This window comes from Aethina tumida, chromosome 1, assembly GCF_024364675.1.
Source record: "Aethina tumida isolate Nest 87 chromosome 1, icAetTumi1.1, whole genome shotgun sequence".
NCBI classification, from domain to species: Eukaryota; Metazoa; Arthropoda; class Insecta; order Coleoptera; family Nitidulidae; genus Aethina; species Aethina tumida.
In genome coordinates this window covers 71,196,465-71,444,056 of record NC_065435.1, presented here as the reverse complement: position 1 = coordinate 71,444,056, position 247,592 = coordinate 71,196,465, and the positions used below count along the sequence as shown (strand labels likewise).

The 247,592-nt window shown below is 31.9% G+C and overlaps 28 protein-coding genes and 3 long non-coding RNA genes across 44 annotated transcripts; 18 read left to right on the top strand and 13 right to left on the bottom strand.

The window, feature by feature from the left end:
- Positions 1–3,865: 3,865 nt before the first annotated feature.
- LOC109599306 (uncharacterized) lies at positions 3,866–15,178 on the bottom strand. Its single transcript, XM_049968019.1, has 13 exons — positions 14,023–15,178; positions 13,467–13,684; positions 13,207–13,410; positions 6,715–13,150; positions 6,418–6,659; positions 5,967–6,366; positions 5,671–5,906; positions 5,339–5,617; positions 4,991–5,280; positions 4,885–4,938; positions 4,729–4,834; positions 4,593–4,670; positions 3,866–4,479 (listed from the first exon to the last, which is right to left on the bottom strand). Exons 1-13 carry the CDS (start codon positions 15,176–15,178, stop codon positions 4,447–4,449), a joined length of 9,732 nt encoding a protein of 3,243 aa, XP_049823976.1. The 3' UTR covers positions 3,866–4,446.
- A 26-nt stretch (positions 15,179–15,204) lies between these two features.
- LOC126266566 (mucin-17-like) lies at positions 15,205–62,109 on the bottom strand. The gene is made up of 3 exons (XM_049970810.1): positions 61,838–62,109; positions 23,847–23,897; positions 15,205–22,655 (listed from the first exon to the last, which is right to left on the bottom strand). The coding sequence occupies exons 1-3, from the start codon at positions 61,902–61,904 to the stop codon at positions 15,205–15,207; spliced, it is 7,569 nt and encodes a 2,522-aa protein (XP_049826767.1). The 5' UTR covers positions 61,905–62,109.
- An 8,911-nt stretch (positions 62,110–71,020) lies between these two features.
- Positions 71,021–78,423, bottom strand: LOC126266565 (uncharacterized). The gene is made up of 2 exons (XM_049970808.1): positions 78,324–78,423; positions 71,021–75,390 (listed from the first exon to the last, which is right to left on the bottom strand). The coding sequence occupies exon 2, from the start codon at positions 75,245–75,247 to the stop codon at positions 71,021–71,023; it is 4,227 nt and encodes a 1,408-aa protein (XP_049826765.1). The 5' UTR covers positions 75,248–75,390; positions 78,324–78,423.
- A 5,785-nt stretch (positions 78,424–84,208) lies between these two features.
- On the top strand, positions 84,209–88,005 carry LOC109599305 (aldehyde dehydrogenase, dimeric NADP-preferring). 2 transcript variants are annotated; one of them, XM_020015276.2, is made up of 2 exons: positions 84,209–84,707; positions 86,733–88,005. In XM_020015276.2, the coding sequence occupies exons 1-2, from the start codon at positions 84,215–84,217 to the stop codon at positions 87,836–87,838; spliced, it is 1,599 nt and encodes a 532-aa protein (XP_019870835.1). In that variant the 5' UTR covers positions 84,209–84,214; the 3' UTR covers positions 87,839–88,005. The 2 variants fall into 2 exon arrangements, with proteins under 2 accessions (XP_019870835.1, XP_049826732.1); XM_049970775.1 differs by lacking the exon at positions 84,209–84,707 and adding an exon at positions 85,280–85,753.
- Positions 88,006–88,044: 39 nt separating this feature from the next.
- Positions 88,045–93,265, bottom strand: LOC109599311 (aldehyde dehydrogenase, dimeric NADP-preferring). Its single transcript, XM_020015287.2, has 4 exons — positions 92,622–93,265; positions 89,264–89,521; positions 88,642–89,157; positions 88,045–88,586 (listed from the first exon to the last, which is right to left on the bottom strand). The coding sequence occupies exons 1-4, from the start codon at positions 93,094–93,096 to the stop codon at positions 88,240–88,242; spliced, it is 1,596 nt and encodes a 531-aa protein (XP_019870846.1). The 5' UTR covers positions 93,097–93,265; the 3' UTR covers positions 88,045–88,239.
- An 841-nt stretch (positions 93,266–94,106) lies between these two features.
- On the bottom strand, positions 94,107–108,571 carry LOC109599325 (reversion-inducing cysteine-rich protein with Kazal motifs). 2 transcript variants are annotated; one of them, XM_020015307.2, is made up of 12 exons: positions 108,386–108,571; positions 106,864–106,916; positions 98,662–98,745; positions 98,519–98,555; positions 97,483–97,842; positions 97,043–97,426; positions 96,629–96,986; positions 96,299–96,519; positions 95,861–96,242; positions 95,650–95,801; positions 95,207–95,591; positions 94,107–95,152 (listed from the first exon to the last, which is right to left on the bottom strand). In XM_020015307.2, exons 1-12 carry the CDS (start codon positions 108,483–108,485, stop codon positions 94,762–94,764), a joined length of 2,907 nt encoding a protein of 968 aa, XP_019870866.2. In that variant the 5' UTR covers positions 108,486–108,571; the 3' UTR covers positions 94,107–94,761. The 2 variants fall into 2 exon arrangements, with proteins under 2 accessions (XP_019870866.2, XP_049826537.1); XM_049970580.1 differs by lacking the exons at positions 98,519–98,555; positions 98,662–98,745; positions 106,864–106,916; positions 108,386–108,571 and adding an exon at positions 97,910–98,135.
- A 3,287-nt stretch (positions 108,572–111,858) lies between these two features.
- Positions 111,859–113,849, top strand: LOC109599326 (inner centromere protein A). Its single transcript, XM_020015308.2, has 8 exons — positions 111,859–112,107; positions 112,178–112,557; positions 112,615–112,735; positions 112,787–112,957; positions 113,009–113,121; positions 113,173–113,416; positions 113,465–113,623; positions 113,682–113,849. The coding sequence occupies exons 1-8, from the start codon at positions 111,883–111,885 to the stop codon at positions 113,823–113,825; spliced, it is 1,557 nt and encodes a 518-aa protein (XP_019870867.2). The 5' UTR covers positions 111,859–111,882; the 3' UTR covers positions 113,826–113,849.
- An 8,180-nt stretch (positions 113,850–122,029) lies between these two features.
- LOC109599321 (60S ribosomal protein L17-like) lies at positions 122,030–122,798 on the bottom strand. Its single transcript, XM_020015300.2, has 2 exons — positions 122,378–122,798; positions 122,030–122,323 (listed from the first exon to the last, which is right to left on the bottom strand). Exons 1-2 carry the CDS (start codon positions 122,648–122,650, stop codon positions 122,096–122,098), a joined length of 501 nt encoding a protein of 166 aa, XP_019870859.1. The 5' UTR covers positions 122,651–122,798; the 3' UTR covers positions 122,030–122,095.
- Positions 122,777–124,668, top strand: LOC109599314 (26S proteasome non-ATPase regulatory subunit 12). Its single transcript, XM_020015290.2, has 4 exons — positions 122,777–122,893; positions 123,032–123,416; positions 123,564–124,026; positions 124,083–124,668. Exons 2-4 carry the CDS (start codon positions 123,037–123,039, stop codon positions 124,593–124,595), a joined length of 1,356 nt encoding a protein of 451 aa, XP_019870849.1. The 5' UTR covers positions 122,777–122,893; positions 123,032–123,036; the 3' UTR covers positions 124,596–124,668.
- A 390-nt stretch (positions 124,669–125,058) lies between these two features.
- On the top strand, positions 125,059–128,244 carry LOC109599309 (proton-coupled folate transporter). 5 transcript variants are annotated; one of them, XM_020015285.2, is made up of 7 exons: positions 125,059–125,345; positions 126,376–126,619; positions 126,670–127,033; positions 127,090–127,617; positions 127,669–127,752; positions 127,807–127,963; positions 128,019–128,244. In XM_020015285.2, exons 2-7 carry the CDS (start codon positions 126,389–126,391, stop codon positions 128,119–128,121), a joined length of 1,467 nt encoding a protein of 488 aa, XP_019870844.2. In that variant the 5' UTR covers positions 125,059–125,345; positions 126,376–126,388; the 3' UTR covers positions 128,122–128,244. The 5 variants fall into 5 exon arrangements, with proteins under 5 accessions (XP_019870844.2, XP_019870843.2, XP_049817976.1 ...); XM_020015284.2 differs by having other exon boundaries at positions 125,060–125,345; positions 126,389–126,619; XM_020015283.2 differs by lacking the exon at positions 125,059–125,345 and adding an exon at positions 125,392–125,491 and having other exon boundaries at positions 126,389–126,619.
- LOC109599304 (uncharacterized) lies at positions 128,185–130,169 on the bottom strand. Its single transcript, XM_049962021.1, has 7 exons — positions 129,644–130,169; positions 129,446–129,595; positions 129,234–129,394; positions 129,071–129,176; positions 128,867–129,022; positions 128,546–128,820; positions 128,185–128,487 (listed from the first exon to the last, which is right to left on the bottom strand). Exons 1-7 carry the CDS (start codon positions 129,810–129,812, stop codon positions 128,278–128,280), a joined length of 1,227 nt encoding a protein of 408 aa, XP_049817978.1. The 5' UTR covers positions 129,813–130,169; the 3' UTR covers positions 128,185–128,277.
- On the top strand, positions 129,461–131,459 carry LOC109599316 (trans-1,2-dihydrobenzene-1,2-diol dehydrogenase-like). The gene is made up of 3 exons (XM_020015292.2): positions 129,461–129,512; positions 130,201–131,163; positions 131,216–131,459. The coding sequence occupies exons 2-3, from the start codon at positions 130,344–130,346 to the stop codon at positions 131,380–131,382; spliced, it is 987 nt and encodes a 328-aa protein (XP_019870851.1). The 5' UTR covers positions 129,461–129,512; positions 130,201–130,343; the 3' UTR covers positions 131,383–131,459.
- A 586-nt stretch (positions 131,460–132,045) lies between these two features.
- LOC109599317 (trans-1,2-dihydrobenzene-1,2-diol dehydrogenase) lies at positions 132,046–133,411 on the bottom strand. The gene is made up of 3 exons (XM_020015293.2): positions 133,319–133,411; positions 132,315–133,229; positions 132,046–132,264 (listed from the first exon to the last, which is right to left on the bottom strand). Exons 2-3 carry the CDS (start codon positions 133,132–133,134, stop codon positions 132,086–132,088), a joined length of 999 nt encoding a protein of 332 aa, XP_019870852.1. The 5' UTR covers positions 133,135–133,229; positions 133,319–133,411; the 3' UTR covers positions 132,046–132,085.
- Positions 133,412–133,662: 251 nt separating this feature from the next.
- Positions 133,663–134,740, top strand: LOC109599303 (pupal cuticle protein C1B-like). The gene is made up of 3 exons (XM_020015274.2): positions 133,663–133,954; positions 134,153–134,409; positions 134,461–134,740. The coding sequence occupies exons 1-3, from the start codon at positions 133,853–133,855 to the stop codon at positions 134,648–134,650; spliced, it is 549 nt and encodes a 182-aa protein (XP_019870833.2). The 5' UTR covers positions 133,663–133,852; the 3' UTR covers positions 134,651–134,740.
- A 3,476-nt stretch (positions 134,741–138,216) lies between these two features.
- On the top strand, positions 138,217–140,718 carry LOC109599323 (poly(A)-specific ribonuclease PARN). 2 transcript variants are annotated; one of them, XM_049970500.1, is made up of 8 exons: positions 138,217–138,445; positions 138,503–138,695; positions 138,751–139,062; positions 139,116–139,520; positions 139,574–139,803; positions 139,862–139,987; positions 140,038–140,350; positions 140,438–140,718. In XM_049970500.1, exons 1-8 carry the CDS (start codon positions 138,427–138,429, stop codon positions 140,502–140,504), a joined length of 1,665 nt encoding a protein of 554 aa, XP_049826457.1. In that variant the 5' UTR covers positions 138,217–138,426; the 3' UTR covers positions 140,505–140,718. The 2 variants fall into 2 exon arrangements, with proteins under 2 accessions (XP_049826457.1, XP_019870861.1); XM_020015302.2 differs by having other exon boundaries at positions 138,222–138,445; positions 140,473–140,718.
- Positions 140,719–145,559: 4,841 nt separating this feature from the next.
- On the top strand, positions 145,560–150,772 carry LOC109599324 (poly(A)-specific ribonuclease PARN). Of its 3 annotated transcripts, none has more exons than XM_020015304.2 (9): positions 145,560–145,602; positions 145,665–145,715; positions 148,631–148,823; positions 148,879–149,190; positions 149,244–149,648; positions 149,703–149,932; positions 149,995–150,120; positions 150,180–150,462; positions 150,518–150,772. In XM_020015304.2, exons 2-9 carry the CDS (start codon positions 145,697–145,699, stop codon positions 150,582–150,584), a joined length of 1,635 nt encoding a protein of 544 aa, XP_019870863.1. In that variant the 5' UTR covers positions 145,560–145,602; positions 145,665–145,696; the 3' UTR covers positions 150,585–150,772. The 3 variants fall into 3 exon arrangements, with proteins under 3 accessions (XP_019870863.1, XP_019870865.1, XP_019870862.1); XM_020015306.2 differs by having other exon boundaries at positions 145,566–145,715; positions 148,879–148,976; positions 149,040–149,190; XM_020015303.2 differs by having other exon boundaries at positions 145,566–145,715.
- Positions 150,773–152,576: 1,804 nt separating this feature from the next.
- Positions 152,577–156,012, top strand: LOC109599307 (elongation factor-like GTPase 1). The gene is made up of 3 exons (XM_020015278.2): positions 152,577–152,703; positions 152,839–153,105; positions 153,294–156,012. Exons 2-3 carry the CDS (start codon positions 152,901–152,903, stop codon positions 156,005–156,007), a joined length of 2,919 nt encoding a protein of 972 aa, XP_019870837.2. The 5' UTR covers positions 152,577–152,703; positions 152,839–152,900; the 3' UTR covers positions 156,008–156,012.
- A 1,038-nt stretch (positions 156,013–157,050) lies between these two features.
- On the top strand, positions 157,051–162,696 carry LOC109599302 (serine/threonine-protein kinase PRP4 homolog). The gene is made up of 6 exons (XM_049967319.1): positions 157,051–157,160; positions 157,274–157,480; positions 158,080–160,201; positions 160,254–160,415; positions 160,728–160,843; positions 162,369–162,696. The coding sequence occupies exons 1-6, from the start codon at positions 157,143–157,145 to the stop codon at positions 162,372–162,374; spliced, it is 2,631 nt and encodes an 876-aa protein (XP_049823276.1). The 5' UTR covers positions 157,051–157,142; the 3' UTR covers positions 162,375–162,696.
- A 103-nt stretch (positions 162,697–162,799) lies between these two features.
- On the bottom strand, positions 162,800–166,936 carry LOC109599313 (kelch-like protein 18). The gene is made up of 7 exons (XM_020015288.2): positions 166,472–166,936; positions 165,850–165,980; positions 165,649–165,789; positions 165,143–165,596; positions 163,701–164,239; positions 163,544–163,651; positions 162,800–163,493 (listed from the first exon to the last, which is right to left on the bottom strand). Exons 1-7 carry the CDS (start codon positions 166,685–166,687, stop codon positions 163,283–163,285), a joined length of 1,800 nt encoding a protein of 599 aa, XP_019870847.1. The 5' UTR covers positions 166,688–166,936; the 3' UTR covers positions 162,800–163,282.
- A 691-nt stretch (positions 166,937–167,627) lies between these two features.
- LOC109599328 (ubiquitin carboxyl-terminal hydrolase calypso) lies at positions 167,628–169,914 on the top strand. Of its 3 annotated transcripts, none has more exons than XM_049970515.1 (5): positions 167,628–167,782; positions 168,073–168,384; positions 168,434–168,595; positions 168,646–169,335; positions 169,390–169,914. In XM_049970515.1, exons 2-5 carry the CDS (start codon positions 168,315–168,317, stop codon positions 169,836–169,838), a joined length of 1,371 nt encoding a protein of 456 aa, XP_049826472.1. In that variant the 5' UTR covers positions 167,628–167,782; positions 168,073–168,314; the 3' UTR covers positions 169,839–169,914. The 3 variants fall into 3 exon arrangements, with proteins under 3 accessions (XP_049826472.1, XP_019870870.1, XP_019870869.1); XM_020015311.2 differs by lacking the exon at positions 167,628–167,782 and adding an exon at positions 167,857–167,959 and having other exon boundaries at positions 168,658–169,335; XM_020015310.2 differs by lacking the exon at positions 167,628–167,782 and adding an exon at positions 167,857–167,959.
- Positions 169,915–170,023: 109 nt separating this feature from the next.
- On the bottom strand, positions 170,024–171,973 carry LOC109599327 (uncharacterized). 3 transcript variants are annotated; one of them, XM_049970516.1, is made up of 5 exons: positions 171,862–171,878; positions 171,665–171,806; positions 171,339–171,607; positions 170,950–171,286; positions 170,024–170,896 (listed from the first exon to the last, which is right to left on the bottom strand). In XM_049970516.1, the coding sequence occupies exons 2-5, from the start codon at positions 171,738–171,740 to the stop codon at positions 170,235–170,237; spliced, it is 1,344 nt and encodes a 447-aa protein (XP_049826473.1). In that variant the 5' UTR covers positions 171,741–171,806; positions 171,862–171,878; the 3' UTR covers positions 170,024–170,234. The 3 variants fall into 3 exon arrangements, with proteins under 3 accessions (XP_049826473.1, XP_019870868.2, XP_049826474.1); XM_020015309.2 differs by having other exon boundaries at positions 171,665–171,973; XM_049970517.1 differs by having other exon boundaries at positions 170,024–170,890; positions 171,665–171,973.
- Positions 171,974–175,504: 3,531 nt separating this feature from the next.
- LOC109599310 (trichohyalin) lies at positions 175,505–178,705 on the top strand. The gene has a single exon (XM_020015286.2). The coding sequence runs from the start codon at positions 175,550–175,552 to the stop codon at positions 178,433–178,435; it is 2,886 nt and encodes a 961-aa protein (XP_019870845.2). The 5' UTR covers positions 175,505–175,549; the 3' UTR covers positions 178,436–178,705.
- Positions 178,706–182,660: 3,955 nt separating this feature from the next.
- LOC109599320 (prismalin-14) lies at positions 182,661–184,625 on the top strand. Its single transcript, XM_020015299.2, has 3 exons — positions 182,661–182,751; positions 183,976–184,100; positions 184,155–184,625. The coding sequence occupies exons 1-3, from the start codon at positions 182,668–182,670 to the stop codon at positions 184,549–184,551; spliced, it is 606 nt and encodes a 201-aa protein (XP_019870858.2). The 5' UTR covers positions 182,661–182,667; the 3' UTR covers positions 184,552–184,625.
- Positions 184,626–185,212: 587 nt separating this feature from the next.
- Positions 185,213–187,827, top strand: LOC109599318 (YLP motif-containing protein 1). Its single transcript, XM_049970660.1, has 7 exons — positions 185,213–185,309; positions 185,727–186,027; positions 186,084–186,281; positions 186,350–186,586; positions 186,872–187,063; positions 187,275–187,418; positions 187,691–187,827. The coding sequence occupies exons 1-7, from the start codon at positions 185,298–185,300 to the stop codon at positions 187,825–187,827; spliced, it is 1,221 nt and encodes a 406-aa protein (XP_049826617.1). The 5' UTR covers positions 185,213–185,297.
- Positions 187,828–188,302: 475 nt separating this feature from the next.
- LOC109599322 (major facilitator superfamily domain-containing protein 12-like) lies at positions 188,303–190,162 on the top strand. Its single transcript, XM_020015301.2, has 8 exons — positions 188,303–188,483; positions 188,630–188,713; positions 188,765–188,963; positions 189,010–189,312; positions 189,366–189,561; positions 189,621–189,729; positions 189,779–189,929; positions 189,986–190,162. Exons 1-8 carry the CDS (start codon positions 188,309–188,311, stop codon positions 190,125–190,127), a joined length of 1,359 nt encoding a protein of 452 aa, XP_019870860.2. The 5' UTR covers positions 188,303–188,308; the 3' UTR covers positions 190,128–190,162.
- Positions 190,163–190,285: 123 nt separating this feature from the next.
- LOC109599312 (sodium-independent sulfate anion transporter) lies at positions 190,286–194,641 on the bottom strand. Its single transcript, XM_049961221.1, has 9 exons — positions 194,492–194,641; positions 192,928–193,070; positions 192,733–192,873; positions 192,280–192,576; positions 192,003–192,223; positions 191,584–191,944; positions 191,143–191,445; positions 190,939–191,084; positions 190,286–190,882 (listed from the first exon to the last, which is right to left on the bottom strand). Exons 1-9 carry the CDS (start codon positions 194,524–194,526, stop codon positions 190,529–190,531), a joined length of 2,001 nt encoding a protein of 666 aa, XP_049817178.1. The 5' UTR covers positions 194,527–194,641; the 3' UTR covers positions 190,286–190,528.
- A 5,253-nt stretch (positions 194,642–199,894) lies between these two features.
- Positions 199,895–201,779, top strand: LOC126264265 (uncharacterized). Its single transcript, XR_007547024.1, has 3 exons — positions 199,895–199,966; positions 201,519–201,653; positions 201,719–201,779. It is a non-coding gene; the product is annotated as an uncharacterized LOC126264265 (long non-coding RNA).
- A 7,741-nt stretch (positions 201,780–209,520) lies between these two features.
- On the bottom strand, positions 209,521–211,603 carry LOC109599315 (cytochrome P450 9e2). Its single transcript, XM_020015291.2, has 5 exons — positions 211,182–211,603; positions 210,640–211,126; positions 210,131–210,587; positions 209,834–210,082; positions 209,521–209,771 (listed from the first exon to the last, which is right to left on the bottom strand). Exons 1-5 carry the CDS (start codon positions 211,382–211,384, stop codon positions 209,596–209,598), a joined length of 1,572 nt encoding a protein of 523 aa, XP_019870850.2. The 5' UTR covers positions 211,385–211,603; the 3' UTR covers positions 209,521–209,595.
- Positions 211,604–211,981: 378 nt separating this feature from the next.
- Positions 211,982–216,127, top strand: LOC109599308 (regulator of telomere elongation helicase 1 homolog). The gene is made up of 8 exons (XM_020015279.2): positions 211,982–212,759; positions 213,070–213,813; positions 213,860–213,975; positions 214,026–214,232; positions 214,668–214,830; positions 214,886–215,383; positions 215,438–215,695; positions 215,828–216,127. Exons 1-8 carry the CDS (start codon positions 212,268–212,270, stop codon positions 216,038–216,040), a joined length of 2,691 nt encoding a protein of 896 aa, XP_019870838.1. The 5' UTR covers positions 211,982–212,267; the 3' UTR covers positions 216,041–216,127.
- Positions 216,128–223,059: 6,932 nt separating this feature from the next.
- On the bottom strand, positions 223,060–223,673 carry LOC126266478 (uncharacterized). Its single transcript, XR_007548827.1, has 2 exons — positions 223,581–223,673; positions 223,060–223,525 (listed from the first exon to the last, which is right to left on the bottom strand). It is a non-coding gene; the product is annotated as an uncharacterized LOC126266478 (long non-coding RNA).
- Positions 223,674–225,026: 1,353 nt separating this feature from the next.
- Positions 225,027–225,424, top strand: LOC126266479 (uncharacterized). Its single transcript, XR_007548828.1, has 2 exons — positions 225,027–225,111; positions 225,165–225,424. It is a non-coding gene; the product is annotated as an uncharacterized LOC126266479 (long non-coding RNA).
- The last annotated feature ends 22,168 nt before the right edge of the window (positions 225,425–247,592 follow it).

Below are 247,592 nucleotides of genomic sequence, written 5' to 3'. Positions count from 1 at the left end.
ATTGCTGCCAGTCTATATTACACTAACGAATTTTCATTCTTGATTACACTGTTTATGGACTATGTGTTAAGCAATAATTTCTTGCTGTGCATGCACTTATTATTAATGACCTGAACAAAATATTTAACATTTACTTGTAATGAATATAAGAGATATTTATTGCAAAATGGATTAAGATATCATTTCTCTATGAAACTGCAGTTATGTAAAACAACGAATCAACAAAGAAGCTGATATGCATCATCCTTATTGACACAGTTCTATGCGGTTTTACTTACGTTCGAATTTGACAATCGATACCAATCTAACGCCTCGATAAAAATTGACGAAAAAAGCTAGAAAAATAAACAACTCTATTTAATTTACTTACTTCTAAGAAATGAGTTCTATGTACTCGAGTACTCCTAGGAAATAGAATGATTATGTATGTATCAAGTATCGAGTAAAAAAGCGTTTCAAATGTGCACATTGATTCGATGTTATGATTCAAGTTCACTATTATTTGAATGCAAAATAAACACATACAAGTACACACACAAATCAACAACACAGTAATTACTAATGTTTAAAAATATAAAGAGGGGCTATTTACAGTGGCGGACTAAGGCCTAGGCAACCTAGACACGTGCCTAGGGCCCGTAATTTTTGGGGCCCGAAAATTAGGTTTTTAATTTTTATAATTAATTTTTATTTAATAGAAAAACGTGATATTCATATTTATTCCTGTAGCGTACCCAAATTATGCCGAACCGTTGATTGATAGAGTCGACAATATAAGATATATTGTATAAAAAATCCACCAAAATCAATAAATGGATCTTTGGAATCATCATCTATTCTACGCAACGAAAGGTCAAAACAAATCACTTCAGAACAATTAATAGCGGGGAAGAAGTTGACAGATTGGTTGGCTTATACTGAAACCAACAACTTATTGTACTGTTACATCTGTAAATCATTTTCCAAACAAACAACGCTAATGAAAGCCTAATTTTGCTCTCTAATTATTGATTCAACACCTGATATATCTCATGTAGATCAGCTGACTGTCGGGAACAGAGTTATGATAATGCGTTTAATATGTCAGGTAAATATTAGGGACTCCAATCCAGAATAAAACAACATTACTGTCCATTTTTTACCTTACGCAAATCATTCATTAAATTTAATTGGTGCTGCCAAAAGTTGTATGGAAATGACCACTGTTTTCAATATCATTCAGGAATTGTACGTATTTTTTTCAAGTTCTACACGTAGGTGGAATGCATTACAACAATTTTGTAAGAGCAAGCACTTAAGTATTAAACCTATTTGTGACACCAGGTGGTTGCTCGTTCCGATTCTGTGAAATCCTTAAAGGAAAATTATGAAGAAATTAAACATTGTTTACGTCATTTTTCCTCAAACAAAGATGAAAAACCATTAACAAGGTCCGAAGGAATAGTAAAGAAAATATTATTTCGCCTGTATCCATGTGGTCATTTATTCAGGAAAATAATATTATTGCAACATTTCTTAATTTAAACATAATTTTGAGAATTTATTTGATCCTCCCAATAAGCAATGCAAACAGTGAAAGATCATTCTCAGTAATGGCCAGAATAAAAAAAAAAAAATTAAAACCCACATAGACTCAACAAAAATTAAATAATTTATCATTACTTTATATAGAAAAAAGTTATTAAATAACTATGACAAACTAATTGACGAGTCTGCAGAATTAAAAGTGAGAAAAAAGACAATATAACTTTTTCTTTTTTTTCTTGGAATCCGATAATTAAATAGAATTACATACTATATGTTTTAAAACCAAACTACCAAACGCAAAGTATGTGTCATAACTGAACAATTGGCCCGGAATTACAATGTTGTCTAGGGCCCGCTTTAGCCTTAGTCCGCCACTGGTTATTTGTAATTTTGTCAAAAGTTTTCTTTTTAATTGGAATGCGCAGATTCGATATTCGCATTATCTTGAGTTGAAATTTATTATGACCTTCATTAAAGAATGTTTTCAGTTTATAGGACTTATTTACTTATTACAAATCATATTCGAGCGCGATTTTTTTTCGCAATATTTGCACACATTGGTGCTTGTTTGTCGCATCAATTGGCACAGTTTCAATGCGAGTACCTACATTAGTAATAATAAAATAAATAATGGCAGTACTCAAGTTTAATAATATTTAAAACTTGTTGTCATTCTCTTCTTTTTCCTGTAGTCTTTTTATTATTAATTGCGGCATGCAAATGTATTATATAATTAAAAATACTTATGGTCATTTCAATAATTTCCACGTCCGTCGTAGGTCCGCACACATTTGCCTTTTGCTGTCAATATTTTGACGATAAGTGTGGTCATTGAGTGGTTGGCATACTTGTGGAAATGTTGGAACAAATGTACCGTCAAATATTTCGTCCAGAATGTTGGCTAATGTGTATGCTCGACATTATAAAATCAGTTCGCATCATGTTCCAGTTCACTCTAAATTACTTTGCCCGAATTTCTTTCATCGTCAATCCATTTATACACCGATTATGAATTGATTTGGTAAAAGTAAAACACAACACTCAGAACGCATTCAGATATTTTTGTAAAATTTGGTATACAAGTAGTTACCTATTGAAATAAGAAATGATAAAAATTTGAAGTCAATCGGAAAACGTATTGTCAGTTTTTTATTCTTTTTTCTCTATATCTTTAAGGTATTTCAAACAAGCGTGTAATTAATTTTTGTCAGAATTCGTTTTATTTAGTAATTTATACTAAATGTTTAACATACCTAGAGTACGAAGAAGAAAAAATTTTAGCCAATTAAGAGAGTTTTATAGAGATAGAATAGTGGTCACGGATGACAAATAGAACAGTGAGTGAAGAGGACAGAAGAGGTAGAGCAAGAGGTTACGCAAAACCCAGAGCTACCACACAGCCATAACACAGTCTTGGATTCTCCCTAAGAGATAGGATGAGTTCAGCGCGGCTGCTGATCGCGGATGCTGGTAGGCCAATTAGTATTCGATCTGTTTCCCCCGTATAAGATCTTTTGGCCTACGAAGCTATCTCTCTTTTTTGGTCTTACCTCTAACACCAAACCATAGACGTCAACGTAATGACTGGTGTATGGGAACGTTGATAGTAGGATGAAGAATGAAGTCACCTTGTGTTTAGTGATGAATCACGCTTTTGCTTCGGCATGCAAGATGGTCATATGTTAGTAAGATTACAATGTGGAGAAAGAGGTGATCCTCGCTTTGCTGTGTAACACTACGGGTTTAATGATATGATGTGATATTCCTTGTGATAGCAAATCACCTTTAGACCCTTATTTTTATCCTTACATAGGAAGACATCTCTGACTAATTTTTCAGCAAGATAATGCTAGTCCATATATTGCTAGGAATACATTAAACTTCCTGGAAGCCTCCCATGTGAATTTACTGACTTGGTCACCCAGATCTTCAGACCCTTTCCTAATCGAAAATGTGTGAGATGTGATGGGGTGACGCTTAAATAATTTACAGCGCACTCCACCGACTTTTAATGAACCAAGATGTCTGATTAAAATACTATTTTCAAAGAAAGGAAGAGAATATTGATTCTTTTAAATTATTATGTAATAAAAAATTCTAAAAATAAAGATTTTTCGCCTTTATTTTACCTTTTTTGTAGTATTAATCTCTTATGAAAATAAGGTAATATATATTTGTTTTAGTAGTAACGAGTATGATGAAATGACGGTTCACTTAGAATGAATAAATAATTTTACGTGGTCTCCTGGATCCTTCATATTCCATTGTATTATTACCACAATTTGATGTATATTGGGTAGGCAACCCATATTGCACTATATTGAGAATTTAAACCATCTACAGTGTATATAATTTATTTATTTAATAAAATATACAATAAAAATATCTATTAGTATAACAAAAATTAGAATCATACCTCAATATTACAAGTCGAAGTAATAGCCATATAAAAATATAAATTTACAAAAAACATTGTAGTCTTTTTGGCACTTTGCATATTTGCCCCATACATAAATATAATACATTAATTAAAAACAATATCAATATAAAAGACCAGAATACAATATTAATATAAATATTATCGACGCATTCATTCAATATGTACAACATTCATACATTGAATTCAAAAATTCTAAAAAATCCAAAATGGGACTATTTACAGTAAAAACTATTTACTTTTAAAATCTTATGGCCAATTCACTAGTTGTTTCTCACAAAATTTCAAACTAACTTTAGATTTAACGATAGATAATTTAAATAAGGTTAATCCACTTTTATAAATAGGTTTTATACAATTAGAATGATAAAGTCACTGTTTCACAACCACACAAAAACACACACGTATCGTAAGGCACATATTCCGTGAATGGGCTTCACGTTGAGCTAGATTATTCCACTGGACAGCACTATAAACCTGGACTAGAGGGACTCGAACCCAGAAATGTCGCTTCCCTGAAAGAATGCCAAAATAATATTTTAAATAACAGAATATAAATTGTATTAATTTTCATCTTCATTAAAAATTTAGTATAATATTTTTATTTAATAATGTTGCTGTTGCTTACTCTATCAGGTTTATATAAGTGTGTGTGAGGTAACAAAAACGTTGATCCCAAGTCACGTTCAGCCATTGTGTGTGCCTCCTGCAACAAATGAATACATATCAACGGTAACAAACTAACTATATAATATATTATTTACATCGTTTTGATGTTGTGAAGAAGGCTTTGAGTCGTAATTCGTTCCAAAGGATTTCATAGGTGGTGGTATTGTCGTTTCATCGAAGGATCTCGATTCGGATACAGTTCTGTAAAAAAAAAATTAGTATTCTTCTTTTTTAAGACGGTAAAAGCTTACGTCTTCCTTGCACCAATTTCCAACCAATTGCACATAGGTTCTATGTCTTCCTCCCTGAAATAACATGTGTCAACTACAAATAAACACTAATAACCAATACACTTACACTAAAGATTTCCTGAAAGTGTTAAACTGCGATCTGGTACCAGTGCTAGACAACAAATCTGCACTAATTTTTTGTATTAATGTCGCGTTTTCACTTCTGTCGGCCTCGGTACCACATGTCGTACCCAATGTACCCATGTGGTTCTCTCTTAAAGCGCCCAGATTGTTGACCACAGTAGCTGACACTTCAAATCCTGCAGAAATCAAAGCTCCGGACGTTTTTCTGGAATTTGGTTTTTCGTCCAAATATATATCACTCGGCGGGTTACTGTATTTTCTCTTTGGTTCACTCTAAAATGTTTAAAACAATTTATATATAAATGTGATGTGATTTTTGATTTTAAAATACCTTGTTTGGTGAGGGTCCAGCATCCAAATAACTCAACAATTTAGCTTCGTTGTTGTTTATAACGGGCACTGAAGGTTTTCTCGCATCAAATGTTGTATAGTTCATCAAATTATTCGAAGGGGCTGGATGATACTTTGCCCTGGGAATCATTACAGTTAATGATCGGTCTTTTTGATCCGAATATGTCAAAGTATTCTCTCCATTTCCATGTTCTATGTCTCCGTTCACTTGCGGAGGTCTTGGCGTTTTCTTTAAAGCTCCTTTCGGTTTCTTTTGCTTCTAAAATATTAATTATACATAAAAATATGAAAACATGTATTCACTGTACTCACCTTAGCTACGTATGGAAGAGTATTAGTTTCAGATCTGCTATCCTCTGAACTGGTATCCTGAATCATTGCCCTTCTGTCAATTGTACTCCTGTTTCCAGTGTTAACTCTTTGTGGCAAGAATGTTATGCCTGTTGCAACACCTTTGGTTGGCCTTCTTCTGACACAAGTCAAAATGCAGCAGACCAGAAGCAAAATGAACAAAATGGTACCAAGGGTCACCAAAGCAATAAGCAAAACTGTTGCAAAACACAAAAATATGTCAAACATTTTATTTTATAACAATCACTAAAGTTTACCTTTCAAATTTATGTGACAGCTTTCTCCAGAATACCACTGGAAGCATTCACACAGCACTTGTTCATCTCCACGAGAATAACAAGTGCCATGATAGTTACATTTCTCGCATCCAATCTGTTCAGCGGAGCATACCCTGCCAGGATATAGGCGGTTCTCCGACATGTCAGTGAAGCCTTCCTTGCAGCTGCACGTGTAGGTACCCTTCAGGTTGAAGCATTGCGCGTTTTCTGAACAATCGTGGAACTTGGCATTGTTGCATTCGTCAAAGTCCAGAGCCTTTAGTTCATCAAGGGTTTGGCGCGAGGAAAACACCTCAGTGCCACCCAAGCTGAAATTGTTGTTGCGAAGATACTTTTTGAACACATCCTCCAATCGTGTTTCGTCGATATTATCGGAGAGCTATAAACAATTTTATTAATATCTTTTGTCTAATTCAATTTAATAACGTACTTGTAAATAGAAACTGCTAATGATTCCACTGCCTTCCTGCGATGGTTCAAAGGAGTTAATGTGAACTCCATGATAAATGTCTCGTAAATCTGACTGCATTACCATTCGATGAATGGCTTCATGAGCAATTGGTGCCAATTTCATAAACTGTGATGAATTCTGATTTTCCAATTCATCCTCGAACTGAAGGTCGTTCCTGCCTAATCTCGCCAAATTTACTTTAAGACTGTAAGTATACGTTGCTGCAAAAATACAATAAATAATTTACTCATATAAGACAAAAGTTGTTCCACTTACGGTTACATGGTCTGTCAGGGAACATTCTGGCAAAACCTGGTCGGCAAATGCATCTCATGACACCCTCAACTTTCTGGCAGAGTTCATTTCTAGAAGCCTTGCATTCCGGTTCGCATTTTTCGTTATGGATTGCAGATGGAATGCGCGGTCCCTCAGGTGTAGGATGATTGGCTGTTAGTATTCCTGCTAGAAGAACGTTGTTAACTTCGTTGTTGGAAATCATTTCATCACGTTCTTGGGTTTCGTAGCTGCCATTCGGTACTTTGATGACACTTCCTTTGTTTTTGTCAGTCATTACTACGAAAATAGATTCATTATCTTGCTGTGGAGGTTCATCTATTTCTTCAACAATAGGGGAGTCTGTTTCGCTTATTATAAAATCTTCTAAGTCATCATCTGACAAATCTTCAAATAATGTTGTAGGTATGACAGCTTCTGGATTGACTGTAGTAGGTTTTACTTGAATAGATGGGTACTGACTTCCATAAACTTCTGGTGGATATAACGAACTAACATGATTTTGGATTGTTGTAGTGATAGTTTCTACAATGCTGGTAGGTTTCACTAAAGTGTGGAACTCAGTTACAGTATCTACAATCGTAGACTTTTCCGTCTTGGTAACCAAAATCGTTAGCGTGGAAGGGGGCCCACCCAAAGTCTTCACTACTGTTGTTTTAGTAATCGTAACAGTAGAAGTTTTGGTGTGCGTGATATATCTAGTTGGTAAGACCACCTTTGTATCCTTTATCGTAGGCAAAATTTTCTTTGTGGTTGTTGGGTCATCAACAATCTTAATTTCATTTCCTGCATGATGTACAGCAGTCGAAAACTCACTGCCAAAATTGCTGTAGTGTGTCTTTGTTTTGGTACCGTCGATGAAAATCATTGTGGGCTTATCAGGTAACACAGAAGTAGATTCAATGGCCGAATCCAGTATAGCTTCTTCAGAACCAGAAAGTTCTACAGGTTTGTTGGATGTGACATCGATTTTTGTAGCAATTGAAGATGTCTCGGAATCATCTATATCCAAATCAGGATTTCCTATTATTACCTCTAACGATGGTTTAGTCTGAATCGTTGGAGAAGGTAAAATGTTAATACTCGTCGTGGTTTCATTTACCTTCAATAAAGAAGTCCTGTTTCTTCCAGTAAAGTTAAACGAAGGATAACTCGGTCTTTTCCGCTGAGTAGTAAATTCAGTCGGTGGAGTAGTAGTTTTCCTAAACGGTGGCCGTTTATAAGGTCTTCTTGTTTTTATACTAGTATAATGTTCAGTGCTGGTACTCTGGTAAACTATTGGTACATTAGACAAGTCAAGATCTATGGGGAATATTGTATTTTCCGTCGTTATTACTGGTTTCAGATTGATTCTTGGTTTATGAGTTGAAACCAGTGGAGGAGGTGACATACCAACTACCTCTTCATCAGATACAATTTTGGGTGGTGGTACCATTTCTTCAGAAGGTTCAGGCACGTAAGGTTGTGGACTTGATGTGGACTGACTTTCTAAATCATACGTATGTTCTGTATTTAAACTTGGAACTCTGTTAATTCCTCCAGAAGTATTGATTTCGATCTTCGGAGGATGCAATTTAGTATCAGGAGGATTGACAGTAATTTCAGGTCTTAACGGAGGTGGTTTAAGAATTTCCATGTCTGACATTTCTGTGGTGATGTTTGAATAAGGAATTGTTACTTCTCCAGTGTTTAAATCGTGCGAAACAGGTAATTCTATGTCGAGAGAAGAATTTTCTTTCGTAACCGTCGGTATTGTTGGTACATCGAGCTTTATGTTGATCTCATTCGTCGGTCTAGAAGGTTTAGGTTGGGCTGCAAATGGTTTTTCAGTCTGCGAATGAGTGTTATGAGGAATATTCCACACATTATGAAGTGTAGTCTTAGTATCGATAGGCAAAGATGTAATTTTCGGCCTACTGTTTCTAGTAGGTAGCCTATATATTTGTGGCTTATTCGTGGTGGACTTATTTTCTTCAGTGACGGGCCTGGTAAGTGGTTTAGGTGTTCTAGTGGTCAATATTTTCATAGTTGTTTTCTCTGTGTATGTTTCATAGCTATGAGTTACAGCTTCAGTGATAACAGGAACACGTTCCTTACTCAAGACACTCATTAAATCATTTTTATTACTACCCCCGTTTTGATGAATATGAGGCACTACCACAATATTTAGATCTTTGTGATCCTTAAAAGTACTGTGATGTTTAGTTTCGTGTGTTGCAGTCAAATTATCAAAACTTACGGTGCTGACATCCAGTACTTCTCTATTAAATACTGGTCTAGCTGTAACATCCTTTGTGAAATCAATATTGCTGATCTGATTGGTTTGTTGATTCTCCGGTCTCACAATGAGATTGTGTGACGTTGTGGTAGAAACTACCATGTGATCAGTCAGAAATTTAACGTCCTGGTTGTGATTTTCTTTGTTAAAGGGTCTTGGAATCGACACGGTAGATTTGTAATTATCGACTTCATTTTCATGATTAGGGAATCTAATTTCGGGGAATCTTATATTAACTTTAGGCGTTGTTGTCGTTTTAATCTGAGTTTTAAGAATTTCATCTGGTACCTGTCCAGGTCTCAAAGGTTTGCTGTTAGATTCCTGAATAACTTCGCCATCCTCATTAACTAAATCACTGTCGTCATCTTCGTCTTCTTCTACATCGTCTTCCATGTGACTAAACACAGGTATGTTCTGATTAACAGTCATTGGTATATTGTAGTATTGATTCACGTTAGTTTGGCCATTTTGAGGTTGGGGTTGTTTATCATGTATCAACGGAATAAGCTGAGGAGTTGGACGCGTGTTAGGTCTTCCAAATTGAGGACGTTTAGTTATTCCAGTGTTTGGAGCAGGAGATGGTGGTGTCATGAATTCAGATAATTCCACGTTGGGGTTAACATTTGGTCTAGGTCGTGGCCTGTTGTAGTTTCTCTTTGGTGGATAAGGATACTTTGGTTTATTTTTATTTGGGATTGGATTGTTGGGTGGTCTGAGATTTGTAATTTCTTCATTAGGTGGTCTAAGGTCAGCAATTTCTTCTGTAGGTCTTGGAGGTGGTCGTTTTTGCTGAACAATGTTGTTTTGAATGTTGTATAGACTTACATCTTGCTGAACATTGGGAAACTTCGGTCTTATAATATTGTTTTGTTGTATATGAGAATTGGAGGGAGTCTGTACATTTTGTTCGTTATGCAATAATAAATGTAAATTGTGGTCTTGTGTAGATGGAAATTTCGGTCTTACATTTTGTTCATTTGTTAAAGTTTCTGACTGTCCCTGGTGTTGATTGTTTACATTTTGAATATTGGGTCTGGCAATTTCATACTGCACTGGATTGTTTCCTGTACCGTGATTATTATTCGTTACCTCATATTGGACCGCAGGAATCTGGAATTTCATATCACCATGATTAATAACATGTGCATTAAAATCATTGCCTTGCTTCATCATTCCAAAAGAAATTGGTGGAACATTTACACTAATTTCATGATTGTTGGCGAAAACTTCATTTGGTAACAATGTTTTAGATGGATTTATACTTTGGATAACTTTCTGATTTTCACTTGTGGTTGGATCGACCGTAATTATTTGGTTACCCACTTTAATAACGCCATTAACTTGTTTTTGTGTAGGATTTGGAGTATCGTGGTAAGCTGAAGCAAACTGTGGTAATCCTTGATTAAAACTTTCTACGCCTTGAAATTCTGGTTCAGGATAAGGAGAAGGATCATCAAAATACTCTCCATTTTTATGAGGTTCACTAGATCCTCCATAGATCAACGCCGTTGTTCTGTTATAAGGAATATTAACAAAAGCCACTTGACTTGGTTGCAGGTTTACTAGTAGAGGTTGACCCGTTGATCTTTCAATAACTTCAGGAAGTACCAAAGGATTATTCAATATTGAAGGAGCTATATTAAAGTCATTGCCAATTGGAATAGAAGGTAAAATCATGGATGCTTGTCCCTTTGCATAAACTGGATATGATTCTTTAGCGGCTGTATCATAGTTTTTCTGTATGGTCTCTTTCAAATTGGCAATGTGTATTTCATGATTTACTTCATTGACTCCAAAGTCAGTACCGTAATTATTCTGACCCTGGGCATATACTAATTCGGTACCTTTAATTTCGTCAGCGTCACCAGTGTATATGAGGTTATTAACACCATGATTGTAATGTTCACCAATATTAGATGGAGCGTTGACAAATTGATTTTGAGCATATACTTGATCACTCTGTGGTCTGGGAGGATTTAAGGGAATATGTTTGTATTTATTGTCCCTATGATTTTCTTTAAGTGGTGGTGGAGGTCCTACGTAATCATCCACATTTGGTGCGTGTATTACAGGTTTTTCTTGAATTTGCTGAACGTTCCCAAAATCTGGATTTGGTGGTGGTCCAATGTAATCATCTTTATTACCTTGAACTTTAAAATAATCGTTTTGATTAATATTGACAAAACCTTGACCTTCATCTTTATTCGCTTGGTCGGTAATGTATTCATTTTGGTTAATGTTGATAAATCCTTGTCCGTTCTGTTTTTCATGATGTACGTTGTTGACAGGGATGTGTTTGTACTCATGATTTCTCTTGGGCCATGGTTTTCCTGGTACTGGAGGAGGTTTCATACCTATAGGTACTTCAACCCCCTCATGAACTTGGTTTAATGGAATCGCAGGAACTCTGGGTAGAATTCTACCCGGTTTACCTACAATCACATCAGAATTTGCAGTTATTACTTCACCAGGTGAGATGGGTATGCCACCATTGATCAGAGCAGTTTCGTGTGTTAATTTACCATGGATAACGTCTTTTGGTGTATCTGGAATTGTTTCCTGTAAGTGAAAGGTTGCTATGTTTTGACTTTCAGCAATTTCAAAATCATCAGCGAGACCTCCGACGGGAATATAAATTGGAGAGCGATTCTGCACGTCAATTGCTGGTGGAGGTGCTACTACAGTTTCTTCTTTTAACGATGGCTTGGCAACTGAATCAGTAGTTGTTTGATTGGCATCATTTCTTCTGTTTGATTTTAAATTTGTTTGAATTAATCCTGCCATGGCATTTAACACTGGTGTCAATGCCTGAAGGTGATTCATGTTGATGGATCCCAATCCAAGTAAATCAGAGACTTGGTTTTGTGGCTTGGTAATTTTTGTATTGGTAGTCGGTTGTTTTTTATTGTTATTTTCTTTGATTTTAGTAGATCCACTTTTTATTTTAGAGCTTACACTCTTGGTGGGAGAAATAGTATTGGTTACATTTTTAACTTTACTTTTAGTAGCTCGTTTAGTTTTACTAGTTGCTGTAGCGATTTTTGTTTTTTTGACAACCTCTGAACTAACAACAACTGATGTGACACTGTTTACGACACTCTCCAACACAGGGGTTGATTTTGGTGCGAATGGATCATCATCAAAAAAGACAATTGTCGAACCTTTGATGACATTAAGTGTAGATGCCTCCAATTCGATATTTGAATCTTTGTTTGCTAATTCCGGTAACTTTGTTTTTTCAATTGGCAAAACTTTGGTGGGTTTGATTTTCTCCTTTTGTTCGTTCGCAATCGCAGTTATTTCCACCTTCTGTCCATCGTGTAATGTGACTATTCTTATAATACTGCTGGCTCCTTTAGATATTTCATTGTTGATTTGAGATATATATTTTTTGTCTAATTGATTTGAATCTATCGATTCTGTGACTATATTCTCCACAACTTTAGTTCTGGAACTAATTATAGTAGGACTTACAGTATTTTCTTCTTGCAGTAATGTAGTAAAGTAAGTAAATGTTGTTTGGTATGATTTAGTAGCTAGAATATGGAAGTTTTCACCAGACAAATCAATCTTGTGCTTCTTTTTATCATCCTTAACTAATGCAGTCTGTTTAACACTACCGGTTTTTTTTGGTTGCAGGAACAACTTTTCAGTGACAACATCACTGGAAGTAGAAACGTTTGTATGTATTATAGTGTTGCCATTCTCCATCATGGTATTATAATACGTGTATGTCACAAAGTAAGTCTTTACTACATCTGTGGTTGTTAAATCTGATGGAGCTATCGATTCTGGATCTTCTACATCAAGAGCAATATAAGACGTCATTACATGTGTTGCTTTTGGAGGAACACTCTCTGTTATTACAACTTGTGTAACAACTTCATTGGTACTAATGACTGAGGATTTTTTGCCTTCGTATAGAGTTTTTTCCAGAGCGATTGTACTATAATAAGTGTTAGTGTCTTTAAGAACACTGCTAGTTTCTGATGGATGTAACAGTAACAGATAATCATCGGGGGCCGTTACAGTATTGGTGACGGTATGTTTAGAAGAAACTACTAAAGGTTGTTCCCCATCCAAAATTGTGTTCAAATAAGTGTAGGTTGTGTGGAAAACTCCAACAGACAAAGTAGGGTACTGAAAAGCAATATTATTAATTCAATGTTTATATATTATATTAAGGTTTGATTTACCTGTGTTAAAGTAATTCCCATGGCTGGCGTTGGTAAGATTTTCCCAATGTTCCTTTCTTCTGTTGCGATATTTGAGACGACTTGTTCGTGACTTGAGACTGTTGTCAGTCCATCTTCCAAGTATGTAGTCAAATATGTGAAAGTTGTAAGACACGTCTTTGTCACAAATTGATTGGGATACAAAGAAGAAGACAAACTTTCGATCTAGAACAATAAATCATTTAATGCTGTTAAATGTTGAAATGAAATCATTATCTTACATTTGATGCATCTTGAGGAAGCATCATCATCATGTGGTCGCTGAGAGTACTAGGCTTTAAAGTGACTGGTTTATAGATAGTACTTGGAAGTATTCTTTTTACGTCTGGATCACCTGGCAAAGTACTTTTGTCACCTGCTACGATGACTTCAACTCCATTGGACATAATTCTCGTTGCCAAGTTGAATCTTGCTTCGTCAAAAGCCCTACCCTGAGGCTCTAAACACAAATTTGATTTTACTTAATGTTTAAATTGAAAGTTATTACAAGATTTATACAATTTTGTTATATACAGATTATTTCGTTTATTTTCATAATACCGACAGAAAGGACAGAATCTTAATAGAAAAGTACTTTTATTTTGTAAATAGAGGGAACTGGGGATATTTTATACAATACATACCTTAGCTAAGGTGTATATACAACCACAAATAATGTACAGGGCTATATTTTAATTTTATTCTTGATTTAAAAAAACTATTCCAAGAGTTAACTTGATAAGGGGAGATAAAATAACGCTAAGGTACTTAAGAAGTAATATAATACAAAAGACTCACCTTCATCGCTAAGTTGGGGATTATCCAGGGTAGGAATGAGAGTATTTGGTATAGTCGTCAATGTCGAACTAGCATCGAAGTCCAATAGAGTCAATGTTGTGTACTTGGTCAGGGATTCTGTCAAAGTGGTCGTCTTAATTTGTGGTTTAACTTCAGTCGTGGATGTCACAATTTGTTCTGTACCATGAACTCTTGTTACTACATAAGTATAAGTTCTAAGTCTACTTTGAACTATAGTCTTTATGATTTGCTCAACGGACGAAAGAACTGTCGTTTTTAGAAGCAGAACAGGGACGTCAAGAGATTCAGACAATTCTGGGAAAAAGGGTTCGTAATCGGGAAGTTTATTGTTAGGATTTTCAGTTGTAACCTCAGAACTATCGTCCGGGATTGAGTTTTCTTTTTCATCTTCTGTTGAAGTCTCAATCGAGTCTTCTTCATCATCTTCATTATCATCATCTAGTTCTCCTGAATCGTCTTCTTCATCAAAATCTTCCTCGTCATCGTTATAATCATCATCATCTTCTTCATGTTCATCATCTTCAATTTGCTCATCTAATTCTTCGGTTGTAGTGCCAACGTTTTGATTGAATGTTGTTTCAGTTGTAGTTATAACTTCTTCTTCATCGTTATCTTCTGCGAATACGTGAAGTCGCTTAGACTGTCTCCCTTCTTGTTTAAATGTCTCAGACGGTTCATGAATAGTTATGGTTTTATTAGGATTAGGCAACAATCTCTTCCTGGTGATGATTACTTTTCTTCTAGGTTTGGTAGCTTGTTGAAGATGTTCGTCTATGTTTAAGTTAATTGCATTAAGCTTGCGCTTCTTTTTTTTAATAATAAGTTTCCTTCTGTACTTCCTCCTTTTAGTTGTGATTTCAACTTGTGATTCGGTACTTGTATCTACATGGTTATCGTTAATAGATTTTGAATTGTAAATTGGTTGCACCCTAATAAGTTTTTTTACTATTCTACGTTTAGGTGCGGATTTTTTTTCTTTATTAAAACTAATCAAGTCTCTTTTAATTCTAAAATGAATTTTATTATAATTTCCTATGCTAGTATCATTATCGCCAATAATATTCGAAACGTTATTTGCTCCAGTTCTTAATGTATATAGGCCCCTTGTATTAAGTGACGTTTCGACCTTTGGCATGAGTGGGGCTTTCTCATTAAGGTCACTTATGCTAAAAAATTACCGGATAACTTACTAGAAGTATCCGATGCCTTAACGTACTTCAGTTTATATTTCTTTGATGCACGACTATTAACCTTAGTAGGTTTACTGTTGAACAAGTCTGGAGTGCTAGATGTCACATGTTTTGAAACATCACCAATGATACTCTCCAGACTCTGGGTCTCCGTTGTAGTGTCAAGGAATTCTTGTGTAATGCCTTTGGTGGCCGGCATTATATATGTGTCATAATAATCAGCTGTACTAATAGCTAAATCATCGTAAGATTTGGATGGTTTAACAGGAACATATGGCGCCTCCCTTCTGCGTCTGCTATTTTCATCCACAATAACTGTAGATAAGACAGTGCTAAATTCTCCAGGAGTTCTTCCAGATACGTACAAAGTAATGACACTAGTTTGCTTTGGAGGTTCGGTTGGAGCTGGTGTAGGTTTTTTGTTTGACTTGTTCTTGTTTTTTCTATGTTTTCTTCTTGGTGAATGTGTCACTTCTTGAGCAATATCTTGATTATCATCTTCGGCAAGATTCAAATTATCTGGTTCCTGCAATAAAGCTTCTGCTCTGGGCTCGTTTAGACTTAACACCCCAGCTGGTTGTTGCAAAAACTGATTAGGTTGGTTTAAAAGACCTTGAGGCTGGCTCAGTTGTTGCTGCAGAAGAGGCAACAAAAGTGTGTTGAGTTGTGGTCCAGCCCCAAATCCTGCCAAAGGATTTAATGTAGGTGTTACTATAACTGTTTCAGTAAGGAACTCAGTTGCTGTAACTACGGTAACACTGCTATCGATGATTGTTGTTAATATTTCTTTACCTCTAAACGTTAAAGGAATAACAGTTGACATTTGACTAGTAACTGTTGTCACATAAGTTGTAGCTCTAGTCTTGAGTTCAGTAGAAGGTGTAGGTTGTACAACCCCAGCTGGATTTTGCAGAGCTAATAAAGGATTTTGGGGCTGGAGACCTCCTAACAATAACTGAGACAATAAAATATTTGCTAAAGGAGCTTGAGCAGCTAAAGCGGGTTGAATGGTGTTGATTACTTGTTCTACTCCGTAAACTGTGCTAGGTATTACATGTGAGAAGGATGTTTTCCTGCCCCCAATAATCTTTGGAGTAAAAATAACGCTGGTTGTTGGAGATTCGTTTAATACAAATTGTGTTACAAGGGTTGCTCCATTTGCACCAATATCTGTGTTTTCACTTACCAGTACTTTAACTTCTTTTCCAAACGGATTAATACTGGTAGAATATTGTGATGGTTCAAGTACTTCAGTGCTATATTTTGCAGTTACTACATTCTTATATTCGGTTATTTTACCATTAATAACAGGAATTGTAACTTCAGTTGGTATAGAATGAGTTATAGTAATAGTTCCATCAAATTCAGGTACAACGAAGTTGTCGTCAACAGTCTCTTGTTGCCTAACTCTTTGGTAGTTATTAGATCCTCTGCCGCGAGTAGTAGTTTGCCTGGTGCTTCCTCTGTTGGTAGATCTTGTTGGTTGACTTTCAGTTCTATAGTTTTGCTTCCTGTTAGAAGTGGAAGTTCTTCTACTTGGAGAAGATGTAGTACGGGGTCTGGAAGGTCGCTTAACAGTCGTTCTACTGGGAGATGAATCTTTACCCCTAATTGTGAACTGATCCCTGGAAGAAGATGGTTTGCTTGGAGAAATTCGTTTTCTAGAACTAGTCTGAGGAGCTGCTGTAGTTCCAGTAGTGGTTTTTGCTCTGAATTTTGGAGAATATCTATTTCTGGTAGCTGGTTTTGATGCTTCTGTTGGTTCTTCAACTGATGCAGGGGTAGTTCTAGCCGTCGGTCTTCTAAATCTCGAATAAGTTGTTTCTCTCTTAGATCTTCTTTGGAATCCAACAATTGGCCTGATTAAACTGGATCGTCCACGTCTTGTGGTACTTGTAGGAGGAGTTGCTGTTTGGGTATTAATATTTGAGTTGTCATAATCAGTGTCATCTTCATTTTCACCATCATAACCTTCTTCTTCTAAATCTTCTTCGTCCTCTTCGTCTTCGGGAGCAGCCGTAGTTGTAGTAGTGAACAGATTTCTTCTAGGGAATAAAGCATTTGGTCTTGGTCTATTTAACAAGCTGTTACCTCTGTTGGGTGTAGTTTTAGGTTTAGCAGTTGTTGTAGACAGTTTTCCATTTTTGTTATTATTAAGATTTCCACTTCTAGCTTTGGTGCTGGTTGCTCTCGGAGCGGAAGTTGGTCTAGCAAGAGGTGGTCTCCTAAAGCGCAATAAAGGATTTTGACTTCTTCTAGAACTACCTTCTGTGGTTGTGGAAATTGGTAAAGTAGTATCTTGATCGGCATCAGTCACATCAGTAGAATCAGTTACTGAAGTAGTTAACTCATTTTCGTCGTTATCTACTGATGGTGATGTAACTACCTTAGAACTTGGAGATCTATTCAAACCAGCAACTGCAGTGGGTCTAATTCTGTTCCTATTATTACCCGGGAACAAAGAACTAGCTCTTCCTGGCCCTCCACTGGAAGATCTAAGTCCACCTCGTCTTGAGGAACCAAATCCAGTGGCTGTTGGTTGAATTCTAGAAGAAGATCTTCTAGCGCCTCCAAATGAAGAGGAATTAAGACCAACAGAAGTTGAAGTTGATTTACGAGCAGCAAATCTTCTAGTACCGGAAGCAGTTGGTACAATTAATACATTATTGACATTTGATGATGATCTTCTTCCTTGACCGAAACGTCTGGTGGAAGCTGGCACAGCCGTGACAGTTGGAGTAAAGTCGCTTCTAGTGACTGTTGTCGCAGTGCTAATGGAACCTTTACGTTTCGGTGCGAATGTAGGTCGTTGACGAGAGGCAAATGGTCTGATGGGAAGAGTAAAGGTTCTCTTCTTGGACTGGTATGTTAAGCGAGATTTAACTCTACCGCCATCCTTATCGTCTTCATCTTCTTCACTTTCCTCTGTTGTATTTTCTTCATCGGTTTTGACAGTATCGCTAATAGAACCTTCGATAACAACTGGGGAAGGTGCGATGGTATTTTTAACAGCGATTGAGTCTTCAGGGGCCTTAGTTGGGCTGGGTTTAATGTCACTGGAGAGAGTTGGTGCAATTGAAGATTGCTTGCCGACAAGGAAACTTGAGGTACTTTCTATAATCTGGGCATATCTGCCATCGATTATGGTACCTAGAACTTTTGATTCATACAACGTAGTGGTTTCGTTCTGTACAATTGACCCTTCAATAAGTCTTACAAGACCAGTTTTATGGGCAACAGGAATATCAGTACCAAGGGCAGATTTCTTTTCTTGATCTACAGTCAAGGAGCTCGTACTTTCGATGACTTGAGCATAAAGGTTGTCAATATAAGTACCTACAGCTTGAGTTGTGTAGAATAAAGTACTGACTCCTTCTGCATCTACAATTTTGCCCTTATTTATGCTTACTACTCCAGTTGGTTTCAGATTTTCAGTAGTAGTAGAAGTGGAAGAAATAGATGAGAGTGGTTCAGTTACGATGCTTGAAGTACTTTCGAGAACTTTGGCGTATAATCCATCAATATACGTGCCAAATACATCAGTTGACATTATTGTGGTTGTACCATCTTTTTCTACTGTGTTAACAATTGTTGACAAAAGGCCAGTAGGCTTGATAGTGCTAGATGGTTCAATTTTGGACTTGTCATCATCTTCTACTTTGTTTTGGACACCAGCTCCTATAGCTCTACCGATTTGGTTCGATTCAACATCATCTGTTTTGTTTAGGACGTTTGTAACTGTTTCTAATCTGCTGTTTAGCACGGTGCTATCTCCTATGTAAGAAGTGGTGTAATAGGTGTAAGTCGTATAAAAAGTGGTTAAATCATCATCTCCAACTACCGAAGGAGCAATATCGATTGCCTTAGTAGAATGTATGGGTTCTATAGTGCTAGTCGGAGCCAAACCTTCAACGGTGTTAGTTACTTCATCAGGGTTAACTGAAGTTATACTGATAGTTGGAACATCATTTGTAGTATCAATGCTTGGTGTTACAATATTGGAAACAGTTTCTTCCCGGCTTGTCGTTCTGGTAGTGCCATCTTTGTACAAGGTGGTCCAATAAGTAAAGGTTGTAAAATAAGTAACTGGCAAACTCAAATCTTCAATGCTTAGGGTATGAGTTGGGGTAAGAGTTTGAGTTACTACATTTGTTACTGTTTCGAGTCTGCTCACTACATTGCTTGAAGTGGTGCCTTGGTACATTGTGGTGAAGTAAGTAAACGTAGTATAGCTGGTTTGCAATAAAAGAGTTGGTGATGGAATAATCTCTGAATCATTGTTAGATTCTGAAACAATTTGATCATCTAAAAGAACGTTTCTTTTATCAACATTGTCAATAATCCTTCTATCGCCTTCTGAAGTACTGCTCCTAACATCAGTTACCATGGTGGAAATCGTTTCATAGTCACTGAGATTTAAAATATTATTTTCAATTGGATTTTCTTCTGTGGTCGTCCCTCTTTGCAATGTAACGTAGAGATCCTTTTTAGTATTGGTGGCCAAAATGTTATTGTCAAGTTTATCAGTTACTCCAGAATAAATATCTCTGGTGGATTCTTCTTCCGTAGAAGCAGTCTTTTGTCTGCTAATAGTACTGTTATATTTGTTGGAAGGTTCGATATTTAAGTTAAATCTGTTTCTAATAACTACATTGTCATCATCTGATACTTCATCCTCTTGTTCTTCTTGATCATTATTAGAAACTATTTTTGTGGCCAAAATTTCTGATTTAACACCAGTTGCAGATACACTGGGAGTAACATAGTTGGTGTATACTTCAGTTCTACTAGAAATTTCAGTTTCTCCATCAACAAATATGGTTGTAAAGTATGTATAAGTAGTATAATAGGTCTTAACACCATTTGCAGTCGCCAATACTTTTTCGTCGTTCAAAATTGGGGTAGGTCTTGGAATGTTGCTTTCCAAATCCGAATCATCTTCATTGTCACCAGTCTCTACAGTTACTGTAGGTTTAACATCAGCAACTTTCGAAGGAGCAATGTCGGCGAAATCTTCGAATGAAACGGATTTAGATTTATAGACAGACGTCTCTTCATTGTCAAATAATCCTGCAACCGCTGGATCTGAAGCCATATTATTGGGATCTAAGGTAGAAGTGATAACATTTGTTGTGACTACAATTCTGCTAGCAACTGAAGAAGTAGAATCTTGGAAGTAGGTAGTCAAATATGTATAAGTCGTGTACAAAGTCTTGAAGAGCAGTTCAAGTTCTTCACCTTCTTCCGTTGTCATTTCTGTGGTTTCAGGTTCAGATTCGGTCACGTGTCTACGCTCGGTTGTAATTTCTTGTGGCGTTGTTTCTGGCACTCTGTTAGTTGTTGTCAAAGGTTCCGTTGCAATTTCTACAGTTTCTGTTGTTGTTGTTTTTTGTGATTCTGTAGTTGTTGTAGCTTGTTGTGTAGTAATTCTTATTTCCTCTTTTTCTTGTTCAGTTGTGGTGACTATTTCTTCAGTTGTTGTAATAGGTTCTGTAGTAATTAAAAGAGAAGTTGCTTCGGTAGTTTCTACAACTGACGGGGAAATATCCCCACAAGAAACGGTTTGGAGGCCAATTTCTGTGGAAATAACTTCATTAGATTTGATTGAAGTTGTTGTTTCATCATTATCTTGAGGTATGAAGAAAGTAGTAAGATATGTGAGAGTTTTGAAAGCGGTTGTTGGCAAAATTTTAGTGCCTTCAGTACAAGCAACGTCTACCTCTTTAACACCTCCAACTTCATTAGAATTATCTTCTGGAGTTGTGGTTGGAATTTCGTTGGTGGTTGGAATCTCATTAGTTGTTGTTTCTTGCTTTAGTGTGGTTTCCAATTCCTTCTCAGTTGTAATAGGTATGGTAGCAACTTCACCTTTTTCTGTTGTTGTGACTTCTGTGGATTTAGCAATTTCTGTAGTCGTATCAGTGGTCGTTGCCTGAATTTGGGTATCATCTTCAAAAAAGATTGTAGTTGCACCGGTATCAGTTTTTTTGGTTTCTGTAACGTCATCGAAGAAAATAGTTGACGGCTTATTCAAGGGCTCTGTGGAACTTTTAGATTGTTGTGCTTGAAGGGAAGCAAAAATCTTAGCAATATCTTCATCGGAAGGAGTAGAAAGCATAGAAATTTGTGTCTCTGAAGGTTGAATTACATCTTCTGTGAATATTATGGTGGATTTACCTTCACTTTTACTGATAATTTCATGATGGTATTGTTCCCTAGCCAAAACTTTCGATTTAGCTTCCATATCCTCCTCCTGCTCATCATCATCATCACTATCATCATCATCATCTTCAACTTCTTTACTTTTACCTTCTCTAGTACGATCGGTTTTGTCGATAACCATTGTAGGAATGGATGTTTTCATTTCTAATTTGTGACCTTCTACTGTTTGTGTTTCCATTCCAGGTTCATGAGACAGGAAAGTTTTAATTGTCGATTTGACAACAGGGTCTTTAATAGAAGCAGTTGGTTCAATAGTTGGTTCCACTGAAATTTTGGTTACTTTGCCAGCATTGGTTGTGGCTTCTGTTGAATGTGGGGTAAAGATGATTACAGTATCGCCAACTGTCGTGGTAAAGTCCGCAAAACCGGAGTACGTGATTGATTTCAAGTCTTTGGGATTGGGTTTAGCGAGACCTGCTCTGAATAAAAGTTTCGCTTTGCGTTCTGAGACAGTTGTGGGTTTACTGCTCTCGGTGTTAACATCGAATTCAGGAAAATCTCCAAGGAAGGAATACCCGCTTGGTGAGAATTCATTACGAACTGTAAAAGTAGGAAGATTATCCCAGCCTTTAACTTTTGATGGTGAAAGTTTTTCTGTTACTGGTCTTTCGATTTCCTTGTGATTGATGACGTTTTGATATGAGAGATCCTTCATTTGAGGGTTAATTTTGAAGACTTTAATGTTTTGATTTAACGGAAGTACGATGTGCTTATTTAGATTGTCTTCGTATGACACTCGGAGATTATTTGAAGGAGATTCTTTCAGGAGTTCCTCCTCGATTATTTCTTTGGGATTTCTCGTTGAGTCTTCATTCTGATTTGATTCAATAAAAGTGGCAAGGTTGGCTGTGGGAAAAACGATAAGGGGATCAGAGGGATTGGGTTGGATGAAGTCAGTATTCCTGACGAAGTTCTGTCCTTGTACGACAGAACTCTCGAAATTCCACTTTTTGCTTGTTTCAAAAGACTTGGATGGATCTCCATCATAAAGAACTCTGGAGCTTTTGCTGAGCAAATGCGCATAAAGTCGTCCATTGTCTAATGTCGTCCCTAGAACCTGAGTAGCGTACTCGGTGGTCACGCCCTCTTGTATGAAGGTACGGGCTGTTGATGTAATCAGACCCAGATCTGGTTTTACACTGTGAAATCTGCCGAATGTTGATCTTCCATGGTTATCAACCAGCAAGACTGTGGTCACATCTATAGTACGAGAGAGGAAGAGACAGTCAGTTTTAAATTACAGAAAGTTTAGAATGGAGTTACTACAAAGGAGGATTGTTTTTTGGCTTTATATACAACGGCTAATTAGTAATAAAGAATTCTAGAGTCGCAGACGAAATCTGCGGGTCTCTAATCATCGTTCAGTGCTTCGTATAATTTATTTTTTTTTTTTTAGAAAATTGATTCTTATTGAATAATGGTCTGAAAATTATAGGAAGCATTGCAGAAAAATAACTGTTAGGACTGTTATGTAGTTAATGATGTTTTACGGATAATTACATTACTTTTTAATATTTTACCTTTATCGAAAGACAGTCAGTGACTGGAATGATGGAGAAGTAATTACAGATCTAATTGAACTTCAATGTATCTTATGACTTTATTTTTATCCTCTTGGTTAAATTTATATATGGAATGTGCAGTTTTAAGATTTTTGCGTTTACAAGTGTGATAATTACACTTCGCATTGTTTGACGAAGACCAAAGAGCGAGTCATTGAGAATTTGTATGATTAGTGGGCAAGGAAATAACAAGTACCATCCTTGACATTTCCCAGTAAATTGCCGACTTAATGATTGCAGGTACATGCACCTCAACACACCAGAGAAAGTATTATTACATTGAAAACATCAATTTGAATTCCGATTGATAGCAATCATCACGTCGAGTCCAGGACTCTGGGCGTGCAAAGGAAAAAAATTAGTCAAGTTTATTATTACGACGATGTTAAATTATTTTTGAGGTGAAAAATTATGTGTAATCAATACATGTGAATTAATTGAAATTGAAATGTAAAAAACTTCGATCTTTTGACTACTTATGTAATTCACCTTTGGTATTTGCAGTCATTTATGTAATGTGTATTGAATATTCTCCAGATTCGTATAATTATAGTTATGTAAGGTTTTCTATTGTTTATTCTTTTCAACTGCGTATTTACAATATTTAAAGAGTAATAAATATAATATAATGTCTTGAATTTACATTAAAAAATAGTAAAGGTGTAACAGTTATTTTCCAGTTTGTACATGCAAAAATTTCTACATTTTTACAGACTAAATTTTACAAAAAAAAAAAAGAAACAAAGACTTCGATACTTCTCAGATCAAAACGATTAGTTTCCACAATTTGTTAACAATCCTTTGCTACCAACGTATGAGAAGATCTCACCTTTGGCATTTTGTCTTCGTATTCTTGGTGACGAGTCTATTGCCTCCGATCCTGAAACAATAAAATAAATCACAATAGCCGCAGATAAAACAGCAATCCAATGTTAGGTGCAATTTCAATGGGACAGCTAACGTCTTTATATAAATAAAATTGGAGCGAAAAAATCTGACATCTGGTAACGTAGGTGTGTTCAAGAATCTATCGGGTTTTATTCATTTTTTCGAACCATTTGAAGGTATGCTACGATACGGTGAATTTAAAGTGTGTCAACTTGATACCATTGAAATGATACACGTACAACTGTAGAACTCAATTGACGCGAAACAATAGATTTCTTTCATTTTTTTAATGTCTCAAACCTTGAAATTTCACGTGGTCAACGTCCCCAAATTTACCTGAGAATGCCGCACATGTTTTATAAATATTTAAATTTCGCATCCTCCTATAAATACCAGCCATTAATATTATCGTCATAAAACCAGTTTTTTGTGCGCGAGGCGAAAAGTGTGTGTGGTATGTGTGTCGACGCATTTTTTTGATGACAAAATTTTGGAATCGGTGTCTCAGGAAGTCGATTTAATTCACTGACCCCAATAATTACTGATTACATCGATCGAACAGAAAGTTGGATTCTTATTTGAAGCATCGTCGATAGTTAGTTCTGAAAACGACGGGATGTTAGAAATTATTTATATCTATTAGTTATCTTTTTAGCAGGTGCTTGATATTTTGACGGCATTGATGAAAAACATTTATAACATTCAAGGGAAAATTTTTAATGATTTTTTATTGTGCAGTTCAAGAAATGTAGAAAATTAACGAATATAAATTATTATTTTTGTAATTTTAGGGCGTGTTTACATGATTACAAGAAAATAATTCATTTCATTTAATTTATTACATATTATTATTTGTATTTTATTTGTTTTAACTTTCTCTATTTTTATGTAAACACACTTACTTTATATTAGCTCTGTGTTTCATTTTATAACCTTTTGTAAATAAATTTCCATAATTTTATTTGTTTTTATGACACTTTCAGTTCAGTCTTCATTTTAAAATGTTCCATTCCCCATATTTTTGTCATCGTTTTACATCGAGTTTCATTGCCTTACTAAAGAGGATTGGACTGGATTGGATTGGATGCTGTGGAGCATAAAATAAGATCGCGTCCACTTTTGCTTCGACCCGATTAAATGTGTCAGACAACCGAAAGGAAGATAATTGCTGGGAAACGCGGCGGTCTCGGAAGAACGGGTCCGCGAACACTGTAGGACCATGCCGGAGGCGAAACGCCGATTATGAAAGTAACAGCGGGCCCAACCCGTCGTGGCTCCCAGTCACTGTGAACTTACACCCAGAAACACACATTCTTCCGTGCACCTCCCACCGCCAAAGAGATCGATTCAAATTTATCCATTAACAATTCGAATTTGGAGGAATGATCAATGTCTTTCAAGAGAACAAAGAACTGGGTCACACAATATATAAATTGAATTTGGAGATTCTTTTCAACTTTTTCTTCAAAAATAGGAAAAAACTGAAATAGATTTGTGGTACCTACCTATTAATGAAATGTTAACTACGTGTGCCGTAAGAAAAATTTAATCATGGGTAACGTGCGTGATTTAATTATAAGAAAATAGTTTACGAACTGGGTGGAATCGTGCGCTCACCTTAAGTCAAGTGGATTCAGGTCGGACGACCTTGGCAGATTAGATTGTTTCCGGTTTCTATACAGATTGGTTTTTAAGATTTTAAGGAAATGATGGAATATTAATATTTATAATAGAATAATAAAGTTTAAAATATGTCAAAGATAAACAGAATATATTAGTTATCATAAATTAATCGAATTATAATTTATGTCACTTGTGAAAGTGCAATAAAATTTAACAAAAAAATGTTTATAATATCTAGTCAAACGTCATCAAATGATTTAAAAACTTTTCAATATTTTAATGTTGTATTTCATTTAATCAAAATACATAAAATAAACTTACAATTATATTAATTGATTAGAAAAATATGAGTGAAATTATTTATGTTTTAAGCTAAAAAATGTAAATTATAATTTAACAAATTCCTGTTAAAAATCATTATCAAAATTAAGATTCGTTAAAAAGTATTTATAAATTACGATACATTGTTAGATCATGAAGGAATTTTTATAATTGGTCTTAATGATGATCACCTTAAAAATTACAGTTTTATTCCTTTTGAATGAAAACGTACTAATATAGACATAAAAGTGAACGTAACAGTAAATATTACTTTCTATATATGGGTAAATTATATGTTGCCATCGAAAACTTTTCACAATTAGAGTAATAAACCAATTCCAGAATTTTTTATGTAACAATTAATAAATACCATTTTAATAATAATTAGAAATTGTAGGTTATCAGACGCCGATATCTTCAAATAATAAAAAAATCTTTATTTGATTGTTATGTTTTGCAGATCGAGTTACTGCAACATTTTAATCATCCTCCTGTTAATAAACGTACTCACTTTCTAAGACATGCAGTGTGTCCAACGAACCGTAGACGTTTGTTCGAGTTATTATTTTAAACTGGTTTAAAAGCCGTTCATAATCGCGTTCGGTATTCTCGGCGGTAACCCGAACTGGCCCATCTTTAAAGTGAAAACCGCAAAATCCGTAAAATGTGTTTCACTTTTTTTTCTCGAATTATGGCCATAATTGTTTTAGTTTTATCGCTATTGCTACCGTATGATTATCGGCAATAAATCTTACTCTTTCACGCTGTGGAACAGTAATTACACACGTGGTCATACGTATGCTTTTTCGGGGTTAATTTCGAATGTGTGTCAACGAAGAAAATACCTGCTTTGTTGACTTGGTCATTGAATAAACATAAAAAACTTTCAAAATACACCTTATAAATGAATAAATAATGAGGACAATTTATGATACTAGGTGTGGCAGCTTAGAGAGCATGCTAAATGACTCAAGTAGCAAAAATGCTGGTACAGAACTGTTCGAATGGATAATCGATCGTAATTCACTGATGAATGTTCACATTGATGATCATCGAAACAAAAAAAATTAAGAACATTGTCTTTAATCTTGTGTTATTTACTGTATATTGTATGAAACTGTTTTAGCAACGTTAGGAAATCGATTAAAGACCACCATTTCAACTGTACACTCGGACTGATCGAGTCAATATTTGATTGAAAGGGGAACAATAACGGTAGACTTGAAACAAAAGCTTCTTGTGTAATCGAGCATTCGAGTCTCCACAAAACTGGATAAATTACAACTGTTACTTTAAACGATCCTTACAACTGCATGCATTATGTTATATTGTGACTTTTAGAAATGAATAAAATAACACGTAACGATATTTATAATTGATACATTAGATAAATGCATCACTGAAAGTTCAACTTACGACATCCTTTCACCAGCTTACCTGAAAAATAAAAAAAGAATGTTATTAGAATAATTAATGGTGATGCTTCTGCAAGAATCGATAATTTAGTAATTATTCCCTTAAGCAATAAATAATATATATATATATATATATATATATATATAAGTTGCTACTAGAAATTTAAAATAAACTATTGTTTATTGATGAAAATCTTGCTTCTTTACATAAATGCAATTCATAATAATTTCTAGGTAATTATATATAAAACATTTTCTTAATTATAACTGATAATAACTTGCTACAATATTAAATAATAATATTTTATATACATTTTAAGTATATAGTGTATATTTTTTAATTTTATTATTTTTAAATTTAAATTAAAAACCTTAATAATACATTTTTTATCTCTATATTATTTTTAGAATAAACATATGTATAATTACATATTAATATAAGCACTTACTCATTTATGACAGAAACCAATTTTTTACATTCAATACATTATCAATGTATTTTTCATTGCTTTTTTATCTTCTAAAATAGACCTTGATTTTTTGGTATCAAATTGTCGAATGATATTGACATTTAACTATATCTAAATCAAGAGTATGGTCCAATTTCGAGTTGTTTTATTATTAATTACCCAACAAGAGAAAACTGGTTTGACACCCGATCGCGGAAATTACACGATTTTAAAATTACTTTTGTACTTCCAGTGGGTTTATGTTAATTATAAAATTTATTTGTGCATTACAAAAGAACCTTGTTTATATAACAAAAAGCTGATTTGATAATTAACATTGCAACCAGTTTGGAAAAGTCTTTTCGCAACGAAAAATAAAAATAACAAAATGAACTACGAAGAAATCTGCATTGTCTAAATGGCTTTTCCCATTGAGCAAACCGATTAATTCTGAGGTAATAATTTAATTAAAACATCCCATAGTTATATTCCATTGACCCGACTAATTAAATTAAAGCGTTACATAACGAGAGACACGCACATACATCTTCTTGCGCATTTTTCTGCAAATATGGCAATAACGGTGCAACAATTACGAAACGACGCGAGACTTTTTTAATAAGACGTTTTGCAATGTGTGAAAAATACTGGTACACGGTGAAAAATCGCCTCGGGAAACAATGGAAATCTCACAATCCGTAATTGTGACAAAAGGACAAGCTGTTATTAATTGTTAATTAGTTGGTTTATTGATTAGTGGTGATTGCGTTTCAGAAGTAGCCGCAATCAAGGTTTTATTATAATAACTTCCTTCATTTTATCACACTAGAAATCTAATAAAAAATTGAACCAAATAAATATTTTATTGTATTTTGCATTTATATTTTTATTAAATTTTTAATATTTAAACTGTTTTGATTTTATTGATTTTCTTAAAATCTTTTTTGCCTGTTATTCATTTCATTAATACACTATTGAAATTATGTGGTATTTGAGGAATATTCATATATCCTTTAGATTTTTAAATAGTAAAATAGAAAAAACAAAACTTTTTTTCATTTTTCTAAAATGATAATTTGTTTAATATTTTGAATTCTAAAAATTATTTTTAAAGATGTTTAATTATGTTTCAGAATGTTCAAATATGTAAATATTATCGAATTTTTTTCTTATCAGCTGTATATCTAATTTAAATTTAATTATTTTTAAACATAAAATTAATGATCAAAAATAACACCAATTAATTAAACAGTTTTGATATAATCACCGTTTTATAACATTTCAATAAAAACAAAACACTTATTATAAATGTGTTTATATATAGTATACACCATCAAATTGAATAAATAATAAAAAATTACACAGAATTATAATTTTCCGCTGTCTGAACACTTGTTAAAGTAACTGTACATTTAGTATTTTAAAAGATATTTTGCGAACCATAACGAATTTTATTTATAAAGATAATATTGTCCGCATTTTTTTTTTTCATTATTGTCCCCATTATAATGAAATTGCCAAAAATATTTCGATAGAAAATAAGAGGTTCAATCAGCCCAAGTAAATAAGTGCAGTAGAACAATGGACTTATTGATTTTCGTATAGAAAAAACACTTTCTCTATATCGGAATAGTAAAAGGGAATTCTCACATATCAAACATGTGCTCCAAATTGTTCATCTGATACAAAACATTACGAGAAAGTCCAAGCTTTCAAATTTCGTCCATCCATCTTCTCAACTCGAAAAATTTCCCTCGCATGCGTTAAAATAAGCGTGGAAGAAAATTAATTAATGAAACCGTGGAAATTCTTATTTTTTACAATTTCTAACCAAACTTCTTAAAAATTGTATATTTTTTCAAGTAAATTAATTAAGTTTACATTTTCTGTTAAATTATATAATTTATTTTGGTTTAAAGACATTTTAATAGAATGCAAATTTAAAGAATCTCGGCCACCCATTTTCCTATTATCCTACAGGAAAATTTCCCTTGGACTCGTAAAAATATCAGGCGAAGAAAATTAATTGCCAGCAGATTATTCAGTCGTAAATTACATACGGCACAAGTGCCCATTGTTTTGACTGCGTCGTATTTTGCCATGGTCGTAAGTAGGTGAATTATTTCATTCGGTTTGCCGACCAACGTTTGCCCTTAGGCAACGCACACTGTTCGAGAACCAGTAATATAAATCTATTTATTTGTGTTTTTCTCTGTATTTCATGCATAGATAATATTTGAATTTTACGGATAAATTAATATACTCTTAAAACGCATAGCCAGTTTTCAAATCTGATATAATAACACGATAGTAATTTTGTAAAATTTGACTGAACAGTGTGCGAGATATTGAAACGGAGCTGTATGTGGCCGGAGGCGTCTCCGATTGACCGAAACAGCATCACTGACCCACATTTTGGAGCGTGGCATCTTACGTTCCGTGCATCCTTCTTCGGCACTTGCCTCATTCACTTGCCACGCTTTATTATCGCCGTCCCAAACCAATATGAATAATTAATCTTTGTTAGGAATAATTAAACATTCTCGAAAATTTTATTTATAATTTTTTTGTGGAGATTCTTTATATATTAAACTTTAAATTATTTCCTATTATAATATTTTACATCTTTTGCACAATTTACTAAATTTAAATTAAATTCAAGTTCAAAATAAATCGTTGTAGGTTACTTAAATCAATTAGACATAATATAGTTTCTGGTATTTCAATTTTTAACCATAGAGTTGAGTTTTTTGAAGCTTAAATATATTTATTGATTATACATATAAAATATTTCCAAATTGTTTATGTCAAACCAAAAAGTATTAATTATCTTCTTAAAAATTTAACATAATTCACTAATATCAATTAATTGACATGATTGATGTGTTCAGGAAACACACACACCTTTTCCCAACGTAATTTAATGTGCATTTCTTAATCCAACCGGTAGGAAGTTTACTTTTTTAACTAAAATAATACGCATACTTCACAACTACTATACAATTATGTTTAATTAATTGCCAAATCGTATTACGTGCGGCCAAATATTATCGAAGAATTTGTGAGAGTTATGTTATGCAATTTGTCCCCAACAAATGTCATCTGCTTTAATATTTTAAAAAGAAAGTTTTAATAAGTAGCTTTCAATTGTAGATTGTTATATCATTAGCCGAGCAATAAATACCAATTCACGACAATACAATAAAGTTCTCGCTTCAATTGTAAACTGCACGAGTATAATTATAATCAAAGGATTGACGTAATTTTCCAATTTGCTAACGTTTGATGAATTGCGGTTTGTATGGCACAACAGTAAGATTCAAAACTGAAATAGTTTATGTTATTGTTTTACGTTCGCACTGTTAAACAGGATTTATCCATTAGATTCTTGATTTACAATGATTAATACTTCTAGTCGTAATACCTACTCATACACTTAAGCCGGAATGGGTCAAACAGATTCACGGCAAGATATAAAAATAAAAAGTTCAAGGTCCGCCTAGAAAACTATATTAATTGAGGTCAGTTATCTGAAATTCCTCCGTATTTCACTTGATGCGATCACTATCGCCATTTCTACTTGATTTTCTAAAGATATTTAAATGGTCAAACGTCGAAACTGTGTTAGTGAATGTGTTATTTATTTTTATGTCGATAAATAAATGTTAATGAAATTGATGAAACCCAAAATATTTTAAAAAACGAACAGCTATTTAACTTGTTTTTCTTTTGTATGGAGGAAAACAAAAAGAAATGGACAAGACGAACTTGTGATTGATAAAGTTGACATTTTCACAATTGGTTAATTTTGGCTATGATAACGAATTAGAAATTGTTAAACGATAGCCGAGTAGAAAGTATAAAAGCGAAAAGTGTTCCTTGTACAATACACTTGTCGAACACGCAAAACGTCAATTATTCAACGAACAACCGGATTATAAAAGAAATTATGTAAAACTGGTTCCAGTGAATTTTCCGCGTTTTAGCATTGACAACAAAGGTTGACAATAAACAAATCAAAAGTGATTATGTCTGGGTTATATAATTAGCAGCCGCAGGAATTTTATTAATTTATTCCAGGCGGGGGGAGAAAAAAATTGTAACCAGAAACGTGTGCAGTCGGCCTTCCAGTCGCTATTCTGGGCGTACGGATCGAGGTTCTTACGAAAAGACCTTGCTACACTTTCAATCAATGCGCCAAATCGATTTTTCACTTCATTCGCACTTGTATAATCAGTTTTTCCATTTAATAATCATAAAACTGCAAATATGGGGTTTACATTTTATTGTCTTCGTATAGTTTCGCATAGCTTAATTAGTCCAACAACAATGGAAACTATAAAATGTAATGGAAACTATGCCAGACACTCAATCGAAAATAATTTTATAATAATAGCAATAATGAACTCCGACCTTGTGCCCCATAAAATAATGAACCAAAAAAATGACCTATTCATATTGAAGCAATTCACACGATTGGAATTCATCAATATTTTTAAAATTCACGTAAGGTTCAATGTTATATAAACACACGGATGTAAAAAGCTCATGCAAAAAAAAAAATGATTGTTATGTATATTTAGAAAAAGCGTGGACAATCCTTAGTCACCATTAATCGTTTGATCTTTCTTAAAAGTCAAGGACACTATTCGCCGTGGAAATAATAAAATATTATTGGCATGTCTTCATTTGGTCATACATATTTTTACTAATATTATTATAGTGTTACCATAATTACGTAAAGCAAATATGAACAGAGCTCGTTACTCCGCAACATTCCTGCAGTCTAAATGCCAATATCCTTGTTAGAAATCCTGCTCTTGTTTAAACTTCCACAATTTCCAAGCAAAATCGATCAGATGAAGAAGTAAATTTAAATTTTAGTCAGAACTTGGGAATACTGTTAATTATCGTTTCAATTAAAATCAGGATATACGATTGGTAATGATGGACACCGTTATTACTTGATTGGGACTTGAATTTCCATTCTGCGGTCAAAAAAAATTAAACTCAACTATATGGTTGTATTAAACATGTAGCAATTAGTTGGAAATAAATTAATTTTGTCGTGTTTAATTGGATTAAAGTTGTGTGTGCGATTCGTGTCTATTTGCATTTCTCAGGGTGTTGTCAATGCAATTTTACATTTTACATGCTGAAGGCTTTTGCATTTATTATAGAACGGTTCACGCTATATTTTTTATTTAGTTGTAAACCTTTGTATGACCTATCACGAAATAATACAACGCCCTCATGGAAGAATAGAAGACGAAGAGCAGTGAAGAGATGAGAAATGTGAAGATAAAGTCGTTATTGTTTCCTGTCATGCAATTATGGTAAGCTTGTGTTTTATTGTTGGAAAGTAAAAATTAAAATACATAAGTAATATTCAATGAAACTGAACATTAAATTTTAATGAATTATAAAAACTTATTATTTAATATTATTCTAAACAAAAAATAGAAATAAATATCATAGAGTATACAAATAATTTTTATTAAGAAACAAAATGAAACTATTCTTTACTTAATTTTATACAATTAATTAAAGACATTATAAATATTTCATTGTAAAGTATCATACAATCAATTATAAAATTTCTCATTCCACAAATTATTTTTAATGACAATAAATAAATTTTAATTATAATTTTTAATTAAAAATACATTTAACACACTTTTCATGTATTAGAAAATACACTTAAATACTAAATCGTTTTTTTAAGTAACTTAACAAATACAATGTAATTAATCAAAATAAATAAATAAATAAAATACAATAAGTCAAACAAAATCGTGTTTTAATATCAATTTAAATTTTCTTGTTACAGAAATTTTATTAAAATTCAGATAAATATTTCACTTTAAATTGTGTGAAATTTCTCTCAACAAATTATTTTTAATATTCTCGTTTCTTATTATAAAAAAACTCATTAAAAAATGTAAATTATAAATTTATGTTCAATGTTTTTTTTTGTATTTCACAAATATATTTGGAGACATTATTTACACAAAATTGAATAATATTATCATAGTACAATTTAAATTTATTTACAATTTTTTATTTAAATAGCTTTAAAACGTTTTTGCTACTATTATTAATAAATAATTTAACAAAAGTTACACATGGAATTTTTCATTTTGACAAAATCGTGACTAAACATTCATGACTTCCTCATCATTATAATATAATTAGTAAATAGCACTTATGGATTTTTTACGGGCTCGAATCGATAAATTTTGTGGCTTTCACCTGCTCTTACCAAATTCCCCTGAAGCTAGATAAATCATCACACCTAAAAAAATTTTCTATAATTGCCCGTTTAAACAAGTAATAAAAACGGTTTCTACATATGTATTTTTTATTAATTAAGTGTTTTATTGGTGTGTAAGAAAAGAAAACAATTGTCGTAGAACGCACAGATATGGCAGGACTGCCGCATTTCACATTCCTGCAAGATATGAGTAAGAGTATTTTCATGCAACAGGTTTAGCGATCAACGCGATAACTTTTTATTTTTATTGTGTTTTCCCAGACGTTTTATGAGTATTTTACATAAAAATGAACGGGCAAACCATAAAAATTTACAACAAATCATTATTTACATCCAAAAAAAAAAAAAGAAAAAAACGAAGAACTTTTCTTTTCTTGTTGGTTACACGCTGTTAACAATTACTTGTTTATTTATATGAATGTTGAATTTGTTTATGTGCAGCTTCAGCATCGACCGGATTACTTATGGTTTCCGTAAATTTGTACATGTAGATGAGTTTTCTTGTTTTCAGTTTCAACGTATCACGAAGTGGAATTTGTTGTTGTTTAAGGGGAGTTTGTAAGACAAAACTATATTTCCGGACGAATTATTAACGTAAATTCTCATTAAACCATATTGTACAACATCAAATATTAATAACCATTTTGCATTACAAAGTAAATTACCCAATAATACAGTACACTGGAACGCCTCAAAGTCATTATACTATTAATATTAATTAACAATTATACGAATTATCGTTTAACGCTCGATGATTTTTGTTATTGTAATTAAACGTTGTAGCGTGTATTGTGTAGATTTTTGTAACAAATTACATACTTTCTGATTGCTTAAGTAACCGTACAAAACATCCACATTTACCATGATGAATGACTTCCATTGCAAATTGAATATGTCGACGAGATATAAAACCTGCAACTTTCAGTCGACCATTTAATTAATCGCGTTTAGATGAAAACATGAATAAAACGACCTTGACGACAATTGGCAAATGAAAGTGTATCAATCTCAAGGAGAAGTCGACATTTTTAATATGGATCAAACGTTAACACAAATAGTTGAAATGCTTGAGTGTAATTATTCGTTTGAAACCGGAAATAATTGTGAAACAGAAGCCGGTACAGTTTAGATTACAGATCTAGGAATCTTTATTGTTTTATATAATTTGTTTGTGATATAGTTTTAATAATGGCTGGATAAGAAAATTATTTTACGTAATTTTATTCCAATTAAAATTGTTTAGGATAATTATGTATTAACGTTTTTGTTATCCTTCTCTTGTTTTTAATAGTGAAGCGCTTTTTATTGAATGAAAAAAATATAAAGTAAAAACATTTTATGGTTTGACTTTGAACAAAATCATGCATATTTTATGACAGATATTACCCAACACAAAGATACAAACTGAATGTGATTAATACCATCTATAGACTGACATTTCACTTAGTTTATGGGTGCCATTTTATCAAATTTATTTAACATTTAATAAACAATGTTTCTATATACAGAAAATTAAATTTGAAATATAATTCTTCGTACTTCTCTTTAAAATAATGATTAAATTCCATACGTAGTGAATCTAACAAGTTGAATAACACAACCTAACAATTAATTAAAACATCAAGCAACACACATAACTGAAAACTTAATTGAGTTTGTCGTATGAATGTGCATCATTTAACTTATTAATTAATAAATTTCATTATTTAATTTATGAATTTAATTAGCAACGTCCAGGAAATCCTGTAAGAACATCACTCCACAATTAACTGCAATTAAATCCGTTTTGCGACCACAGTAATTGCATATTATGGCTGGACTAACATGAAAGTGAACAATTTAAATTGTTCACTAATATGCGTGTGTTCGATATTGAGTTTACATAACTTTCATAACTCTGGCACTGTTTAATTATGATTTGCATCGTGCTTTTGTAATATGTGCGGGAAATGTTTGTAAAAGTTTCACTATCACGCATCTGATGTGCGTGAAAATGAGGAAACGAGATCAGGAAATCAGGAATCTGGTAATAATGATGAGAACCATAATTGATTTATTAGTCCGTTTAGGCTTCCTCGTGAACAATCAGACGGAAGCAGTCCTAAAGGACTGGAGTAGAAAGTTCAACCTATTTACCCAATCAATTCGCACCGACATTTCTACTTATGCGTAGGTGAGACCATTTCCATTAGCTTGTTTACAAATAATTAGACGTTTCGGACAAATACACGATAATTAAACTGCGACTGAAATTAGAAAATGTACACCAAACGTTCGACGTGGAGAAAGTATCGCGGTACCGCTTGGCTTTCGTTCAAATGAAAAACCGACACCGGTTTAGAAAAAATTTTAGTTTTACTCGGATGTAAATCGACCAATATTAGGTGGCGTTTTTATGTTAATTACATAAGCTGTCACACTTGCCTTGTCGTTTATTACGTTTCGTAAGAAATGTTGCAATTATGTGTGGGAGTTCCGGGGTCGCATAATGAAAATTATATTTTAAAATATGTGTATATTTTGCGGAGTTGTTAATATCTCACAAGGAAAATTAATATGAATTCCTACACCTGTTCCTCGCTATTAATAATATATTAATATTTATTAGATGTGATATTATTTTTATTTTATTTATGTCTACAATTATCAAATTTTAATTATACGTTGTAGACATGATTTTAATAAATTCATTATAAAGTATCTTAAATTATATGAGAAAAAAGAACTGTCCAAGGTTTTATCCTTGAAGAAACCCATATGGCAGGCCACAAATTTTTCTAACAATTTTGTAAATTCTAATTAAAAATTTTAGCATCAAAATGCATGAAAATCCAATAAAATATTTTTAATTAAATTTGAGAAGAATCGCTTAAAATTATTTAGAAATCATGACTCTTTAAAAATTTAAATTTAAATAATTCATAAAAATGGTTTTAATAGAGATTAATTCAATATATTTATTTACAACTAAATAAAAAGTTGTATATTTATTTATGTGTTGATAGTAAAAGTGTCAATTAATAGAATAAACATTGTCCCACATAAACGAACGTTTCACATATTAAAACACTTTCATTACCCCCTAAATCATTTTTACTCCACTCTCGTGATAATTGGTAATACTTAAAAACAATATGAACAAAATATTATTAAAATCATTAATAAGTTTTGTAAAAATTATGAATTTCGACATCATCTAAAACTGGGCGAAGGCATGTTCCTTGGGTTGTTCCTAATATTACATGAAAACATTATCTATTGAAAAGTTAAAAGCCACATAAATGTTTCAATATAGTATCAAATAGTTTCTCAATTTAAAGAGTAATTATACCGGTCATTTTTTCCTCTACTCTCGTAATAATTTCAATGTCGAATATGAAACAATTTCGCAAGTGACATTAATAATACGAATCTGCGTTAGATGTTTTATTGCATATTGTCGTTTCCGCACCCCGTTTTTTCCATTCAAATTAATTATGACAAATCTTGCATAAATGTATTTTGAAACATTTTCGATAAAAACAAACCGCATTCTCCGGTTATAAATAGGGTTCAAGGATGTATTTGCATTCTATGGATACATGGCTGAATGCATAATTTACAATTTTTGTTTTTCAATGGATTATGCAACGGAATGTATGTAAATATGGTAATTGTCTGTGAATAATGCGAGATAGGATCATAAACAGCTTCGTTTTACAAAAAAAATGTGGCCATGTGTGTAATGTATTCCTCTTGCAGTTTCACTTTTCTCCGTATTTCGTTCCGATTTACTTTCAGTAAATGTTTAATAAAATTGTGCTTGCGTACCACATGCTTAAAATACAATGGCGCCTTGCAATTTTATTTTTGAAACAATAAAACCAAAATTAAATTACTTTCATTTAATAATAGGCGCGGTGACTTTGTCGCACTTATGACAGATTTCTCTTACATTAATGCAGGAAAAATTTTGTGGCTTTGAACTATTAGTTGAAAGAGAAAATGTATGGTAATTAGTTATGTGAATTAATCGATATATTTAATATTCATAGACTCTACGAGGTGAAATCAATGGAATTATTAAATATTTCTTTAGGCCTTTTTATGTAACCTTAAATCAATAGGCCACAATTTTTCTTACCCTTAGGGTACAACAAATTAAAAATATAATTAAATGTACTTCATATAATGTAATTAATTGACTATGACGTTCCAAACAATTATTTTATTTTCAATACAGGAACCACAGTTAATTATATAATTACACACACTCTATGATCTTCATTTGTTATTGAATCTTCTTCAGTCATTAATTTTGTCTTTTTCTGTTTAATAATTGCTTAATCTATAATGTCAGAGGTAAAAAGTAACAATTTAAAAATATTTAACCTTTTAAATGCTGATGAATCATTATGTCAGAACATTCTTCATAACAAGTTTGTTATTTATACATTAAATATTTCGAGTTGTGGTTAAAGATTTGTCTGAAAACCCATTATTATCAGTTTTTTGTGAATTTATGAAGTATTCGGGGTTTTACAAGATTTTTTAGCTAGACATACTTGGAATATAATGAAATATTTATAAATAATGTGCATGGTATTATATCAAGTTTCATCCTGTATTTAAATGTTCAACTATCGATTTCATTTCTATATAAATTCAGCAGAGAAATCCATGCAACAAAATCCTTGCGAAAAGACGAACAGCTATATAATATTACAATTAATATTTTATAACTGTTGCTGTAACTTGTCCCGTTAGAAAAATCAAACAACAACAAAAACTGAAAAACTTGATGCGCATAATAAATAATTCATGCAATCCACAATGTTATTAATTATATTAAATTCCAGTAAACCATATGCTATTAATTGTGAAGACAAATTACTGATGAATTTTTTATATTTATACTATTGATTGATATTTTTAATTAATCATCATGTCTTATTATATCTGATCAACTTTATATTAGAAATAATGAGGGAGTTACATAAAAACTTTTTACATAATTTGAAAAAATAAAATTTGTTGTCGATTGTTTTTCGGGACACATTTTTCTTATTATAGGAAAAGAAGAATTAAAAGTTACTTTAAATGAAAAAAGTGACACTTATTTTGAATTTTGTATTAAAAAAAAATATTAATACAAATATTTAATTGGCAAAAAAATGTACAGTTGTTAAATTTCAGGTCATAGTACCATCATCCATCCCATAACAAGAATTTTAATAACCCAAACAATTATTCATCAACAGCAATCATTAATAAAACAAAGAGACAATGGATGTCCCACATGTTGCCCACTTTGCACATTTGTCGGGCCATTCATGGCGTTGATGGGTCGCGAACGCGACAATCGTGGATCCGGATAATTACAGCACTCGGTAATTAGCCACTTAGTAGGAAACACCGGGTATGTTTAGTAACACCATCGTAAAAAAACCGCTAATCGCGTAGGCCTTCACGGACGGCCTTTACCCGACAAAGATGACTACAACGTTGTCGAATCGAGGAGGAAATTATAATTGGAACGTCACCAACAGGATGATGTGACACTTCATTTTTCCTCAACAGCCACATTTGGTTGTAAGTGAAAGAGTGCTGTTTGGGCACATCGTCGCATCATTTCCTGCAAACCAAAACGGGTTACGCAAAACCCGACACATCCATCCATCGATTACCCAACGTGAATCTCGAATTGGCGATCTCGAAAGTCTCCAGGCTGGAAGATTAACGAGCGCATTTGGCAACGGTGGTAATTGACGACCGTTACGCCGATGTGTGAGCGTACACATCGCATCCGATGACGAGTGTAGGTCAACACTTAGCGGTACCGTCGTCACCTGACGTCGGAACACACTTTTCGACGGCGCGAACTGTTTTTCCGCCATCGAAACGGATGCTCCCTCCTTCAAGAGATGTTTCCCATTGTTTTTCTGACCAGCCGAATTTGGACGTTCGAAAATGAATTGTTGTTTATGGACGGTTTAGAAATTAAAAGCGGCGATGTTATAGGCAACGTCGTGTCTCGTGATCTCGACGAGCGATATTGATGGCCCGCAGCGAGCAGAGCTCAAAATCCAATTCTCATAGGTCGGGACCGAGATGACACGATGATCCACTACCTATACCACTGACACACAAATCAACGCGCACCTCCTCTTTCACTCTCCTCAAAAAACTTTTGTTCGATTTTTCCTGTCGACAGTTCGTGAACCAGAACTGCGAATTAACGGTGTCGCCAATTTGTTTTTGGCGAACCTATTAAATGCATATTAGTGACAGAACTGATCGCACAGTTGCGTGACCCGATTCTCGAACGATTGCCATTTTTCGATGCTGATTAGAAACAGCATATTCGTATTAACCGTACTGTTGTTTGTCCAGTTCTTTACACCGACTCTGCATCTAAGTTGATCAATTGAACTTTTTCATAAATTCGAATTGAATTGTTTGATAATGGCGTCGTCAATAATTCGATCAGAATGTTTGACATTAAATTCGAAAAGTCGAATTTAGGGGCAAATAGCTAATTCCATTGTTAATGTATTGAATAACTTATATTACTATGAAAAATTTAAAAAGGCACATTCTATAAAAGTTGAAATAGTCTATTTAAAAGTGATCATATTAGTCTCTCTAATGGTTAATGTAAAAAGATAAAAAATATAGGAGATACATAGTCTTTCTTGTGACTTGTAATATTATAGTTTTATATTTCTCATTGTTTTATTTTGAGAGATAATTCGATGCAAGAAGATTACAATAAAAAATTTGGAAAATGTTTTCAAGATAAATAATTAATTGTCTTAAATATACTTTTATTTGGTAAATTAGAAAGAAAAATTGATTTTTTTGAGAAGTCGGTGATGTTAGGTCCCCAACAGCTATTAAGAAGATTAAAATAAAAAAATATGGTAAATGTTTAAGATATATAATCAGTTGTCTTAAATACACTATTAATTGGTGAAGTAGAAAGAAAAATTGATTTTTTAATATCGAAGTTCAACTGTATTTCCTTTTTAATACTTTTGTGTTTGATTTTCATTCAAGTCGCATTCAATTAATGAGTCGCAATTACTCTCAGCTCGTATCAGTTCACATTTGTTATGATTTTTAGATGCACGTATTGTTGTGGCATGATACTCGGGAATCTCTCCCAAGATGTTATCGTGCACTTCCGCGGATTATTCTACACGAAAACAATACGCGCGTGGTTTTGGCCCTAATTTCGAACGCTAGTGAAAGGATGATTTGAGGTTGTGCAATGTTTCAAACATCCTTTGTTTGGAGTTTTGAAGATCCAACACGATTTATTATGGTAGGCATTTACACAAACACAGCTGGTGAGTATATGTTCCGAGATGATAATGTACTGTCCAATTGCGTGATAGTTAATTAAAGAAACACACCTGATAATCCATTACATAAAACAAATTGTAGCTCGGTAACGATCATCGAGTAGCCGTTAATAATTTAACGCACACAAAGATCATATTATTACTATGATCAAATCTCATTACATATTTGACACAGATTCCCAGTTAAGTAATCAATTGTGCACCAACAGATTATAATACAAATTGATACTTTTTCATTATTGTTTGTAGCACATGTCCAGGTTTCAATTGAATGAAAAAATCACTTGCGTAACGGTCAATTTTTAAAAGAGTGCACCGTTTAGTAAAATGTGTCCACTCCATTTGCAACTGTAAACTAAAATAATTAAATAAAACTGCCGGGCATAATTGTATCTCGTCGCATCCATAGCTTCGCATGTGAAGAAGAATAATGTGACATCTGTTATTCCGGTTCGCCACCCGACACCGGTAACAGACCGACAAATTTGAAAATTGCACAGTTTCGATGACACACTGGATGTAGCAGTTGCGTAATCGTTACATCCTTTCCTTTTGCTAAGCTTTTATCTTGCGTCGGGATAATACTTTTGGCTCAAGGAAAACTGCTGTTTTATTATTGCGATATTTTTCAAATTTCGATTGCAATCTGACTTCCAACAAAAGTTTAATTCCTTTTCAATAGTTCAATGAGCAAATTTAAGAGTGCTCATTTACATCGTCGACACGTCACGCAGTAATCGCATAATTGTGTCTTCCCGTCGTTTAAATAATTCATGGACCCAAAAAATAAAGGAGTAGTGAACCAATGAACTCGATATTATTAATCGAGATTATGCAAGTCGCGGGCGTAATCACGATTGTGGGTTACGCAAGCGCCGTCCAAGAATATTGATAGCAACACGGTTTTGTTACACTTTTTTCTCTATTTATCGCACTGGGTTTGTGGAACGTTTCTGATTCACGTAGGTGCATTTAGATGTCTGATACGCAACGGTATTGTTTTCGGTCAATTAAAATAATCCGGGAGAATTGCTTTCGCGACCGGAAATCGAGTTGGACACGGTGTTATTGAATCATCATCGCGAGGTTATCGGCGGGATCAAATCAAAACGTATGGTTAAGTGTGATCGATGCCGTGGGTTATTATCTTCACTTAGACAGCGATTTCCATAAATACTCCATTACAGTTTGGTATAAATATTCATTGGCCATTAACGAGTTGTATTTTTTTCCTGTTGAGCAGAAGCATTAAATTACAACAAGCGTTAAATAATCGTGATCATCTGGAAGGTAATTGAAAGTTTCCCGACTGTGAAGCATCGCCGGCGAGTTATGTAAAAATTATTAATAAATTGCAAAAATGACTAATTGGTGGAGGATACCGAATCGATTTCGATCGCTGCTAATGAAACTGTCGTTGTCAATGAGTCAATTTGTGGTTAGAACGTTTCTTCCTCTTTTACGTAATTTCAGTAATTCATCGCAGTGAAAGGATGTTTTCAATTTTGCAGCAATGAAAAGAATGTCATTTAATATAACTGGTTTTAAAACTACGGTAGACCAAATTCTAACTGTCCTTGAGATAAAAAATAATTAGATCTGACACGGACCGTAAAATAAAAAACTAAGCAAATAAAACGTCTTTACACCCGCAAGATAAATTTTCTTTCGTAATTGCTAATTAATATTTTAGTACTTTTTTGAATATTGCTCAAACTAACTGGTTAAAATATCAACCTAAAGGTTAGTAATACGTTTAATGTATGTGGTTGCAATTTGCAAAAGTGATTTACATAAGTTTATACAAATGGATTTTAGTTTGAAATGGTGGATTAAATTAGTACTATTAAATCACGCGATTTACTTACTAAAAGTAAATTCGTTTCGTAAATTTTGAAAGGTTGAATTCGTTGCTTGCAAAAATTTGTCAATAGGTTAACTGGTTTTTAAAAATATTTTGTTAAGAAAGCATCTAAAAATTATTTGAACCAACGGGTTCAAATGAATAAGTTTTTGATTGTTTCGAAAATGTGTTATTTTAGGACATATATAAAAAGCTGTTTAACGACTAACATTATTATGTTAATTATTAATAAAATTAACTTTCTTTAGCATTTTAATGAATATTTAGATAAAAGATAATATTTCAAACTTTAATAGATTTTGTTGTCGCAAATGGTAAAATATTTTATGTATATACGATAAACGTACACTAATTGTAATTTACAATTATTTTGTATGTAATTATAATTCATGTAAATTAATTTGCCATATGTAGATATTAATTATTCTTATGTAATTAATTATTCAATTATAAACTGATAAACGTAACTATGAACATCCGATTTAATTGAAGAATATTTCAGATTAAAATAGGCAAAACATTATTGTCTCTGATAAATATTTATGATTTTAAACTATCTAATTTATCTCTGATTTGTTAAAAATCTGTTGTTACAATTCTAAATATGTAAAACGTAATTTATTAACATCACCTTAAATAAACTAAAGTAACGTTACCCGAAAACAAAAATATGGTATTTTAATGATACATAAATTTACATAAAACTGCATTTTTTCCATTTCCCATCCTTCAACACGCACAAGTGTCGTTTCCCAGCAACGATCATAATGTTATTCTTACAAACAGCGGTACTAGTTGTCGGACAAAACGTTTATTACCAGAATAGTGGCAGCAACTGTAAAAATAAATTAGCGCATCTTATCAAGATCGAAGGTGACATTTATGAAATTAAATTAAATATCTGTCCACAATGGATCTTCAAGGTTTGGTTATATTAGATGGATTGTTGTAACTGTAATCGAATCCTGCTGGTGTTTTGTGTTTATGGCATTGTGGAGCAAGTGTTGCGTTTCGATTTTATATTGACCATCGGATAAATATCTGAATAAATCTGTGAGAAGATTTGTTGAACTTCAAAATCATCCTTGAATGGAACAACGAAATATCACATTGATATTTTATAAGAATGAAAACAAATTAATTATTTTTTATATATAAATAATTCACGAATTAAGCCGGAAACTCAAACGAGGATTCGAAATGTGGGAGAACTCCAGTAACACAGAAAGACAAAAGAATTTTATTTACATTATTGTCGGAATAGACGATAATTTCTCATCAAACACGCGTATTTGTGTTACTGTGCCGAAATTAGCATTTCCAGGGAATGAATAATTCGTCGACTACTATCCATGTCATCGATTTGGATGTTTAATTAAACAATTTAGGCGTGAATGGATTTACTAAAAAAAAAACAAACACAAACTAAATTTCGGTTTGACGTATTTTAAATCGTTGACAACGGTGAAAGTTAGGTGTCGCTGGTTCGTTTCGTTTTTCCGTTTGCCCGAAGGCTTTATTTCAAATAAAATTCTAATTATGGTGGAATGCGTATTTTTATGTTTGTTTCATATGATTCATTTTAAAGTATGAATGTGTGACGTTCCATTGCGGATTTCGGTATGTGGGTCAACAGGTATGCTCATTTCTACATCCTTTTAATGAGAATGACTGTGATGTTCGAGAAAAAAACTGAAACAACATTAATTATCCAATAACTAGATAAGTTTTTTGTGTACGTTCAAATCACATACGTAGCTATAAAAAATTGATAATTGGGTTTATATTTCGGAAATTTTTAATCGTACTGCCGCAAATTTATTAACAAGAATTCATATTGTGTGTTCTTAAATTATTTTGTGTTTTGTGCGGCCTTTAACTTTCAATTTTATAAAAAATATGGGTATTATATACGTTGGTAAAGTGAATAAGTAAATAAATAAATATATATTCTTGGCTACTTCATAAACTAATCAAACCGTTAGCTACTTTGATAGAAAACACAATTTTATCTAAATTAGCAGTTAGTTTATAGACTGGCCAAGGATTTCAGCTAATGTATTATGGGTGAAATAATTAAGAAACCTAAAGTAGCTACACACTTTAGATACTGTCCATAGTAGTGAGGCTTATATAAGAAGCATATGGCATCACAAAATATCAGTTTACTAATACTAACTACTAATTTAGTAATCAATTTTTATTCTGTTTATTTTTCGTGGACTGGAAGAAATTAATTAATAATTAAATAAATAGATAAATGATAAAGAAAAGTTTAACAAATCTTTATAATAGAGATTGCCAAATGATTAACTTATTTATTAGTATTAGTCAATAAAAATTACAAAATAGTTAAATTATTGACTGTTTTATAGATATCAAATGATTAAAAATTTTATATTTTTTTATATTTTATAGATTTTTTAATGGTAATATATTGTCAATATATTATATTGTTTACTGTGTAATTTACATAATTTTATAGATTTTATAGATTTTATAGATTTTATAGATTTTATAGATTTTATAGATTTTATAGATTTTATAGATTTTATAGATTTTATAGATTTTATAGATTTTATAGATTTTATAGATTTTATAGATTTTATAGATTTTATAGATTTTATAGATTTTATAGATTTTATAGATTTTATAGATTTTATAGATTTTATAGATTTTATAGATTTTATAGATTTTATAGATTTTATAGATTTTATAGATTTTATAGATTTTATAGATTTTATAGATTTTATAGATTTTATAGATTTTATAGATTTTATAGATTTTATAGATTTTATAGATTTTATAGATTTTATAGATTTTATAGATTTTATAGATTTTATAGATTTTATAGATTTTATAGATTTTATAGATTTTATAGATTTTATAGATTTTATAGATTTTATAGATTTTATAGATTTTATCAATTTTATAGATTTTATAGATTTTATAAATTTTATAGATTTTATAGATTTTATAGATTTTATAGATTTTTATAAATTTTATAGTGTCTATAATCTTTAAATTTTTTATCATTATTGCCGCCTTAATTTTTTTTAGCAGCGGAAACATTAATTTCGGCCAATTAAATCAACTTTTACCGTAATTACAGATGATGATCGATAAAACCAACATAAAATATTTAACATATACTTTTCTTTAGCGAGCCTAATTGACTTCCTCAGCATTTAACTTAAGAACGAACCGCGAAAAACATAGAAGCCATTATTTACCAGTTGATTGAGTCGCTTAAAAACAGACGATTTATTTTCATACACGTGGTTATTAAATAATATAAATATTCTTAAAATTAATGCCAATATGTGATTATCCTATTGGATTATTTAATAATTTCCGTTAGTGTTTACATTATTGGTGCCACAGGAAATTTACATCATTGCTCAAGAACGTACTGAATTTTAGAAATTGATCTCACAGAATGGAATCGTATGTAACTCATTTCATTATAATTCATTTCATACAGCACGCATGAATTTGATAAACAAAATAATGGTAGGTACATAATATTTTAGGTATTTTTATAATCTATCAGTGAAAGTTTTTCGAAATTGAATGTGAATTAATTACGATCAAAATTATATATTTTAATCTTTAATCCGGACGTTTGGATATGATAACGTATCGCATTCTTAAAATTCTATCTCTTGCAACTTCTAAGGCTTTTAATGGACACCTGTCGATCGTAACCAATAGCTTTTACGTCAAATAAACAAGTCAAGTTGCGTAAGTCCAATTTTTTTCATCGTTCCGTGCAAAATACGAAAAACGGATACGTGATTCGTCTGCTGACCCACATCACAATCGCCGTGAATTCCGGACGTTCTAACGCGAAATGCAGGTCTCCCGCAAATAAAACATTTACTGTTACCACCACGACGAAAATAGATGGAAAACTATGTTGCGTGCGATCGAATTTGTGTTTCACAACGACGAGGCCTTGATTCTGTTGTTTATCTCGCCGCGGCGACAAAGAATTCGCGAGAGAGAACAAAAAGTGTTGGGCGTGGCCGGTATTCCGCCACCAGCTAATTGCGCAACGCGGCTTATCTAATTTTACGCGGATGGATTTATTGCAAATATAAAGGGGTGTTGTTCATGAATCACCAACTGGAACTGTTCGCTTCTGATGGCCTGGAAAGATGGAGATGACGACAAACAACCTCAAGACTCGCAGAAGTAAAATTTTATATTTGTAACGACCAGTGTCAGTTCTAAAGACTTGGTGATAAAAACAGTGGCAAGCCAAAGAAAAGAAACATCCTGTTGTAACGAGATGGTGGTAATCAGTATCATTGACACGGTGAAGAAACATCGTCAACCCAAATGCCGGCTTCCCTGATACAGTCAAGTCGGACGCGTCTGTATCCATTACACGGCCGAACGGATCCCGAGAATGATCTAATGACGCTACCGAATCGGGCGACCCGGTCTCCAACGGTCGTGACGATCCGCTACACGCACTCGAGTTAATCGGATCGTAATTTAACGAAATCACCCTTTTTTCATTCGATACGGGGTAACCGCGGTTGAAGTTGGCGTGTTCCAAGGTCACATGCGTATTAAACCACAGCGCAGCCGTGGGCGTGTCCGTCTAGTCCAGTTCCCAACTCCGTTAAACTCTAACGTCCGAGATGATTGTTTCCTGATTATAATTAGCGGGATTTATTGGACGTAAGTCACGTTTGAAAATTTCGCAACATAAATCCGAACGTTCGTCGAATACTTTCTTTTCTAGCATCTCGCATAAACTGAGTTTTATCGGGTAGGCAGTATTTTCTTACACATGCACTTTCACTCTGTACCCTTTCTAAATAATCACTGTTTATCGGCGACTTATGACCGTGCTAACGTTTATTCGAACGGGTATTTAACTAAGCTCATTTGGAAATTGAATGATGGTTATTATCGTTGGTGTTTCGTGGTCGACAGGTTAATATCTGGAAAATGTACAGTTAGATGAAAATGCAAAGGCAAAAATCTATGTGACTAATCCACTTATTTGACATTCATTGGGCGAGGCACTGTTGTCACGAAATCTGTGCTAAACGTGGTCGAAATTGATAATTAACCAGTAATTATTGTATATAGATCGCGGTGAGAGGTAATAAATATTCGAAATCTATTTATATCTTTTAGGTAAAATTGTTCCAACCGGTTCCGCTTGTTCTATCTGTGTTAATGTCCAAACCAAAATTTCAAAATAAATGAATAATAGATTAATTATTCAACTTAACTACTCATATATTGTTATGATTTATTCAATATTTAATAAAATTATTTCAGCCTCCAGATCCAAATTTATAACATTATATGTTAAAAGAAAGTTTGATTGGGAAACATGTCCCACATAAAATGATACCAATCCGGATAATGGTTGATTCAAAACTTGAATATTTATATCTTTGGGTTGAGACTCGGCCCAAGCAAAAAATAATTTCGAAAGCTTATGTAATTAACGGTGGAAATAATCAGTCACTGTTATATAATTTGTTCGCAAATTATTATTCAGACCGTTTTAGAAAATGTCAATATTATAATAACGAAACTTCTTCCTTTAAATTAAACATCAATCAAAATTTTGAACAACCGTTACTGTCAATACACAAAATCAATATGTATGTTAAAAATATATATATATTTTAATGAACATGGAAATACAGTCGAACTTCTATATGTCAAACTTCGATAACTCGAATTTTTTGCTAACTCGATGGTGTTCAGGGTGAAAATTATATGTAATTTTTACTCGAATTTCAATTACCCGAATATATTGATCTCAAATTCGAACTAAATATTTGGCCCAACTTTCGATGATAATAATAATATTATTATTAATTGTATTATGTATTACATATTTTATAGGTTTCAAAATGTTGTTTTTGATAAGTAGTATTCTTTAGCAGCAACTTTTGTAATACATTACACTATAACATATTACATGATAAATACACATTTATAACTTTCTATGTATGTATTTTATATAATAACTCGATTTTTTTTGGCAAATCATGGTTCGAGTTATCGGAGTTCGACTGTATTTAAAAATTTAATGGAAACGGAAACCAACAACAAAGTTACAAAATTTAGAAACGAATTACAAGATATTTAAAGAGTTGAACTTTAAAAACTTTTTAAAAAAATTAAACTATAACCACAAAATTTATAATAATAATAAAACTAAATAGAAAAGAATCTAAAATTTAATATTCAAAGAATTCAAAATATTTAAACTGATTCACAATTGAAAGTAAAAATGCGAAGAATTTTAATTATTTAATACATAGTAAAATGAAAAGCAATAAAGACGTTGAAAACTATTTCTAGTTATTTACTTACAAATAATTATAAAATTGTTGTTCATACCTGAAATTAAGAAAAAACGTTAATTAATAACAAAATTAGAATTTTATTATTTATAAAATAACTGAATAAAATTATTTTAATTATATCATCAGGAGAGTACAAACTATAAAATGCCAATGATTTCCTCATAGAAGCTTGTGCAGTTCAAATTACTGTTGTACAATCAATCATTTTTAATTAGAACACATTAGAGTTAATTGGAAAGACCCTGATACGAATATAACGAATAAATTATTTGTCCCACAATTATTTCACATAATAATACATTTTAAGTGTAATCAAATGCAAATGCAGTTTCATAACAACAAAAGTATGTATATTTTCATAATTTAATGAAAATCATTAGCGTTTCTTTTGGTGAACCTGAGCACGATCATGAAATCAGCAACATATTTGCGTTGCAGTCCTAGATAATTGTTTGACCTGGAATTCCCAATAAACCACGACAAACTGAATACAAAGAAGCAAGAGGTCGAATGAAGTCATCAAGAATGTAATTCGTCAAAAATGCATCTCCGCAACAGCCTCATTGTCACAGTTATGATTTAGGCATCGTGCGACCAAAAACAATCGACGATTAATTTCGTGATGCGCAATCGTGACGCAACGCAAACGTTTCTAACACACAACACACACACACACACATCGCATTTCACATGACATAAAATCGAGACGCTGCATTATTCAAGATGATACAATTGCGGATTGTACTGCGGATTCTGTTCTCATTGTAATTACTTCATATTTGTGAGACTTTTGAATCCACTGTTTACTCACGAGCTAATTTTTTTCCAACGTATGAATCTTTTCTTCTTTCCCCTGTCGTTTCCGCTTTCGTTACGTAAATTTTTACATTGGGACAAACGGTTCACAAGCCCGATTTTGTATTTGTATCGCAATGATAGAAAGTAATATTGTGTTTTGTTGGTTTTTGTGTAAAATTAAAAAGGACAATGCGACAACAACCCAGTTTCCCTCGTTTCTCACTTGGGTGACACGAATTAACACAAGTTTACATGAATCGTTCAAGAAGGCGTTTTATATTAATAATCTGATAAATTACAATTGATATTGTTGCATTAGTTCTCGAATTAAAGTTAAGGTCGTCAACTACTTTCGTTTTAATAACACGATTTACCGCACTTGATTTACTGGAAAATACAAATAGCGTTCATTAATCGATTAAATTGATATGCAACAATAAATACAGGTTAGTACTAAACATTGTGTTTGTTATTCAAATACTAGTTTACTGTATTACACTTCGATCGAGTAAAAAATTTTGAAATCTTAAAAGCACCCAATGTGTAATGTAATATAACAAAACTAATGAGTTCTATAATTTATTTATGCTTGAGCATATACTATATATCATCACATAATCAATTATGCAAGGATTAACGCATAACAAATGAAAGCGCTCCCAAATATGGTTTACTAATAGAAAACTTGAATAAAATGAATAAACTGTCTAATAAATATAATTTTGCATCAACATCTACGATGCAGAAGAAAATAAAATTATAAAATATTGTGTATAGTTTAAACTGGTATCTTTTGCATGTTCCATTATACTATAAAAAGTATTAAAATGATTAAAAGACTTCGAAAAAACTTGCCACATTTATAATTTTTTTTATTTTTAATTCAATGAGCAAGCAACTGGTTTCCATATCAGTAATGCGCCTTCCGGAGCCAAGTAACCATCTGCTCCAGTTTTAACGGTAGTGCAAATTAAAAGTGGTATTCATAGAAAATCAAAAGTAATTTGCTCATCCAACCGATTATAAAATATGCCTGGTCTTTTTTTGCTTGAATCGTGAGTTTAATTCGAGTCACCTGCGAAGGGTCATTGTTTCAAAAATTAATCGAAAACTGTTTTTACTGAATACAGGAAGTACAATTTACATAAAGACGTTGTTATTTTTAAATTGTTCGGTGTTTATATGCCTGAGAATATGAGAGTCGATCAGGAAACGAACCTGTGACAAAATTTATAATTAGGCAATAAAAACAAAGAAAGTTGGAACGTAAATAAAATTTATATACATAGGTATTAAAATTATTAAAACATTCTAAAGTCTATCTATTTATTATTTTTCCATTATACCAGAATTGTTCAGGAAATAAATTTCCAAAACATGTGACAAAATTTATAATTAGGTTTTATTCGTAATATTTTGTTATGTACAGACATCAACGATTGATCAGGAGACAAACCTTCTCTCAAGTTGAAATTACTGCTATATATTATTTTTCTTGATATTAAAATAATTAAAGTTAGCTACAAAGTTAAAATTTTTATCACAATTAAAATTTAATTTATTGAAATTGAAATAAAATTAGGTTTATTGGAATTTGAGAAGTAAAAAAAATGTTATTAATTATTATTATCTATTTATTATTTTTACATTATACCAAAATAAATTTTCAAAACATGTGACAAAATTTATAATTAGGCAATAAATGTTGTGTAAAGAGTTCAATGATCGATCAAGAGAAGAACCTCCATTTAAGTTAAAATTATTTCTATATACTATGTTTTTTGATAACCAAATTTAAAATATATTATTCATGTGTGTACGTACTGAACTTCAATGATAAAATTTTAGTGCTAAACATAATTATTTGTACAATTAAAATTTAATTTATTGATATTGAAAATATAGTAATAAATAAATAAAATTTGATTTAGTGAAATTTGAAAAATAATATAAATAAATAAATAAATAAGCAATTATTAGTTAGAGACTTCAACAGTCAGTCAAGAATAAAGTTGAATAAAAAGTATTTTAATTAAACACTTCGTTTCAGTATTTTTTATAAGTATACAAAATAAATAATCTAGTATATTACATACTTAAGTAAGACAGACAAAAGTATTCAATAGATATTTAATAAGTGAAAAAAATCCGAAAAAAATATTCCAAGATTAAATATTAAAAGCAAATATTCTTTTGCTAAGATAGTTGCTGCGTTTATAAATCATTTTAACGTGTAACAACTAGAATGGAAGTAAACGGGTACTACATACACATACATATGTGAGATGGAGATTGTGTGCCCCTCAGTATATTACCAATCTCCAACTGATTATTCCAGAATTAATCACCCCATAAATAAACCCGGTGGAAGTCCCCAACAGTTATGAAATAATTTACCAACCGTCCGTGCACAAATAAATCAAAAATCTCGCGACTTGTGGCACTGGCTGCAATGCTAATCCAGTTATATTAGGTCCCGTTCGCCGGTTTTATTAAAGCGCTTCGTATTTATTACATAACGCGAACCGGCAAACAAAACCGATAGTTTTATTTGTGTTTCGCATTTGACACCACTGCTAGACGCTAACGCAACAATGGCGGACGGACACAGACGGACGCATCGGCGCGTATTAAAGCATTTCGTGTCAATCGAAACCGCAGAGAACAGTTTCTGAAAAGTGCAAGCCATCCATCAATGGACGCTATAAGAATTTTATTATGTAACTGATTTGTACATGAGAATAATTTATAAAAGATGAGAATTATAAATAATCTTATTTTGACGTCAGTTTTTACACACCAATGGTTTTCTCTTTTTAGCACAAGTTTGTGTCACAATAAAACTAGATTCGTATATAAAAAAAAATTGATTAGTTAAATGAATGTAAATTAAGTTTAAGATAGTCGAGTTTGTTCAGTATTTGTAGAACTTAATCTCAACTAACCAATCCGGATTCTACAATTTGCTGTGTTTAAAATGTACTGTGTTGATGAGATTAAAATTAACAAGATTTATCAGTTATTCAAGTTAAAAAGATGAAATTTTGTTTAGTTAGTAAAATAAGGTTTCTTCAATTAAATACTTGTTATCAGATAATTCTTACACACCAATGATTTTGTTGAAGCAAATCAAGTTTGTTTAAGTTTTATATAACTTAATCTCAGTCAACTTATTTGAGTCGTGTAATTTAAATCTTTTAAATTACAAAATAATCACATTGAATAAAATTGATATTAATGATCATATTCGTCAATTATTAAACTTTACGTTATATTTACCCTTTATAAATGAACTCAAAATTTAATTTAAAAAATATAATTAATATCTAGTACTAAGATAAATAAAATAAAATAAAATGGTAGTAAGTCCTAGGTTTATAGCCTTCATTGAAATCATTCCCATTAATTTGTTTTCCAGTCAATTTTTATACTAAAATATTAGATTAGTTTAATAAATTTAAATTAAATTAAAGAAGTCTAGTTCATTTAGGATTCATATAACTTAATCCGGATTATATTATTTGTATCTTTTAAAATACAAAGTTTTTACAAATGGAGGAAAAATTTGGTTTAAAAGACAACCAATAATTGGCATTGAGAAAAATGAAACAAAATTGTAGTTAATTTACTAGTCTTATGTTTAGTAAGATAAGCATGAGGTATTACGGACTAAATCGAGAAGGTGCTCATTGAAACCCTTCCCATCAATTTGTTTACCAGTCAATTCTTACAATTCTTACACTAAAATAGATTACTTAAATAAATTTAAATTAAATTAAAGAAAGTCGAATTTGTTTAAGTTTTTTATTGGACTGTATAATTGATATGGTAATAATCTTTTGAAAGTATACTTTTGATAAGATTAAAATTAATGATCATGTTTATGAATCATTCAAATAAAAAAAGTCTTATTTGACCTTTACACATAAAATACAAATTAAGGTAAAAAAGACAACTTATATATGGTATTGAAAAATTAAACAAAATTAATTAATGATTCATCTTGAAAATATATGTATCTTTGAGGACATAAGTACAGGCTATTAAGGACTATACTAAGATTGTTCAAGAAGATTCTAGGTTTATGGTCCTCATTTAAATCCTCGCCATCAATTTGTCTAACAGTAACTCACAGAACGCCAGTGGTCAGGAAACGAAGATCAAAATACGGAAATGGACATTAACCGGTGGTTACTCACATAATGAATATATTTAGCCAGGAAAGTAATAACAAAGGTAGCTCGTCGATCCGCTTGAGGTAGGTCTAATACCTCTGTTGCCTGCTAACTGTTCACCACAATCATAATTACATCTAAATAATACAAAGTTATGAAGTCGAATTGAACACATATGTGTACTAGTACCGTTGCCGTAATTCATATATGGTCGAAATACAAAAATATAATCTTGCTGAGGTAAAAAATGAAGTATTTTTCACTGCGTTGTGGTTTCAGCCAAACCGATGGTTTCTCTTTCTTGCCGAATTCTAGTTTCCGACGCAAACCAGATACTTTCATTGATAACGGCATTGAAAAAATACAAGTTTTTACGAATCTAAATAGAAAAAGAGTGCTCTAGTTCAGTAACCTCTCGAATTGAAATTCAGGAAAACGAAGTCGTGAGGAATTCGTGCCAGGCATTCGAAAAATAACCGTCTCGCAGCAAAAGATATACGACTATCCTATCCTATCGCAGAATAAATATAAAACAAGCACGCATATTTAATTTATTTGAGTACATAATTAAATCTTGTTTATTGAGGTTTATTCTATAATTTAACTGTAAAATCCGAGCGTTGCGCTGGACGTGTGCGGATGCTGAAAAGTGGGACGCGCCGAACAGATCTGAATTGCTGAAATGCAATATGGAATATTTACGTTTCATTTTTTGGGTGGTAATAATCGTGGGAAAAGGCGACGTGACCTTTATTCCGGCGTTTTGTCTGATTCTGTTTGGTCGATAATCTGGCAAGTGCGATAGAAGAATGCGATGTAATACAGGTGCACAATTTAAAAACAAATCGGGGAATTCATTAACATTTCAGTACCGAGTTCGAATGCAAAAACAAGACGGGCAGTAAATTTTCGACGAACGGCACGAATAAATATTTATAATATTTGTCAGTTTAAGCTTTTGCGTCACGTATTTATCGTATCTTGATTTGCAAAGTATATTTATGGCGGTGGCATTCCAAGACCACTTACATTTTTCCAAAAATTTATTGATGGCATTCACGAACTCCTTTCCTATCGCAATTTTAAACATCTGCTTTGTTTGTGTTTGCAGTTCTTCCACGAACAACTTTCGATTGCTAATTAATGTATGAGTACCGAACTGAAACAAAATAAATCCGATATGTACCACCCGCATCAAATTTACGAAAAACCTCCCGTTAAAAGGTCCCGTTTTTTACATATTAATCATTGTATGGAAATGTTTGTCCGTGCTCATACTGATATAATGGTCAATAAATTCGAGTCGAGTACCGTACCATTCTAAAACGATTTTTCTATTTATTTTCGTACCCGTCACGGACAATACTTGCCACGGTTTAACAGTTAAGTCATTTCTCACATTTGAGTGCGATTCCAGCTCGAATTTACATTTTACAGGAGCGCGATGCATTGTTTTATTCAATTAAGCCATTGTAATAGGCCGATGCAAAACGGTACGCGCTGGATCCATTTAAATATCATATTGTATTGCCTTCGGTCGTAAACATTATTAACATACAACAAAATACACTCTCTTATTCGATTACTTTTTTATTAAAACGTTTACTTTTATTCAGAATGGAATAAAACTTGCAGTTGGGCTAACGTTAGATTTTCTTAACAAGAAAATTGAAAGTTTAATTAATTAAATGTATTTCTTATTTGTTATTAAGTTAATTTCATTGCGTTTACTTCTGGCCAAGTTTATATTGTTTACACCCATTTTAAAAATATTTCTGACTCATTTAAGGTAATGCTGCGGTGATCTGGATACTGATAGCGATATTAAATTCCTCAATAATTCCCGTATAATATGAGTAATAACCCACGACCAGTTGAGTAATCAAACTCATAGAAAAGATAATCGTCTGTTATGGCGACAGCAGAAGTGTTATTGGCGATAGCACATGTACCAGCAATGGCAAGACATGTACTATTTAAATTGCACTTATTCCATACAGTTACCCACGTTGATCTGAACGTGTAAACGACACTCCTAGACCCGAATCATTTACATATCCGAGTTTCATCATCAAGGACGTTTCTGCCTACCATTTGTAATTATCATTGATTTTGTTAGTGCTGTGCATCTTTCAACTGGTCGATATTAGTACCAGCTTTCACTTCTAATTGCTCAGTCCACTTTTCATGCGAAACAGGATTTTAATTATTTTTTTTTTTTTTTTAAATTAATGCGTACAACAATAATAATATTTTAAAACACAGATCTGTTAGCCCACTTTGCAAGTATGTCAAATGATGTACAAATTGCTGAAATGGAATTAGCAACAGTTGTTTACAATTCGGCTTGATAAATTCACTTAGTAAATCGGTTACGATTGATTCGTTTTTTGGGACGGTTAGTTATTTTTTGATCTGCACAATTTTAATTGCAATTTAAGATAATTTTGTTAATGGGTTCTTTTGGTTCAGCCTTTGCTTCATCCGTCACTTCGTCGTTATTTTGATTCTAACAAAATATTTCCGATAAAAGAAAATGTTTTAAAAGTAAAATTGAATTATTAGGTATTTATGTCCAGAAGGCAAAGTACCCAACAACAATTAAATCCGAAATAACAGTACCTCCTACAATACGATAAGTTAATTTCCTGAATATTAATACGTGCGTTGAATGGTCAATATGTTAGCACTTTAATTGGTATCCAATAATGGCTACATTGACGTCTAAATAGTATAATAAAATAGATCAATTTTAGTTGGATCTTTTACAACCTGCGGACCGATAATTAATAACCATTAAATACGACATACGCCAAAAAATACTGTTAGCCTCAATTATTTAGGTCAATGTGTTTCGTTTGCATACGATGGAAGAAAAGTGTCGGACAAGTTACGAGGTAATTTCCTAGTTTAATTACTACCAATATTTATTTTTTTAACCACGTAAATAAATAAGTTTAACCATAAAAAACGTACTGGCGCAACTTATGGTTCTTTTAACACAACACAATATCTATTGTTTATTATCATCATCCGCTTTTGAGGTTAATGGTTCGTTAAGCTTAAGGCTTGATGTGAAGATAATTATATTTATTTTATGGCTATACTGTTATAATTATTACACAAAAATTATGTTCTTTAATAATTTGTTGTCTGTGCGCCAACTCGAAAACTTTAATTAAACTCATTTTGCTACCGAATCACATTTTTACTATGAAATTTTCTTGGGAATCGTCTGAAAGTTAATTATAAATTTTCTAACCGTTACACAACTCTTTCTCAAAAACTACAATTAACAATCTCACATTATTGTTAAAACAGAACCAATTATCCAAAGATTACGAAATCGTGTTGTATGTTAGAATTTGCACGAGGCGTAGTTCGATCTGATTCCATCGCTGGGTGTGGAACTGTCAACACTTAAACATTAAAACTAAAAAAAAAAAATAAAATAAAATAAAAAACAGTTCCGTTTCGAGCAAACTGGTCAAATTTCAGCCATTCGATACTGGAACGAACAATCGCCATATCAAGTAATGCCGGTTTGCAGGAAGTCATTACTGAATAATAATTCTGCGATTTTTATGGATTCCAGAGAAAGTTCCATTATTTAATTTTGCTCGGTCTTAGTTCACTCACGTGGTATGCCAATTACAATGGTCTGTTTCAATAATGTTTCAACCGGTGCATTATGCATCCAATTTGATGATGACATCTTTCGGTAAGTTACAGGGTTTATTAAAATTTATCAAGACGCCTTTAAAGCTTAATATTAAATTAAGAATATAACAAAATAAATAATTATGTTATGTATAAACAAATCAAGGAAAATTTATTGTGTATTTTAATTAAGACAGAACATTGAGATTTAAAAAAATAATAAAAACTCAAAAATTGTAAAGCCGTACAAAAAATCTTTAATATATATTATTATTATTATTATATTGTTTTAAAACTAATAGTGATTTTTATTTGATTAAAATCTTAAAATCCTATTTGTTGTAAAGGTTATGCGATTTAAATTCTAAGCACCTTTTGCGATTTTGTAATTAATTTGAATATTATATCTATTAAAATTTATAAAACAAAGTGCAGTTTAAATTCTTTGTTTTTGACATTTAATTTTTTAAAATGCTAAAAAATATTAAAAATTCATATGCAAAAATAAAAATTACATACTACGAAAATATTCTGTAATTAGAATTTTCAGATAAATTCAAGTTAGGCAATGTTTTAAATAAAAAAAAAATACATAACATAAATAAATATGAAAATATTAAATATTTATTAAAAATAAAATAAAAATAACAATGTTAATACACTAAGTTAATTAATAAAATGTTAAAAAGGTAATCCTAATATATGTTTCCTACTTATAAAATAAATTTATTTATGTGAATTAAAACATTTAATATCAATGTCAATTTACTTGAATTTATTAAAAAAAGATATATTATATACTATTACATTAAATGTCAATCAACCAATATTTTATATAATGTGTAATATGTTATTATATTAGTAATAACTTTCGACTGTTATAAACTTACTTTCAATATCCATTGCGTGCTTGACTATAATATCAATTACATAATTTTGTAGATTATTGAAGAGCGAAACTTTTTAAATTGTTACTAAAACATTTAAAATTTGTAATCTTGGATATAAATATCCAGTTCAAGTGGATAATATTTTCTAAACGAACAAAATTGCTCAACTAACAAAACTGATGTTCATCCGATTACAACCAAACACAACCTTCAATTTACACAATTTTCAGCGATATTCGGCCCAATAAAGCCAGTTGCGCAATTGCAACTTTCAAAATTGTCCGTTGTCCGTCATTAGATAATCGTTGTATAATTATTGTTTTACGCCGGCATAATTTAACAACAACAAAACACCAACTGACGTTCCGCCGATAATTTATTTGCGGTGTCATGTGTTGGTTTATCAGTATTTCCGAACCGTTAGATATTTGTTGGTCAACGCGCCAATACATCAAGATAAAAATGCCAAGTTACAGTTCTTTTTCTCTTAAGGCGTGATTCCACGTCAATTATGACTAGTTTCCGATTCCCGACTTAATTAAAACCCGTAACTTTTCAATTAAGCGAAACAAGACAATCCGTAATTTCGGTGAAATTTTTAAAATTGCTGCTTAATTTGACTAAATCTGCGGCCTTTGTTATATCAAAATGGCATTTTAATGAAATACATTACCGGGTAATTGCTTGCTACAAAATTTTCGCATCGGCGAAAGTTTTCGTAATGAAACAAATAACGTTCAAGTGTTATAAATGTTATAAACGAATTTCGTACAGACTTTTACATTCGAATACCAGTTTTAAAATGTCATAGTTTATTATGTTAATGGACAGCAATGCAATTCTAATGGCGTTTTTTTCAACGCAGAAATGAATAACCAGGACCTAATTTATTATGCATTTGTAACAATTTGTATAATTGTATAATTAAAAATGTCGGTTTTAGGAAAACTTGTATTGTATTATTTATATAATTAGCCTTTATACGTTTGTCACATTATATTAAAAAATTTAATATGTATGTATAATCATTAAATGGCTCTGGTTGACCGTGAAACATTAAAATGTCAATAATTTATTCTTAATTTTATCTATTTTAATTTCTTTTCAACGGCTTCACTTAATACATTAACACTGACTTATAAAACAATACCAATATGAATAAGAGAAATCTGTGTAAATCATAATTACCATTACGAAACACAATTGCGAAACGTAAATTAAAAGCGTTTAAAGACAAATGCAAATTGTTTCACGGAGTCATTGTTAATAGATTAGATATTAGATTATCGTAATTAACTTTTATGAAATGTTCATCCTGGCTTAAAATTCCTAAGTAAATTAAATTCCAGTTAAATGTCAAAAATTCTATTTATTCATGTTAACATTTCACAGAACGCTGAACTGAGAACATAAATAAATAAATTACTACCGTTTTATTTTATTTTATTTTTTCGTTTCATAAAGATTGTTCTGTCATTCGCATTATTCAAATTGAATTATGGTTGACCGCTTTTTAAAAGGCCTTTCGTGACGGTCAAAAAATTTAGAATATTAATAAATCGAAAGTTTATCACGAGCCCTGAGATAAATCTACATTCCAACATACTTGTACGAGTAATAATTTGAAGGTTGTACAAGTACGATACAATTATTAAAATTGTACAAAGTACGAAGAAAAATCTTGGGAATACGACTATAAAAATTCGCGTAAATAAATATTTCTTTTTGTCAAGGATACATGTAAGTGAACAAATAAAATGTCAACTTTAGAAATCGTTTTTTATAATTTGTAATAATGACTAACCGTAATTAAGTTAAATGCGTTTGGAATGCTGAAGTATCTAAATGCAACAGATGCGAAAGTTTAATTAGTTTTTCATAATGCTGTGTGAAAATGATGAATTTCTTTTATTCGTAATAAACTGAATTATTTATTAGTGTCGTATTTATGACTATTATTTTATATTATTTCAAAATATATAATATAACTTTTATACAACAGCATATTAATTTAATCTAACCGATAATATAAATTTTACAAATTCATTACATTTTTGAACAATTTTAAAAATTTTTCTTATTTAACTCTACATTAGTTTAATTTTTAGTAATTTTAATTAATTATATAATAACATGTAAGAAATTTGAAAATTTCTATTATTTAAAAAAAAAAAATGGATTAAAAAATCAATTTTTGAAACAAAAAATTTAAAACTCGTTAAATTTTAATTTAAAAAAAAAAAAACATAAACTTCATTATTCTTTTAGATAACTTTTTAAATGTTACATTTAATGTATTTTTCTTTGAATTATTAGGGAACATTTATTTTGTTGTTTTTCTACTTTTTAATATGTTTACTAACAGCTCAGGAAATAAAAAAATATATTCAATAAAGTAATATTTAAATTTACATTTAAGTTATGAATCCAAATAATTAAATAAATTATAAATAAGTTGAATTAAAAATGATAAATATTTGTTTAAATATCTCTAAATAAAAAAATAAATACTTAATTCCAAAATAAGGAAAATATGAAAATTTGCAAAAAATATATATAAATTTTCAGTTCGAGTGTTATCTAAATATAAAATATTTAATTATATTTATTTCAATTGTTCATAATGTTTTTAATTAACTACAAATATTAATAATTATTAATAATACATTTTAAACACATGTTAAGTTCTATTTAAAAACTGAAATTAAAAATTTTTAAAAATATAATAAACATATAAATTTAAGAGTAAAAGATAACACAAACGTACCTTGATTTAAATCCACATAAGCAAGACAAAACGCCACAAAAAGCACAACCCTCCTCGGTTGCAGCATGTTTCCAAAATTCCAAACAAAAATGAAAAAACTGGCACAACTATCCACAATAATTCTCGTTATATGGCAACAGTACTAAACCCCGTAGCGAATAAAAAATAAAAATCCAATCCACTATAATTAAAAGTCGAAAAAAAAAAATTAAGAAAACTACCACACGCTCAGTTCTCCCGCATTTTCGCGCTAGACCGCAACACTGAACGAGAATCGCAGTCCGTCCATCCAAGTAGTCTGTTTCTTCGGCGTCCAGTTCGCTGTACGAAGGTTGTTTCAACACTAAGAAGTAACTGTCTGTTGTGCCACAGTCACCTGTAAAAGGCTGGAAGGTAGAAAGCTGATTCGCACTCGCCGAAGGAGGTGATCAGTGATCACACACATGCACCGACGAGGACCGGCCGATCGGCCAATTTGGTGTCTAAAAGTAGGTTAGGTTGCCGACTCGAGAAAAAACTATTTGGGACGAGACCAGTGGTTTAATATTGATGAATTACATGCGGGGATTTAAATCCGAAAAGTAGACGTTTAATTTTTTTAGGACGGACGAACGAGGTCTAAATATATCGATGACAAAATATTTAAATTTGCTTTAGTGATATTGTCCTCCAAGAATATTTTGTTAAATAGTGTAAAAAAAATAGAAATAAGAATAAATAAATTTTAAAATAAATATACTAGAACCCAAAATACTCATAAAATGTTTCTAAAATAAAATTAAAAAAATTATTTTGGCAGTTTTAAAAATGAAAAAGAAAATTTGCAAAAAAATTCTTCAATATAAAATAAAATAATGTAAATAATAAGAAGAACATTGTAAAATTTAGTAAGACTCATTAAACATACTATGGCCCAGTTTTCTTTAATAAACTGAGTGGTGAATCAAGAATCATTGTGAGTACAAAGTACATCTAAAGGTTTAGATCAGCTACTTACAAGGTGAAATGTAAAACTATAAATCTGTGTTTCACCTTTGAGCATATATGTGGAGTATTTATAAACATTTATTATTTTATTTCATTGATTTCATTTTACACGGGATGTCCAAAAATTTGTAAGCAATCTCCCAAATTTATATAAAATTCAAAATAACATTAACATTATAAGATCCTATATTTTTTTCCTTGAATAAATTTTAAAACACTTGGTATATTTCAATTATTTTATAATTTTATTAATTGTATTATGTCAGTTCAAAATGAACGCCTTAATCGAATAATTTAAAACGCCCCAATATTGTTTTTGAAATATATTAAGGTTCGAGTTATTAAAAATACCTAAATATAAAGAATTATAAAATAAGAATTTTTTAAAAACCTCTACTCTAATTAAATAAAAAATCAAGTAGGTAATTATAATATATAATATTTACAGTGTGGCGCATTTGAAAGCGGGACACTCAAATAAAATTTGTATTTGTATATTCATAATTCTGTGGAAAAATTAAAAATCATATTCTTCTTATGGACTTATTCTTTATTCAAGTATGCTATAGAAGTGAAAACTTCTGATATAGTAAGAAACTGATTTAAAAAAGTTGAGGTTCTCAATTGGCCAGAGGAAGGTCCGGATCTAAATCTAATTGAAAATTTATAGAACAATATGATTGGATTGAATGATCCTATAGAAAGATTTGTTTAAAACATTAAAAACCATCAGATTTAAATGAATTGTAGTTATTAAATGAAGAGTCGTGAAATTTAATTTGAAATGACCATTGCCGATATCTTGTTGAACCTATGTCTCTCCGTTTACATGCGTTTATAACGAACAAAGGGTACCATATAACATTTTTTAAGTTATTTATAAATAAATAAATAATATAAATATTAGATAATATGTATAAATGTATATGTATAAATATGTTTTTTAAACACCCTCTGATTTTCATAAAAAATATACATTATCATAATTCTGTGGAAAAATTAAAAATCATATTCTTCTTATGGACTTGTTCTTTATTCAAGCATGCTATGGAATGGAAAACTTCTGTTATAGTAAGAAAATGATTTAAAAAAGTTGCATCATTTGACTGGTAAACATTTTGAAGAAACTGTAAAACAGTGTTTATTATGGAACAACTCAGCATAAGAAAAAAAAATTGAACTCGTGCTACTCGTTGGCGATGTTTTTCCTTTGATCAAGTGATACAGCCAGAGAAATAGTGAGCAAATATTGAAATATTTTCATTATAACCCACATTCGAGTTTGAGAACAGCTAGTCTAAAATTTTTGCATACTCCTAAACCGAGAGATAAAGAAAGAAGGATGGATAGTTCGAAAATAGGAATTTCTTAAAGGAAATTTTATTCAGTGATGAGGCAACAATCCTGAGTGGGTTTTAAACACACACAAGTCAGAATTCAAAGAAAATTAATGTATAGTCTGGAATACTTGATCATTTTTCCTTTGAGGATAATTTAAAAAGTTATCTTTCTAAATTTTCTTAGAAATAAATTTTATGCCCACTATATGACCACTTAGGGCTTAAATGAATTTAAAGTTTCAATTAGATGTTCCGTATATAAAGTCGTAGTGGACAGGCAATGGCTAAATGAAAATTTTGGGAATAAGTCACAAAATGGCCACAAAAATCACCGGACTTGATGCCACCCGACTTTTTCCTTTGTAAATATGAGCTCGATCAGTTAAGATTTTGAGAAAGGCAGCTATTTTGAACGTTGGATTGGTGGAAGCAAATATATTTTGAGTATTACAAATAAGTACAGTGTTATTAGTATTATTAAAATAATATTCCAATATTATTGAAAAATAAGATTTGTACAATTTTTGACATATATAGTGACCAGAAAAATAACACAAAATTTAAAATTAATCATTTCGTAAATTATTTCATAAAAGAATTCAATTCAAAGTTTGTCGAGTCTAAAAATATGTTGTTATATTCTATACGTTTTTTTTATCACATATATTAAAAATGACGAAAATATTACTTTAAACGCACATGTTTGATTTGCCAAAATAGTAGCACATTCTAATATATTTATATTTTGTAGAATTATTTAACAATAATCTTAATAGTAGTATTTTTAGTAGGATTTATATTATTTTATTGAATAACTCATTTTCAGTGGAAAAAAGAAAAACGTTAAACTCCAGAGGAGAGGGAAATAATAATCTGTTTCATGTACATGAAACATTAAAGTCTAAATATCACTGGCATCGTTAAAAAATAAAATATGCTCATTTGGTAAATAGTATGTTTGATGTCCCCCTAAATAAAAGTTTGGGCCCTAGATTTGAGTTTCTGTTTCTTGGCGTGGTATAGAATGATTACAGAAAATTATTGAAAAAGATATCAAAAGAGATATAATAGAATAATTTGTTAATGATTTACCAGTGACATGCATTTTTGCGTGATAATGATGCGATGCATGCGTCCAAAGTTAATCAAAATTGGATAAAAGATAATCATATTGAGGTTCTCAATTGGTCAGAGGAAGGTCTGGATCCAAATCCAATTGAAAACTTATAGAACGATATGACTGGATTGGATGATCTTATGGAAAGATTTGTTTAAAACATTAAAAACCATCAGATTTAAATGAATTGTAGTTGTTAAATGAAGAGTCGTGGAATTTAATTTGAAATGACCTTTGCCGATATCTTGTTGAATCTATGCCTCGCCGTTTACATGCGTTTATAACGAACAAAGGGTACCAAATAACATTTTTTTAAGTTATTTATAAATATTTAAAAAAATTATGTTTTTTAAATGTGACCACAACATTGCGCATTTATTTTGTTAAAGGTTTAATTTAAATAGAATTTTTTTTTAATCTAGATACAAAATAAATAGTGGTAGAAAGAACGTGGTGTAATTATTTTACATAAAATTTAAAATATTTTGAAGAGCATTTAATTAAAGGTGTGCATTTCCTAATAAACAATAAATAATAATATATGCTATTTCTCTGGTCACCACTGTAGTGTAGTTAGATTTATTATTATAAAAAAATTGCTAGTATGATTTCTTCACTGAAAAATACTCATATGTTCATATTTATATGCTTCAAAATTGAAAAAAAGTCAAAATCGGAGGAAAACCACAGATATTATGAAGTGTAACTCTTCTTCCAAATAGGCCACACTGTATAAGGAAAATATAATAAGTATAAATATTTCTAAAAGCTAGAAATTAACTAAATGATTCTAAATTATTTTTCAAGACGAAATATCGAAATGCCAGAAGGCTAGTATATATACAATTATTATTATTATTAATTAAGTATAAATATTTATTATTATTAATTAAGTATAAATATTTCCAAAAACTAGAAATATTTTAAATAATAAAAATTAGTTTAATAAATATATGGTAAAATTACTCGAGAGAAACGGCTGAACTTCCAAGAGGCTAGTACAATATTAATATTACATTTTCTTTAGCAGTTATAACTTGAAAACAAATGAATATCAAATAGAGACACACCAATGTTTTACAATATTTTAATCTTTATAAAAATTTCGACTCAAACATTACATTTTTTTACCTTTTTATTCTTTTATTTTTTTTAATCGTGTAACATTATATTTTCAAAATTTTACGTTTAAACACGCACGAAAATTCTTTTGCTGGTAAAGAAATAGAAAAGGTTTCAACTAAATATAACACAAAAATCTCATTTTGATTTTAGTGTCTAGAAATCCAATAGCTCAGCTAGTACTTGCGAACGCCATCTACTGGAACTCAGATACCTATTGCTAAAAAACTATCAACTATTTTATCAAATAAATAAATATATATATATATATATATATATATATATATATATATATACATATAGAAATTGTCATTTTTTTAGTAATATTAAATCAACCAGTTTTATTACAATCAATATTACATCAATAAACACATACAAAGGATTACATCGTGCCAGTACTCCATAAAACCGCTTTGATGAATCGAAATGAATAGGTATGTAATAAACACATCCAGTGCCGTATTTCATTTAATCTTCCAAACACAAAACCATAACTGTCTGTTAGCGATTCCCACTACAATTTTGCCATGAAAAAAGGAATACTTTAAAACGTGTTCCCGGTTTTTGTTCACTTTTCATTAGTCCAATGTGGAGAAGCGTTTAAGTAAAACACCGCCAAGGGCGAACAAATTCTTCGCATTCGTATTTAGGTACCATCCGCTTTCTACCTTCAGGCAATTAAAACACAATCCGTTCGCTAATTTATATTTACATTTACAAATATTAGACTCGTTTGGAAGTGAACACAATGGGACATTTTTGATCTAATCTGTTTTTAATTGGAATTTATTGATCTGGTGGATACGATTATATCTGTCTGCACTTTCTTGGTTTTGTGAGAAAACATTAACTTTATCATTATAACAAACTGGTTTTTAATTTAGAAATTTAATAATGGTCTATGAAAATGGTTATATTAATATAAAATTAACCTAAGCGTATAAAAATACCTGACACCAAATATTTTTCTATCATTATAATTCATAAGTAAGACAAATAGGAATTTATCAGAATAACTTACTGCTAAGTTATGTACATTTAGTTAATTTGTACTTTCACTTATTTTACACATTTTATTATATTAAAATACATATTTAATTATAAAATTTTTGTAGTTAGTACCTAGTACGATTTGTAAGTGGTTTATGAGTAAGTGATTCTCCTGAATGATTATAAATATAAAAGTTCAAGTAGAAAGCAGTAATTGTTATTTATTACAGTCTGACGATTACAATGAACCTTCAATAAGAAATTATATTAAATGTTTATATAATATATAATAACTTTTCATATGCAGTTTCTATAGGAAAAGGATGCGTTTATAGCGCTATATAAATTTTAGTGCTGACTTAAAATAAACGTTTCGTTCCAGTGAATTATAAAACGTGTCTATAGAAGTTATCTTTCACATTCCTTATCCTATATTAATAAATTTATACTATTTTGCGGTTAATATGTATTATTATTATTATTGTTAATATTTAAATTCATACATAGTAATAATTCCAAAATTCAAAACTATATTCGAAATTGATTAGCCAATATTTTATTACAATTTATCATTTTTGGTTAAATTCTACGTGTTTTAACTATTTCAAATGTTAGTAATTTTTGGAAATAAAAATAATAAAAATAAACTATTGTACTATTGTACAATAAATTTTGACACGTTAAATAGGATTACATGTTATGCAACCCATAATACAAGTACCTGCTTTTAAAGGTTCTCATCATATATTTATATACATACAACATATAATCTATGTAATAAATACGAATCCTGGACAGTCACACCACATTATATGGAATACGAAACATATTTTAGAATTTACTTTAAACATTATTTACTTTCAAATTATTAAGTTCTATTTAGTATTTTAACTAGACGAAACTGCTCATTTCAAAACTTTTATTCCAAATCTCATTATTACTAATATTTTGATTGATTCATTTGATCAAAAATTGAGAACTGATTGCATACTGTTTGCAAAAAAACGCAACACCTAATTTTAATTGATTTATTACATTTTTTTAGAAAAATATTAACTTATTACAAAATAATAATTGTTTAAAAAATGAAATAGAGTGATAAGCATCGTCCCACATCCCACACATATGCGATTGGGGAAAGGTCTGGACATCTTGGTGGCTAAGGCTGTAAATTCACATGAGAGGCTTTTAGAAAGTTTAATAATTTCCTGGCAATATGTGGATGGACTGAAAAATTAGTCAGAGATCTCTTCTTATGTAAGGAATAAGATAAGGCTTCAAAACGTCATCTACATTCCGCTGGGACATCATATTGCCTCTAATAGTGACTAAAGATGACCTGTTACCATAAGCAATAGCACCTCATACCTTTAAATCCATAGTGTTGTGAACATGCCTCTCAGGAGCAAAATGAGGATCACGCCTTTCTTCATGTTGCCATCTTACTAACGCATGACCATCGTGCACGCCCAAGCAAAAGCGTGAGTCATCTCGAAACATAATGTGATGCCATTCCTCATCCCGCTGTTGACGATCTATTCGCTAGCCACTACGTTGGCGCCTACGGTTTGCTGTTAGAGGTAAGACGAGAAAAGGCCGATAACTCCGTAGGCCAAAAGACTTTATACGGAAGTAAACAGATCGAATATCAATTGGCCTACCTTCATCAGCAATCATCCGCGTTGAACTCATCTTGTCTCTTAGGGCCAATAATATGGGACGACAGTCTTGCGGCTCTGTGGTAGCTCTGGGTCTTCCGGAACCTCTTGGTCTACCTCTTCTGCTATCTTCACACTATGACTGACAATATCACATGATGGTACTCACATTTCTTTTCAAACGCTACCCTATTTCTTGAAACGCTTCATGCAGGCCCACAATTCTACCTCTATCAAACCTCTATAAAATTTGCTGTTGATTCAGCCTATTACCATTAAAATCTACGATTCGTTTTTTAAAGTTTTCTGATATTTGTTTTACCTATCTTTACACACTGAAGGCCTGTCCCTTAGAGCCAATATTATAAGACGACAATTCTGTGGCTCTGTGGTAGCTCTGGGTTTCATGCAGGCCCATAATTCTACCTCTATCAAAGTCGCTTAATTGGCTAAAATAATTTCTTCCTCGTACTCTAAGCATGTTAAACGTTTAGTATAAATTTCTGAATAAAACAAATTGTGACAAAAACTAAGTACACGCTTAAGAAATGAAAAAAATAAAACAAGAAACCGACAATACGTTTTCCGATTGACTTCAAATTTTATCATTTCTTATTTCAATAGGTAATTTTAAAATGTTTAGAGGCAGTATAAGTATGCGTAACTACGCACAACTGTGACTTATATGCGTATGATTAGTTGCTGCAAAAATTTATTGACAGATGAAATTGATCTTATTCAGTATTCAGATTCAGTGGTGATGTATGGAATAAATTTGAACTAATTTTTCAGTTCATTAGACTCTTATATTTTTTCTTATTGAATAGAAACACCATAAAAAAGTATTTCTTTTAAATACATTTAAATAAAGGATGGTCATGGAGATCATATATTCTGATGACAAGGTTGCGACACAGTTCCATTAGAATGTTCCATTCTTCTTGTATATCTTTTGCTCAAATGTTCTTTAATAATGTTCTTTGTAGGATTTTTAATTCCAGATGCAACCCTAGATGATTAATTGGATTTAAGTCCGGATTATGTGAAGGTCTGATCCAAAGACTAATTTTTTAAAAGTCTGGATGTGAGTTTTGAATATTTGATATTTCCAAACTACTTGCCGATTATTTTCCATAAAGTACATATGTTTTGTCAAGATATCTTTATAGTCAAAACGATACATTTTGTCTCCAATTCGTTCTATGAGACCAGTACCAGATGCCGAAAAACATCCCCATACTATGTTTCCACCACAATGATTTACGCTTTTGTTTGGATATGAGGTTTTCTCACAGCTATGTCCCTAAATAGCTCCGCATCACTTAACTGACGTCTCACAGTTTAATTAGAAAATATCAGCACCGAAATCATGTGACATTTCCTAGTAATTTGCCATTATGTTATGTGTTTATCGACGTTTGGATTTGCTCTTCAAGTTTTGTGTTTTCACATTGCCCTGCATGCCAAATTTTGATGTTTTGATGTGTTGATTCATTTTGTTATCATGAAAATGTACGATTCGTTTTTTGAAGTTTTCTGATATTTGTTTTTACCTATTTGTGTACACACAGGCTTCAATTTTTAACGAAAACTGAATTAATTTTCTATAAACTGAAAAGTATTTTCATTTACATTTTGTGTCCACCGTCAATAATACTGAGACACTATCTGAAAAAAATATTGACCATACTCTAAACATCAATTTAATTACGATATCTTAAAGCGGTATAACAAATTTTCAATAAACCGAAATTAACAAAAATTTTGTTCTTAAAATTATTTCATACTATTGACCACAATTATAGATTACATACTGAATGGTTTGCATATTAAATTTTTTTTTTGTTGAATTGAAGGCAAAATGGCAAAAATTATCAATAATTACTGTGTTGATTAAATGAAAATAACTTCATTATTTTAAAACTATTTTATTTATAATTTAATTTAACAATTTAAATAATAAATTACCCTATTCGAGATAATAATACAATCTTTTACTAGGATCTTTTATAATATTAGGTTTATCTCCCTTGGTCCCGTCCTCGTTTTTATCGAAGTGGATTTGTACCTCATCATCGTAATAATCGTCGATATTCTCGGTACTGCTTTCATCTACCTCCACATCATCAACATCAACAGCCTTTAATTGATTAATACTTTTTGGTAATTTAGCATCTGTATAATAAGCTACAGGCTTCAAAACTATATCCGCCAGTCTCGTGGACGGCTTTTCTGTAGTCGTGCTTACGTTTTTACTCAAATGTAAAATCTTTCCTTGTCGTAATTTATTTTGATTTATTATATTTTTAGTATCAAATAGCCTCCTGTAATTTCCTCCGTGACGTTTGGTTTGGTCGTATTTCTTAAATACTTCTACATTCGAAGGTACTTTGTTAGCAGTTTCTTTTTCTTTCTTCGCAACCTTCTCCGGTTCATCAGTTACTTCCCTACTATCATCGGGAACATAAATAGGTTGAAAGTTAGTCAGTTCTGTCACTGTGGACTGTTCGGAACGTCTTCTCAATATCTTAGTTGTATCATCAGCATCTTCTTCTAAAATGTTTGCTGTAGTGGTCCTAAGCTTTATCCTGGTTGGTCGTCGTCTCAAATAATTTCTCTTCGGTTTTTCGTGTTGTATTCTTTCCGTTGTGGTAGTTGTAGTTCGAGTTGTACTGGTCCTACTGGGAGCTTTAGTTGTAATCCTACTGCCAGGCCTTTTTCTACCGCGCATCCTCAATTTTAAAACAGATTTTTCCGTCGTAGTAGTGGTAGTTGTACTTGTGCTAGGACGTTCGACTTCGTCCGTCGATTCTTCGGAGGAATCAGCAACAGTCATTGATTTCTCTGCTAAAATCGGTAACCTGCTTGTGTTAATTTCCTCCAAGTTTTCTTCAGAGTTGTACCTCGCGCTCAAATTATGCCTCATGTTCGGACGTTCAATAGTCTTGTACTTGGAATAATCTATCGACGTCCTGGGCATATAATTCTTCACTTTGGGTATAAAATCACCAATATCAAAAATTTGGTAATTTGAATCAAATTGCACATTTTGACCGCCTGGTGAATTTTGTACAATTGCTGGTGCTTCTTCATCATCCTCTTCCTCCTCCTCCTCTACTTCTTCAACCTTTTCTTCTTCCTTCTTATGACTTATTTTGGATTTTTTGGGTGCTTCATCCTCGTTTTCAATTTTCTTATAACCAGAGTTACTGTGAAGCTTAGATAGAAGATTCAAAAACTCCGGCGCATCCTTAGAAGAAGCCACTTTGATTGGCTTAAGAGTTGTGGTTGGTTTTTCTGTAGTCGTGGTTTCCATGATGTTTTTATAATTGGGATTAGATTGTAACAATTTAATATAATCCATAAACCCTTCGCCAGGTTTAGGGCTGGTAATCACAAGTGGTTTTTTTGTGGTAGTTCTGTGTTTTGGTGCTCTAGTCGTTTCAACAACTTCCTCATAAACCTCCTCCTCTTCATCTTCATCTAAAGGTTTCGTGTTATGATAGACTATTTTACCAAGCTTTTCATCATAATGATAGTTTTTAGGTCTGTGGGGAACGTAATCATCATCGTCGTCTTCGTCAATGCTTGTTTTTTCTATGTTCTCGTTTTGGCGGCCCCTATTTCTGGAATAGTCATTATAAGCAGGCTTATTTGCCTCCCTCTTACTTCTTCTCAGAGAATAGTCATACCTTCTTCTGATATTATTTTTCGGTAACTGTCTATAATCTGAATATAAGTAAACTTTTTGTTTCGGTGGCGGCTTCATACCCGGTACGATGTACAAATTAAGAACTTTATCTTCGGTTTGTTGATTGGCTATTATGGTCTTGTAATTAAAGTGACCAGGAGGATTTAAACCGAGTACCGGTTTTGTGGAATCTTCGTACTCTTCTTCAACTTCAGTTGTAGGTGATGTAGTGGTGGTTGTTGTAGTACTGGGGCGGTTTCTTCTTCGAACTTTTACTTTATGAATAACTGCATTGTTTGCGAACTGCTCTTGATTTTGCGACTCTTCAGTGTACTGGTCTTTGTTTTTCAAAGATTGTAGTAATTCCTCGTACACTTGTTCATTATTCCTATGTGTCTTAAATTTTGGCCTCGATTTGTAGGCAACCATTGGCTTCATAGTTGTCGTTGATGTGGTTGTATATTTAGTGCTTTGCAACTCATCATAAGTGTCTAAATAACTATCATCCAGGACGTTCTTTATATGTATTTTTTTGGATGGTATTTTGATCTTTTTATTGTTGACTTTGGAATATCTATTGACATTTAATTTTACTGCTATGGGTTCGGCATTGTCGGAATAAGCGTCGGTTCTGCTCAAGTTTTGAATATTGTTGATCACATCCGCAAATACGTTTAGTTGTTCATTCGGTTTAATTTCGTCCTTATAAAACACCTCACTGACTACTTTGTACTTTGGTAAAACAGTGCTTGTTGGAACGTATTCTTCAAAATACGGATGGTAAGATGAGGTAGTTTTCCTGGGGTACATTTTTCCATAGTCGACAAATTTATTTAAGTAAGGCCTAACTGGTCTGTATTTTCTTCTTCTTAATATTAATGCTTGACTTTCAGGAAGATCTATTTCAGTAGAATTGTTCCTGTCGTCCGTTAAACTCTTTGCTTCTCTGTGACTGTAATCAACTGCCTCAGTTTCAATGGTGGATTCTGCCGCATCGATTGTTTCCAGTTGGGTTTCGTTTTGAGTTTTATCTTTTATTTGTCCTATTATGTCAGTTAGAATATTAAAATTTAGATTGTTGATTGATGCTTCTGTTGAGTTTTTATGGACGATTGAAGACTCATCCAAACGATCGTCTTGATGTACACTTTCTTCAGTTGTTATCGAAATTTGTTCGAATCGAAGTTCTTTAAAGAAGTCTTCAGAAATTGGTTCCACAGTTGGTTCGTTAAAAAAAGGACTGTCTAGAGGATTATCTCCAAAATATTTATTTTTGAAACAATCAATTTGATTGCCAAGGTCACTTCCATTTTTCGCTACTTCGTTGGGAATTTCTACTGTATAATTTCCCACGGTTTTGTTCTGGTCTTTAACATCTTCAATAGGTAAATTTTCTTGACATTTGATTCTTTTGGTCGCTTGATTATAGAAAGCCATATCATCTTGAGATTTTAGAGGTATATTTTCCAGATTTTCGGCGTACCTTAACGGTGAATCCTTGTTAACATTTTTGTCATTATAATAAGGATATTTTTCTGTAACTTCATCATCTACATAACGTTTTCTTCTCTTTGTTGAATTTGAGGTTTTCAATTTTTCTATTTCTATTATATGTGGTTCTTTTATCGCATCTTTCAGATTATCTATTTTTATAATCTGTAAGGTGTTATTAGGCTTCGGTTCTCTCTCAACTAAATGCTCGGAAGAACTTTGTCCATTCTCACCGTTCTTCTCTTCATCCCCGTGATCATATGCTTCATCCTCGAACCCTTTTTCCGTGTATATCGTGTGAATTTTAGACTCTTTAACCACCTTTTTCAATCGATCGTTTTCATCATAAGGCAAATGTTCATAGTTATCATTGCGTCGAACTTTTGCATAGAATTTTGTTGGGACAAAAGATTCACTTGTTTCTTCGACATCTTCATCAGATTCGTCATCTTCATCATTCGAGTACTCTAATTCAGGTTGAGATTTTTTGTTGAGCTCGTGTTTTATGAAATTTTCTTTTGTAGACTGTCTCAGTTTGGCGTTTTCTAAATAGTCTCCGTCTTCAAAGTCGGCTACTTTTTGGAATGGTTCTTCTTCTTCCTTGTAATTATTTTTTTGGAACATTGATTCACTGTTATCATCATAATTTTTCTTTTTGTGTGGTTTTTCGTATATATAAGGCTTCTTCTTGTAGCCCTTAGTATCACCATTATAATAATGTGGTGGCGGCACGATTGGTGTCCAACCATTGCTTTTAAAATTGTGTATGTTAGACTTAAATGGTTTCTGTACAGGTTTTCTATTATTTACAAATCTTGGCGGTTTACCATAAAACCTTTTGGGTGGTAGATGTTGATGTGGTATTTTGTAATGGTAGTTATCATGTCCACGATGGATTCCTTTGTTCCTGTGGCTGAATTTGGATACCTCCTTCGTCTTCGCGTCGTCCCAGGAAGCCGGCACGCGGATTGCCGCAGCGACGGTGAAAGCCGTCACTAAAACTGCGAACTTCATTTTTCCTCAAGAAAGTTTATCTAAACAACTATCGCACATAATCAAGAAATCATTGTCCAGAATCAAGGTCGACTAAAGGAAAGTTTGACCATTGTGGCTGTCATCAACAAAGCATCTTCCGATTGATTGATTATTGCCTGGCACTGAAAAAAACATATTATATTAATTTAATGTTTTTGAATATTTTCTTCTGATAATATGGGAAATAATTGGTGGAAGTGAAATTGAGATGCATGCATGTTTTTCTTTTGGTTATTACAACAATCATTCCCAGTGATGCAAGTAATAATAAGTTGCGCAAAGGGAATACTAACATTGCTTGGTTTGAACAAACAAAACCCGTATTATTGGTTATTACTCTATAAATTTTCTATAAATTATTCACGCGGGAACTGCAGCATTATGAAATAATGAGTAAGCAGTCAAATCCATATTTCTATAATAGGAAATCAAGAATTTGTGGGAAAGTTCGTGCTACAAAAACCAGTAATAAAAAATTTACATAAATCGGACACTCTTACGTCACAATTTTAATTTCTGTTACGGGTATTAGAAAAAAAAATCGAAAGTTAACCGACCAATTATTTATCATTGAATTGTCACAAAATTGAATACACTTGTTATGAAAAGATTCAAGCGTGTCACTATTTAACCAGTTTATTAAGTTGTATAATAAAACCATTATTCGTTTTATAATATTTACCATTGATATGCGAAATTATTCGTTTTTATGAAAATTGTGGTCTGACAGTGAAAGTTTTCGAACATTTATTTTGAGTCCAATCACTTCCTAAGACAAAGAAACGAGTAATTTTCAAATCTGCGGTTTTTTGTCTTAAGAGATTGTAAAAGCTTTTAAGAATATTAAATACTAAAAACAATAAGCCCACAAAAAATAAGCGTTAACTTATATGAAGAAAGCGTTTTTAGAAATCCCGAGGAAATAATGTGTGTAAATACCATAACCAGAATTATACCATATAAACATGAACAATTTACAGTGCATATTTATAGATATTATTTCCTATTGTAAATATTAAATCAATCAAGGTCATCATTAGCTTTTACTGAGCACAACAAAGTAACGTGAGTATTGTTCGAAATGTGACACATATTTCCAGATTTAATCACAGTGTTTCTTATTTTTTATAACTTATAATTCTATTTGAAAAATATTTAAATTAAACTGTAAAAGAGTAAAAGAAATATTAATTCAGTAAATATTTAAATTGCTTGATCTAAGACAACGAACTAGATCAAGGAATAATAGTCGAGTTTTCATTGACGGCAAACACGATTTATCGATTAATCGCTTTTTTAAACATAAATTGCAAATGAATTATTTATTAACTTTTCTGTACTTTATATAATAAAATTTTCACCATTTCATTACGAAATCGATCATTTGAAAATATTTCCGTAGATTTAGTCAGTATATAATATTAACTGATATAAATTTGTAACAAGAAAATGCAGGTTGAATTTTTCATGACGTAATTTGCAGTAGAAAAATTGAAAGTTGTATGGTCGTATAGCGAGTGAAAGTTGCAAGGAATGCTTATCATGAAATATAGGTTGATTTGCTAAATCCACAATATAAGGCAATTTAAGTTGTTCTTATACATTTATACAGTTTTACTATTTTTAAAATAGAAATTATTAGAAAACGGAACCTATTAGTAATGACTTGATGGTGATTTTGTGAAAGATGACTTAAAATTCCTTTGGCCGGATATCCTTGAATTAACAAAGCTGTTTTATTGTATTTATTTTAAACTAATCGTGCATATAATTTTTATAAATACATATTCTGTATATAATAAAATATATTTGCAATACTGAAATTATATTATTGAAATACATAACTAAATTTATCAAAATTAAAACGTTTGTGTAATTAAAATAACTATAAAAACTAAGAGAAAATATTATTGTTTTGTTAGCAAAATCTATCAATCAATTTATTGAATATTGCGAATTTGAAACCAGTTCAACTTAAAAGAGGATGAAAATATTTTCATACTTATAGAGCTTTCTAAATATTAATTATTTGATCAAATCTTTGTTGTAAATAACCGAGATTACTAATAAAAAAACGACAGAAAACAGATGCTGAGAGAAATTATTTCTATCGGATTTTGATGTTAATGTAAATAAGAACTATAAAAGTCGAATTTTCTATTAATTTTTAAAATGTCAAGCTAAAAATTGTTCTTTCCCATTGTTTATTCAGTTCCTAATTAAGTTTCGCACGAAAAAAAAAAAATAATTATGTACATATATTAGATTTAAATAATTTTATATATTTTATTTTAAAACACTTTACATAATTTAAATAGATAAATTACTTATTTTTATTAATTACAAACTAAAAACTGTAAATGTATACAAAAATGCATTTTATTACATATATATATATATATATATATATATATATATATATATATATATATATATATATATATGAAATTAAAAATTTTGATGAAATATGTTTTGTTTCACTTACTACTGAAATATGATTTAAAATAAAAACTATAATATAAAAAAGTACATTATTTTATAAAGAGATATGAATTAATAAACTTATTTTTCATATAATATGATTTTATTATTATTATTATATTATTTTTAGTAAACGAAATAAATTAATAGTGAATTTATAATTTAATAATTATTATTTATAATAATTATAGTACCTAATATTATAAATATTACTATAATTATCATTATATTTCATTGAAAAAAGTCATTCATCTTATAAATATCATTTATCATTTTTACGTTAACATATATAATTTATTAACAAAAAACTTGATCTGGTTAATACAGATAATATTTAACATTTTCAATATTTTTTTATTAGAATTTGATAGATTGAGATTTTAATATATTGAATTAATTTTATAGTCTCGTAAATGTTAATAGATAATAAAATATTTAAAAAAAATTGTTTTTGTTAATTATCTTTTTAACTACTACATATGGATTTGCAAGTCACCAGCATAAACAATTTAAAATCAATTAAACGAAATGGGTTTGCAAAGCACTCAACAAAAAACAAATTAATTAAAATTACTTCACATATTCCAAAAAAAATCGATAAATCACAAAACAATCACAACACACCACTCAAATCCAGTTGTCTGTGTTGTCACTAAATCACCGTGCACAGGAACTAGCTGATCCTTCGCTTAAACAGTGATTGTGATTTCATGAACGATCACTCTCCCAATGCCAACGGACGGCGTTGCGGCAACGAAACTAACTGAAGAACCAAACAGCCGACCACATTTATGTAGGTTTACGTTCTAGTTGAGATCCTGAGGAAATGTGCAGACAGAAAACGAACGAATCCGAGCTTTGTGCACGATTTACCACTTTGAATATGAAATGTGGAACGAATAGAATCGCCGGTGAAAGTGACACTTTGGTGATAAAAAATTCAATCGTCCAAAAACTGTATGACAAATTACAATCAAAATTTGTGTGATTTTAAAGTTTATTTTTCCTGAAGTGGTGATGGAAATGCGCGGCAATTGAAAAGTAACGGAACGTGGGGTTATCCGGTACAACATCTGACAAACGAGTCGGACGTGATGTGGGAAAATTATTATTGTTTTACAGTAATAAAACTTTAGAAAAATGCAATAGAAATAAGACAAAATTCTGGCGACAGTCACATTAACTTTCAGAACAACATTCATGTATTTTTTTTTAATTTGCAAATATTTAAATGTACTAGAAATATGTTGATTTTTATAATAAGTATAGATCGATTTTTTTTCGTTACTCTTATATATAATGTATAATCTTAAATAATGTAAAATATTAAAACGTAAGGAAAAATTTCTACAGTGTAATATAATAATGTATAACAATTTTTCCGTTTTAATTATGAGCTTTAGCTAAATGGCAGAAGTTAAGAGGATGAATTTAAAACTTTCGATGGTTATGTTATCTCAATGATAATAGGAAAAACACACAATGCAATAAGGTTTTCTCGTAAAAAATATATGGCTGTACTTTCTCTGATCGTTTTCTATCCGTTCGAACAATGCGAAATGTATGTATAAACATTTTAACAAACAAATTCTGCGGACATGTGAAACTGGTGAACTCGTCTATTAATGTATTGTTGTGGTGTTTAAGTTTACAGTCCTTTTATTGTCGTCCATATAATTTTTGATCGAAGTTTAGAAAGTGGTCAACCCTGTTGGGACTTGACTAGATTTTCCCTCAAACATGAATCTTCATGCTTATGCATATTAACTGTGTATTTGTTTTAAAAAGTGAAATTTGGTTATGAGTGGATGCTTGTACGTTCATGAGATTTCTAAACGATGATAAGTGTTATAAGTATCATAACAACTGGCTGTTTGGTACCGTTATTTGGGCGACATATGTACTGACACGTTTTTAACTGCGAGCAATTGAAAATATCAACGCACAAATTAAGTCAGTTGTTGTTAAATGACTACGCTTCAAATTAATCGAATAGTTATTGTAAATAATTCATTGAATTAGTAATTCAAAATTACTTAGAATCAGGTTTTAAATTACATAGTTAATAAATGATGAACATAATATATAATTTGAATTTTTTTAATAGCTCAATCATTAAAGGCAATTTTCTTTAGCTTATAATAAAATATTTATTACAGGTTACGTGTTAAGTAAATTTCCTCGTACACTAGAACTAATTAACTTATTGTCTTGCCGTTTCATATAGTAATCGGATTTATAATTCCGTAACCTAGTTGTGCACAGTCTCGTATTAAAATCAGATAATTATGATTTTATTATAATATCATGAACACTTGTACATTTCTTCATGAAAGTTATAACTGTCTTTCCTCCTGAAAACATACAAAATATGTTCAGTCATAGAAACTGTGTCGGTTTTAAAAGGGAAATCGTCACAAATCAAAAATAGTTGAACTTGACATTCATAGATCAGGCTTAAATTAGTAATAAATTAATTAAATTTTTATGTGCTTACAATTGTGTTAATTTTTAATTAATTGTTAATCAGTTTGCCATTAAGGTCACAGTATGTACCAGTTTGCTCAAAAGTAAAAGTTGAAACATCAAATACAAACATAATTTTTTATTCAGTTTGTAGTCTTGAAATTTATGGCATTTAATAATAGACGGGATAAAGGGAAAATATGTGTATTTTAATTAGATATGAATATTTAACTTAATGAGACATTATAAACGTAGTTTAACTAGTTTCTTATTCTTATAATATAATAATAATAATAAACTATATAATATAATAGTCTTGATAACTCGATGTTTTTTGCGATGCATGTATATATATATATATATATATATATATATATATATATATATATATATATATATACATTAGACTGTTTTTTTCTTATTTATATCGAATATATATATATATATATATATATATATATATATATATATATGTATATATTATATTAATATTAATATTAAGAGGTGCCGCATCGTAAATTTTAATTTCCCGTTTAAATAACACGGTGTCCTCTTGGAATTTGAAATTTGTAACTCTTGTTAGAGATAATATTTCAAAATGATCAAAACAGATTTTTATAGAAAATTGAACGCTCTACAAAAAATGTCTCTTACAGTTTTTTGATATATTCAAAAGTTATTTAACATTAAAGTTGGATTGATTTAAAATGTTGATATTTTTCTCATTTTCTGACGCAACCATCAACTTTATGGGAAAATTTTATATGACATTTTTTATAGAGAATTCAATTTCATATAAATTACCTCCAAAAAAGTTTTTGATATTTTTTACAGATAATAAGTTACATGTTGAAAACTAAAAATTTTATTAAATAAACGTTATTTAAATTAAAATTTACGATGTGCCACCTCTTAATATTAATATTAAGAGCTGTAACTTTCACAATATTTTTTTTTTACAATTTCCAACAAGATTTTCGATATAAATAAGAAAAAAAAAATTGTCGATTTTTTGAAACAGTCTAATATATATATATATATATATACATTATACATACATATACATTAAAGATAAAGTATAAACTTGCTAAAGAATTATTAATTATATGGTCTATTATTGAGGCTAGAAATGATAAATATGCGGTAACAAACGATATCTCGGTAGAAGTAACAGGGGCTGCCTATATTAATATGTAAGTCATCGCGTTCAGAATTGAAATAGCAGGAGAAATTGAAGAAACCAAAGCCGTATAAACAAATTTTGGCGAATTACCTGAGTCAATATCTTATGTAAAATCGTGTTAACCCCATAATAAATCACGTTTTCTACTCAACCACTGGAAACTACCAATTTCTCTAAACATTGTGCGATTTTAATAATGAAAACCGCACTTGTGTTCTTCCGTTTTCGTTCACCCGCAGTTTCCATCACAGATCGCTAAGCAGGGATAATTAGTCCGCAGGCGAATTGTAATAGGATTTGTCTTGGATGTTTCCTTCGGATTTGTTATTATCAACACTTTCACATTTATAGGTAATATCCGTCTACATTTTGTTCGCTGGAGCCAATTGATTTGATAGGTTCGGATTTATTGACAGTTGCGATTTTAGTCTGGCAGTTTTTATTATTAAACTGTGTAAATTGCAGGAATTTTTTGTAAGATAATAATTAATGGTTAAATGTTTTACGTGGAAAATAAGTTAAAAGTAATGTTACAGTTTTTGAAAATTGATTGGGTTGACACACAAATTGTTAATTACAAGAGTTTCCAACTTTCTACGTTGATAAATGACACACATATTTATTTAACGTATCTTATGAATAAACAGTTTTTATTTCACAAAAATGAATAAATAACCAAAGGGCAAAATTTTATTTTGATTACAGAAGTTATAAGTGCCCTATATGCACTTTTCTGAATGTTCTGTTGAACAAGAAAGAGATCGTTGACCATATAACGTTAAGTCTACTTTCAAACACCGCGACTTGCATTATATAATAAAGTGCAAGAGAAACTGTATAGAGTACGGAAGATTTACAATTACATAACATTTTATTGTGCCTGTTTTACGTTCAACCTGTCCGGTTGATCTTAAGTTATTTGTGATAAATTCAAAACTGGTTGTTGAATACCATAATAATTATTGAAAGTCCACAGTTAAATGCATTTGTGTCAAGATTCATAAAATTGCTAAAACAAACAGTGGTTTTATAAACATCATAACAAAATTTTTAACAATACAGCCAGTAGGTTCTTAATTACTTCGGTTTTTGCATATTCTTCATTTTACGATTGGACGGTGTCATACAAAATAATATAATTAATTCGAATCATGTAAAACTAACAAGGAATTTTAACTAATTGCGTCATTTATTTGTTAGAATTCAATAAGGAAATTTAATATTAATGTAAATAAATTGTTTTCTGAGGTCGAACAATAGGTACGTTTTTTAATGTATTTATGGAAATATTTATATTTAACTTTTATTAATATTTAAAAACATTCTATTCTCTTTAATACACTAAATTGATACTCGACATGTTCAGGAGTTCATCTGGAATGACTATGACCAGAGAGCTTTGTGTTTGCTAACCTATGAAAATGATTTTATTGACATAATGTTAATATTATACATAATACATTTTTTTATGTTTTTATTATTTAAAATAAAATATAACATAATATTTAAATTAAATAATATGTTTTAAAACGGACAATTAAACAATATATATTTTGTGCGCAAGTTCTCCACAGGCACTTTTAATTACACCTCTTCGCGCCAATTCATTTCATAAGTCTATCTTGAATATTTTTATTTGCTTCCAACATTCGCGTATGCGCCTGAAGGTTTCAATGGTAGGAGAGTTGAGGCTCACCTCTAGCCAATAAAATAACTCCAAATACCGACACAAATGAAGTTCCCGAACATTGCCAATTTTCCAATTTCAAAAACTATTTGATCGTGTGTGTGTCTGGTGTCATGACATAACGACAACCAGTAGTAACACGGAAGAATTTATTAACATAAAAAATACTGTTGACGTGGTTTTTTTTTATTAAATAAATGTGTATTTCCAATTTAAATTACTATGACAAAATGTTTTTTGTTAAAAAATTCAACCTCCCAATTTGAATACTTTCACAAATATAGGATCAAAAATTGCGGATTTGCTATATATTGGTAAATTTTATTGTCTAACGGGAAGTAATGGATAAAATTATTTTGTGAAGATATTTGGTACTATTTGAAAAATCTATCTGGGGACTAAATTTACATGATAAAGGTACTGATAATTCAAATTGTCTGTTGTTAATTATGTATAAATAAAAATAAAATATTGTTCTTGTTTTTGTTTTTATTTTTGTTCTATACATATTATATTGTTATATAATTTAACCGAATTTGTTGGTAATGCTTTTATAAATATGCTACATCTAACATATTACATTTATTTGTAATGTGTTTTAATTTTAATAATATTTGTGCTTACTGTGATGTATTTGACACAGATTTGTATTTTATAGTTTCTTGGTAAGGAAATACGTTAATATGTATTTCAAGAAACCCCTTATGCTTTTATAATTATGTTAGATTTAATTCAAATAAATATTGAATAATATTTGTGATTACTGTGATATATTTTATTCCGATTTGTATCTATTTAACAATTTATCTTTGTTTTATTCTACTATTAGACAATAAATTTTTATTATCATTATTATTTTATTTCTTCTTAATTCAGAAAATTTTAAAACAATTGACAACAGTGTTGTCAATGTGTTTTTTTTTTTAATTACAAGAGGTGGTTGCTGCCTAGTTGTAGAACCCAATCCAAACAACAAGTATCATTTTGTCTACCGTCAAATTACATAAGACAGTACGTTCAACTCATGCGCGAGCGCCCCACAATATCTTCATGCGTACAAATCGCGAAATTTTAGCTTTAGTCGAAAAAGTAAAAGCCAACGTTCGACATCGACGCACCGTGATATAATATGAACAAAATAGAAAGTGGTGAATTGATATTACCGCGAGTCAAGTTGGCGCCGAACAACAACAATGTACTGAGCCACACGCTGAATGTGGAACCAATCTTAGAAAAACCTCAAAGGAAATCACCTGAAAATCTTGTCAACACCGCCAGAAAGACCTACAATTCGGGGATCACCAGAGATGTTAACTACAGAGAGAAACAACTTAAAGGTCTCCTGAGATTTTTGGAGGAAAGGTGCGCTGACATCGAAGTTGCCCTGTACGAGGACATCAGGAAACCTAAGCAGGAAACGAACATGGGTGAGATTTGGCCCGTTGCCAATGATTTAAGACAAACCATTTTCGAGTTCAAACGGTGGGCCAAACCAGCTAAACAACAGAAACGATTGATCAACTTGCTGGATGATGTCAAAATTCATCAGGATCCTTACGGGGTTGTTCTCATCGTTGGTGCATGGAATTATCCCATTCTTCTCACTTTAGGACCGTTAATAGGTAAATATTTTCTCAGTTTTTATCTTCTACAAACAAAATATTTAAAATATTTTATTAAATTGTGAATAAATTAACAATAAATAAATAAATATATAAACACGCATTAGAAATACATTTCACTGTTACATATATTTAAACCTAGATTGAATGGAATCTTACAATCACGTTGCACAAGAATTAAAATTGTTTTTATAATTTTACTTGTCCTAGTTAATGAACCAGAGGTAATTTACGATACCGCATTACTAAAGTCGATATCTACTACATAAAAATTAGAGAAAGTAACTAATATTCTTGACAATTAAGGAACTCTGAACATCATCAATTGATCGTAATTAATAAGAAAATTCTATTATAAAGCAAACAATATAAAATTGCGACCTTCAACTAAAAAAAAAAATTGATTGCAAAACGACATATTCTGGCTGACAATCATATTGCATTTTGCAACTTGTACATTTGAATCCATAACCAAGATCATGTCCAATAAAACGTAACTTTCCACACCTGCGCCTCGCCTGAAAGCTTGACTGACACTTTAAAACACAACTCCGGAACTCCCTCGCATTCAGTCCAAGCTTCAAACTCCGGGATGAAACTAGCGCAAACAAACAACGCGGTCTTCGTCCGCAACAACAATCCGGCGGTCATAAACGTGACAACCGAACCGACGAATCCCAGTGAACTTGTCGCTATTTCCAGGAAAGTTTTCGGTTCGCGCAAAACTTTAGATGTGCAGTTCCGAAAATCGCAACTGAACGCGCTAATTAAATTCCTCGATGAGAATCGTAAGGAAATCGTAAAGGCTTTGAACGAAGATTTGAGAAAGCACGTTCAAGAGGCGGTTGGGACGGAAATCGAACCGGTGCTGAACGATTGTCGACACACGATTTTCGACTTGGACAGTTGGGCCAGACCTAAAAAACAAGAGAAGAGGATTATTAATCTTCTGGACACCGTTTACAATTATTCCGATCCGTATGGAACTGTTTTGATCATTGGCGCATGGAATTATCCATTATTGCTCACGTTGAACCCTTTAATTGGTAGGAATTTCAAAATTAACTTAATAATAGTAATCATTATTATATTTATTTTTACTTAATATAGTAATTAATGCATGAATAATAAATACAGATAACGGATTTCTTAAAACTTTTTCATTAGGTTAAAAGGTGTAATTAAGTGTATATAAGTAATAATGGGATATATTAATAATCTATAAAGTTTTTGTGTGTCTCCGTATTTAACATTTTTTCATTTATTAACTTTTCATTAATCAATATTTCCTATTAGACTGTACGTGTTATAATATTTATCAAGGTTAAAAAACGTATTTAAAACAAATATGTGATATTACGGTTAGTATAAAATAAATTTATTTCAATTCATTTAAAAATTGACTGACTTACCTTCTTTTCAAGTAGTAATTGTAAGAAATTCAATACATTCTTAAACTAATAATATCATTGCGCAGAACTATAATTAATTTTTGTCTTTAATTGATATCGACATTTTTACATCTTTGGTATTTATTAAAAAAATTGATTTATGTAGGTGGTACTTTTTGATATTATTAGATATTTAAATTTTATGAGTTTAGCATAATGATTTTAATAACATAAATACAAAAATATTAAATACTTAATTAATTTTAATTTACCTGTGTATGAAAGTAGATAAGAAATAAGTTAAAATGTTATTATGCAAAATGTTCTCTGCAAAATTGAAACGCGACAATAAATGTTCTATGTAATTTGCATCCATTAATAATTTATAAAATATTTCTTTTGAAACTTATTAATAATTAATTAAATCAATTTACATTAATTTTTACTTCAGTGGTACCATGATTTTTAACCCCTTTGAGAATAAGCTAGTTACAATTTATTATTAGTAAATCGAATTTTTATTGCTTTGTAATCAAGTTTAGAAATATTGGCTATAATCATAGTTGTTGTGAAATTGATTGACAAATACCTAATTCTGTCTTACTGTTACTTATTTTTGTGTTTATAATTTCAGGTGCCCTAGCAGCTGGAAACTGCGTCATCTTGAAACCGTCAGAACTGAGTCCGCACACCGCAGAACTACTGAGTAGACTGCTCCCCAAGTATTTGGATCCGGAAGTCGTTCAAGTTACTCTCGGAGGCATCCCCGAAACAAATGAGCTGCTGAAGGAAAGATTCGACTACATTTTCTTCACAGGCTCGACGGCCGTCGGTAAAATCGTCTACAAAGCAGCCGCCGAACATCTGACGCCCGTCACCCTTGAATTAGGGGGAAAAAGTCCGGTGTACTTGGACAACACGGGCAATATGGAGCAGGCGGCCCGCAGGATACTTTGGGGCAGATTTCTGAACAGCGGACAGACTTGCGTCTCGCCGGATTACATACTCTGCACTGCGGAAGTCCAAAATGAGTTTATTGAAGCGAGCAAGAAAGTTTTGGAAACTTTTTATGGACCCAATCCATTGTTGGCTCCAGACTTAAGCAAAATTGTTACAGAAAGACATTTTAATCGTTTGTTAAATTTAATCCAATCGGAAAAGGTGGCGATTGGTGGAGTGTACGATAAAGCCAATAGACTGATTGCACCGACAATTTTAAGAGATGTTAGCCCTAATGATCCGGTGATGCAAGAGGAAATTTTTGGTCCAATATTACCTATTTTGGTTGTTAAAAATGTGGACGAAGCTATTGATTATATAAACGTCAGGGATAAACCTTTGGCTTTGTATATTTTTTCTAAAAACAAAGATGTGCAAAATAAAATTCTTAAATTTACGTCAGCTGGCGGAGTTGCAATTAATGACACAGTCTCACATTTAATAACAGAAAATATTCCGTTTGGTGGGGTTGGAGCCAGCGGAATGGGAGCTTATCATGGCAAAGAAGGTTTTGACACCTTCTCACATAAAAAAGGAGTTTTGATTAAGGACGTGTCGTCATTAACAGACTTTGGTCTTGAGATGAGGTATCCTCCGTATTCTGAAAAAAAGACTTCAATGATGAACTTCTTACTTAAAAAAAGAAAAGGTATAAACATCGACAGACTGCAAAATTTCATTATATTTATTTTTGGGATGTTATTTGCTTACTTAATAATGTATTTAAAGAAGATTAATTAAGTGTGAAATATATTTATTGTGTACTTAATATATTATTATATGTAGAAATATTATTACAGCAATATTTGTAGAGTGTACAAATGTAGATATTAACTTTATGAATTATATTTTTAGAGCTTTAAAATCTGTAATCCTTTTAAGACAAATAAATACTCATTAGTATATTAGATTTATTTGTTATCTTATTTGATAGAATGAAAATAAAATTCAAAACTTTTTAATAAAATTTGTATTTTCGATAGTATAAAATCACAAACCTTAAATTACTAAATCACATTGTTTAAAAACATTATAACAAAACTCAATAAGCTAAAATTTAGATAACACTTCCTTGTACCTAATCTTAACAACTGGCAAGCACAAAAATAACAAAGTTTTTTAAATTGTGGTGACTAGGTGTCCTAGTCATGTTGTTTATCAATATATAGTTTCAAATAATAAACAGCTATAGTAAACAGTATTCCCAAAATGAATATACCAATATATAACAAAAACTTCATAGAAACCCCCCTTCTTTTCTTCATCACCTCCACTACGAACATAGTTTTGTTTTTACTGTAGGGAGGATATCTGGTGCTTTGAATTTTTTCCGGCAAAGCATGCAAGTTTTTCATTAAGACACTTTTCTTATGAGTAAACGTGTCGAAAGAATATTTGCCATGGTAACCTCCCATTCCTGAATATCCTACTCCTCCAAATGGCAAAGAATCTGGTGTAATATGCATGATTGTGTCATTAATAGATACACCTAAAAAACAAAATGTTGTTAAATGTTGACAAGAACAAAATTGTGACTTTCGTACCTCCACTCGATGTCTTGTCCAAGAAGGTGTTTATAACTTTCGAATTTTTGCTGAAAACGTACAAAGCTAAGGGTTTTTCACGCCTATTGATAAATGTAATGGCTTCATTCATATCGTTTATGTTAATAATTGGAAGGATCGGTCCAAAGATTTCCTCCTTCATAACATCATCATTCACGCTAACATCCACCAAAATCGTAGGCTCAATAAACAAATCCTTTTCGTCTGTTAAACCACCAATTGCGACCTTTTGATTTTGCATCAGTGAACATAATCTCTGAAAATGACGTTTGGTGATTATCCTCGCATAATCTGAATTTGTTCGAATGTTTCCCGGGTACAATTCTTTGATAATTCGATCTGCCACTTTCAGAAATTTATCTTGTGTGCTTTTGGTGCAAAGTAAATAATCTGGAGCAATGCATGTTTGTCCGGAATTCATCAGTTTTCCCCATAATATTCTTTTGGTTGCGATTTCCATATCCACATGTTCGTCTAGATACACTGGAGACTTTCCTATAATTAATTTTATTTTTTAGAGCTACCGTCAATTAATTTGAAACTCTAATTAACGTAACAAACAAATTATATGTAATGAAATGTAAATAACAAACTTATTTACCTCCTAATTCTAAAGTAACAGGTGTTAAATATTTGTTGGCAGCCTGATAAACAATCTTGCCGACATTAGTTGAACCAGTAAAGAAAATGTAGTCGAATCTTTCGTTCAGCAGTTCGGTCGTTTCAGAGATTCCTCCCGCGTAAACGGGGTAACATTCGCTGTTTAGATATTTTGGGAGGGTACTTTGGAGCAGGTAACTCGTAGCAGGGGCCAATTCTGATGGTTTTATTATAACCGCATTTCCTGCAGCAATTGCTCCTATAACAAAATGCACAAAAGACTTAAACAAAATTGCCACCTCCCTAGAAATAAATAGGAACTTTTAATTAATAATTAAAATAATAAAATCGATAAATTTGATCGTTATCTAAATAGTATTATTATTAATAATTCACACATAATAAATTCGAAAATATTATTCGCATGTTTAACTCATCCTTGAATATATTTTACTTTAGAATAATGCACCTTGAAACGACTTTGTTTGTGAGTAGTAAATTATCAATGTTTAATGTCTAATAGGTAATTATTAATTATGTCACAAAGATGAAAAACATTCATAAAAATACACATTTCTGGATAATTTAAAGTGAAAGTCGTATTAATGCAACTGCGTATAAATTATCAGATCGAAAATGAATTCACTCGGATTACAGTATATATGACAGAAATTATTTCCTGTAAACTATATTTAATTTGATAATTACGGATAAATAATTAATGCTTGATTCATGTAAATTAATCGATGTTTGAATCAATTTCCTCTTACATATTACATTCACATTAACTATTACTTACTAAAATGCAACTTTAGTATATATTAGCATAAATGTTAACAGAGCCAATATTTTTTCAACTTGACATTGATCTTAACTTAAAGAATGTAAACTGCTTTATAATACATTCAAAATCCAAATGCATATAAAAACAAGGTCTGGTCGATAAATTAATTAATCTTGAAAAGGCCATGTTGAAAAATATACTTTTAAGTGTGAGATGATGAATAATATTAATCACAGATATTTAGTTTAATTGATAAATAAAAATATCCAGTTTCTATAACCTGAAGTTGATACTATAGTTTAAACTTAAATAATCACAAATTTTTAAAACTGTAGTTTGTTTATTACGAACAAAAAATTCGTGGTATTAGATAAGATAAACAAATAATATAACCGGTATTTAAAAAAATGTTTCATGTTTTCCTTGTACAAAATACGAACTTGACCATGACAATTCAAATTGACAGTAATAAACATAAAAAACGTGCAAATTTATGTTATCTATTTGTAAAAAATATGTTAAAAATTGACAGAAAGAAAAAAATGTGTTATATGGGCCAATGCAAGAATAACATATAAGAAAATCTGAGTTTAAGACAGTATTTTTACAGTCTAGGTCACTTAAATGCAGAATGCCTTGAAATAATTATAAATATTGCTACGATTACGCACTTTATGAACAACTTTGCGAATTATTCTGGTACGAAATTTTTAAAAACTTAAATCACTATTCTCATTGTTCCCTGGATGAATAAGTAAAAATAATTTGTTTTCTATCTCTACGATACAGACGAATTGTTATATTTTTATATAAAACTTAAATATATAAATAATTATAAATGTATATATTTATTTAATACAAGGAAATTGAAAACATTCACATAAGTAATTTTAGTAAATCAATAAATAACAGTATGGCTTGTTATCATTTATCAGAACATTCAAATTTGGCAATTAACACACATTTACATATTCAAATTGTGTGTGATTCACCACAAATAAATATTCAAATAGAAAGAAAGATAAAATACAAAATATGTCATCAAGAAAAATTCACAAAAAATCATATTGTCACTGACCTACACAATGTACACAAATTTTGAATCAGTTCAATAAACACTCTAATATGTTTTAAACAATCCAAGGTCGATCAAGATTAGAGGAAAAAATTAGGCAAAGGCCAATTCTAATTGTTCAATTAAAATACTCGTACCTATTATTTGAATTTTTATAAATTTTGTTGCCGATTTATTTATATTTTCTCTAACATATTTTTACATAATTAACTATCACGCAGGAAAACATCAACCTTCGTGTTGGTTAATTAGAACATCACAGCAAAGTTCAGTCTTAGTACGATGTTCAAAAAGCATTAACATTAATTGATGAAATTAGAATTACTAGTTGATACATTCTCCTTGATCCCAATGATGGAAAACTAATCTATGTTTAAACGCATTTGCATTATTTGCGGAACAATAATCTGATGTGGTTTGTGTAATATTACAAGTCACAATACCTTGCTGGTCACAATATATTTATGAATATTAACCAATTCAATTTATTTCAGTATTTGTGTTAAAATAAATTGTGCAATTGAACCAAACCGCAAAATTGTTTACATTTATTTTAAATTTTAGTAAATAATTTACAACCTGCCGCTGGAGCAAGAACCAATTGCAAAGGATAATTCCAAGCACCGATCACTAAAACAACTCCGTAAGGGTCGTTGTACACGTAAAGACCATCGAATAAGTTTGCAAAATCTCTCTTAGCTGTAACTGGAGCTGCATATTTCCCCAACTTCATTAACAAATGTCTAATTTCATTCGCCAAAAACTCAATTTCAGTCACCACAACTTCGTGTCTGGGTTTCCTGAAATCTTTATAAATTGCGTCGCAAATTTCTTGCCTGTAGTCCGTTACAAATTTCAGCAAAGAGTTTAGTTGATTTTTTCGGAAATTTAGCGGTTTTGTCACTCCATTTAGGAAGGACTCTCTCACCGTTTTGACCATTTCTTTAGCATTTTGTTTGTTTATTGTCACTAACGTTGATTTGACACTCATTTTTATTATTTCACAATTTGACACTATAAGTAGCAACGAAACAATAATACTGCAATTTTTTATCATCTAATTGATAATTTATTATCTATCTATCCATTTCTACCTGATAGTCTATAAGTGCAAATTACACGTCAGACTCGTAGTATTTCTTTCCTCTGATTTATTTTACATTAAATTTTTTAAAAAAATTAAAATCTAAAATTATTTATTCAAATGTATAGCGGAATTGTTTTTTATTTTAATATGTAAATAGGCAAAGAAAAATCCTTCACAACATTACTTGTGTTAATTTAAAAATATCTCACCCAAGCAAAAACATTTAAAAGGTAAAACAATGAGGAAGTGAGGTCAACAAACAAATTCCGAACTTAAAAACAACTTAAATTTATATTAAATTATGTCCCAACAAGATTTAATACAATTAACTAAAATAATTAGCTTCTTATTGCCTTTAAAAATTTTAATGGAATTTTAATATCTTATTTTTTGAATACAAAAGAATATCATACCTGCAAGGGGACCAAGAGAGAGTTGCAAAGGATAATTCCAAGTTCCGATAATTAACACAACACCATAAGGATCATTGTAAATATAGAGTTTATCAAAAAAGTTGGCAAATCCCTTATCCTGACTCTTCGGTTTCGAGTAATCATCCAAATGGTACAACATATTTCTAATTTCATTGGCTAAAAACTCAATTTCCGTCACCACAGTCTCGTGCTTAGGTTTTCTCAAATCTTTGAAGATCGCTTCGCAAATTTCTTCTTCGTAGTCCCTCAAAAATTTCAGCAAGGCGTTGAGCTGCTTTTTCCTGAAAGCCACCGACTTAGTGATGCCGGTCTCGAAAGTCCTTCTTGTCGCGTAGACCAATTCTTTGGCTGATTTTTTCGATTCTTCGTCAATATCCACAACCGACTGTGACATGTTCTCGATTCCCTTCAGGGACAATTTCACCCGGGGTAAAATCAAATCGTTGTGCGACATATCGGTGCACTATCGATGAACAACCGCATGTAGCTGAAACGCTTGCTTATGTAGCAGACTGACACTAGTGAACGCGACCAACTCGACGCGCAAATGCTATTTAATTCTAGTTAGCCTTGTCTTCCTCATTCGCCATTCAATTTTATCAATTTTACTCGTGTGTAAATATGAAGGGGTAGGACACACCACTATCACATTTTTTCATTACACGTGTATTAACTACTTTTGTTTAACACGTGACTAAATAACGACAAAACAATTACTTTTTAAAATGTTTTTTTAATTCAAAATAATACCATGGAAATTTTTCATTTCAAATACATATTTTATTGCATTATTATTAACTTCCATTAATCTTCTTTACTCCACGTTTTTGTAATTATAGTCGTCCTTTAATTGACAAACCAATATCTATATATTTCTTACCTATATGTTTTGGTTATTTACAATAACCACAAATACTAATTTTCAAATTAATTAAACAATTCACCATCCGACCTTCAAATATCACTTCTGCATTCAAAAATGACATTTTCGTTCCGGTTCTTCTGGTTTGCTCGAGAGCTGTTTTTTTTAATGAATTAACATAATTTAGTTTGAAAGCTTGCACCACATTTATTATTATTTATATTTAAAGTTTATATTCTAATGCACTAATATTCTGTAATTTTTAAATTATTACCTAAATGCGCCTCAGTCGCTCAAAGATTATCTGTTATACGACCTGTTTAAAAGGCTTGATGTAAATCAGTAACAAGTGTCATTAGAATTATGTACTTTTTATTTTAACAAATGAATTTCTAGTTAAAGAAAAAAGTCATGATAGGGAGCAATGAATTAAAATTTATTGTTTAAATTTAATATTTGGAAGTGGAAAATATCGCAGCCTTACCTTATGTCTATCATTATGAAACCTTTACTGTCATGCAATATACTTATTGCATATGCGAGATTAGTTTTAAATACACAAATAAATCAAGAAAAAATGTGCGTTTAATAAGATTCTTTTATATTTATTAATTATTTTAATGTAATAAATAATTAAGACTAGTACAAAATATTATATTTCAAAACGTGGTAAAATAGGAGTTAAATTACATAAATGTACATCATTTGATTTCACAATTCCATAAGCATCAATTTATAGTTTATTTAATTTTGAAATCATTAGTTCTGTGCTAAATTATATGTACAGAAAAATTCTAACAGTCTAGAAAAATGTTCCATTTATGCCTGTTTGAGAAAAAATAAAAATTAGAAGCAAATTTGAAAAATTCTAAATACACACTCTTGTACGTAAATTGTTGAAGGTCTTTGGCACACTTTTCATCATAAAATTTATTATAAATTACAATTCTTAAATACATGAGTGCATTAAATTAACTTGTTACATACAATAAAATATATTTTATAAACTATATCCTAAAGAAATATGTTTTGTATATAACGATTATTGTCTTATATATATATCACAGATGAAGCTTATTAGAAAATCAAATTTACAGAAAACAACTGGCCTCATAAAGAATAAAAATTTGGCATCTTATTAACAATAATCCAGAGATGAAATACATCCCCAACTTTGGCACTGATTCTCAATAAACTTAACAAATGTTTATGTACAAAAACCTACTCTACAAGTACCAGATTTGCTTTGTACAAAACTCATAAAACACTAATTTCAACAAAAATAGTCAAAACCAACAAAGCATTGCTGAGAACAATCCCAACAACCCCCGAACTAACATCAGTATGAATAATTGTCGCTGATATCAACGAACTAAGACTCAGTTCGCTTTCCACCCTTGGACTGTGATTATTAATTAGATTCGCGATCTTTTCAGCTTCCCTCACACAAGTCTCTAACTGTATATCCGAAGGATTCTTTTCAGTTGACTGTACGGCGACGAAAAGATCTTGTTCTATGCTTACGTAACCTCGCAAAGCACACTGCGCTAATTGTATTTGACGTTCTAAAGCTTTCAAAGTCGTCTGCAAGTTCAAAGGTTTAAAATACTGGCTTTGTAGTGCGTACAAGCCCCTGTCTATTTGTTTCCTGCAAAATATTGTTACAGCATATCATGGGAAAACTAACAAAACTGTTTCTCACCTGGAATAGAGTATCCTCAAAGCACCCCCACAAATAGGACAACAGGCGCCAGGCGGCGTGATTCCAAAGCAATTCTGATCAACCAAAGGGGCACACTTAACGTTAACACATGCTATTGATTTGTCTTCAGTTATGAATCCGAGTGTTATGCAAGGACCTTCATAATCGACGGATACGTAATCAGCAAGTGCGGCACACTCCGACAAGTAAGTTTTGCCATTGATTCCGCAGACTTGACCCTTGTACTTGCACCTGTTGAGACAAGGACCTCGGTAGGCCAGTTTGGCATTGTGGTGGGCCAAAAGACAAGAGTTGTCGTATTGGTTGTTGTCGATGTCACAGACAGGATCACGTGGTAAATGAGAGCAATTAGCGGTGCCATTAACTAAAATTTAACACAAGGATTATAGCGAAATGTGTATGACTATATGAACATTACTTACTGCATTCATGTTGAGTACAAGGCTTATGAACGAGACTTAAACAAATCTGTGGATGCGGTACACATTTTTGACCCACTGGGCACATATTTGGCTTACAAGGATTTTGACATGGATAATGCTCTTCTATGTCCGAGTCCGAAAGTCCAGCACATCTGCAATATAATTATTTAAATTTCTGACTCCATAGTGAGATCCAAAACAATCCGCTTACTTCGCCAAACAAGCTGAAGGATACGTGATTCCATTCCTCCCACAAACAGGAACATAATGTGGCGGACAGTTGCAGGGTAACGTGGTGTAGGCTGCATTTCGTCCACTCAATTCTCCATTTTCGCACTGCTTTTTACTGCAAACAATCTCGCCGGCGTAACAGCTACAATAGTTGCAATCAATGTTGAAGTAACTATTGTGCAGCTCTTGGCGGCTACCCAAAAGACACGGAATAAAATTAACTCGGGGCAAAGGTTGGCAGTCTTCTATCTTGTTCTTTTGGCACTTGCAGATTTTCAAGTAACCATGTTTGTTTGGTATGGGGATGCGGACGTATGTACCTTCTGGTACCATGTAGTCAGAAACTTCACCCAGTTTACAACCTTTTAGTAAAACAAATTATTTTATCATATTACAACAAATTATTTGCAAATTATACCTGGTACACATGTAAATGGCTGACAGTTAGTTCCAAGAATGCAATTCTTATTTATAAGACAAATTTCGTTTTCTTCGCAAGGATTGCCTTTGCAAGGACTAGTAACTTGGCCTGTAATCCTCTGGTTATATTCTGAAGGTATTCTGTAATCTTGTAGTCGGATGCAGGAAGCGGTCGGATCTTCCGGTGATAATGTATCACAAATACTTTCTGCCGAGTGTCTGAAATTACAGAATTGCAGTTATAAAACTTATAAAAATGAACTTGTATCTATGCAACTCAGTGTACTCTTCACTTATAAATATACGATTAATTTAGAACTAAATTTACCTAGGAGTAACTTTGCTATGAGGATTTGAGTACAACCTGCTCCAATCAACACATTCAGATAGAATCTCCATGCAATCCTCTCTGCAAATCTGATTTCCGTGTGTGTTCCTTGAACAAGGTTTGATTTGCAAAGTGCATGCTACAGATTTCCACATTTCTTGCGAACATTTCGAGTTGGTTTTCAAAGGGAGGACCAAACCAGGCAACGTTAAATTATTGTCGTTTTGCCACAACGTTACATCACTTCTAGCGGCTTCGTCAGCTTCTGACTTGCAACTTCTGAACAGTTCAGTGGGTCTGTTATTGAAGTTTGTGCAGAAACTCAGACCGTCACATCCTAACTCGCACGGTTCTTCCACTGGAATTATAACGGATACGTTAACATTACAATATTGAGGAAGTTTAACTACTTACTTTCGTCAATACAGTTTCTCAAGTTCTCCTCAGAGATTTGGCTAAGGCATTTATTGTTAAATTCGTCCCACGATGTGGCTAGATATTTGGTGAAGGTTTTGGAACACAGTCTGTTGCATGCGGTCGATGAGGCTCTTTGACAACAGTGCCATTTAGCGCTATCCATTCCAACTCTCTCGATTCTGGACACCTGAATAGATGTTAAGTTGGGTTCACTATCTGGTCGCAAGAAACATTGCCAAAAGTAGTCTTGTAATGATGGTATGCCACAACCACCTACTTCCAAACTATCAATGATTTCTTGGAAGACGTTCTTTGTTGATAAAATAATTTTACAAGCTTCCCTACACTGTATTTTATTTGATTTATCACAGCAGTGCATATCTGAAACAAATTAGTATTATTTGCATTGTTTAAATATATTACTTGAAGTCAGTTACGTTTGCTGGTGTTAGTGACAACGGTCACTTTTACGAGATCTTTAACGCATTCGGTAACTTTGGGACTAGAATTCTCGCAGTACTCCTTGATCTGGTTTCTTTGGGCTTTGGTGGGCGTCATATGACTCCTGTAGACCTCCAGACAAGTCTCCTGGCACTCGTTGCTCCTAGCATTTCTGCAACACTCCTCTCCGTTTTTCTGACGTTCCAAACAATTGTAGAAAGGGATTTCGTCACTTTGACGACAACCATGAACCAAGTCGGAAGGTGAGGTTGCTGTAATACATGCAGTTCTGCAACTCTCGCTGTGCGGTAAGGTGCAACACAGTCTTCCCGACCAGGATTCACCCTTGGACATGTCTGCAAGAAAATAAAGTCAATAAATGATTCATTCACGTGTTGCATTCAACTTGTTGCGAACAGTTACAATCACGTCCAGTATAACATGCGGTTTTTTCAGTAGGTGGTCGACAAGGAAAGGATGACACCGGCATAAAACACCGGGTCACGAATGTGGCTACTCCACGAACTGGTATTGTTTCCATATTTTCAATACCAAGCCTCTACACGATTATCGTGTTCCTCGAGTTCCGCCAAGATAAAACATATAAATCAACGTGTCCTCGTCACAGCCGGAATGCACAGATAAGCCACGATTGGGGCGGATTAAAAATCAATTTCGGTAATCTATAAATGTCTCAACGTCTGTGCTGAACCGTGTATGTTAATTAAATTCGACGGTTGTGGACTTTTTGCGTCATTAACTGCAGTCGATTAAAAACCAAATCGTAGTTTAGCGTGCTCGTTTTATTTGGCTTGCTCGCGACAAGATCGGATGAAGAGATGTGTTCTCCGCTAATATTATACAGGGTGGAAGAATAATTTATTCCCGTATTATAATGAACGTGTTGTTCATTCAAATTTATGCGGTAATAGTTATTGTGGTGACATATTTATTATTAACCAGGCACATAAAATAAACCGATCTGCAATAACAACAATTGTAAAGTCACCTTCGTTGGTGTTGATTTCTTACCTCTGAAAATTGCATTCAGGCATTCCCAGAAGGAGTTCTGAAAAAAAGAAATAAAATTTTTATTCGACATAGAACACTTCTATAGACTTTATAGTCATGAATTTTTCTGAAGTTTTATAAATATAATAACATAAGTTACATACCAGATGAGATGAGCAATATTTTTGGACTTCTTCTATGGTTTGGTTCCTTAAATTTCTATCTGCGGCTAATTGGACTAGAGAAATCTAAAAGCAAATAAATAGAAGTAAGTATTTATTATAGTATTATATGTTACATGTTCATTGCAAATTAATAACTAACTAACGTATCTAAAGTTATCCATCGTGCATTTTAAGTTCTCAAACACTAAAAGAATTTTTATCAGGTTATTTTGGGCAATTTAAAATAGTATCCGCTGATTGATTATTATTATTATTTATGCTCTCGTTGTTGTTTTTGTTGGCGCGAATATCGTTCTTTTGATGAATTGACATAAAAGAGAGTTGAAATGCCGCCGGCTCCTTTGAAGTTTCGCGTTGGAAGCCGGCGGGTCCTTTCATCGACCCGGTAAAATGTAAGGAGTCATTTAGGTATGTAAACTCGTAAATTTAGTTAAATCTGTGTTTATGTAAGAATTAATTTGTAGCTGGCTGGATTGAGTCTAGTCTAGTTTGCTCCGATCTATTTTCGTTTGGTACTTTTATTTCGATTAACTTTGTAATTTATACGACACGCATTGGATTATGATGGGCATACATATGGTTCTGTTTTAGCACTTGGTAACACAATCCCGCGTCAATCATGGGAAATTTGTTTTTAATAATGTCACACGTATTAAAATGCGTCTTCCTATGTTGAATAAGTTGGATACGCATACAAATCGTGTTCAGGTGATGTTTATCTTTTACACCTGAGCTGAATAAGATTTTCATACGCTCCCGACGATTTATTTTTATCGAATCGAAAAAATCTCGGATAAGGTTCCCCGTATTGTTCTTAAGGGTGTCGAGTTACACCGATGGATTTACCGGACTTAAATCTGTCACTCACAACAAAAGCGGAAGCATAAATTCAATGAGCTTAGAATTTCTTTATTTCTACCCATTATTGTGATTCAATTTATTTATTGTCGTAACAGCTGTTTGGCACATTTCGGTGTTTAATCCAAAGAATAGTGCAATCGACATGAATTCATAACGCCTGAAATTAGACACGGCCCTGTTTTAAAATTACACGAACGCTTTGTTTGTATAGTTGAGAATTGTGCGTTCGCAAACATCGTTAATTCCGTCATATTCCAAACAGAATATTCGATGAGCGGGATTATCGTATTGAATTTACGGACAATAAAAATGGTTTATGAGTGTTTCATGTTCCACTTGTCTTATTAATATTAATGCCGTAAAGACATGCCTTTCTTCATTTTATGTTTACTATGCACCATTTTCAACATCAATATTAATGCCTTGTCTTTTCAAAGTAAATACCTTTCTTGAATATTTTATTATTGAAAAGGAGAGTCCTTTCATTGTGTGAGCGGTTTAATGAGAAAATAACTATATTGAATGGGATTCTACAAAATTATAACTCGGTGCGCAATTTACATACATATATCGTAAATTATTATTCTTTAATTTTATTGTTTACACTTCTGGAATATGCTTATATTAAATTCAGTATGTTTATTTTGTTTAAGATGAAACACACTGTTAATTTTTCATAGCCTAGTTTATGAAACACTTTAAATTTATAATAAAATATTTAATTAATTTTGTGCATTATTTAAACCTTAAAGATATTAAATTTAATTTTTATTACTTGTTAAAAATATTGACAAATGTAAAGTTATCCAAGTATAATTATTTTTTAGACTACTAAAAAATGACAAATCAATCTTATCCATTTTTTAAATGTTATAGATTTGATGTGTTTTTCCCGGTTTAATGGTTTAATAAAAGTAATCAAGTACATTCCTCAAACGTCAATATATTTTAAAGCAAAGCAAAAAATTGTACTTTTATTTTGTTTTCTAAATTATACAAATTTATTAGTTGTATAAACATTTTATAAATAATGTTTTATAAATTCTACAAGTTTAAACTTTTTTATATATTTTAATAATAAGTTTATAGATAGGTTTTCCTAAATCTTTCAGATCTATAAAATTTAGTTTTTATATACTTTATAGATTGTGATCATAATTGTTATAGAGACTGTCTTTTTCTTTCTTTCAATAAAACATAAATAATATGAAACAAGTATTTCATATGTTGCATTAATCCCAACAAATAAATTTATTGATTTATTTAAAAATGATTATTTTTTACATTCTTTAGAAAATGACGGATAAATTTTATCGGTTTTACAAGTTTCATATATTTTATGTATCCTTTTTTTGGGCTGAAAAGGTAGTTTGTAAAAATTGACATTTTCGAACCAATAAAACTACATTGTTTTTTTTTATTATATCATTCTTATATTATCAAAAAATGTACCATTACTTTTTATACATTTTTTAACAATTTTATCAGTACTATTAAATTTATAAGATTCGTGCATTCTATAAATTTAGAGTTTACAGATTTAATAATTCATAGAGTTTAGAAATGGTATAATTTGTATGGGCTTATACATTTCCTGATTCTAGATACATATTTATATTATGTATTTAGATGAACAATCCTGAACAAATATCTCATAACTTCTATTATGTCATTATAAAAATTAAATCATGTTTTATATTAATAAAAGTAACAGTCCAATTTTATTAATTTTATGTTTCATAAATTAGTTTTCTTTTTTGTATATATTTAAACAATTTTATTGTTGTATGAAATTTACAGTATTTATAAATTTTATAATATTAGAAATTACAAATCTTATAATAGTTTTATAGGTTTAATAAATTGTATAGATCTTATGATTTTGTCATTTTTAGGCCAATTAATAACCTTTACAGTTTTTAAAATTTATATAGATTTAATTACCTTTATTTTATGGAAAATAAATCTTACAAGAAATGTTCCATGAATTACATTAATGCAACGAATTTAATATGTGCTTAAAAGTAAATTTATTTACAAAGATTATTAAATTGTCCAACAACAATTCGAACCGAGACAAAGGCCGTATTTTCGTCCACAAAACGAAATCGATAGTAAACAGCGTGACAGATGAACGCGTAGGTACGAGATCAGCGTGTATTTTTTTCGCTACAGGGTGTCCCGCCCGCTGCGTCCGAGCATTATTTGTTCGTGGCCCTATTGGACCTGACATTCTTTTAATCATAATTCACGGACGTTTTGCTCCTTTTCCGTTATGCACATCGTATCTTTTTTAATATTAAAGGGGTCCGGTCTTGAGAAACGATTCAATCGGTTTCGCAACTGTATATTTTCGTGGAGTCGAAACCGAGTGTAATCCGAACCAGTAACATTTGCAGGCAATCCAAGCCATCCGGATGGGTATTCTTTCGAGGCACAAAGTAAGTGTTTACAGCATCGATAAGTGGAAAGTATTCTTTTTAAAATCGGTACATATAACAGATGCACCGAGTTATTTCTGTTCTTGTAGCTGAGAGATAAATGTGTCACGGTTTCCTTTTTATGATATACATAGACTTCGAAGTGCTTACTAGGCTCCGTAAACAAGACTTTAATGGCGTCGGGTTTTACGCACTTTTGGAATTTTGACAAGGCACGTCTTTATCGTTAGGCTGCGGTCAAGGAAATTAGATAAAACATAACTGACTCGGTTGATTGCTTCATTCAAGAAAAAATTTCAATTCAACAATAATTATAATATTCGAAACGTGTGTTAATAAAGCTGGTTTCCCGTATTTGTCATTTAACGATATTTATAGGCGATAAAACTTGGTTGGAGATTTATAATTAAATTTACTATAGTATCGGATAACGCAGAAATATTTCAATCAGAATTTATCTCGCCTCTAAAGTAAAAAATGACAAACCCACGTGTTTAAATTGTTTACAATTTAGTAACGCACGTCGATGGTAAATTTTAAGGTATATGAAACACGATACACTTTAAAAAAATAGACATAACTCAAGAGTATCATCTGGCTAATTTCTTTGTCACACATCTAAATGCCACTGATAAATTTAAGTGTTTTTCATAATATATCAGATAGTCAAGTACCTGAAAATCACTCACTGAAAGTTTGAGCGTCCGGTTTTAAGTTACATAGAATATTTTAGTTTAAAAATGTTTATCTGTTTCGGAATGAAGTAATTATGCGGACGGATGCGTCATTGTATCTGGGGGTCAAGTAATAGGTCAATTTTAATTAGCTACTTGAATTCAAAATAATATGATGTATTAAATATAAATGTAATAAAATATATATGCATGTGTATAACAAATAAATAATTGAATAAAAAAAGTTTAATAACTTTTATATAATATTATTATATATAGAATATTTGATAACTTCAAGCAAATTGGTTGGCAGTGACGTCTAAGGAAAAAATTATGTGTAAATTTTACTTGATAACTCAAACTTCGATTACTCGAATATCTTGATAACTTGAACTAAATACTTGGCACAAACTTCGATAAACTGAATTTCTCCTTCTTAAGATAAACACGAGATTTTTCCTTTCTGATGATACCTGTCTTATGCCCGAATAATATTCCAATTATCGATTGATTAGAATAATGCCAGAAACTCTTACAATTTTCTTTATGATTACAACTTTTTAAATTATTAAGTAGATTTTACTAAGAGTTTTTCTATGTCTTAACGACAACCTCTACAACAGTAATGCTTCTATTTCGCTACTAGACTTAGTGTGAGAAAACCTACGTATGAAAAGGTTGATAAAACTATTCTGGAAGGTTTATTCGTAGCTTTTTCTGAAAATGAAAATAAAAGTCACACACTAATAACTGACTTTTTTGCTTTAAACTAAAAACTTTATATAATATAATACATAATAATAATAATATTGATTGTATTATGTATGACATATTTTATAGGTTTCAAAACGTTGTTTTTGATAAGTAGTGTACTTTAGCAGTAATATCTAACTTAACTCATACTTCATCACGGTTCGAGTTATCGAAGTTGCACTGAATTTTCAATTAAAATAAATTTATACCCAATTTACATTAAAATCATTTTTGAAAATTTTATAAAAATTTTAAGATAACTTAAAATTTTTATGATTTTTAATAAGATAATTAATTAAGATATATTTGAGTATACTAATTTAATATACTCTAAACACAGTGTTGTTGATGTGTAAAATTGAAATTAATATGTATTCATACATCATTTTGAAAATAAATTAATTAATACAAATATGAATATTAAATTTAAATTTTACGTTTTTAATATTTTACTGTTTAAAATTGCATTTTTACTAAAATAAATTAATACACAAATTTGAAAAGTATAATAAAAAATTAGAATTATATTGATTATGATATAATATATATTTAAATTAGCAAATAAGAATTATTTAATCATAAGGGTGTTGTTGTTAAATGTTATAACGTAAAGTATAAAATTTATACATTAATAATTCATTATTAAGAATTAAAAAATAAATAATACGAATCTGAATATTAAATTATAATTAATTAACATACAATCACATAACATATAACAGTATTCTTATTATATAAAAAAGTTTGAATTTTTGATATTGTTTATTGAACTTAATAATAAATGAATGAATTGATTGTCTATTTAAATCAAATATTTATAAAATAATAATGTATTTGTGTATTATTTTTGAAAAAATGAAATTTGTTTAAAATTTGTTCTAATTTATAATTTCATGCACTAATATAATTAAGGGATAGATAGAATTTTATTTTTGTTCATTTATAAATATATTTATTTTAAAGTAGAACATTTTTTTCTATTCACTATATAATTTGAAATGTCAATTCGGAAATGCATTAAACAAAACAAATACAACCCTTATACCATAAACAAAACCCTTTGTAACAAACCGGACAATTTTCCACTAGTGAATTCACGTTGCGTTCGCGACCGGAACCCTAAAATACTGAGAACGGCGGAGGAAGACTGTATTTCCGGTCACGTCGTTATGCCGAGAGGGACAGTAATATTTTATGCGATACGCCGGCCAATGTGGGTGGTAATTGTTCAATAATTTATTAACGTAATAACTCAGACGATCTTACGTTTGTCCGACGTCCTGTATATTTGCAATGTTAATACTGGCACGATACATGTACTTTTATTGCATCTATACATGACAGATGATGTTAATTAGTAATTAGTATTAAGTATTAATCATTAGATACCGTTTCTATCGATTTTCTGGGAGAGGTACTCGCGCTCGTATGTTAGAGGAATTGGAACATGGATTTAAAACTTATATATAGACTTCCTGTTACAACAACATAAACTTTGTCGTTGCGATTTCGGGTTCGCTCGTCTACAATTAATTGAATGAAGGTGCCTCAAAGAGACGAATTATATCTGGTATAAGAATGCAAATGAAGTAAAACTATTATTTAAATTTGGCGACGTCAAGAGTTTCTGGATATGAGCCAAGTGTATTTCCAGTCTTTAGAATGTTTCATTTAAAGTGCACTTCCCATAATATTCAGACGGTTATTTCTGTTCAATACACAACTATGTACCTTTAACAAGCGAGGAAAATCAATTGTGTTCAACCATTGTGTCGAAGTTAAAGTGTTAAATATTTTTAGAGTCTTTGAGGAAAAGGGAAAAATTGGCAACAAAATAGTGTAGTTTGTCATTCCAAATTGCTGTCTCGATAGATTTATGTAAAACAAAATGCCAAGTTTTGAACAGACAGAACAGATTCATGTGTGTGGTCATTTGTCATTTCTTATTTTCTGAAGTTATTCTTTTAAGTTTCGATTGTTGTTGATGGTTATTTAAATTTCTTGATTTAGTGTTACATATGGATAGTAACCAAGATTACTGTAAAATCATGCCTGAAATGATGAGGGTTGGTGGTTGAACGTTGTTTGCCACGGGACTAAAAATGATCTTTTAGGCTGATTAAAAGTGTGAACAACAAAAGTATCGTCATGACGGTCGCGAAATGGATTATGCGCAATAAATATTCATATGGCAATTCATTGGCGCGTGATTCAATTGTTTAATGCATGGACTATGCCAGTTCCAAGAAAGATCAGTATCAAACTGCATTCGGAGAATAATAATGTCTTGAATATTTATTGTACGTTCGCGTATCGGTTTAACGTTCAAATCGGCTTGTAAACTGTATTTAAAATCTATTGCAAACTTAATATTTGCGATTTTGTCATGCATGAAAACGACCGATATTTTATAACAAAGGAGCGAACACAATCGGATCACACATCGGCCGTCGTTATCATTTATTCAACTAATGAACGTAGATACGAGCTTTTATCAAGCGGGTATGACGGTCAAAGAACTTCATTTTACTTAATGCGATCATTTAAACACAGTCCCGCACAATTTACCATTTGTCTCGTACCATTTGTTTCGAGAATTGAACCAATTAATCAGCCCTTGACATTTAGATATGAACGAAAGTGTAATTTATTTTTGTGGTGGCCGTTTTGTGTAAACATTCGGGCGAGATTCATCGACACCATTAGAACTGGTGGAGCACCGCAATCTATTTTCAATGCGCCACTCATTAATTTCGAACATTTAAATTTGTATTTTACAGTCGAACTTTTGATAACTCGAAGCAAATTGGTTGGTAATGGCGTCCAGGGTGAAAATTTTATGTAATTTTTGCTTTGGACTAAAATTTGGCACAACCTTCGATAAGTCGATTTTCTCCTGTCCAAATAAACTCTTTTTCCAGCAACAAGACCAAGTATGATTAGAATAATGCCAGAAACTCCTACAATTTACTTTACTGTGTTTACCTGATTACAACACCCTAAATTCTAAATGGAAGCACATTTTATTGAGGGTTTTTCCAATTAAATGTCTATTAGGCTTCATTCGAGGTAATCTACGTATGAAAATGTTGACAAAGCTGGAATGATTTAATCGTATCTTTTTTAAAAATGAAAATAAAAATGCTTTCATCGACACAAATAACTGACTTTTTTGCAAAATTTACATTATATAATACATATCATAATAATAATGATAATAATATTGTTTCAAAATGTTATTTCTGATAAATAGTAATCTTTTGTAATGTCTAGTTTATATTATACTTACATGACAAATACACATTTATAATTTTCTATGTATGTATAATATTTTGTTTAATAACTTGAAGTCTTAAATTTACAATTTTTTTTGTGGGAAATCCTGGTTCGAGTTATCAAAGTTCGACTGTATTTGTAGGTATTATTGCTTTGTAATAAATAAATTGACCTACCTTCTCGCACACGCTCCTACACGATCCAGTTGCATGTGTACAGCAACTCAGATCTGAAAAATTAATTGTATTAAATAAATATAAATAACACGGCAATAATTAGTTTACATAAGAGTTTAAATATTTACGATCCGTTTTATTTCGGCTTGGAATAAACTAAACGTAAATACTGCGATAATCATGCACTAATTACATTGAAAACGCTTTTAAAGCATCTCCTCTTCAGACTGTCTTAAGTGTATCCACTTAAAGAAACTGATTTGAATAAAAAAACATAATTATTTACAGCCTGTTGTTGTGTGGATATACACCTTTTTATTTGGCTAAGAATCGGCCTTTGTTGTTTTGACAGATTCATTCAATATACCTGTCCGGAGCGATTCATTTTTCATTCACTGACACTTGTAACACATTCTTCGAGCTTGAGGACTTATTTTGTTGAAATCACTGTTCCTCTCGAATCTAATGCATTTTGTGTATTTCAAAATAAAAATTCAAAATAAACTATCATCTCTTAACTAACAGACAATCTTAATAAATTATGTAAAACCCCCTTTGCAGCGAAAGGAAACATGCAGTTAATGTAATAAACAAGTCTTAATTAAACTAACATCCAGCTGCGTTCTATTATGAATTAATTATTCAATTAAGATATTTAATTCTTCCACTTGTTCATGTTATTTTTCAACTATTCGTATGCGATTTTCTTTCGTAATAAATTAGAATACAATAGTAAAAGCAAATCATTCCGTTTTCGGCTTGAACAAAAGTGACACAGTATTGAATATTTCTGCCCACACAGTTTTAAAATTAAATTTTGTATTGTGTGTAATTTTATGGCTAGAAGTTTCCGTTGTTAACATTGTATACATACAAAGAATGCGTTTTATCCGAGATGCTTGGAAAAAATCGAAAGCGGGATAATTAATATGCAAAATTAAAGGCATGATTGACATGATTGTTTATGTTAAACCGCTCCGGGAAACCATAAACTTGTTCTTATGCAAATGTTGCTCTATAGAAATATTAATAAGTTGACATAAATATTTATTAGCGTGCATAACTACAATCATTGTAAATTACACGCAACAATTTATTGTATTCTTTTCAGTCAAGTCTTTTTATTATTATTGTTATTTTGGTGGGATTGTTGATCTTTCGCATGTTTTAATTAAAGGCAACACTAATCGGAGAGCGACTCAAAAACAGTTTTGTTTATTTCGCTTCATCAGTTCTCAAGTAATGAGTGTGAAATTGGTATGGTTTGCTGTTTTATAAACAATTAATGAATATTATTGGCATGCAAGTGTGGAATTAGTAATTTTCTGTTTATAGAAATTTTGCAACCACTTATGTTATGAATGTGTGGTGGATTTGGAAAATTTCACTGATGGCTTCCAATAAAAAGCGACCGGAGAAAATATAATAATATTGTTTGTGCAATTGGCTAAATTACGTTGATTCGCCAATTGAAGACGCACAAACAACTCTAAATATATCATGCAATAACGAAAATCGGTACCTTGACTTGAGACGTGACCGAACGTCAGAAAAACCACCGCCACCGAAACACAGAAATAAAAATTGTCACATTTCCACTTTCTGCCACCGTTAATTGACATGTTGGTGTCAATTAAGTCACACGTGCTACGTAAGCCGGCACCGGGTACGACACACTCACATCCCGAATGCCAAGACACGACTGGCCGTGTGCCGGCAAACTTTGCCGGGCAAAGCTCTCGGGCTACTGCTCGTGGAAGCTGAAACGGTCACGCGTCCTTTGTAAATAGAATTTCAGCGAACAATACTGAAAAATAAACAATTAAATGTCTTCCGAATCAGCTGCACTACTTGGAACACACAACAAACGAATGACTCGAAATTTTTTATATAAAATCGTCAAATAATAAATTTTGGCAAATATGTTCTTGTACTTCTCTGTTTTGTTATAGAGGTATTTTCTTACTCTATTTGGTATTACAAAATCAGCTTGACTCTTACTATCTGTCTTATCAATAATAATTGAAGACCGGCAATTTCGAAACGACCCAAACTCTAGAGAAAAACACGATAATAAATAAGACAGAGGCGCAAATCGATCGAAACGTGTTTTTGTGGCATACCCCGTGTGAAGGAACTGTCTGTATAAATAGTTTGTGGAAACGAGCGCCTATCCAGTTTTGCATATAAGATTTAAAATAAATAATGCACCGCCCACAACACGCGGCCGCCAAGGAACGTGTTGCACAGGTCAATTCACTCTCGATGGCCAATAAACATCAACCAGTCTACTCTAGGCTTGGGACATACTCCACGGGAGCATCTCAACTTATCTCCTTATCATTTTGATTATGGGTTCATTCGTGTATTTCACTCCAAATAAACCTAACACTTTGTTCATTACTTTACTTTACACCTTTGGGTGTACAAACGAATTCTTTTAAATTTTAATAAGGTGAATCGGGTGCTCTGACACAGAAAATATATTAAATTTTTTCTCATTTGTATATTTGTGTTTTTGATTTACAATTTTACTTTAACTCATACATATTTTATTTGCTTTTATCAGATGAAATAAATACAACCATTTTCATTATTTGTTTTTATTTTTCCTATAATAAATAATTCCATTTCCGTACCAAGTGACACATTTTTTAAGAGTAGATCAAAATGTGGTAAAAATGATTCCCTAAGTCGATGAAATGGCTGAATCAATATGATTATATTAACAAAAGGCAAAATTGAAGTGAATATGATCTTCAAATCATTGCAGATCATTATACAGTGTGTCCCACTGAAAATAGTCAATGACGTATATCTTTAATAGGAAAATCGATAAACAAAATTTGAAAAACCCGTGTCGAAAGGGGGAAACAAAACAGAGCACTTTTTAACTCACTTCGATATATACTGGGTGGGGTAGGAAGTGGTATTATGAAAAAAATACTATTTTTTTTTAAATACATACATGGGTTTAAAAGCACCATAACTATTTTGCTGAGAGCAAAAATATATAGAAAATAATTTTTCGACTAAAAATACACAACATGCTCATAAAAATATTTAGTAAATATCATTTCGACTTCTATTACATTTAAAAATTCATTCAAGTTAGTGCTACATTGCTAACGCCATCTACTGGAACTTACCTATTAAAAAAATAAATATTTAATATATCTTATCAAATAAAAATATTTGTTTTTATTTATTAACAGTGTAAAATTATTATATTATTATAGTAAAAACTATATCTTTTTTATTGCAACGAATATTTGGATAAAAATATTTTAAATGTCAACTGAAAAATTTTTAATATTTTTAAGGAATGAAGAAATTCATAATGAAAGTTATTTTTATGTATTTTAATTCTAAAAATTGAAAAAAAATCACCATTCATTAATTTTGACTTTTACAATTGACAAAAAAATAAAAGTAAAAAAAGAGATTTTCTCGAAAAACTCGAAATTTCGATCTTTAACTTGCATTTTCCTGGAAAATGAATTAGCCAAATAGGACCGTTAGAGTGGCCCCCAACATTACTAGATTTTACTCTTTTGAACTTTTATTTATGGGGATATATTAAGTCATTAATTTAGTCCACCTGAATTGCTATAAGATCTTCGGTATCAAATAGTTAAAGCATATTGAAACATTACACCGAAAACTCTTTACTTTTACTATAGTCTATAATGGAGAACATTTTGAACATTTAATAAATTAATAAACATATTTACATCACAATGACTAATAATTATTGCACCTGTTCAAATGCGTATTTTATGGAAATCAGAGAAGCATATTTTTTTGCAGAATCTTTACGAAAATGAAATACCTTTTAAACAGGTCACATGACGATTGATGTTACAATATAATGAATTGAAGTTTAAATAAAATTTACAGAGATACGTTCCAGGAGATTGTTAAGTGTTTTGGAAAATAAAACATCACAATTAGTGTTTCTGGTTTCCTTGCATGCGAAGTGTTTAGGGATAGAGAGTTGCAGTTAAAGTTGAAACAATGATTAACCGGGGATGAATAGAATTTGATTATGGGGGAGAAAAAGAAATTAAATGAAGGTTCTGCGCAAGGAAAGTTAGAAAATATTGAACTGAATATTGGATATTGAATTTAATAAAAGTTTAAATACAATTGATTCCTGGAAATTTTCAAGAAATTTTTTGGAAAATAAAATATGACATTAGTATTTTACGTTTCCTTCCTAAAAAAATTAGGCACTCAAAGCGATGAACAAAATGTTTTCTAGAATTGGAGAATAGCAAAAATGTTTTCGAGATTTCGAAATCTTATTATACTAATTGACAATATGTCTTGCAAAAGTCTAAGTTAGCATCGGTTTTACAGATCTATGGTAATTATGATAGTTACCTAATATATGTGAAAACTCTCACATTAAAAGAAAAATATCTGGATTAATTATATCCAGTGTACTTTATAAAGTGTTTAATATAATACAACTAACTAACAATTTAGAATTTATGTTGTAGGTAAAATTCTAAATTGTTAGTTAGTTGTATTTCAACCACCAGTTAAACCAGAGCTGTTCGTATTTGAGAAACAAGATAATAGTGAGCAACATGTTGCAAAATTGTGTAAATAAGCCGGATCATTTTATATATATATATATATATATATATATATATATACATATATATAATTGACTTTTATAAAACAAAAATATACTGTTAGCCTTTTAATAAAAGAGGTTTAGCAGTTATATTTTGGTTACAATTTGGGTTTCCATATCTACTGTCACAAATGTGCGTCCAACATTCCCGCCTGGCTAGGAGAAATAGACGTAAGCTTAAAAATATAATATGTTTTTCGTCTTTAGTGCACTCAAATCAGTGTAATGGATAGTTTCTATATTTCTAAAATTTTAAACTTGTAAACGAGTGTTATTTATCTATAGTTGGTAGAAAGGTATTTATTCAGTTTCCTTGACAACATTGACTAAACAATGTTTTGACATTGCATTTAGTATTTACAATTTTAATAGATATGGAGTCGACATTTTATTACTTTCCTGGTCAAACACCAGAAAACACAAAAATCTCGGACAGAAGTCATGCACTACATGTTACCTCGGACGCATGGAAACGAATCACCGGACATTTGGACAGACGCAAACTGATTCAAGAGGCAATCGACAAAGAAGTCGCTTATAAAAAAGCTTTAAAAGATGGTTCTTATGCTATGACATGTACTTGGGAGAATTCAGTGGAGGTAAATTTAACTCACTAATTCAACTTTTCAACTAATTAACCACGAAACAACCCTGAAATTGATTATTTAGAATGTCAGACGCAGAAAAGAGGAAGAACGCATACGCAAAATCGCCGAGCTTGAAGACAATAAGTTCAAAGGTTACTACAAAGTACGCGTGGAGCAGGAAGCCAAAAGAAAACAGTTTGAAGAACAAGTCCAGAAAAGACTATTCACGTCCACCGGTTACCCGAGACAAATAAACTACGGTCTTCTTACATGCGAAGTAATCAGAGATAGAGAGTTGCAATTAGAGTTGAAGAAACGATTGGCCGAGGATGAAGAGAATATGATTGTGGAGGAGAAAAAGAAAATAGACGAAGGAGCAGTACAAGAAAAATTAGAAAATGCTGAAAAGGCAAAGAAGATATTCGAGAAGAATGTTAAATGGGCTAAAGAATTGCAACTGACGTAAGTAAAAAAAATAATCAAGAACGGTCATGATACTAGATATTACATTCTTTTTAGGATTGAAGCCAGAAAGGAACATGAAGCATTAGTAAAATTACAAAATCTAGAAAGAGAAGCTCTTGATAACATAGAGGCTGCGAAAGAGATGCAGGAGGTTGAGGAAGCAACAAAAGCAGAAGTTTGTATTTTTTCGATAATAATTACAAAATAACAATAAATTGTTTCATAGAAACTTCGAAGAATTAAAGAAGTTAGAAATGAAAAAAAGAAATATATGGAAGAGAAAAATGCGATAACAGGCAAACGTGCCAAGGAAGATAGGGAGTTAGACGAAGTAATCCATGTATTTAGAACAACAAAGGAAAAAATGAACTGCTTTATAAAAAAAAGAGAACGCATGGTAAATATTTTATCCACAATTTTAATAACCATATTGACATAATTATTTTAGTTTAGGGAGACTTTCAAAAAACGAAGCGAATTGCTTGCTGAAAAATTGGGAGAATTTCATGGTAATCGGGAAGAACGTTACAACTTCACTGAAAAGGATCCATATGGAGAAAGGTATTCGTTGTGTTTTATGTTGAAAATATACAATCATTAATTGTTTTTAAGAGCAATGGCTTTGGCAGAGAAAAAGGAATCTCTTAAACAGCAATTGTTACAAGAAGTACTGGAAGGTCGAAAAAAACAGGTGGAAGAAATTGATAAATTAAGAGCTCAAGAACAAGATGTGAAAAAATATGAAATGTTAAACCGTTACAAAACAAATGAAGTATTAAAACAGTACGAAGAAGAACAAAGAGCCAAGGCAAGAGAAGCAGTCTTGAAATACAAAGCGGAACTGGAGAAACAAATTGTATGCATATAGTCAATTTTAAAACTTTTTATGCAATAGTGTTTTCAGGAGGAAGATCGAATGCAAAAAGTTGAGAAGGAAGATGAATTACCATATGGCAAAGATTATGAAGAGGAAGACCGAAAGTTCTTTGAATACGCGAATGATACTTTGCAACTTGCGAAAGATAAAGGATACAACACGTACCCCATCGAAAGTGTTATAAAAGTAAAATTAATTGTAACGATAACATAACATAAGTTCTAAACCTATAATTTTATTTCAGGCTTATAAAAAAGAAAATGTATTAGACCTGAAAGAGAATAAAAGGCTATGTGAAGATACATATGCTAAAAAGCCAGTTGATTTAGTCCAAGTGAAAAAAATATTCAAAAACAAAAATCCATGTAAATGTTGCAGAAATGAATAAAACTATTATTATACATTGCAAAAATTTGTTTTTGTTGTATCTTAGAAGAATATAAGGAAACCTAGTATGTTATAGATTAAACAAACAGTTAGCTATTTTAATATAATATATTTAATAAGTATATATTATATAAATAATTTGATTATTTAATAATTATTTTGTTAGATATATTATGGTAATTTTTATGAACGAAAACATGATATTATTACCAAATAAAGATACATTAATACCCCCACCAATAAATATGCAACCAACACTACACACAAGTGCAGCGCTACCCATCGGTTTTTAAAATAATTGGGATATTTGGCACTGGGCTAATATCCTTTTCAGGAGTGAGTCCAGATTTTCACTTTTCTGATCTGATACACGCACTCCAGTGTATAAATGCGAAGGTGAAAGATTTACTTTGTGCACCCGAAATTGTGGTGGTGGTTCTATTGTGATATGGGGTGGTATATGTTTTAAAGCGTAATCGTAGTAATGTTTCGTCGCGAATCTCTGACAGCTGATCGGTATATAAGAAAATGTGGTAACGTTTGTCCGTGTTATAGGCGACGTTCGGCCGCACGTTGCCAGAATAACTGTAGACTACCTTCGAGAGGTTGGCCAGCAAATAGTACAGATCTAAATCCAATCGGAACCACCTAGAGAGATGCATAAGAACCCGTAATATCGCTCCGGAGAGTTTTGATGAGCTGGGAGACGCATTAAAGGAAGCATGAGAACATTTTGAAATAAATTATGTTAGAAATCTTATATAGAGCCTCCCTCATAGAATGAAGGATGTCATTAGAGCCAGAGACGGTAATACCAGATTTTAAAATAATTCAACTTGTGTTAGAAGCTTTATTTGAAATTTCTCATTTTTGGTGATTTACTGTTATTTTTATTATTTTGCAGATATTTCTTTAATTTTTAAATTTTATGCAATAAATCTTTATTAACCATTTCTAAGTTGTGTTACTTGCCGCTTCCGACCAAATTAAATTATTAAATTAATTAAAATTTATTATAAAAATAAATTATATACTTTGATATTACCGGATGCATCCAAGACTAAGTCACGAAATGTGGCATATTCATCCTTTTACCAAATTAATTCTCATTATATTGTTTTGATTTCGACGGAAAGTAAGGAAATGTTAAATTGTTTTTGTTCTAAAGTAACTTTAATCAGATATATTATCATACTTACATATATATTTATATTTAAGTATTTCCCCTATTTGTGGTATAAAATAAAGATCATTTAAACGAAGAAGATTATAATTAATGTTTCTTCAGATTATAAACATACATTCCGTTAATTGTGATAAACACTAGTCCAATTAATTACAATTGCAAGTAAATAAAATCAGAACTATTATTTTAAAACTTACTAGTGCGAGGGTCTATTATCTAATTATAATTATTTAAGAAATTTAACTTCTTTTGATATATTATGTAAGTAATTAATAATTATTGTACAATTTTTTAAATTTGTACCAGTTTTATACAGTTGAGTGTTAAATTAATATTTACATTATTTTAGAGATTTTAACTAGTTTTGACAACAACGTTCAAATTTTTCTATTTGATCCAGGGAAGTTATTGGTGAAAGAGTCATTAATTTAAATGGAGCAAATGAACAATAGCTAGCGCCAGCAAAAGACGGAAAGTCATGGAGAACAAGGAGAACCAGGTTTACCAGGAAAACCGGGGGGAATATTTTTTGGTATTGTAGGCATAGTAATTAGCGGCGATCAATTAATTATATCTGCCAATGGAGGAAATGGTGTAATTGGTCAAGACGGTGGTAGTGGACACGGCGGCAAATTTGGACGGAGCCCACCAGATCCTGATTGAAGTTCAAATGCAGCAACATATTTACAATTTAGAATGGAAAAATGTATAATAATCTGTTTGTTCCTGCGGTAGTGTATTATGTTTATGGTAGTGCAAGTTATAAGGTTTATGGACTATCAGGTAGTGCTGGTGATGATGAAGAAACGGTGGTATTATTGGATTCGAGGGGAACAAACAACAAAAGTCATTGCATTAGAAAAATCTGAAGTTAAAATAAAACTGAGCGACGGTACAATAGGCCAACTTGGTGAAGGTGGAAATGGAGATATTTGCGGATGTGGCGCCTATGTACTTTAGAGCTTCTTTGATTTCTCTATCAATTGAAGATCAGTTAAATCATTAATTTCAAAAAAATCCCGTGTAAGTAATGAAGATGTTGCACAGGTATCACTAGAGGCAATGAACTTCCCAGAATTTTTCCCGAATCGTCTTTAAAACTAATATTATCAAATGAAGCTGACACATTTATAAATTATTGTACTAACACATTTGACGATGGATCAGTAATTCAATCCCAATATGAACAATGAATAACCAAATTCGAAGATTGTTAACCTGACGAACTTATTCGAATTTAATGTAAATTAAATCACTTCTTCTTTTTATTATAGTTTATTTTTTGATCATTTTTATTGTAAATTTAAACTGGTATTGGTTCAGGATAATATCAAAAATTGGTGGTAATGTTAAATTATATTAACATTTTATGAAAATGTAATATTTGATTTTGTTGTATGGCAATTTCCTCATGGTACCTGTTACTCTGCAGGTTATCAGTAGCAGAATCCTGCAACAATAATGTTTCTATCAGAATCTTATTTTTTATTCGTTTCTATGTTTTTTCTAATTAGATTGTTATTTTGTTATTTTTTTTAATGACAAGGAGAAAAAAGGGAGCAGTTACTTCGTTCCTGGCTTTGTTTATGTAATATATAGTTAAAGGATTATCAGAATTACTTTGGGAAGTATCATCATTTCTAGTTTTTTTTTTAATTTTTCAAACGGTTTGTTGCTTTTTCTCGAATTTTATCATATACGTAGTCAAAAAACGGTAACGGAGTTCTTTTTTAGTTTTTCAACAACTTTATATATCGCAGAGTCTCTATTTCGATACAGATACATACAGTTTTCATATGGATCATATAATAGTGTAAAGGAGGCGTAATTTGTGGAAGAGTGGATTGATTGGTTACAGTATTCTAATGATGCTCAATTATATATAAATTTACAAATTCAGTATATAAGCGACTTGTAAGTTTAATTCCTCCGTCAGATGTAATTTTTTCGGAGTAGTTATGATGAGAGAAAAAATGCCTCAGCTTTTGTAGTATTTCAAAACTAGTACTGAAAAACTGATTAATCCATACCAGTGCACACTATGGACTGGTAGAAGGGCGAATAATTTTCTGATCTGAAAGTTTCTTAATTTGTTTGGAAATCTCGGTATACATAAGCAGGGGGTGCCTAAACGAGTGAATAAAAATTGGGTTTTCATCTTTAGTTGCAATATCATTTTGTTTGACTGAAGTGTGAGTGTAATTTTTGCGTATAAAGAGAAGAAGATCGTTGCAAACTATTAATGTGCCATATTTGTCGTGCCAAGAGATGAAATTCAAAATCGTAGATAATATGGTATTTAGCGAGAATTGAATATTCTAAATTTTGATTATCAGTAAACGATTTATTCAGGGACTGTACTGTTTTGTACCATATTTAGAATCAAATAAGAATGCAGCTTTAGATGTAATTACTGAATTGATGGTTCCAGTGTCTATGTGACATTCTGGTTCATGACGAGTTCTTAAAAGTTTTCACACGCCATTTTTTCAATATCAGCGTTATCTGAACACCACGTTATTTTTTCGACCGGGGTCGTTGCATGATTCTCATAGATCAGATGCATTTCCATCAACGGTGTCGTTTTCGTAGCAATGACCGTGAGAATAAATATCGTAGTTTTTGATATTGAAAGCATCTAGTGCATAATTATTATTATCGCTCTCATATATATATATATATATATATATATATATATGGACGGAATGAATATATGTGTTGGCTTAAAATTTATTGTGGAATGAATTTTTGTTTCGTGAAGCGCCAGAGTTTAGAAAATCTCGGGGATTGAATTGTGTCGCATGTTTTATTTTTTCTAATTTAGAGTTTCGTAGTGTTCTACTAAAAGCAGAACAACGGGATAAGCATTCCTCTAAAGTTGCATGTGGTACATTTTAATAAATCACGCTAAGGTTGAAAAATCTTGTCATCGTTAGCTCGGTACGTCCAGTTGTCCCTAGGCAAAATATATATATATATATATAGTCTGTGGACGTAACTCGCGCGACTAAAATGGTTCATGTAAAACAATGATTTTTCATCTTTTTGAAGTGGACTTTTAAGCGGGACTTAGTGCCTGGGATGTAAATTTCCAAAAAATATATTAATCAATATTTGAACGCGTGCATGTTAACCGCTCACCACCATTGCTTCATCATAACTGTGTGCAATCAGTTTATTAAGTGAATTTTGAATTAAAGTATCATAACAATTATAATGTTTCTTCATCATACTTTTTAGAAATTAGGTAATTCAAAAAATGTCCAATTGGCTCACAATCACGCGTACATCTAAAAATAAGTTTCTGTAGTAACATACGTTACAGAATTATTTATTTCCTCAATTATTTGTTCTTGACAGACTTTAAAAATACACTGTAACTAATCATTCTGGATGCTTTTGGACGTGCCTCTTAGAGTTGCATTTACTTGAGCCGAAAAATTAAGTCCACGAATTCGGATTTTCAGAAGTATCGCTCTCATCATGCCCCTGAAAGCCAATTCGACTCTATAAAATTTAATGCAATTTATAATTTTTGATAAAACATACCGATTCTTTGACACATTTTTATTTTGTTTCTGTACATTTGTCCAGTAAATTCAATCAAATTCCATACATTTATAAATATGGCGCATTTTTTATCATCGAACTATTCTATCTATACTAAATCCTACTACATAATAGGATTATTCCGAAATATTTTTATGCATATTTTTTACATTATTACATGTTACTTAACATTATATTCAAGCTCTCAAAATTTTAAATAAATAACGCTTTGTTTCTTAAATATTGTGACTTAGTTTCCACTTACTTTGATATATAGTCTTTTTAATAATATTAATTTATAATTATAGCCAAAGGTACCTGTGTGATAACGCAAGTTTGTATAAACAAATATGGCATGAGTAAAAGGCTTGTAATTTTCTTACTATTGGTCAATATCAATGTTAAAATTAAATAAATGTTTGGTCTGAATACGAAGTTTTATTACTCTTCTTTTCATAAATAAAATGTATCAAGTTAAACAAAAATACGTATGTATAAGTTAATTTACTGTAGGTCTGTTAGTCAAAACTAAGCATGATTACGTGCGATCAAGACATCAATCTATTTGCGAACTGAAGATAAGGATTACACCGGAACACGAAATTTAATAAAAATATAAAATGTTATACTAACATTAGAACTAGGAACAACGTTTTACAAAAAAACATAAAATGTTCATGAAGATTCGTAAACTCTCACGATTTAGTTCCTCGCTCCTTTGAGTGTTGGTGTTAGTAAAGGTTCTAAATAATATATATCCGTTGTGTTGATAATAAACTTTGATTATTGATTGCCGTTTAGATACATTAGAGGAATTTACTGAAAATGGTAACTAATCACGGAAAGTGAATGCTTGAATGCATAACACCAATGGCGCAAAATGTCAATTTCTAATGGTAAATTTAGAATGACAATTAATTGGTTCAAAAGATCCTTTAAACATAGTTTATTGAGTTCATCGGGGTAATTACAACTGTGGTTATTTAGTTTGTTTATTCGGTTTGTTAATAATATTTCATTATTCTGAATACTGAATAGTAGCATTAAACTGATTAATGTATTTTTCGTTTATTGAATATTGATTATCTGTTGTAAACTACATTGGTTTTCTTTAAGGTAACTAATAATTTTATTAAATTTCCTAACGTAGTGTGCGTCCATATGTCCTGTTACATGATTGAACCATATTCGTCTGTTACTCCTCCTTTTTCCTAATTTGACGATCAGAATAGATGTTACTTAATCGTTCATTCATGGATCTGTAAAAATTTTTAAAGCTTATCGTAATTTTTTTACGATTTTTTTTCATTTGTTTATTATACATTATTTCTAAAGCTTTATGTCAATATTAATTGGGTTGTTATTTTCTCTATTTATGATTTCGAAAGGATATAATTTTGTGGTGGAATGTTTAATGTTATCGTAGGGAATTATAGAATATTTAAGTTTTTTATATATCATCAGTTTTAAAGTTTTCTTGATTATTGAATAAGTGAACATGTTTTATTAGTCTGGAGTGACATCTTCCTACAACACCGTTGGATACTGGATGTTGGCTACTGATGAAATATATCTTGATTTTATGTATTTCTAATAAATAAATAATAAAATAAGAATTTTAATAGTCTTTGTTTTTAATTTTTGGGCATAGTAAGTTTACTGGTTTTCCCAAAAAAAGAGAGATTTGTTTTCTTGGATTTTCCACGTTTAAACCCCTATCGTCAGTATCTCTCTATTTTCTCTCGCGACAGGTCTATATTATTGTCTTGTTCTGAATTACGACCTGTTTATACAACCATTGATTGATTATTAAAAGCAGAAATTAAATGAAAAAATTCGTGAAAATCAGGATACTATAAAACTGCTACATGAATACTATTATTAATTGTTTTATATAAACATGTATTACTGTATTGAAATAAGATAATGTTTAGGAGAGTTAAATTAATGTAATAATATTCTTCTAATTGTCATTGTTTCATCTTTTTGTTAGTGTTAGTAATGGAAGAAGTGACATAGAAAACTGATACGATTCTCCGCGAGTACAATTTGCTCTCTCAATCCATCCATCGTACTTTATCTGCTGAACTGATAAGACGTCTAGAAGAGTAATAATTATTATTGGTATGATCAAATTTATCCAATAAATCTGAAAAATAGCGTTCTCCAACTATCGTATCTAAAACCCAACCTATCGAAAATTAAACGTAGTATTCTGAGAAATTTATACCAAAGACGATTACTTCGTCTTAGTACCCAAAACATATTTGATTTTGCAAACCTCTTAGTACATAGTCCATTACGCCCTGAAGAGTAAATGGTGCATTTTCAAACCAGGATTTAGAAAGAGAACTTAAATTTTTATAATAGTTCTAGGAGGTAATTGATAAGAGGAATATTAATATTGAAGACTAACTAGCTCTACCAGCAGCCGATTGAGTAATTAACTTTCCTAATGGAAACATTGCAATAAGTTTACTAGGGATATAATATAATAAAAATATTTATGGTAACAAAAGTGGAGATGGTGCAGTTGAAAAAGTATCAATAGAGATAAAAATATACATAGGTAAACGTACTATTGAGGAGCCCCTGGAGGTGAAACACCACAAACAGAGTAATAAATAATAAATGCATAACTGGATCATGAACCACCCTACATTACATATTACGTATTTTTACTCTACCTCCTTACATAATCTTTTAAATACTGAAGGCTACTTAGATGAACGTCACTTATGAAAATGATTTTATTGATATAGTGTTAATATTAAAAAAATGTACGTTTTTTTTCTTTAAAAAAGGATATAATTTAATATTTAACCGAAGCTAGAAGGGTAATATGTTGTATAACTGACAATTATAGTAAACGAGAAGTTCCAGTTTTATATTGAATTTTAATGAAAATTTTTTGCGCAAGTTCTCCAGCGGCCTCTCCCCGTCAATTTGTTTCATAAGTAAATCATGAATCTTTCTATTTTGTTCCAACATGCGTTTTAAGGTAGGGCTATTGTTTCAATGGTAGGGGAACTGAGGCACGTCTCTAGCCAATGAGAAAACTCCTAATACCGACACTAACGAAGTTCCCGAACATTGCCGATTCTTCAGTTTCTAAAACTATTGTACTTGGTCGTGTGTGTCTGGTGGATTCAGTTGAGAAAAGGTATATCAAATACTACTTTTTTTATTACGATATAGTTGAAAAATCTATATTGCGGACTCGAATCGATGTTATTAATTATGCGTAAAAAAGAATAATTTCTTTTTTCTTTTTTTCTGTGTATAATGTGCATCACCTACTCAATCTTCACGAGCCGCCATTGATTTCTAATAATCTAATCATTAAAGCTCATTGTAATTTTTTATACCTATGAAGATTTAAAAGATTTTAAATATGTGTTACTGTTTCTTAAAGTGTAATTTTAATTTATACACTATTGAATGACTTTAATTTACAATTAAAGTTATAGTAAAGAAAAAGAAATCTTTATTAAACGAAAATTAAAAAACTACTACAAGCAAAATGAACTAAATTATTACTCTTCCTTTTCTGCAAGAGTCATTTGAATGTGGCTCATATGGCGTAAATATGATGTGATCCTGCCATGAGCTCTGAAGGTCCTTCTGTGCCTGATCGGAGCTTGATTGACCTGAATCGACTTTATGATGAAGTCCTGCGGATCCTTGCCGAAGTACTCGCAGTTGCTAATAGCATTTCGCAGCAAATCCTGCAACACTTTCACCGATTTATCCGGCCAACGACCCTGAAAAATTTTTGAAATTGTGCCCCGTTGCCAAGCATCGTGGGGAATACTTACGACCACGCATTTGAATTGTTTAGCCTGCGCGCATTTTCCGATACCGCCGTTAAATTTGTGGAAGGCAACGCATTCTTTGTGATCAAGCACGTCTTTAAGATAAGCGTTTGCTTTTGGGACAGTCATTCCTCTCAAAGGACGGGCCGTCTCCACCGTGTTCTTAAAATGAACGGGCACAGTCGATGCCTTTGCTTTTACCTGCCGCTGGTTCGAAGACTCTTCCAATTTTGCCTTTGAACCACCGTGATGGCGACGAACGTTTTTACGTGACATGTTTAAATTTTACCTGGGAAACTTAAACAATTAGATATTTTTTTATTTTCTGGGACGGCTATGGAATTTTAAGGTCTCTTTACATTATATGTTGTACTTCCTTGTGAATTCATCTTTAGTGTCGGTAAAATAGGAAGCTGTTGTTGAAAACTTCCAAAACAAAAATCGGTTTGTTGATGACTGGCGATTTACAAAATATACAAAGAACCGATTATATCTCTTAACTAGTATTAAATTAACAAGGTAAGCCTACGAACTACTTTATTTATTAGCGTAACCAACAACAAATTGTATAACTTTACCTAGATATTTAATAACATAAATCTTAGAGGTTATGTTCGTTGAATGACTAACTAATATTTTTCATTGTAACAATTTCAGTGAATATGGAGTCAATTGCAACCGATTCTGGTAAGATAGTCAAGATGGAGGTTGACTACACCTCCACCTGTGACGAGAAGATTCCGGAATGCCAAAAGCTAGCGAAATCCGGCAAATTGCATGATGCCCTCGATCAACTGCTAGCTCTGGAAAAACAAACCAGAACAGGAGCTGACATGATCTCAACGGGCCGAGTCTTAGTGGCGATCGTACAAATATGCAGGGAAGCCAAGAATTGGAATGCACTGAACGAGCACATCATTCTGCTCACCAAGAGAAGGTCTCAGTTGAAACAGGCAGTTACAAAAATGGTTCAAGAGTGTTGCACATATGTGGACCAAACACCTGATAAAGAGACTAAGATTAAACTTATTGATACTTTAAGGTGAACAACATTCATTCATTTTAAACAATATTTTTAATTATTTATTCCAATTGAAAATTGCATGAACTTGTATATAAACTCCACCTCTTTTCAAACAATGTATTTTATACAACATTATTATGTTAATTGCTGATTGTATCATTTCAGACAAGTAACTGAAGGTAAAATCTACGTAGAATGCGAACGCGCCCGTCTTACCCATAAACTGGCCAAAATTCGTGAAGACGATGGCGACATTCAAGAAGCAGCCAACATAATTCAAGAACTGCAGGTAGAAACATACGGCTCTATGGAGAAACGTGAGAAAGTTGAGCTCATCTTGGAACAGATGAGATTGTGTCTGGCAAAGCAAGACTACATTAGAACGCAGATCATCTCCAAAAAAATCAATACCAAGTTCTTCGATGATGAGGGTACACAAGATCTGAAGCTTAAGTTTTACAGGCTCATGATGGAGCTAGATCAACATGAGGGATCATATCTAGCAACCTGCAAACATTATAGGGCTGTATTGAACACACCCAGCATTCAGGCAGTTGCTGAGGAAAGGCAATCAGCTGCCCAGGCGGTCGTTTTGTATTTGATTTTAGCGCCACATGAAAATGAACAGGTAATTACAATTTGTTTAATATTAACAATAAATGATTAATATTTTTTTATTATTAGGCCGACTTGACACATAGGGTTCTGCAAGATAAAATTCTAGAAGAAATCCCCCTCTATAAACAACTGTTGAAACTGTTCACCACTCCAGAATTAATAAAGTGGTCCGGCTTGTGCGAACTATACGAAAAGCAACTGAAAGCCACACCAGTCTTTGGCGGTAACGAGTTGGCGAAGAAACGTTGGGAAGATTTGAAGAGCCGCGTTGTGGAGCACAACATTCGCGTGATGGCCAAGTACTACACTCGCATTAAGATCGCCCGCATGGCAGAACTTCTGGATATGTCTCCAGCCGAAACTGAAGAATTGCTATCGCAGATGGTTGTCAGTAAGAGCGTCCAGGCGAAAACCGACAGACCTGCGGGCGTTGTTCATTTTCAACAGGGTAAAGATCCCAGTGATGTACTGAACGATTGGGCGCACGATTTGTCTTCGTTAATGCAGCTGGTTAATAAAACCACACATTTGATTAACAAGGAAGAATGTGTGCACAAGCATCTTCAAGCCACATCCTAGGTTATATTAATTGTCTGATTTTAATTTTCCATTATATAACTTTATTATATTAAGTAAACTTAACTTTAAAATTGTTGTTTTTTTATTTTTTTTTCATTAATTTACAGAATTAATTACTGAAATTCAGGAACAATTAATCATGCTGTTTATTTTTTTTTTTTAAACTTATGTTTGTGTAAAAGAAAAGTGAATAGACGCTAATTAGTATTGAATTACGTTTCAAATTGATAAAGAAATACCATAGGTATATGAAAACGTTTACTGTCAGTTCTTGTTTGCTGTTTAAAAGGTAAGCTATTATAACATAATTTGTTGAATATAAAGACGTATAAATGCAAAAACGGATTAAAACACTTTTAATTACAATGAAAACAATTAATTAATTATATTGTTATAACTTTATTGTTCTAAATGTATTTTATTTGGGTGATTAAAAGATTAACTTATATTTTGACGTGATTCCTCCAATTTGGGAATTTTACTAAGACCATATAAACAAATTGAACAAACACTTGATTATATAAGACCTCATCACGCAATCTGTATCGCATGAACTGCGACCCCTGCTTTAGAGGCGCACTTTGTCTCCTATCCTGTCCCAACTTTTGTTGTGAGGGAAACTGGTTTAACGTCGGATTAAAACTGCGCGTCAAAATAAAAAAACTGCAAACCGGCAAAATGCCATAGACTTTTCACCGACAAAAGGGAATTGTGTTTCATTTTGCTGACTTTTGGATAATTTAAATTAAAGTGAGTATGAAATTTTGTATCCACAAAAAATCGATTCATTATGAATTAAAAAAATATGTGATTAAGTTGTGTTGGTGTGATAATTTATAGTGGGCCAATGTTATACGTCTCTAGTGATCAGTTTCCTGTAGTAAATGTTTTTTGAGGTAAAATTAAAAAACATGTGTTTGACACATAACCTGACAGGTTTGAAGGTTAGGTTAGATGTAGGTCACAACAAAAATTGATTTTTTTAAATTGAACTAAAATGTTTATTATCAATTACATTTATTCTAATTATACACTAATGTGTACATAATGTCTTATATCTTTAGTGTAAGTTTTAATAGAACTAAATAGGTCTAGTTTAAAATTCCTATTAAAATATTTTATATAAAGAGTTATTACTTATACTTCTATTATTCTTTAAAGTATGTATGTAATATTTTATAATATTTGATAGAAATTAAATAAATTTCTCAAACAATTTAAGTTCATCATATAATGACCTTTCTTATCAATTCAAAAAATGCTTGTATTCCTTAATCCCTACACATTTTTGTATTTTTTATATTTATTTTCAAATATTATTTATACATACATACATATATATATATATATATATATATATATATATATATATATATATATATATATATATGTGTGTGTGTGTGTGTGTGTGTAAAAACTATTTATTTTCGAATGAGATTCGAAGCAATAAACTTTAAACAAACAAAGATAAAGCAATAACCTTTAATAAACGTCTCGTCACTAGTTTATACAATTACATTGTACTTAATTTAACTTTATTGTCCACTATAGACCAATTATTAAAATAGCATGCACTTAATCAAATTGTAAAAGTACTAAATAAATATGTGTAACGTTTAATACTCTTACAATTAAAGTAGCCACAAATGAGGCTTACAATAAAATTAATTATGACATTGAAAATAATTATCTTAAATTATAGTGATAACTAATCTATAAGACGTGATTTAAAAACAGTTCCGATTCTAATTAATTTGTTTGAAATACTACAAATAATAAGACTAACGTAACAGATGACGGAACCATCAGAGCCATGGAGTCGCAAAGAAAAATTTACGGACTTCCTAAAACTGATAACTGTGGAACCCACAATGATCTTGTACATGATGGCATTCATGACGACCACGGTGGTGGAACAAGCCTTTTTCGTCTACAAAGCTTGTACAGTTGACCACAACCTGAACAAAACAGTCTGCGACAACATATCCGATGAAAAGTATTCCGATATCAACAAAGAAGTCCAGGTAATTAAACTCATTACACCCTCTAAACCATTACCAATAACTCTTCAAAGATTACAGTCTCCACATTCCATTTATGGAACGATGTTGGTGGACACGTTGGCCAAATTATCCTAGCCTTCTTTATGGGTGCATGGTCAGACAAAAGGGGCAGGAAGATCACCCTCCTCCTGGGTCTCATAGGAAAATTGTACTATTCCTTCATGGTCGTCATTAACGCCTTACAACCCACTTGGCCATTGATGTACGTGGTGTACACTGCAACAATACCTATGGCTTTTACAGGGGCCGATGTGGCCATTTTTTCAGCCGCCTTTTCCTACATAGCCGACATTTCCAATCAGGAAAGTAGGACCATGCGGGTTACTATATTGGAAGTGTGCTACCTAGCCACTATGCCCACTGGTATCGCCCTTGGTATATTTACTGAGAATATCCTAATAGTACTTGATATGATTATTTGAATATTACAGGTTCGTATTTATTCAGGAAAGTGGTGAACCAGTCGTACAGTATTATGTTCACTATTAACTGCACCCTACTGGTGCTAGCGATTTTTTACTCCTTAATAAGACTGAAATGGAGGACAAACCCTAGACAGCGCCCACTTAGGGAGGCCTCCAATATCTTCCTAGATTTCTTTGACTACAACCACGTGATTAAAACCGCCCGCACTCTATATAAAAAACGCCCAAAGAATCGTCGACGGTATCTTATAATGCTGATAATCATGATGGCGTTTTACACATTCCAAAGAGACGAAAAGAACATCATGTATCTTTACGTCAAATTTGTTTTCAAATGGGACTATGTAAAGAAATTCAGCGACTTCAAGATATTCCAATCAGCATTACAAGATCTGTTCCTGTTGCTCATGGTTCCATTGCTCAGCAGGGTTTTAGGTTGGAGGGACACTTTCATTGTTATGATTGGGGCGTTGTCTCATTCAGCTGCCAGGTTATTTTATGCTACTGCCGACTCGGATTTATATTTTTATATTGGTAATTGAATGTATTGAATGTTGATTCGTAATAATTTATGTGTATTTGCAGGAGGAGTTTTTGCAGCATTCGGACCGATTGTTGCTCCTGTTCTTAGATCCATGGTTTCTAAAATGGTATCTAATACGGAAAAAGGTTGGTTTTGTTAATTTTTTTTCATACGCCTAAATAATATTTTGTAAATTTTAGGAAAGGCGTTCTCCGTATTATCAGTCGCAGATAATGCAATACCTATCGTATCAGGAACATTGTATAGTTTGTTGTACAATCATACTCTTCATGATCACCCAAATGCGTTCTTCTTTTTAACAATAGCAACACAGATGAGTGTATTTATAATGATTATGTAAGTTCAATCTATAATAGTTTTGTAAATACGTTTACTTTTTTTCTTGTTTTAGTTATATCCATTTCAACACAAAAGATGAAGATTTAATACATGAAACAGAAGAATTAGCTAGATCTTCTATAGAAAATGAACAAGAAGCAAGTCAACAAACTTGACCGTATTATTGTGATTTACAAACAAGTTTTCATAATTTTGACTTATCATAAAGTACATTGTTAAAGAAAAAACTTTTATTAGTAACGAAAATATATTGTCAATAAACCCTTAAAATTAAAATATGACTAGCAAAATAAGTACACAACTATCCATTCCTACACCATACAAGGCAATTGTTCATAAGTCAAACACATTCCGAGATTGTCATCAGGTGGTGCCTCTCTCGCCGTCGGTCCGAAGTGAACTCCTACGGTAAAAGGGGTCGCACTGCTTTCAATCCTGCAGGGCGTATCTCCTGACGGACACAAACTTGGGCCGCAGTGTATCAGGTCGCAGAAACCTGGAATTGACCCACTATCGGCAGGCTGCAAATCGATCAAAAAATTTATAAAGAAACTAATACTAAAACTTTTCGTTTTTCACCATGATTAAGTCTTCCGAATCGCATGGTAGAACAATCCTGTCTCCACAGGTATCCATTTGTCTTCCCTGCTGGGGATCCCCACCACCTGAACCTTCCAACGCGTCTTCCGCATCAGATGTGCTGTCTTGCTGATTGGGACTTATCCTGAAGGCGTCTTCATGGCACGGTTCGTACGCAATGCTGCACATTCCTTCTTCTTGTCTTATGCAAATGTTATAATCCTGATCGGCTAAATGTCTACCATTATCAGCGAAATTCATTGTTTGCAAAATACCTACAAGCGATATTTTAGGGTTTGATAAATTATAGATTAGTTTTACCTTTTGTGCCTGTGTGGTACTGCAAACAACCAGCTGGGGCTCTTTCAGCGAATGGAATTTGCGTAATTCGTACTTCCCAAATTCTAGAAACAGCTTTTCTACTCATATTCATGGAAATTGTGATCGGGTCCATAATGTTATCAACGTCGAAATATGCTACGTTAAAATTATTAAGAGGTTTTCAAGTTTTATAATAATTATTACCATGTTGTCCACTGTTTAATCCACACAACTTCAATTCTTTGCTTGAACCACCAGACATGATGAAAATATCTTCTTCGCACACTCCAGTTTTACGATTGGGTTGGCCCTAAAATTATTCACAGTTAGTATAACTAAAGAATGTGTATAGGGAACAAAAGTGCACCAAATTAAAGTGGATAAAGTCAAGTCTCAGCTGCGCGATTTCCGGATCAATTTTCTTTACGGTCAAGGAACAAGTAGACATTTGATGACTTAGATCGGGAAAATCGGGATTAACAAAATAAGTCAGATTGTTATAGGCTTCTTGATCACATGTCGCCGTAACTACAACAACATCAATTGGAAAATGCTCAAATGCGCAACAAAAACACTCACATACACAACAAACACCAAAACCTAAAGCACACGGTCCATAGGATTTGCCGTTTTGTATTCTACATTCGTAAGTGTTCATGCACACTCCTTTTCTTCTACCATCGTTTGCTTTACACTCTTCCTCCACCGGAACCGGAAAAAAATTGAGTACTGCAAATAGACACTTTCAATTTAAATCTATTAATTAGGTGATTGTACCTTTTGGAAATCTAGTGGAGTTGGCCGAATTGTAGTCGATGGAATTGTTGATGGATTTTTTAGTACCACCATCGCCCCAAATATCCAAGTCATCCTGGACAACGGGTAAACACGTCACATAAATAAACATTAGAATAAATTGAACAAAGACCAGTTTCACTTTCGTCATTTCCCCCAGTTTAAGAATGCACTTTTCACACAATTTTAAAAATACATCGTATGTCCGCTACCAACATTTGTCTATACACCTCAACTCATTGCTGACTGTTGGTGAACGAAGTGTCTGCCTTTTACAATTTTACAATGCAAATAAACTGGGTCAGTGTGTTAGGTCGGTGTGGCCTTGAATTATTTTCGATTTAGTTCCGTTACCGGATTTTAATTTGATTTTGTTTTCTTTGGTTTTCTTTTGCAAATTCCATTACAAGTTATTACCACAAATTGTAAAAATTAAATTTATTTAATATTACAAACTAATTTCTCAACATCCTTTTAATTTTAGTTTATTGAACCAAGAAAATATTTATATAATAATAGATACAACCTGTTATTTTTAGATGGCAAACCACTGCCTCATCCGATTTATTTTTATGAATGTCCTTGACTTCGCCGGTAAACAGTTCACAACAAACTTGCGGTCACAGTCTGATAAAACACCATTATATTAACACAATCAACTGTCCGGTAGACACATTCCAAAATGGCTCTCAAATGGGGCATTGCAGCTAGTGGAAAAATATCCCAGGACTTTGTTACAGCAGTAAGTGCTTTACCTAAATTGGATCATCAAGTGGTTGCCATAGCAGCCAGATCTCAATCTAGTGCGGATAAGTTCGCCAAGGAACACAACGTACCGGTCGCATATGAAGGTTATGAGAAATTAGCCAAAGATGTCAACGTACAAGTAGTCTACATCGGCGTTTTGAATCCTCAACATTACGAGGTGACCAAACTCATGTTAGAAAATGGCAAACATGTATTGTGTGAAAAACCCTTCACACTGAATGAACAACAAACAAGGGAACTACTAGATTTGGCTAAACAGAAAAACCTTTTTCTGATGGAAGCAATTTGGTCAAGGTGTTTTCCAGTTTATGACGAACTAAAAAAAATATTGGACTCGGGAGAACTTGGTACAATCTATCAGGTGTCAGTAAATTTTGGATTTCCATTGCAAAACATTGAGAGGCTAACTGCTAAAAACTTGGGTGGTGGTGCAACTTTAGACCTTGGAGTTTACGTGCTGCAGTTGCAACAATTTGTTTATCGAGGTTTGCAGCCGAGCAAAGTTTTAGCTGGAGGACACCTGAATTCTCAAGGAACCGATTCCGTCGCAAATGCCATAATATTGTATCCCGAAGGAAAAACTGCGACAGTCACAGCTACAGCAATTGTGCAAGCGCAAAATGAGGCTGTGATTTCTGGTACCAAAGGCAGCGTTAGAATACCTAACTTCTGGTGTCCTACACAGATCATTAAAAACGGACAGACCATTAATTTCCCTTTGATTGAGAATAAAAGTAAGTGCATTTGATTTCTGAAAGTGATTGCATTTAATGATGTTTTTTTTAGAGAAGTTTAACTATTTTAACAGCGCCGGTTTAGCTTACGAAGCCGAGGAGGTGAGGAAATGTATTGGTTCTGGTAGACTGGAAAGCGAGAAACTACCACATAAGGAAACGTTGCAGCTGTCTCAGTTGATGGATTCACTCAGGAAACAAATCGGCGTCACTGAATAAATGTTTTACGAATACTTTATTTATTTACGTATATATGAAATATTAATAATAAAATAAATATTTATCTGCCACCTCCACTGTTATTTTAATTAACATCAAGCTGATATAATAATAATTACATAAGAATCTGTACGTGAACTTTAATTAAACCCAGAGAGAAATTTGGAGTCACTTTTAATATAAAAACAGAGCTACAAAACCTTGAAGCCCTTGAACTGGATTTCTTTGTGTTGGCGATTCGTAAAATGTCATCGCGAGAGTAAATTATCTGGTCGTGTATTGGAACAACATGGGAAAAAGAACAGGTTCAGTGTCTCAAGTGAATTTTGGTTAAAAGTGTATTAAAATTTCTCGCTCTTACACGCAAACTTTCCAAACGTGTTTTCTTTGTAAACATTTTTACTTTTATCTTTTTATCTATTCGAGCAATTTTTAGATATCCTATTTTCTAAATTCAAAATTAGATTTTATTTATAAATATATTACGATTAATGTTTGCTACTCCTTATCAATTTATTTGAATATACAAATATTACATAAAAGATAACACATTATCTACATATTTCAAAATGAAATAATTTTGCGATAGCAGGAATTTATAAATACAAATATTCATAATTATTTTTATTGTTTTATGTTTGGCCAATAAAATAAAGTCTCTGATTATTTAAAACCGTTTAATAAATTATAATTTGCGTAAATCTTATTTGTCACTGTCGAAAACAACTCCAAGCTGACTCCTAAGATTATCCATAAGTTTCGAAAGTTGTAATGTTTCACTATGAGTTATGCGTTCACTTTCCAATTTTCCATCTTTAATGCAGTCCCTAACCTCGTCAGCTTCATATGCCAATCCAGCGCTGTTAAAGAAGTTGAAAGTTCCTGTAGAAAAAAAATTAGATAAAAAATATTAGCTTAAGCATCAGTCTCACCTTTGTTGTCAATAAGAGGATATTCCTGCACCTTTCCATTTTTAATAAGTTGCGTGGGACACCAGAACTTGGGAATTTTCACTGTTCCTTTTGTTCCGACCACAACTGCTTCACATGGCATTTCAACTCCAGCATTCGCTGTTACTGTTGCTGTCTTCCCTTCGGGGTATGTCAGTATAGCCGACACCGCTACATCAGTGCCATACTGGTTTAAATGTCCAGATGCAAGGACTTTGGTAGGTTCTAAACCTCTGAAGACATACTGTTGGAATTGTAGAATGTAGACGCCCAGATCTAGAATAGCGCCGCCTCCCATTTCTTTTTGTGTAAGGCGTTCGATACCTTGCAAAGGAAAACCGAACTCCACTGAGGCGTGCATGATTTCGCCCAATTCACCACTTTTAATAATGCGTTCGAGTTCCTTGTAAACTGGGAAACATCTAGACCAAACCGCTTCCATCAAAAACAATCTCTTCTGCTTCGCCAATTCCAAAAGTTCCGTCGTTTGTTTCTCGTTCATTGTAAATGGTTTCTCGCATAACACATGCTTGCCGTTCTTCAACATCAACTTGGCTACCTCATAATGTTGGGGATTGAGCACTCCAATATACACAACTTCTACGTTGCTGTCGGTGGCGAGTTTTTGATAACCCTCATAGGCTTTCGGGATGTTGAATATTTTGGCAAAGTTATCCGCACTTGATTGCGATCTGGCTGCCACCGCAACCACTTGGTGATTAGCGACAGGCAGCACTTTGACGGCAGTCACAAAATCACTGCAGATTTTACCCGAACCGGCGATTCCCCAACGCAGAGCCATTGTTAGTATTCCTAAATCACTGCACTCAATGTTATTTATCTGGGGAATGTTCGAGTTTTATAATATAACGGTTTCTTATCAGTTAATGGGATTATCTGAAAGTCGTTTTAATTTACAGGCTGAGTACTAGTTTAATTAAATAATAATATCAATTAGATGATTGTTGTTTAATTACATATCTCACCTTTTAATTCGGTTTTGAATACTTTTGTTTTCACAATGTTGCGCTATTTCATGAAACCGTATGAACAGATAAAACAATCAAATATAATGTTAAGCTTATGTTCTAATACGAGTTTTAAATGGACTGACTTTGAATCACTGACCTTGGAACACCAATAATTTGTTGTTCAAATATTTATAATCGAAATTGCGAATTAATTAATTTAAATATTAAAAATCTTTATTGACAATATTAAATTAATAATTTTTATTCGTTTTATTTTCTTCTAAGTACACAGGAAAGTAAAAAAACTAAAAACTTATATTTTTTATATGAAATACTATAATCAAACGTTTAGAGTAAAATCTATTTAAATTCCTAGAATAAATTTTTTAATTTTTTTTCGATCTTAGTAACAGAATACGGTATACGTAAAATGTCCGAGAACATTTTGAATATGGTAAATAACGCAATTATGGTAAAATTATTAGTATTGAATTTGGGCGTGTACCGACGGCCCAGTGAAATTGAAAGTGACGCTAACCGGGGGCCAAAATGCATCTGTATAAAAAGGAGGCAAAAATTATACTGCGACAGATTAAGAGCAACCTTCACTTAAACACCTCAAACAGTACTTATTCAACAATGGCATACAAAGTAAGTAATGCAATTATTTAAAACAATCAATTAATTATCAGATAGAAGAATTTAATATATTATGGCTATATTACAATATACAATTTTAATGTATTAAAAAATATAGACATATTACCTAACGAAATGCATATATGTTTGTAAGCATCTATGTTCATTACATATTTATATTAAAAAATAAAGTTCTATATTATTTTTTAGTTCGTAGTACTCGCCGCTTGTTTAGTAGCCGTGCGTGCCGGTTTAGCTCCAGCCACTATCGCCGCTCCAGCTATCGCGTATTCCTCCGCTCCTGCAGTTTCTTCCATTTCCTACTCCTCGCCCATTGTCTCCTACGGAACCCCAATCGCCGCCCAAACTCCGACCATCACAAGTCAATCTCAAAACATCCTGCGCAGCTTCGGCAACCTCGGCCAAATTTCCACCTACTCTAAGACACTCGACACTCCTTTCTCCAGGTAAGATTACAAATACTTAAAGCAATTAGATTACGTTTCATTTATTTTTAGTGTACGTAAGACTGACGTGCGCGTGTCCAACCCTGGACTAAGGTACACCTCTTCACCAGTGATCGCAGCTCCAGCATTCCAGGCCGCGTATGCGGCTCCAGCCGTTGCTCCTGCAGCAGTTACTTACTCAGCTGCTCCAGCCGTCTCTCACGTTTCTTACCAGGGAATTGCAGGCTCATACGTTTTCTAAATCAGGCATTTTTATGACTCTTTTATTTATTAATAAATAAAATTACTAATGTAAATAATGTCAGAATTTTAATAAATGTCATCATTATTATTTAGTTGTTTTATTAATACGAATAGCAAAATTCCGAATTCAAAATATATTTAGATATCAACTTCAGTTTAATAAGTATTTAATTACTCTTTATATTATTAATTTATACTTTTAAAACACAAACATATGTCATTCATCTGCTTCATACTCTTCATATGGGCAAAATTATAATATCTTGCTATTTAATTTTGCTAGTAGTAACCTTGCGGTGATCATCTATAACCCGCGTCATTTGAATTGAATAAGTTTTAATGTAATCTCTAATATTGACAACAAAACTTTAAAACCGGTAATAAAACTCACGAATTTCTTTGGGAAATACTTGTTCAGTCTCAGTACACAACACTGTTGCCAAATTAATTTAAGAGTTTTCCTAATTATGAAATTGTATTTTAAATCTGAATGTATTTGGTCTAAAAAAACCTTCGTACAATCCAATTTACAATAATCCAAATATAATTCACATATTTGTAATTTTAACATAAGGAATAACCATTGTATTCGCAAACATTTTTTATTCTTTAAAATCAATTTATTAACTGCGTCATATGATTATTGATCAACAAAAAACTCGTATAAAAGAAAGTCACGAGTTTTTCACAAACCCCAGGACGGATCCACCTTGTCGTGGTCTTGGGGCTCAGTACCGCTCCACAAGCCAGTGGTAGTGGGGAGCTAACGGATCCAACACCTGCAAGTCCAATCCATCCCCAGGAAGATCTCCGATCTTCCTCAGATTGGATTTGTTCTTCTCGAACCAGTTGACAGTGAGCTGGCGTCTACGTCAGCTTTAGTCTTCTGGTTCAGCTCACCCGCATACGTTTACACGTATGCGTTATCCATCTGGGTTGAGATCTTTAGGATCGGTACCCGGGGGGGGGGGGTTTCTGTCTTCTGACTTTCCCCTTATATAAAAAAAAAAAAAATTTCACAAACGATACGAACAAATCGAACCAGTCAAACATCAGACTGGTGAAAAAATCTGATAGTAACCACTTGTGAATATGATGGGTCAAGGAAAGTTTTTGTCACTTTTTTATTAAATTTTACATTTACTCAAACTAAACTTTATTAAATTAAATGTGCCCCGTTTTGATCGACAACCTTTTGCTATTTTTTTGTCAAAATCATATGCCATCAACGGACCAGAAACCGAGCCAAGAGATTTTCACAGTCGTGGCAATAATTATAGCAACTTATTAAAATGTATTAAAAATGTAAGCTGTATTAGTTGAATTAGATTTCAGTATATCTAATATTAATTATTTTTTTCATTGTTGGTTCATTTTATTTTTAATGAACTGAGGTACTTTTTCCTTAGATAAAATTATAGCAGTTTTTTCCTTTATAGTACTGCATGATTTGTGTCAACTATTTAGTTTAGCTTTTTCATTTTTATAATTAAGAGCGGCGTTTACTAGAAAAGGAATTAATCACACTTTCGACCAGAAAAGGATGCAAAACAAAACATAGCCCGTAATGTGTACTAATAATTGATCGTAGTCAAACTGCATTATGCGGTGAAAAAAATATAATTCAAGTCTACCAAGTCCGAGAGTAACAAGTAGAGTTGCTAAGAGTTTGCAGATAAAGAAATCAGTTATTTGTTGCATTAATAAAAACTTTATTAAGTAAAATTTATTAAGGGTAAGTTGTAGCTGCGAAAAATAATCAGTGAATTTGAAAAACTTGAAAGAATCAGTAAATGGATTATTCGAAAGTCAACAATTTATTCTTATCGTCAAGTCAAATTAAATCTAGGAAATGGGACTTGTTGAAATTTAATTTAAGGTCTGTGAGAAGAAGATTAATGGATGGGGATTTGTTTGACTAGAGTCCTACAAATTTTTTTACTTGCTTTCTACTATGAATGTGAAGGCCGAATTTCAATTTGCCCAGAATCCGTTCAGCGGACCATAGAACAGATGCGATGAATAGTTTTTAATGATAAGTCTACATTTAATTTATTTAAAAATGGCAGTTTAGCTTATGTTGGATATTCGACTACATAAAAGATTTGTTATATTCATTGTGAAATTGGCTGGTGATTTAATAACAGTATGGGAATACTTCTCTACTTCTAGCATAGATCCCTCTCATCGTATAGAAATAAACACTTCACATCAATTCAATAAGCTTGGAGGAATATAGGCATGTGATACTCGTATATTAGAAAATTGGTCGAGTCTAAGCCTCGACATAATTGTTTACATTGACCAAAGTCATCACTAAAATGTTTCAATTGAAGAAGAAGATTTATTTTTTAGCTTTTAATAGCTGTCCTGCCAATTTCAGAGTGTGCCATTTGTAGGGCTGCAATTTAGATATTTTAAACCTAAAAACTAACTTTACCATTTTAAAGATTGATCGTTAGTTGACGTTAATAATGAACGTATTAATTTTAAATTTTTAGTAATATAATTGAATACTTGAAAGGACAAGAAGGACTTTTTCAGGGAAATACATAAATCAAAGAGCACATTCATTTTTTTTTTCAACAAAAAAAATAAAATTTCGCAAATGAGTAGCTGAAATTATTTTATATTGTAGAGATAATGTGCATTTAAATGAATTTAAGGATTGTGGTGCAACAGTTGGAGATATAAAAATAATCTTTTCTATACAAAATTGTCTGCTGCCTATAAAAAAATTAATACATTATAAAATTTATGATGGTGTTCCTAGAAAAGTATTCTTTTAAAGGAAATATATACTTTAAATTTAAAAATGTGCCGGAACAAATAATAAATGAGTTTCTAATGACAAATTAAAGAAGTAACAAAATTTCAACAGTTTTAAATAATCACGATTGTATTATTAAAAAAAAATTCATTGTTACCATATATTCCTGATGTAAGTACGTTGTTTGTTTTGTCAGTTACAATTTTGAAGGAACAATCTAAAAATTGCATCTTAAAGCTACATTGTGCGGACGATAATTTCCTAAATTATTCCGTTCTATTCTTTTTAGTTATTGGATAACAAAAATATTTATTAAGACAGAACAATTTAGAACTAAATTCTGTATTAATAAAAATTGGTTACCTTTTACAAATAATGACTCAAATATAAAAAGAAATTTTACTACAAATTTTATTTAAGGGATAATAAAAGTTAATTTTTATTTTATATATTTGATTTTAATGTGTATATTCAATGGTAACATCTGTGTTACCTAATTACACTACAAATATAAATTTATTGATCGTATGTTTTAAAATAAAGTTAAAAAAGTTTTAAAATATATTTAGGTATTTCGTTTGCATTATAAAAGTGCAATTTTTGGGTAGGAGGAGATGGGAGTTTTACCTCCTTATTTTATGTTACTCCTAAATAATTTTAAACTTAATATAAAATTCAGATTTATTTGCTAAAGTTTTAAATTAATATTTTACTTTAAAAGTAAATAAAGTATTTAAATTACGCGCCAACAGTAAAAGGACGCCATCTTGGAGCTGCATGCTATTCACACTTAAATCGTACCATGCTTCTTCTTCTCACTCTTAAATCAATAGTTGCGTAGAACGAAAGAAGGGGAACTTTGACTAAGTGTTTTGTGTCTCTAACTGTCTTATTATTCTGCGCCAAAAATGTAAGACGATTCGTTACCTTCCTGTAAAAATGTCACATTGAACGCACGTTTCCAAAATCCAGCTACCATAATTTAAACATTAAATAATTCAGACATGGACGTCACAAAATCCAGTAAGTTAACAATTTGACATTATATTAATGTTATATCCACTGACACAATCGTTTCAGATTTTAATCAACTGCTGCCAGCAATAAAAGATGCCATCAAGAATTGTACATTTGCGAGTATTGACTGCGAAATGACTGGCTTGAATGTCATTAGAGATATAAATGCTTTTGATACTCCTGGAGAATATTATGTTAAAGTTAAAAAAAATTGTCTTGATTTTTTGGTTATACAGTATGGATTAAGTCTTTTTAGGTAGTTTCTAACTATCCTAATTTTGTTGGAGGACTAAATATTATTTATCTTGTAGGTATGACGAAGAAAATAATATTTTCAAACAAAGCACATACAATTTCTACATATTTAGAAAACCAATTAACCGTAATATTCCAGATCAAAGGTTTCTGTGTCAGTCCAGTAGCATAGATTTCCTCACATCGCAAGGTTTTGATTTTAACAAATTATTCAAAGATGGCCTGCCTTATTTGACTTCACAGGAATATGATAAGTGTAAAAGTAATTTGGAAGAAAAGAAAAAGAACCACATATTTACAATCCAAAACCAAAACAGAGATGTTATTCCTGTACCTGACAATTTAAAAGCTTTTATTGAGGATGTCACGTAAGGGTTATCTGTTGTTGTGACTGTTGGATGTGAAAATATTTGAATTTTAGTAAAAAACTTGAAAACTTTGCTGAATCTAATGAAACTGAAATATCACTACCAAAGTGTAGTCCATTTGCCAGGAAACTGATTTACCAAGTAGCTGGAGAAAAGTTTGAAAATAAATTAACACTTGAATCTAGACAAGTGGAAAAAGACAGAATTTTGTTTGCAGTCAGGCAAAGAACCAAAGAAAAAGAGCAAGAAATAATTGAGAAAAAACATGAGGAAGACTTGCAACAACTTGAGGATTATATAGGTTTCAGTAAAGTACTAGAAGTTTTAAGAGAATCAAAAAAACTTATAATAGGACACAACCTTTGTCTGGATCTTTTGCATACCATTGACAAATTCATGACACCTCTGCCTGAGGACTATGAAGATTTTAAGGTCTGTGTTCAAAAGATATTTCCACAGTAAGTTTAACCCTCCTCTCACTGGGTCCATCTGAATTTTTTTTCTTTTTTAGTGTCATTGACACCAAGTATATGGCAAGTTCGGAGCCATTCAAAGATCTCATATCATCAACAGTATTAAAAAGTCTATTGGACACTGTAACACAAGAACCATTTGAAATAATTCCAACTGAAATTGAAACTGGAGCAGAAGGCTACAAAATTGGTGATGACAAAGAACATGAGGCTGGATATGATGCTTTTATCACTGGCCTTAGTTTTATTTCTATGTGGCGATATTTAGGTATTCCATATTGTATTTGTTAATTATATTTTTTTGCATATTTCTGCTCAATTTTTAGGAACTAAAGCGAACAAATCGCCGAAAGACACATTTAAAGATTTAAAATTGCTCAACAAAATGTTAAATCGTATCTTTACTATGAGTCTTGTCGACAACCAGTACATAAACCTACAAGGAAAAGACTGTAAGACATTCACCTTTTGCTTATTCATATAATTATTTATATTTTTTTAGTAAATCCGTCTCGAGATCACGTTTTCTATCTAACATTCCCAAAAGACTGGAAATACAACAATATAGTCGAACTGTTCAGTCCGTTTGGCCCCGTCTTTGTTTCTTGGTTAGACGACACATCCGCTTATGTCAGTTTACAGAAAAAAGACCAAGCAGCTTTAGTTTTGAAAACACTATCGCAAAATGACAGCTACAGCATTATACCGTTTAATATGCGTAAAGAAATGTTGGAGAGTTCGCCGTCGCGACGGAGAAAATTCGACGTTGCTAATCATGGGAGTACGAAGAAAATGCGAATGACCAGTTTGGAGCGGTAAGTGTGCTCAATTTGCAGTCCGTTTCCCAGAGTTACCTATTTTGTAAGTATAATTTAGATTATTATTCAGATTTTTGGTTTCAGTATTTTTAATCTTCTTATTGTCTTCTTGCTGTTAGCTACAACGTGGAGGTGCCTGGAGATGCTGTAGAATCCACGACGGAGCCTCAGGATAAGAATGCCGGTATGTGGGAGTCTGTGCCGAAAAAGAATAAAAGGAGAACTACAAAGACTTTCAAGGAAAGTGGAGCCTGGGAATAAGGAGCCGTTTATAATATAATTATTATATATATATATATATATATATGTATTATATATATATATTTTACTATTTAGACGATTAGGAATAAAAGATATATAGTCAAGATCAACGGTTTTTATTTTATTTTTATGTTCTACAATTTATATTTACAATACAATAAAAAGTTACCTCTGGCAATTTCAAAATTTATGCCTATGAATTTTTTACAATTATTTTCTTCGGAATATGTTATCTGGTTTAATTTTGCGATCGATAGCGTTTAAATATACAAAAAACATTTTTCAAATTTATTGTAAACAATTAATCATTTTATATTTCAATCATTTAATTCATAAATTAAATATTAGCTTTTATCAACAATACCATTAAGATAGGATTACCTACAATTGAGTTAGCGAGTTACAGTAATTTTAATTTCATCGTTGCTCCAGTCTCTTTTTCAAGCATATTTTGCATATTTGAAGCATTAGGGTTTATTTTTTCTATAAATATAGAATAATATATCGTATAAATCGACCCCATAATAAATATGAAATTGAAAAAGGTGAACATTTAGGTCCAAAACAGTTTACGAGTGCTTCAAAAAAAAATAATAATAATACATGATACTGAATGTGATGTTAATTTAAATATTATATTATATATTTTATTTTTATTGTATGCAATGACTACATTTCATGTAAAAATGTGGTGAAAGTTCGTTTAAAGCTTGTAGCAAAAAACGTGATCCAGTGTTAAAATACGTCAAGAACGTCACTAAATATATTAAATAAATAAAAAAAGATTTTCCTCCGATGACTTGAGCAATTATTAACTGATTTTCAACTTTTTTCTTTGTTTTATTCGTCTTTGCAATTTTTAAAGTTAAGCTTGACTAGATAAATCATAAAAGGATTTAATTCAAATTTTATCCAGTCTTTAAACATAAATATTAGTCTAATTTGGTTGCCAAAGAAATAAATTCACTTTTAATGAGAAGGAAGAAACATTGCTTTCCAGAGAAGAGGGAAATAATAATTAACATGAAACATCAAGGTCTAAATATTGCTGATATCGATAAAAACTCATGATGCTTCCGAAAAATGTTTTACAATACTTATTAAGAAATATGAAACAACACATTCAATTGAAAATACAATAAGAAAATGTCCTGACAAAAAAACAATTCCTTTTATTAACAGACAAATTGGAAAAATCAGTAGGCGACATCCTTTTTCGTCCTTTAGGTAAATAAAAATTGAATTAATATCAGTGTGTCCAGTAAAACAATTAGACATATTTCAGTAATCATTGGTATCAAAAGAGAATATTCGAACAAAACTAAAAGTTTGCACACAAATCTATTTATTATCCTCCAGAATTTGGGCGAAAGATACTTTGAAGTGTTGGATACATGTTCAACACAAGATCAGATAGTAAAAAAATCTTTCATCGTCCTCTTATTATTAATTTGGATCCCAGATCCACTATAAAAACTTTGAAACACGGTGGAAGAAAAGTTTTGATTTAACGTTTCTTTGCTTGGCATAAAATAGGACCATTACCAAAAATTATTAGCAAAATGGATTGATCCGTATTTAGAGACATCCAGAAAAACATCATGAAAGATATAATGTTGGTTAAAAGATAAAAATGTTTCTCAATTGGCCAAAAGTACGGATCTAAACACAATTCAAAACTTGTGGTACGACATGTAATTTAGAAAAAGAATTCTGGTTATTAATTGAAGAATCGTCGTACTGAATCCCGTAAGGTGGTTATAACGATCAAAAAATATTAACAATTTTGTTGGGTATAAATTATTTAACAAATATATATATTTTTCAAAAATATGCTATTTCTCTAATCATTACTGTACATGCAAATTATATTGTAATTTGAATTATCTTTCTTAGATATTAGAGAATTTCTTCTACACCAAGGCTTACAACATTGCAACTCTTTAATATTTAATATTTTTCAAATAAAAATTTGTATAAACTAAATTGAATACAGACAATAAAATAAAAAAGCAGTCCCAATATTCCTTAATCATTCCAGTGAAAAAAATTCTCAAAAATCTACCACTGTAAATGTCAGTAAATATTCACAGGGTATGTTATAATAATCGCTTTGCAGAAAATTTACTGCTGCATATAAAAAGGAATTAGGGAAAACCGGATAACTGGTTTTACGAGCACTAAACTATATATTGGGACAAATGAATAAATTACATAATTTAAATGTTTCACATATTATTTTTTCCTAAGCGTTTTTCAAAAAAAAAATAATTCTATATAATTAGTCAGTTGTCAATAAATATTATCAAACAAAAACGATACAAATATTGGGACAATATAATGAAACTGTAATAAAAAAGAAAAATACAAAGAATTTACTAGGGGGTTACGAAGAAATGTAAAAAGAAACGTCATTGTTATCGGTTAGGTAAATTAAAGAAAGTGATGCGTGGTATAGCGGCAAGTTTCAAAAATATGTGAGTTAGAGGTTAAAAATTATTGCCGTAGCAAAACAATACGTGAAGTGGCAGATGAAATTAACACACTATAAGCGGGTCGGGTAAAAATACCCTTCTCGAGAACTGTTGATTGTTAGTGAACCGGGTAATTTTTACCTTTTTGAATGTACTTACTTTAAAAGCGGGGTGAGATGATTTTACTCTATTGGTTTACATACGGAACTGAAAGAATTATATCTTAATTTTTGTTATAATTCAACAACTTAGTTTGGACTATTTTGCTGCCCGCCTATAGTGTGTTAATATTCCAAAATCAACATTCTGGAATATAATTAAGCATTACGGTTAAACTGGAAATATTTTGTAAAAGAAGATGACCAGGTCGCCCAAAATTAGTTTCTAAAATGAATAAAAGAATATTAATAAAAATATACAAAAATGGTCGAAGAAATACTTTACGGCAAATTACAACTGAATGGATCAATAAAACTGGATTAAATTTATTAAGGGAATGTTGTCGAATTCATAAATGTAGGTTTTTTATAAGTTATATAAGGTAAAATATAAAATAACAATTTAAAGGAGTGTATAGGCAAATGAAAAGCCACTGTTAACGACGAAACAAAAGCAAAACAGGCTTACGCGGTCTTAGTCTGTAAAAGATTTTCCAGAGTAATTTTTAGCGATGAATTGAAATTCGACGTTTATGTTGGTGATTATCGAAAACGAGTTATTCGCAATAAACCTTAAGCTTTTCACAAGAATTATCTAAAACGCACGGTAAAGTTGCTCAAAGGAGTTATGATTTGGGGCTGAATGGTGGCTATAAGATTAGGATCCTTTGAATTTATTGATGACACTGTGAACGCTGCAAAATATCAACAAACACTGCAAAATAATCAATATCGAAAAACTAGATGTTGGTGAAAATTGCATTTTTCAACAGTCCTGATCTGGATGTCATTGAAACTATATGGCATAAAATGAAACAAACATTAAGAAACAACCCAAAACGGACATTACCCTAACTTAAGGCCAAAATAGAGGAGTCAATGCCTAAACGAATTCAGACAGCCATCAAAGCGAAAGGTGATGTGACTCCATATTAAACATAATGTACCGTAACTTGTCTCAATATATATATATATATATATATATATATATATATATATATATATATATATATATATATATATGCTATACCAAACTGATATTTTTCTTCTTTACAAGTTAACATATAATACAAAGATTATTTTGTTTTTTAAGTTGTTCATTATTTTCATTAATTGTTAGTAAGCTAATGATATAGTATTAAATTAAAAAAAACACATATTAAAATAAATAAAATGTGAAATACCTGAATTATGCATACATTTTATTTTTCCCAATATATAGTATAGTGTTTCATAACTTATCCGAATTTTTTGAACCAGATATGTAGTTCTAAATAATAAGTCGATTTCTTAAAAAAAATCTAATAAAGGTCCATCAGGAAACATGATAAAAATGTTAAAATTTGTAACAAACCTTGTTTATGTACTTTTTATACAGTGTTTAATTCTTAATATTTTCAATTATTGTAACCCAAAAAATTTTTATCTGTAACCGTACAGAGATATAAAATATCGGTGAATTGCGTCTGCCCATAATCTGCGTCTCCAGGAACAGCAGCGAGAAGGAACGTTGGGACTAGAACGACGAAATTGGATAAGACGAGCCCAAGTTTGCTTGCAGGTCAATGAAGAAAACAACTTCTGTAGAGTAAGGTTTGTTACAAACTTTAAACATTTTTTATCTCGTTTTCTATTGGACTTTTATTAGGGATAATTAGGGATAGTGGTCCTGGAAACTATATTCATTTAAAGGAGATTAGTACTTTAAATTTAAGAAATTTGCCAGAACAAATAATAAATGAGTTATATAGTAGTTTATAAAATGAGGACATGGATGGTGATGCCATCAATATAATCAAGATAATATTTTTCAACACAATTTCTGAGATTGGTTTTGTCAGTTATGAACTTAAATGTGAAAGTTGTATATCAGAACTTTATTGTGCCCTTGATAATACACTAACAAAAGTGACAAAAAAAGTCGTGAATTTCGTTCGCATACAAATGCGGATGTACTTTGTATTGATAGAACAGAAATAGTACTTAATGTTGAAATTTTTGTTTCCAAAATAGATTAGTTTTTACTTTTAAGGTAACTGAAAATACAGTGTTTGTAAGTTTTAAAATAAATGTTAAGTAACTGTTAAATACAGGTATGTTACGTTACTCAGAAATAATTTAAAATTTAATTTAATTTAAATTAGCAATTTAAACAGTAAATAAAATATTTAAAGCGCGCGCCCACAGTAAAATCCTGCCATTTTGCAACTGCGTTCTATTTACAGTCGAATCCCACAATACTCCTGCCTCCCACTCATAAATCAATAATTGCATAGAACGAAAGAGGGGGAAGGGATGCTTCACCCTGATCCAGTGCTCTGTGTCTCTGATCGTCTTGCTACTCTGCGCCAAAAATGTAAGACGATTCGTTACCTTCCTGTAAAAATATTACATTGAATGCACGTTTCCATTATCTAGCTACCATATTTCAAACATTTAATAATTCAGACATGGACGTCACAAAATCCAGTAAGTTAGAGACGACTTGACGTTGTATTAATGTTATTGTTGTTAGTGATCGGATTATATACAACAAAAAACCCCCGAAATATGCATGCAAATATGCATGAAAAATCCCTTAAAATGTGCACGAAATATTTCAAAATATGCAATGTTAAATAATAAAAATAGAAATTTTTAGTATTTTATTTTTTTTAATTACAACAATTAATACATGTTTAACTTTTTTTATTCGTTTCAATAATATGTTCCATATGTTCAGTAGTAAGATTGTAACTTCGGTCACTCAGAATATTTTTAAGTTTCTTATAGACTTACTTGTGTAAGAAAATTTTATTTATTTATTTATTTTTTCAAAATGCGAAAGAATCATCCTTTAAAAATGTTTTTTGAACGTGCTTATTAAAATATTACACCTATAGATTATAAAGAAATATTTATTTTTTATTATTATTCATATATCACATACCCAAATAGGACTTTTGTTAAAAAACTTAAGAAACACCCATTTATTATTTTTTGTGTTTGAAATATTTATTTATTTATTTTTTCTAATATTATAGATATATGTGTATACTAACAGCCGATGGACCGCTGCGATTAAAAGGCGCGAGAGCGTTTATACTTTGTACCAATCACTCGTATCACAGTTCGCGACGGCGTTCGGCGAGCAACTTGTTGAAGTCTGTACGAAGTCTGTTGTAAACAGAAAAACGCCGTTCCACATCCACTGAGCTAACTGAGATGTATTTTAATTTAGAGGCAATGTTATGACTTATTATTTCTGGTATCCATTCCAAAATTACAATCGAGTCGCGATAAAGTAAAGACAAAAAATCTGAGATGATTTATTTATGAACATGAAAGGATGCAATGAATTTTTTGTTTGAATAGAAATGCCTTTTCTTGAGTGGCTTTTACATTTTAAATGTCACTTATACCGATTACAATGGATTTGATCCATTTCAATTGGTGTTTACGTGGCTACGGAATGAGTTATGTTCGGTTCCCGTATGTCATTTCTGGATCTCTATCAAATATAGCCTCATCCTCATCCTGAGTCGATTTTGCAACACCATATTGCTGTAACACTAATGCCTTTGTTGCCAGTCGTCAATCATGTTTGCTTATTCATATAAAATTAGGTATTTACATCTAGGTTTGTCCATTTTACAATATTTCATAGGAAAACCACCTACACAGAATTAAACTTGAAATTAACAATGTCAACGGTTGTACGTGTTAACAAGATCGAGGTTCCAACTGTTTCAATTATAAGATGGTCAGTAGAATAAATTTTTTGTTACATTATTCATATTAATGCATGGTAACGTTATCGCGACTGTATCTGTAGCAATTTATCTAGGTATTCCCAAATTTCTCTTATGAACTTGATTCTTAAATTATATGGCGACTACATAGGGTGTTTTTAAATTAAACAGATATTAAAGAGTTTAGGCTTTATCGGTCATAAGTATGTAGGCCGACGTTTCGGTTTTCATATTGAGATCATTATTTAAGGTTTAGGTTTGAGTTTTGCGCTTATAAATTTTAGTACTTTAAAATTGAAGAGAATGGATGCATACCGTTTATTGTTATGTTTTGGTAATTAGAAAACCAGATGAGAGCTTAATACACACACTATACAGAAGGAAAATTTATACAGATAGATATTTAAATTCAAAACAGAAACAATTCAGTGACTGATACAGGTTTCGATGAGGAATCTTTAGGAGCCGAATTAAAATATTTGACTAAGATATTAAGGTACAACCGTATCACAGATATTCCAAGACCGATAAGATGCAAATGGAGCGGAAACATATGGAAAATCAAAAAAGAAAAAGACATCAGTACAATGATATTTTTAACTTACACACAAAATTGTACAGATAATATTTATAAATTATTATCAAACCCCATTTCAAGACAATATTTCTACCATAAAATAAAGTATACGATATTACAATATCTGTAAAAGATAAATCAACGTGCCAATCCAGGAATATACAAAATACCCAGATTGTTACTAATCCTATTATGGTAAAACCTAACGTACTATCGCTTACAGAATTGTATTACCACCCCGAGAGTCATTTTCGCTTACAGCATTCGATGTTGTGTAACACACACCAGACTGATTTACACTATATTTGTGAGTTATGCGGCAAGCGATTTTGAACTAACATCGGTCAAGCAATTATGTACGCGATGGTACATGGAATACCTGAATAAATGAGCACGAAAGAACAATATATTTGGGACAAGTTACATAATCAGCATTGGTAGAACATATATTCAAAACGAGACTTAAGACTTTCCAAAAGCAAGAACCTTAGAAATTGTTTCACAATATAAACAAAAAAAAGCTTATGGAAAGTTTAAAAATATACAGAGATAAATATATATTTGAACACATAATCAAGGAAGAAGAACCAATCAATCCTGGTTGGATCTCAGAATACCAGGTGACCAACAATAAGCAATCAATGGCAGATTAACTACTAACAGTTTATACCCGCAAAAAACACACTTAAGCCTTAATTAATAATAGGAAGATCTAAACGTCAGCATACACTTACACAAAACGGAGTGAAACCCAAAAGTTTAACAGAACCAATAAACAGATCGTTTCAATATAATAACCTTATTTAGAAACATAGAATCATGGCACCTATTCTTCTTTTAAGTTGAATTAATATATTTGTGTACGAAAGAAGTAAAAACTCCGATATAATTGGTACAAAAGTAATTTGAAAAAACTTCTGCTTAGCCCAATATAGTGGAAATATACATTATTCTCAATGTTTAGTTAATATATGCAATAATATGAGATTTTGGACAAAATATGCAAAATCATATGCATGTATGCAAATGCATATACTCTAGTGTCTAGTTATTATATGCCCTGACAATTATTTCAGATTTTGATCAACTGCTGCCAGCAATAAAAGAAGCTATCAAGAATTGTACGTTTGCAAGTATTGACTGCGAAATAACTGGCTTGAATGTTACCAAAGATATAAATGCTTTTGATACTCCTGAAGAGTATTATATTAAAGTTAAAAAAAATTGTCTTGAATTTTTGGTTATACAGTATGGTTTAAGCCTTTTTAGGTAGTTTCTAACGATCCTAATTAAACTGGAAGGCTAAATATTATTTATCTTGTAGGTATGATAAAGAAAATAATACTTTCAAACAAACCACCTACAACTTCTACATATTTAGAAAACCAATTAACCGTAATATTCCAGATCAAAGATTTCTGTGTGAGTCCAATAGCATAGATTTTCTCACTGCACAGGGTTTTGATTTTAATAAATTATTCAAAGATGGCCTATCTTATTTGACTTCACAGGAATATGAGAAGTTCAAGAGTGATTTGGAAGAAAAGAAAAAGAATCACATATTTACAATCCAAAACGAAAACAAAGATATTATTCCTATACCTGATAATTTAATAACGTTTATTGAGGATGTCACGTAAGGGTTGTCTGTTATTGTGACTATTGAATGTAAAAATATTTGAATTTTAGTAAAAAACTTGAAAATTTTGCTGAATCTAATGAAACAGAAATGTCACTACCGAGGTGTGGTCCCTTTGCCAAAAAATTGATTTACCAAGTCGCTGAAGACAAGTTTGAAAATAAATTGACACTTGAATCTAGACAAGTGGAAAAAGACAGAATTTTGTTTGCAGTCAAGCAAAGACCCAAAGAAAGAGAGCAAGAAATATTTGAGAAAAAACATGAAGATGACTTTCAACAACTTGAGGATTATTTAGGTTTCAGTAGAGTAATACAGGTTTTAAAAGATTCAAAAAAACTTATAGTGGGACACAACCTTGGCCTGGATCTTATGCACACCATTGATAAATTCGTGACTCCTTTGCCTGAGGATTACGAAGATTTTAAGACCTGTGTTCAGAAGATATTTCCACAGTAAGTCCTATCACAGTGGCACGGGGTTTATTTAAAACATTTTCACTCTTCCAGAGTTATTGATACAAAGTACATGGCAAATTCAGAACCGTTCAAAGATCTCATATCATCAACAGTATTAAAGAGTCTTTTAAATACTGTGGCGCAACAACCGTTTAAAACAATTGATACTGAAATTGAAACTGGGGCAGAAGGCTACAAAATTGGTGATAACAAAGAACATAAAGCTGGATATGTCGCTTTTGTCACTGGTTACATTTTTATTTCTATGTGGAGATATTTGGGTATTATTCATTTTGAATTTATTAATTAAATTGTTTTGGATATTTAACTGTTTAATTTTTAGGAATAAAAGCGGACAAATCGCCGAAAGACACGTTTAAAGATTTCAAATTGCTTAAAAAGGTATTAAATCGTATCTTTACCATGAATCTTGTTGACAACCAGTACATAAACCTACAAGGAAAAGACTGTAAGACATTGCACTTTTGCTTATTCGATGCTTTTGCTTAATTGATCATATTTTCTTAGTAAATCCGTCTCGAGATCACGTTTTCTATCTAACATTCCCAAAAGACTGGAAATACAACGACATAGTTGAACTGTTCAGTCCATTCGGTCCTGTCTTTGTTTCTTGGTTGGATGACACATCAGCCTACGTGAGTTTACAGAAAAAAGATCAAGCGGCTTTAGCTTTGAACACACTATCGCAGAGCGACGACAGCTACACTATTATGCCGTTCAATAAAAAATTCGATTTTGATAATGATAATGAGGGAAACACCAAGAAAATGCGGATGACCAGTTTAGAACGGTAAGTGTTCACTCATTTTGTAAGAACAATTTTGATTATAAATTTTTGGTTTCAGTCTTTTTAATATTCTTACTATCTTCTTGCTGGTATCTGCAACTTGGAGGTGCCTGGAGATGCTGTAAAACCCACAGCGAAGCTTCGAGTGAAGGAAGCGGGTGTGTGGGAAGCTGTATCGAAAATGAATTAAAGGAAAACTGAAAAGACTCAAAGAAAGTGGTACCTGGGATTAAGAAGCTGTTTACAATATAATTATTATATATACATATATTTTACTGTTTAGACGATTAGGAATAAAGATTCTATGTCAATATTAACGGCTTTTATATTAGTTATATGTTCTACAATTTATACTTATTATTCAAAAAAATTACGTCTGACCATTTCAAAATTTAAGACTCACAAGTATTTTCTTCAATAAGAGAACAGAACTGAAATTAAATGAAAGAACTCTTTAAAATAAATTTATTGCATAAAATGAGTTTCATAAATTTAGTAAAAGGAAAATTAAGTGGTTAATTTTATGATTGATGGAACTAAAATATACTAAAACAAACATTTTACAAAAATATAATTTATTGTAAACAATTAATCATCATAATCTTCATCCGAAGAAGAGCTACAGTTTTGGAAATATTCAATAATTTTAAGTTTCAAATTCTTATCTTCCACAATATGTTCCCTTTTTAACAATCCTTCCACACATCCAATGTAAGGACACTTAGCCTTCTTCCCAGCACTTTCAATATAACTAAATATTGAATCTTTGTTGTAAACATGTCCACATTTTGTGTTTATATATGGATTTTTGATCACACATTTAACAAAAGGATCAATTGGAGGTTTGAAAACATTAGCACACATGAGTGAATTATCTCCAACTTCTTGATACTCCATAGATTTCGTTTTTCGACTTTTTTCAATTGTTTCAATTTGTTTCTCCCCTTCAATTAGCTCTTTCCAAATTGGATTTTCAGTGGGGTCATTATTACTTACATTTTTTTCTAACATATTTTGGTATATATCAGTTATATTATGTTCTTCATCATTACTTTCAAGATTTATCTTACCCAAAATATCATATGAACACCTCATATTATATTCAGTTGTGCAGAATGTTTTTAAAGAATCTTTTAATTTTTCAAACAACATAATATTTTCGTTTCCTTCTGTCTCATTATTAATTATTTTTTTGAAGTCGGTGAATATTTTAACACACTCTTCTATTACTTCGTCGAATTGTCCTCTACTTTTTTCTAAATATTCTGAAGTAGCCATTGCTTGAACGATCATAATATTTAAGAAGAACTTTATTTATTTTACTGGTATAGGTTACATTATATTCAAAAAGAGAATAAGATGAATGCTGGTCAGATACATACGCATGCGTTAAATATTTTTATAACTGTTTTCTTACGGTGTAGTCGAGTTGTAGTAATTCTCCCAAAAGTGCCCGAAAATTATTTAGTTTTTATAAAAATAGTATGTAATAGGACTAAAACCGCAATAAAAATTTCAATATTTTTTGAAAAACGAGTTGTTTGTAACTATTAATATAAATTTATTAATCTTTTCTCTCTTAAAGATGAAAATCGTCATTCATCAATTCAATGGATTTACAAAATACTTGCAACATACAAGGGTAGATAGTATATTGCACCTCCAATTTGTTCCATATTTCAGTAGACTACACAACCATTTGACGACAATTAAATCACAAATATGAATCTCATGGGGCAGTTTCAACTCTTTCTGTTTCATCATCAACAGCATTTGTTTTAAGCCCATACACATTTAACAATGATAAACAATTGTTTTTCTCTATTTTTATTCTATTAGAATTAGTTTTCTTTAATTTCTGTATATTTTTATTAACACAAATGCCTCTTAATGAATTTCACAATGTAATGATAACAAATATTCATAGAAAACCAAATATTAGTATGATCAAATATATGAAGAAAAACTTTGTGATCAATCAATTAATGATTACCAAAATAATATAACAATAATAAATTTAATTATATATCAAGGATATATATATATATATATATATATATATATATATATATATATATATACTTTTTTATAAATTTGGCAATGCCGTGTCGATGATGAACATAACCACAAAATTGAAATTCACATTTTTCGAAGATATTTTTTAAATAATGTATATTTGTGATATTTTTTGTGATACAAATAGTTAATTGTTATATAGTAAAAATATTGTTCAACATTTTATTGGTAAGACAAAAATTAATAACCTTATTGTTATAAACAAATAATTTTTAATAGTATATTATATATTATTATTAATTATTAATCTAAATAGACAACATTCTTATATGTTATTAAATATTGTGAAATATGTTTTAATAGTATTTTAGATACATTAGATACAATTACTGAATACTGCTGTATTTAAATATCAAATTACAAAAATGGAATCAATAAAACCAACACCTCAAGAATTTCAACATTATATGAAATTACCGAAGCATATTAGAAACGTGTGTATATTAGCTCACGTTGATCACGGCAAAACCACATTATGTGACGCACTTTTGGCTACTAACCGTCTAATTAGTAAACGTTTGGCTGGTACTGTCCGATATTTGGATGACCGACAAGATGAACAAGAAAGAGGTAATATTTTTAAGAATAACATTATATAAAATTATATTAATTATTAACAATTTGTAATTGGAATCTAGGACTTATTTTGTTAAATTTTAGTACTATTTATATTGCATACATACCAAATTTTTTCTATCTATTCAAAATATTTCTCTAACCCAAATCCTTTTAATATTAATGTGATTAATATATTCTAGGAATAACTATGAAAAGTAGCGCGGTGTCGCTCCTAAATGTGGTGAAGGACCCAGAAAAAGGTAACATTCCAATTTTACTAAATCTAATAGACACTCCAGGCCACATAGACTTCTCCACGGAGGTAGGAGCGGCTTTACGCGTCTGCGATGGGGCCGTGGTGCTCGTCGACTTGGCTGAAGGTGTTTGTGTTCAAACAAGGGAGTGCATCAAAAAGGCTATGCAAGAAAAGGCACAAATGGTGCTCGTTTTGAACAAATTTGATCGGTTGATTGTTGAAATGAGACTGGACGTTAATGAAATTTTTAATTATATACTGAGAGCGATCGAGATTTGCAACGTTATTGTGGCAGAGATGTACCAATTGGAATATCCAGATTGCGGCGTGGATGTAGAGGATAGTGGATTCTTGTTCAGTCCTGATACAGGGAATGTTATATTCGCCAGCGCCATTCATGGATGGGGCTTCACTCTGAAACAGTTATCCAGACTGTTTTTACCCTTGGTTATTGATGAAACTGTTGACACTCTCACAAGCAAATTATGGAACTTTGATTGCTATGTGGATCAAAAAAAGATAATTAGAACTGGAGCAGTAGTTAAGGGAAAGGACAACTTATTTAAACAGTTTTGTATTAAAACTATTTTAGCTATCTATGAAACAATAGTTATAAGAATGGACAAACTGAAAGTTAACAACATACTTCAAAAACTGGGCATAACAACACCTACAAAAGATATGCTTCACAATGATCCAAAAATCCAAATCAAGGCTATAATGCAAGCCTGGAAACCAATTGCAGAAACTATTTTATTACAATGTTTTAACATCTTTGGTAATCCTGGCACAATGTCTGCAGAAAAAACTGACTATTTATTGAATGTCACCAGACATCCTGCTGACATCCAAATACAAGAGTGTATAAAAAATATAAAACCACATATAGAAAATCCTACAGAGGACACTGAAACAGTGGCGTACGTTTCGAAAATGTTTTGTATGGACAAAAAGAATGCGAGTGGATCCAAAATTGTGATGCCTGCTCCAAGAGCAACAGTCTTAGAAAAACAACTTAATAGTTTGTCTTTAACTGAAGAAAAACCGAATGTTATTGAAGAGATAGACAAAATTCAAGTAATTGCATTGACTCGACTTTTCACTGGCACTTTAAAGGTTGGACAGGAAATCTACGTGCTTGATTCAAATTACCGACCTGGGAAAGACAAACACGTGGAAAAAGTCGTCATTAAGAACTTGTATATGTTCTTTGGCAAAGACGTGATGGATGTGGATAGCGTTCCTCCAGGTAACTTTTGTGGAGTTGGAGGTTTGGAAACCAGCGTTATCAGAACTGCCACTTTATCCACTACATTGAACATGGTTCCGTTTTATGAAAGTCCCGCTTTAGAGCCAGTTATCAGAAACTCGATCGAGCCAGCGAATCCTAAAGATTTGCCCGTGTTACGTGAAGGTTTGAAGCTTCTGATGCAAAGCGATTCCTGCGTCCAAGTTATGATACAGGAGAATGGTGAGATGGTCCTTTTGACGGCTGGTGATGTGCACTTGGCGAAGTGCATAGAGGACTTAACCAAAAAGTTCACTAATATTGCAGTCAATGTTTCTAGTCCAATGGTGGCACTCCGTGAGACTGTACTAATTTCTGGCAACGATTTAGATTATTTAAACAACGTAGAGAATTATATGACGACGCAGAATGATCACCTAAAATTGTCTGCCGTTGCGTTGCAAATTCCAGAAAACATAATGGAAGTTTTGAAACGTAACTACCTTCTTTTAAGAGATGTGGAAGATACTCAAAAGAAATCGTTGATTGATATGGTAAATCTGGATGGTCAAACAAATGAAACCGTATTGGAATCATTACAAACATCAATTAAAGCATTCAAGGATGCAATAGCTGTAACAAGAACAAGCAAGCAACCAGTTTGGAAACATTTGGAAGACACAATATGGAGTATAGGAAGAAACTCTCAATGTATTAATGTATTAGTCAACAAAGTAGAACATTTTGGAAGAAATATTTTCACATACCTGGATGCAGCAGATAAACGATTGTTCTTTGACCACTGCGTTGTTAACGCGTTCGATACAGTGTGCAAGGCTGGACCTTTATGTGAAGAACCGTTGATGAACGTAGCTTTCGTTATAACAGAATTTGAACTGTTGAGTGATGTAAAGCCTGAGGAAATTACACCCCAATTCGCTTCAGGAATTGAAGGAATGATCAGAAATGTATTGAGAAAATCATTTGATAAACGTGAAAGAAGATTGATGGAACCGATGTTTACTACTGACATACAAGTCAATACTAACATTCTTGGAAAGGTTTACTCAGTTGTGAGTAAAAGATGTGGCAAAGTTCTGGATGCAGTTGGAATGGATGAAGAAGAAAAAGTGTATCTTGTAAAAGCTCAAATTCCCGTGATCGAAAGTATTGGGTTTGCAAATGAGATTAGGACTGCAACTTCCGGTCAAGCTAACCCTAATTTAAAATTCAGCCATTATGAGGTTATTGATGGAGATCCCTTTTATGAGCCAGTTGAGGAAGATGATGAAGATGAGAGTATTAACGTAGAATCGGCGATCAGGGCGAGTAAAATCAGAAAAGACGTTAGAACCAGGAAGGGTTTGTATGTAGAAGACCAGGTTGTTACCCACGCTGAAAAACAGAGAACGCTCAATAAAAAGAAATAATTTTATTTTGTTATTTTATTTATCCTACACATTAAAAGAATATTCATGAATTTTTACTGAAAATTGCATTTTTGGAGAGAAATATTTAATAATATCCTATAAAAAATAACATAAAAACTTGTTTTTGATTTATTTTAACATAATAATAAAAACTTCATATACATTGTAATTGAAAACAGTTTCATTGTATCAATTAGCATTGATGAAGATATCGTGATTAGCAAAGAAACCAATAAGCTTTTCTGTTCATATTCTTTTAAAGCTTGTGACATCATGCGTAAATTTTCCAAACTTTGTTTTTATTCTACTGTTTTTGAGATAATGCCTAAACAGGATGCCGTAGGCTGTATTTCTTTTTTTCTGTGACACTATGGTAATTACTTGTTCAAAACTACCTTAATGTTTTAGATAAGCACATAAGTCATGGTTTGATATGTAATATTTTTTTACACTAAATAGGCAAAAAATTCACTTTTCACCATTTGATTTAACTAAATTTAATTACTATATTTCACAAGTTTCAAAAAGGTACTTAAACATTATAGAAATAGCCAAACAAATTTAATTTAAGATTACGTCTTTAAATATGTATTTAGCTGTTTCTACCGAAATTTATCTGAGAACATAATTAGATTTAATATTTTTTATGTGAAAGGTATGTAACATATATCACTGGAGATATTTGAAAAATTCTTGTCTATTTTTGAATAAAGGAATTTTGAAATGTGGTAGAGAAATCGATTATGTTATGGACTCTGTCACCCTCTATTTATTATGTGTTTAACTATTAATGTACTATTAGGGTAAATTACAGGTATCTATATTGTTATACTCTCGGCTTTTAGTATTGATTGTTAATTTTCAAGTTTTAACAAATGATTATTTGTTATTTAAGTATTTTTCACTTAATTTTGGTTAGTGTTAAACGTATTATATTTAATCATTATTATTACTTATTTATTATTTTTCAATGAAACTGAAAATCGTATGAAAAGAAAATGTTTTGATGTGTGGCGCCCCCTTTCCGCCTAACGGTTTTTGTAGAAAGTCCAGTGCAGTTGTCAACGCCATATTGTTGCTACATTTATTTTTAGTTCACATCTCGCTTAATATATAAAAGTTAATAAAAAACACAATGGAACAAAAACCCAAGGTAAGTGAAACCTACTACGTCCAAATATATGTTATTACACACGTAAATCTCTTTATTGTCCAGTAAAAAATCTGTAAAAAATCCGTTGTTTACTTTCACCTTCTGCGTTTCAGTCCGGTTTCTCGGACGAGGATGAGGATTTGGAAGCGTTACGAATGGCCGCTCTACAAACAATCAAAAAGAAGGAGGCACAGAAGAACGGGCGGCTTCCGGAATTATTCATACATTCTCCCGGACGTTTTGGAAGATCTAAGGGAGGACACAAAAGGGGAAGATTTTATGGTCCACTGTCCGGAAGGGGCCCCAAATCTAACAAACAGGTATGTTTATAATACTAAATTTAATGGTTTGTTGTTAATTGATGGAGACATCTGGCGGCCAAATTATTGTAATTTTATTGATTGCAAAATATTTTGATACAACAATGATACAATTATGCTACACATCTGTAACAATATATTTAGTGTTGTTTGTTTTATAATTTTGTAGCACAACTGAATATAATGTAATGAGTAAACAATGCAATGTTGTACATTATTTTCAATTTGTGACTCAGTGGTAACTTGTGAGGTTTTAATCTGGTGAGGCAAATGCCTTTTTAACTAAGATATCAAGATTTTTTAAATTTATTCTTAATGGAATGAAGCAAATGAAAATCTTTAGTACACCCATCACACACAAGACTAAAAAGTTTGTGATACTAAGGAATCGGCAACACTCGGTAGCATCGTTCCTCGGTAATTGAAATTACCTCATTGGTTTAGCAGCGTGGTTTTGCGTGACATACCTTAGGGCGCCTAGAGGCAAATTTTAAAATGTCCCATAGAAATATACAAAAAAGAGTTTTCACTTATTCTCTTTGAATTGTGTAAATTTCAGTATTTTCGTTTATCGTTTATTTAAAATTATACAATTTCAGGGCCAATTTAACAACTATAATGGCCGTGTGCGCAACAGTAACCTGATCTCGATAACAACGGTGCCGTCTGAAGGGGACACTAAGACCGTCGATAAACAAATCAGCAGTCCTCCACTGATCTTACCTCAAGATCGTTACTGCGGCAAAACGGAGGAAGAAAAACGCACTGAGAACACAACAAGCAAATTCAACCGTTACGATAACTCGGACAAATCTGAATCTGAATCGGAGGAGGAAATAGAGGAGTCCGAGGATGATAGTCCAGGAAAATTAGAAAAGGCTGATAGTTTAGAGGCTTTGATGCAAGAGCTCGATGACGAAATACAGGGTATAAGTAAACCGAAGGACGATAAACCAGTGCCGAAAAAGAGAGTAAAGAAGAAGAAAAAGCACAAGATTAGCGAGTCTGCGAACGAAACCAGTGAAACTGAACAAAAAGAAACAATAGAAAGTATACCGGAGTGTATCGAAAATAAGGATGTTGTTGAAGAAGACAAACCACCAGAGGATGTTGAAGAAACGAAGCCAGAAGTAGAAACCTCGTCAAAGCCGGACGACGAAGGAATTGCGAAAGAAAATCAAAAGCCAGAAAGTCAGATCTCACCTAAACAACGGAATACGGGCACTCCTCCAAGATTCCGTCATCCGAACAACCATAACAGGCGCAACAGACGAGGTCCTCCTCCGGTCATGCCGTTCGCCCAACAAAATATACCACCCTTCATCCAGCAACAACCACCCTACATACCGCTAGTACAGGCGCCGCCGTTTGTTCAACAGTTCAACCCTGCATTCGGACCACCACCTCAGGTCCCGCCACCATTCTACGAGCGACCCCTGTCGCCGCTTGCCATCAACACGGAACAATTGACTACTGCCACCATGGCTCCACTATCTCCGAGAAGTGCCAGGTTTGTGTTACAGAACAGGGCGATAATCGAGAAGAGGAAGCGGTCGCCAAGAAGGTCGTACTCTAGGAGTCCATCGCCCAGATTTAGAAGGTCCAAGTCACCCAGGAGATCGTCTTCTCCGTTAAACAGGCGAAAGTCACTTTCGCCTAGAAGACGGTCGTTATCGCCGAGAAGGACATCACCGAACAAGCGACTTCCGGCAAAGAAGGAAGAGGCTGTCAAGAGCAAGGCACCGGTACGCGATCGTTTGGGCACAAAAGGTGACAACACAGGTACTAAAACAGATGAAATAATTGTAGAAATGTGCCCAAAGAAGGATGATGACAAACCATTAGATCCAGTATTGGAAGCCAGACGTCGCAAATTCGAAAAGAAAGAGATTAATATCAGGGGAGGTATAATAAGACTGAAACCGAAGGATGAACCAGGCACGGACTCAAACAAGTCTCCAGAAAAGTCAGATGAAAAGGACGAGGAAGAACCATGTGAAAAAAATGAAGAAACTCAAGTAAAGGAGGAAGTAAAATCATCGCCGAAAAAGGTAGAAAAGCCGAATTACGTCGACGAATTGGATGGCATTGATGAGGATGCCTTATTGGCTGACGATGAGATCGATTTGTTGGGGAAGGAAGACATTTTTTCAGACGAGGAATCCGCAAGCGATAACGAGGGCCGATTTAAGGATAAGGAGAATTCTAATCAAAAAGTGGCAGTTTTGCCGTTTACAAAACTAGTCAACGGTGATAGAGAACCCGTACGGGAGAAGCCATTGATTGAAGAGCGGCGTAGCGGTGGCAGAAGTCAACGTAGGTCTAGAAATCGTTCCAGGTCACCTATCAAAACCAAGAGTCGCGAACGTATTTCGAGCAGAAAGGATGATAATGCAAAGATTGACAGTCGCGAGGACGGCGACGGAAAACGCGCACGTGGTACCGGCTCACAGGTGAGGAAGCGTGTGGTCAAAGCTGAGAAAAAGCACATTTCACCACAACTCGAAAAGAGATTCGAACGTCGTATTGAGATCAAAATCAAGAATCCAGCAAAATATGAAAAAAACAAAGAGGAAATGATTGAGTTTGGGCCGAAACCCAAGCGCAAAGTGGAAATACAGAGTAAAATTAACATTGATGTGACCCAGGAGGAGGACGAATCTGATGTAGTTGTCGAAAATGAAGCTGGCGACGAGGAGGAAATGAACAGCAGTAATGAAGGTGAGTTGACAATCTGCTACGAGGGATCAGGCTTAAAAATTATTTATTTTAGCTGGAGATTTGAGGGCGCAGTTGAGTAAGAAGCGCGCTGAACGAATGCATAAGGGTGGAGCCGTCGAGGGAAACGCAGGCCGCCTACTGCAGAACGCACTGGAGGGCGTCGTTGGCAAGATGCTCAAAAAACAGTCCAAGACCGAAAAAGATTTAATTCCAGGTGAGTGTCTACGTGGCGAATAAACGGATACTCTGGTCCCAAGGGTCGAATTTTTAATTTTCTGATTTCCTTAACACTTGTGTTTGTATCCTTGTAGAACATCCTGCTGTCAATTCCTCACCTAAATATCATTATAAATATGACGGAAATAGGTGCGAGCGGTTGCATTTTGCATTGAAAACGCAGCGTAAAATGTGTGTGTATGAAGTTTATTGCACCTATGCAGGTACCTCTCCTCAATGTTCAGTTCCTTCCGTTCCATACGATCCCGCTCTATACGTCGTTCACAGATTTACAATGAGACGTTTGTAGATGGAAAGTTGCCGATTCACTTGCGTTTGGGCGTTGCTGGTACTGATGCGAAACCGTCGCCGCGAAAGAAGTCCAAGAAAAGCAGGGGCAACGGTCAACAACGCACTGTGGACCAGGTATATTACTATATATTCATTGCCATTGGCAAAATAATCGTCAATTATTTACTTTATATTTCATTGCGAGTATTATTCTTGATTGGACACATTCGATGTGTGAATGGTGCGATATGTGGAGAGCTGGCTGTTGGTTGGTCATCAGTTTGGTTGTGAAGGTTTATTTTTTTTGGGTTCATTGTCTATTATTTCTTGGACGAAGAACGTTGTCTAGATAAAATAAAATATTGTCGTTTTCACTGACACGTAATGAGTCATAAACTAAATACAGTTATATTTCATGGATTTTGAAGTTCCTTCTAACAACTTTATAAATTAAATTCGAATTTAGATATCCACAATTCTTCAAATATTTCTTATAACCTATCTTATCAAACATTCATTTTTATTTTTACATAAAAACAAGTACATAATAATATATCAAAACTGTTCCTATCAGTGGCCAACTTTAACATTCCTACTTTCTGATTATGACTGAAGTATGGATTATTTCTGTCTGCCAAAAATTCTGTATGCCAAAAATTGATAGTTATGCTGCTTTATTTATTTATTTATTTATTTATTTGTTATTCATTGGGTGATTCCGAGTGTGTAAGACTGAGAGAAACGAATTTCGTTCCATCCTTCGTGATAAATTCGTAAAAACGTATTTTAAAACGGCGTCAAAAGTTGTCTATAGAAACCTGTTGTTTGATTTAATGATTTAACTCAAATAATTAATTTTTTAACGTATACCGTAGACTATGTATGTACTAAATGGTTAATTTAGTACATGATTGTTTTTAGATTTTGCAATCTATCTGTGATTGAAAGTGGTATTTTTTGATTGATTGCATATATTCATACTAACTGCATGTAAAGAATATAATATATAGTATGGATTACTATTTTTGTAATACCTTATTATGTGTTCAACATAATCCTTCATTTTTGCTTCGTTTGATCTCGACATTATACCATCGTTTTTGTTTATTTACTTTTTATATTGTACTCTTTATAAAATGACTCTAGTGTTTGAACAATATAAATTTATACTGTGTAATTAAAAGTCAGATTATATTGTAACAATTTCTTAATACAGAGATATTTTTAATTGTTCATGTATAGTATGTATTTTTTAACGAGTATCTTTAAAAAATGCATATCTGGATAGATGTTGTAACACCTAAAAAACTCACGATCCCATAGTGTAGTCCTAATTTTCCTTAAGGTTTGTTGTAAAATGTTATTTTTCTTTTATATTTATTTGTTAATTTGATTTTACATCAAACCGTTAACACTTTCCATTTATCCCACTTAATAACTTGAATCCCGATATTGTAAACTATTATAATATAAAAATTGTGCGACTTTTATATTTTTGCCGCATATTTCAATTAATAAACGCACAATTTTTATAAATCAATACACTGTAATAGTAATTGTATCATTTTCTGTAGATATGTTATGAATAGTTAATTAGTAAGAAAAAATGATACAGATGAAATCAGAAATACTTATATGACATGTGTTTGTAAAAATATAGGTATAATCAACAAAAGTCAGACATCCCAGTGACGAAAAAAATCAACCAATATCCAAAAACGGAGAAACTACAAATTGTGGGATAATAGACACTAATTGTTATAAGTGAGTTAATTATGTTATTGTAAAATTTATTTTAGTCAGTAATTGAATTATTAAGTTGTATAAAAAAATTGTAGATGACTACACGACAAAATGATTTTATTTTAACTGTATAAAGTGTGATATCAATTAATTTAAATTAGGTACAAATATATCTATAAGATTTAAACCTCTCTAATTTTAAACCTTTTGTACATATTTATTGTATATATTGTTAATAGACTACTGCTTTATTTATAAATTGTTTTTATAAACTACCGTGTTTTATTTATAGTCCTTTTTTATATAAAAGTATAGGTAGGTATTGGATAAAAAATAAATAAATAAAAATCAGTTTTAAAGATTATGTATATACTTTTTTGTTATTATACAAATTAATATTAAATTCTAGTAAATATCACAAACATTATTTTAATTATAACAAAATTTCATTTGCGAATCAATCAATCAAATTTGTTTTTGACTAGTCTGGAACCCAACTTTCCAAGGAATTGTTTTCAGAAATGCAATGTCAGCGTTTATTTATTACAGAACTTGTCGTGGTAAATATATATATGGCAATAAAGAACACTGTCACAGTTTGTTGTATGTCAGATTATTATCTAACATATAAAAACCGTGAATTCGATTCAGAAGTGTTACAGTCTTTTTTGGAAAAATAATCGACTTAAAGCTAAATAATTTACAATTTCGACAACACACCTAAATCATATAGAAATTAAATATAAATAAGTAAAGAAAAAATAAAAATACTGTAAAAATTAAATGAGATTATTCGGCTCGTCATGGCAAGGTTGTATCGAAATTGATATCTTACTGAATAGAAATGACACCCAATCCTACTCCACCTTCGTGAGCGATCATATCAGCAACGTAGGACCACTTATCAGCTTTGGGATCGTAAACCTCAACTGTGACCAAATTCGATATCCCGTCATAACCGCCAACCGCCCAAAGTTTACCCATATTTGCAGTCAGAGCAACTCGACTGCGCTGTGCATTCATCGGTGCTACATAACTCCACCTAAAACGACAACAGTTAAGATAGGTCAAAAAGCGAATGTACGAGCATACTTGTTCGTTTGGGGATTGAACACTTCAACAGTTTGAAGGAAAGAACTTCCGTCGTAACCACCGCAAGCGTACAGTTTACCACTCAGCATTGCAACTCCCAATCGACATCTAAAAAATACTTAATTGTAATTTAAACATTAACACAATCGAAGTTTACCTTTTGGTGAGCATTGGAGGAGCTTCACTCCATGTGTTGGTGTTTGGATCGTATCTCTCAACCGAATCGAAAATGGACAGTCCGTCGTGTCCGCCCAACGCATAAATATACCCCAGACAAGCGATAACAGCCCCAGCACTCCTGGACTTGTTCATCGGAGCCAATGAGCACCAGGAATTCGTGCTGGGGTGGTATCTCTCCACTGAATTCAGCGATGTAACTCCGTCGTATCCGCCGCATACGTAAATTATATCGCCGTGGGCGGTCGCCCCTAAGGCGCTTCTTTTGCACTGCATCGGCGACACCATGGACCATTCCTTCTTGATGGCGTCATATACTTCCACGCTAGCCAAACGATCTTTGCCGTTGTAACCGCCGAAAGCGTACAATTTGCTGTCGAGCACCGCAACGCCTAATCGCGACCGCATCATCGACATGGGCGGGGCGATATTCCACTTATTCGTCTTCGGATCATAATACTCCACTGTCGAAAGGGAATCCCCGTGTTTGTTCAAACCACCCACTACATAAATATAGCCCTGTAATTACAGTTTTAAATTAATCAATATGATATATTACATAATACATAAATCGTCAAAAATCATGCAATTTGTGACGATTTTCAGCCGATTTCGCCATTTGTGTATCTTTTTTTCAATTAATTCCCATATAACAAGTTTTGCACTAGCATATTTATTTAAACCCTGCTATGTCAAAATCGGATAAAAAATGAAAATCTTAAAATACACAAAGCGAGAAGCTGGTACGTTCACCAAAAATGTCGAACATATTTCAAAGATGCCGTCAATCGTTAACACGAAGATTGGAAATGTGTATTTAACAACAAGGTCATCAATGTGAACATCTTCTGTAGAAATGATGTTTAATACGTTGAAGACCGCATACCCACCGGCGGATCACTACGCAACATTACAGATCCCCCCCGCGTGCTCACGAGTGGACACACGACATGTTTTACATGGCCGCTTGTACACCGGTGGGTATGATTTAAATACAATTTATGTACAGTAATCAATTCTGTAAATCTAGAGGTTAAATAATGTCTACCTCATATAATTATTCTACACTAAGAAAATATTTAAAAAATAATATATGTAATTGACAATGCCGGTCCCTATGAGTGAGATACAATTTTGCAAAGCGGTCTTCAACGTGTTAATTAAATATTTAATAAAAGCATATTCAATTTATAAATAAAAACTTGAAACAACATCCTATAACTTGAAAACAAAAAACGGTCGAACATTAGAATATAGAAACTTTTTGATTATTTTTTGGTCCCCTACCGCGTGGTGCTATACATTATAGTTTGTTCTATGTCATCCTGTATGTTGCACCTGAATTACTTTTTATAAATCTATTGAAAGTTGTACATTTCCAAAGATAACATTTATAAATCAGTGTTATTAACAATAACGTACTTTTACATCGCACACGCGGTGCTCCGTCCGGAAGCTCTGCATCAACGACCGCCTTTCTGGGATAAGGTGAAATGTGAGAGCCTCATCTACAAGATCTCTACATTGAAGAGAATATCTGATGAGGTCTTCCGTTCCCACCCGGTCCGCAATGAAAACCGGTGACAACAAGGGCAACCGCACTAAAGACAAAAGCTGGGGCAAGTGGTCTTTGCGGGTCTCGTTGTGCTTTACCCAGCGCATGCATGCTTCAAAAATTTGTTCTTCACTGTCTACTCGCAGATTGTTCTTGTTTAATAGTTCCTTGACTTCATTAAGGGTGAGATTCAGGTATTCTTCGTGTTGTGACACGTCGTGGAAGTATGATTCAATGTATTTCTCTGCCGAATCCGCCAACGTTGCACAACCAAGCGATTCGGCGAAGTGTTTAAATCCCAACGCGTTTTGTGGATGTATTCTGCAATGTTAGCAACGATATTAACTTGAGCGACAACGATCACATAACGTACCTTTGCAGCAAATAATTCGCACAAGCGTCCCTCACTTTATTCAGCTGCAGATACGATGCACCGATCATAATGCTCTGCACGTTGTTTTTGTCCAATATAACTCTACCTGTGTAGGCGAAATTCACCAGAGCCTCCAACGCTCTGAAATTGAAACAAATATTTGTTGTTTGAAACTAATAAGTAACTAACAAATAGACTTACGTGGCATCTATACAATTCAATTCAATTTCTTTATTTCTGGCTTCCACCATGTCATTGGTAAACATGGCCTTAAAATATGGAATTGTTGCAGATAGGACGATTCTGTGGGCACTAAACTGTTGACCATCCACCTGAAATTAAGAGAGGAAATAATATATTAAAGGTTTATAGAACTATAAAAGCACTGACCAAAAAATTTTTTAAATAGAAACCAATTTGTCATTTGAGATGTTTTGCAAAAATATTCTAATTTAAACATTTTTAAGGCAATTACATTTTTACAAGTCCATTTAATATGATTGAATAACGTTTAAATAAAAATTATTTAAAATAATATTTATAATTTTGAAACATCATAAATAGTTAAAATTGCACAAATATTATGACAAAAGTCATAATATTTGTGCAATTGTACACATGTACATTATAGTCAATAATTATATAATATACTTATATAAACATCCTTTTGTACTTCAAGAACTGGTTCTATATATTGGTGACCTTTTTAAGAAACAGGAAAATCGGTAAAAAAATACCGAAATTAACCTTTAACAATTTCATATACAAATTAACTGTTGATTATAAAATCTCTATCGATAGATGTGCTTTAAATAAAACTCACCCTCAAAACAACATCGCAAAGTTTTCCCTGTCGTCTGATTTCTTCCATTATGGGAAAAGCTGAGTAGCATAGATCATTTTGATGGAAAACTAAATTTTCATTGTTCATTTCAAGCGTATTTCTTGGAGTGTTCGAATCTGATAGGCACAAATTAGCAAAATCATGATCTTGTTTCGAAAGACGGTAACGCTTCGTGTTTAAATCTGTTTTCTCCATTTCCCTGATGCTGTTGTTATGATAAATATTTAATGAATCTATTATGTACTGGTTACCAATGTTGTTTTACCAGTAATGAACTGTCAACATTGTTTGGTTAGGTCCACAAATTTCTGTATATAATTAGGATCTTTTTCTTACGCCACAGTTTATATGAAATATTCAATAGGAATTGTGATGTAATCTTTTTAGAGCAGAAACATTTTTATTCGTTTTGTCATTTAAAATTATTTAATTTTTGTCGAAGTATTTGTTAGGCATCAAAGTGAGCGCCATCTTTCCACATGAGCCTGCACCATTTCTGCAGATTTTCCATTGAGTCATTTAATATCAGTCAAAGTACATTCCATATTATGTATGTGGTAATAATTTCTTCGAAAAACGCAACGCAAACGCATAGAAATAGAAAATTTCGTAGAAATTAAAAGACTTGTTTCTAATCAGTTGCTATGATCCATTAATTTTAATCATTATACTTTTTTTTAATCAGTTAATTTTTCTAGGGATCTCCTTGAATAACGTTTAGCACTTTATTTTTTACATTTATTTTATTTCTAATATGCACATAAATTATCTTTTATATGCTAATATCGGACTTTATTGTTATACATGTCTGATTCGAGTTCCAATAATAATTTATTTTTATTCTTAACTTAATTTAATTTTTTTAAAGTCTTAATTTAAGACGATATTACAAACAATTTTTCTATAGTTATCATAATATAAATATAAATATATAAATGACAATCACATAAACTGAAATTATTTGTTAAGTAATAAAAAAAAAGTTGGTAACATTTAAAATTAGTTTGTTTTTTAATTGGTTGGTTGCTATAACAAAGTTTATCTGATGGCATATCATAGAAATTTCAGAATCTGAAATTTATTTATTTACTATAACTGTTGCTGGTAGGTGGGTGTTCTGTGGTCTGCTATCGCGAGTGCGGATTGCGTTCTGAAATGTAGTGTTCTGTAGTGTAGTTGCTTATCATTATAAGGTGATGCCCCTCGCGGAAAGATGTCTCACAGTAACTGAAGAATAAATACTTTTTCAAGAATAGTAAAACATCTTATATATTCGTTTTAAATAAAGAAGTAAGTAAATGCATCTATGTTTTAAAAATCTTGTAATTTTTATTGAACTTGTAATAAAATCAATAAAATGCATGTTAATCTGACAGTTCCATATATAACCTCAACTATGTAAACAAATTTTTATTATACTAAGAAAATTAAATAAAATGCCGGTGGATATAAAGGAATTAACTGAAGGTAATTGTCACGTTATTAATAACTGTGTGTAAAAATTTTAAAAATACATACCAAAGCGTTTTTCCTTTTTATCCCAAAGTATATCCAACCTTAAACAAAGCAGTTAATTTTAGGATGGTTGGAGCTAGAGAGCGATCCAGGCTTATTTACTCTCCTCTTAGAGGATTTTGGTGTAAAAGGCGTGCAAGTGGAAGAAATTTACGACCTAAACAAACCTCTAGACTCAACTGTGTATGGTTTCATATTCCTGTTCAGATGGGTTGAAGAACGTCGGTCTCGTCGCAAGGTTGTAGAACAAACTGAAACGTTTGTTAAAGATGAGGATGTTGTGAACAACATATTTTTTGCACAGCAAATGGTGCCCAATAGTTGTGCAACTCATGCACTCATTTCCATATTGTTGAATTGTCCAAATATTCATTTAGGTAGGTTAATGAAACAATTTTACTTTTTTATTAATTGTGGACAATTTAGGAGAGACTCTGACAAGACTGAAGGTTCACACACATGGAATGTCACCAGAAAACAAAGGCTGGGCCATAGGGAACACTCCAGAGTTAGCATGTGCCCATAATTCACACGCAATGCCTCAGGCTAAAAGAAGATTAGAAAAGGGATCATCTGGTGTTTCTACGGGTGTGTACACACTTAAACTGGTTTAAAAACGATCTGGTTGTGTGTTAAAGAATATGTTTTAGGGCGGTTTACTGGCGAAGCTTTTCATTTTGTTAGTTTTGTGCCCATTGGTGGACGATTATATGAACTGGATGGTCTTAAGCCGTTTCCAATAGATCATGGACCGTGTAGCGATGTGGAGTGGACAGAAAAGTTTAGGAATGTAATGACAGACAGGCTAGGCATCAATGATGAGTACAGTGAGATTAGGTTTAATTTAATGGCAGTAGTACCAGACAGAAGGTTGGCAATTCATCACAAACTTAAAATGCTCAGAACCAACAAGCAAATTGTATTGGACGCTCTTTCGCACCTTGTCAAAATAAAAGATAAGACGACCAATCAAGAGAAAAAAGAGTCACTTGTGACAGAAAATGATAAGCCATCCACGGAAAAAGAGACCGCAGAAGTAAAACCTGAAGGACCGAGCGAGGAAGGTCATAATATGGTGAAAAAAGATGCAGAAAACCCTTCTAACAGTAAAGTCACCCTTTGTCCACTGGATTATGCAACACCTCTAACAATTCAAACATCCCCTGCACCAAGTACTTCTGGAACTGACACCTCATCAGATATTGGATCTGCCTTCAATTCGCCAACTCAGGCTTGGAACTGGGCAAACACTGCGTCCCAAAACAGTCCTTCTTCAAAAGATTTGAAGCGATTTGTTGTGTTGAGAATGGAGGGCGAAAACTCTACAGGTTTAATTTATTTTTTCCGTTATGAATTTTAACTCATCATTTCTTTCATTTCAGAATCCAAACCATTGGAATCTGGCGAACGAAAATCTGGAGGTGTACATGCAAGAGTTCGGACCAGTGATGGGGATCCTGTAGTTGCAGAAAAAAAGCCGCATGAGTTGTTGGAACCACATACTTTCGCTCCAAAGGATTTATTGGCACTGTTAAGGAATTTAGAAAGCGAGATTTGTATGTGCGAGATGTCATTGAAGGACGAGAACGATAAACAAAATAAATATAAAATTGATGACGGGAGAAGAACTCACAACTACGACGAGTTCATTTGCACTTTTCTATCCATGTTAGCACAGCAGGGGAAATTGGGTGATTTAGTGGAACAGAACCTGGTTATTCCTAAGAAACCCGGCGTTAATACACCTCCAGCTCCCAAAACTATTAAAACCACCAAGAAGGACACCAAAAAGAAGAAAAAGGGAAGAACGAAAGTTAAAAGGAAACGATAGATTATTAAGAATATCCATCTATGCATTAGTGTATTATTTTGTATTATTATTCTTATTAAAATGAATGAGGTGCTCACTTCTGAATTTTGTTTACAATCAATTAAAATTTACAAAAATAATTATTAATAATACATTCAAAATTCTCCCAACTATTCAATAGCTTTCAAATAAATTTCAATTTTCAATACTGTATAATACATTTATTTTTTATTTCAGTCCAGATTATGTATAAATTCTATATTCAATATTAAAGGAACAGCAATTTATCATACAATACAAAATGTTACAATTCAAAAAAGACAAGAATTTTTGCAATTTTGCATTAGCAAAATATAAAATCAAAATAACAAGTACAGTCACAGCCAAACTACTTTTCTAGATCTTGTTAATCAACCCTTATTTTCTACTCATCTCGAAAGTTGGCGGATTTTCCGGAATACACGCAACATCCAGTGTATCACTTTCAAACCAGTTAATCTCGTCCGGCGTCAAATCTTCCAATTTCGAGTAGACAGACATATCAACTTCAACTGTGGTTCGGGTGTTGTTGTCGAATCCTGTCTTAAAGATACCCTGTGATGGTTGTTGAAAAGTACTATTTTGTACAAATATAGATCCAGAAGAAGGTTGATTTTGTCCAAAAGGACTTGTAGGGGTATTTTGAGCAGCGCCAAATGGTTGTTGGTTTTGAGGGGTGTGAATTGATTGTTGAGCAAAAATATTATTACTGTTTTGATTAGCTGAAACTGTACCAAAAATATTCGAAGATTGTTGTTGCTGTTGGCTAAATACTGATGGGTTTTGGCCAGGTTGTTGAGAAAAAAATGGAGAAGTTTGTGTTTGTCCTGATAATTGTTGATTGAATACTGATGGTGATGTTGTTTGTACAAAATTGGGTGGTGATGCCTGTGCAAAAATTGATGATTGTTGTTGTTGGTTAACAAACGTGTTATTAGTTGCAACATATGCGTTTTGTTGAGATACAAAAGGACTTGTTGTCTGTCCACCAAATATGCTGGGTGGTTGCTGGACAAATGGAGTAGTTGTTTGTGCTGCAACTGCAATTTTCTAATGTTTATTTCTAAGATTACTTTGTCATTTTTATACACACCTGTATTTGCAAAAATAGAAGAACTTGCCACTGGTGTTTGTTGATAATTTGCTTGAGATCCACTAAAAACTGGTTGATTTTGTACAGGAAATCCACCAAAAATGTTACCACTTATTGTATTGCCTCCTTGTTGGTTAAAATTTGATTTAAGTGGTGATGTAAATGTTGAATTTGGTGAATTAAAGCCACCAGTTCTGTTAACAGCTGCTATAGCCATAGAATTATTTAATGGTGTGTCATATATTTGCTTTATTATATTAATAATATCTGGGCTTGGATTTTGTAGTGCTTTTAATTGCATTATTCTAGTTTGCATCATTTCCTGAATTTTTATAATCTAAAATCAAAAATAAATTACAATTTTCAAAGTAATCAAATATGACACTTACATATTGGTCAAGTGTTCCATTTTCTCTGGCCTCATAAAATCCCCATCTGACTTCTTCGAAGCTGGTGTCCTCCAATCCTGGAAACGCATGTTTGTCTTTGAAAGGTGCATAACATGTTAATAACCATTGGCCCCCTTTCTCAACTGCATTAGCTTCTTTAACAACACTTTCAACTAAAGTATCGATGGTTGTGGTAGTTTGTGGTGGTTTCTGCTGTGTAAATTGTGGTTGGTTTTGTTGAATATTCGGATTCACATAATGAAAATTATCTGAAACATTTGAATTGTTGAAACTTATTGAGAAACAAACCTGATATGTTTACGCACCACCTAAGGAATGCTGAAATCGGCAGTCTTGGCCGAATTTGCATGTGCCTTGCAGAAAAAACTTGCACACGACCATAATAAATAATATTAAATTATATTATAGGATTAAATTGTTGAAATTCCAGTGTTTTTAAATTCTAACCTTTTGTTATTTATACATTAGAACTAATTTCGTCGTGTTTCATCTACAAACGTACCTTAGTGATAACGACTACCGCGATTATCAATAGGAGGATTAAAAATAAATCGAAGTAATTGTAGAAATAAGAATCAGAATTATTTAATTGCGTTTTCATGGTGAACATAAACAGTGTCATACACTATGTCATTCACACCATAGAATAAAGAACCACTAGAATAAAATCCCTCCCTTTTTTGTTTTGTCTATTCAGTCTGGTCATAAGGTAAAGGTACAACTGAATATAATATAAAAATTTTACCACATTTTTTTGTATGAAATTCAATAATTTCATATTCTTTAATAAATTATTTAAATTTATGTAAATTTTGTAATGTTGGTTGCATAGTGAGTAATCACCATAATTACAATTTTTAAATATGGGGTTGTTCGAAATGTAATTTCGATTTTTTTTGTCTGTGAGAGCTTCGAGTATAATCCCAGGCCATTCAAGTGGTCATAAACTGTTGAATTTGATAAATTTAACCTTAATCCGATCTCACGTGTTGTTATTCGTCGGTTCGCATCAACTAATGCCTTTATCGCATCTTTATCAGCTTCGACCGGCCTTCTCGAACGTGGTGCATCTTCGACATCAAAATTGCCGGATCGAAATTTAGCGAACCAGTTCTGGCACTGACGTAGTGTCAACACACCTTCTCCATACACATCGGTCAATTTCTTTCTGGCTTGAATAGCATTTTTACCCTTTCTGTAGTAAAACAGTAAGATATGTCGAAAATGCAGCTTATCGCTCTCCATATTTAAAAGGGCACCAACCAAAAACTAATGTGTTAATTGGAATTTTTCACACACAAGCCTTGCTATATGAGCTCTCAATGCATATAAAAATTATACGGCTTAAGTGCACCCAACTGGGTGTAAAAAAATTCAATTAAGTCCTCTGTCGGGAAAAAACGAAATGACTTTTCGAACAACCCAATAATTTCATTTCGATTTTCTCCAGGTTTACTTTAATATGTGTTAATATGTCAACATATTGATTCCCTTCCCAAATTAACTCTAGAATTAATGAAATTGAAGTGAATGACAGTACATAGCTATTATGCATCAAGAGATGCTGATGTACAACTTCTTTTTTTTATTTCTCCCAGTGGCGTTTGTGCGAAATTTGATTTAAAATATTTTTAAAGGATAGTTTATTAGGCTAATATATTTTTTGTAAAAAGTATTGTTACAATTATTATTCACCTCTGAACAAATTTGACGTTTAGTTTTTTCTACCGACTTAAGGTAACACCAGTTTAAATGAAATGTGTCATTGGCATATATATAACTCATCGCATAGAATGTGATTTATCAACGATGGTAAGATATTGGTTCAGATCTTGCGAAGGAGTTCGTCATGAGCGATAACCCAGATCTGAACGTCCTAGAAGCACAACTAAACAAGAAGAACGGCACTTGCGAATGTTGACTCTTAGAGACAGATTGTCCACAACCTGTTGTATAGGAATTAGATGGAATAGATAGGTCGTATGAAGCAAGTTATAGTGGTTTAATAACCGAGTTCACTGGATACAAGAATGACATCAGGTGGTGTTTAGCGATGAATCGCTTTTTTCTGTGGACACATAATGGAGAATGCTCAAATTGAAACTTTTCCATTAAATGTGGATGCGATAGTAGTTGACAGACAATCCCTTTTAGTTATTCTTCCAGGCAATTTAAATGCTGCTGATTATATTAACAATCTGCTAGAACCCATCGCAATACCATATCTTTAACGTATAAATAATCCTATATTCCAACAATATAACGGCCTCTCCCAGGTGGGACTGTTCTTAGTCTTCAGACTATACGTTCTGTATTTAATTTAAAAGATGATTCGTCGTGTTCATTTAAGTGTACAGTTAAAGCAGTTTATAATATCAAAATATAAGGCTAGAGTTAAGCAAGTTGAGTTTTCTAGGTAACATCCATTATTTCCAAATCCATCAAACTTTTTCTATAGACAGGATCTGGAGATAATGTATCTAGACTAGGCACACCTAGAAAAACGACCAGTAATGTCAACAAAAAAATTGTACACCTTTCCGTACAGGATCCCTTTAAATCAATAGTTAAAGCTGCTAGATTTTCTGCTGTTGAAATAGGTCCTCTAAGTCCAAATCTTAACCCCAAAAATGTGGATAAGGAAAATCGATCAAACCATACAGAAAAATTTAAAAATACGGAAGAATTTTATAGTGCAAATGTTGCAGCAATTCTGAAACAATACATCCATAACCTTATTAGCTCTATGATGATTAGATGCCTAGAAGTTATAAAAAGGGGTATACCACAGAATATTAACTTCATTAAATAAAATATATGAAAATGAATTTGTTACTTTATTTTTGTTTTTTTAGTATTTTCCTTTAAATTTATATTTGATGATAAGTAAAATAATAATGCATGTTTAAAATTTTATACATTGCTTGTTTTATTGTTCACATAAAGTTATTTAATTTAACAAGAGTTATATTAAACTTAAGTATATATATATATATACTTAATCTTTTATTTGACATACATATTGGAACAAGGTGGTGGTGGATGGTTGGTTTGTTTTAAATTGAAAAAAATAATTTATTTCTAAAAATATAGTCTAAAGTTTTAGTTTAAATTGTGAGAAATATAAAAAAATAGGGTATAAATGTTCTTACTGTTGCAAAATTACATAGATTAACTTTATTTATACTTAAACTTTATATTTGTTTTAAAAATAGTAACAATAATTCAGTACTTTCAAATAACTATATAATATAAGTATAATTCGTAATATTAATCAATACTAGCCTGCAATATCAGTCAGGTGGCTGATAAAACCACAACGGTAATTGAAATAAATCGACATGTATTTATAGAACGGTCTCATCACAGTTTTAAATGATTTCGTAGTAATCAAGTTCACCGAACCAGATGCTACCCCTATTTTACACGGTTTATCTGGACCATGCACACTTGCAACTCTAATATCTCTTTAACCCACCTACGCAGCTTGTTCACACTCCTGTGTCGCACAATGACGCTATACATTTTCTACGCTGTTCAAAAAATATTAATGCTAATATCGTGCTAGAATATATCACAAATATTTACCAATGTAATAATTATTGTCCTGGTGTAAGAACGGAAGAAACAAATTAAGTAAACTGGAATGCTCAGTTTTTGTACATTAATTTGTTCTTGATCAATCGTTTTGTGCAAATTATTTTAATAATATATTGCAGTCATGTCGAGATCTAGAATTAAGAGCCTCGCCTCGTCCAGAGTCTATTATTGTAACAATTAAAACAATAGACCATAAACAATTAAATCTGATTCATATTAATGACCAGGAAAAATAAAAAGTGCATACAAATACACACTCATCATTAATAATCTTCTTTAAGCAATTAATTATAGTCTAAGTGTATTGGAAATTGATTTGAGTTTAACAGTGTACAACCTTAGAGTAGATAGAGTGCAAATTTATAGTCCTCTATTAAATTATGGCATTCAATTTCTAAGCGATTGGAGTTAAATGAAGGAATGTCCGTTCAACCGCGAAATAACCGAAGCTGGCTGTATAAAAGCTTCGTTCTGGGGTCCGTAAAGGCACAGAAAGCCGCGAGTATTCCAACAAGTAACATCTTATAACCTATCTAACTATACAAGTCATCGATTCGAAGAGAAATAGTGTTTATTTTATTTCCACCAACATGAAACAGTTTAAAAAAGTATGTTGCACTGCATTTATTCTGATGGTATTTTATTTAGCAAACACAGATGGCTTTCTTCAACGAACAACTCAAGATTCTGGAAAAGAAGATTCTAATGGTTTTAGATTCAAGCATCAACTTCGCACACAATCCGATGTAACCAACCAAAGAAATGTTGATGCACAACGACTTTTCTTTGAAGGTACTCTGAGACAGTCCGACAACCGTCGAAATTTCGATGTACGAAGTAACAGAAACCTGCAAGAACGTGACAGTAGAGACAATTCTCGAGCTACACATACCATACGCAGTTCCAGAGACTCCATAAGAACATCGGAGAAATACGCACAAACCAACGAACGAGACCATTTAATGAAGAATTCCCGAGAAAATGTTGACCGCATTAGAGAACATCAAGACGGAAGGCAGTCAAGAATTTCTCGAGAAATCAGTGATGAGACCCGAAACGTAGATCGACGCGTAGAAGAATCCAGAGCTTCCGAAATACGCATTTCATCAAATACGCAAAGACGAGAATCCAAGCAATTTAGAGAATACCAACAAAGAGAAAATATCCGAGATGAAACCCGAGACTCACGAGTATCCCGACTCCGTGAATCTAGAAACCAAGATCAACCACAACGTAGAGAATCGGAAGAAAGAGAATCAAGACTTGAAGAGAACTTAAGAATTAATGAAGATATCAGAACATCTCCCACAATGCGTTCCTTCAGAGGTCAATTTACTGAAGATATTCTATCAAATCGACGAATCGTTCAACTCTCTAAACAAGGCAAAACCAGGAATTTTAGACAAATCCGCGAAGAGGACCAGGTGCAATATACTGACACTATAGACGAAAACCGAGATAAAGTCAGGGATTCAAGAATATTCCGGTTGAGAGAATCTCGTAATCAGCAACAACGCGAAGAATTTAGAGAAAGAGAGTCAAAGGCTCGTGAAATTAATTCAAGACATGATGATGAAACTAGAATTTCTCTTAGGCGCCGTTCCACTAAAGAAATTCTAAGAAATCGTCGTGATGTTCAGATCCTTAATGAAAAACTAATTAGGAATTCCCGTCAAAGTCGCGATGATATTGGACTCTCCAGGGAACGCCAACAACGTGACCAAGCTAGAGATTCAACTATATCCCAACTGAGGCAATTCTGGAATCAAGAACAAAGACGACGTGAAGAGTCCAGAAAAATTGAATCAAGACTTCGCGAAAATAATTTGCGGAATCGTGAAGAAACTTCTGAAGATCGTCGTCATATCCAACTCTCCAGAGAAGAAGAAGAAACTAGGAACTTCCGTCAAAGTCGTGATGAAGGACAGCGGCGTGAATATAACCGAGACCAAATCAGGGATTTAAGAACTTCCCAATTGAGGGAGATCCGTGATCAAGATCTAAGACAAAGTCAAGAGCCCACGGCAGAAGAATCAAGACATCAGGCGAATAATTTAAAAGAGCGTGAAGAAATTATAAGAGATCGTCAGGAGAGATCCAGAGAAGGAGAAACTAGGAACACTCGTCAAAATCGCGATGTAGAACGTCAACGTGAAGATATTAGAATTTTCAGGCTCCGATATGAAAGAACTCTACGAGATATTCGACTCGCCAGAATGCAACGTGCACAGTTGAGAGAAAGGGAATCAAGGCTTCGTGAAAACAATCGCGAAGATACTAGAACTTCTCTTTTAATGCGTAGTTTCAACCGTCAATCATCTGTAGAATCTTTGCGAGAGCATCGTAATGCTGTACTTTCTAGAGAAGAAGAAAATCGGAATTCTCGTCAAAATCGCGATTTGGAACAGCGGCGTCGGGAAGGTTCGGAAGCAACTGGATTTGGAGAACAACGTCAACGCTCAGAATCTATAGAACGTGAATCAAGACTACGAGAAGATAATCTTAGAAGTCCTAAAGAAACTAGAGTCTCTCTTAGACGTCGATCCTCTGAAGAAACTCTGCGAGATGCTCGTGCCTCCAGAGAACAACGTAAAGAAATGGGAGAAAGGACATCAAGACTTCGTGAAAATAATTTGAGAAGTCATGAAGAGATCAGAGCTTCCTTTTTGATGCACACTCTTAAACGCCAATCACCTGAAGAATCTGTACGAGATCGTCGCAGTGTCCGATACTCTAGAGTAGAACGTGAAAACGCCAGACAAAATCGTGACCACGAAGATTCAAGAGCATATCCATTTAGAAAACAACTTAAACGTGAAAAATCCGGGGATCTCGAAGTCAGAACATCTCTTTTAATGAGTACTTTGGCACGTAAATCATCTGAAGAATCTTCTCAAGATCGTCGATATGTCCGACGTTTTAGAGAAGAAGAAACTGGGAACTTCCGTCAAAATCGCGATGTTGTACAGCGTCAACGCGGGGAAACTTTGACATCTGAGAACGTTCAACGAGAACGTGATGAGACAAATCGTCATCGAGAACAAGAACGAAATGAAGATTCAAAATTATACGCAAGAAGGGACCAAGTGGATGACACGCGTTTAACTCGCACTCAAAGATCTAGTGAAAGAAGCAATGAAATGCGCGACTCCAATGAACGAAATATTGAACAACGGCTTGATGCCAAACGCTTCCGACGTAACGTACCTGAAACCATAAGAATGTTTGAAGCACGGCAGAAAAGTGAACGAGACAATATTGATTTATACAGCGATGCTACCAGAAAAATTCGAGACGATTTTGAAATATTATCTGAAAAAGACTATAGAACACAACAGAACGAATCTTCCTATTTGTTGAATACCGTCAAAGTTTTATTGGTGACCTTGTTGGTCGCTCAGATGTTTGCTAGTTCTTCTAAGACTAAAAACTGGGCAAATGTGATGAGCTTCCAGAGGAAACTGAAAGTTTGTTAAGATGTTTTAGAGTAATTTATTTTGTTAGTAGTAGCTAGATGGATCGATAAATTTGTTGACGACCGCTATGTTATAGGATCACTCTCTAGTCGAGCTTTAGCTTAGATTAACAAGTTATCAAGTAGAATTAGAACAATCTATATATATATAATTAACGTATATCTATGGAAACATTCGTATTGTTTATGCTATATTGTACGCCCCAAAACTTACAAACTTACTTATTGTAGTCAAATTTTATGCATATAATAAATATATTGTATAATCTAATGTTGTGTTTCAATTCTCAAATAAGTAGAACAAATATGAATGACGACATGTAATCAGTGGTGTAACAATAGGGTGGCAAAGTGGGCAAAATGTTATTTTATGTTTTTTTTTGTAAGTAAGAAAGGTTACATTAATCAAGCGATTGTTATGTGAATCAACTGTTTGTGAAGTTTTTTTTTCGATATCTTCGAAGACACAGCTAATTGTGGAAATTATATATCAATATGTCTAGATTTATAAGTGTAAACAATGACAACTCAGATCCAGAACAACCATAACCAGGTATGAGTTACAACAATCAAAGTGTTTTAGTGTGGAAATTATTAAAACTTTTTCATATGTTACTGACAAGGGTAATTTTAAAGAATTAAATGATCAAGTAAAACGGTTTATGATTGAAAACAGATAACATAAGCAAAAAGACCCCTTCTTAAAAAATAGTGGCAATACATCTTTCTTGAAAAAATACTGTTTTATATCTGGAGTAAAATTAGTGTATATGGTTGCCATAATCGCTGTTGCTTCAAAAGGCATATTGTGAACCTTGTTGGTTATATGCAAATAGGGTATATAAAAAATTAGAAACATTGTAGAAGCTATAGAAAGGCACAAGACGATCAGAAAATTTATTTGGATCTTTTATATCAACAATGCAAGTTACGTGGAATACTAGATGAAGAGTCTATAATCTAGTCTATACTCAAAAAAAGGAAACTCCTTTAGGTTCCAAATACTTAGTAGATTTCTATATCTTATTCTGACAATTTTAATTTGTAATTTACTTTTTTGTGGGTATAGAAAAAATACAAATACATATAATGAAATCCTAAAGGTGTCTGTTATTAAAGTTTTTAGAATTTCACACAGTTAAGGATCAAATTGCTTTAGCAATGTCCAAACTGTTTATAAAAATCTATAAATAACCACAATATTCCTATAAATAAGTATCGTGGAGATGGGTACGATGGTATTCACTATATGAAAAGAACTTATGGTGGAGTTCAAAAACTTCGGGTTGAATGCGGTATATACTGTCTGTCTCTAAGTACTAAGGTAACTGATCTCATATAAGCGAGACAAGCAAATCCTATATTATATTATTAAATCCTATTTAATATTATTAGAAGTACACTCCTTCGTCATTTATACAACGTTGGAATCGTTTGAAAAACGATTCAAAACAAAGTTGAAAATCATTTTTTGGGACCTTTTCTAGGACCCGTGACACCATGGCCAATGATAGTTTAGGGAATTGCCAGAAGTATGCTAGTACTAAATCTGACGAATATAGCGGATATTAAAATACAACAACGCTCCTTTTGGCCAAAAACTCCTTTACTATTCTGCACTTGTGAACTGGCATGTCGTCATGCAATAGGCGCCATAATCCTTGCTCCGGATATTCTGGCCTAACACGGGTAATTCTTGTCAGCAATGGATCCTAGACCGATAATACAGACTCGTGATCGTTTGACACTGGGGCGTGAATTCGATTTTAGAATTCACGGTTTCGATGACGAAGTGACAAGGTGATTTGGGAAAATTTGAATTGTGAAAAAAGTATATTCGAGGGTGGTCTGAAAAATTTTCAACCTCAACGGCTTTTTGGGGTCAATAAAAGCTAGTGAACGTGCATCTATTGACAGTTACTCACCAAAGTTTTGGCCATTTTAGACGCACAGTTTTTAATTGTCAGTCGTTTGAATTTTTGTTTTTCAAAGGCAATACGCCTACGCAAATCAAAAGTGTGTTAGACTCTGTGTATGGAGACTCTGCACCATCATTTACCACAGTGGAATTTTGGCAAGCTGAATTTAAACGTGGCTGTAAGAGCTTGGTAGACGATGAACGTTCGGAATATCCAAAAACTGCAACTACTGACGATAACATTGCTAAAGTTCACCTAATAGTGTTAAACGACTGCTAGTGAGTGAGTGAGATAGCAGAGGTAATGAAAATGTCCAAAGAACGTGTCTGTCACATATTAAATCAAGATTTACACATGAAAAAGCTGTCCACGCGTTAGGTGCCGCGTTTGCTCACGTTAGACCAAAAACGTGTTCGAATGAATATTTCCAACGCTCTGATGGCGCAGTTTAAGTGCCATAAATCCGAGTTTTAGCGCCGATTATTACTGTAGATGAAACTTGGATACACCATTATACGCCCGAAATAAAAATACATTCAAAACAGTGGACTGCAAAGGGAGAACCGGCTTCAAAAAAGCAAAAACTATTTTTTTGGCTGGGAAAGTGATGGCGACTGTTTTTTGGAATAGTCATGGAGTTATCTTAATTGATTATCTCCAAAAAGGAAAACCCATTACCCATACTCTGCATCATTATATGATAAGCTGAAGGCAGAAATTGCGGAGAAACGGCCACATTTGCATAAAATGAAAGTTTCACCGTCTCACACCTCAGAAGTTGCGATGGCAAAAATCCACGAATTACGGTTTGAACTGCTTGACCGCCTTACTCCCCAGATCTAGCCCTAAGCGACTTCTCTTTGTTACCTCATCTAAAAACAGTGCTATGAGGACAGAGATTTTCATCAAATGAGGAGGCAATCACTTTTGTGAACAATTATTTTGCAGAGAAAAACGTCGAGTACTATTTGGACGGGTTAGAGTGATGGTAGCATCGCTGGGAGTGTGTAGAGAGGTACAAGGAAACTATGTAGAAAATAAATATAAAATAAATTAGAAAGATGGAAATGTGAGTGATTAAATGATTGTTTACCTAGTTGGTTCAGTTTTCATATTCTGGGTGGCATTCACCTGAAGAAATTTATAGCACCAGTCACCTTAGTTTTGAGAGAGATCATGTATGTTCATTATGCTACTCATAATAAATCTGGTAGTTAATGTTGCAGTGAATCCAATCCAAGCGTTAACAAAAACTATTTTATTATTTAGTTATTTCACTAAAGAAAGTCGAAAACTACAACTTCATTATATTGTTTGTTTTCCATTACAAAATTCTGCAGACAATAGACGCAATCTCTAAAGAACTTCGGTTTAAAAATAATGATTTTTCAATCGCCTCTCTGTAATGTCGTAATGTTTAATAATAAACATTTTGTTAGGAATGTATTTTTTTTCTTTTAATATAATACCTATGCTTTTTATATTAAAATTTACTAGATTAATAATAGTTAATCAAAATACACACAATAATTGCAATGGTGTATATAAGTATGTATATCAACTTTTGTTGATAAAGGGAGGGTCCCAACCAATGAATTTGCCTCGGACCTCAGATGGTTCAGTTACGCCACTGCATGTAATGATACAACACTTTGAGTACACATTTGAATACAATTTAAACACAAGCAAATGTTTGAGATTTCCCAATACGTATATGCATTTCAAACGACCATTGAAAGAAACTAAGCTGGTAGATATTCAGAAATGAAATCATGTGTCTTAAATTTTGGGTATATGATGTATGTAAACAAAGCTATAAATGAATTACTGTTTTGGAATGTGGTTTGTATAACTTGTAAATAAATTTAAAATGCGTAAAGATTGATGTAAAAACGCTATAAAAATGTCTTTACGATCTATTTGCTACTTTGCCTTATTGAGTAAATTAGTTTCTTTAAGTTTGTTGTTATTCTCATTTCTATGAGACTATAAAAATATTAACTATAATTTGTAATAATATACTGATTAAAACGATCGCCGAGTATGAAATTTAAACAGTCACAGCCTAACAAACAATTACCAATTTAAAGATAAACACTCAACAAACACAAGTAAAAACAAATCGCCAATTCGATTCACGAAAGTCGTTCACTTCCGATCGACATTGTTGAAACAACAGAAAAAAAATCACGACACATCCTCCGTTAAATATTTACTAGTTTTTCTTTTTCAAGCATTGTTCACCGGATTGGGAGATTTGTGTTTCCCTTAAGTGGGAGACTCGCAAGGTTACAAATAAATCGACGCTATATATATGTACAAGTACAACCCGAATTATTTTGCTGTGTGTATCAGTTGTGTTAAGTTAAAATTGTTAAATACAGTAATGATACTTGTTGTAAGTAACTAAATTAGTTTCATTAGGTTAATTGAGTTTAATTGAGATCTACTATAATTATATACTCACTGAAATTAAATTTTCATAGATTACATTATACATTAATTTTGTGAAAATATAAGTAAAGATTTATAAAAACGGTAATAAGTTACTTCATATATATATTTTATCTTATTATTTGAAGTAATTATTATGTTTGAAACAGTTAATTTAGGTATATTACTTTTAAAAAAGGTAAAAATGTAACTATATTAAAATTATTTGCTACGTATATAAAATATGCTTAGCAGTATTAGTCAATGTATCCTTTTAAATATTTACAGAGTTACAAATGAAAATAAAAGTAAAAGTAAATAAAAATTAATAAATATGAATAAGACTTTTAAAATGGTATTTCAAAGTAATTATTGTTTATTTAGTCATATTACTTTATAATTTTCTCTAATTTTTCAGTGTTCATTTTGAATTTAAATTTGCTGGTAATATAACATTTTAAGTGTTAGTATTATTTAAAGAAGGAAATAAAACATATCAATTTAAAATTAAACCAATAATTAATCTATGTGTGAAAGAAAATGACTATTATATTTTCAACATATGTTAATTAGTAAAAACAATTACATGTCTGAGATAATCAAATGTAATTATATCGTTTGAAATACACATTATACAAACACAGAAGTATAATCAAAAACTTTCAGTGTGTTATTAAATATGTTACAAATCTGAAACCGTTTTAATTATTTTAAATAGTTAATAAACCACTTTAAGAAACAGATTCAAGATACCCATGATTTGTCATTTTACTTATAAAAAGTCTTAAAATTAACTAGAAATCTACAATCTGCAATATCCTATACAATATTTACCACACACACAAGAAAATTTTTCAAACGGAAGTTGTATATTACCATAAAACGAACAATTAAAATCTCTTATCACATCTGCATCAACGACACGCATCTTCACTATTCATACATGGTTAATATTTGACGTGAGTTAAATAAGAAAACTCATTAATAGCAATACACCCATCGTTTAATGCAAGGTAGTCGTAATCAAACTAATTACTTCTTCCATATACCTGACCAGTGACAAGGTCAGAAATAATGTATCAATTAATTAACCCGTACAACGTTCACATAACATTATCAATTTGTGAGCAGAATAAAAAATATTAAAAATTATTTATGTTCATTATCTTGAATTGGTTTGTTGTTACAGCTCGGTTTTTTAGCGCTTGTCGCGAGCGTTCACTGCGGAGGATATGGATTAATCAGTGGCTACGGAGGAGATTTTGGGTACAATTATAACAATTACAATACTTTCAGGCCAGGTTACAGACCAGGGTAAAACCAGAAAATGAAATAAAACCAATGGTTTGAATAATTATTATTTTTTAGAGGTTATTACGATCGCCCATTATACAACAAATATGGCACCAACATTTATGACGATATTTACCGACCGGGATACCAAGGATACAGACCGAACACCGTTCCAAGCCTGACTCCTTACGGAGGATACGGGGGAACAGGATATGGTGGATATGGAGGAGGATATGGTGGTGGTTACGGTGGAGGATACCCCTTCAGACCCGGATACAGACCAGGATACGGTGGCAATGGATTAGGGGGTTATTATCCTGGCAGTACTTATCCTGGAAGTGGCTATCCTTCAGGTTATCCTAGCAGTTATCCTGGAAGTTATCCAGGAACAAACTTTGTAGGATTCAGGCCGGAATATTATTCCAGAACTGGCAGTTATCCTGGCTACAAATCCAGTGCTACTTATAAATAAATAATGTTTAGTTTTTGCTTATTTAGTAACGTACTTGTAAATAATTATAATTTTAATAAAATGATTTGTACTTATTTTTTTATTGTTGGTTAAACGAGAAGTATAGTTTTTTTAGCAATAACCCGTTCAATGCCATAATTATGACACATGTAAACATTGCGTAATTGAACCGCAAAAAATTTGATGCGTGGGTTGTTGAATTTGCCAAAACTGTTTGAATCCGTAGGCGATGACACACTTTCTTCACTCTTACTGCTTTTACTCGGGTTTTATTTATTTGCCAAGAATATGAATGACACTAAATATTAATAAAGATAATTGCCAATTATAATATTTTACTATATTTAGTAAACTTATAATATATAATTCAAACTTTTTATTAAGTAATAATAATAAAATATAAATAGAAACAATTCCAATAAAATCATTATTTGGGCAATGTTCTAATTTAATTAAATAATAATTACATCACAAACTGGGAAAGTCATTAATTTCTTGGTAGCTGCCCACTGTTTCATGGATCCTTCGACATATTCAGATTGTGATCGTGTGTGTTATTGCAACAAATTTTTATGTAACGCTGACCACAATACTCTCACTTTCAGATACCAGAAAGATGGCCATTTAATCGTTCGAATTCGGAACCTTCAAGATAGTTCTGTCGGTTAGTTATCATTAGTGTTCATGTGGTAGAGTTTTGATTAAGTTTTTCTTGTATTATTTATATTGATATCATCATCATCATCATGATTATTAGGGTAAGTTTAATTTATTTATTATTATATTATTTCAGTTCTAAAGAGATATATTAATTGTTGGGATTTGTATATTCATTTGTTTAACTGTTTCATTTTTAAAATGTGTAATTTAAATGTTACGAATAATACAGTAATTATGATACAGTGATTATGATAAACATATATTTTACTATCAATAATAATTTTATTTTATAAAAACTGATTCATGTTTCACAGTAAATTATTTAATTAATATTAAATCATAATAAAATTTTTATCACGTAAATTGATAGATATAAGGCAAAATAATAATTATAGTATAATTAATAAATGTGATATTGTTAAAAGCACATAAAATAATAACAATTACCATCATCATATTAGCATTTTTATATTTAACATAATACAAAAACATTTAATTATTTTTTTAAATTTCAGTTGGCAGTTGTTTTATTAATGTCTTTGTTAGCAAACACATTGGCTAGGCCACAATACGACAGACGTCGCGACGATGACGCCGAAGAACGGCGCCTAGGCAACAAACGCCGACCTTGTCGAATCGGTGGCAAATTTAAGGACGCCGAGGGTAGAACATTTTTTGACTGGCATTACTCCTACGTTAACGTCAATAACAACCACAACTACAACATTGACTGCGCTGGAGGAGGAGGAGGTGGATTTGGGGGAGGAGGAAAACCACTGCGACCACATGGAGGAGGAGGAGGTTATCCTCAACCAGGTACTGATACTTAATAAAATAACATTTTAAAATTTAAAAAAAAAAATTATATTTAGGTTACTATCCACCACCAGTTCCACCACCAATTCCACCCCCAGTTCCACCGCCAGTTCCTCCACCAGTCCCACCTCCAGCTTATCCTCCATATTACCCACCTCCAAATCGTCCTTTCAGACCAGGACTCTTTGGAAATCGTCCCTTCCAAGGACTATTTGGTGGAATTTTTCAACAGCAAGCTGCGTCAGCAGAGTCAGGTAAAACAATCAGTTACGATTTTTATTTTTTGGTATTTCGTTTAACTGCAAAAACTTATCAAACATAGATGGAACAAGACCGATGTTGGGCGACAGCATATCGAATGCCATAAACAATGTAGGACAGTTGGGTCAAAATGTTTTTCAGTTCGGACAGGGAATTGTGCAGAATTTACCCCAATTCGAACTGCCCAATTTCCAATTCCCGCAGGCTCCATCACTGTCCGACGGCAATTTTGGAGAAGGTGTCAACAACTTCTTCCAAAATCTGCCTTTGATTGGCAGTTTCTTTAATCGACCCCCAGGTACTGGAAGATGAATTGTTGAAGAATGTTTTAAAGGTGTTCTAATTCAAATGGGTGTAACACGATTTTTGAACTAGGACAACCATATTTACACATTTTTTTGTTGAACAAACGTGTATTATTTGAAACTAATGGCCAACCTCAGTAGTAATAACATAAATAACATTATATTGTCTTCGACCTCATAAATTAATTTCTAGCAACAATATATAAATTTAACATGGTGCTTCCATAACAATTTAACAATCTCAGATGCCCCAAAAATATCATATTTTCCCCATACAGATGGAGAACGTCCCACTCTACAAGAAGCTATAAACGTGGAAGAAAACCTGTTTCAAAATTTGTCCCAGTCTGAATTGCCCACATTTCAGCTGCCACCAGGTCCCCAACTTCCACAGTTGTCCCAATTTTCTGGGAGCATCACTAATTTCTTCCAAAATCTTCCGTCTTTTGGCAGTCTTTTCAATCAACCAGGTACAAAATTATTCAAAGTTCATGCAATTCTTCATTTCTCATCAATGCGGATGTCTTACCACCCAACCAAATTTCCCAGTAGTTCACCAAATAACACTCACTCAACTGGCTCGCTTAACATTAACTTTTATTGTGTTCATCACTCCACCAATTTTCATCTTGATGATTTTCTGCACCAGATTATCTCTTACCAAAAAAATCTCCCATTCAGGTTCTGGTCCAAGTTCAAGTGTCACGTCTCCCCCTCCTCCAGCCATCACCACCGACCCTGATGACATAATTTACAACGACGACAAACCTGTCACGGAAGATTACGACCCAGTAATGCCGGATGCTTACAGCAACTTGAAACCCGGTCAGTATCTGGTGGCGTCCAATCCAGTTGTTGGAACATTTGTTGCCGAAGTCACTGACTACCATCCGAAGAACGTCGTCAAGAAACTCCACAAGTCTTTCAACGAGATTTTGAGCGATTTTGTCGACGTTTTCTTCTAGCTAATAAATTGTTAGTAAAGACAAAGCGAAATTTTTGTTAATATAATACAATTCCGTCAAGTTTTTTTTTTTTGTAATTTAACATAATATGTTAACAATGATAGTATGGGTATTTATTTAAAAATGTTACAGGTGTCCAAATTTACAACAGGGTGGGCCAGACTGATTATCAAAACAAGTACCAGGCCCAGAAAGACTACAATGAAAGGTTCTCCAAGAACGACAAGTTTCTGAACCCACAGTCTAGATCTCTTGTGTTCCCCCGTTAATAACAAATAGTTAATTGTTAAACGACTGTTAAAACATATTTATGTATGTAATCAATGAATAATAAAACTGTTACTCTTCGATAAAATTTTTTCTTTGTAAATCACTGGGGCTGTTATCAATGCTTATAATTGCAATGCAACTTCAGTATCACGCTGAGAGTCGCGCAGTGTAAATATCAGGTAAGTAAAAAATATCCATGTGGTAACTGTGTTAGTCATTGACCCTGTATATGAGGTTCCAATCAAGCAGAAACATTTTGTATGTGTATAACGTTCTAATGGTGTTATATTTCGTCCTGAAACCCTATAAAGAAAGTCTTTAGTACAGTTGTAAAGCTACCGACAACATTACACCAGACATGCTACTCACATAAATATTCCAAATTCGTTTAAAACATATGTAATGTATGCAAGTATGGTGTGGAATTTAGTTTGTGTTTAGTTTTATAAATTTCTTCTCGTAGATTTTGAAGAATTCAAGATGGATTTAAGTGATAGAGAAAGATCGAGTTGTTCAGTTTTGCACAAGATAAGTTTTGGTTTGGGACATGTTTACAATGACTTGTGTGCTGCTATGTGGTTTTCGTATACTTTATTTTATTTCCAAGTGGTGTTGGAAGTGCAGTCTCAAACTGCTGGAGTTTTACTGATGATCGGTAAGAATTTATTTATTCATTATATACTTTACTTTGTCGTCGTGAACATAAAAATGTTGGATTTGCTGTTGTCTTCGTAAAGTATAATTATAATTTAATGAATAAAATATTTGGTTAGTGCCTTCACAAATCTATTGTAATTTTAGGTCAAGTTGTCGATGCTGTAGCAACACCAATAGTAGGTTGGACAGTGGATTATACGAAAAGTAGGAAACTTTGGCACTTCATTGGTAATTTCATTCTTCCTAAAACCTACAATCAATTATTCGTTTTATTTCTAGGTACGATAGCAGTTTCTTTAGGTTTCACATTAATATTCTCTTTAAAAACTAATACAGTAAATAGCAGTATTCTGTTTAACTATGGACTGGTCATAACAGTTTTCCAAATAGGATGGGCAATGGTACAAATCTCCCATTTATCATTAATCCCTGAAATTTCAACAAATCACAGTCACAGTTCAGATCTTACAGCTATACGGTAATATCTATTAATTCCATGAATTACTTTTAATTTAAAATTTCAGATACACTGCTTCAGTTTGCTGCAGCGTAACAGTCTATTGTATCACTTTGATAATTTTAGACAATAATGGAGGTACTATTTCAATAGGACCCAATGATTATTATAAATTCAAAGAAATTGCACTTATTATAACGTTTTTGGGTATCATTGCCTCCTTACTTTTCTACTGTGGTATCCTAGGTTTACCAGATCAAACAAGCTACGAATTCATCACTGATGAAGCTGATGATGCCAACAACCTCTGTTCCAATAACAAAAATCAGCATTTCTTAAAATCATTAATTACTTATTTAGTCTCCGTGTTGTAAGTATCTAATGTTATTGCCTCAATTTCCATTCATACATGAATATTTTTAGATACATGGCTTCTAGATTGTTTACAACCTTGAGTCTGATTTACATTCCTTTATACATAGCGGAAAGAGCTGCAAATGAAAATACGCAAACTGATGGCATTCGACAAACAATCGCAGCTGTTCCACTCGTATCTTATATAGCTTCATTTTTGACTTCCATCTTTCTTAAATTTCGTTTAAGCATTTGCAACGATAAGGTAATGAACGAAATGATCAATTGTTAGAACAGGATTATAAATGAAATTATGTGCTTTAGATAATCTATTTAATAGGATCTTTACTGGGATTGTGCGCGTGTGGTTGGATTACATACGGGGTTCCCCTTAATTCCAATGCACAATTGTATTGTATAGCTGTCTTACTAGGTAAAAAAATATATAAGCTACGTATAAAAAATAATATAATATTTTTTAGGCATGAGTGGGTCTGCAACTATGGTTGCGAGTCTGTGTCTCACCGCCAATTACGTAAAAATTAATGGGTATGGTGGAGGTTTTGTTTATAGCATTGTTACTTTTACAGATAAGTTAATTTCTGGTTGTGTTGTTCTTTTAGTGCAAAACATGTAAGTACGTAAGCAAGTATTTTAATTATATATAAAACAATTCTCCTCTGTTTAAGGCAATGCGTTTCACGTGATTTGTGTCCACAGTACTACGAATACGTGCTCTCTTATATTTGTGGTGGTGTATCGATTTTGGGAATTGTTTCCTTAGCAGTTCTTCAGTGGCACACCAATAACAACAGAAGAAGTATTTTTTAGAATTATTATATTAATAGTTCAGTTTTGTTGCCAGTCAAGTATACATTTTTATTTAAATGAAACAATTTGTTTTATTTTCGTCCTTGTTTCAATAAACTTTAGATTTATCTCACAGTGAATTTCTAGGATTTTATTAAAATAAAATAGAAACAACAATAGAAGATTGATTTAAAATTTAATATCACAGAGTATTAAGTCTAAGTACATTCTAAAGTATCCTACACACATTTAGTATAAAAATACGAATTGAATAAATTAATACTTGGAAATCAGGAATAGTTAACATAAATAGAATACTATATACACAAAATACTATATATACATTTCTAATTTTTTGAGCTTATACAGGCATTTCAAGGAAATTTTCTAAATTCTAAACTATTCAAAAAATCTCGTACGTGTTAAGTTATTTGTTGTTTTTTCCAATAGGAAGTCTCTTTTAGCAAATCATCAATAGTATCTTCGTTGTAATATACAACAAATTCTTTGGGTGACAGTCCTTCAAAGACTGAACTGACCGCTGGCTTCAGATTAAAGAAAAACAACGGCTGCTTTCTGGCTGCAAAATCTTGTGTCAATGTTTCTATGACTGTAGCAGCAGTATAGTCAGCACCATAAATATGAGAACAGTCAATAACAACAGGAAGTGCTTGTCTAATTGAGTTCTTGGTCACTATATTCCGTACGTAGTCAACTGAAGGGAAGATCAAACAACGATCAGGAGTCAACATCAAGTACTCGATTCCACTTTGTGTCTATAAAAATATATTGTATTAGTACTATAATTTTAAGACAATTTTAGAAAACTTACTTTCAGTCGTTCGACGGAGATTTTAGGCCTTGCAGCATGATACAAAATAAAGAGTAGGTTTATACCCACTCCAATGAGTATTCCAAGTTCTAGAGGTAGTACCAGACAAGCAATAAAAGTAGCAACTCCTAGTATCAAGTCACTTTCTGTAACAACAAAAAAAATTAGCACTACTCTCCGTCAAATTTTTAAATCTTAACTTACTCTTAGATCTCCACATAGGCTTAACAACCTTAACTTCTACCATAAAAACAACAGCAGCAATAATCACAGCAGCTAGTGTTGCTTTGGGGATGTAGTAAAAGTACGGAGTGAAAAACAATAGGGCTAACATAACAAGAAGTCCTGTGTATAAACCACAGAGAGGAGTACGTACTCCGCTAGAATTTTGGACTGCGCTTCTAGAAAGAGAACCTGTTCCTGGGAAGGCTTGCACGAATGAGTTTGCTATGTTTGAAACGCCTATTGCTAATAGTTCTTGAGTTGCGTCAATGGATTTACCGTTAGCTAAAAGAGGAAATACGGGTTAAATTCTGGGTCAAGAGCAAGTTTAACTTTCATTGTTGAAAAAAAGATAAAATTGTTTGCTATAGTACAAATGTAATCTAGATAAACAATGTCTGGTTGTCTGGTTTGTAAACTTACCGAAGGCTTTGCAAATAGCAATGTTTTCCAGGACACCAATTAAAGGCACTACTATAATTCCAGATCCCATGTTACTCATCATTTGAGTGAAGCTTGTGGTGACAGTCGTGCCATTATTCTCTACTGACATGCCGAATGGTGGAGCTTGAAATTCGGGCAATCCTTGAGGCACGTCCCCTATGACTTTAAATGGGGGCTCTCCGTTTTGGCAGAATGAGTAACCGATGAAACCACCAACAACAACCAGAATTGCATTTCTAGCTGTACCAATGAGCCAAAGCGTTTTGTTGAAGACTTTCTGAAATGTGGTCGGCTCTTTTTCGTCCTCTGGGCCAGGACCAATTTTAATAGTTGCTATGATCTGAAAACAAATAAAGACAGTTAGATTGTATTAAGGTTGAAAATATTTAAGCACTTACTCTCATTATCAATAATACTGCAATGCACGAAATGCCGAATACTGTATCCCATGCATTGGTGTTGTGAATATCCTTACTAATACTGTGCCAGGTGTCAACAAAGGTGTTTCCACTAGCTTTTATGCCCAGAACATCTTTAACTTGTGATGTAACAATGATTAAAGCTACTGCTGATGTGAAACCTGATGACACCGGCCCAGATACAAAGTCTATAAGAAAACCTGTAACAACAAACCTCGGTTAAACCTGTTTAAATATAATAACTCGGTTATTGTACCTAAACCAAATAGTCCCATGGCTAATTGCACGATACCCGTAAGAAAACATAAAAGTACAGCATGTTCGGGACCTAGACCATGGATGGCTTGATATGTGAGAAGTGAAGCGATGGCGGTGGGACCCATTGGCACATCCTTGCAACTGCCAAGGAAGATGTAAATAAACGAACCAACGAAAGAACTATAAAGACCATATTGGGCTGGCAGCCCAGCAATATTTGCATAGGCCAGAGCCTGAGGTATCACAGTTAAGCCTACTGTTATGCCTGCCACCACATCACCAATGGCATCTTCACCTATAAAAACGAATAAACAATTAATTATAAAATGTTTTTGTTTTTGGAGTAGATAATGGAGGTACTGTATGGTTGTTGTCCATGTAAATGTAAGTGTTACCAGATTGTCACAGTAGTTAAAAATGTGTTTTGACTGGGTTTATTATCGTTACTCACCTTTATATTTAGGTAGCCAATTCAGGATAGGTAGCCTTTTATAGAGCATTTTTTTGGTGCAAGCGTTCTGTACTTTTTTGGTCACCCATGGACCAGCGGCACTGACTAGGTCCCTTACTGAAGTACTTTTGCCATCGTCCACTGTGAACACAAACTCGTTATTTTTGGATAAAACGAAATGATATAAAAACTCACAGATGAAATCGTTGCTGCCTTTGAAATGAGTATTCTTTTCAATATCGATACTTGTGGTTAATGTTGGATTAGTGTAAGCGTTGTTTCTTAGGTGACCGCCGCCACCAGCACCTTGAAGATCTCTTTCCTCCCTCATCGCGTCACTGTAAAATATAAATAAACCTAATTAATAAATACTGTAAATAATATATATAATTACTACTTTCTAAAATGCCTATTTATTAACACAACATTGTTTTGGATTGATAAACCTGAAGAAGGCAAGGTTAAGAACATTTTCAATTGCAATTTTCTGATTTCTGTTATTGAATAAGAATGTGGTCGTTATGACATTGATTGTTCCGGAAAAGAAGTCGGAGACAAATTATTACATTCTGATCTTGGCCCATATTTTTATTCAAAGACACAGAAACCGTCATTTCCTACTTTGGCACGAAAATATTCAGGAAGCGCCGTAGTACGGGTAGTAATTTCACGGCTGTTTTTGACTAAGTTGGCAATTAATTCATGAGATAAGCAAATACCGGTTAGTGATATAATATATGAAAAGTAAAGTATTGTCTGGGGAATGCTCGTACCATCGTAGTGAAAAAATGTACCAGCACGCACGTACTGCCCTTGACTGAACAATAACAGATAAATTCAATATTTTATGATAACTGCTACATAATAATTGTGAAAAATGCAAGGAAATTTGAAATTTCCACATTCGTTTTTCTTCAAATCGTTACAGGTGCAGTGGTTTAAAATTACGACACTGATCTGATTCAAGGTTGATCTTTGATCAGTTAATTGCAATCAATTCCTAGACATATACGTTTTGATTATAAAGTATTAAAATGGATCAATGTGACAAATTTAATGGATCAATTAATTTGTTTAAATTGAAACATTTATGTAAAATTATTAGTATTTTATTCTGATTTCACCATAATTTTATTTTTATATTTTTTGTATGTATTTTATGCTAAAAATTAAATTAAACATTTTATGACATAAAAATTAATAAAAAATATTAAATAATATTTAAATTATATTTTAATGTAATATATATTTTTATTTTTAATTAAATATTAAAAATAGTTAGTAACTATTTCAGTTTTAAATTTATTTAATACAGTTTTATAAATTAAAATAAATAAACAAATAAATTTAAAAATATACTTGATTGTAAGTCAATAAATTAAAATCAGGATGATTAAGTATATGAAAAATAAGACAATAAATAATAAAAATAATATGTGGTATTAAGATTGTGAAACAATAGTTAATAACGTGAGTATCGAATAACAGCGAGTTTAGTTTAAGTTATAATATAAATAAATTTTATCGGTCCCATATATAAACAACGTAAAATTATAGATCTTGCAAAATTTGCAATTGTAGAGAAAGCGCCAAATTTATTGATTATCAGACAAGTACAATAAATAAAAATCAACAATATACAGTTTCCATGAATTATTCGTGCCGTTTTCAAATGAAAATCACCTTCATTTCCGGAGAAAGTAAAAAATGTAACTTTCACGATACCAATTGACGAACCGATGCAAAAATTCGTACTCACTTTGCGAGCCTATGATCATCATTGTATCCATCCATTTTCGTTAGTTTTTCGAAAATTCCACCAAAAAAGTTGAAAACACAAAAGTAAATAAAGAAGAACCGGGCAAATGTCACTATAGCTTACACAAGTGTAGCGTCGAAACCGACCGGCGAACTGACACTAGCACGCGACCGACAACCGAATAAGTAGCAGGAGTCACGTGAGTCGGCTCAATCGGATCTAGCTGGAAAACAAACCGGTCACGTGGCTACTTTGCGGGATTCGGGCCCGGATTGTTTGCGGGCCCGGTTTTTCGGCACGAGATTCCGTCTATCGCAGCGTGCCGAAACGCAACCGTGCGGAGGAGGATCTCCCGAGACGTGCGAATTTACCTCGACATCCTGCCTAATTAATCATTCTTTTTACACAGGATTTTTTTGAATGTTAACATAATAATACTGATAAAAAATAAATTTATGTCAAAAATAATCTAAATATTAAAATACACATATGCAATGCACATACATACAAAGAAAAAGTAGGAAAATAAAATGGCACTGCGGTTATAAATATAATAGGGCAAAACCTATTTAAAAAGAAAGTATAAGGAATAAATTATTTTGTTACTGATACATATTTTTCCTCTATTAAAATTCGAATTTTTAGTTTTAAGTACCTATTACAAATTCATATATTTCAATTATCTTGAATAAACATGTTTTTAGCTTTTTGTCAGTTTCGAAAAATAAATCCTTTTTGTAAAATTTAGTCTATTTTAAAATGTTATCTATATTTATTATTCAAATTTAATAGATATGTATAAACATGTTTTTATCTTATTCTCTTGTGTAATATAGATTTATTCAGTAAGTTTCAAAAAATATATATATTTTTTTTTTTGTAAAATTTAGTATACTTCTAAATATTATTGTTTAAGATCGTGCCATTCTAAAGGAACACTTGAAACATATAAAATATACTTATTTATAATTATTTTAATATGGATTGAATTGATTTTTTTACTGAACTAAATGGTAGAAATTGTTGTTAACTGATTGTTTCGCCAATAAAAAATTACATTTTTTACTGTTAGAGTTAAGATAAGGTATTGAGATATTAAGATAATCATTGTTTCATATAACTGATATTATAAATTGTTTTTATTTACCAAAAATATAATAATTTAATTAATTTTTACTACTATAATTTTCACATTTAAGTTCCTTAATATTGAGGTGAAAATGTACAAATTTATTTTTTTTTTAAATATTAATGAATAATACTTGATATTTTTGAACATTATGCTATTTATAAGTCGTAACTTTTTTATCATGTTGTTTCGTTTATGCCCATAAAGCAATATTTTAAAGTTCATTGAATGTTATTATATTCGTGCAAGGCTGAACGAGCTATTTATTTTTTATCTGCACCAACAATTGTAAGATAACTTAATTATTGGTATGACTTACCTTAATCATATTACAGCAAAATCCTGCGTATGTAACAGAAAAATATTGTAATCTATGTTAAGATTTCAATTTGCTGTCGAAGCATTTTAATTGACTTTATTTGTATGTGCATAATTTTATTATTAATAAAATCAACATGTGCATTTTTGAATTAATTGAATTAATTTAATACATCAATAATACGCAATAAAAATAATTCTTCAAATTGTTTCTTTCGAATTTTATCGAACCACGTGTGCGTTAGTTTGCACCTTGTAGAAAAAAAAACCTTTTGAAAGTCAATGTCAAAATCATAGCAATCATTGATTTCATGATAAACCACCAGACATTTGCGGATCGTTTTCGTTCTGACGTCGTCGACCGGTTTCGTGTCATTTTTCGGTAAAGAGCCAACCGATACAATCGACGCAGCTACGGTGTAAAGAACCGAATTGTGTAATAAAATACGAGAATGACTGGACCATTTACGTTATTCGAAACAATAATAGTGTAATTAAATAAATTAAAAACCAGCCGTTCAAATCGATTATAATAAAATTAAGACGGAATTTTGGATGAGTGTGTGTGCGTGAATTGCGTCAACCAATTGAAAAGTCTGTTTGCGAGAGTGTTTGTAAACAGGTTCACGGGAATGGCCTAAATATTTTACAATTGAATAGTAAATATTTTTTATTGGAAATTTTTTCAGGTCGCATCGTTTCCAAAATCTTTTTAGTTAGTTTTAATTAAAAATCCAATAAAATATTTAGCATGTTTTGTATGGAGATAGGCAGGCAGGCATTTTTAATGATCTGACGCCGCTGACATCCCTTTTTCCTTCTTATTTACCAATTTATGGAGCAATTCAGATATTTGATTTGAAAGAAAAAGTTTTCTTTTGTATATGGTGTTTTACGTCAGTTTCTAGAGGTGCTAATTTAATTGATCCAAAAAATGATTATAAAAAATTGTACCTTTAATTGCCGAAGAGTTAACAGGCCATAAAAGTTGACCAATAGCAATGTGTGTTTAGACATTGTCCAGCGGCAATGATAAGACATCGTTTTCAAGTGTTCGATTTTTTTCTCAACATCTCATTTGTTGACAATTTAATTCAATATATATATATATATATATATATATATATATATATATATATATATATATATATATATATATACATTGTTAGAGCTTTGTACTAACAAATCAGACGGTAACCTCAAAGTGAATGATAATAAATATGACAGCAATACATTCAGTTCAAAACATGTTGCATCGGAAAACAAAGCCTACTTTACCATTGGTCATTAGACATTTGCTGAAGTCACCTGGCTATTAGTCAACTTTAATGGTTTCTACATTTTCAATTATATTTTTTTATTAACATTTTAAATTTGAAGTTTTGCGGCAAGATATGCCTCTTGAAGATAGAAGCTGACCCACATCGTGCTGTAGGAATCCTTCAGTTTGGTTCAAGACAAGTTTATGTAATGCATTTAATATTAACTAATCCGTAGTGTGCAAACTTTATCAACGGTTTATAGAGACCTAGAGAGGTCAACCAAGAGTTAGTTACATCTGATTGGGAAGTTTAGGAGCATGAACGGAAACTGCACATTTCTTGGACAAGACCTGATTTTGGCTACTGGACGTCATATAAGCCCCAGGACAGTTTTAAATCGGTTAATGACTCTGTTGTAGTAGATCCATTATGCGACTACCCCTCCAGCCTATCCATAGTGCAACGAGTTGTGATATGAAGAGTGGGAATACTGTGATGTTTATAGATGAAAGGAGGATTATTTTGTGATAAAAGGTCAGTGATGTGGGTGGTAATTTTCTAGGAGGTGCTCTAGATCTGCGACCGTATTATGACCGGCAAAATTTAAATAACAAACATTATCGATAACATTGTTGAACATTATCAATGGAGTTTAGAAACAAATGTTAGGCGACAAAGCTAGACCGTATTGAGCTAGAATTGTCACCAACCTCTTAGAAGATGTCCAAATTGAGCGTGTGCTGAGCGTGGGATATGTTTGGTAGATCATTAATTGCTGACCAGCACCATGCTCATCCTGCCAAAGAATTGAGACAACTTCTTCTAGAATTTTGGGAGGCTTTGGATCAAAATCATCTATATGACCTGATAAGAAGTATGCCACAGGGTACAAGCTATAATAGGAAAAAGAGGCGGAATTACTCGATATTAAAAGAGTGGTGAATTGTATATGTGGGAACAAAATTTCTTATTTATTTTGTAAAATAAATTTTAAGTTTGATTTAATTTTTTATTGATACTCATTTTTTTTATTAGAATTCTACTACTACAATTTTAATTTTTAATAATCATTTAATTCTAAAATAATGCAATATACTTAACTTTTTGCGATCAATTTAGTATACATTCATTCAAAGATAACATATGTATATGATCCATAGATTGTAAATAATACAATATAATATAATATTATACATTATTTCCAGATTAAGAAATTTATTATTTTTAAATAGCATATTCAATGTGCGAAATATAAACATTATTTAATTAATTGTAAAGCCTAGTTCAAACGAATTCAGAAGTTTAGTCGAGTTATTTGGTACTTAACTAGTTTAAACATAATCAATCAATTTAGTTTAGTTTACAGGTCTATATAAGTCAGTGGTCGTGTTAAATAAATAAAATTTCTATTTTTCTGAGCGTGTAATACGATTGATCGCATTAATTAAATTCGTTTAGACATGTAAAAATGAATTAATCTTTAGTCAAGTGCAAAATAAGAAGAAACAAACATAAAATTTTTGGATTGTCGACGTTGACTATTGTTAATAAAGGCAAGCTGATAGATAGATGCAACCTTGAAATTTGTGGAAGAATATTAAAGATAAGATCTTTTAAAAAAGAATTGGAAAATCCAAGCTTATTTCTCATGTCAATTAAGAGTCTTGACTTAATTTCAGTAAACAAACTGTAAATTCATTAGACAATTAATTTACTTTACTCCATTAAATTATTGGCTGCTCTGAACTGAGCTTAAGTTAACCTAGTATACTTGAATTTATCTGATCGAATAATAATAATTTCTTAAAAATTGTTTAATTAATATAGTTTTAAAAAATATTTTAGTAGTTATATTATTATTAATTCGGAAATATGAGTAAAGGTATTTTTCAGCGGTTCTACAAAATGTCTAATTGTGGCTGCTTTTTTATTCTACTCCTACAATAAAAATCTAAGGATGTCAAATCGAGTCATCTACAATAAAATTTAATTTTCAATACTAATATCATATTGATTAGATGAGTGTCCACAATATATAAATTTTATATTTTTGTTTACGTCTAAAGTTACATAATAAAGAAGATATCAACATGCGACTTTCATTAGCTTATTTAATTCTTTATACATTATCTGGGGTGAAAATTAAGTGTAATTTTTAAAGGTAACTCGATTTTTTTTTTGGCAAATCATGTTTCGAGTTGATTTTTCGAATGTCAGTGGTGTTAGGTTCCTTAGCGGCCATATTAGAAACTTTAAATTCCCTCATTTTTGTTCTCCACTACACTACACACTCGGTACATTTTTTTATTTATATATTTTATTTAATTTATTTTTAATTTAGGATAATTTTTCGAGATCCTAAAATCTAGTTTAAAATGTTTTTCAATTGTTTTCAATAATTGTTATGAATTTTGTTAATGTGTGTTTATTAATTCAAACGTACTTTTTTATTATGTTGATTTATAATATATTAACAATATTCATATAAAAAAAATTTATATTTGTCATTTTTAACTTTTCAATTTATCTAGAAACACAAAAATTTATTGTTTTATTTGTTTATATTATTAATTTTTACAGTGGAAAATTTTAAATGAAATTGAATTGATAAAATATAAATTTTATGTCTACAAACGATTTCTGGACTTTTTGTTGGTTTAATTTGATAACAATATTGTAGTTAAAACTCAACGTATTTGTGCAGTTTTAACCTGTTTTATTAAACTATTATATTATATGTGCCAGCTTCCTACGGAGTGACTTTAAGTAAGCAAGTTTTATCACACAACACTTTATTGTTTTTTGAATTTTTGAAGATTACATTAGTATTTTGTTTGATTTTAACATTGTTGATGGGAGATTTACGATCGTGTTTATGTTCACGGTGACGCGTGTTATTAATAATTTAATTAACCTGAGTTTGTTTTAACTGTCAAAAGATAAGAATAATAAGTAAACGAAAAAAATTATCATTCTTTAATTTTGTTCTTTTAATGAATCATCTCAATTGTTTATTGTTTTGCCTGAATCATTGTTTATTAATTTATTTAACACATTTTTGACAAATTTATTGGAATACGAGTCGATTTATAATATTTTAATATTAATTTATGGTAAATATTCGGAACTAAGCAAAAAAATTGCTGACCTCACTCGTGGACACAGTTCCAAGAATGTCGTCGGACTGGTTTACCGACGGACCGGTTAACCGACAGTCAAGCAGCAAATTCATCAAAACACGCGTTGTTTACACGCGGAAGGTTCTCGGTTTACCGATCATCTGGTCGACTCTAGATGTCTAAATGCGCCATTCAACCGCTCTCTCGGTTTTTCCGCTGGGATTGTTTCTATGACTCGATTTGGGAAAAGAAACTTTTTCTAGAAGTAATGAGTATAAATGAGAATTTAATGCGCAGTTTGGGAAACGTTACTTTCTGATTTAGTCCCACTGTGCGTTGAACCTTATTTTCGTTTAATAAAGTAATAATTAAATGCTTTGTAAAAATGTAAATTCTTTAAAAAATGTTAAGACTACTACTTTTATAGTAACCATAAAAACTTTAAGGATTTACTAACTACTCCTTTTTTTGTAACTCAAAACTAACAGTATACAAATATTGTTCAAAATTTATTAGAATTATCTTTTTTTTCTAATAACTAGTTCCATGAAGTTATTATTCTTTGATATAAACTGAATTATTTTTACTTAATCAGGACAATTTGTAACCCATTATTTTGTTATTAGTTTAACTCTTATTAACGAATCTTACAAACATTAATTTTTTTGTTATATTGTTGGTTCAAAATGAGATTAATAATAAATATATTTTTTAATTAGGATTATATTTATCTTAATCAATATTAACCATTTCGTAAATAGTTTCTTTATCACTATAAACCATTAAAAAGAATATTTCTAATGTAAATCTGTCTGTACGCAGTATTAATCTTTTTTAAATTTAATACGTTAATCCTAGGTCAATTTCAAAGATCCCGATATTTCATATCGTCCAGATAATCGTAATCGTTGTTTGTTATCTTTCTGTGGAATTACAGCGTATTTCGTGAAGACAATGTAAGTGAACATTTATTTGGATAAAATGCTTAGTTAATGTTTTATCTCGGATTACGTACATTTGATTTAATTGCACTTGTTTCGGCGTATAAAATATATATATCTATATTTTTCATCAAGTTTAAGTTTTATAGATATTCAAAAATAAACAATTTATGTTGATCCAACTGTAGCCTTTTAATTGACTGGTTTTAAATTTTATAACGTTATAAATCGAGGTTAATAAGTTCATATTTTTTATAGCACCTTTTGCGTTAACTCTGAACTGTTTTATCGGGGATCACAAATAAAATTATTAATCCTGAGGATCAGTGACATAAGGATTTTGGCTTCAGGCTTAATGCCATGGTCAGTTGCTGAAATCTTGAAACGGAATTGGTAAGAACCAGATTTTATACACCTACCTTTTCATTTTATTTCTTTTTTTGTTCTTTTTGAATTAGCGTTTTGACCTAAAACAGTTATAACCAGATGTTCAGCAAGTTTATAGAAAATGAGAAAAAAAAAATAATAATAATAAAATAATTACAAAATTTATAATTTCGTTTATTTATTTTTTTTTTTTTGTTGAACTATTGCCACTATTACTACTACTACTATAGTTTATATTAATGATAATTAGATAAATTTGAAATACATTAATCATTCAAAATGTATGTAAATTTTCTTAATATAAAATTATTCTTAATATTAAATTATTTTATAAATTATATTATAAATTATTTTATAAATTATTTTTCATACATTTTACAACATAAAAATTGTAATTTGAAAAAAATCTAATTAATCTAATAATTAATTAGACATAAATATTATATATATATATATATATAATAATATAATTCGAATTTGAAAAAATAAATCGTCATAATATTTGATTTTTATGAATTATTTGTTTTTGTAATTAGAAACAATAATTGTAATATTTCCACAAATAAAAATATGACAAATAGTTGTTAATTGAAAGAACTAGAATTCAAAAAAAAAAAATAGTATGAGAAAAACGTTTATGTAATATTTAGTCATTTAATGAATAAAGTTAAGAAAATGTTAACAAGATTGTGGTTTACAGTGTTTTTTGAAGTGACGCACATTAATGTCTATAAACTTAACATTTTAATGTGTTAAATGTAATAACGTACATTTTCACATAATTATTTGCATTCAAATTTAGGTAATCTTATTATATTGTGTGAGAAGTTTTGTGGACGCGCATATACAAATTTTAAATTGTTTGAATAAATCTTTTCCGAATTAAGAGATAATTTTTTTAATTACATTCATATAATAAGGAGAGAAAATGATTAAGCAAACACTAATATTTAAATTATTGTTTAATGTAACTTTATTAAATAAATAAGTCCGCCACGAAATTATTTGTGTAAATTTTGAAATGTTATATAAAAAATTGTTGTTAAACAAGGTTCGAGGTATAAGTTGTTTGTGAACTAAAAACTTAATTAATCCGTACATCTTAGCAAAATATTTATTTATAAGGAATGTTATTGACAAAATTCTTTTGCGAAATGTTTTGATAAATAGTAACTATACTAATATCAAATGGTTTAAAATTTAAGAACTAAGAAAGTAAAGTTAACAGTTTTTAAAAATTCAGTAATAAAAAATATAAATATTTTAATAAAAAATCTTCAGTTTGATATTTATACAGGTGATTTAAAATGTAGAAGTTAGTATTGTTTATGTGGTTTTTATTGCAAAATTTCCAACATTAAATTGCTTCAAAAGTGGTTTATAACAATTATATTCTTGCTTAAGTCAAGAAAAATAATTCATATCAATTAAAATTTATAAATGCGTACGTAATTCATAAAACCCATAAGTCTTCTGATCGGTTTTACGGATAATAATTACAAATAATTTAGTTGCAAGTATTATTTGAAAAACCAAGATGTATCCTTGTATTATTCAATAAACAAGCGGAATATTTTCAAATTTCATAAAATTATAACAGAAAATTGGAAATTGGAAAGCATTACAGTGCGAAATGGATTTTCACTGACGCCAGTAAAAATCGATTTACCCCAATAATTCCCCTGAACAAACTCAGACCGATTAACTTCTGCCGTAAGTAAGTTTTGTGTTTGTGCTATGTAAAATATGACTTACAACAGTATTTTCATTATTATATCAGTGCACGCTTCTCGGAATTACAAAACAATTTCCAGTTATTAGATCAAATCAATGCTACCGATTATACAATTCGAAAATATTCCGATTCTGTTTCGCAGAAATACACGATAATTCCAGGAATCGATTTCTCATGGTTAAATAACTATTTTCGTTTACAAGGGGATCTACACAATATTGAATTAATAAATATTTATTAATCGACTTCAATACCACTTTCATTGCAAAATTAAATCAGTTTTTTTTATTCTAACGTTATTAATTCACGTCCAATGGTTTTCCAGATTGTGATTCACTGAATACAATCAGTTAAGACATATATTCCCCGAAATCTGGCATATTATTAATAAATTAACCTAGCAATCCAATTAATACCAGTAAACTTTAATTTGAATAAAATAAATAAACAGATATGATTAATCTTTCAACAGGTTTTTATTAACATAGCTGGGATTAAAAATTGAGTTAGTAACTCCCATTTTCGTACAAAGTTCATGATAATATTAATATTTGGAGATATTAAAATCATTTGTAATCAAATATTTAAAGACGTCATCAGATTTATTACGGTAGATAAGTAAATCATAAAAATTGTAAAACTTACGTTATTAGAAGTAATTTATTATCAAGTAATATAGAAATACGGTTTCTTGAGACAACTACAACTGTGACATTAATTCGTGTTATTTCCGATATTTCACAAGAATAATACGGATATTTGTTCATGTTTTTGTTAATTAATATTAATAATAAATAATATATACATAGAACAATAATTAAAATATTTTAGAACAAAAACATTTAAATAACGTTTTTGTCATTTAATATAAAATCTATTTATGGGGCATTCCGTGTCCAATTCACTTTTATATTCGATCTCAAGGTGTTTAAGCACAACCGATTGAAATTTAGAAATATACTTTTAATTAGGTGATTGGTCAAAATGATTTTCGTTATTCAACTCACCAAAATTATTTTCAAAGAGGAAAAGAAAATTTCTACATTATCAGTATGAACTAGTGTTACAAAAACAAAATTAAGTTGAGAAAAATGGATCAAACACATGTTATAATTAAGAAAATTACGATGGGACTTGTTATAAGTGATCATAAAATTCATTTTTTTGTAATAATATTTAGTATTTTTCCCACAATATTAAATGAATTGCATCAAAATATTTAAAAAGATGTTTCATTTTATAAAAATTTTATTTTTATAGAAATGTTGATAAATTGTTCAAAAAATAAACCACTGGAATGTATTTAGTAGACCACTATAACGTATACAAATTTCAACAAATATATATATATATATATATATATATATATATATATATATATATATTAGAAATTTTAAGTTAAGATACGATAGATCGTATAATAAAAATGAAAAAATAATAACTATTTTCATTTTAATTATCAATAAATTCTATTTCTTAAAAATATCATTTTTATGAAAAAGTAGATATTTTTCAAGAATTATAAATTTTTAAATAATTTTTCTTAAACCAATCATTTGTTTTTAGGTCGGACCAATTAAATTTTGGTGTCACCGATTGATAGTAAACCTGATTTTTTGGTTAAATATTCTAAAATGAATTTTAGAATTTAAAATTTAATACACAAAATCTCTAAAACAAGTCAACAAGAACAAGTTTGTACATAATTAACCAAGATTATCTGAGTTTTTAACCAACAAAAGGAATTTAGGAAATGACAGTAGGCATTATATAAACAGTTAATTCGACTCATATTAATTATATGGACCTTTCACAAATCTACTAATTACGTATTCCGCTGATTTTCGTAAAAAAATTGATAATCGATAATAATAATAAACGAGCAAACAGTTAAGTACATACAAAATAATTGTTTTGGGATTCAGAGCATGTAAATTCATTTACCTTTCATTCAATTTTAATCTCAGTAAGTTGTTTTAGTACATTAGTTATTCATTTATTTATCTGTAATTTAGTAAATGCAATATTTAATGTTGGAGAAATTGTCGATGCTTCCAGAGTAAATTAATTGGCGCGCAATTTTTACACGAATTAATCAATTTGGATGTAAATGTTTACAGCTGAATTAACGATTATGACTACGTGCAGATTCACAGTTGTCACTAATATGTATTTATTAATGTTTACGCAAGTAATTTTTTTAAAGATTCTTAAATAATTTTATAGGTTAATTCTACAATAAACAACTAAATCATTCGTATGTATTGTTTTAATCTTAACAAGAAATATTTCTGAATATAAAATAATTGAATTTAGAATAGTTTATATTTTTGGAAATGGTGGATGCGCCAAAATTAATTGATGGAATGAAAATATTTTCATTATTATAATTTATAACATTAATAACGCTTATTAAAATTATCGAAGTACATATTATAATTAAATAAAATGATATTGACTAAAAACTATTATATTTTAATTTGGATACATCCAAAAACCTAAATATGTTATTAGTTCATAGAATCGGTCTAACCGATCGCATTTAATTGACCAATTAAAAAATATTAACGTCGCAAACATCATATTGTGACGCCTTACAATAATGGACAAAGATTGGTTTATTTATCTTGACTAATAGGCTCGTTTAAAATAATGTCGGTTAACCGATTTGCAGGATCGCATTTTTTTATGCGGTGTCATCGCTATTTTCTACTCTACATCTGTATTGTTTTGTTTTTCGCACAACGGATTCGTAAGCAATAAATATTATCGATTTTTACAGGGATTCAATAGAATTTATTCGGTTTAAATTTGTGATATTTTATTCAATTTAATTTAAGACAATTCTGGCTAATTTTTTCATTTCACATTTTCTCATAGTGAGTCATTTGAAACGATTTTATTTTTTTTTTTTTTGGTTTTCAATTAATTTAATAAAATCAAATATTTCTACATATCTTATTCAAAATATCTTTACATTTTTTATAATAATGTTAAATGATCCTAAATTTTTTTTAATCTATAGTTTTTACATTGATTATTCATTTTGTGAATATTTTCATATCCTAATTATTTTCTCTTTTTTTAATATTTTTAGATATTTATATTAAATTAATAATAAAATTAATTCCTAAAAATCTTACAGTCTTTTATTTTACTTTTAATTTTTACATTAAAAACGTACTTACAAATTGCAAATTTATTCAATTATTTTTGCAATTTTTTTAAAATTGTCATTGCATTTGTTGATTTATTATATATATATATATATATATATATATATATATATATATATATATATATATACCTAACCTAACCTAATATATATATATATATATATATATATATATATATACCTAACCTAACCTAATATATATATATATATATATATATATATATATATATATATTGATTTATTGATTTAATTTTATATTGTTTTTATATGATCTTTTTTTATATATTAATATATTTTTTATATATATTTTTAGAATGTTCTTAAATTTCAAAATTCTTGTATCCATTTAAATTCTTTCTTATATTTTTATTTTTAATATTAGTAAATTTTACGTATTCAATTTTTTAATACATTTTATTCTTAAACAAAATTTTTTGATTATATCGTAAATCTTTATATTTTTAATTATGATTTTTATTCTTATTCTATATTTTTTTATTTTTTTTAATCTTTTTTGTTTCATTTCTTTAAATTTATTTATGTCTACTACACTGTATAATTATTTATGTTTTTTACAATTTCAACCTTAGCTTAGGTTGCTTATTCTATAGTTACATTTAATTGCTTGTTAATTTCTCCAATCTGAATTAACAACTAATTAACAGTTCAAATTTACAAAAGCGGCTTGAACAGTATTTTTAGTTAATTAAAAGTACACGAAAAACAAATCAATATTAAAAATATAAATATTTTTATTAAAAATATGCGTCACTTGCACTGATTTAACGCACTAATTTTCTCACTAATTAAATTCCATGTGAGCACAAGCATACCGCCAAATAAATTTGCAATCGTTCCAAGATCACCTCGTAAAGGATTATGTTAATCAATTCACTTGAGTCCATTATCTAAAAACTGGCTTGCAGACAGCTTTAATATTCATTAAAGTAAATTAGTGACCAGTGGCACACAACATATGGTACTTTCCAACAAAATTGACTTTTGATCCTGTTTAATATCCGTTCGTTAAAAGTCCTCGTGATTTTCATTTAAATTTAAGTGGCAACATAACTGTTTTATACTTGGACAATCAGTCAATGATAAATCGGAGAATAAATAACACATAGATATTCAATAAAATTGTAATACAATTTGTTTGTGTAGTTGTTGTGGCTAGTTTTCCCCCCAAAAAAAAATTGTTACTAAGCGAATATCGCTATTATTCATATTTGAAGGACGCATAATAATTTATTTTATGTATTTTACATGCGGTTCCAAGCAATTTAACTTATTTAAAGTTAATCTCAGACGTACGTCCCCGCGAAAGTTGGCACCATAACCGGATCTTCAGACTTGTTATTCCGTACCAGAGAGAAAAAACCAATCAAAATTTTAATAAACCTTGACATCGGAGACGTGCCAAATTTATGCTATCCCTTGAAAAAACAAATTTCCTGATTTTGAAAGAAGGACTTAGCACCAACACATGTAAAGTTTAACCTTTTTCAATTCCGCAAAAACGAAAATATTATCAGGATATTTTCGAATGCGGTTACAAAAATAGAACCTGCATTTATTAGAACTAGTTTTCGGAAGATCTATGTAAATTTCTGAGTTTACACATTTAGCGCGCGTTCATTATTTGTTGCCACTGATGCTTCGCGTGGATGAATCATTACTATCCAGTTGATAGTATCAACGCTGAATGAAAAGGTGTTAAGTCGACTATAAAAAACGTATCATTAGCAAATATTAATATTAATAGTAAACAATTTTCAGCGTTGTTTACACGAAATCATATAAATTAACACCATTAATTAGGGGTTTATTTTTAATAGAACTAATATTGTTTGTTGGTACCGCATGAGCGTGATTTATGGCTGTATACATAAATTTTAATAAAACACAAAGAAGGAAAACAGATTAAGGAAAAATACATATGTTAATTTTCCAATAAAAATCTCAGTTAAAATGCAAATAGGCGTTTAATTTGTTTTGTAACCAGTCAATGTAATTGAAACGAGTTAAAAGTACTTGTGGTATTTATCACACCTTCTTGAATAAAAAATATTAAAATACTGTTATAAATATCAATAATTTAATTAATATGTATATACAAATATGTATCTATTTAAAAAATTCAGTAAGAAATTTATTAAATGTTAACAGAACAAACTAATTAGTCACAAAGATTATACCATAACAAAAATGAATAATTAATCTATGGAAAATTTTTGTGATAAAATATAAAATATTTTAACATTTATGATAGATATTTTGGATTAATTATAATTATTAAGACAAATCTTCTGATTAGATTATCAAATTGATATGATAGGTTTGATACCAAAATTAATTTTATTCCGTATTGTAGCTATTTTTCAATATTCTATTAACAATTTAAAATTAACAAATATCATAAGATATTTTTTAATATTTGTAAGTTTAAAAAAAAAATTTTTCAAAAAAATAATGAATTAGACTAAAATTTTAAATTATATTCTATTATATGTGTAATGTTAAATGTTTATTTTTATTTTTTGTTATTTTTTTCTACAATTCCATATGAACATTGGAAATAAGTAAATAAATATTTAAATTAAAAAAAAAATAAAAATAATCTTTTGTTATCAGCACCTGACAACTATAAAATATTCATACCAAATATTTTAACAATAAACTTGTGTTATGGCATATTTTGTGCGTCACTGTTTTCTCATAATTATCCATTAAATATTATAATAAATTTTAATATATATGCTATTATTAAGTAGACAACAAAAATTACATTGCAGATATTATCATATATGTATATATATTTATGAAATTGTAACTCATAAGCATCTAATTAACTAACCATGGGCAACCCAGATTACACAACTCTTCATTTTCCATAATTGGAAAGACCAGTTGTTGTTTCATTCATATTAGTTATTCGTGGTTTTCTAATAAAAAGTTATACCTACTTATAAATATTTTATTATTAAAGCAATTATCACAAAATATATTCAAGGAGACTAGTGAGTTAGTTAATACATTTATAAATTTGTAACAACTCTAGGCTTAATTCCCAACACCATTTTATTTGGCGTTAATCCGAACTTGGACGGTTCAGGAATGAAGGGAATTACTGTATTTTTCGTAGGTATTATATCAAACTTAGCCAACATGTGAAAGAATAATATTTTTAACTCGAGTAAAGCAAATCTCGAAGCTGAAATATGAATACCATAGGATTTAACAATTAACTTTTCATAAATTATATGTTTATAATACCTATACAATGTCTGGGTCCAATCCCAAAAGGCATGAACGATCCGGAAATAATTTTGTCCTTGTTTTCATCACAAAATCTGTCTGGATCGAATGTATCTGGATTTGGAAAGTATTTTGGATTTCTGTGAAGGCACCAAATTGGAATCATTAATGTTGTACCAGCCTCTACTACCACTCCATCTTCTAAAGTGTAATCCTTTGTGCATTGTCTATCTGTCATAAATCCAGGTCCCCATTTCCTTAAAGTTTCTACAAAAAAGTCATGAAACATTTATTTTGTACACCACGCAATGTTACCTAATAAAACTTGTTCTAAGTACTTCATTTTCATGATATCATCGTATTTAGGATTTTCATAAGTTTCTTCCATAACACTATCGATTTCGTTTTGTAATTTGGTTTGTATATCTGGATTAATAGCCAGTTCGTATGCCATAAACACGGAGACCACTGAAGAAGTCTCAAAACCAGCTAAGAAAAAGACTAAACACTGAGCAGTTAGTTCTTCTTCAGTCCATTTTTGTTTTACAACTTGTTCATCTTTGCCTGCATGTGATTCTTCGACGGCTCCATAAGTGTTGATTTCAGTTTTATCATTTGCTTCATATTTCAGTTTGCCATTTTTGGCTTGAAGTAAGAGGTGAATTAGATCTGGCCGCATAATATTTTCCTCTTCCCGTTTTTTCATGTTTTTTTGCACAATAGTATGAAAGTAAACGACATCCTCTTCTTGAAATATTTTTATTTTAAACATCTAAAATAAAATTATATTTATTATGTGATATTATTACTTCACTGTAATATACCTTGTAAAAAATGGGAAGTATGCTTATAATAAAAACCTTCAAATTTTGCCAGGCTGTAAAAGTAGTAAAGTTCTTTGCTCGTTTATAAAATTCATTATTTCCATTATCCTTTATGGAATCCGTTTGTATGCCAAAGGCAGTAGATGCAATTACATCGTTAGAAAATTTGGTGAAGAGATCCCTCACGTTGTATTCATTAACTCCAGAATTGATGGATATATTGTTTTTTAAGTTTATGGCACATTCATCCATAAATCTAGCCATTTGTTTAATCTTGGAACTGGTGAAAACTGGACTTAAAGTAGCGCGCATTTCTTTCCAGGTGTGTCCGCGCATATGTAGGAGGTTTTTACTCATTATGGAATCGACGTCAATTGTTTTTGTATGATCCATAAAATGGTCAAAATCCTTGATCAGTATCTTCTTCATTAATCCCAGATCTTTAATCATCAAGTGTGGTTGGTTACCAAAAAAAACACCTATATACCTAGGCAAGTAAAAACTGGTGTGTTTTTAATGAAAGTACTAGAAGTTTTACGTACTTTTCGTTGGGAAATTGGTTGTAAAGGTCTTGTAGAACTTCGACAAAATGTTTTTTCCGTATAATAGTAGCCAGGAAGTTACCGACAATTGGGAGCGGTTTCACGTACTTTATCCCTCTTTCCTTCCAGAATCCCATTGGTTTAACAAATAACACGTAAAAGTAATATGATAATATTGTTGTTAATAAAACTATCAACCACATTTTCACTGTTTACCAATAAACTGTGCCACGCAACAATGGAGAATAGAAAAATTAATAAGTCAATAACTTATTCAATCTATGCTTTTATGAAACGCATCTGTGAATTGAATACAGATTAACCTTGGTTTAGTAGATGACTCATATGTTTATATGAATTTTATTTGTTATTGTTTGTGATAATTTTACAATCCGTATTTAAAAATAGATGAACTGTTAATTGTTAAACTTTTAACATATAATTTCTCGAGATTCAAATTTATAATAAAATAAATATTATTTCATAAACTATAAGAAATACTTTTGTATTTAATTTCCCAGGGAATGGTTTAAAAGTATATCATTAATTTGAATGTTTATTGTTTGGTGATTATTATGCTGTATGTTGCCTATATATTTTGTGACTATCACTTCCATATAACATAGTACGGGTAGGCAACAAATATTTCAATACATACTTCTATAATGGAATAATTTGTTTTTGAAAAATAATATGAATTAATTTTAATGCAAATTAATTATTAAATACACCATTGACCCACATTTAAATATTTTATTACAAGTAAAATCATTAAATATTTTTAAGCGACATTCTATTTAAAAACTTGATTATAATAATTAATAATAATAGTAAAATGATGAAATAATGAAAAACTTTTTAAATAAAAATTAACGTATGTATGTGTATAGGTAAGATTTGTATAAAATTCTATTAAATTATTTTATGAATTTCGCGCCACTATTTGTTTTGCCGCGTAACCTAACCTCCAAAAGATTCAAACAAATTGCAGTCCGTTTGAACTTTCCAGTTAAAATATAAAAAAAACACAAACTAATAAATTAATAGGCTATAATAAATAACCGAACGACAGAAATTAATGTGAAAATGCCAAGCGTTAAATTAATGTTAAGAGGCGTGAGTGTGGATTTTCCATTCGAACCTTATGAAATCCAGAAAAATTACATGGAAAAAGTAATTGAGTGCCTTCAAAATGAAACAAACGCAGTTCTAGAATCACCGACAGGTACAGGAAAAACCCTGTCATTGCTTTGCTCAACACTTGGCTGGCTTCAAGTGAAAAAAGCACAGGTTCAGGCCCAGCGACAAAGTTCAATTTACCATGGAGAGGAACAAGGATTTGTTGGTAATATATTGAAAGAGTTACAACAACAGGTTGGCAGTCAGAAAAGTAATGGAAGAGCATTCATGGGCATGCCAACGATTATTTATGCATCAAGGACACATTCACAACTTTCGCAGGCTATGAATGAACTGAAAGCAACTTCTTACAGTCACATGAGAGCTTGTATTTTGGGGTCCAGAGAACAGATGTGTATACATCCAGATGTTGCACAAGAACAAAATAACTCAACAAAGGTATGATTTCTATTATTCATAATGGCAGTTTCATAATTTATAAATATTTAGCAACCAAAAAATATCTTTTTTGGATAAAATTATATACAAAATGTTAATTTAATTTTTGACAACAACTTGTAGGCAAAATAATTTATATTATTTTTATATAATTTTTATTTTTAACGTTATAATCAGAAATTTTAGGGTTATCCTATTTTTAATCATTCATTTGGACGTAATTTTTCATACAGTCACTTCATTGTTTTAATTTTTTTATATATAATAGTACCAAGTAACTTGTTTAATTTGATAATTTTCTTGATTTTAGGTCCAAATGTGTCGAATAAAAGTAAAAACTCGATCGTGCCACTTCCACAATCGTGTTGAGCGGAAGAAGGACGAACCATTTATCCATCAAATGCCCATAATCGACATAGAAGATATCGTTAAACTGGGCAACCAGCACAAATTTTGCCCATATTACATGTCTAAAGAATTGCACAACCAGGCTGACATAATATTTATGCCCTACAATTACCTGCTTGATCCCTCGGCACGGAAATCATTAGGCGTGGAACTCGCCAATAACGTGGTAATTTTGGATGAGGCTCATAATATTGAACGAATTTGCGAGGAGGCTGCATCCTTGCAAATTAAATCGACTGATATAACTTTAGCAATTGAAGAAGTGACAACAGTTATGAAAAGCATGTCTGAGGAAGTCCCCAGTTTTGATGATTCTCCAAAAGATTTTACAGCTGAAGACCTATGCATTCTTAAACAGGCGTTATTGGATTTTGAAAGCGCTTTGGATAATGTTGAACTGCAAAATGAGAAGGATGGCACCACTTTTGATGGAGATTTCATTTATAAACTATTTGCAAACGCTCAAATTCTAGAAACGAATTATATGAAGTTTGTAGGTTTTATAGAGAAAATTGTTCAGTTTTTGGTTACACTGAGTGATGGTCCTTTTCAAAGGCGGGGAAATGGATTGCAACTGTTTGCTGACTTAATGACTGTAGTTTTTTCCACTGCTTCATATAAAGCAAAAGTTCAAAAATGTTATAAGGTATGTTTGTTAAAATTGTAATCGGGATTGTATTTTTGATTTTTAGGTGCATATTTTATTAGAAGAACCAAAGAAGAAAGGCAAGGATAATTGGCTGAGTAAAGCCACAGCGAAAGCTGGCTGTAGAATTTTAAATTATTGGTGCTTCAGTCCTGGTTTTGGGTAATTTTTCTTTTTATACAAAAACATATGTTATCTTTCGATATTTTTAGCATGAATATGTTAATGGACCAAGGAATAAGATCATTGATTCTTACAAGTGGCACTTTGGCTCCTTTAAATCCTCTTATATCAGAACTGCAACTGAGAGTTAATGTGAGATTGGAAAATCCTCATGTAATATCTGGCAGTCAGATTTGCGTGAAAATTGTACCCAAGGGACCTGATGGAAAGAATCTAAATTGTAACTATCAAAATCGGTAAGAATTATTACTCTGTACATTTGCTATATGAATGGATGGACACTAAGGTGGAAACACATCTATATTTTTTTTATTTATAACTCGATTTTAGTGAATAATAACTGAAAAAACTGTTTATGTAATAAAATTTGTCAGATAAATGTCTATTTAAAAAATAAATTCTCCATTGAGTTGTCTATATTGTATATTAATAACTCTGTCAGAATTAAAAATTTTTTGTCTACTAAAACTACTAAAATAGACCTCCGCTATGTCATCCAAATATTTTTACTCGTCTCTTTTTTGAACTATATTCATTAAAATTTAATAATAATAATAATAATAATAAATTAGGTGGGTGTCCCATCTGAAATGGGCCACACTCTATTATGTACTTTGTTTCTATCGTAATTTTTATGCTTAATTAAACCATTTCTCTATAAATTGTTATAGGGAGAACCCAGCTTTTATAACTTCATTAGGATTTACAATTTTCAACATAACTCGCCATGTACCAAATGGCTTACTTATATTTTTTCCGTCATATCCTTTGATGCAAAAGTACCAAGAATTTTGGCAGGGGAATGGAACTTGGAGCAACATCAATAACATCAAAGTAAAATCAACCTAGCCCCATTATATACTTGGTACACAATGAAAATTAATTACAGCCAATTTATGTTGAACCAAGGGACAAAAATTCATTCCAAAGCGCCATGGTCGAGTACTACTCTAAAGTGGATGATCCTGTGTACAAAGGAGCGATATTCATGGGAGTTTGCAGAGGTAAAGTATCGGAGGGATTGGATTTCGCGGACGGTAATGGACGTGCGGTCTTGGTGATCGGACTGCCGTACCCTCCAATGAAAGATCCCAGGATTGTACTCAAAAAGCTGTACTTGGATCAATGCAACGCCGAGAACAGGGAGTACTTGCGGGGTGATGAGTGGTACAGTTTGGAGGCAACAAGAGCGGTTAACCAGGCCATCGGCAGAGTCATAAGACACCGTAACGATTACGGAGCTATTTTGTTGTTGGACGAGAGATTCGATTATGGTAAGGTCAGACAGAATCTGTCAATGTGGCTCAGGCAACACATTAAAGTTGCCAAGAATTTTGGGGAAGTCATCAAAGACATCAGACAGTTCTTTCAAAGTGCTGAGGCTTCGGTACGTTTTGATTGACTTTTGTTTTGGTTTATAAGGTGATAACATCTGTTTTAGTTGCCCAAGCCTAGTTTAAAGCCCAAAGTTAGTAATACTCTTCCCGCGCAATTTGATACGAAAATCAACAACTCTAACACAGAATCTCAAAGCGTTTTTGATAAATTAAATCCGAACGGGAGCGTACAAATTCATAAAAGAAATGTAAATGAGGAATATAATCCGGCAAAAAGAAAAAAAATTGTGTTGACAAGGCCAAATTCTAATTCTGATGCTTCCACGTCCGTAAATACGGATGCAAAAGAATTTATTACTATGGTATTACTTTCATTTATTGTTTATTATTTTGTTTTTTTTTTAATTTAATTTAATAAACTTATTTTTCTTATAATACAATTTTTCTTATAATTACAATCGTCACATTTATCCACAATAAAAATAAAATTTTAGGTAAAAAAATGTTTAGAGGGAGACACATATTCTATTTTTGTTAAAGCGATGGGTTTGTATAGGAATAAAGGAAATGTGGAAGAGTTAATACAGGAATTGGATACTATTTTTCGAAGCAGACCTAATGTGAGGTATCTTTTAACTGGTTTGGAAAGGTACATCAAATCGGATCATAAAGAAGCTTATAATAATTATGTACAAACTATGCTTTAAATATGGGTGAAATAAAAGCTTATGTACTTTAGATATATATTTTTATATGTTCTTTATACCAGTTACATAAATACAATATTTTTTGATGATTGTGTTTTATTTTCATCCATCTTAATAGATTATTGAGCATTTTTGGGATTTCCAAGGGCATTGCAATTAAATACCGGCAAATGCCGCTAAGAAACCCCAAATTTGCTTCAATTGGTTTTTAAATGTAGACACGTAGTAGATCTGTTCCTTCCTGATGATATATGATACATTGACTTGGGACTTAACAGGCCAGTAGCTTTGAAATAATCAACTGTACCTTTAAGGCCCAAATCAACACAACATAATGATGAAAGTAGAAGAAAAAATGTCTGACCTGAAAAAAGGAAAGATACGTTAATTGTTTAAATGTTTTGATAGGAAATATGTATGGAATTATACGCAGTGCAGTAAAATTGATTTATAATATGACAAGTGAATGGTAAAGTAAAAACTGGAAATCATAGAGATTTTGAACTCGTATGAACTCAAATCCAGCGACGAGACTTTGAAATCGAATCGGTTTTATGGTTGGCGAATTCGCGGCACGTCCGGGCGGCTCGTATATCAAAGTGTGTGGCGCAACCGAGAGAGAGAATAAACCAAAGAAAATCCAAAAGATACTTACGGCCTATTATTTCGCGCATGGTTTATGCAGTGAAAATCGCACGACCCACACACACTCCATAGTCCTGTCAGTGTGCCTTCTAGCTCTCCTAGTTTACGATTTACGTTGCTATGCTCTTCTACCCACGAGTATCTAAAAAATAAATAAAATCATATCAATTTGTTTTTTTTTCGTTGAAAGTTTTAGGGTATTTTTAAACAGAATATGCTGTTTTATGGAAAATGGAAGCGACTGGATTTTATTTAGTCCGCTAATTTCCATGAAAATTGCACGAGCATAATTTTAAAATTAAATAATCGTCGAGTTATTAGAGGAGTAATTTTCATAAGACGATCGCCATTAAGTTTTGCCTAATTGCCGGTAATCGGTCAATCCATACATGCCATTTACATAATCCCGTCCGATCGCTTCGAACTCCCGGCAAAGCATTCAATTATGAGTTTTAAATTTAATTGTGTATTTATTAATTGCTCCCTCCGGTGGAATATCACGTGCGAACAGGACAAAAATCTAGATTAATAGTGTAGGAGCTTTCTTTTTCGTTTTCCTTTTTTTCTGCTCTCCTAGTTTTCTATCGGCGGACCCCGCAAGAATGTTGCATGTCTTGGTGCTATTATCCAACTCCATTTTTACCATATGAAATATGTTAATGTTCGGTGCTCAAATATTCAGGCGCCCAACCTCGTGGCGGCAATTAAGATGTTTCCTAATCAGTTTTTAATTGTTTTTCCTGCTACGTTTTCTATTATTACCTTTTTGTTGTTTTTTCCATTTTCGTACTGCGCATCAATTAGTCACTTTAATACTACTTGTTGCACAATATAACACCAAACGTTTACTTAAATCTAGTCGCAGTAGATTTCTGAAATAAAAAGATTGATTAATAAGAACGGGCGAGATACAGTGATCCGAAGAATTCGCGGCGCATTTAATTAACTGGCGTCGTAAAAAATCCGAAAACTATTAGATGTAATAAACAATTGCAATAATCAGTGCGTAAAGTGTTAACCTTGACTTTATGTGTTTGTTTTATTAACTGAATTTATGCGTGCAACGGTCATTACAACAGATACTGCAGATTTTTTGCAATCGGCTAAATGTTAAGGCTTTCAAGAAAATTATTTATGGATTGACGGTGTCTGCTCGCGATTGGACAATATTATGTAAACCACCTCTATTATTCTATGCCAACACCCATGTTTGGGCAAATAACTCAGACACTGACCGCCTCGAACCAACACAAGATGATATAAATGCTTTCTGAGAATCGAACACATTCAATAACGAGCATTTCTCCACTCTTAGTCATTCGATATTAAATTTACGAGATTTATTTAACATTTATCGCAAACATAAAAATTTATTAATGGAGCAACCGTGTTTGCAACCGTTTGAGTATTCGTGGCGGCTGCGTAACAGTAAAAATCCCTTGTGTAGTTATTCCTGAGACGTAAATAAATGTAGGCACTATTTTATGGAGTCCGCTAAGTTATTAAAACATACTAAACAGACTCGGCAAAAGATTAAATCAAGCAAAAGATTACCTATCTTGGATATATCGAATTTGTATCGGGATCTCGGGTAACGTATCGTTCGGATCGACAGTGTGGGCAGAATGTCAATAGTTAGTTTATTTAATGGCAAAGTCGTCTTTTGTCATGAGATGCTGGGCTGCGTGTAATAACAATATCTCTGGCAAAGTTATGTGAAAGAGGGACTCCAATACACATGTATTAGATATCCGCGACGGCAATGAATTATACATCATACGGCGCTGTTTTCAAACCATTCACCACTAACAAGATGTCCCGAATGATGGATGCCACGTTTTTCTTGCGTCCGTTCCTTCAAACTTGACGTACTATTAATTATCTTATCCGTTTTTAATCGTGCCATTGCTGTTCGAATTTTGGCGAATGCGCACATTTTTAAAATCTCCGCTTTAACGACACAATTACATTCAATTAATCCACAATATACGTAATAGAATTAAATTAAGATGCTCATGCTAAATTTATAGCAACCAATAAAATTTTCGCCGTTTACGATATATGCCCGTCCGACGCCGCAAATTTATTGATGGCCTGTTGCATAAATTACCAGGCAATAACTAAACGCGTAATTATTAATTAACTTAATTAGTTGCAGGGGTTTTATTCCTAATGAAATGATTTATGTGCGGACAATAAATATTAGATGGGCGACTTCTGTGAGTGTGAAAGCGCGCCAGGAATTTCAAAAGTACGACTCTCGTTTCAGCTCGCGAACAGATTTCGCGCAATTAGTGGTTATTTTTCCGCCAATTACCGAAAGACTTATGCGACAAACCGCGAAGAATTTTCACGTAAAAACCAATTATTTACGGCGCAACAAAACCGTACACACAATACATCACTATTCATTACATTAGGTACCTGACATGTTTACAATTAATGAGAACATTAAAGCCATTGTGGGGTGTTGTCGGAGCTAAATGAACCGATACACAATACTCCTTAAGCCCACGACGTTATACACGCGTTCGACGATCAAGCAGCACTCGGTAAGAATGACGGAAAATTCTGCCATCATGTCTCTCTCATCTTAAAAACAGTTTTTTACGGTTTACATTTTTTAGGGTAATTTTGGCAAACTAAATGTAAAAGTCATACTATTTTTTTTTTATTTGGGCCACAGGATGTTAAAATTGATACAAACAAAGAGGATACGATACATACATACAAAACAAGAGAAATATGAAAAGTGAGACAGCAAATAAAAATCCTAGATATTTTCAAATTGTGAACCTTTTTGTCATATTAGATATCCGAAAAAATAGTTTACGTTTTTTTACGATTATACTAAAAATAACATAACTTTTAAATTAAAAAAAAATAGTCACCATTATATACAACAAAGCAAATCAAGCAACCTCATGTTACCAGAAAAAAAATGTTGGGCTTCTGGAATTAAAGAAAAAATCAAATTTTGGTTTGGCCTTCTTTTCAGAATTATACCGTTTACTTCGTGGAAATTTGAACAATGACAAAAATAACTAACAGTGACATGGAGAAATATCTACTTACTTTGTGAGCGTCTTTTGTATTAACTAAAGGTCGTCTTTCAATAAGTTTTTCATAAATTTGCAAGTAGTATACAGTTACAATCGTTTGGTCTTGTGGTAAGTAGTCATTACGTAAATTACAATCGCAGTCCCCCCTACGGTCATCCAAATTTTTCATGTGGTAAGACTTTATTTTAAGTACTTATTGTACAGACATGAGAATTATCATAATCACACCATTTTCTGTCGCATGTAACAATATGATCACTAAAAGGCTCGTTTGTGTTGCGTGTAAGGAGAGAGTTGACAATTATCAAAAGCCTAATTCAGTTATCCTCGCTTAATTTATGTGGAATCCATTTGTTTAACTTTTTGAAGAAATTCATTGTAGGAAGCCTCTTTCTAATACCTAATTTATCACAGTTTAATGACCCTATTTCCAAATATGTGCCAAGGTGAATTGACACGAGATATTCTTTAATTTCTTCGTTAGTACAAGATTGACGTTGTACATCTTCAGTATTAGTTATTAATATAGGACCTTAAAAACTTTCAGATAAGGCATACAGTTATACAAAGATAAAAAATTATTCAAGGCGTAAATTACTCTAAATTACTATCCAGAGTAAACGGCAATCTCGATTCCAATAATAAGGAATGTCTTATGTTTGTCTGTTTTTAAACTTAAGTAAAAATATATTTTTGTATAAAAATAACTTATTTATTGATATAATGTAAATAATGGATGAGAATTTTTGTTGTTTAAAGAATAACGTTCTCAAGGTATTTTATTTCACGTAACACATGTTCCCAAAGTTGGGAAAATTTATTTTTAGGGTTTACCAGTGCCCTCCCAAGGAGCCTTGACGAAACACCATTCTATTTTTTCTTTGTGGTATAACCTAAATTTCAAAACATGTGACACATCGTTTAGTGCAAATTTTAAATCTCGACTTTCGGAATGTGTGGTACATGAAGGAAAACGTCTTGAGAATATAATTTTCGAAACATAAAAATATGCATTATTAACATTTTTGACAAAGTTATTTTTTACTCATAATTATATTTTTAAGTTAAACACAACAAAACATTATGAGACACCGCGTAAATTTTTTTAAAAATTTTATTAAATTATGCCTTGCAATTTCTGATGATTTCCTAACCATTTTCGTTTTTTAAATAGTTTTCTCCCACAAGAAATTATTATATTTAGTGCACTCAAAAAATAAACGAAAAATTTGTATATTTTTAAAATTGAAACCAGTCTAATTAACAGCGAAATAGATTCAATTTTAATTTAATAAGTATTTTTGAGTGTATTAAATGTAAATATTTCGAATTGGAAAAAATAATTTTTTGTTACAGACAACAATAACAATATAATTGGTTCAATTGCAATGTTTGACATTAATTCCAACAATGAAAACCGTGAACTAAATCCTCTGAATCGGATTCGCTTAACAGTCGAAGGTTTTTTCATAAAAAATAAATAAATAAATAAGTAAAATAAGTTCAATGCTGAATCATTTATTCGTTTATTCAATTATAAATATTTATATCTTATCTCTGAGTAAGTACATTAACTTTATAATTTTAAAACAGACAAGTCCTTAAATGGTTTCGGTAAATAACTTAATGAAGTCCATTATGCTTGTGTATATTTTTATTGGTAATATCTTGACATATATATTTACAAAATATCCCACAGTGTTTCTATAGACAACCGAAAATCCGTCAAGTGTTATTATAACCAGTTCGATTTTTACAAAACGTCTTTCAGGCAGACGGAAATCTCGAGGATCGAACTAAAGTGCACTTTATTATCTTCTAATGTATTATGAGTATCCTTGTGAATGTACAAGTGACGTTGATTGACGAAGTCGGGTGGTTTTGAATGGGCGTCGGCACTAAAGCCGTACAAAAATCCAATCAGCCAATTAGAAACGACTCCAAGTGTCAGATCAATATTTTAATTGACTAATTATCGAGTAAAACGTCTCGCGTGCATCAATGGTTCCATTGAACCCTGTTCAAAGTGTGCAAAATCTAAACGTGGTTACCGATTGAAATCAAATTTTAACAATTTTGCCACTGACTCTAGAGATAACATATGGCAGATCTGCCATATAAGCCTCTGACATATTGAATCTAGACACACTGTTTTCGTAACGCAAAAATCCTCAATAATACGCACACGTGACGTCTTTATACGGCACCCATGCGAAAACGTGACTAAATGATGAATCCGTCGGTATTGAAAAAAAATTTATACGGAAATATATATATATATATATATATATATATATATATATATATACGACATCCGTCGTCGATCCACCAACGAATATGGCATTCAAAACGCATTCTGCGGATCGTTTTTCAAGTCGCGCCATAAATATGACCGCGACAGTTCGCCATCGCAGCGTATTTCAATATTAAGTCGTTTGTACGGGTCGTTGCTGCATTATTTATGTATATTAGGCTTAATGCATGTTAAACCAGAACCGATTGCGTGACACAGGCCGCTTTCAGTGCCGTACAAAATAGGAAACTGTTTTAATAGGAAGATGAGTATTGCCATAAGAGATAACAATGAAAAACGACATGATTTTTCGCATGGTTTTTTGCACGTAATGAGAAAAGTCGATACGGAAGAGCCAGAACAATTTTTACAAGTGTATGCAACCGTGTGTGCCTATCGAAACGAATTTTTCGTACAACATTCAGTTATTTAATCGTGGCCGATTGTCGCATAGTTTTTGAACATATCTGGCGGCAACAAATATCTATTAGTATTTACAAGAATGCAATCGTATGGATCGAAATGCGAGCGGGGGCAATTAGGAGACGACACGCGGAATTCCGAGACAATGTGTCGTAAGTCGAAATCTCCCACACGATTGACCCCCGAGGTCCTGTTCAGCAACGTCCCCGACAATGCTGGAAATTCTTCTTTACAGTCGTCCTGTAAAGGCGGCTCTAAACGCCTTGTTATGCGGTACTTAACGGATAAAATGCCAGCCATGCCCATAGAAATTGTACGACACACGCCGAATTAAATTATAAATCTAATTTAAATTGTGAACTTGACCGGCTTTTTTCCCCTCTAATTAGCGGATTCTTGTTTGCATTGTCCGCATTGTGGTGTTAAGAAATGCCACTTTAAACGGAATAATTACGAAGGAATCGGAGGAATGTGATGCCATTATTTTTCCAACTCACACTTTAATGTAATCAATTTCATTCGATTATTTTTCAATAATATTATTCCTATGATCCTTCCATTAATTGAACTATATTGTATAAATAAAAAACTAATGGTTTATGGATGATGAAATGTATATTGATTCAAATGACATATTTTTGAAGATCAATTTTTATGAACATTATTACAGCACTCCTAGTTTAATAGATTAATCCGCAAGATTTAACTAAAATTTCTCAATTCGCAAATAATTTTTCAAATGATAAAATCCTAAATAATTGATTAAAAGATCATTTCACTAATAGTATGATAAATTCTGAAGTAGTGATATAAACAGAGATATGAAAGGCGACATGATTAGAATTGAACGTTAAAGTTTCTGAAGGATGATAGAATTTTTGCAGCAATCACCAACGCATTGATCCGCATCCTGAAGAATATCTTTGGCTTCCGGTTTGTGCTGCAACAAAAGCTTGTCTGATCCTAAACCGTAGCAGTTCTCTTTCTTTTCTCCATTATCTATAATCTTCATGATGATGCTCAAAATTGACTACTAATCGTTTATATTCTTAATTATGTACCCTAAAATTGGAATGATAATACTATATTATACTTTTTATATCAAATTCTATATTACCGTAATTTTTCATGTCACTATTTGACAACAACTGACTACAAACCACAAGCAATAGTTATTGTAAAAAATACATATTATCCTAGTAACGGTTGTTTAAAGTCATGATTGGGAAAAAAAAAGACGGTCGAACAACAGGAAACAAGGAAGCTGATACCGTGTAAAGTCAATTTACACAACAATGTGTTGGTGCCAATCGAAAAAAGCGCGGCGAGAAAGACGTCATGCACGTTCTGATGTACGATCCCCATGAAAAATCATAAAGTGTTGTAGATCGTGATTTGGGGACCCGTTATATTTTTTCACGGAACAATGCACCTGGAAACCACATATATATGGCGAACCGAGGTGAATAAATAATAGAGGCTCACGATGGCCCATATACTACGAACGGGACGCATTAGAATGATTTCTATCTGGCGAAAAATGGGAGTGCATAACGTAAAACGCATACACAATGCTATCTCGGATTATTTTATCATATACGCCTCAAATTTATTATTTCATTTTCCAATTCCATGAACTGTACACAACAATTACAATACAATGTGTAGACGGTGTTGCCTATAGCTTGGTGACGCTATCTGGCGACCTCTGTGTTCGATATGGTACTAATAACTATTAAATATGGAAATAAATTACGGTCCGAATCAATGGATATGATAAATATCGACCGCTACTCAAAGACAATATATAAATCAATGTGATTAAAATGTCACATTTGAAAATATAATCAATCGGTAGGTAAGAAGTCCGTACGTTGGGGCTGGTATCCTTGTTTACTACGACTAAAATGGAATGTCGTCTGACGGATTTTTTACTTCATTCACTCGGATATAATTGTGAGAATTTTCATTGGATCGCAATTATTTGTTACAATTATTGAATAAATTTACGCGCTTATTCTAATACTAGTTTTTTTTACCATTTATTGTATGCATTATAATATTATTTATTGATGTTTTGTTCAAGCACCGCGCTTAATTGCGTAAATTATGAATAATGTATGTATGTTAAAAAGAGGGAGGTGAATAAACAAGTGTGTATAAATGGCTTTTGAATGTCCGAAAACGGTTGTTGTAAAATGTCAGAGCCTGCGAAATTGATAATTGCCGTTCCCAGAATTCACCTTTATGAAAAATACACAATAAGTAATGACACAATAAAAATTGTTTAACCAAGACGTAAATGTGAAACTTCTTTTTATTGCTTCGATTTTATTCCCCGGCTAGTAATTGCAGGCAATATTAATAATTATCTTCAGCTTACAAATTGATACGGTCCATTAGATGCAAATGATTTTAAAAACATGCTTTACATGAAACGGTTTCAACAACAGGAATTAGAAATGGCTATTTTAAACACTCCGCAGTTCGACTATTCTATTGTTTTTATATTTCAACATAGTATTGAAAGATGTCGTGCAATTTAACATTTGTGACAATTGTTGTCAATTTATGACAATCGTTGTCAATTTATGACGTGTAAAAATTACTCTTCACCGAAAATCTACAGTAAAATGTCCCAGAAAAATGTAATGGCAATGGAATATGTGTTTTCGGAGTTTAATTTATGCGATATTTCCAGGAAGCAAAACAAATTAAGGCCTTTCTTGACACGTTAGACAATTTAGACATTGAAGTGCACCAAATTTTGGCTTCCATCAAGACGGACGACAAAAGTAAGAATGAGAGGTGTTACGATTCCCAAGCAAGCCAAGTAGCGTTTGAACGGAAGCTCGATAACGAAAAAGTTTCCCAAGATGGAAATAAAAGTAAATAAATGTTCAAAGATTGTAGTTGTAAAACATTGTTTTTATTATTAAAAAGTTCATCTCGTAAACAATATTTTTAATATACTTTAATTGAAATTGGATTGAATTGGGAACCTATGAAATATAAATTGAACTGATATCATTTTAGTGCAATTTCCTGTAAGTCTGAAGAAACCAGAGACGGCCAGAAGTGGTAAATCATAAACGGCGCATTGGGTAGCGCATAAGATATAAGATCGTGTGAAGTTGCGGCTCCCGTGGGAACCGCGATCGCATAAATCTCGTCCACGGTACAGTTTTATAACCTATAACGTATTGCGTATTGTTGCGCCCGCCAACTTATATCGGGAGACACCGCGAGACGCGGAAGATATTTCCTATGAGGTACAACCGGTGCGGAGTTATGCGGTTTGGTTTTTTCGTGTTTTATTCAATTTTCATTTTGCCGCGATTTATGGAGATCGAGATTAAAGGTGGGATATTTAGCGGGGCATGGGGGAAGAGTGCATTAATTCTCGACGATAAGTTTTGAATTATTTGCTTTAATCACAGTCTGCGTACAAATTACATACACTTAGAGAGAATCTATCATCTTATAAACAGAGAATAATGAGCGATACTGCATAAACTATTAAGCGGATTCCGTTTTTCCTTAACAAGTTAAATTAGAACTCGAACATCTGAATAATAACGTTAATAAGCCTCTTCCTGGTTGCAACGTTTTTTTGCTCGAGCTCTCGATAGCTGTGGTCACGTTTTTATTTAATTAGAAGGATATTTCCGATTAGGAAAAAACTGGAAGAGAACGGATTCCTCGTGTATATCGTCCATCTGGGACTCCGAATTTTTTTGCCAACCATCTACGGGAACTAACTATGCAACCAATATCGTGATTTACTGCATATAGCTGTATGCTCTTCTTACCTCTTGTTCGCGTTCCTGTGCAGATTATTTCGCAAAGCCAGTTTTGCCTAATTAGACGGATTCCAAAATGCCTCTGAGATAACACCTGGCCGCCATTGTTTATCTGCAACATAAAAATGAGGGAATGAGCAATAATGGCCAATTAGGGTGAGATTGTTATCGGCACAATGGTTGCTAATATCCAACCGATTTCGTTCCGATTTACACGAGAATGTTACATGCATATTTTGTTAATTGTGCAACTGTACTTTTCACTCCATATTCTCCTACATTTTCTATGATACTTCTACCATATAAAATTGTTTGCGATTGAGCTGATGTATTAGATGAACAGTTTAGAAAAATGAATTTAACTAGATATAATTTATAAACATTCTGTAGAAGTGCATTGCTTTATCCAGAAGAACGAAGTGTACTATATAAAATTACCATCCTCTTGTTTTAGACCAGTTTTCTGCGTCCATGCATATTATTATGTCCCAGTGATTTACACAGAACCATTCAGTAAATAACTCTTGGGAGCATTGATTTATAAATGGTCGTTTCCTAATATAAGCTATGTTCAGGTTTCAATAAATGACATTGTCAATTCAGGTACGATAATAAAATATGAGCAACATCTACAGACATTCCCTGCCAGTTCTACACCGATGCTGAACGGTCCACAGTTAATCTTTATCGAGTGGATTTATGCGCGGATTCGCGAACACAAGCTAAATTTTAATTGAGGCATTAATATGTATGCGCTTTCACTACTTAATAATGGCTACCTAATAATAGCCAATAATTACAAACAATAAAATTTGCATACTACTGTTGGCATACAAAATTACCATCGATCACTATAATTACCGGCAATTTATCTCTTCAACTTTGGTCACGCCAAACCGCGAAAAGTCCCCCATTCCCTTCAATCCCTTCAACTCCTTCAATCCGCGAGAACACCACGAAGCCGCGCATTGTTCGCCATTCGGAACGGTAACGAGTAACCGGAGCAAAAGGGAGAACAATCGGGTTGGCGACAGAATGAGCGGCAAAACAAAGGCCCGTGCGGGACAGCGGGACAAGCGGGGCTCGTTATGTTCGCCCGGGATGAACACAATGAAGGCGCGCGTCAACGACGGTGTCTGACACGACCGCGGGACAATGAAACACGCGAAAAACCGCCCACGGAGCACCGGACAACCGAATCGGGTGCCAAACCGGCTGATTTATCGTCCGATTCGCCTTTACAACATTTTAACCTCTAATTGAGTGGTGTTCCCCCAGTTTCTGTCTTGCACGACAACAAATTCCAGAAAGGCTTTTTCCTTCAATAGCACTTGACATTTGTTAATTTCGTCATAAATAAACGCGGTGCCAAAAGGAAAACGGTGAGGTGGGTCTGGCAACCATAGATAATGTACCAATTAACGTGGAATCGATTTTCTCGCACCGCACTTTTCGCCCGCTACTTAATACTCTCGCCTGCGCACACCTGCGGCTCGCTCCTTTTTTCGATTTCCACCGTCCCGTAGAAGAGCCGGAGGCGGGAAAAAAAGAGGGCCGCGTCACAATGGCAGTGCCGTGGAGTGTGGGCGTTCGGACGAACCCCGACCCTATCTGATCGTAGATCGGCGGCAGATAAACTTGGAAGCATGTTCTGCCAACAAACTGATTATTACTTCATATGTGCCACAAGGTGAATTGCCGGGGAAGAACTCTCTCTGACAATGGACTGGATAATTAATTAAGTGGATGCTCCCCTGCATGAGGCATCGGGTTTATTAATTTCTGTTACGGTTTATTGTACTGTAATAACCGTGGTTTGTTCGTTGCGCGCCAATCGCCGCCGGAACTACCGGGAAAGAACAAGGAGCCTTAATGAACATCCTCAAGGGTCAAATCATCAAACAGATGCGATGCTCAAGACGAAAACCCCACATATATTTTACCTAGATTACTTAAATTAATGTGACTTTGAATAGTTAGTTTTGCTACTCCCAGAAAGTCAGAAATCTTTTAATCCTTACAAAATAGATCTGTTGATACAATGTGCACGAGAAACGAAGAAGTACCTTGCATCCATCCCAATAAGGATTTTTGATCAAATTATTTCTACATGAAGAAGAAACTGTTAACATATAAGAATAGGGCATAGACAGTTTTAACAAAATTGACAAAATTAATGTTCAATTTGTTTATGTTACTTAGATTAATATGATTTTAGTTGTAGTTGATTTAATTACTCCTAAATAATTAGAATTTTTCTAATCCTTCTAATATTGATGGAAGAAAATGTATGACCACATACATGTTATCAACATTTCTTAGATTAATAAGACTAAATATTTAAATTTGTCACCACCAAATAATTATAATAGAATTCATCTAATCGTTCCGTAATTGGAAGAAAAGATGAGATGGTAAGGTCCAATAGTTCGATACGAAATTTTTCACAGTAAAGATCTTGACCAAATTTGTTTTTAAAAAGAAGAAAAGACTTTTGAAATATACGGATAGGGTACATATTGAACAAAAGAAAAATTACTATTATATTCAGCCACATCCATTTTACTTGTATTACTTAGATTAATTAGGACTAAATATTTGATTTAGTAACTTCCAAATGGAACAATTGAACTTCTATAAGTCGAATTTGGAAAACTCGAATTTTTGATAACTCGGTTCAATCCAGGATGAAAATTATATGTAATTTTTAGTTGGAACTCGAAGGTTTGATATATCTATTTTTGTTCTAGCAATTCATGGTTGAAGTTCGATTGTAATTAGAATTCTTCTAATTGTTCCAAAACTGATGGAAGAAAAGATGAGAATATAAGGTCCAAAAGTCAGCTGCTAAGCAATACAGAAGTACCTAACATTTTTTATAATAAAGATGTTGACCAAGTTTGTTTTAAAAAGAAGAGACTTTCGAAATATACGGATAGGGTTCATTTTGAACAAAATGAACTACTATTAATATTCGACCTTATACATTTTACTTATAATACTTAAATTAATATGATTAAATATTTGATTTACTCACTTCCAAATAATTAGAATTCTTCTAATCGTTCCAAAACTGATGGAAGAAAAGATGAGAAGATAGGGCCCAAAAGTCAGCTGTTAAACAATACAGAAGTACCTAACATTTTTTTATAATAAAGATCTTGACCAAGTTTGTTTTAAGAAGAAGAGACTTTGGAAATATACGGATAGGGTTCATTTTGAAGAAAATGAACTACTATTAATATTCGACCTCATACATTTTACTTATAATACTTAAATTAATATAATTAAATATTTGATTTACTCACTTCCAAATAATTAGAATTCTTGAAGACTGTTGAAATATACGAATAGGGTACATTTTGAACAAAAGAAACATTGTTTTAACAAAATGGCTATTTTAAATAGCTGACCACTTACGTTTTACCTTGATTAATTAAATGAGTATTGGTGAACAATTGTCATTTCCAAGTATTCAAGTCTTCTAATCCGTTTAAAATTGATAGAAGACTTAGTCAGCTTGTGCACAAATGAAGAAATACGTTGCTAATATCGAAAAATCTTTGATCAAATTGTTTTAAAACTAAGGAGAGACTGTTGAAATATTAGAATAAATGATGAAAACAAATATAGCTACTATTAATATTAGGCCAATCATAATCAGTACATCGTTCCAAAGAATAAAATGATGAATTGGCAGAGTTTAAACCCTCTTCACTCTACTTGAATTGGTTGTGGATGTTGGAATAATTTGCAGAGGCAAAACGGCCACAGAAGAGATAAATCGTCCGTTCTTTTTAAATATACGCCGTTCGAACAAGTAGTCCGGCGTCCATTCATCAAAATTTTATCTCGTCTAAGCCCAAAAGAATTCCATATGCAGATTGGTCTGTGCAATCTCCTTATACAAGGCGACTAATTTACTGCGTGTCACTCGTGAATTTCACTTATTCATCGAACAGCTGCGGGCAAAAACAAACAAACCTTCATTTAAATGAGATTTATTGCCCGTTTTTTAAAATATGCAAATTAATTTGGTAGCATAAGTGATTAGACCGGATGATTTGGACGTGGGTTTATCACCAACGGTATAAAAAGATGATTGATTTTATTTTATAAATCGGCCGGTAATCGTGTCTAATGGTTCGTGTATTAATGTTTATCGACATAAATACATAATATATACGATCGGCGATAATTGCGGGAACAAGTTCGGAACGAGAGCGTATAATTTGGCACGAGTGGTCAGTTTTACTCGGATCGATTTTATCGCTTGTTATAAAATCGTTTCTAATGAAAAATGTGAACCATTTGAAAGCTGCTGTGATTTAAAACTGGTTAACATATGCTGTCATTTGCATGTTTCACCTAGCAAAAAAATACCTAATCGTTCACTGAGTTTTTCTATTGCCAGATTCACGACAGCTTCCTAAGTGTTTTAAGTATTTTTTCATCGCGATGATTGTTATTATTAAAGTCCCGTGTAATTTCTTATTCCATTTGTCCATTAAATTAATAGCCGTCCGCATTCCTCTAGTCTCATCAATTCAGCACCAGCGTATTTCACTTCTTTCGCAGAAATTACACCACAATTACTTTGCATTACTACCATTACACCGGGCCTGTGTGAAAAAATCCGCGCCCGACCAGTTATTTATCGAACTACGACATCCAGTTCCTTACTCGCCGCTTATTTTATTTTAACCGGCACATTTCTGGCTGGCAACACGGTCATAAACCGGGTAATGTGATCCGACGAAAAAAAAAAAAAGAAAAGATACGCTGGTAATCGATTCAATTGGAAGTAGATAAATTCCCATCAGTTCGTTCAGAAGCTGCGCGGGAAAGTCGCTGGATCGGGCGCTAAATTTCATTTAATTAGTGCATTCCCGTGTTGATTTTCATGTTAACTGGTCATAAAGCCGCGCAACGATGAGCCATGAATTTCATTTGTGATCGGGTTTTCATTTACAATTGTATTGCCCATTTGCGGTACCCGTTCTTCAATGGCATATTTTTTTCTGTTGCGCAAGAAAAATAATAGTATATTTTGCGGGGTTCTGTAAAAAAAGCAAGTAACAATGATTCAGTGTTTTGTGCTTTCGAGCTATTACTGCACGTTGGAGTGTTCTATTCAAGTTTGTGGGTTTTAGTTCGAATTGAATTGTTTTATGCTCGACGTTATGGCAATGGCGAGAGATGCCATAAACGCGGCAACGGATCACCAGGCACCGAAGTAGTGCACCACTGTTTAATACAGGTCCACAGTTGTTCAATTCTTTGAAACTGGTTCATTATTTTTAAAATTTATTTGTTTTTTTTCCTGTAATAAGTCAAATTCATTTGGTTGACTGATTACTATTATATTCAGGAGTATCTTTCTACATAATAACCAAAATATTACTCAAATGTTTTCGTTAAAAGTTGCATGTCCTGAAGGTTCCAGTTTGAAACTAATTTTTGCACATTATTAACAAATTGTTCTGTTTTTACGATCTCAGCAAATATGATGACGAGGTTTTGGCTGATCATACGAGAAATGTTTGTGAAAATTTTTAAATTACCACCACCTCTTCCACTCGAAACACGTTTTGGCGTATCGTGCGTTTAACAGAGGTATGGAATGCTGAATATCGGAATTAATTAGTTCAAGATGGGCTGAGCCGTGCCCCGCGCACGTTTTTACAATAAACCTACTGGCACGGACGTAGAAATTTTTTTCCATTATTAATCGCCACGACATTAAACATTACAAATTATTTTATTGAAATAGTCGTGACTGACAAACCGAAAAAGCCATCCATAGAAAATGCCGATACCGCTAATTGGCATGATACACACAATAACACACTCTCACACACGAATGTCATTGCCCAAACACCAATCATTAATTTTGTTTTAATGATACATTTTTCTGTCTGTCTGGGTTGTGTAACAGTTTTGCTCTTGGTACGAGATGTTTTGGAGCTGTTTAGATTTCAATTTTAGATAATAATAGGATTTAATTACCGTTCTTCGATTTGTTCTTGATAAATAAATAAGTTATTTAATGTTTATCTGGTCGAAATGATCTATTCAGGATGATTCCCGGACCCAAGAATTTGATTTGTGTTATCGCCTGTATCTGACTACCTTCAAGCCAGTAGCTAAAAATAGTGTACAATAAATACTATTCAATATATTGTACGATAATGATTTAACATATCCTGTTCTACCATTTATAATTATTATTTATGGTATTTATTTTATTACGGAACAAAGGAGCAGTTAGTATGAGTAGAAAATGTGTAAATTTTTTTATAGTTGAAAGAATAATTAACATTTATAAAGTTCAGGAACTAGATTAATCGTATTGATCTTTTAGAGAATTTTAAAAATGTATTTTTATCGATATATAAAAAATTAAATAAAGAGAAAAGTGTAAATTATCAAAATGAAGAAAGAATGAAGAAGTCTAATGTTTTATTTGAGAAGTTACCAACAAGAAGGTAAAAACTTATAAGATATTATATCTTAAAAATGTATTTTTAGCTATATATAAGAAGGCAAATAAGATGAAAAGTGTAAATTATCAAAATGAAAATAAAAAAAGAATAAAAGCTCTGTTTTTTTAGAACTTATTACGTAACTGACAAGAAAGTAAAAATCTATAAAAAACTGTATCTTAAGAAACTATTTTTATCGATATATAAGAAGTTAAATAAGATGAAGAAAAGTGTATATTATCAAAGTTAAGTTCAAGAAAGAATAAAAGCTCCGAATTCTAATATTTTTTTAGAACTTAATCACGTAACTAGTAAGAAGGTAATAGACAGATAATAGATAGAGTGTAGAATGATTAAAATTTTTAAACAATAAACTAAAGAAAGAGAAATCAAAGTCGAAAACGATTCATATTCATGAATTTTTTTGTAGAATTTTGATAAAAAATAGAAGAGAATCCCTTCCATTTTCAAATACAGACAATGGTAAGCGGAGGAATATCGAAAACATTGAATAGAACTAGAACTAGTGATATAAATGGTAGTACCGTTTTTGAAACTCGTAATAATCGTTTCGGATAAAGATAAAGAGTGTAATGTGAGGCAGCGCAACACGCGTCTAATCATTGTTGTAAATTTACGGGACGAATATGTAAATAAACATGTAATTTTTGCTAGTTAGGATACGGCATACGGCTCGGTTTTAATCTTGATCTTATTGACTAAGTCCTGTAACACTGCACCTCACCGCATACTACCTGATTAGTTTTGCATGAGTGATGCCACTATCTGAACGCGTACATCTCCAGATATCGGACGCTGCGATCGAAGAGCAAAAATAAAAGCCACAAACCGCCATAGAAATCCAACACAGCTCCACTTGTTTGATGACCGATTAGTTCATGATTCTAATGACCGACCAGGACTCAGATAAGGCCGAGAAAAATCTTATTAATGATGCTCGATGATGAGATTTAATTGTGAGATGGCCACTCGAGGAGAAACACTTATCGACGACGGAGTTGTTCCATCTAACAGATCCTTAGATCCGATCGGAAATTTATAAGATTACTGTTGGATGGGATCGAGTTACAGCTCTTCGTGATTGTGCAACTTCACTTGGTCTAATTCTTCTAGCTTTCATTATTTTTTTGTTTTAATAAAATGTCATTTCTTCCAACTGTAAGTTGCAAACTACTGACGAATCTGACAAGAACAAACATGTTTTAGACAAAATCTAAACAACAATAACCACAGTTATTTTATGAAGGTGTATTTTAATTTTGGATTTCATATAAAAAACGATCAATTTCGAAAATGAACTGTATAATCCTAGTTAATGTCCGTGTCGTACGAAATTAACTTAAATAGACCATAATGGAGGTATTTACATAGATTTTTTTTATCTCTGATAGAATCTTGCACATTTACATTTGAACATGTCATTGTCGCTGCTAGATCCGTATCGCTGTAAAAACTAACAAATGTAAATTAATTCAGCAACACTTTTCAATCTAATTGACCATTACCATATTTAAAATAGTTGTTGACCTATCAAAATTGAATCTCTTCACTTTCTTCCCGTACGCCAGTTAATAAAGCCGTGTTTTAATAGAAGCTCTCGGTGAACGTAACGACGTCCGATAATAGAACGTGATTGATTGATTGAGCAAAATCGACAGGGTCTTGCATACTGAAAACATGCACTACCACAAACAATACATGCATTGCTCGTTCATTTAACCGAGTCTGACAACCCAAATGGAGAAAAACAAAAAATAACGAACAATAACGTCAGATCGATTGATCGGGGAATTGCGCTGAATTATTAATTCAGTCGGCCGAGATTCTTAGTGTGTGATCGCCCCGAGTTATAGGTCTTTTAGACGATTGTATTTTGATTATCCGTTGGTACCTTCCCTCTTCTTTCACATTCTTCGCGTCATTTCGTCCGACCACAAATTATAATTAGCCGCGATTATTTCCGCGCACGTCCACAAATCACCCGGCAAAACGTACAACAGAACAACTTCGCGAACATTTAACACTTCTGGAGCCGTCATGTCCGGGGCATAAAGGATGGCACGGCGGTGAGTACCAGGCGTTTGATAAGCCCACTAAATCACGGTAATAATTATTTAGCTGGCCGGGAGCTAGTAAGGCAATAAATCGTACACTTCCGCCACTCCACTGCCTATTAGCTGCCATCCGATCATTTGCTGCCTGCTCTTCTTGCCCTCGTGATTCTGTTTTTTTTTTGGGCTGTTTTGTACGCCGCAGGTTAAACGCTTTTTTCACTTTTGAAGGGATACACGCACTAAGCAGATGTTTGAGGAAATACCTCTTTCAGTTTTATTTTGCTTTTGGTACACACTTCATGTATGGAATTAGTTTTGCATTTTTTAAAAAACGTAGTTGAAGCTACTCATCATAAAGAGATATACATATTTAGTTTTGATTTGCATGGTACTCCTGACCTTCATCAAAAACTTTTAGGGCATTATCGCAGAACACATGCGCTCGGCACTACGCTGGAAGGTCGTTTAAGATATATTTGGATAAAGCTGCTATTGAACTCCCGTCACAAAGACTTTTAGAAGAATATCTCCAATGATATACGTTCAGGAATGAGTTGGAAGGAATTTGTTGAATTGCAATAAAATATTGTAAACATTTTGCGGAAATTGCTGGTTAAAACTGCACATGGACATTTTTATCGACCAGTTATTCATTACGGACCATTTATGAACATACGGTTGCATCGGCGATAGGAATTAATTGGTCTCATGCATGGAAATTGCGGCGACCGCGTCCGTAAATCATTTACATCCAATTTGAAAATTAAATGCGACTTTGTAACATGCAAATTATTTAAATGTATAACAAGATTTTGCCTGTACGAATATATTAATAAGCACGTATTGACGTGACTTACGACTAGTTTACTGGTTTAGTGCGGCGTCATGCGAGTAAGAAATTCTTTTCTAATAGAAAAATTGAGATAAGCAATCCGGACAATTAAAGGCCATGTGGGCAAAGGTCCCTGATTAAGATTTATGCCCGTCCCGACATCGACAGTCGATTTATCATAGAAAACGTGGCACCGGCACGCACCGCACAATGATCGATTGTTTGTTGAAATTGCTTCAATTACGAAAAGCAATGGGCAAATTGAATTTCACGACGGCTGAAAAGTCAACACGCCACAAGGGGGGAACTGAAAAACTCTAATGGCGCGCTTCCCGTCGATTGGAATTCGAAGTGAATAACATTGCTACGTGTACTACATGATTGTAAGTTGTTACATTCGGATTACACTATTTCTAGTTCGGTTTGCCTGTAGATATTTGTTCTTTCGATATGTATTTTGTTTATTACTGAATGTTTTGTAGATATTCCTAAAAGCTGAATGTTACTTGCTGCTTGTGGGTTGATAGAAGATTCTTTCCACATTCAGCAGTTGAATGATGAAGCTTCATCTTGTCTTGTCCGTATTGTCTTGCTCGATGTGCATTAATAAAAGACTTTTTTATCGTTCATACGAAAATCAGTTGAATGTTTGATAACGTCAAAGATGAAACTTAATTAAATTCTAATTGTTTTGTTCCATACGGATTAGTGGAAGACTTTTTCTCCATTTATTTAAAAAGTGACAATATTTCATTAAATTTCTATTTGTATTGGATCAAATTACTCCTGGAAGAAATATGCACAGAATTAATAATTTTTAAATTAAACACCGAGTTAATTTCCTTCATAAACGCCAACTGTTTCCATTAAAACAATATACAGTGAACCGTAATCTCGAGTGCACCTGAAATTAGCGTCCAGCAGGAAATTGAAAAGCCCAAGGGTCTATTATTAAGCAATAAAACCAGAACATTAAAAACCGCGGATGTTTAACTCGTGTGCGGTTAATCTGGTAGTGCTTACAACGTAAATCCACATTAAAACAATATTACATTAAGTAAAAAAAAAATCGATTCCGATCGTAAATAACAGTTTCGCAGGCATATGTATTTTACCAATTTACCTAAGACATTAATACCAATAAATAATGGTAATTTGTAGTTAAATCGTTACAATTTAATATGATATATTGGCCGTAATTCACATTTGCCTTTTGTTTGCGTTCGGTGTGTGCTCTCTCTCCTTTCGCAGCGAAAGAAACTGCGCTCGTGGCATTTTCTAATACACGAGAACGTTAAGTGTTTCAAAGGTCTTGGCAATCCAATCTCGGGTTTAGTGTACACCCAAAAACGGATCAGCCGGCTAAATTTCCACATTTGTTTCGCTAATTAATGTACAAGTCTCGTTTTGTGTTTTTTATATTCTATGCAAATGTTGATGCTTAAAGAGCAAAGTACCAACGCAGTGAAATGATCTTTTTGCATTGTTAAAGAGCAAATGAATATAAATTGATTGTTGTGACAAAAACAGTTGGAAAATGTTGAATGGGTCTTAAAACAGGACGATAAGTAAACGCCATTATAATCGTGTTCTTTAATGACAAAAAAATGGCTTGAGTAACGTTGAAGTGGCTTCTTAAATTAGCCCAAGATGGTATTAAGACTCTCAGGCAATATTATTAAATCAGACCGGCGACAGAAGCCATTGCTACCTTATTTAATACAGTGCTATATGGAAAACTTACGCTTCCATTTAGCCTTATCTACGGTACAAAATTCTTGAATTCTTATTTATTGTGAATCATTTGCATACGACACAAATATCCACTATGCTCACGATAAAGCGATTTAAAAGTGTTTAATTGCGGCGCGCAAAAATGTGGTTTAATTCGAAAAAATAAATGAATAAACATAGCTGCGTCTCGTGAAAGTGTCAAAAATTGGTTTCTATTATATCGGCAAAAGTCGGCAATCGGTTTTGCATATTTTACTAATCATTTCGAACACCTGCCATTACACAACCTGCATAAAAGCTCGCTTCGATTTTTATTAATTAATAAATCAACGCAAATAAATTAATTATGCGCGGACGTTTTAATTAACGTATGACTTACACGTGAATATGTTGAAAATGGCAAAAAAACAGTCTGATTGACGGACTGATAAGGAAGTTGAAAATTTTAATCTTTCCTAGACACGGTTTTATTAATTGGAACTTATTTAACTAACAGTTTGTCGCCAAGTGTGCGAGCTTTTTATTCGCATCGAGATTATAAAGTTAACGGTTATAATTTATAAGAATTCCGCACGAATTTATTTTATTCAAATTGCAATTTAGTAAGTCGAGCAAAACAAATTGAGTACTGCGGGGATAAGAGCAGCGTTCAATAAATTTTAATCCTTTCCTGTTCATACCAACATGGTGTGATCTAGTTGATGATTTTACGACTTCGTCACCAGTCGTGGATCTAAACATGATAAAATTTCCCACCATAATTCAAGATGAAACTAAAACTGTAACCGAACATTCCACCTCGTCTCCATAATTAACTCCATTTTAAAAAAACTGTCCTCCTTAATAGAGTAGTCATTTACCGGGTTTATTAATTTAATTCCGCCATTACGCGTCGCAAAATACACTCATACACGTTGATTGAGTAATTTGTATTCAAGCGGGAGTAAAACCGTCCGATTTTTCCGTGTTGGAAATCCTCCGAGCCGGATTAACTGTAAATATGGCTCTATTAGGAATAAGCTCGCGGATTTTTCAGCCACCTCGCACTGCCGCTGTTAAATGTCCACTTTATGAGCCATTCGATTTTTTCACGGATTACACGCATAATTTCAACGTTTTGATGGGCGTGTGTCCGCCGAATGTTAACATTCTTCAGGTGTGCTCTATTCAAAAATACATAATGTGGAGAGTTTATAAGCGCAATGGGGCATTTTATTGGCCTGCTCGATTTTATGGCCGAGCAAAAACGGTTAGAGGTCGCGCACCTTAATGTTGTTGTTTACAAATCTCCAACATTTTCATTTCCGTTTATGGAGACGTGGCGGATTTTTCGTGTACGCCACTGGTCTTACGTTTTGTCCGTTGGAAAACGTAAAAATAACTGTTGCGGTTAGAAACGTGCAAGTCATTTTTTAATTTAAGAACTGACAACGAACGTATTTCACATGTACGCCAAAATCGAAAGGCAATCATCATGGAACTGGCTCGTACCGAAACTGTAACATCAACACTGACTTGCACAAAAAACGTACTTGTGCAATTGCTATTTAATATTCGAAATTCCACATTGATTGGCCGGAGATGTGCAGACAGAATCGAGGGACAGACAGGTGTAATTAGAGACGGACAAGAAGTGTAGGCAAGTGGACAGCATAATGACTAGTCGGAAGACGCGGCTCCGACTTCCCCAATCACAACAAGACTCTGTTTAAATTAATTTTCTTCTTCGCCAATGTTCCATCGATAACGGGAAATATCCCCACATACGTACGTGTTTTAATTTATTTCGATTTGCTGCTCTTAATTCGCCGAGTCCTTTGGAAGGATTCATTTGACAGAGTCAGATTTAGAGAGTGCGTAGTAGCACATACCAAGGCTAATTGATAATAGACGTAATCCTGAAATACGAACGGCGTTAATCCGATTAATAAATAATAATTAGCACATTCGGAGGGCGTGTATCAAAAACAATTCTCGCCTCATAAATCCTGACTTTTTTCAACACTTTGAAGTACCACCTGGTCGGCTAAGCCCTCATTTCTAATTTGTTAAAAAAATGTAGCACATAAATCCTACAGATCAATTCACATCTGGTAACACTGTAAATTAATCCCACCTAATTATAATCTGTTTAATAAACAATAAAATTTTACGGCCCATTTTCAAATGTCAACAAATGCATAAACAGCCGAGTTTATGGCGCAGCCGCCACAAAACCGAGACCGATTATTGAAAATAATGTAATCCAATATCGGTGAATAATTAAATCTAACATTTACAGTTAATTGGTCGTAAGGCTGAGAGTTTTTACTCGACAATTGCTCTTTCGCTAAAAGCACAGTAATTGATCTGAGTAATATTGTAATTATTAGTGCGTTTGATTTATTGTTGTTGAACTACGCATTTTATAGTTTAATTAACATGATTTACGATTTAATGGAGTGACCACTTTATGCAACACGTAAAGGTTGAGGTCTCTGTTTGCTTCGTCACTAGAGTTAGTCGAGTTGAGAATGGTGCACATCCCATTTGCAATTTGTCTAGTTTTAAACTTTATTAAAGCCAGGGACAAGTTTAGCATCGATAAATCCTTCGTGAACTTTCTAAGGTGAATTGAAATAAACCGAAACGGGCAAAAGGTCAGTGGTTGAATTCGCATTCGGTACCACCGGCTTCGAAGTGGTATGTCATTCATTCATGGTACATCAACTCCGGTGCAACGAATGAACCGTGTCTTTGGTACTGAGGAATGCGAATCTGTCCGACATTCCGATTGTTGTGCTTCATATCGATTTTCATCTGGTTCTAATCGCAGCAACTATTATCTTGGGGAAAAAAAAATTGATATTGGGTGGAAAATTAATATTGCGGAGATAATGACGGACGAGGTTTTTGATTTTTTTTTCTGTGCATTTAATCTTGTGTGCACATTTCGTTTTAATTCCGTTGATCTTTTAAACCGTGAAACGTGAACAATAAGTCCATTCTTGTCGGCTAAAAATTGCGCAATTTTACTTGCTGATTTATCTTTTGTCCAGTCGAAAGAACATCCTTAATTTACAACTGTGAAATTGTGATTTGTGTTGCATTTTACACAATAATGGCATAATTGTAATGCCGAGTGTATTTCGTTTTTATAGACGTACAAATCTAATATTTATTACATGGATCCGTGGGTTGTTTTGAGTTGTTTGCATTACATGATGTTTGTAGTAGTCAACATAAGAAGATTAGTATAATATTCTAAAACAGTTTCCTTGTTCAGTTTGTAAATCCTTAAACACACATTCTTGAATCTTGAAGCTTGAAACAGTAAAATTGTAAAACACTATTGTCAGCTTGGACCGTCCGTACCTTTATTTAATAAATTACGTATATACAAAATAGTTGGTCCGAGTTGTAATGCCTGTGCCCGGAAGAAAATACCAGCGTAAAATTGATAGCCGTTAACAATAAATAATAATTACAGGCAATACACAATATCGGCGCATGCTTGTTAAATAAATACTAAACAAGCGGCGAAGATGGAATGCAAACAAATGCGCGGCCGTGTACTCGCAGGCATTTTCTAATTATATAAACAAGAAATGAACGAAATGCTACAGTTCCCGAGATGTTTACGGCCTGCAATATTGGAAAATTGCACAATTTCTAAACGCATTACCTATCCCATTCAAACGGCGATTGTTCACTAGTCACAGTTTTGTCTTATGTTAATGGTAGAAGCTGACATCGTGCGCACAAATCACTTCCCGAACGTCTGCGCACAATTCCTGACGTACCTGCTCGTTCATGTAATCCGAAGAGTATGGGGAAATGTTACAAGTATATAACAATAATAAAAACCTATTAATATGTTCGGTGCTGATGTAGAAATCCCCCGAGACATCCGAAAGATAAATCAGCGAAATTAATAACGGCGATTGGCGAAACGGTCGGAATTCCTCAATCACAAGGGCACTTACATCCATTACAACCTCCTCAACATGTTGATGCGTGTACGGGCGGATTGTTATTGCGGAATCGATATTCGAGTGCGTCGTAAATCCGTAGTAAAATCAGGACTCGGTGCCATGGGAAGAACGCGAGATATTCAACGACATCTCGCCCGTATTTATTAGGACCAATAAAATGTACGGGGTGATGGACTTTATTATTTCTGTCGGACGGTTGTCGGCGCATTAACGTAAATCGTTTTCATTTTGCGGAATGGTATGACTAAGTTATGGGAGATTTTAGTTGTTTCGTTTGCTCGATGCGGCCGTCTGACGTTGGTACCATCTCCGGATAGTACCGGATAAATTTAATAGAACACGACTTAGAAGTTGTACGTACATTCTAGTAAATTTTTACGAGGAAATATTATTGAAACCTCGGCCACTTTTGCACAGTTTTTTCCCCATCATTGATGACTCTTTTCCTCAAAATTATTATGGTCATTTTTTAAGTTGTGTGGTGAGGCGAACACACGCGCGCTGACAGGTTTATGAGCGTTTCCAGGACGTGCATTCCAGTTCTTAGCGTTTTGATGTACGACGAACAAGTCTCGGGATCGAGGGGCGTATTTTTTCCGGTCTTTGGACCGCCAAAGAAGCTGGATATACGACGACACGGGATCGCGTGTACCGATCGACGAGAACCAATCGGATTCGTCCTAGTTGAGTATTTATACCTTAAATGACTGCTCTGGTCTGTCGACACGGTCATAGTTGTAGCGCTGGTTGTTATTATGGTTTCTGGTGTTGTAAATTTCGTCCGGTATGGAGATTTTGTGCGGGGTGGCCGCACCTTCACTTAAGACCGATTAGTTTAACCAATTAATAAACATTCGGAGAGAAGATCGGAAACTGGACTCTTTGACGGAGCAATTAAAACCGCATATCTTCAGATTTCTAATTGACATAAAGACGATTACACAAGCTTTCGTAAAATAAAACGGAATAAAAAAACTAACAAACCACACGTGTTCGGTAGCGTTTTTTTTCGCTGATGGTCAATCGCTCTAATTTGGCTGGGATTAAATTGTAATGTAATTGGCTGTTCGAGCGCGTGCTGTCTAACTGTAATAAAAAAATAACACGGACCGGGCTAAACTCTGCAATTAACCGTATGGAGCAAGATCGCCTACTTGGGAACAGTAGAATGAATTAGGTAAGATAATCATATAGGGAGACGTTTAGTTAAATAATATGATGTGGCAAAGATTGATGAACGCTGTAATTATGGTTAAGATTTTTTGGTCAGTCGGTTCACGTTTCTACCACGGTTTAATGTTTAAACATTTTTTTTTGTCAATATTCTTTCACTAAAAAAATACTGTTACCGAATAGTAGGTATAGTTAAGTACAACCAGTCAAAGTTGCGATTGGGACTGGAAAGCCACGCCCCCAGATGCGCACCGGTTACAACAATCGATTTACGTAAGCATTTTCGCGCATACGTCCCGATATTAAACAAACTGCTGCATAATTAAAGACGTCAAATGTAAACAACACGTTTCGGACATATTCAATTAAGCAATTAAGACTGGAGGCGCGTTCTTGGAGTCCGCGGTTTCGAAACAGGAGCATCGCAATGCAACGGTCGCGGTGGCTCGAGTTGGAAGCAGAGCGGCAGCGTCGGCAGCGAAACGGCCATTAATATTCAAATTTATGTAGAATTATTCGATATCTGGTCCGGTCAACGCCTCGCCGTTCGCCACGGCTCCCATTTTTAACACCGCGACTCGAAACCGTCGCAATTACGTCGATTCCAAAAAACGACAAACACCTGTCTGGGTTTTTGCGAATTCGACGGCCCATTTTCGGCCTACGTGCCCGTGGGTTCGGCCGTTTCACGCCCAGTCCATCGTCAAAGTCTCTTTAACGTTTTATAAAACGTTGTTATACATTGTAAGATTTTTGGGTATGTTTTTTAAATTTACTGCAAGGGGTAATACAATTCTCTTTAATACTCTTCGAAATATAAATTTATTATGTAATCTTTTAGGGCTGTTATTAAATGCGTTTAATTTGAGCTTGAAATCTTTAAACATCTACAAAACTTTAAATTATTCTAAATAAGTAATAAATTAGTTTAAAAATATAATATAATGTAAGAATGTAATCTTTTATAGAGGTTTAATTACAAAATTTTAAATATCTCAAAAGTCTTCATATTTCTTCTTTAATGTCTTTCACTTATTTGATAAATGAAGTATTAAATCAGTTGTTAAAATTTTTAAATAATTTTAAATAATTTAAATATTACATTGAAATTCTTTCAGAATTGATTTTATCAGTGTTTAAATTGTGGTTGAAATTTTTAATCCCCTGATAAAGTTTAAAATGTAATTTAAAAAAAATGAATCTATATCAAATTTATTTTAAATAGATATCTCAATATAATTAATATTTTATTTATTTTCTTATTTCAAAGAAATTAATCCAGTTATTGCAACTCTTTATTATTTAAAAATCGCATAAGTATTCTATTGAAATTTTAAAAGTTTCAATTTTTAAAGTATTTAATTCAAATTTTAAAACACTAAATATATTATGAAATCTTTTAGAATTGTTCTAGAAAGCATTTTAAATTGTACTGTAATGTTGAGCATTATTCTAAATAACTAATAACATATGGTAGTTTATAATCTTCTTAATCTTTATAATTTTAAAATTGCTCAAACAAAATAATAAATGTTTCAATATATTTAATATATTTTTTAGTTTATAGAACTTGGGAAATAATAATATTGAGAAAATATTAAATTCGTTATTTTAAATTATTTTAAAATAATTTAAATATTTTGGCTAAATAATGGCTCAATGTTTAAGTAGTATTATGAATCATAAAAAAATTTCAATAAATTTTAACTCTATATTTTTTACACAAATGTACTACAACTTTATCAAAAAAAAAAATAGATTTCGATAAAAATGTAATCATTTTTCATTTTTAATCTTTCTGAATTATTCACAACCGTTAAAAAAACTGCATATATTCTCCATTTTAGAAATAATTTAAATTGTTAATAAACTAATTTTCTTTTAGAGTCACAAAAAAAACTTGTTTTAAATCTTTTTAATTATTATAAAAGCATTGAAAGAATAGCTATTCTTGAAAAGTATTTATTTAAAAAGTTTAAATTAAATTCGAAATTATTCGAATAAGTTTTAATATTACTTACTGGTTTTAATTTTTAATATGAATAATTTGTGCTTTAGATAATTGTTTAAACAATTTTAATACATACATGTTCGCATATTGTGTTGGCACATAATAATATAATAATACTTATAATGGCAACGTTTTAAATTCGTACATTCATAAGTTGATACGGTTGAAAACTCGCAGGAAATTTAAACAGGACTTAATGATATATATTAAAATTGATACATTACATTACTCATATCTCGGCTAATTAATCATAAATGCAAATTGATTAATATTTCTCTGGTTCTGTTGTGTTATTTACGGTGGACTTCCTACAACTAACTGAGTTGGAAAGTTGCAAAAAGATAATTATATAATTACGTTCGCAGTTGATACGATCGTTTGTCACTATGCTTTGTGTATTTTAAAAATAAATGACTTAAAACTAAATAGATGATCCTAAATTTATTGACGCAATCTAATAATCCATCACCGAAAGCACGGTTCATTTCCAAGTGATAAAATTATATATAATTAACCGACATCCTATGAACACCCAACAATCTTCACCTAAAAGTTAATATTGAATCAGTCAAAAAGAAATTAAGCAGTCTAGAGTTAAATACCGGCTTCCCTGAGAACCAGAAATTAAAAATCTTTATTGGTGGCAACGTTGAAAATATGCCCGGCAATTATAAACCTATTATCGGAAATTGATTGTGAATTGGTTTTTACAAAACGTCTATTATTATCTGCGTAATGTGTAATTTATTCATTAGGCCATTGAAAAGCGGTGCCCGTCATTTCTATGTTGAGAAATATCGGCACGTAAAAAAAATATGTATGTTTATCCATATACAGTAACTGTGTAAGATGCAAAGTTATATCTTAATCCAATTTAAACCAGTTCTGCTTCCTGCAAAGTTTAATCAAAACACGCATAATGAGAAACATCTTTGCATTTAAGCGCGTCTCAAAAACGTGCACGGTCCGTTACAACCATTTGTCAAATTTAATTTATCCACATTTATTGATCGGTAATTATATAATTTTTCCGTAATTAATAGGGTGTTGGTTAGAATTGATAGGTGTGATTAAAGCGCGGTTAATTCGCCAATAACACAATGCCCAATCGCGCCTTAAATTAATTAGCAACGCCTCTCGCAATCATTAATTTTGATAAGCACCGCGATTATCTCGCGAGATAATCGTCCGAAAGAAAGATCGATGCTTTTTTATTATTGTATCGCTGCACGTACGGTGCGGAACAGGTTCCGAACGGGCGGAATAAATCGGGCGCAATTTGTAAAATTATCGAATAAAATGAATTAATTGACATTTCGAGCATTCAATACGCACAATCGGAATTGAAATTTGTTAAGGCGAGATTGATGGTCGCCGCGTAACGATTCAATACGCATAACAGTCATTCAGTTTCTGTGTGCATGTCTTTTATGGGGTTTAAACGGCAATAAAGCGGAATAAAAGGAAAAGAGTGAATGGCACCGATGCTGGCGGTTCTACACAACTATTTATTGAGTTTCTGACAATTATTTTGTCGCGTTTGTCACTATGTTTTACTCACATACTATTTTACTATCTTTATTTATTCAATGTGGCCCATTATCAATGGACAATACAAAACTCTATGGGTAATATAAAAATTGTTTTCCATGTCTCCTAGTGAATAATTTTTTATACTCCAAAAATGATAAAAATGGTTAAAACATTTTTTATAAAAAAAGGATGCATACCAAATTGGATACAAAGTATGTCGTATTAACAGGATTGGAAATACATTTTTCTAATGAATTTATGTCTACATGAAAATTTACTAAATTAATTCATTAGTTTTCTCGATGAACTTGTGAGATATTTTTAATATTTTATTTTATATTTTACTTAATCAAAAGGAACTAAATCATTACAAAAATATAATTTTTAGTTTTGTTACGGAGTTATTAGTAAGCAATATTCTTTGTGAAATTTAGTTCTCACTCATTGAAGAGCAATTTATTTAATTATTTCTTTATAAAAAACTCTAATAATTTCCCTTCAATTAATAAAAAATAATAAAAAAGTGAATAATAAATAAAAATAATTGTCTCATTATTACTAAACAATTTTATAATAATAATTTTTGAAAGTATTAATTATTGTTCTTAGAGATCATTACCTCACTACCAATCTAATGGTAATCCAAATAATTTCAAAGATAAAATTGTATGGTTGAAAAATTAAATTAATTAAATAATTAATAACAAAAATGACATTTGATTGAAATTTGTACAAAAGGATAATTGAGAAGTGTTCTTGTTTTGCATTTGAAAATGACAAAGATACAACTCTAGTCGAAATGTTAAGCAATTCTTAAGATATTAAAATGATTAATTAAATTAATTAAGTATGACAAAAAAGGTGTATAAAAGGCATGGTGTATGAGACATATTGTGCTACAGTTTATAATTAATATTAACAATCATATTGAAATATAACATGGCAAGTAAGTATCGCAACATATTTATGTCACATTTCAACAATATTTTTCTATAGGATAAAAAATATTGTTTGTTTTTTTTACTATTTTTATTGTCTGATAAAGTTGATTTTTTTATATTACTGTAGAAGAAGGTAAAAAGTGTTCTTAATATTAAAGTCTATCAGACAACGGCAAAACATGAAAAAGGATGAAAAAAGTTGATTGTCCTATTTAAATTCGATAAAAATCAAATCACCCTGATGCAAGTGCAACATTTTACCAGGTAAATTTGTATTGCTCTATTGCTTTTCTTATCGATTAATTAGCACTTCAATATTGTGGTAATAAAAAAATAACTATCTCCATTATGGAAAGAGACCTATAATTTAATAATTTTAGAAAAGTTTATCCTATTTAAAATCTATACTTTTCTATCGAGAAATTAATAGAGATGTAGTTTAACAATAAATATCTTAGTATTAAAACTTACGTATAAATTAACTAGTGTTTGTTCAACAGCTAAAACTGTGAAAAATATTTAATATTCGTTTTCAATTTCATACGATCATTTTGTATTTATGTAGAAT

What these genes read in the sequence shown, in the direction of transcription:
- LOC109599327 (XM_020015309.2), bottom strand. Translation starts at nt 171,740, where the DNA reads ATGGTCGTGTGCAAGTTTTTTCTGCAAGGCACATGCAAATTCGGCCAA. An exon ending in ATGGAACACTTGACCAATAT is followed by an intron (nt 171,287 to 171,338) that starts GTAAGTGTCATA and finishes TTTTGATTTTAG; the next exon opens with ATTATAAAAATTCAGGAAAT. An exon ending in TTCTATTTTTGCAAATACAG is followed by an intron (nt 170,897 to 170,949) that starts GTGTGTATAAAA and finishes AGAAAATTGCAG; the next exon opens with TTGCAGCACAAACAACTACT.
- LOC109599326 (XM_020015308.2), top strand. Translation starts at nt 111,883, where the DNA reads ATGGAGTCGACATTTTATTACTTTCCTGGTCAAACACCAGAAAACACA. An exon ending in CTTGGGAGAATTCAGTGGAG is followed by an intron (nt 112,108 to 112,177) that starts GTAAATTTAACT and finishes TTGATTATTTAG; the next exon opens with AATGTCAGACGCAGAAAAGA. An exon ending in AGGAAGCAACAAAAGCAGAA is followed by an intron (nt 112,736 to 112,786) that starts GTTTGTATTTTT and finishes ATTGTTTCATAG; the next exon opens with AAACTTCGAAGAATTAAAGA.
- LOC109599328 (XM_020015310.2), top strand. Translation starts at nt 167,929, where the DNA reads ATGCCGGTGGATATAAAGGAATTAACTGAAG. An exon ending in TATAAAGGAATTAACTGAAG is followed by an intron (nt 167,960 to 168,072) that starts GTAATTGTCACG and finishes AGTTAATTTTAG; the next exon opens with GATGGTTGGAGCTAGAGAGC. An exon ending in TTGTCCAAATATTCATTTAG is followed by an intron (nt 168,385 to 168,433) that starts GTAGGTTAATGA and finishes TGGACAATTTAG; the next exon opens with GAGAGACTCTGACAAGACTG.
- LOC109599308 (XM_020015279.2), top strand. Translation starts at nt 212,268, where the DNA reads ATGCCAAGCGTTAAATTAATGTTAAGAGGCGTGAGTGTGGATTTTCCA. An exon ending in AAGTTCAAAAATGTTATAAG is followed by an intron (nt 213,814 to 213,859) that starts GTATGTTTGTTA and finishes TTTGATTTTTAG; the next exon opens with GTGCATATTTTATTAGAAGA. An exon ending in TGCTTCAGTCCTGGTTTTGG is followed by an intron (nt 213,976 to 214,025) that starts GTAATTTTTCTT and finishes CGATATTTTTAG; the next exon opens with CATGAATATGTTAATGGACC.
- LOC126266566 (XM_049970810.1), bottom strand. Translation starts at nt 61,904, where the DNA reads ATGCTGCAACCGAGGAGGGTTGTGCTTTTTGTGGCGTTTTGTCTTGCT. An exon ending in TTATGTGGATTTAAATCAAG is followed by an intron (nt 23,898 to 61,837) that starts GTACGTTTGTGT and finishes TTATTGTTTCAG; the next exon opens with GATCGGAGGCAATAGACTCG. An exon ending in ACGAAGACAAAATGCCAAAG is followed by an intron (nt 22,656 to 23,846) that starts GTGAGATCTTCT and finishes CTCGTACTATAG; the next exon opens with ATGTGACCACAGTCTTGCTG.
- LOC109599320 (XM_020015299.2), top strand. Translation starts at nt 182,668, where the DNA reads ATGTACAAGTACAACCCGAATTATTTTGCTGTGTGTATCAGTTGTGTT. An exon ending in ATACAGTAATGATACTTGTT is followed by an intron (nt 182,752 to 183,975) that starts GTAAGTAACTAA and finishes TTGTTGTTACAG; the next exon opens with CTCGGTTTTTTAGCGCTTGT. An exon ending in AGGCCAGGTTACAGACCAGG is followed by an intron (nt 184,101 to 184,154) that starts GTAAAACCAGAA and finishes ATTATTTTTTAG; the next exon opens with AGGTTATTACGATCGCCCAT.
- LOC109599311 (XM_020015287.2), bottom strand. Translation starts at nt 93,096, where the DNA reads ATGTCGCACAACGATTTGATTTTACCCCGGGTGAAATTGTCCCTGAAG. An exon ending in CTCTCTTGGTCCCCTTGCAG is followed by an intron (nt 89,522 to 92,621) that starts GTATGATATTCT and finishes ATTTTGTTATAG; the next exon opens with GAGCAATTGCTGCAGGAAAT. An exon ending in GGACAAGACATCGAGTGGAG is followed by an intron (nt 88,587 to 88,641) that starts GTACGAAAGTCA and finishes TTTGTTTTTTAG; the next exon opens with GTGTATCTATTAATGACACA.
- LOC109599304 (XM_049962021.1), bottom strand. Translation starts at nt 129,812, where the DNA reads ATGACGAAAGTGAAACTGGTCTTTGTTCAATTTATTCTAATGTTTATT. An exon ending in TTTTGGTGTTTGTTGTGTAT is followed by an intron (nt 129,395 to 129,445) that starts GTGAGTGTTTTT and finishes ATGTTGTTGTAG; the next exon opens with TTACGGCGACATGTGATCAA. An exon ending in ACTTTATCCACTTTAATTTG is followed by an intron (nt 129,177 to 129,233) that starts GTGCACTTTTGT and finishes GAATAATTTTAG; the next exon opens with GGCCAACCCAATCGTAAAAC.
- LOC109599322 (XM_020015301.2), top strand. Translation starts at nt 188,309, where the DNA reads ATGGATTTAAGTGATAGAGAAAGATCGAGTTGTTCAGTTTTGCACAAG. An exon ending in TGGAGTTTTACTGATGATCG is followed by an intron (nt 188,484 to 188,629) that starts GTAAGAATTTAT and finishes TTGTAATTTTAG; the next exon opens with GTCAAGTTGTCGATGCTGTA. An exon ending in TAAGCATTTGCAACGATAAG is followed by an intron (nt 189,562 to 189,620) that starts GTAATGAACGAA and finishes TATGTGCTTTAG; the next exon opens with ATAATCTATTTAATAGGATC.
- LOC109599316 (XM_020015292.2), top strand. Translation starts at nt 130,344, where the DNA reads ATGGCTCTCAAATGGGGCATTGCAGCTAGTGGAAAAATATCCCAGGAC. An exon ending in CCCTTTGATTGAGAATAAAA is followed by an intron (nt 131,164 to 131,215) that starts GTAAGTGCATTT and finishes TGTTTTTTTTAG; the next exon opens with AGAAGTTTAACTATTTTAAC.
- LOC109599317 (XM_020015293.2), bottom strand. Translation starts at nt 133,134, where the DNA reads ATGGCTCTGCGTTGGGGAATCGCCGGTTCGGGTAAAATCTGCAGTGAT. An exon ending in TCCTCTTATTGACAACAAAG is followed by an intron (nt 132,265 to 132,314) that starts GTGAGACTGATG and finishes TTTTTTCTACAG; the next exon opens with GAACTTTCAACTTCTTTAAC.
- LOC109599307 (XM_020015278.2), top strand. Translation starts at nt 152,901, where the DNA reads ATGGAATCAATAAAACCAACACCTCAAGAATTTCAACATTATATGAAA. An exon ending in ACAAGATGAACAAGAAAGAG is followed by an intron (nt 153,106 to 153,293) that starts GTAATATTTTTA and finishes AATATATTCTAG; the next exon opens with GAATAACTATGAAAAGTAGC.
- LOC109599318 (XM_049970660.1), top strand. An exon ending in AGCTGCGTCAGCAGAGTCAG is followed by an intron (nt 186,282 to 186,349) that starts GTAAAACAATCA and finishes TATCAAACATAG; the next exon opens with ATGGAACAAGACCGATGTTG. An exon ending in TTTCTTTAATCGACCCCCAG is followed by an intron (nt 186,587 to 186,871) that starts GTACTGGAAGAT and finishes TTCCCCATACAG; the next exon opens with ATGGAGAACGTCCCACTCTA.
- LOC109599323 (XM_020015302.2), top strand. An exon ending in GTTCAAAAGATATTTCCACA is followed by an intron (nt 139,521 to 139,573) that starts GTAAGTTTAACC and finishes TTTCTTTTTTAG; the next exon opens with TGTCATTGACACCAAGTATA. An exon ending in AAACCTACAAGGAAAAGACT is followed by an intron (nt 139,988 to 140,037) that starts GTAAGACATTCA and finishes ATATTTTTTTAG; the next exon opens with TAAATCCGTCTCGAGATCAC.
- LOC109599302 (XM_049967319.1), top strand. An exon ending in AATGAACAGCAGTAATGAAG is followed by an intron (nt 160,202 to 160,253) that starts GTGAGTTGACAA and finishes TATTTATTTTAG; the next exon opens with CTGGAGATTTGAGGGCGCAG. An exon ending in CGAAAAAGATTTAATTCCAG is followed by an intron (nt 160,416 to 160,727) that starts GTGAGTGTCTAC and finishes AGACGTTTGTAG; the next exon opens with ATGGAAAGTTGCCGATTCAC.
- LOC126266565 (XM_049970808.1), bottom strand. Translation starts at nt 75,247, where the DNA reads ATGAAGTTCGCAGTTTTAGTGACGGCTTTCACCGTCGCTGCGGCAATC.
- LOC109599313 (XM_020015288.2), bottom strand. Translation starts at nt 166,687, where the DNA reads ATGGAGAAAACAGATTTAAACACGAAGCGTTACCGTCTTTCGAAACAA. An exon ending in CCTCCAATGCTCACCAAAAG is followed by an intron (nt 163,652 to 163,700) that starts GTAAACTTCGAT and finishes AGTATTTTTTAG; the next exon opens with ATGTCGATTGGGAGTTGCAA. An exon ending in TTCAATCCCCAAACGAACAA is followed by an intron (nt 163,494 to 163,543) that starts GTATGCTCGTAC and finishes TTGTCGTTTTAG; the next exon opens with GTGGAGTTATGTAGCACCGA.
- LOC109599305 (XM_020015276.2), top strand. Translation starts at nt 84,215, where the DNA reads ATGAACAAAATAGAAAGTGGTGAATTGATATTACCGCGAGTCAAGTTG. An exon ending in CACTTTAGGACCGTTAATAG is followed by an intron (nt 84,708 to 86,732) that starts GTAAATATTTTC and finishes TTATAATTTCAG; the next exon opens with GTGCCCTAGCAGCTGGAAAC.
- LOC109599310 (XM_020015286.2), top strand. Translation starts at nt 175,550, where the DNA reads ATGAAACAGTTTAAAAAAGTATGTTGCACTGCATTTATTCTGATGGTA.
- LOC109599309 (XM_020015283.2), top strand. An exon ending in GGATTTATATTTTTATATTG is followed by an intron (nt 127,618 to 127,668) that starts GTAATTGAATGT and finishes GTGTATTTGCAG; the next exon opens with GAGGAGTTTTTGCAGCATTC. An exon ending in AGTGTATTTATAATGATTAT is followed by an intron (nt 127,964 to 128,018) that starts GTAAGTTCAATC and finishes TTCTTGTTTTAG; the next exon opens with TTATATCCATTTCAACACAA.
- LOC109599325 (XM_020015307.2), bottom strand. Translation starts at nt 108,485, where the DNA reads ATGTCAATTAACGGTGGCAGAAAGTGGAAATGTGACAATTTTTATTTC. An exon ending in GCCATTTACATGTGTACCAG is followed by an intron (nt 96,243 to 96,298) that starts GTATAATTTGCA and finishes TTTTACTAAAAG; the next exon opens with GTTGTAAACTGGGTGAAGTT. An exon ending in TTGTACTCAACATGAATGCA is followed by an intron (nt 95,592 to 95,649) that starts GTAAGTAATGTT and finishes GTTAAATTTTAG; the next exon opens with TTAATGGCACCGCTAATTGC.
- LOC109599321 (XM_020015300.2), bottom strand. Translation starts at nt 122,650, where the DNA reads ATGTCACGTAAAAACGTTCGTCGCCATCACGGTGGTTCAAAGGCAAAA. An exon ending in AACAATTCAAATGCGTGGTC is followed by an intron (nt 122,324 to 122,377) that starts GTAAGTATTCCC and finishes AAAATTTTTCAG; the next exon opens with GGTCGTTGGCCGGATAAATC.
- LOC109599303 (XM_020015274.2), top strand. Translation starts at nt 133,853, where the DNA reads ATGCATCTGTATAAAAAGGAGGCAAAAATTATACTGCGACAGATTAAG. An exon ending in ATTCAACAATGGCATACAAA is followed by an intron (nt 133,955 to 134,152) that starts GTAAGTAATGCA and finishes ATTATTTTTTAG; the next exon opens with TTCGTAGTACTCGCCGCTTG. An exon ending in CTCGACACTCCTTTCTCCAG is followed by an intron (nt 134,410 to 134,460) that starts GTAAGATTACAA and finishes ATTTATTTTTAG; the next exon opens with TGTACGTAAGACTGACGTGC.
- LOC109599324 (XM_020015304.2), top strand. An exon ending in GTTCAGAAGATATTTCCACA is followed by an intron (nt 149,649 to 149,702) that starts GTAAGTCCTATC and finishes TCACTCTTCCAG; the next exon opens with AGTTATTGATACAAAGTACA. An exon ending in CGGATGACCAGTTTAGAACG is followed by an intron (nt 150,463 to 150,517) that starts GTAAGTGTTCAC and finishes TTTTGGTTTCAG; the next exon opens with TCTTTTTAATATTCTTACTA.
- LOC109599312 (XM_049961221.1), bottom strand. Translation starts at nt 194,526, where the DNA reads ATGGATGGATACAATGATGATCATAGGCTCGCAAA. An exon ending in CATGGGACTATTTGGTTTAG is followed by an intron (nt 192,224 to 192,279) that starts GTACAATAACCG and finishes TTGTTGTTACAG; the next exon opens with GTTTTCTTATAGACTTTGTA. An exon ending in CAGTATTATTGATAATGAGA is followed by an intron (nt 191,945 to 192,002) that starts GTAAGTGCTTAA and finishes ATTTGTTTTCAG; the next exon opens with ATCATAGCAACTATTAAAAT.
- LOC109599315 (XM_020015291.2), bottom strand. Translation starts at nt 211,384, where the DNA reads ATGTGGTTGATAGTTTTATTAACAACAATATTATCATATTACTTTTAC. An exon ending in AACCAATTTCCCAACGAAAA is followed by an intron (nt 211,127 to 211,181) that starts GTACGTAAAACT and finishes TTACTTGCCTAG; the next exon opens with GTATATAGGTGTTTTTTTTG. An exon ending in TGGACCCAGACATTGTATAG is followed by an intron (nt 209,772 to 209,833) that starts GTATTATAAACA and finishes TTCATATTTCAG; the next exon opens with CTTCGAGATTTGCTTTACTC.
- LOC109599314 (XM_020015290.2), top strand. Translation starts at nt 123,037, where the DNA reads ATGGAGTCAATTGCAACCGATTCTGGTAAGATAGTCAAGATGGAGGTT. An exon ending in AAACTTATTGATACTTTAAG is followed by an intron (nt 123,417 to 123,563) that starts GTGAACAACATT and finishes GTATCATTTCAG; the next exon opens with ACAAGTAACTGAAGGTAAAA. An exon ending in CGCCACATGAAAATGAACAG is followed by an intron (nt 124,027 to 124,082) that starts GTAATTACAATT and finishes TTTTATTATTAG; the next exon opens with GCCGACTTGACACATAGGGT.
- LOC109599306 (XM_049968019.1), bottom strand. Translation starts at nt 15,178, where the DNA reads ATGCCAAAGGTCGAAACGTCACTTAATACAAGGGGCCTATATACATTA. An exon ending in TGGGAATTACTTTAACACAG is followed by an intron (nt 13,151 to 13,206) that starts GTAAATCAAACC and finishes ATTGCTTTTCAG; the next exon opens with TACCCTACTTTGTCTGTTGG. An exon ending in CTGTCACATAAATTTGAAAG is followed by an intron (nt 5,907 to 5,966) that starts GTAAACTTTAGT and finishes GTTTTGCAACAG; the next exon opens with TTTTGCTTATTGCTTTGGTG.